The 288358-nt window shown below is 32.5% G+C and overlaps 21 protein-coding genes across 29 annotated transcripts in view; 10 read left to right on the plus strand and 11 right to left on the minus strand.

The window, feature by feature from the left end:
* Positions 1 to 19218: 19218 nt before the first annotated feature.
* Positions 19219 to 23071, minus strand: LOC123705209. Its single transcript, XM_045653900.1, has 3 exons — positions 23009 to 23071; positions 21292 to 21395; positions 19219 to 20024 (listed from the first exon to the last, which is right to left on the minus strand). Exons 1-3 carry the CDS (start codon positions 23024 to 23026, stop codon positions 19796 to 19798), a joined length of 351 nt encoding a protein of 116 aa, XP_045509856.1. The 5' UTR covers positions 23027 to 23071; the 3' UTR covers positions 19219 to 19795.
* Positions 23072 to 28743: 5672 nt separating this feature from the next.
* Positions 28744 to 52389, plus strand: LOC123704955 (peptidoglycan-recognition protein SA-like). 2 transcript variants are annotated; one of them, XM_045653464.1, is made up of 6 exons: positions 28744 to 28950; positions 32236 to 32445; positions 36693 to 36865; positions 38646 to 38769; positions 39132 to 39199; positions 51929 to 52389. In XM_045653464.1, the coding sequence occupies exons 1-6, from the start codon at positions 28926 to 28928 to the stop codon at positions 51983 to 51985; spliced, it is 657 nt and encodes a 218-aa protein (XP_045509420.1). In that variant the 5' UTR covers positions 28744 to 28925; the 3' UTR covers positions 51986 to 52389. The 2 variants fall into 2 exon arrangements, with proteins under 2 accessions (XP_045509420.1, XP_045509419.1); XM_045653463.1 differs by lacking the exon at positions 51929 to 52389 and having other exon boundaries at positions 39132 to 43861.
* Positions 52390 to 56889: 4500 nt separating this feature from the next.
* Positions 56890 to 81164, minus strand: LOC123705306 (clavesin-1). The gene is made up of 7 exons (XM_045654041.1): positions 81026 to 81164; positions 66104 to 66308; positions 65444 to 65603; positions 63945 to 64006; positions 61233 to 61426; positions 58995 to 59111; positions 56890 to 58096 (listed from the first exon to the last, which is right to left on the minus strand). Exons 2-7 carry the CDS (start codon positions 66300 to 66302, stop codon positions 57836 to 57838), a joined length of 993 nt encoding a protein of 330 aa, XP_045509997.1. The 5' UTR covers positions 66303 to 66308; positions 81026 to 81164; the 3' UTR covers positions 56890 to 57835.
* On the minus strand, positions 67767 to 69230 carry LOC123705307. Its single transcript, XM_045654042.1, has one exon. The coding sequence runs from the start codon at positions 69017 to 69019 to the stop codon at positions 68105 to 68107; it is 915 nt and encodes a 304-aa protein (XP_045509998.1). The 5' UTR covers positions 69020 to 69230; the 3' UTR covers positions 67767 to 68104.
* Positions 81165 to 93991: 12827 nt separating the features above from the next.
* Positions 93992 to 100066, minus strand: LOC123705259 (transmembrane protein 208). The gene is made up of 4 exons (XM_045653965.1): positions 99752 to 100066; positions 99440 to 99595; positions 95658 to 95794; positions 93992 to 95363 (listed from the first exon to the last, which is right to left on the minus strand). Exons 1-4 carry the CDS (start codon positions 99758 to 99760, stop codon positions 95141 to 95143), a joined length of 525 nt encoding a protein of 174 aa, XP_045509921.1. The 5' UTR covers positions 99761 to 100066; the 3' UTR covers positions 93992 to 95140.
* Positions 100067 to 100528: 462 nt separating this feature from the next.
* Positions 100529 to 118975, plus strand: LOC123705260 (palmitoyltransferase ZDHHC3). Its single transcript, XM_045653966.1, has 6 exons — positions 100529 to 100748; positions 101198 to 101355; positions 103706 to 103897; positions 113837 to 114058; positions 114435 to 114647; positions 116021 to 118975. Exons 2-6 carry the CDS (start codon positions 101215 to 101217, stop codon positions 116177 to 116179), a joined length of 927 nt encoding a protein of 308 aa, XP_045509922.1. The 5' UTR covers positions 100529 to 100748; positions 101198 to 101214; the 3' UTR covers positions 116180 to 118975.
* A 163-nt stretch (positions 118976 to 119138) lies between these two features.
* LOC123705251 lies at positions 119139 to 123533 on the plus strand. Its single transcript, XM_045653953.1, has 3 exons — positions 119139 to 122753; positions 122944 to 123143; positions 123208 to 123533. Exon 3 carries the CDS (start codon positions 123208 to 123210, stop codon positions 123487 to 123489), a length of 282 nt encoding a protein of 93 aa, XP_045509909.1. The 5' UTR covers positions 119139 to 122753; positions 122944 to 123143; the 3' UTR covers positions 123490 to 123533.
* Positions 123534 to 125707: 2174 nt separating this feature from the next.
* Positions 125708 to 130339, plus strand: LOC123705250. Its single transcript, XM_045653952.1, has 3 exons — positions 125708 to 125744; positions 129042 to 129115; positions 129511 to 130339. The coding sequence occupies exons 1-3, from the start codon at positions 125721 to 125723 to the stop codon at positions 129890 to 129892; spliced, it is 480 nt and encodes a 159-aa protein (XP_045509908.1). The 5' UTR covers positions 125708 to 125720; the 3' UTR covers positions 129893 to 130339.
* Positions 130340 to 131479: 1140 nt separating this feature from the next.
* On the plus strand, positions 131480 to 133535 carry LOC123705421. The gene is made up of 3 exons (XM_045654181.1): positions 131480 to 132499; positions 132569 to 133072; positions 133473 to 133535. Exons 1-3 carry the CDS (start codon positions 131480 to 131482, stop codon positions 133533 to 133535), a joined length of 1587 nt encoding a protein of 528 aa, XP_045510137.1.
* A 4242-nt stretch (positions 133536 to 137777) lies between these two features.
* LOC123705350 lies at positions 137778 to 141368 on the plus strand. The gene is made up of 4 exons (XM_045654094.1): positions 137778 to 137870; positions 138676 to 138728; positions 140120 to 140430; positions 141160 to 141368. Coding segments are annotated over exons 1-4 (384 nt in total). The 5' UTR covers positions 137778 to 137852; the 3' UTR covers positions 141162 to 141368.
* A 3464-nt stretch (positions 141369 to 144832) lies between these two features.
* Positions 144833 to 146215, plus strand: LOC123705424 (protein dissatisfaction-like). The gene is made up of 2 exons (XM_045654184.1): positions 144833 to 144912; positions 145159 to 146215. The coding sequence occupies exons 1-2, from the start codon at positions 144833 to 144835 to the stop codon at positions 146213 to 146215; spliced, it is 1137 nt and encodes a 378-aa protein (XP_045510140.1).
* Positions 146216 to 147863: 1648 nt separating this feature from the next.
* Positions 147864 to 170586, minus strand: LOC123705197. Of its 7 annotated transcripts, none has more exons than XM_045653884.1 (7): positions 160431 to 161251; positions 160265 to 160322; positions 160064 to 160168; positions 159677 to 159987; positions 158906 to 158947; positions 155235 to 155460; positions 147864 to 151812 (listed from the first exon to the last, which is right to left on the minus strand). In XM_045653884.1, exons 5-7 carry the CDS (start codon positions 158924 to 158926, stop codon positions 151691 to 151693), a joined length of 369 nt encoding a protein of 122 aa, XP_045509840.1. In that variant the 5' UTR covers positions 158927 to 158947; positions 159677 to 159987; positions 160064 to 160168; positions 160265 to 160322; positions 160431 to 161251; the 3' UTR covers positions 147864 to 151690. The 7 variants fall into 7 exon arrangements, 5 of the variants coding, with proteins under 5 accessions (XP_045509840.1, XP_045509839.1, XP_045509838.1 ...); XR_006753269.1 differs by lacking the exons at positions 147864 to 151812; positions 155235 to 155460; positions 158906 to 158947; positions 160431 to 161251 and adding exons at positions 165424 to 165540; positions 167535 to 167702; positions 167849 to 167896; positions 169751 to 170586 and having other exon boundaries at positions 159587 to 159987; XR_006753268.1 differs by lacking the exons at positions 147864 to 151812; positions 155235 to 155460; positions 158906 to 158947; positions 160431 to 161251 and adding exons at positions 165424 to 165540; positions 167535 to 167702; positions 167849 to 168005 and having other exon boundaries at positions 159587 to 159987.
* A 14092-nt stretch (positions 170587 to 184678) lies between these two features.
* On the plus strand, positions 184679 to 188734 carry LOC123705297. Its single transcript, XM_045654033.1, has 3 exons — positions 184679 to 184767; positions 185849 to 185901; positions 186599 to 188734. Exons 1-3 carry the CDS (start codon positions 184750 to 184752, stop codon positions 188613 to 188615), a joined length of 2088 nt encoding a protein of 695 aa, XP_045509989.1. The 5' UTR covers positions 184679 to 184749; the 3' UTR covers positions 188616 to 188734.
* Positions 188735 to 191205: 2471 nt separating this feature from the next.
* LOC123705301 (glycine-rich cell wall structural protein-like) lies at positions 191206 to 193477 on the minus strand. The gene is made up of 3 exons (XM_045654036.1): positions 193426 to 193477; positions 192885 to 192946; positions 191206 to 192666 (listed from the first exon to the last, which is right to left on the minus strand). The coding sequence occupies exons 1-3, from the start codon at positions 193441 to 193443 to the stop codon at positions 191340 to 191342; spliced, it is 1407 nt and encodes a 468-aa protein (XP_045509992.1). The 5' UTR covers positions 193444 to 193477; the 3' UTR covers positions 191206 to 191339.
* Positions 193478 to 203251: 9774 nt separating this feature from the next.
* Positions 203252 to 224868, minus strand: LOC123705210 (protein disulfide-isomerase A5). The gene is made up of 11 exons (XM_045653901.1): positions 224485 to 224868; positions 221714 to 222157; positions 221254 to 221382; positions 221007 to 221107; positions 220721 to 220866; positions 209065 to 209195; positions 208326 to 208484; positions 206900 to 207038; positions 205929 to 206128; positions 205350 to 205527; positions 203252 to 204873 (listed from the first exon to the last, which is right to left on the minus strand). Exons 1-11 carry the CDS (start codon positions 224512 to 224514, stop codon positions 204614 to 204616), a joined length of 1917 nt encoding a protein of 638 aa, XP_045509857.1. The 5' UTR covers positions 224515 to 224868; the 3' UTR covers positions 203252 to 204613.
* A 1683-nt stretch (positions 224869 to 226551) lies between these two features.
* Positions 226552 to 230629, minus strand: LOC123705512 (geminin-like). Its single transcript, XM_045654312.1, has 5 exons — positions 230449 to 230629; positions 230282 to 230370; positions 229584 to 229703; positions 227190 to 227316; positions 226552 to 226790 (listed from the first exon to the last, which is right to left on the minus strand). The coding sequence occupies exons 1-5, from the start codon at positions 230455 to 230457 to the stop codon at positions 226713 to 226715; spliced, it is 423 nt and encodes a 140-aa protein (XP_045510268.1). The 5' UTR covers positions 230458 to 230629; the 3' UTR covers positions 226552 to 226712.
* Positions 230630 to 232140: 1511 nt separating this feature from the next.
* Positions 232141 to 234567, plus strand: LOC123705514 (triosephosphate isomerase). The gene is made up of 6 exons (XM_045654314.1): positions 232141 to 232298; positions 232460 to 232584; positions 232662 to 232773; positions 232901 to 233010; positions 233161 to 233367; positions 233607 to 234567. Exons 2-6 carry the CDS (start codon positions 232474 to 232476, stop codon positions 233811 to 233813), a joined length of 747 nt encoding a protein of 248 aa, XP_045510270.1. The 5' UTR covers positions 232141 to 232298; positions 232460 to 232473; the 3' UTR covers positions 233814 to 234567.
* Positions 234559 to 270408, minus strand: LOC123705513 (putative fatty acyl-CoA reductase CG5065). The gene is made up of 8 exons (XM_045654313.1): positions 270306 to 270408; positions 243437 to 243635; positions 241448 to 241756; positions 240632 to 240827; positions 237036 to 237234; positions 236557 to 236796; positions 236064 to 236321; positions 234559 to 235862 (listed from the first exon to the last, which is right to left on the minus strand). Exons 2-8 carry the CDS (start codon positions 243632 to 243634, stop codon positions 235703 to 235705), a joined length of 1560 nt encoding a protein of 519 aa, XP_045510269.1. The 5' UTR covers position 243635; positions 270306 to 270408; the 3' UTR covers positions 234559 to 235702.
* LOC123705425 lies at positions 258342 to 261509 on the minus strand. Its single transcript, XM_045654185.1, has 2 exons — positions 261443 to 261509; positions 258342 to 261055 (listed from the first exon to the last, which is right to left on the minus strand). The coding sequence occupies exon 2, from the start codon at positions 261045 to 261047 to the stop codon at positions 258342 to 258344; it is 2706 nt and encodes a 901-aa protein (XP_045510141.1). The 5' UTR covers positions 261048 to 261055; positions 261443 to 261509.
* A 691-nt stretch (positions 270409 to 271099) lies between the features above and the next one.
* Positions 271100 to 275066, minus strand: LOC123705246. Of its 2 annotated transcripts, none has more exons than XM_045653946.1 (6): positions 275002 to 275066; positions 273950 to 274153; positions 273711 to 273779; positions 273393 to 273536; positions 272838 to 272911; positions 271100 to 271256 (listed from the first exon to the last, which is right to left on the minus strand). In XM_045653946.1, exons 2-6 carry the CDS (start codon positions 274004 to 274006, stop codon positions 271163 to 271165), a joined length of 438 nt encoding a protein of 145 aa, XP_045509902.1. In that variant the 5' UTR covers positions 274007 to 274153; positions 275002 to 275066; the 3' UTR covers positions 271100 to 271162. The 2 variants fall into 2 exon arrangements, with proteins under 2 accessions (XP_045509902.1, XP_045509901.1); XM_045653945.1 differs by lacking the exon at positions 275002 to 275066 and adding an exon at positions 274830 to 274924.
* A 1126-nt stretch (positions 275067 to 276192) lies between these two features.
* Positions 276193 to 288358, plus strand: part of LOC123705245 (serine/threonine-protein kinase OSR1-like) — a 25519-nt gene continuing 13353 nt past the window's right edge. Inside the window, exons 1-4 of the mRNA XM_045653944.1 lie at positions 276193 to 276331; positions 277898 to 278001; positions 284031 to 284082; positions 287779 to 287971. Of these exons, the coding sequence (XP_045509900.1) occupies positions 277916 to 278001; positions 284031 to 284082; positions 287779 to 287971 (331 nt within the window). The 5' untranslated portion in view covers positions 276193 to 276331; positions 277898 to 277915. The remainder of the gene's footprint in view (positions 276332 to 277897; positions 278002 to 284030; positions 284083 to 287778; positions 287972 to 288358) is intronic.

Consider the following 288358-nt stretch of genomic DNA (forward strand, 5'->3'; position numbering starts at 1 on the left):
TCTTGTTTGCTGACGACCTCTGCTGCGTTTGCCGTCCCGGGGGCACCAGTTGGAAACAGTAGCGCTCCATTTATTTTGTGTGTCTCTAATCATATGGCCGGTCCATCTCCACTTTTGTTGGTCTATACGTCTAAGTATATCAGTTACTTGGGTTTTCTTTCTGATTGTGCTACTTCTCACTTTGTCCCTTAATTTTATTCCTACCATACTCCTCTCCATGGCTCTTTGACATCGCGCTAGTTTCTCTCTGTGCAGTTTAGTAAGTGACCAAGTTTCGCATCCATATATTATAACCGGGAGAATACAAGTGTCAAATACTTTTCTTTTAATTGTCATACTAAGTCCGTTAGATTTCACGATTTCTTTGAGTGACCAATATTTCTTCCAACCATTAGCTATTCTTCGATTGATTTCTTTTGAAGTTTGATCCTTGTGGCAAATAATCTGGCCTAGGTATATATATTCCTCTACATATTCGAGAGTATGGTTATCTATCTTTATAGGTGTTGGTTTGGAGTTTGTGAGCAACTTGGTTTTATCTTTATTCATTAATAGGCCGACTTTAACACTTTCTTCGTTGAGTGATTTTAACATTTCTTCGAGTTTTGTGGGATCGTCTTCAAACAGAACTATATCGTCTGCGAATCTTAGATGGTTAAGTTTCACGCCGTCAATGTTCAGGCCGAAGCTGTCCCAGTTCATCTTGCGAAAGACACTCTCTAAAACAGCTGAGAATAGTTTCGGTGATAGAGGGTCTCCTTGTCTTACTCCCCTCTCTATCCCGAAACTCTTCCCAAGGAATTCGAGCTGTATCCTTGCTTTACTATGCGAATAAATGCTCTTAATGATGTCAATATATTTAGTAGGTACGCCCTGTTGTTCCAGACTCTGCCATATTGCACTGTGACTTATGCTATCAAAAGCTTTAGAATAGTCAACGAATGCCATATACAATGGTTTATTATATTCTTTATATTTTTCCATAATTTGCTTCACTGTATGTATGTGGTCTAAAGTAGAGTATTTTTGTCTAAATCCCGCTTGCTCACGTGGTTGGTTTTCATCAAGCTTTTTGCTTATCCTACCCAGTAAAATTTTAGAGAAGACTTTGTATATGTTCGACATCAGACTTATGGGTCTGTAGTTGCCTATGTCTTCTTTGTGACCCTTCTTGAATATAAGAATGATGTATGACTGCTTCCATTGTGTTGGAATTACACCCGTTTTAATTATTTCGTTAAATATTGAAGTTAGTATTGGTAATAATTCGTTAATAGTGCCTTTCAGAAGCTCGTTAGAAATTTTATCTGGCCCCGATGCTTTTTCTGTTTTCTGGCTGTAAATAGCTTTTTCTATTTCACTGGGAATTATATCAGGTTCTGGTTCGATTATTTGCTTATATTTATACGTATCATTAAAAATCTGTTGTTTGCCTAAACATGGGTTAAACACATACACATTATTTATTTACAAATAAATATTTAAACATCCAACTTTAATCCAACGTGAGCTGAGGCGAGCTCTCCGCAATGTGTTATTTGAAACAATCCGTGCCGATGCAAAAATTCCCTTTATAAAACAAATACTGTTTGTGTTTTCTATTTGAAATCTACTCGTTTAATTCTCTTCGAAGCACGAGATTCCGATGCGTCGTTATATTATCCGTATTGACCTATTTAATTCTTTTATTTAATTTTTTTATGTTAGGTAAGTACTAGGTTTTTGGCCCGCGGCTTCGCCCACGCAGTCAAAGAAAAACCCGCACAGTTCCCGTTCCCGTGGGATTTCCGGGATTGCGTCATTTTCCCGTGATAAAAGTAGCCTATGTCCTTCCTCGGGTATCAAAATATCTCCATACCAAATTTCATGAAAATTGATTCAGTAGTTTAGGCGTGATTGAGTAACAGACAGACAGACAGAGTTACTTTAGCATTTATAGATAATATCAACATCAACAGTATGGGCGGCCGTACACGGACCGCTTCAAGCAGTTGAGACCGACCGCTTGAAGCCGCGACCGCGCGGTGAACTATAGGCATTCATTCACCGCCGTACACGTGACGGCTCGAGCCGTCGCGACCGCTTCAAGCCGTCAACTGCATGACGAAATTCCACCGTGCCGTTGACGGCTTGCGAGCGGTCGTGAGGCATACACTGACTGCTCGAGCCGTTAACTGCGCTAGAGCCGTCGTCGGCTCGCTCCTCCCCTGAAAATCAATGATTTGACTAGTCAAAAAAATCAACCGCTCGAGCGGTTGATAGCGACGGCTCGAGCGGTCAACAACCGACGGCTCGAGCAGTTGACGCCGACCGCTCGAGCCGTCCGTGTACGGCGCTCAGCCGTTAACTGCTCGAGCGGTCCGTGTACGGCCGCCCTATGGATTGTTATTACCTAAGTATTAAATGCATACATTTATGATATTTCTTTTTTCATAAAATTTGGTACTAAGACGTCATATTTTGTTAAGACGACTGATTACATAATACACAAACTAGCTTAAACCTGTGTACAGATATGTTCATTCGTCTTTTATAGGTGTTAAAAGCTGAGTAGAGACTGCGAATAACCTATTATGGGATGCCTGGTTATACTACCAGTGTCTAGTACCGGTATGTGCAGAAAGCTGGAAGTAAGGTTATATAAAGTAGAGCTTATGCAATGCACTAGCTATGTAACAATATTTGTTTATGACCGATGTTTGTTACCGAATAATAGGCAATGGAGTTAGGATGATTAAAGTTATTAGAAGGATTAGTTAAGGGTCAGCGATCGGTGCAGAGAAGTATATACGTGTGTATTGGCTGGTAGTAAGTATTTTTTTATTGAGGAAGGAAGAAGAAAGGAAAGATAACTAGTTACTTATATTAAAGAGATTAAGCTTTATTATAAATGATTATTATAGGTTAAGATTCAGTCGCATTTACATACTCTACTCTACTGTAGAGATAATAGAGTAGTAGAGACATACTGTTAATTGACCTCTTCTTCCAAGTTTATGGTTCAATTATTATTTAAGCTGTATGAAATATCAAATGCTTATTCACATATATTCGTATAATACATTTTTTATACAATCAATACTAATATTATAAAGCTGAAGAGTTTGTTTGTTTTAACGCGCTTATCTCAGGAACTACTGGTCCGATTTGAAAAATTATTTCATTGTTAGATAGCTCATTTATCTAGGAAGGCTATAGGCTATATAATATGATTACGGTAAGACCAAACCACGGAGCACAACTAGTAAAGTATAAAGTAAAAAAAATACCCACGCAAATAGACAGGAGACACGTGCATATATCGACCAAGCGAACAGCTTCACACCTAAAAAAATTGGAAAAATATACGGTAAAGTTTTTAAAAATGTACACTGACTATCTGAAAAAGACCAAAGGCACTTTATTGGCAATATTCTCACATACATGAAAATGTGTAGTTCTATTTTTACGGTCTCGAATTTTCCAATTTTCCGAATCATACTAATATACGAGATGGTGTGTTGTTTAATCGCATAACGTACGTTCTGTGATTTTACTATGAATAATGCGGAAAATAAAGCCATCAACAAATATTTACAAGTACTTAAAGCAAATTTAAGTTAGTTGTTGAAGGTACAATTATTTGTATCTATCGATGAAGGATAGAGGCTAGAGCAAAGAGTTGTTATTTATTTTGCATTATAATGGTAGTAAGCCTTAAAAATAAGGTCTGTGATAATTATTTATTAAAACTAATTCTTCTACTTATTGAAAGTTAAATGAATATTTCACAAATTAATTTTTAGTTTAACCACCACCAAAGATGGTAAAACCTTAAAGATTTAACTTTGTACCTATGTAAGAAAAATATTTATTCTTTATTAAAGTACCTACTAATTCCTTGAAGTTCTGGGATAATTGCACCTTTCAATAGAAACATTCGAGTTTATAAGAAGCTCTCGTAACGGAAAAGTTCGATCATCTAAAACTGCAATTGGAAGTTTGTAAAATTTCTCTTTGAGAAAATTTTCCATTTGAATGTAGGTAAGTAAACTAACTAAATTATTGTTTAATAATTACTTAGGTATTTATTTTTTTGTGACGGTATTAATAAATACAGCTTTTCGACCAATTATTATAGTTGTGTCCTTACAAAACACAAAATATTGGGCTAGGCCCGAAGGCCATGATTTTTACTTTTCTACAAATTGGGAATAATAATATTGTCAAATGTGAAATGGATTTAAAATTTCATTTTTTACTTTACACACAGATTATTATTAACAAAAAAAAAAGAATCTCTGTATTCAAATTCTTTTTTTAGCTATGTATATAAAATAAGTTAAACGAACACAGACTTCCTAAAGCTAAATATAAATCTGCTTCTACAATTTTAAACTTAAACAATAACAACTTGAGTTGTGTATTATTCACAAGCCTTATTAATAAACCAAGAAGTTTTCCATAATGTTAGGTCAATTGAAATTGTCGTTATCATGCTATGTAAAGTCCTAAAATAATTTAAAACGTGCGGATCGACGGACCATAGATATCGATATAATACTAGACGGACGGAATAGCTCATGTGCTATCTCCAGTAAAGTTTCATCCAAATCCGTCCGGTAGTTTTTACATGAAAGAGTAACAAACATCAAACCATTCCTACTTACAAACTTTCTTGTTTATAACATTAGTCTTTTAACTTTATTTCTTTTTTAGTTTATAAATGACTAGGTATACAGTATGCCTAACTCGAAACATTACCTTTATACCATAACCATTGAGGTTCCAAGAAGCCATACAAACATTCTGCTCGTATGCCTATTTGGTTGACATATTGTGTTAGACTTGACTATTACTGTTACAGGAAATCGTTAATATATTTCGAAGTGCCTTCCCGTGTCCCGTGTTCACTCAGACAGCTGTATTTTCAGTTCTGTTCAAACTATTTTTGTGGACAAGTAAACGTTCTGGTTTGTAGGTTTTATTTCCATTAGATATTACGATTTTTCAATACCTACCTACATATTTTGCAATATTATTTTATTCTACATAGTTTTGTCTATATACTTAGTACCTATTGGTATTTATTTTATTAAAATCTATATACATATTTGTTCACTTTTTACTTAACAAAGTACGCAAATATATTTGGTAAAAAACGGTAAAACTTGCAATTGTTCTTTAAAAAATAGTTTAATTTAAAATAATTAGGTAATAGCCAATAGTATACAAAATATTTCAGAGAAACGAACACGAAAATAAGCGAAAATCTTTCAATGTTTTATAATTCATCATCTTCTAAATCCCCATGATGAAACTCATCATGATATTATGTTAGTTAAGTAGTATCATAACAACTCATGCTTGCATTTGCGGTTTTATCGAAGTACCTACGAGCTTCAATGTTCAGGTCAATATTAAGCCTTGATTTTGTGGTCATGACGTCATAAGTACGAATAACTTTGTTTTAGTACCTACTACCTAGCTTGTAATAAACACCCACATTCGAAATATTATAACTTTAAAAATATTTTTATAAAGATAATATACGTTTCATATAGTTTATAGTTTACCAATTTTCACTAGACACTAAAACAATTTATTTTTCATAGATCTTACCTATACAGGGTTACTTGTAAAACACCGGCAACCTCGCAGGACAAGATAGCTAACATCATAAGCAACAACATTTGTTCTACGACTTTTGATAATTTGTTAGATTTTATTTTCATACAAAAATAAATATTCATTTAATTTTCCGTTTGAATATTATAAACTCTACGCCTCCCATAAATTATGTAAACAAGAAGCGAACGAGAGGGGGAAGGGGGCGTCGCGTCGTCCATCCGATAATGAATAGAACATAGACTAACAAATGTTAGGAGAGTACAATAAAAGTTTAAAAAATCATTTAAAAATAATTTATTGCGTTATACCAAAAGTCGTAGAACAAATGTTGTTACTCATGATGTTAGCTATCGTGTCCTGCGAGGTTGCTGGTGTTTTACAAGTAACCCTGTATATAGAGAAGAAAAAGCTATGTCTATTACAACAGACATATCTCAAGAACTTTTTGCTGAGAACAAAACGGAGATAAGGGATATTATGTAAACGGAGTAGAGCTAAAACATAAATCATTTTATTTCTAAAATATGTACCTACCATGAAAGGAAGTCCCGATGGAATATTACTATGAACTGAGGGATTATGATAACAATATCGTTTTGCTGAAAAGCATCTTGAATCACAACAATTCAATTGAATGAATGAGCTATTTTTATCCGTAACAAGATACTTCAATGTTTTAGAATAGCGAGAATAATAGTTCTTGAAAAGCAATAACGCAATATTGAATCAGTACTGGTACCTAGATAATTGGCAGGATTTAAACTTAAGTGATAATAAGGCAACAGCTTATTCTACTTTTAGAAGGATTTATAAATTACACTAGTTGTGCTTCGCGGTTTCACCCGCATTGCTCCGCTCCTGTTGGTCTTAGCGTGATGATAAGCCTCTTTCCCTTCCTCGATAAATGCGCTATCTTAAAAAGAAAGAATTTTTCAAATCGGACCAGTAGTTTCTGAGAATAGCGCGCTCAAACAAACAAACAATTAAACTCTTCAGATCTATAATATTAGTATAGATTATTTTACATTTAGCTCTTTGACACGTTTTGACAAAAAAAAAAGTATAAACACACGAATTTACTATCCTTCCTCGTGCTAATAAAGTTAATATCGTAATGTAGTTATGGTCATCGGCATGAATTTAATACATTGGAGTAATTGCCATTACAGATTTTACACGCAACATATTGCGTTTATATATTAAACACAATTTTAGCCTTTATTTTACAAGTAATAAAAGACAAAATTCTGAAAGATATTTCAACGATTGAAGCAACAGGTCACTTTATGCGCACTAGTCTACAAAAGGACTATATGGGTTTCCTAAGATAATTCTTTCAGGATTTGAGTTTATTTTTAAGCACAAAGCGACTGCTATGTTGCAGCTATGATAAAAGAAATTAAAATTATTCGAGAATCAGAATTGCATCGTATTGTACAAAATATTATTTAAAAGCCTATTTTTTATGTTTAATCATGTTTTATTTGAATAAAACCGGGCATTGTCTAATTTCTGTTCAATATTAAGAGGAGGCTCCCTTTCTCATTTCTGGCACTGAGAGACCGGTTACGGTACTAGACGCTAATACAGCCGTGATAAAGTTGAATATCGCGTGCTCTCTTTAATCGCGTTCGAGCTCGAAAAGTAAGTCTCATTTCTTATTTCGTTTATAACTAAAGTAATAATTGATCTAGAGAAAAAATATCTTGGGATTCGATAGTAAACTCTATTTTCTTACTGTTAACATTTATTTTAGACATAAATTCCAAGTAAATCTTTAAAAAAATGTAATAATCCTTAAAAAAAGGCATAATTTTTGAATAAAAAATAAATCGAGCGAACATGTTACAATTACGTAACTGTCTTGTACATCGAATTAAAAAGACCCAATAAATCATATACTAAAGTTCCATTTTGATTGTATGTGTGCCTGTTTCAGAATATTAATGCAAATTCACATAAAATTTAGGGGGCTCGTCGCTCTTCCCCCGTGGTTGTCTTGCCTTTTCACTATTATCTTACTATTGTACTTTCCAATAATTAGTTTGCAACTTAATAAATTCCTTTGAATTAAGTCCTTTGTGCGTGGTTGGTCGTTATCAAGATAAGTTTTATTTATTAAATTACGTTCCAGTCTATTGCTTAAATTAGACTTGAGATCAGCAATTTAATTAATTAAAATACTATGAATTGCTATAATTGTGATTGAAAACAAGTGTAAGTCGGACCATGTGTGGTGAAGGGTTCGGTAACACGTAACAACTTATACTTTTGAAATACGTTATATGTATAATATGAAGACGTCACAATATTACGTATTTATCTATTAGATAATATTTTCAGTTGTCTATTATAATGCTTATTATACTGTACAGATGAGGGAAACAATTTCACTTTACTAAAATCACTAATGATGCTGACTGTACAAAACATCAGAACGATCACGTGTGGAGGTTGTCTGGTTATGTATGAAAACTTATGGACATATTTAGCAAATACTATGTCATAAAATCGTGGATGAGGCACATAACAGACCGTACAGACTACATATAATAAAATTCAATATGTTGCTATGCTGACCGTACGTCAGAGCGATCACGCGTGGAGGTGAAAGGGAAGCATCGAGGCGAGGTGCCGAGATAATGTGACTGGGCTGTTATTACGATTTTAAATAACAGCTCAGATTATAAAACAAAAGGTTTTATTGGATACTCGCAATACACGTGTTTATCACTGGTTAAAAAGGTTTGTGACTCTCTAAGTGACTCTAAATTTATAAAAAGAAAAAAATTGAAAACTGTAAACTAAACCAATTTTGGTCGTAGGTACATACTACTGATTCCATTACTCTAATAAAGTGGATAGAAATAATACTTAAAAGTTAAAAGTTATAGGTATTAAGCATTTTTAGTTTTAATACTCGATACCAATTTATCGTTATAAAAAGAATTATTGGCTTTCATAGCACAGGAAAGCCGTGAAGCCTAGAGGCGTGAAACTGACACAACTCTGTAGATTTAAATTTATTAATAAATATTTTTTTTAGTCCTTTTTCTGCACAATTCATAAAACTATATCTGTTTAAACACGGAACCATAAAACAGCTCTACAGAGGTCGTCCTGAAAAACAAGCAAGATTCAGTTCTTTGTTGTGGAAGCTTTGTTAATTACTATTACATAGAAAATGTATTTTAGTCGCAAACACGAATTATAAAACTGCATTAATGTGTAAATTTTCCCTTGTAACAATGCGGGTAAAATGGGAAGAGACAGGTAAAAGAACGCAAGAACGCAAGTTGTTTCCACAGAGTATAATAGTAGTACTAGTAAAGACCTCATTGTGAACTTTAATATTGATTTTCAGCACAATTTTCAGCCTTAGACCACTTAGACCGACTACCATAGACGCTAAAACAGTTGTTGAAAATATGAACTGCAGTTCTGAGCATTGAGTATAATATTGTAAGTTGTATATAAAACTCCAGAGTCCAGCTGATGATTTTTATGAAATACTTACTGCTCAGCCCGGTTCCGTTTGAATTGACGTTATTTTTAAATAATATATTTTTTCTAATTTTGATAAGTTAAGACGGTGACAATCTAACCAATGAAATATCATTGAAATTCAGTACTTATTGAATTATAATTAGTGTAGGCACCTAAAACAATTTTCATCTATAGATACTATAATGCTGAAGAGTTTGTTTGTTTGTTTGAACGCGCTAATCTCGGAAACTACTAGTCCGATTTGAAAAATTCTTTCGGTGTTAGATAGCCCATTTATCGAGGAGGCTATATAATATATAGCATGATGATAATTATTATCATCACGCTACAACCAACAGTAGTGGAGCCAAGGGGGTTAAACCGCGCGGAGCAGCTAGTAACATATACAATATACATATAAATAGATTTGTATATTGATTAATATCAAAATAATTAGTCTACATTCAATAGAAGCCAACAAAATGGTCAATTGATGATGAGAATGAAAACCGTTGCCAGTTATGTTTATATTGCCCGCGATTTAACGTGCTATGATTGTAGCGAACGGACATTATAATTCGGTTTACGGTCAACTTCGATATTTAGTTAAGCTTTGCAGCCAATGATTAACTAGATCAGTGTAAATCCTGTCTATAAACTGATGTGCTAGTTAACAATTGAAAATAATTAATTCCAACACCGTTTTTCAATAGGATAGGTAATTAATAAAATATATAATAATATTTCAAATTCTTTCAAAAGAAAGAACCTACAAATCTTAAACACATCGTATTTATTTAGGGTAGCTTTAGCATAGCCACAGCATAGCCTACTTAACTAGTTTCATTACTAATTGTTACCTAACTTAAAAAACATTCAATTTTAATCTTCTTTTGTCTTTGTGATTGTATTCTCAATATAGTACGTTCCAAAATCAAAACAAAACACGTAGACTACTAGTTAATGTCAATATCTATCACGCCCTAACTAACACGTCGTGTCAGAAACATAGACACACATAGATCCACGTTTCAGTGATGGTAGTCCATAGACAATATAAACACGTGCACGTAGTGGGTGTGATCCGATAAAAATATGCGCATTCTTTAGTAAAAGCGAAATATTGCACACGAGCTGAAAAGAATGAGGATAAAGACAGGTAGGAAAATTGTATGCATATGTTTTTCAGAGAATTGCTTAGAGGTATTCACTTCTGCACTGTCGGACGCATGTATTGTCTCTTGCGTTGGTTTTCAGCTAATGCCATTGTGAGGAAAGATTCGTGAGGGTTTTATTATGTATAATCTGGAATAAAGGATGCAAATTTTTCTACAGGCCGGAATCCTGTATTGGAATACCTTTAGTCTTTTGAGTTTTCTTTTATATTGGCTTGATTAATATCCGTGTTCATCTATCATGGAATACTAAAATATTAATTTCCATATCATTTAATTGAATACTAAAGGTATTTAATGGTTAAGTTTATTTTTTCTGTTTTAAGTGCACTTTGCCCTGTTTTTTATTACTTTTGCACTGCGTCTCCTTGTCTACCAGGTTGTCTGGAAGAGATCGTTTTCTGAGCGATAAGACTGCCTATTGTGCTATTTTATTTAATGTATTGTGTCCTTACTCTGTAGTTCACAATAAAGTATTTTTGTTTGTTTAAGAAGGCTTTAATTTTCCGCCGTTCGCATTTTTGTATTTTCTTATTTTATACAAACTTTTCCTAAAATAATAACAGCAGGAAATCAGGAATTGTAAAATTTGTTGCAATCAATCGTAATATTTAATAAACGTGCCAACATTTAGCAAAAAAATTCAAGAAACAACTTTTAATCGCGATGCATAAAAAGTAAATCCGATAAGAAACTCGTGTAACTGACGCAGATTTTCCTAATAACGTGATAAATTTTTAACAAGTTGCCTGTTCCGATCCGCGTGGCTTTTGCAAACTTCTCCGATACTAGTACTTTTTGTACCTATGTTAAAGCAAATTTTACGAGTTATTTATCTGTGCAATTTTATGTTACATTTGAATTGTTGATAAATAAAAAATATAAGTAGATACAGAATTCCCTTCTATATGCATGACTATATTCTTCTTTAATATTCTTCTGTTTGACTACATACTTGATTCATCTTCTTTAGAATCACAGTCTACATATCGGAACTTTTATATGTTTTATGATGAAATTCAAATTAAAGCCTTTATATTCTCGATATGCATATTAAAATAATTTGTTGTCCCTATTAATAAACATTAAAACTTAACGTAGGTAGTAGTAGTAGATAAGATATTAAGTGTAGGCGCATTTATTTTATTTATGGATAAAGTTTTTGTTTGTAAATAGTTTGAAACTACAAATTATTAAAGAAAGGAAATAATTTAAGATATCCCTTAAAGAACATTATTTGGTTACCTATGTGATAAATAATATTTGACACTCTATTATGTGCACACCTTGGCTAATTTACCTACTTTTCTTGCAACTACCTATAATGAACATAAAATTGATATTTAATTTCAATATTAACTTTCTTTGTAAATGTAAGACAAAATATTAAAAGAGAGAATAGAACGTTTCCTGTTTTTATTTTCACTCACAAGAAACACGTTATAAAGACTAATTAATGAATGCATTTTGTTTTATTTTTTAACACACAACAGGCAACAGCTCAATTTAAAATATGGAGTGCTCTTTGTCTAGGAAAGAATATAAAATATACCCAATAGATAATAGATTGTCATGTTAATTTTTTTCTTACGTTATTAGCCTTTGAAAGGCCATATAAGGTGAACAAGCCTGACCAACCCTATTAGCAGAAGTAATTTTATAATTAAAATTTAAAACGTCGCATAATATTTTTTTTCATAGAATCTTACCTAGATGTACATCTTTATCTTATTAGTTAACATTAATTGTTTGTTCCTTTTTTAACCGACTTCAAAAAAAAGGAGGAGGTTATCAATTCGGCCGGTATTTTTTTTTTTTTTTTTTTTTTTTTTATGTATGTACACCGATTACTCCGAGGTTTCTAAACCGATTTACGTGATTCTTTTTTTGTTCGATGCGGGATGGTGTCGAATTGGTCCCATAAAAATTTTATTCGGCTAGGCCTAGTAGTTTTTATTTTATGAGCATTTTTGTCTGTACTCGATGACTTAATTTCAATTTTCAATGTAGCAAGTAACTTTGATTCACTTCCCGGTAACCGATTGAGCTGAAATTTTGTATACGAATGTAAATTGGATAGCGATGAAACATTATCATGACATGAAGCTGATCTGATGATGGAATCGGAAGGTGGCCATAGGAACTCAGTAATATATTGACTCAACTTTATCGAGTTTGGGCTCGTTTGATTCGTGTTGAAAAATACACTAAAAAGTATTAAATAAAAATAACTGCGTTAAAAACAACCGACTTCAAAAACGGAAAAGTAAGAAATAAAAAAGATTTGATATTATTAATTACTACATATTATTTTTATGTGCTATTTATTAAATAGGTTTGAAGTCGGTGCCAAACACTAAGCACTTAGTATTAAGCCCATGCACCGACATCAAACCTTTTTAGTAAATAGCACATAAAAATAATATGTAGTAATTAATAATATCAAATCTTTTTTATTTCTTACTTTTCCGTTTTTGAAGTCGGTTGTTTTTAACGCAGTTATTTTTATTCTTTTCTTAATAACAAATTTCTTAAAAATAAGGTTCTTTTTTGGAAACCTTACCTACTAACTAATTATAAAAGCACCGATTTATTATTGATCCCTTACTCCCTACGGTAGCTTGTTTTCCTTACTATTTACACACGATTTCTCACTTCCAATAAACATAATCTTATGAACAAAACAAAACATTTTGAAATACATTTTCCAAGAGGAATATTAAGTTCACTTGATTCAGTTAAATTTCAGAGCATTCATGCTAGACAAGGTACGCCACAGGTTTCAGTTTGTAAGCACGCCTTACAATCGACTAGGTACCTGAATCATCCTGAATAGTCCTGAATGCTAGTCTTTGACTGCTTTGTCCGTTCGGATATTGCCTGTGAATTCCTCGAAGCTAATTTTGTTGAATATAAATAGTTTAATAGTGGATTTGGTAAAGTTTATGCGTAATACAAGTTCAGTGACTTTGATGTGTTAGGTTCTGTTTTAGTGCAAGGTTCTGCTTTACGTGCATTTTTATGGTTATTACATAATAGCCCTTTTTCGAAATTTGAAACGTTTAAACGTAAATGTTTTACTAAAGCGATTCAGTACCTGTAGTAATCTACGTAGTTCCTACGTGTTATCAATTTTAAAATGAATTCTGGGGTAATAAGCAAAATCATCTATGTATGTCTTAGTGTATATCATATCATTAAAAATTCGATTTATTTATCAACTTTGATGAAGGCTCTTCTAATCATGCTTTAATATTTCATATCTTTACCATATAATAGTTAACAGCTTACCTAACCTCGACTATTCTTCGATATACCTTACATTACACAGCGGTGATTAACTCAATTATTAATTAACAATGTGATCGTCGTACGTTGCTAAATTCGTAATTAGCACCATTATGATCACATTAGCCCAATGACGCACGGATTCTCTATAATTATCCATTGTCAAAGGATACACAATACCATAATACCATTACAGTCCATTTGACTTGCTTTCAAAGGGCCAACTCAGCCCCTTGTAGAACACTTCCTAATACATTGCACTGTATTAAGGATACGGGAGATGGCAAGAACAGGTCAAGCCTCCATCTGATTGGATTGCACGCCTTGTCTTATAATAATAGTACGATAGAGAGAAATTGGATATGTGATGCGGATTTAATATGTGCAGTAGGTTAGTATAATGTGCAGGCCGTACTACAATAGGGGGTCGCGGAAGAATTCTAATCAATACCCGCGGCCCCATCATTAAAGCGGCTCGACGGAACACAGTGGGGTTTTAGTCGGTAAGAATCCGACATAACCCACGGCTCCTTCCCCGGGGGCCGTGGGTATCTTTGGAAGATTTCCCCACTATAAAAAAAAGGCCGTACTACAATCTAATATATAAAAATCAATGCCACTTTTCGTTGTAATTCCATAACTCGAGAACGGCTGAACCGATTTCGATAATTCTTTTTTTATTATATTCCTTGAAGTACGAGGATGGTTCTTATGTAGAGAAAACGTTAATATGTACCACGGGCGAAGCCGGGGCGGACCGCTAGTATATTATATTATATTGCGATAATATAGCGATTTCTCACTAATAATATATCTTCGCACAGTAATGAACTAGATATATGCGTTGGTATAAACTAATGCTAATATTAAAATATTATACACTTCCTACAAAGAACATCCCCCTTTTCGAGAAATTGATGAAAATTCACTTAACCTAACGGTTACTACGAAGTTTCAGTCGTCTGTAGGTACTATTAAGTATTCCGTCGTAAAAGTACGGTTTTCAGAAAGTAAATCCTATAAGTCGGTAACTAATTACTTTTCTAAAGTACGTAGATAGAGATACTTTAGGTACTTTTCTATTCTCTGGAACTGAAAGTGGGAATTAAAATTACCTATCATTATCTATTAAGTTGGCTGTAACGAACCATCCTTTAAATTATATTATGATCTTCACTATCACTACATAGTATAAAACAAAGTCGCTTTCTCTGTCCCTATTTCCCTATGTCCCTTTGTATGCTCAAATCTTTAAAACTACGCAACGGATTTTGATGCGGTTTTTTTAAATAGATCTCTATTATTTGGAAGGTTTTGGTTTATTTATTATGTTTTAGACAAAGCGGGCGAAGCCGCGGGCGGTAAGCTAGTTCAAAATATGATGCACCTTCTCTGAATGACTTTGTTATCGATATGGTTTTCATTGGGACGATATTAATATCTACTTCTTGATATAAAATTTGAGCAGCTATTAATAATATGAGATTGTACATATTAAAAATATATTAAATTATCCAAAAAATTGATTTAACTTCCATAAGTTGTTATACGTTGATTCTCCCAAATTTATCACAAATAGCCATACCTATCAAAAAGACTAAAACCATTCTTGAAAGGGTTCGATCATACCAATTGCTAGCTTTCTGTTAAATACACCACAAATTGGAATTAACCTTCTGAAATCATTCGTTTTATCGCCACCAAACAACATTCTAGTACAAGTTAGCACGCTAAAAGCGAAATCTACCAACCTAAATTTAACAAACAACTAAATACGCCATTGAAAACATGAATAGTCTCATAATGACCGCAGTCCACTCTCATAGTATCTATACAGACAATTAAAGGAACAATGAATGCGCTGTTTGCTCAAACAATGGCAGCATTTGAACAAATAACCAGGGGCTATAGGACCGCGTGCCCCAGGGCCGTAGAGCCTGGGGGACCTTCGAGCCTTGGTAGAAGGAATCGAGTTATATTATCTCGATCGAACTGAACTTTCGACAATTTCTTTTATTTTCTTTTAATAAATATGTTTATGGCTTTTTAATAGAGGGAGTATATTAATTTGTTACTTGCCCCGGGGTTGATTACCCGGCGACGAAACTGCATTTGAAACGTACCAAAGGCGTACTAAGATTCGCCTAATATACAAGATAATTTGCATTGATTTGAAGCCACGTTGCAATAGAGAATAACCAATTAATTAGTACTAAATGGAGGTATTCCATGGTATTTGCCGAGTAATTACATAGTACAAATTGAAATTGCATCTAATCCGATTTCTAGTGAGCATGCAACGCTGCTATTGGTTTTTTATAAGGAATTTTTAATTAGACATTACTATATTGTCGTAAGTTGCATTGTAGTCCTTGGAGTGAGTATTTAGGAGGTTTCCGCCCGCGGCTTCGCCCGCGCAGTCAAAGAAAAACCCGCATAGTTCCCGTGAGATTTCCGGGATTGCGTCATTTTCCCGGGATAAAAAGTAGCCTATGTCCTTTCTCGGGTATCAAAAAATCTCCATTCCAAATTTCATGAAAATTGGTTCAGTAGTTTAGGCGTAATTGAGTAACAGACAGACAGAGTTTCGCATTTATAATATTAAGTATGGATAAGTATGGCTTGCAGATTTTTTTAATTTTCATAAGCCGTTCTGGTGGTTCGAATCGTTAAATTATTTTCGTGTTGGATAGCTTTGCGGCTATTGGCTATAAGTGGGCTATAACACCGCGCTACGGCCTACGGAGCGCAGCAGGAAAATACAATATAAGTAGGTGCAAAAGCGTGAAAAAATTACAATTAATAGCAGAAAATCTTGAAGAGGTCAGCTTGATTGTTTACTGAATTGATGGTGCATAGGTGGGTTGATAGTTATAGCAAAATAACAATTAATTATTAAGCTTAATAAACAATTGTTCTCAATTGATAATTGACTTGTTTGTAATTGGCTTAATTGTAACAACAAGCGTAAAGGCATATCCTGATGTCTGGACATAGTATTATTTCAATAATAATTAATTTCCAGACGCACTAATACGTGGGTGCAATTATTGCTTTATTTTTTTGGCCGTATACCTAAACAATTCAGCTGTTCCCATGCTTATTAATTAATTAATATCTATTACCACAAAGCATAGTCTGTTGGAACCAGTTGTTTCATTGGCGTTTATTTAACAAATAGGGAAATAACAGACATCGGTGTTATGACTGAGATATCCTTTGCCTTGCAAAGGACTGTCTGTACATTCAAAGGGCTGATTTAGTTATTCCCATAATATATACCTTTTTCATTTTCACGAATTACCATGTTAGTTCCTTTTTAACCGACTTCAAAAAAAAGGAGGAGGTTATCAATTCGGCCGGTATATTTTTTTTTTTATGTATGTACACCGATTACTCCGAGGTTTCTGAACCGATTTACGTGATTCTTTTTTTGTTCGATGCGGGATGGTGTCGAATTGGTCCCATAAAAATTTTTTTCGGATAGGCCCAGTAGTTTTTATTTTATGAGCATTTTTGTCTGTAGGTATTTGTAAATTTTGCAAGTGCAAGTTTGAAGTCGGTTGTTTTTAACGCAGTTATCACTTGTTATATTATAGACACAATTGTATAAATTTATATATACAGGGAGTACCTAATAGTTAAGTTGTGTACTGGCGATTATTCCGTAACTATTGCTTAATGCTTATTGCAGATATCAAAAAACTTTAAACTAACTAACTAACAATAGGTATCTAACTTTTAAAAATAAAACAATTAATATCTAAAAATTATTCCTTGATGTACGAAGTTGGTTCTTATGGAAAGAAAACATAAACATGTACCACGGGCGAAGCCGGGGCGAACGGGCGAAACGCTAATTATAAATTAAAAAGTCAATTAAAAAGTCTCTAATGTTTTTAGGGGGATATCTTTAAAGGATAATCTTAAAGTATTGATAAGACTATACTATCATGAAAATTACATAGGTAATTAAACCTTTTTCATTTTCTTTCCAAACACAATTGGAGCGACATAGACTATTTTGTTATTCCTCATCGACCTGGGTAAATCCGAAGCATATCGTTACTTTATAACCTGTAAAGTTATAAGTGTATGTGTAAGTATACCCCATGATATTATAAAGTATAAACCAATATACTCGACGCTTGCTAATTCGAGCATGAAAATACAAGGTTGATCGAGTTCGGATCCCAGAACATTGCAACGACTTCAAAACTAAACATCCTCTTGCATACGTCTAGTTAAAATTCACGCTACGGCAGATTGCGGTCTAATTAAATGATAAAATGTTATAACACTTGAGCAATGTTTGTTAGCTTGTTCGTTTAATATTCAAGACATTCATGATTCATTCCTTCGACAAAAGGAGGAGGTTCTCAATTCAACTGTATCGTTTAGGTAGGTTATGTTACCTCAGAACTTTAAACTGGGTAAATTATTTACTGATTTTTATTGATTTTATTTTATTTAAAGTGCCTTCCACTCTTTCCCATTTACATTTTATTACCCAATTCTGACTATTTGAAGACGGTTTCGTTTTCTGTTAAAAATAATTATATTATATGTAACGTATATTAATATTGCCGCTTATTTCTTACGTGGGCGTATACAATAGTTTGCGAAGGTATTGTACAGGTATTTTCGCAACAAGTGGTCATTGTAGAAGCGGAGCGATATATTTTTGGATGAATAGGATTGTTTAGTTGAGTGACTGCTAAATTGGCGATAAGAGAGGAAAACGTGATAAACTATTCCACGCTTGGATGCATCTTGATATAGCTTTATCACTTTTTCAATACAATAAATCACGCATACAACTATCTAGAAAAAAATGGTTAAATCCTTAGAGTAAAACCCTATTGTGGTGTCTCGTGTGGGAGGATCCGAGGGACTCTTTCATGATTCATCCCCAAATAGCACTGAGGGTCCAATTGTCATTAACAATTGGCATTCATCAACAGCTTTTTAAATCAGAAACATTTTTTTGGAAATCTTACGTATAGAGACACCAACGGGGAAGGAGCCGTGGGTTATGTCTATTAAAACCTCAATATGTTCCGTCGAACCGCTAGGCCGCAGGTTTTGGATGGATTTCTTCCGTGACCTAAATCAGAAACCTAGGTATACGTTGGTGATGCTGAATTTCAAACTCCGATACAGTTATTTTTGATAAACACAAAATTATATACAACACTCATTAATCAAGCTTAATTTAATTTTAACTACATATTGAAATACTATAAAATAGCATGTCCAACAACATAGTTTTGTTAGGAAATGAGATCTGTTAAATTAAACACGAATTTATTGAGCATGTTATTTATTTATAGTTCGTTATATGCAGTAATCTGATTAGTGACTAATTAGATATAACGTACAATAGTATTACGGGGTATTTCACACAAACAATGGTCACAATGAACGTATTCGTGCCGCAATTCATTCGCATTTCGCATACTAAACAATAAAATTAAATGTTAAATAACAGCACGTATTTTCAGTTAACTATGAATATCACTATTGCTTTCAACAATATTCTACTTACACATAGTAATAAATAACTAAACATAACAAAGTCTTTCGCAGTTATTTAAATAACATTTAAGCTTAATTATTATTTATTAAAAAAGAAGAATGTCACATACGAATTAAATATATTTAAAATTATACAAAACCAGATTATTTAATATATTTGATAATAACGATGGACGCTTAGCACCTCTAAATATGTATACCTACATATTTCAATACATCAAGATTAATTCCCAAGGGAAGTTCTGAAGACTCTTTGGTTGTTCTTGGTCGGCACTCTGGAAACCTGCCCATGACAGATATTGCTTTGGAGGTTACCTAATATCAAATAACGAGGAGCATTATTTAATCTATTAATTGGACATTACCAATCTTTGAACTAAAACCAATACCTATGGAGAATGGAGACGTAATTTGAATTTGATAAGGTGATAGGGTGATAGAGAAAGCATAATGTATCTAAAAATTGATGATTGCAAACTAAACCTAATTTATTGTATAGAAAATTGAGTTAAGTTGTATTAATCGTTTTATTAGAGACAGCCTCTTTTTTATCTTATAATTATGACAAGCCGGGAATTAACCAGGACAAATTATATCGTCCCTATAACTTATGAACACCTAGCTTTATGTTTAATCTACGCTGTGCACGGTCAAAGAATAAATATTCACGGTGGAGACAAAACCATAGATAAGAAAACCTAATGGTGTATTTTAACATAATTAGGCGCGTGTTTCACCCATCCCGGTGGTGGTTGAGGCACTGGCACCCACTCCTTGACATGCGCTGGACTCCACATATGTTTCCATACAGCTACATAGACCTTCTTCTCTTGCCAGGTTTTCACCCATCGCGGGCGCCATACTAACCTCTTCTTCCAGAAACCGTGAAGACTTGGTGGTGAATAGTGGTAGTGCGATGAGCGGTCGCTGTAAAAAATATTATTATTTATTAGTGCAAATCAGATATTGATTATGTACCTGCTTAGTGGGCGGGGTACAGAAAAAACTGTCAAAGTTATATTTAACGAATTAAATACAGTAGATAATAATAGTACTAACTATTACTAGTCTTTTTGTTGGATTTTTTATCTAATCTCCAAATAAACTGACAGAACAATGTATGTACCTATACCTCTAACAATTAATATGATATTTTGTTGTAAATTTTGTATTAGGTACTGTGGTAACTACATAGTCAATATTAATTGCAACGGCTTATTAAATCCCCTGCTGGCCCTGCTAAATCGAGAAACGATCCATATGAACGTAGAATTTCCCACGTCCGCCTTTGTCTTGTAACCATATTCATTAAACATTTCAGACTTTATTAAACAAGCAGTTTAAAATATATACACAGCGATTTCATTTAATTCAACATAAACGTCCCCATTTACGTTGTTTCAATGCTTTTACAACATTAGAACCTCGAAAACTAGGAACATGAAATTTCCAACATGCCAGCTAAAATGCAATTTAATGTTTCCATAAGCCTGCTTATTGGAATGTTACTTTAACCAAGTTATTTAGATTTTAGAATTCCTAGTACCTAACTGTTCCAAACTTTATTAAAGATTACGTACACATGTTCAAACTTCAAGCAGTCATTAATAAAAAAATGTTATTTAGTATCCCAATGGCCAATATACCCTGATATAAATAACCTCTTTTTCAATAAATCTGTTTTAAATACCTTCGTCTTAATTTGTATGTTAATAGGACTGAAGTTAAAACAATTGAAAGCTTACAATTACCGGCGGATAATATTTCTCATATTATATGGAACGATAGCTTGTCATAATTAACAAGGCTTGGGAAATACGGGAATTCGTAAATAAATATTTTACTTGCCCGGAAATTAAGGAACTTAAAGAATTATTTGCGAATGAAATAACCTACATGGCGGAATTACCGATCATTTTATTCAATGAAATTTTCGGAAGATGATTTAACATGATTTTTATTCAACCCAATTAAGTTTAATTAATAATTAGCTGTGCCACACGGTTTCACTCGCAGACAAATATCCTATAGGTAATGTGTTGTTTTGATACAGTACATAAGCTACGTATCATCAAAACTTTGACGAGACTTTTTGTATTTGAAAGGCACTAGCTTCCATGTGGTCCCATTCAAATGAGGACATTAATTAGAATGCGGTTAAGTTTTTGTTAGTTTTTTTTTTTGTCACACTTACATTGGGGTATTTATTGTTGTGGTGATTGTGTCGGATTTTTCAACTTCCTTTGCCTGTGTCTCCTGACCAAAAGTACCGCTCACCAGAAACAATCCAAGAAGAAACTGTGAAATAATAATTTAAAATTGTATTTGGTAATTATTATTGAATACTAATAATTACCTATATAGTCTACAGAGTTTACCTCAGATTTTGGTTATTAAAAAAATTACACTGGAGTAATGCATCTTTCTCTTTATAATTTAGTGGATATATCATTCAGTTAGGGGAAAATATCGTTGATTGCTTATTGATAGCTGCCCCGGCAGACGTTGTTCTGCCCTATTGCCTCTTTTTCATGCTTTCTCTCGTGATGTAGTTTAATTATTATCCATAATTGTTATAAAATAACACTTATGTGTCGATAAACTGAGAATTTTAAATGATAAATTAATATATTTCAATATTATTTTATGATACATGGACATACAAAAAATATTCATATTCGCAATAATTTTGAGAATAGGTACAATTATGTATTTACGAATACAATTGTTTAATTCCCTTTATTAAAACTTTTCAGTGAAATAAACGTACATTTACCACTAGTTGGTACTGTAGCGGAATCTCACAATACAATATAGGTATTATTATAAAGGTCGTTTTCCAACTGGTTTAAATGGAAAAATAACTGCATACTCAGAATATAATTATATGTAGGTACGACAACAAAAAGCGAATGGACCTTTATTTTGCTGTCTTTATGCGTTTACTAAAATTGTATGTTATTCTCAGGCTTGTGCCAACTTACAGACTAATACCACCTACTTCAATTGAACTAGATACCTATTGCAAAAATATGAAAAATAAAATATTCTTTTCTGAGAAGAAAAATGAAAAATTCTTTACTCCACGTTTAATTATGCTCAGATGATCTCGATTGAAAAATTCCAGTCATATTGTTGAAGCTTCTTATAAAATGTAATTTTTAACAAAAACTAGAACAAAACAAGTGACAACTGCGTTAAAAACAACCGACTTCAAACTTGCACTTGCAACATTTATTTACAAATAGGTACAGACAAAAATGCTCATAAAATAAAAACTACTGGGCCTATCCGAATAAAATTTTAAATTTTTATGGGACCAATTTGACACCATCTCGCATCGAACAAAATAAGAATCACGTAACTAAATCGGTTCAGACACCTCGGAGTAATCGGTGTACATACATTTTTTGAAGTCGGTTAATTACATTAATAATTTAATTATTAGCGTTTTAATTAGTATCCTATTGAAGAATAGTAGAGGGATAAGTATTAGATTTATTATAAATTCGTATCCTTTATTTGCAGACTTTCTGCTAGAAGTCTGATCAAGGACAGAAAATATTATAATCAAGATCATACAACACAAACATAAAAAATGAATCATAGAATCTCACAATCCTATTTCATTCATATCAATATCCAAAGGGACAAAAGATCCGACATTCGCAGAAAACGTGCTCAAACACCAACACCAACTTTAGCCGCTAAAGTTTAAAAATTGGAAAATAACTTTTGACCCTCTGACTCGAAACAGAAAAATATTATCGATTATACACCAGCAATGCTGGACATCACTCATATCAAATCAGATGCGGTCAAAACTAATTTAGTTAACAACATTTATTATACAAAATGTGGTACTATTGTTACACTAATTGACACTTAATTACACAGTTTTACACACTAACCAGGATTCGCGCACACATTATGAAGGTACTTATAAATTGCACCAGCAAGTGTGATAGATGACGTCGGAACTGATGATACATGTGACGATTAAAGCCTTTTATAGGTGTCCTCTATTTGGCGCGAAGCCAGGGCTTCTCAATTTTACTTCCGTTTTGTATTCCTTACAAGAACAACTCTGACTGATAAGGGCGATAAAAAACGAAGCAATTGTGTACGGAATTTAAAAATACTTTCGTTTTAAACTAAATTGGACTAATTTCTATAATAATTTAATCAAGGAATAAGACAATTATCTCAATAATAATATGTTTTATTTAAAGCAAATTTAAAAGAAATTCTTAGTTAAATATTTTATAAAATTTAACAGTTGTTTTGTAGACTTCTAGAATAATCTCTAAATTAATTTACTACATATAATACCTACATATATTATAAGATGGTATATAATATGAAAAAAACAGTTTTTTAATTAAAACCGCGAAGATGTGGAACTCCCTACCGCCAGCCGTGTTTCTCGATAGATACAATTTGGATCTATTCAAGGCCAAAGTGAATAGGCTTTACCTTACTGATCAGGCATGCTAACCCGAAAGACCGCATCTGCACTTAACATCAGGTGAGATGGCGGTCAAATGCCTGAGCAGTGTGTTTAAAAAAAATGTTATTTATTAAATTACATTTCTTCCGCTACGAAATTCGGAACTGCTAGTGGATTTTATTTTGTAAACATTTAAAATTACTATGAATTAAAATATCATGATACCAACGTCCAACAGGAATGTTATTGTAACGAGAAATTCTGCGAATAAAACATTTTGTGGCCAATTTTGTTTTTCTTGTTTTCATATTGCATAGCAAATATACAAAAAAAGCAACCTTGATAATTAATAAGCATAATGAATATCTTTGTAAAATTTCATTACATTTATCGTTATAAATTAATAAATGTAAACACTATTTATTTTCTTATTTCACATTACTTACCATAGAATAATAGACTTGTTATCTGTGACGTTACTATTATTTCTTATAATATAAAAATTGGTTGTCTGTAAAGTCGCTTTACTGACGATAGTTGAACGTGACAACGTCCGATTGTGCTTCTTTGTCGCTCGTTCCGCGCTATCGCTCGCACTTCAATCCTTAACATGGAACGCCTCAGATGAGTCAGAGCGAGGTAACGCCGCATGAGTCATGTTTTTTCGTGCGTGCAGCCGGCTTTATCGAATTATAAGACGTTGTCACGTCAAAAATACTAATTAAATAATCTAATATATTTAATCTACTATAATAAGTTTCTAAATCTCTATACATACCGTACTGAGTGTCTTTGCTTTGTACCTAATCTAAGGAGAGATCATAAATTTTTCATTTTTTAGGAAAAATGTAGGGGCCACCGGGCCGCAGTTTGTAAACCTATGTCTAAATTAGGAATTGCTTACATATACATCATCAAACGCCATCGTCCATAATAAACAACCTCGTACAGCATGCTTGCCATGCTATAACCTCCATAAAAAATACTGTATGCCAAATGATACCCTGTTTCCGGAACATTATAGCTTACATTGGGTTACATTAGTAAAGCATGGGATGCATAACAAATTTTGATAAAACAATAGCGCTAAAATCGCGTAACTATTAAGTAATAAATACATCGCACGTCGCTTTTAGGTAACAGGGAAAGTAGGGAAGCATTGCGTAATGCATTCAATCGATCATAAGTAATATTTTTTTTTATATTATTAAAACTTTTAACTCAAACAATTGTGTAGTACCTACTTTCCACAGTATTATAATATGCTATAATCTGTATTTATATTTCCAAAAAAAATATAGTTGAATTGAGAACTATTTTTGAAGTCGGTTGAAAACTGATGTAAACAGTGGGCAGATAGTTAGAACTTCGACGTATAATAACAAGTACCTAATTAATGAAAAATAATAATTAATTACGAAGGGCGATTATTGGCTTGTTTGCTCTTAGTTGTTTGTAATAACAAACCTACACATATCCTGTTGTCTGGAATCTAAATAAGAAATTGTTATAAATAATAATTATTTCTTTTACAGTATCTTTTTCCTTTTTTTAGGGGTAATACCCTCATTAGCTCATACATACATACTACATACATATTGAAGATACATCATTGAAGCAAATTAACACAAGGAGCACACGCCGGTGTCTCGTGTTTTGGTGTAAATTTCAATTTAGAAATCGGATACCTCCCCATAATCATGTCAATCAAAAACACCACCCCTAAGCCAATTTTTCCGACGATATGAGAGCGATCAATGTCAAATATTCTGGGATATTGGTGTTATCGTAACATATTTTGGAAAATCACCAGCAATTATAGCTTATAATATGTATAACTTTACTTTTTTAGCAAGTTGGTTGTCTTTCCATAGTATAATAATATATTTAATTAGTCCATAATTGCTACGTATTCAACAAAAACCTGCGTTCATTTTCATTACTTCCTTGTAAGTTGTATGTGGGTTGTTTGCAATCAGGAATACACGTGACACTTTCCAGGACTCAATTACTTCAATATACTTACCCTCTTTCACTAACTAACTCCAGGAATACGGAATACCACGTAAGTAATCATCATAAATTATTGTAAAGGAATGAAACGACTTCTGCAGAACCACAAGCAACCACAGCCATATGGGAAATAAATTCATTTTATGTAATAGGTAATAATATGATAAGCACTACCCACTCATCCATTTTAAGTTAGTGCCAGTTAATTATAAATTCGTGGTAGTGGATATAACGACCGCCTCCTTGGTAGTGAGGTTTGCGCTTGTGCTTAGTACGGAACCTCGGTTCGATTCTCGATGGTGGCTAAAAAAAAATCACGGTTTGGCAGGCGCAGGATACAGAACACAGACGTAAAATTAACTTACTGAAAAAAGATCTTAATTAATATATGGGGTGAAAATCTGGAACAAAAACTCTAATCCATTCTTGCTATCATAATATTATTTTTTGTGTTTTCTCTATCGACCTTATATCACACTTAGGTAGTTAACTGAAATTTTACGAACAAAAAGTTACGTTTAAAAATCTAAATTTTTAATTGGTCATCAACTTTGGCTTTTGTGCCTACATGTTTCAACTACCTGTATTACTTGATAATATTATGTGGTTTCAACCAAGAATTTCAAACTTTTCGGAAGTTGCGTCCAATTTCATCAACGCACAAAATTCAAACTCTTAAATTTACGCCATCTATGATTTGAATCTGAGTATACTGAGAATACTTGAGTCACCAGGAAAGAAGTCCTACGGAAAAGATAGGAACTAAATTTGACAGGTCAGCCATATTGTGGAAAAAGCTCACGAGTTGCCCCCTTATCACTATGATTTAAACCAAAAATATGGGCTCTGATTAAACGTAGAATTTGATTGAGATACGTCATAAACAAATATTGAGTAGGTAATCGGTAAGCAGTTGACCTCAGACTTAAAAAAAAAATATAAGTTTGGGGTTTAGGGCCAGGCGAGCAAACAAAAAATAAATTCATTTTTCAATATTATAATTCCCTCGATAACATCACCACTGTTCGAATCGGTGTAGGAACATCGTAGGGAAATCGGTAGTTATGTCAAAGAATCAAAAAGTTTGACGACACCCGCAACCCGCATAATATTATGTCCAGCTGCCAGCGCTGTTCGTGGCCACGATAATATTATTCCACAATATTATCGTGCTATAATTATTATAATTAATGTTGTCTTTCATTTCAATACTCTTAAAATAAAGATAAAAATTAACATTACAAATAATAAAATAATATTTTTGATAACTCTTCGATATTTATTTTATTTCCCCAACTCTGGGCTTTTCAATGATATTGGCAACATTATTCTTGGTGCTGTCAGCGCCGGGTATACGAGACTCCTTTCATGGCGAGCTCTCTAGAATATTCGGAACACGTTCGGAAGGTTTTCAAAACACTGATATTGATTTTGAATGTTATTTTGAACTTGAACCATAAATGTTGTTTTTTTTTGTTTGTTTATTAATGGAAAGAAGATAGGTTTATCGATAGGACGTATCGTGGGTTTATCATTTTATTTGCCACTTTCAAATATTATTTAACTTATAATATATATTTAACTTAGATACGTACGAGGCTACAGAGCCACATACCGAGCTTACTATCGAGTGATGACCAAGGTTATTCTATCGGCCAAAAAATATATCTGTCGTGGTCATATCGTAGATTTGATCATTTCATGATATGAGTGGCTATTTCACGAAATGGTCGCATATCGTGAAATGGCCAACATAGTTTGATCAGATCGTTAAATCGTCAACGTCGATCGATTTGGTCATCCACATTTGGCCAGATCGTATAAAATATAAAGAGTCCATAAAATATTAAAAAATTTCAGAATAACTATATTCTAAAAACTTGTTTAATGTCATTTAAGTTAGTGCCGCGGCAGCGGCCGGCGAATGCCAGAAGAGAATCGTTTTTGCAATAGAAAACAGGTTAGGTTAGGTTAGACTTTGATAAACAACGCACGAGCCGAGCGAGCAAAGCGAGCGTGCCGCGGCAGCGGCCGGCGAGTGCCAGAAGCGGATCGCTTTTTAAAAAACAAACAATTATAATAATATAGTAGTAGTTTCTTATATTATCTTATTTAAGTCGCATTTTTTATTAAATACATATAAGATATCCACATTTTCCATAGTACTCGTACCTCTTCGTCGTAAATTTTTGGCTATGACTTTCTTCATAATATTGTTATTAAACGAATTATGAAGTTTTTAACTGCGAATAATTCAATTTTCGCCAGCGGCCGCCATCTTATCACATAAACACAGAGCTTGCAGCGCCTCTACCAACGATTAATGTAACTATTTTACGATATGATCAAATAATTTTGATCATTTCATGAAAAAACCGTGCGTTAATTGGCCATATCGTGAAACGATTTCTTATCATTGATCTGCCCAAACCACATCATGATGTGGCCAAACTAAATTGGCCATTTCACGATATGCGACCATTTCGTGAAATGGCCACTCATATCATGAAATGATCAAATCTACGATATGACCACGACATATCCATCAACATTTCAACGTCGTGTCGAGCCCGATCGAGGACCCGTCTGAGCCACGACCAGACATGAATAACTTCATACAAAAAGTATACAATAATCCATACTAATATTATACATATATCCGAAAGTAACTCTGTCTGTCTGTTACCAATCACGCCTAAACTACTAAACCAATGTTCATGAAATTTGGTATGGAGATATTTTGATACCCGAGAAAGGACATACTTAGGCTACTTTTTATCCCGGGAAAAAGACGCAATCCCGGAAATCCCACGGGAAGGTGAACTATGCGGGTTTTTCTTTGACTGCGCGGGCGAAGCCGCGGGCGGATACCTAGTAATTAATAATTTTCAGATCGAGTCTCGGACGGGGAGCGACTCGGTTTATCGTACATCATCCATACATTACCTTAGACTTTAGAGCAATGTTCTAAGTTAATTACTGCTTTTTTTACTTCTGTGTGACTGTGCAGATTCGGGCCACCATAGGGGCCAACCAGAGGGCCAACCAAGTGAACCACAGGGGCCAACCTTGGGCCAACGCTAAAGAAATATGCCGCTAGCTATAACAGAGTAAAAATCATAGTATAAAACGTTTTATTACAAATGGTAACATTAAATGACATTGACAGTTTTGAGCCTATCAATAATTTCAATGGACAATGGAAAAGAAAAAGGAAAAGGGAAAATATGAAAAATGTTCTTTCTCTATAGTTTTTGTTTGTTTATTTTTGTCCATAAATGAATATTGTTCGAATTAAAATAATCTTGATTTGTATTCTCATGGGGAATCTACCGAGAGAATAATGTGAAAGAAACGATAAAACAATGCAACCCCTTATATCACCAGTGGGTAAGTCTATGATTAAGTTATTGATTTTTTACTACCTCGCCGTATTCTGCTCTAACTTTGATGGAAAATTTACCACAATTTTTATCTTTATTCTCGACTCTCTCTAAACATTGTGTTTATTAAAAAATACCAATTAATTAAGTATTACGCTCATAATGAATCATCGATATTTACACGAATTGCTGAATTCTATTGTTTGATATATTACGTTGTTCTTTCTTTTGTAAGCTTATTAAATAAATAATAAGAAACGACAAAGCCTTTTGATTGATTAGTTATAATTATAATAGGAACTGCATGATTTAAATAAGATTTAAATTTTAAAAAAAGCTAGCCGCCCTGAGATAAAAACTTAAAAAAAGAATTAGCTGAATTGGTCGAGCCATTATTGATTTTTACCCTTAGCAACACAAAAAATTTATTGCATGGATTACTACAAATACATTAGACTGTAATAATTTTAAAGGTATATAGACATATATTTTTCTATAACATCATATTATAAGGCTGGTTGCAGAGCTTGACCCACCATCAGTGTGTACGTCAGTCGTGTTTGTCATATGTATGGAAATTCATAAAACCGTTCATAACTAGACCGACCATACGCATGTGTATTGCCATACGTATTAGTGTCATAGTCATGCACATTGTTGATGCGTATTGTCAGGACCGATGGTACACACTGATGGTCGGTGAAGCTCTGCAACCGGCCTTATGCTTAAAGTGAAGCTTAGCTATAATTCTAAATGAGTTTGTTTCACCTAATTTACTAAACAACTCATAATATTAATTACTTATTTGCCCTTGTCACATTCCATCTTTTACTACACCCTTAAAGTACAATACAAAACAAAATCCTATACACACATACAGAAGAGGTAAAAAAGAAAGGAAAAAAGTATGTACTTACACAAATGTATAGTATTCTCTTTTAACTTTAAACTAATATCAGTCAGGTTCTCTTTAATAAACTCATTTTATGAATCACCACTTTGTAATCACAGTAGTAATTGATAAGTAGTTGTAGTGCTTACATGTATAACTAAATGACTAATCAAACAAATGTGTTCAATGGTTTTGACTTGTAAACATGCCAGACATATAAACAGATAAATAGCGCTTACATTTATAATGTTAGTAGGCATTTAAGACAGACAAATTGTTTTTTCAATAGCAGTTCTTATAATTAATAATCTTGTTTAAAATTTTAATAACTCAGCCCCCGGAATCACAGACACAATAGATTTCTATTGTGTCGTGGCCAGATCGGGCTGCTCGGGGCTCAATGGGTTAAAGCACTGATTTGATGATCAATCATTTCTCCCATAAGTAAATGATAAGGTATTTAATAATCAGAAATGTGATACTTACTTACTCCTGCTGTAACTTGATACAACTCCTGTGTTGGTTTACAAATTACAAACATTATTGTTTTATCAACAAATGTCAGTTGAGAACAGTATCAGGTACTGTCAAGATCATGTACGTTCAATTAGTTAATTGAATAAATAAAACATTATTGTGGCAGAATGGAATACAGATACACAGGTATATCATTTTATGTACCCCTTTATTACTATAGTCCATATATATAGGCATTTTTTTGTGTTTAAATTGTGATCTAAAATTTGTATTATATTATTGATATTTCTATTGCATAGACTTGCTTTTTTACTATAGTGATTGTGTGAGGTATGTGGTAATTATGATAACATTTAATCGTTTATATTGTTTATTGATACTTTGTTATGTCTGACTATTTGGATATACAAAACAAAAAAGAAAACTTGTTTATTGTACTTTATAGTAATATTTTTTTTTTCAAAAAGTTACATCTCTGATATTAAGTAGACATACATAACATTTAAAACTAACAGAATTGAAACTTGTTAATGTTTAAATTGAGACTTGAGAGTAATAATTTTATTTACTAATTATGAGGAAAAAGTTCCATTGTGATTATTATTTATCTAATGGTTTAATAAACAATAGAGTGTTCATTCTAACCTTAGACATGCAATGACTCACAGAAATTTTTGTTAAAATTCATTTATTTTTGAATAAATACTTGTACACCAATATATGATATACAATATATTGTTAGACCAAAATACTTTTACACCAATTTTATTTACGAATTTGTGTGCCTAGAAACAATGATAATCTTGCTCATAATAATAAAAACAACAATTGAATAAATTTCAACCTTTAACCTTCCTACTTTAGCACAAAAACAGATTTTATTTATATTGTTAGTTCACGGGTAAATAACCAAACAGTGTAAATGATAAACATAAAAATACTTTAATTAAAACATAATAAACCACACAAAATAATTATAGACATTTGTATGATGTTTGAACATAAAATGTTGCTTACTTTTGATACTATAACAGTAGACCATTAAAAACTAAACCATTAAAATGATATGAAATTAATACCTACGTAATATACCAGATGTTAGTTTACAGATAATAAATTTATTTAATGGATTTAATATATTGTATTTGATAAGTAGTAACGGATATTATTTCACAATTACATACTTTTTATTTTAACAAGTTCATTGCAAATGGTTTTTTATGCGCTCATAGAATGATTGAAATTCAAATGAATTATATTTGCGGTAATGTTTGATATTTTTATTTGTGACGGTGTTTTATATGAATAATTTACAAATGTGTTATATTATTAATATTTAATGTAGGTTTATCAACTTCAATATACCTGAGAATGCTAACTAAAGTGAAAGTGGGTGTTATAATTGAAAATCTGAGTGATAAACTGTTGTATTTTTAATTAGGTGATTTTGAGCATAACAATTGTGTTGTTTTACTTTAAAATTTAGAGTTTCTAAAAGTTCTAACTGCATTAATTAATAGTAATTAGTAAACATTGCTGTTTATGGGAAATACTTTATCCTCGACTCAAAGTTCAATATTATGTTTCATGCAAAGAAGCATATGATATATGATGAATAAACATAGAAGTGCACTCATAATTATTATAATCAAGAAGTTCTCTTATAATACCCAATGTTCGAGGCAAATCTATTGTCATAATCCACCATATTCTAACATACCAACTTGCCAATATGCTGCATATCATTTTATTGTGTATGGGGAAGCGCTTGAACACAATCTTGCTGATATTTTAAGCTAAGATGTGGTCTAAGATGGTACCCACTTCCTTTAGATAGACTATATCTGTATTTCCACTGATCAAACATCAATATTTGTGAACATGAATAGCTTCTTATACACTAAACTTAAAATTATTTTCCAGACCATGAGACACGCAGGAGCTCGTTCCAACGTGATGAAGAATCGCAGGCCAGGCCATCTGAAGACACTCCACTCATCAACAGATTTCCTGACAACCACAGGATAAGGCAGAGGAACCTAGTCACTATAATAACTGTTGGCTTCCTGCTATCTATTTTGTTAGCAGGCATCGTAATTGGCATTTACTTATTGATTCTTCAGAACAACTCAGGTATGTTTCTTTTGGTGATAGTTTTCACTAGCTTTGCCTAGTAGTTTAGCCCGCTTTGCTGAACTCCTATTGGTCTTAGCGAAATGATATATCGCTTATAGCCTTCTTCGATAAATAGCTATCTACCACTGTAAGAAATTTATAAATCAGATCTGTAGTTCCTGAGATTAGCAAATTCAACCAAGAAGTTTGTAGGATTAATTCCAATGAACTGATGTATAGTTTTTATCACAATGCATATATATTACATAATTATGGCTTATGCCACAGCATTCTATTGTTATGAAAAGATAACAACACATTCCAAAACGAATTATGATTAAATAAATAAATAAAAAAACACATTATTGTACACACAAAACAAAACAAAATCAAACAAAAATAATACACAAACAATGGAGTGGTACAAATAGGTGGCCTAATCGCTAAGAAGCGACATCTTCCAGGCAACATTTGGATATAGGAAAAGTTTGAAGAAAAATAAACAATTGGAAGAAGGAGCATAGCGAAGCATTATAAAAGGTAGGACTTACAATAAAATCAACAGAATTTATAGTGTTTCTTTCAAGTACTTCTCATAACAACAGCTTAAAAATAAATGTAATTTACAATTATATTTAAATCAGGTCACACAGAAGAAGATGTTTTTTCAAAGTTGGTTAAGTATTTTAAAATATAGAAACCGTATATGTCACAAGAAGTTGTCCTATATCTTGTATAACAGTTTGAATTGAACATTTTTTTATAAAATTATAATAAATGAATAATTCAAAACGAGAACGAAATTCTAATGTTAGGCATAATAATGCTTAAAACTATTTTTATGATGTCCTTACTGTAATTACATATCTATGCAATGTGATATGTAATGATGGCTTGTCATTTACTGAGTCTTGTCTTATTGCTATTTATACATGTGGCATTTTGAAATAAAATATTTTATAATATATTATGTACATTGTACATTGTATAATTTTAATAGTTTGTTATATTATTCAAAGACTTGGAATTTTAAACTATATTATCATTGAATATACTGTAAGACTATATTATTGGTATTAAAAACCATACTCTACATTAATGTGCTTAAGCTGAAGCTGATTGCTTGAATGAGTATCTCTCAGGAACTACTAATATGACTTTTTTGTGCTGGGTAGGTAGTCAATACGGCAACAATCTGGCTCTAGTTATTTCGGCATCATGCTATAATAAATAAATATTTTAAGAGAAGAAGCACCTAACTGGGTAGGCTAGTTAATGATAACACTGGTCAACAATGATTTTGTTGCCCCGGATATGAAAGTGGTTTCGAATAATTTAATGCATATTATATATAAAACTATTAATGGTTTTGGTAGATTGGCTCTAGTTTTTTTTTAATCTTAATTTTCTTATTAGACTCTAAAACGCAGCACGAAATAGAAGGTATATTTGTTTAACATCATTTATTTACTACAAAGTTTTACTTATTGTTTTGTTTTAGTAACTTATTAATTCAAAAGGATATAAAAATAGAGAAAAATAATTAAAACTTATGAAAAAGTACAAGGAAATAGATTTTATAAGCTTCTCTTCTTAGTTAATTTTGGGACAATAGTTTTGTTATGGACCATCAGTAATCTGCCATCATGTGACGATCCCATATACCCTGATAACTTTATTCCATAATTTTTACTTCTTTTTCGATGCGTCCTTCCTGTTCCTCACAGAAATTTCGCAGATTTACTGGGCATCTATCCAGGAGACTGTGGGCAAAGTGTAGCTTTGTGCTCGTATTTGCTCATAAAATAATGAAGTTTTTTAACAACTGTTGTGCTTTATAATTTGGTGTTTTAAATTTACCTTAAATTAACCAATACTATATCTCTCCATAATTTACATTCAGCATCAGTTATAAAATTTTGTTAAATTTTCATCTTTTATCAATTTTCAACACGCCCGTCCTGTAGGGCCGTCGGGTATTCATCTTATACTTCTAGATTCCCTCAAAGGTCTAAATTCTTATATTAATTAATAATTCCTAATTAATTCCCTTTATCTAATTCTATTAATAAAAACATCAAGGGAATTTCGTATACCTATCCACTTTGCTGACCAAGTGCTACTGGGTTTCTTCAACTCAATACAAACCGAAAATTGTTGTTTATAAAAATGATTTTTTTACAGAAACCATTTATTATTCTGATATTCTACAGTCAGATTTATAGAATAGGGTTATGTCTGAGCAAATAAATGTGCAGAAAACGTAATTCACCAAAAAAATAAACACTTGTTAGTAACCCATATTCTTAAGGGCCGTAAGTAAATTTAATATATGAAAATCCATATTAAAAACAAAAATAGAGCCAATTAAATAATTTTAATGATTACATTCGCAAACTGAGTACTTGAAATATATAAATCTGTAGAAATATCCAGGGCAACAAAAAAAAAATTGTTTTTTTGTTGAGCTGTGTAATAAATGATTTATTGTTTAAAATAATAGCTCCATTTTGAACTAATACTTTACCGTGGCACATGTACAAAACAACTTTAATTCTCTAAGAAACCTGAGTTCCTTAATTAAGCTGTTATTAATGCCCACGTATTTTTTCTTTCATAAATTTGCATTAAATAAATTAAAATCTGCATAAACATTAATAAGTAATACGTAAATTAGTTTGTTAACACTGCTTTATAATAATAATAATAATTTTAAAACCAGTATGAGAAAAACACATTTAAAATTTGACATTTAATTGCAATGACCCGGTAATTTAAATGTTAATAAAAAATACTGGTTATTTGAATTATTTGTTTTACATTAAGGGGCTGACAACACCAAATAGAAGTTATTTGAGCAGTTTTTTAAGAAAAGATATTTATTCTAGCCCATCAAAATTATATTTCGAAGACCGTGGACGGACTCGATACATAATTGGACGAAATCGGCTCGATTCTATGTCTTTATTATTTTGACGTACGGGTCTGCAATTTAAAACACGAAGTCAACATATTCATACCTGAAAATCTAACGAGTCTCGCATAATTATGACCCACACTTTTCCTTAAATCACATATTTTCTTATTATTTTCTTCTACGACCTGGCCCCGCCAAGTAACAGTGATATTGCGCTCTCGTTTGCGCACACTGTCTAATCTAATTGTATGGGAGTAAAGGAGAGCGCAATCACTATTGAATTTGCTCTTAATAGCCCCTTAAAATCCGGTTTTTAGAATTGTAACTGTTACATATTTTGAAATGATTTTTTTTCAAAAACAATAAATGAAATTACAACATAATTTAAAGCTAAGTCTGCTAAAGTGTTTCTTTATTTGAACATGGAAATCTCAAGAACTACTGTAGGTACTGTGTAGGGACCGATTTCAAAAGTGTTCAACTGTTATGCTTTTTAATTGTTAAGGCCGTGTACGCGGTCCGTGCGCTGTTTGGCTCAAATATGTGATTTTTCAAACCAGATTGTCCATCAACCACTTATCTTACAAACATATGAATTACTAATAATGTTAGGAAATTTTATTGTCTATGTAGTTAGTTAAGAGTTTTTTTCAATTAATACAGTATTTGTGAATACCATCAAGATAACTGAGCTGATGATTACTTGATTTCACTTTTAGTGTCAATTTCGAAGCTAAAAATATCTGAAATTGCTGACAGATCTAACACACAATTTTTTTAACTAACTGCAAAAATCCTTATTAAAATAGTTAGTTAAAAGATTTTTTTATTTTGGACTCCTAACTTACGAAATTAAAATCCACAACAATGTGAATTTTTTTAGAAATTATAGTCGACAAAATGATTATTTTCACCAAGATATTTGACTTAATTGAATATAATTTATACATATTGCAATAAAAGAATGTCTTACTTATAAGATAAAATTTAAAAAATCAACTAAGGTACCTCTATTATTTTTCTACAATTTTTTTAAAAGTACTATAAAACACTGCGCGCGACCCGATTCAAATCAGTCGGCAGCGAGCCTTTCCAGAGAGAGGACATGTTGCTCGGCGCTCTCCTGTGGACCTATGCTGTTCATAGTAAAAGGATAGCGCAAGCCGCGATCTATCGTAATAGATCGCGGAGATTATGACTTGCGTTAAATTGAATAAGCGCTCTTAAGCACCCGGGTGAAGCCAGTACGGACCGCCTATTTATCATAACATAATTCAGAAGCAAAGGATCTCTATGGTCGTGGTTTCTTAAAAAAATCATAAAAAATATATTATATTATGTATTACAGAGAACATCCTACCACCGATCGACGATACGCTCCAAGTTTTAGAAGTTCCACAATTCGGGGAATCACTCAGCTTACAAGAGTTAACAGAGGCTACGCGTGTGTTAGTCACGCACACATACACGCGGCAATGTGACGTCACAGCTGAATGTTTGCAGTTGATCAACGAGATACAGGTATCGTGTTACGGATGTTTGTGTAGAATGTGCGGTTATGGTATTGTTGAATTGGTATTCCTACATTGTATAAAACAGTCGCTTTCCGCCGTCTGTATGCTTAGGTCTTTAAAGTTTGTTCAACAGATTTTGATTGATTTTTTTAATGATAGAGTGATTTAAGAGAAAGGTTTTAGTATAATTTTTCAAGTTTTAGACAGACGGGCAAAGCCACGGGCGGAAAGCTAGTGACAGATAAGTTGGAAGATTTAAAACGTCTTGGGAACATTTTACATAAGTAAAATTTACTTCATATCCTATATTTATCATAAATTATAGTCCACAACGTTGGCAAAAACAATACAAATTATAAACAGAAAAATCCTATATACATAATTTTGCAAGTGTCTACCATAAGCATTGATTACGTTTTGCTTAAAATATCTTACCAACGCGAACCTCTACTAAATAATAATTGACTAGTCCTTATTAATTATTATAAAGTAGTTACCTAAAAAACTACAGGTGCGGCAAATCTTAATAATAATAATCAAAGGTGATATGATTAAATGATTTATTTTCTGGATTCAACTTATGTGCAGAGAAATATAAATATGAAACTACCTACTCGCTGACCTACTCATAATCATGTTCCATGCCATATAAAAGAACATAGTTTAGTTTTTCATATTTGTGTCGTCGTCGTGGAAATATGGACAGTATGCAGATTAATCAAAAATAATTTTGAAAATTTTCCAAATCTTGGAATTAAAACCCAAGGTCTTGGGGTCTCTGCACAATGTTAATATATTTGCATATATAATATAATAACAAAATAAACTACATTTTGACTTTATCAATATTTTGACAATAAATAAATGTTCTTTTATAATGTGTTATGTGCGTCATTAATTTCGGTATGATAAATCTTCCGGGGTTTTATCGATTAGGTAAAAACTAACAACTTAAATTGGATTTACTTGGTCCATTACAACCCGGAAAATATTCTGCAAAACACTTATTATGTTAGCATTCAAATGAATTTCAAATTATTTTGTCTTATCTTTTAAATAAGTACAAAATTAATTATCTCTTTGTCTAGGCTTTACAATTTGACTCTCTTTAATTTGTAGTTTAATTATAAAAATATATAAAGCAACTTCTAACTGTAAGTGCTGATTTACACAGGGTCAGTAACTGACTACAAATTCGAGGCAAATCAGTGCTGACCCGAAAAAAAACCCTGTGTAAACAGATTTGAAGTCAATACAGAGGCTTGAAGTCTATGTAAACAGTTAAAGTCAGTCGCGACGCCGAATTTCGGCGCCGTGACTGACTAGTCTACTGACCCTGTGTAAATCAGCATTAAAGGGAAAATGAGGTGGACCTCTCTTTGGCAAAAATGGGAACTGGCTGAATTTTTTTTCATACAGCTCTGGTTTGCAGTAACCCAAAAAAGCAAATATATACCTACTAAAATTGAACAACTGTCCATTAAAATCATTATAAAAAATATTTCATGGATTAAATACATTTTTTGAAACGAAATAACTTTTTCCTACAAAACAATAGCCGTGAAACCGTGGTATTAACTAGTCGTGTTATTTACTATAATTTTAGTTATACATTTTTAAAGACCAAACCAATTTTTAAGACCAATTCGGCCATCCGTGATCCGTGATGATTATATTATTAACTCAGCCCCCGGAATCACAGACACAATAGAAAATCTATTGTGTCGTGGACCGATCGGGCCGCTTGGGGCTCAATGGGTTATTATAGTTTAATATTTTTCTTTCAGATGGCGAATAACAAGGAAATGGCTTACAACTTTTTGGTTTCATCAAACGGTTCGTTATTCCAAGGCCTTGGCTGGAAACAATATATGGATAATCCTCCGTCTACACTTATTGTAGCTTTTATTGGTACGTTTTTATAATTTACACATAATATATATAAAAAATGAGTATTTGTTGGTGAAAATAGTAATTATGGTTAAACTCAAAATTGAATATACAAATAGATGTCGATTAAATTTAGCGAAATTGGATTAAAGCAAATAAATTATTTTAATATTGTTATTAGTTTTCACAACTCCATGACCTTTTTTGGAGTCTAGGTTTTTTTTTATAGTGGACGGTATCTAGATTTTTTGGTAAAACGGCCACCAGTAAAATATATTGAAATAATACATAGCATATTATGTTCGAATGCCGCTTCGTGATCAATGTATTTCTATTTTATAAAGCATTCTATGTTATAAAACTAAATATCAAAATCTTTTTAGGTAATTTCACTGACGTCAGCCCGCCGCAGCCGCAAATCAACGCATTCAATGACTTCCTTGCCAAATCTGTGAGACTACACTTTTTATCTTCCAACTACACTCTAATCGGTAGAAATACCAAAAATATTCCAACGAAGCTGTTTGACAGTTTGTCTATCAACACAGTAGAATAAACGTATTGAATATGAGCCCTTTACACAATGGGCAGCGTTGGGCGGGTAGAGGCAATCACGATAGTGTGATAAGGCCTAAATGTCTATGATCGGCATTGTAGATGTTTATTTATAATCGCCGTAATGGTGGCAAACATCGACGAGCGTGTTGGGCCATCGCTGCAATGCCAATGAGTAGAGGACCCTTAAGTGTATTTGTAGAAGAATTATTCCTTTCTAAGTGGTTTAGACTTGATATAAATGTTATAGTAAGGCATTAGAACTTTGTATGTAAATTTTTGGATAACAATATTTATCGTCTCTTTGATGTTATTAGTCGTTTTCGATGTGCGTAAAAGATAGATAAGAAGTGAAACGGTATTTATACCTAACGCCATTTTTAAATTTATATTACATAGTTTAGATTGTATCTCGAAGGAATAGCCTTTATATTAGATACAAGCTGAATTATTCAGTTAACTTTAACGTGGAGCCCCAACCCTGCTCCATCCGTATGAACTCCAGCAATTACCTATAGGTACACGAGTCCTCCTAGACATGTTTTCGCCACGCTTAATTTACAAATTACTACTCACTATTCGCATGCAATATCTACAATTACAACTATAATGTGGTTCACAGATTATATTTACAAACAGCATTAGTATGTAGTAAATCTTAAAGTAGTTTTATCATTAGGAGAATTAATTCGCGTTGTTTTGCGCGATGCATTCGCGATTTCGCCAGCATTAACATTACATTTTTGCAGTTATAGGAGAATGGGTCTCCAGCCTCCTCACTCATCATAGTATAGCTTATTGTCATTGTGATGATGATCTTGTTGTGAGAATGAGATGACTTATTGGCAAACACAATATTGTAAAATCGAGTTCAGAAACGCCGATGTCTTGGGTGTCAATTAAAAGGGACATATGAGCCAATTCTTCTAAAATATAATTTTGGAGAAACGACCTCGAGATTTGCAATACACTAATTCATACTTATTCTACTGGCTAAAGAATTCTACTCTACGAAAGAAGTTACTGCTCAGGTCAATAGTACCTTTCTCCTGTAGGTGTTGTGACCACTTAATGAACCTGAGCAATAATTTCTTTATGAATAATTTCATGAACTTTTCTTTTAATCGGACTTTGGATATTTAGGATTGAAAATTCACGTGTTTGTTTACTTTGTTGTTAATGCTGCCAGGCTGTTGAAGAAATTTGGCGTTTATAGACTTCGTGGGCTCACAGTATTTCTATCACTTGTACAATTTGATATTCTTTGGTTAGAAGTATCATGAGATTTATAGTTTGTCTAATTTGAGAAATATCAAGCGACCAGTTCATGAAATTAGTTTGGCAGCTCCGCCCCGCTAGCCAACGTGGTCTTCAACCATATCTGCAAGTCCCCCGGATCACTCTTATACTGTTATACATAAAAAGTATATAAGATTGATCATTAGCACAGATGCATGAATGGAAAGAAGAAAAAACATCCTTGTAATTTACAAAATTCTTTACTGAGAGAAAACTACACAATAATAAAATAACTAACCAAGCGCTTAGGCAAAAGTAATTCATATTCAAGTCATATTAAAGTATCTGTGCACATTCTTATAAATAAATACAAGGGCAACTATAAAATTGAATAAATTGTTTGTACTATATAATTATAAATTGTATAAATATAACATATCATAAATGTTATAGTAAAGCATTAGAACTTTGTATGTAAATTTTTGGATAACAATATTTATCGTCTCTTTGATGTTATTAGTCGTTTTCGATGTGCGTAAAAGATAGATAAGAAGTGAAACGGTATTTATACCTAACGCCATTTTTAAATTTATATTACATAGTTTAGATTGTATCTCGAAGGAATAGCCTTTATATTAGATACAAGCTGAATTATTCAGTTAACTTTAACGTGGAGCCCCAACCCTGCTCCATCCGTATGAACTCCAGCAATTACCTATAGGTACACGAGTCCTCCTAGACATGTTTTCGCCACGCTTAATTTACAAATTACTACTCACTATTCGCATGCAATATCTACAATTACAACTATAATGTGGTTCACAGATTATATTTACAAACAGCATTAGTATGTAGTAAATCTTAAAGTAGTTTTTCATTAGGAGAATTAATTCGCATTGTTTTGCGCGATGCATTCGCGATTTCGCCAGCATTAACATTACATTTTTGCAGTTATAGGAGAATGGGTCTCCAGCCTCCTCACTCATCATAGAATAGCTTATTGTCATTGTGATGATGATCTTGTTGTGAGAATGAGATGACTTATTGGCAAACAAAATATTTTAAAATAGAGTTCAGAAACGCCGATGTCTTGGGTGTCAATTAAAAGGGACATATGAGCCAATTCTTCTAATAATTTTGGAGAAACGACCTCGAGACTTGCAAAACACTAATATATACTTATTCTACTGGCTAAAGAATTCTACTCTACGAAAGAAGTTACTGCTCAGGTCAATAGTAGCTTTCTCCTGTAGGTGTTGTGACCACTTAATGAACCTGAGCAATAATTTCTTTATGAATAATTTCATGAACTTTTCTTTTAATCGAACTTTGGGTATTTAGGATTGAAAATTCACGTGTTTGTTTACTTTGTTGTTAATGCTGCCGGGCTGTTGAAGAAATTTGACGTTTATAGACTTCGTGGGCTCGCAGTATTTCTATCACTTGTACAATTTGATATTCTTTGGTTAGAAGTATCATGAGATTTATAGTTTGTCTAATTTGTGAAATATCAAGCGACCAGTTCATGAAATTAGTTTGGCAGCTCCGCCCCGCTAGCCAACGTGGTCTTCAACCATATCTGCAAGTCCCCCGGATCACTCTTATACCGTTATACATAAAAAGTATATAAGATTGATCATTAGCACAGATGCATGAATGGAAAGAAGAAAAAACATCCTTGTAATCTACACAATTCTTTACTGAGAGAAAACTACACAATAATAAAATAACTAACCAAGCGCTTAGGCAAAAGCAATTCATATTCAAGTCATATTAAAGTATCTGTGCGCATTCTTATAAATAAATACAAGGGCAACTATAAAATTGAATAAATTGTTTGTACTATATAATAATAAATTGTATAATAAATCATAAATGTTATAGTAAGGCATTAGAACTTTGTATGTAAATTTTTGGATGACAATATTTATCGTCTCGTTGATGTTATTAGTCGTTTTCAATGTGCGTAAAAGATAGATAAGAAGTGAAACGGTATTTATACCAAACGCCATTTTTAAATTTATATTACGTAGTTTAGAGTGTATCTCGAGGGAATAGCCTTTATATTACATACAAGCTGAGTTATTCAGTTAACTTTAACGTGGAGCCCCAACCCCGCTCCATCGGTATGAACTCCAGCAATTACCTATAGGTACATGAGTCCTCCTAGACAAGTTTTCGCCACACTTTATTTACAAATTACTACTCACTATTCGCATGCAATATCTACAATTACAACTATAATGTGGTTCACAGATTATATTTACAAACAGCATTAGTATGTAGTAAATCTTAAAGTAGTTTTTCATTAGGAGAATTAATTCGCGTTGTTTTGCGCGATGCATTCGCGATTTCGCCAGCATTAACATTACATTTTTGCAGTTATAGGAGAATGGGTCTCCAGCCTCCTCACTCATCATAGTATAGCTTATTGTCATTGTGATGATGATCTTGTTGTGAGAATGAGATGACTTATTGGCAAACACAATATTGTAAAATCGAGTTCAGAAACGCCGATGTCTTGGGTGTCAATTAAAAGGGACATATGAGCCAATTCTTCTTATAATTTTGGAGAAACGACCTCGAGATTTGCAATACACTAATACATACTTATTCTACTGGCTAAAGAATTCTACTCTACGAAAGAAGTTACTGCTCAGGTCAATAGTACCTTTCTCCTGTAGGTGTTGTGACCACTTAATGAACCTGAGCAATAATTTCTTTATGAATAATTTCATGAAATTTTCTTTTAATCGGACTTTGGATATTTAGGATTGAAAATTCACGTGTTTGTTTTCTTTGTTGTTAATGCTGTCAGGCTGTTGAAGAAATTTGACGTTTATAGACTTCGTGGGCTCGCAGTATTTCTATCACTTGTACAATTTGATATTCTTTGGTTAGAAGTATCATGAGATTTATAGTTTGTCTAATTTGTGAAATATCAAGCGACCAGTTCATGAAATTAGTTTGGCAGCTCCGCCCCGCTAGCCAACGTGGTCTTCAACCATATCTGCAAGTCCCCCGGATCACTCTTATACCGTTATCGTTATACATAAAAAGTATATAAGATTGATCATTAGCACAGATGCATGAATGGAAAGAAGAAAAAACATCCTTGTAATCTACACAATTCTTTACTGAGAGAAAACTACACAATAATAAAATAACTAACCAAGCGCTTAGGCAAAAGCAATTCATATTCAAGTCATATTAAAGTATCTGTGCGTATTCTTATAAATAAATACAAGGGCAACTATAAAATTGAATAAATTGTTTGTACTATATAATAATAAATTGTATAATACTACTTAATAACGCTTATTATAAACAAGCTTCCGCCCGCGACTCCGTCGGTCTTCGCGTGGTGTATATCTCCATTTTGAGTAACTCTGACAATGGCATCTTATAAAAAAAAAATCAAATATTTGGGTTTGGTATCGACCCAGTAACACCCTTTGCTATTTATTTTTTCAATATTTTCAATGTACAGAATTAACCCTTCTACAGATTTATTATACATATGTATAGATTCTCAAAATTGATATTAATATTTCAAGTAAAAATTTCGAATATTTACCCGTAGGTACTGTGTAATCTTTTACAAATTATAAATGTGACATTTTAATGTATTAGAATTAGAATGTAATCATTATAATTAAAAATAAACGTTATTATTTATTAGACTACAATTAGATTGTAGATTTGAGGTAGAAACAAGGTTCGAGTAGATTATGGACAGAAATCCATAGAGTAGTTTATAGTGAATAAAAAATTTGAAGATTATATTTCATACAATTGACTAGCGTTTCTAACGTAAAGCTTTTAATGTGTGCATTTTTATATATAATTTATTAAATACATAAAAAAATATAATATGTTACCTACTTGTACAATGTACATACTATTTTATAGTCAATATCAAGGAATTGTTAAAATGTGATAACATTTATAGCGTATTTAAATTATAAATAACCAAATTAGATTTAAGCAATTTTCTATTACAACATTATCCAAAAACTTAGATATTAATATTTTGTTATTGTTATTAATTAATTATTCTTGATTATTGTTAATAAACTTTTATTGTTTAGTTATTGTATTTCATATTTTAGTTAGCATATTAAAATATATAATTATAGAGTCGATGTGATAATCTTTACCTTTCCCCACCAAAAGGCCACGTGACGTAAGAATAAAAAATGCAGGAAAAATTACAGTTCCCTCAATTTAACAGAAAATTGTTGATTTCTCTTTTTTTTCTTTTTCTTTTTCTTTCATTAGTGTCTTACAAATTTTCCTTAGAAATGTTCGATTAGTTTTTCAATAATAATATTATAAGTAAAGAAGTGTAGATGGCTTACCACACACAACATTGGATCATTGAAACAGCATACTAACGCACACACGATTTGACGTCAAAGTATGATGGAATTTTGAGCAAAAAAGAGACAACTGATGTAAATTATGACTTATTAGCCACTCCCAGATCTTTTTACTCATATTATGGGGTTTTTCGTTTTTTTTTTTTGGTTTTTCGAGATTTTATACCTACATTCCATGACGTCAGAACTTGTGACTATCGCGTCGCCTTTTGGTGTAACTTCATTAAAATATATCTGAGTTAGTTTCAGTTAAATGCCAATAAATTGCAATATATATATTATATATATTGCAATTTATTGGCATTTACATTTTGATTCTGAGTTTACTATGTGTAATAGAGAAAACACGCCGATGAATTCGGTTGTTCAATTTTCATTCCTATGCCAATTATGTTTTATACTGAAATGAGGGCATAATATTATGTTTTGTTATTTGAATCAAACGTGATCAGTAATGATGGGGCATGATCGTCAAAAAAAACATAACGTATTATTCTCTATCTCTAATATACAGGCCGTCCCACTGTTGTCTGTTGGTATACTAAGCTCAAAGGAGGTTATAGTTTTGCATACGCTGAGTAAAAAATACTTATAAAATTCTAGATGCAGTTTTTTTTTTCAAATAGATGAATTCTTAAAACTCTATGTGCACACCTCTAACAAGCAACCCGCCCAGCTTCGCTAAAAGCATGTGAGTTATCGTTTAAGATTATAGTTTTCATAGACAAAATGCTCACATTAGCGAAGCGGTATATTATGCCGGCTGCGCGAAGCCAAAGAAGAAAACATGGATTTTCAGGAAACATTAAGCAAAAATTTTTCGATGTAATTTTGTTGTTTAAGTATTGTTTACGTGATCACTGTATGCAAAAGTACAAGTCCCGTCGCGCTTAGTATTCCAATAGTGGTACACCCTGTAGAATAATGCGTTATTATTTTTTTATTTATTCACAAATATTTTATTGAATCTATGTGATATTTGTGAATAAATATTATACTCTAGTATTTGATAAGATGACCAGAATTTGTACAGTATATATTTTAAGTGTTTTCGAATATCTCTAGAATTAATTATTGTATATTTGAATCTTGAAACGAGACCATCAGATGTCGTAATTAGTTATTAACTTCAAAATGTTTAGTGTATGAGTAGGAAGCCCGTGTCCCAGCAGTGGGAACATAATATATAGGGCTAAAATATATAAATTTAATCTTAAGTATTATATCCCCATTCCATTAATCGGGCAAAAACATTGCATATAGCAAGTAGGTGATTAGATATAACCAAGTGAGTCGCAAGGGACTGGAAAATGTAGGTTTTTCCTGAATTACCTTAGTTTTGATTTTCTGAGTAGATAATAGAGAATACTTTACCAAGTAGTTATAACCAGGCTCGCTGTAAATAGCTTGAAACATTATAGATTGGATTATTATTATTATATATTATTTGAGTCGCAAGGGACTGGAACATATTATAGGTACTTTCTAAGTTACCTTAGTTTTGATTATCTGCGTAGATTGTAGTTGTACATAGGTAATACGAGGGCAGTCCCAAAAGTAGCCGATCTAACCAAGAAAAAACAAAAAATATGGAATAAATTATATTTATTTCTCTACATAGCTTCCTTGTAGTCCTTTACACTTTTCCCAGCGGTGCTCTATATCTTCAATGCCGCGTCTGTTGTAGGAACCGTCGAGGTCTTCAAAATAGGCATTAACCGTAGACTCAACATCTTCATTGCTTGAAAATCTTTTCCCAACGAGCCATTTTTTTAAGTTTGGGAACATAAAATAATCAGATGGGGCCAAATCTGATGAATAAGGTGCATGAGGTAGCAATTCAAACTTTAATTCTTCGATTTTAGCAATCGCAATGCCGGAGGTGTGGACTGGCGCGATGTCCCGATGAAACAAAACTTTTTTCTTTGATAGATGAGGCCGTTTTATCTTTATTTCTTCACTTAGACGTTGCAACAAGTTTGCGTATTACTCGTTGTTGATGGTTTTTCTTCTTGGTAGATAATCTATGAAGATTATCCCACGAGCGTCCCAGAAAACCGATGCTATGACTCTTCCTGCCGATGGAACCGTTTTTGCCTTCTTTGGGGCCGATTCTCCCCTTGCAGTCCATTGCTGTGACTGTTCTTTCATCTCCGGTGTGAAATAATGAACCCACGTTTCATCCATGGTAATAAATCGACGCAAAAACTCTGCACTATTGCTTCGAAATTTTACCAAACACTCGACTGAAACATCCTCACGACGCTGTTTTTGCTCTAGTGTGAGTAATCGCGGCACCCACCTTGCGCACAGCTTCCTCATGTCCAAGTTTTCAGTTAAGATACGATGTACTGCACTTTTTGAAATGCCTACCATATTTAGTCGAAGATCATCCAATACAATTTTGTGGATTTTTTTACCATTTCTGGTGAAGTCACCTCATTTGGTCGCCCACTGCGAGGTTCATCTTGGCAGTTCGTTCGGCCACGTTTGAACTCGGCCACCCAATATTTTACCATTGTAAACGAAGGAGAAGACTCCCCCAATGTAGAATCTAGCTCTTCTTTTATGTTAGTTGGGCTGAGGCCTTTCAAATGAAAGTATTGAATGACGTATCGTAGACCAATTTTTTCCATATTAGAAAATTCTCTGACAGCGTTCACTTTCGAGGACTACAAAACTAATGACAAATGACCTAGCGTGTTCGAATTCCAAATTTAAAATCTGCATGGATCAGACTTTTTAAAAAGAGTATTTAATCGAATAAAACTGCCAGTACGTAAGGCAGGTCGGGTAATTTTGGGACCGCCTACGTAGTTTATCAAGTACATAATATAATCGAGTCGCAAAGGACTGGAAAATGTAGGTTCTTCCTTAGTTACCTTAGGTTTGATTATCTGCGTAGATTGTAATTTGTAGTTATACATAGGTAATAGTTTATCAAGTATAGATATAATCGAGTCGCAAAGGACTGGAAAATGTAGGTACTTCCTTAGTTTCCTTCTTTTTGATTTTCTGCGTATAATGTAATGTATACATAGATAATTCTTTATCAAGTAGATATAATCGAGTCTTGCCGAGTTTTGCCGGCCTTTGAGGGACGCGTAGGCTCTTTTTTTGAAGGCATCCATATCGTAGGTAGATGGAAACACCGAAGCAGGCAAGCTGTTCCACAATTTTGTTGTTCGGGGCAGAAAATGCCGTGAAAAACGCACACTTGTTGATAGCCACTCATCCAGGTGGTGTGGATGGTACTTGAGCTTGTGTCGTGCAGTGCGATTGTGGAATTTGGCAGCCGGTATTAAGCCAAAAAGTTCCTCGGAACACTCCCCATTGTACAGGCGGTAGAATACGCACAGAGATGCAACGTCCCGCCGCAGTGCCAATGGATCGAGCCGATCGGTTAGCTCGGGTTTGCCGACGATTCGAGTGGCTCGACGTTGCAGGCGGTCAAGCGGAAGTAGTTGGTATTGGGGTGCTCCAGCCCAAAGGTGAGAACAGTATTCCATATGGGGCCGAACTTGTGCCTTATAGAGTTGCAGGCGGTGAGCTGGCGTGAAATACTGTCTCGCTCTATTAAGCACCCCAAGTTACCTTCTTTTTGATTTTCTACGTAGAATGTAATGTATACATAGGTATATATTCCCTTTATCAAGTAGACATAACTAGGCTCGCTGTAAATTGCTTGAAACATCATAATTATTATATAACATAAATCATATAATAATGAATGATTATATAATAATAATAATAGACGGGCATTTCTCCGCAACTCGACGTCAAGTGCCTATTTTGCGTGAGAGAGGGAGGTGGGGGAAACCAGCTAAAACTGAAACCACCCGAGCTCCTCCATGAAGCCAAGCAGCTTGTGAGGGCTGCCAAAGGCTTCGGGGAGGGACCCAGGAGACCCCAGGTATCTTGCCCTGTACTCCGCAACCCCCTTACATTCCATGATGACGTGGGCTGCCGTTTCCTCGGTTGCCATGCATGTCTGTGATCCCTAGATTAAAGAGATGTTTGTTAAAGGGGCCGTGCCCTGTGAGGGTCCCTGTTATTACACGTAGTTGCACTCTACGTAGGTTGAGAAGCCGACGTGCAAGTCTCGAGTCAATGTCCGGTAGGGCTTCTCTGGCTTGCTTCTCTGCTTGACCATTCCGCTCTCTGAGCAGTACTAGTGAGCTGGGTAATCATCATCCGGGTCCAGCTAGCAGGTAGCGGTATAATGGGAAAAGGTCCCAAGACCGGTGTTTCAGATGCCCTTCTGGCTAGTATATCAGCAGCATCGTTTCCACGTGAGCTACTGTGTCCTTTTATCCATTGTAATACTAGGGAATTTGCCAGGTCACATACCTTAGTTAGGGCTAAGTGACACTCAAGAGTCAACCCTGAAGTGATTTCATGGCTTTTGATTGCCATGAGTGCTGCTTTGCTATCCGATTCGAAACAAACTATTCGATTCGGATCCTAATCGAATAGTTTGTTACATTTCTTTTAATTATGGCCGAAGCTGCAAGTAGAAGTTCTAGGCATTCAGCCTGAAAGACTGTATTATGGGGTCCCAAGGGGTGCGAGATGTTAATGTTTAGGTCCTCAGAGAAGACCCCAGCACCCGTACCATTTCCAGTCTTGGACCTTAGAAGATTAGAAGGTCTTCAACGTGTTCTGACGTGTATTCACGTAGCTGTATCTTATATTTCTTGTCAATAATGAATGATTTAAACAGCAAGGGATTGCGATTCTCGTACAGCGTGTATTCTGTGACAGCGTACCGCCTCAGAAGAGACGCGAGGCTTTGGGCCAACAATATCCAAGGGGATGGGGCTCTCCGCAAAAAGACAGGGGTACTGAGGGCCACTAGGAGCTGTAAAATATTTGCAGATGCAAAACAGGTCAGAGGAGAAAATATAATGAGCGGCCAGTTTGAAGCGCTGAAGGAACGACTACCTACAACAAGGCGCGTGAGGCCGCCGCTAGCGATTAGCCAAATGCTAACCGAGGACTTCTTCTTCCGCTACCAAAGGTCGTTAAAAAGGCGCCTGCGAAGACTGCCATGTCAGCGCAATCTTGAAAGCAGGTCATTATAGGCAACAGAAATCGAGGCCAGATGCAGGCTGCCCAGCCATTAACATCATCTTTTTTATTTATTTTTCTTATTTATCTATAGTATGCACATAACCACAGAAACCTCCCCACATACTTCTCAAAGTGGTCTTTGGCTGGAGCCGTATAAAGAGGCTGGGTTGTTTTTACGGGCAAACAATTTTATCTGAGTTAGCGCCCTACGCTTCAATCGGTCCGCTACCGGGGCCAGGAATCTGGAAATCTCGAACGCTACAAGCACGATGGAACTGTCACTTTCGCTGGAACGCTACGCAATAATTTTTAAGGTAGAACTAGGCGGGTGCCCCGTGGACCAAATTATGGTTTCTTAATTCTTAATTAAATTTAAACTATCATATACAGGGTGGAATTTAATCAGTGAACATCCTGTCGGCAGGTCAATGTACCCGACATACTGAGTAACTTTCATTATGGGACCTACACGGAAATCGCGAAAAAAAAACATACCTACAACAAATGAAGTGTAATGGTCTACTCATGGGCCCAAGGGGCTCGACTACAGCATGGGTGAGCTGCTCAATAGCCGCTTTTTTTTCACTAGCGCTTTCATAAGTAGTTCTTAGTTAGTATTATAATAATAGTAGTTGGCCTATAATATCAAAAGGGAAAATATAGAACAAGATTATCAACTTTCTAAGACATAATAAATTATGCTCACTTATTTCTTAAATGCGTTTACGGAAATACATTATGCATTCAGAGTATGAATTTTGGTTGCATTTTATCCATTTAAACTCACGCACAATCTTATATCTATAAACACAACCACACACACAAACACACACACTAACACACAAACACACACACACACACACAAACATTTACACACGTTATAATGCTGGCATTATGTCTAAGGAGTGGAAAGCGTCGATCGACTATAGCACAGCTCTAGTACCTAGTTTAGTCGATCGTCGTGTCTTTTTATTGTGTAATTATTTATAATGTGTGTATAAATAAACGTTTTTTCATTTCATTTTCATTTTCATTTCAAGTTTATTATGCTTTGACCATGAATGTAATGTTAATGTTAACAGAATTATGTAAATGTAAATAAGATTAGTTCTTAAATTGTGACTAAGATTTAGATAAGTTTGCGCGTATGTCGCATTTAGATTAATTGTATATTTGAAAAAGTCTCCAGCACTGAAGTGATATTGTACATAAATTAGTAGATAGTCATTTTTATTGTAATTCCGCGTATAGATTATAAGACTCTGTGGTTAATAAATGTTATTTAAATGGAAGGCTGCTTTTACTTCAGTTTCCTTATTATATAAGATAATGCTTTACAATTTTTATGTGAAAGGGAAAATTAAGGATTCAAAAACCTCAATGTTTGAGAACTTTTAAGTGAACTTACATAGTGCTGAACCTTATGTACACTGATGTTGATCTACTTCAATTACACTCAACCTTCACTCTAATAATAGTAATTAGTTAGAAATAAATAATATTTCATTTGCTTGCAATAATGAGGAGAGGACATTACAAAGTTTAACTAGCTGACTTTGACAGGAGGCCACTCGTTGGTGTGTGGTGTTTTAATTCATCCTGCCTTACTGCCTGCCTCAACATCTCTAACCTTTCATGAGTTGTATCTAATCTATCTTTTTTCTAGTATATGTATACTATTATCATAAAGAGATAAGCATTGTGACGTTGTAGGGAGTAATATCTGGATCTACTGAACCGATTTTAAAAATGATATTAGCAGTATCTGTGAGGGTCAGGCTATATTTTATTTTGTTTCTATCCCGGGTTAGCACTACGAAGCCGAAACTATTTGGATATAAAGGCACACCACAGGCATTCCCAGTCCAATCCTTTGTCCCTCATCAAGCCTTTATCTGTCCTATACTTATTTGTCGGATATCTATTTGCAGTTTGCACACCTGCAGACGCATGAGGCCTCTGCAAGCGTTCATGGGCAGAGCATTTGACATCGAGCGACCCACCTACTCCTTTGCTGTAGTAGTCATACTATGACTACAGATAAACAAATATTTTTTACTATAACATAAAAAAACCTTACTTCTCGCTCACACATTGCGTGCGAAACTTTGTGCGTCACAGTTCTGTTAAAAATATGGGTACCTAGGTATAATTTTTTGCAATGTTATTACAATGTTGCGATCGGAATTTCCTCACAGCCGCATCATCCGACCGTGTTCCAATTAATTACAATTAATTAAAATGTTTCGTATCCATAATTATACCTAACGCATTGTCGTAAACATGTCTAAACTTATTATGTATACATTGTTTCATAATATTCGCTATTTGCCATATATAGGTACAAGCACAGTATTACAATGGTACAAGGGCATCTTATTTCATTGATTGAGTTCGTGATTATTTGTAGATTTGAAAATTTGTACTTACTAGTAAGTAAGTGAAGTCCCGTGTCCCCGTAGTGGGGTAAGGGGCAGATGCATTATGCATACATCTGTTTCACTGATCGATTTTCTTTAGGGACAAGTAGGTAATCAGCCTTCTGTGTCCTACCAGACCGAGACATTTTTTTTTTTTTCTTCGTCTCCACCGGGAATCGAACCCAGGACCCCTCGGTTCTACGCTCACGCGTCAACCACTGTACCAAGGAGGCGGTCGAACTTGAACGTTGTACTTACTAGTACCTATAGGCTAAATGTGGCATAAAAGTATGGTTTCATTGTATTTTTTTAAATAAAAAAAAGTACTTTAGCAATTGAACTATTAGTTAGTTGCATTTTTGACATTAAAAATAGCATTGGGGCAAACAAAGAAACTTACTATAAATTGTTTTTAACTTTGTCTGTTCCTGTCCAATAACATCTTCTATCCGAATTCCGAAACCATACAATAAATTATAAACTGACAGTCTATATTATTTATTTACGATCGAAGAGCACTCTCGGATAACGGTCTTGACACCGAATGTTTTGGTAAAACATGTAAGTATAATATTGTATTCCTAGTTAGAAAGTTTTATCGTTTGACCATGAACGTAGGATTCAGATGTTATCGCTCTTAGCGGATTATAACATTATGTAATGTTTGGTAAAGCACGCAATATGGCATATGTGTTAATAGATCATATACCTACGCCGCAATAGTTATTATGTTATGGTTATTAAAATTGATCTTTTCGAATGATGATTTTGGCAATAGGCACTTGTCATCTTATTAGTGGTTGAAGGTCGTTACTTGCTTAATAAATCGATATTTACAATTATCTAATGATACATTACTAAATACTAGTTACGTTTTCCCCGAGGCTTCGCCGGTCGCCCTCGTGGTCTAGGTGGCCCTAGATGGTATCGTAGGGTTCCGTACCCAAAGGTTGAGACGGGACCCTATAACTGAGGCTTCGCTATCCTTCTGGCTGCCTGTCTGTCCGTCAATCTATCTCATGAACCGTGATATTTGACAAGTGAAATTTTCAGAGTTACTTAATGTGAAATCTCTTGCCGCAATAAAACAAACAATAAAAATGGAGGGCAACAGATATCACGGTCATAAATTGGATTTGTCATTTTTTTTTTTGAGTTAATCTTAACGCTCTTATTTCTACGGAACCTTTAGTGTCGCGAGTACGACTCGCACTTGACTGATATTTTATTGGAGTAGTTAGTAACATAAAAAAAGTTGAACATAAAAATGTTAATGGAAAGGTATCCTTAATGTGACTTTTTATCTTAAAAACCCACACAGCCTATCTAGAAACAATATTCAATTTGAAAATTATACAAACTCGTATTTGAAAAGGTATAAACTATAACGTTATTTCTCTGATCGATTTTCTGTACGGACAAGTATAGGTGAATAGCCTTTCCAGACCATCACATTTTTTTAAGTCACATCCGTGAATCGAAGCCAGGAACCCTCGGGCACCAAGGTGGCGGCGGGCGGTCTGCCCCATAGCCCACAAGGGAACATTAGACTTGACACTAGCTGCTCCGCGCGGTTTCACCCCCGTGACTCCTCTCCCGTTGGTCGTAGCGTGATGATAATAGCCTATAGCCTTCCTCGATAAATGAGCTATCTAACACCAAAAGAATTTTTCAAATCGGACCAGTATTTCCCGAGATTAGCGCGTTCAAACAAATAAACAAACAAACAAACTCTTCAGCTTTATAATATTAGTATAGATTATAGTTAGTTAATACCTACTTATTTTATTTTTGTTTTTAATTAAGTAGAATTAAATCTCTCCGTTTAAAGTGGGTCAAAATCGAGTCTAAATAGTCTATTACATACAAACATACAATCTTACGCAAATTTACTATAATTAATTATGAAATACGTTATTTAAATATCACATTTCTATTGGTCTGAAAATTTTTAGAGCGTCTTAAGTACCTACAAAAGCACGATATGTAATCAAGGAAGTTTCCAGTACCTATAATTAAAATATACTTTTAGTAAATGAGAATAGGTATCTTTGTGGCATTCGAAAAACGTAGATATTAATAAGATTTAATAAAGAGAAATAATTAAATTAAATGTACAGTAGTTTGTAAGTAAGTAACAAGAGTTAGGTGTGTTTGTAATACGTTTCAAAGTAGGTAATTCATGATTCTGTTTTGGGTTAAACACAAATGAAACAAATATTTGCATATATGTACCTAGTTGGTAAAGATAATTACACTGGTCTAAATTACGCAATAATTTTTTAATACACTTAAATGTTAAATTATTTTAATATTCTGCATAATATGATATCTATGAATAGATTTAACTAAAATAAACTAGAAACTTAGAACAATATTTTTTAACCGGTTCAACCAGTCGGGGATCACAACGGATGCCTAACTATGTTATTTATATAAGTATAAAGACAAAAACAAAGAATAATAATGTCTTGAAGATTTTTTCAATCTATAAAATATGCAGCTAAGTACTTATAATAACTTTAAATTTAAACTAATTTCTACATTATTGATTTTAAACATAACTTCTGCGAAAGAATGTCGTTATATGTACGAGTAAGTAGATATAGACGTATAATTTTTCTTGTATTATTAAACGAAAAAGGAAACATTTGCACAAGCCCTTCCAAACTCCCGGACAACCTACATTTAAAATAGGTTTCATTAAACGTGTTTAGTGTTGAAATACAACAAGTAATAGTTAATTACTCTACACGCAATTAAGATGGACATTGATGTAGTAATTGAAGGTCTATTCTCATGAATTACACAATATTTGTAAAAAAGTAAAAGTTGTCTTGTGTTAGTTACACATTTGGTTATTAAAAAAACTACCTACTATGAATACGTAGTGTTATAGTACCTAAGTAGTTTGTAAAGTGTAAATAAAGGAGTTGATAGAGTTATAAATTATATCTACTAAATATCGAGTGATTACGCGTCTTCGTTGTGTTGAAATAATTTTTGTACGGCCAGCAAAAAATTTAACACCTCTATGATCTATCACTCAACGATTTTTTTGACAAGTGGCTGCGATCATTCTGAAATCTTAGGTATATATAATCTTTCTTCTTCTTAATATATATAAATCTCGTGTCACAATATTTGTCCTCAATGGACTCCTAAACCACTCAACCGATTATAATAAAATTCGCACACCATGTGCAGTTCGATCCAACTTGAGAGATAGGATAGTTTAAATCTCAAATCGATTTAGAGAAAGCGGGCGAAGCCGCGGGCGGTAGGCTAGTAAATATAAATAAATCTCGTGTCACAATGTTTGACCTCAATGGACTCCTAAACCACTAAACCGATTATAATACAATTCGCACACCATGTGCAGTTCGATCCAACTTGAGAGGTAGGATAGTTTAAATCTCAAATCGTTTTAGAGAAAGCGGGCGAAGCCGCGGGCGGTAAGCTAGTCTAATTTATAAAAAATACGTACCTACATGTATATACTTATACACTGTGATATTAGTTCAGGATACATCGCCCATTTTTGCAAGTGACTACTATCAAGCTAATTTTCCGTTTGTAGCTTTATTTTGATGAGACACCGAATAATTTCGTGTACGAAAGTCTCGATTGTGGTAGCTAACAGAGATAACAAGGATAAAAAATTTTGATTTGATGGTTCTCAAATATTAATTACGCAATTTGTAGGACAATATGTCTGTTGAATTATATAAACATTAACTAAGTTTGAAAACAAAAAAATCAGCTTGTTAGTAATAATTTATGATGACCTCGTTATCGATACACTTTGGAAAGGGGGACTCTTTGAACCAACCATAGATTTTGTAGGACAAATATTTTTTCGAATAATTTAGGTAATTATCTTGAGATTGAACCAAAAAAAAATTCAGTTAGTAATAAATATTTGAGAACCATCAAATCAAAAATTTTTATCCTTGTTATCTCTGTTAGCTACCACAATCGAGACTTTCGTACACGAAATTATTCGGTGTCTCATCAAAATAAAGCTACAAACGGAAAATTAGCTTGATAGTAGTCACTTGCAAAAATGGGCGATGTATCCTGAATTATATATTTATATCCCGAAGGAGAAACCGAACCCCTCCCTTAGATATCGGAGATAACATCCTAGAGGTCTATTAAGCGCTTGTTAGACCCACTTTTACATACAATTTGTAGCAAAATGGCCGGAGTCGAAGAAATCGTCTTGAATTACCTCTTTACATCTATTTTTAGAATAAGACCTAAGAATAAGACGTACTGAATTTACTAGTAAATTGTCATAAGAATTATCTGGCATCTCAAGAATATAAAAAAACATGTCTGTAGGCTGTAGCAGATTTAAAACCGTGCTGTTGTAAAGCGTACTGAAGGTACCTACTGAAAATTGGAATGTTTATAAAACATTTGAATAGGATATTTAACGACAATTTACAAAAATCAAAACAATCAAACAAAATTTACAATGATTTATTGATATCACATTACAATTTACATTAAAACTTAAACTAAACATTATGTACTAGCGTGATATAAACTAAGAAGCTTTTATTCATAATTTAAAATAAATCCACTAACATACATTATAGGTAAACTTAATTAATTTGCACGTCAAATCATGATTAACCCGAAAAAATAAGACGGAATACCATAATATCAAAACCTCCTTATTGTCACATTCAATAAGAGAGCATTAAATAAGTGACCTCAACCGAATTCTAAACAGAACCACAGTATAAAACATTTTTAATATTTATACTGAGACCGAAATTTGAGCCGTCTTGAAGTTGTGGGATCGTTTGATTTGTTGATTTCATTTTTTGGTAAAAAACATTATGACGTAAAGAAACAACATGCAGCGTCTTTCACACGAGCATGTGGTACCTACAATCCAACGTCAGTAGAAAATGGTAACAATGTAGTGTTGCTCTTACATCTAGCAAGTTAATACTCATAAACTTGTTTTCATCAATTATTAAGCTAATCACCGATCTTAATTCTTCCGTCGAAATAGACGAACTATCTAAATCAGCCATTATCGAATGTCAATTTAGTTCTGAATAATAACATTATTGGATCACATTAGAGAATTATTATCTATTAATTATATTAAGAGCCCTTTTGTCCATTAGCATATCTTACAACGATTTGAGAATCTAAAATATTAATTTGATCACAATCCTAATTCTCAAATTGATTTTAAATTTAATGTTTACATAGAGTCAATATAAATATACATTTATATAGTAGATACTTAATTGACGGGGTAAATTTTCATACAACAGAGCAATATATTCCTATCTACATTCCGTAATTACCTACGAATACACATCAAACGATCCACGCAAGATTACTGACTTACAATATAAATGCTTAGAAGTCTCCTCACAACACTGATCACTAGTCAATCTCCAACTTCCTAAAACTGCCTTCCACGGATGCCATGCCGCCCTTTAAATTGTTCGTCGAGTTTCTGGAAGAAATGATTCCTCTGGTGCTCAATATCTCCATCTTATCCAGGTCCAGGAGCACTTGCCTTTTTTCCAGAAGCAACTTCTTCGTGAAGACAATCATGTCTTTCATGGGAATGTCACCTCCGAACTCCTTTGGTATGCAGGCCACGTCGACTTCTTTGTATATGCTTTTCACGTTTGAATGTAGCTAAAAAATAACGAGATGTTAACGGTCGAAAGCTTTGAGATATAAAAATTCAATTATAAAGGACTAAAAATCAATTTAATTTCTCGTCTCTGTTTATGTTTGTATTTGAGAAAATTGCTTTCAAGGTTGGCAATTTTATATTTGTACACTGAAATTTATATGACTGAAAAACTATATGGCGCCTGCCGCTTGAGACGGCGACAAATTAAATGTATTATTACTCTAAAGTCTAAATTAAACTAAGCAGTGGCTTATTTTTATAATTTCAGCAACCTATCCTGTCGAAATTGGTTCAGTCGAATCAAAAATTTATCGAAAAAAAGGCAGATACAAAAAACTAATATTATGACACTACACTTAAATTTAAAGTGCATAGAAAAAAGAATTCAATCGGTACATAATAACACTAATTTACAAGCGATATTGCCACCAATAATTTGGTTAGTCCGAAAGCTATTACCACTAATAGCTTGATTGAGGCTATTGCTAATTACAAATTAATTTTGGAAAATTCAAAAGTGCACACCTCGACCTTGCCAAAGTATAATTGAATCTATAATTTATGTAACGGAAAAACATTAAATTAGACAATCTATACACGCAATACCTTCCACGATCAATAATGCAATGCTTTTACAATAGGGATGAAATTGAGGGTACGAAATAATTAGGTTTATTACGTATGCAACGTGCAGTAAATTTCATTGGCCCTTGATTGTGTATCACGGAAACCATGAATATTTGTGGCTTAATCACGACATGTATGAGACTGATCCTTTTTTATTTCAAAAGATAAGACTACTTGACGAATAGACAAATATATACCTACAAAACGTTTTAATAAATATTTGAGTCTTCATTGCAGTAACTATAAAGGTCTTGATTAAATTATACTTACATGTAATCTGTTGCCGATTTTGGGAGATACTTTCGTGGCAGCAAAATCGATGATGTATTTGAGAGCAGCCGGGACGTTGAACAGTTGCAGTTCCTTGTGACGCATCGGGAGAGATTGCTGTAAGAAGAAGTTGTTGTTACCGAAGAAAAATATAGGAAAAGAAGATCGTTTCCTAATAGCCTTGTGAAACAAAAGAAGTTAAGAAAATGGCATCTATAAGATATTCTTACCCTAACTTATATAAAATATTATAAATGCAAAAACTGTATCTGTCTGTCTCTTCTTTACGCTTCAACTACTGAGCCGATTTTCGTGAGAGGCATAGATACATTGAAAGGACAATAAATATTTTTTTCTATCGAAGGAATTCTTCGTCCTTGTGGTCTATCCAACAATAAACTATAAGCAAGTTTCTGCTGAATGAAGCCAAAATTACGTCTGTTTGAAAAAAGGATTTTTTTTGTCGAGAAAAGCTAATATATTGATGGGGCAAAATAAAGTTGCTATACTGTTTTGATAAAGAAAATGTCGTACAGGAGACCGTAATTGGATCCATGTTCTTAAGCTAATCTATTAGGATTCACTGCTTCAACTTCATTAACGTGAATTTCCATTTGAAATATCATGTAATTCTAGATTTCAATTGAATGTCTATTCCAGAGCTCATTATTTAGCTTTCAAAGTAACATGATAATTGATAACATACTTGTAGAAGGTCTTATTCTGATCACAATTTATAAAATTTTAAATTTTATTGTTTTGTTTAAATAACCAATTAAGTAACTAGAAAATATATGTTGTAAAATATTTGGTCACACTAAAAGCACTTTTACTAGGTTTTTCTCATTTGGTTCATACTTAGAAGCATGTTTAAAATCCGATTATTCTGATCACAATTTATAAAATTTTAAATTTTATTGTTTTGTGTAAATAACCAAATAAGTAACTAGAAAATATATGTTGTAAAATATTTGGTCACACTAAAAGCACTTTTACTAGGTTTTTCTCATTTGGTTCATACTTAGAAGCATGTTTAAAATCCGTCGAGTAATAGGTATTTAAATAGACTAATCTACAGTACAGTGAAATCATAAAACTATTAAAAATATAAAAAAAGACGTGTGGCACTCGGGGACTGCCGCGGTAAAGCTATTGCATAATGTATAGCATGCCTTCAAGCCACACCTCCGAGCCCGTCGGAGTGGGGAGCGTGAGATTTTTCGTTACGGAATTTCTGGATTCGGTCCCCGCGCTCAAGGCCCGCGATAGAAGCTATGCAATAGCTTAATAATTCCTTTAACCTTTATCTAGACCACAATGTATTAAGGGAAGGGACTGGCTTTCTTAACACAGGCTATGCCTAGCAAGAGAGCCAGAGCCTCATAATCAATATTGTATATTTTAAAGGTGAAATAAAGATTTTTTTTTTTTTTTTTAAAGTAAGTATATTAATTTAAATTTTAAAGCAGCATTAAACCCACGTTGTAAAACATCACATAAGCTTTTATTAATAATTCATCCATGATCCAGGTACAGGTAAGGAATAAGCTTTATAAAGCGCTATTCACAATAAATCCTGCGATACTGCGACTACAACTCGACGCAATAAGAAGGTAAAAAATTAACGCTGCAGTTCCAAATTTGTATGTGTTTGTGGCAAAAAAAAATCACTTGGAGTCTCGTCATCAATCTTGTGTTTATAATAATTTATTCTCATAATAAATACTTAGTAAATGCACGCGACATTCAATACTACATACTAGTCGAACAGCACCGTATTCACATTGCAACCCGTCGCACACGACTAGTCGTTAGACGGTTAGACGATCGATCGTACATACATGCATTATCATATTATGTGTAAATATCAAACAATTACGTCACTTTCGTATATTAAATTCAAGGATGAAGAATCGAGACGCGGTAATTGGAGCCATTTTTGTAATTAAGCAATAGTAAATTTAGCAAACCGATTACACTGATTATCTGCATGCATCTAAAGGATTATGGAGGAAAAAGTTGTTTCCTGAATAAATCATCAGAGAATAGCAATTATTTCGATTATAATTATATGAGAAATCTAACTAATATTATTAAAAATTTTAGTACCATATACTTAGTTACCAAAAAAAATTCGCAAGCTATCTCAGATTTTTATACATGGAATCCGTTTCCAAAAAACCCGCCCAGCACAAAAATGTTATCTAAATAACGCTACATTGAACATTCTCAACCCACCTCTCCCCATTTAAGGAGCCTCGCGAAGTCCACAGGGTTCCAAGACGTCACATGTGTCTTCGAGGAACCGCTTCCATCACCCACGTGCACAAAGCCCTGCACCTGGTCCGTAGAGTCTTCCATCAGGGTCTCGTAGACCACCAGGTGGGCGCGTACCATATCCCAACACGTGAACTTAGTAGCGTTGAATTTACCTGGAACAAATAAGAGCTTATAGCTAACTAGCTTTCCGCTCGCGGTTTCACCCGCTTTGTCCTAACCTAATAAATTATATAGGTACTAAGACCTTCTCCTTGAATCACTCTATGTATTAAAAACTACATCAATCCGTTGTGTAGTTTTAAATATTTAAGAATATATAATATTATGTATATACGAACAGCTTTATATGCCTAGGTATCTATTAAAGTGATTTTTGTATTTTGTGGTAACATAGAAGTGTATGCCTTACACTGTAACATAGAACTTAATGCCTAGGTAAATAAGAAACGTTGCTAAATACCAGACAACTGCAAAACTACCGCTTTTGTTTGAGTAAAATTTTTACGCAGGACTTTCTTCATTTACCTACTTTAACGAAATTTTTACAAGGCTTTTTTTGGCTTCTTAAGACGTAAGAAGTATTATAGTGATTTTAAATCGTCTATGTATTTATATTTATGAATGATTGATTATTGAATCTTTACCTAAACTAGGTACATGAATATTTTATCAATTCAGAATGTTTGAGTACCATCATTCGGCCATGATGTTTCCTACATAACAATTATAATAATGTTCTCAGCTCTTATATAGATTATAGGATGAAAATACATAGCTCTTTCCTCTTTAACAAAGGATTGAAATGTATAGGAGTGGTCATTGAAAATTTCAACTGCCAATTTCAACCACTAGGTATAAGGAGCTTATAGTTACACTATAGTTACACTATAATTGTTGACCGAATTACGTAGTTAATTCCACTGGATGATTTTAACAAGTTTATAATTATTATAATAATTTCACTGTAGGTATTATTCATCAAACCTCCTAAATAATTAATAAGATATTAAGATCCTATAATTCCGAATACACAGGATAGGTACAGGTTGATTAGCCTTATAAAGGGAGCCCGGAGCAGTATATTTTTTGATACCTTTGCAATAAAGGGAACATAATATATGTAATTATGTATATGGGATCTATGTTTGAACAAATCTATTAAAATATTGGTACAAAAATACGATCGTTGCGGTTACAAAACATAACTTCTTTGTATTTTTATTACGTTAAAGAAAGGTCAGAATAACATGTCAATAAATCATAACAACGATTATCCCCGTAATAGAAACCTGTTTGTTATAATCTTTACGAAATCTTGTGCGAAATTAAGTCCACTTATTCAGTATTTTTTATGTTTATCATTGTTATTGCGTGTGGTATGAATTACGAACAACTTCCTAAAGCGTAGGTACCTATAATATGTGAATATACATAACTAACGCATACGAAACAACAGGTCTATAATGATGGTAAATACCCAAAATCCACTTATCGAGACCTACTTTACTTTTATTGTTATAATCATTGAGATAATATTACTACGTATGGAGAAGACACCACGAACAAAATCTGTGCGCCATTTTTTTGCTCTAACTAAGTTTTAAAAATTATTATCTAGTTAGGTACTTACCGATGAAAGTTATTCCTTTGCACTTTTCCGTATTATTTGTATTATTTGTGCAATATCGTAACACACACGAAGGCATATTTGATGCGTTTCACTTTAAAACAAATAAAAAATGAGCGTGAAGTTAAGCCATATGGCTTATGGTGAGCGGAACATAAGGGATGTAGGCGGTGTCGTCTCCATATGTATATCTCAATGGTTATAATTAATTATTTTTTGACGAGACTTATTATTCAGTCTATGTACAAACATAATGTTATTCTATTACCACATACCCAACAAAAAAAAGCTTATATAACCTAAAAAAAACTATGAATTTTTGTGACCCAACACACAGTTTAAAAACATAAGTATGTATAGTAAGCATATATACATAAAAACAGCGTCACATTGACCTTATAAACAAGCAAATAAGATATCACACGGTTATGATACAGCAATTTCGCACCGTATGATCTTACCTGAAGTGTTGGATTCGCTCGTAATGTCAAAGTCATTACCTTCGCGTTGCAAGTTCAACATATCGCAAGAATCACATACAGTAAATAAACATCGCACAGCATAAACACCATATTTTATCCGATTTATAATAATTATTGCATATAAAACAAGTTATCTAGACAAACAAGACACGTCTTAATATTATCAAATACGTACAATCGGTTCGTGATCTTATTATGTAAATTTTTAACGTTCTCAACGAGTAAATAAAATTAATAACACTTTGGAGATGACTTTGTATCAAGCCAATGTCTTTATTTTTGCAAATACAAAATAATTGAAGTTAGACAGTTGCTGATCTTTTAATTTTAAAATCAAACCAACACCAGGTTTACACTGCAATTACATATATCTAATTTGCATTATACATACAGTAGAATTGCTCATATTATTATTAGCCAACCCTTTCTTGCCAGTTGTTATTTTACAAACAATTATTTAGATCCATTAACCATAAATGACTCCGAAAAGAAGCAACATGACGGTGCAGCGGTCACTACACAAGCTAACGAGTTTTACTTATAGATACGTCATCAACTTACTCATGTTATACACGATGACCCGGCGACCCTTGCTGTCACGAACTGGGGAAACGGCTATGTACCTTAAATGGAGAAATAATTTTGTAACGTCATATTGCATTATATAACGACGCCGGGAGGTCAAGGCTCCGCGTGGGAGCTTTCGAATAACCAGTCCAATATACCTTAAAACTAAAGAATATAGATTGGGCAAGCGCCTTTCATAATACGGATGTCTGCTTTGGTAACCATGTTAGTGGGTTTAAAGAATTTTTCGCAAGATCGAGGCCAATATCGGCATTTGTAATTAGCGGGCCTATATCGCGTGTGCACTGTGCAGTGAAACTATAATAGGCTAGCCTAAGTTTCTTCTCTTAAAGGATAACACAAAAACTTTACCTACACTTAGTGTAGGTATTGTTGTAGAAACTTCAATAATCTTGTTTGTTTACTTAATGTTGTAGAGAAAATGCATTATTCGCTTCACGGAGCGAGACTCGAGACCTATTAAAGATTCAGTCACATGAAGAGCAATACGGATGATATACTAGTAAAACTAATATAAACACGGTACAGAAGTAAATATATTTTCATTTCGTTGGTATACGCATTGCACTTAATATTTATGCAAAACATTTTCCTGGCCTATAATAATTTATATTGACTCGTTTATGCAAAGTATTGTTCTTGGCCTCAAAGAGAGGAAGTTATCGATATTATCATAAGTTTAAACATAAAGGACAAACGGAAGTTCGTTGTGGTTGAATAAGGGGACAAACCATGCGTAGGCTATAAATAAAAAAATAAAATAAATGGTATTGGAAAACCCAAATAAGGCCTTTATATCGAGAGCCTTGAAACTGTTCCTAATAAAACAGGGTTTAGATTAACATCAAAATAATAACAAGGTTAATCAAAGACAAGTGACAGGTCTGAATGTTTATATCGGTTACCAAAAGCAATATAGGGTAACATAGAATTATTTACATTGCAAAATAAGCATGCAATATAAGCTTGCTCCGTCGAGTTTGTCCTTTAGAAAATGCGACCCATTCAATTGATTGATTGTGATCGTTTAACATCACTTACTACAATTGATTTCAAGTCATCATACATGAACATCAAGAATGAGATAAATAACCCCGACAATTCCCAACTTGTTTGTGCCCTAATGGCTGCATCACTACATGTACTTAAATCATTGTCAAAGTCGCGTTCTTAATTACACTTTCGTGTGTATTTTGACATAAATGTTATCTCAATTATAACGATTATGCCTATACAATAATTTCGCAATGGATTACCATTTTTCAATTATTAGATTAACTTCCACTGAAATTAGTTGGCTAGCCTTTATCCGGTTATATGAACGTTACCTTAAATTGATTATGAGAAAACGGTGCAGCAAATAATTCCATGAAAGCAGACTGTTGTAAACATTCTGCCTTCGCAGAATCATTTCTCGTTAATATTCTCTTCAGTTATACTAGGAATATTGATATGAAAACTTAAATGCGTACCCATCACTGAGAATTTCCTTGAGATTCGCTTCTTCGCAGTCCAAGTTTGTCATACAATCGCTATAAAATTTTCTTAGGTTCAGATACTTTAGCAGCGTTTGTTGAGCCATCGGTATACTGAACTTCTTGTGTCGGAGAAAACGTAGTAAGAATGTATCATCTGCAATAAAACAATCATTAGCACTTTACGAAATTAGAATGAACACTAGTACAATTTTGTAACAATGAGAAAGTTATAGAAGTGTGTTTCAGACCCTGTAAAGTGTGACATAAGCGGTGCGGTAAACAGAGCATTGTTTACGGTAGTATTTAGAATATCGTATTGAAGTTTCTTAATGTAGAGTGTCTCAATAGGACACGATCTTATACTTTAACAAATTATTTGATACCCTGAGTAACTAACGAGGATAAAATTCGTATACCAAACTAATCTACATTTTTTTCTACTTATATTTCTGTCATGTTTTCCTAAGTTACCTTTGAGATCAGTACTTAATCTGCAATATTGTTTTCTACGCTTTCATTAGGCGGAACAACACTGACCGAACTACTTCGCGCAGCAATTGTTTTACGAGGCTGCTTGTTCAGTGCGGACCCGTGTTCCTTGATATCAACATGCAAAGGAGCCATACTTATATAAACGAACCAATAGGAACATACCTTGTCTAACGTTTTTGATGTCCGTGTTCTTCTGTATCCACTCTCTCATAATGTGCAAAGCCTGTTCCCTGGTGGCCGGTGTTTCTCGCAACTCGACGGCTGCTGTGTTCCTCACTTTACAAGATATGAGGTCATCTTTCTCGCATTCGTTAGACGCCAGTGTTGTGCCCACTGTGAGCAGCATACTTGCGGTCGTCATTTTGTTCTGCAAGAGATGATTCAGTTAGAAATTGTGGTACAAAGAGATGAGATATAAAGGAGTTGATAGGTTGTTTCGTAGCATTTAAGGGATCGTATAGCTTTAATGCATGTAGTTGAAGAATAAAGATAGAGGATTTTTTAGATCATTAATAATTGTCTTCTTTATAAAGTCATAAATGAACTGTAAAGACATACTTTAAGCTGCTACCTTTTATCTAACTACGAGATAAAATTAATACGTATAGATAGATAAAAATGAAAGATAGGACCCTTTATAGACTGCTCGTCTGTTGTTGTCTGTTCTATTAAAATAGGAAGGTATCGAACGACGATAGGATCTAATTAACTTTTAATTGTTTACAAGTCTCGCCTCTGTCTGCCCTCTTTGAGAAAATCTCATCTCTTTTAAATAATATATTAAATGCAATTCATTCACATTAATTATATGCAATAGCTCACATAATAAAAATCTACATAATATACAAAACACTCATGATAAATTATTATATCTTTCTAATTTTATGTGCAGGCCACGGCCATATTATAGTTGCGGTTTCCTTTTCAAGTTTAAGCAAGAACAGGTTTATTAATCAAACACATGTTACCATTATATTGTAATGTGTGATCGATGAATCACAATCTACTTAAAACCACATTAAAACGTTGCAATTTTGGCTGAGCTATTAGGGTTATCAAAATAGAGAAAGTGTTTCAATAATTTCTACATATTTCTATAGATCTTTATGAACAAGATTGTCATGAAGATTAACCAGATATAAACAGTAGTGAAAATTCCTACAAAACGTTCGAAATGCCTCACTAACACAAAAATACACATCGACCACCCTCCAAAAGGTACTTCTAAGTAGATGCCTGCATGAGTCTCATACCTACCTGTACGAAGAAACACGCAGCGAATGAACTTGTAGAACCACGAACGATTTTACATTAATATTGCATAGTGATATACTGACAACATAATATTCGCGCGGAGTGGAATGTGCCAGTTCAGAAATTTGTTTAATAAATTAAAACTTTAATACAAACACTCACTAAAAAGTAAACGTAAAAAACTTTCATAATTATTTTGATACATTTAATTAATTAGCCCAAGGCAAATATTTTCCAAAGACACCGAAATTCATGACTTCCTTTTTCATTACAAAATATTTCAGAATAGAATTCTAGGTCAGATTTATAAAAATCTAAATAATATGTGGATTTAATAAATATGCACAAAGTATAACTGTGAAAACATATGAAATATGTTTAAAGAAAAATCACCAATACAATATGTAATTATTCGTTTTATTCGTTATTTCAAACAAAATGCTTAGTAAGAACCCTACTACATATTCAGGGGAGCAACAGAAAAAAATTGACAACCCTAGGTTATATCACAAAATGAAAGTCAACTGTCAAGCTATTTCAGGAACACATGCTGTTCAAGGTTTCTGTGCTGCGTAATAGGTACATGTAGAAAAAAATTACTAAATCATTTGACATTTACTAATATCAAAATTACAACAAAATTATAGCCATTTGTAAAATCTTATTTGCAATAACCAAGTTATAATATCTAGATTACTCGTTATTAACACGTCAATATAATATATTTATATCACATCACGGCATCGTCATAACTGATATTTGCAAAGTATATTGTAACAACATAATGTTTAGAACTCTGATAGGCATAAAAAATATTAAAACAACATATTATCTTTTAACGATTATTTAATCTAACTAATTAATAGTTAATTCATATTTTTCAATTTCGTGTATTTTATTCAAGCTGCTTTAAGTTAACGTCTTTTTCTTTACATATTTTCCGATAACATTCTTCGGTATATATTTACCAACATTTCCAACTATTTTTACAATAGTATCGTCCCAAAACTCTGCTGGTCCAAAGGCGCTTCTTTTCACTGCTAAAGTTGCAAATCCCAACATTACTTCAGAAGTACAACCTTCTAATTTACCAATGAGCGCAGAAGCTTCCTTGTAAGCCTTAGCATGAATTCTTTCTATTTCACTTCTGTTAAAGGCACACAGTATTTGCCGAAGCGCTGCTAAATCGTAATAAGAGTAATCTTCTATATCTTTGCCAGCAAATTCAGCCCGAACACCGTCAGCAATAGCTGCAAGTTGTTCGTTATTTAACCCATAATCGAGGCCAAAGTTTTGTATAACGTCAATATTCTCAAAAGTGATATTCGCATATTCCTCGGGCTGTATCGCCGGTGTTACCCAGTGGAGTATTGTAAGAATTCGGTCTGGAATATTCGCGACACCGCCGTAGTACGTTTTTATTGATTGCCACATGTAATCCGCTTCCGAAAATCGCAACTGTTCCTTACCAAGGTGAGCTAAACAGTTGATTATTTCTTTTGGTTGCATTAATTGCAATTCTGCTAAGGATGTGGTCTTTTTATCCGATGCAACCTCAAGAACTTCGTTGCACGTAAGACCTTCACTGTTATTTATTATAATAAGCATAATGAAAAATATATTTAAAGACGCTGCTCGCATTGTCGGCTTGAACAGTGGAGCAAGATTGAAAGGTTGTAAAGAAAATGGAATCCATTTCTTATTAACAGCTACCCATTGATCCGTACATACACAATGATGAAAATCGCATGCATACTTAAAGGTTGCGTGACTGTACCCAAGGAGGTTCTGCATTTCGTTGTAAACAAAATTGTTAAGTATCATGATCTAATAAAAATTATAGTACTCATTCTTTCCATTTTATCTTTCAATCTCGTACCGTTATAAAAACGCAATTAACATTACAATATGCTCAAAACAATGACCATTTTCAATAGCGTTTCATAACGTATTGAGAGCAAGACCTTATGTAAGAAGGTGCGTCGGCCGCTTGTTAGAGCAAATTAGGCCCATGATAGATAACGCATCTTTTGAAGCATTCGTTTCTGTTACTTTGTTTTGTTAAGGTCGTGTCCCATTTAACGAGTGAAATGTATACCTAGTATATACGGATTGTAGACGATGAATGAAATGGCCGATTCATATAGCTATTGTGACTAACGACTTCACGTTAACATTTATTGCATTGAATGAGGTTAAACTTGAGCATTGACTCTTGAATGGTCTTGGTAATGATTCGTCTATTTCCAATTAAACATGGTATTTAAAGGTGTTACAATTCATTTAGTATTACAGCACGCTTAGCCGTTATTTAACAGCATGCAAATTTATATTATCTTTGGTAAATTTAAATTCTATTGTTTACAATTTATGAAGAGTAAAAAGTATACCACTTAGGTATCATATAAATTGTTACAAACTAAACGAGTTGGTGCTATTTATATTAAATAATAATTATGCAATGAGATCTAGTTAAGGATTTCATTTTTAACTGTTCTCATTTTCATAAGGCACAAATACTCTAATTCTTCCATTATGTCACAAAAAGTGTGAAGCCACATAAAATAGATGTTGAAACTATTGTTAATCAATTATCTTCGCTAATGGTTTTGGCAACACTACTTTATATTATTATAATAATTGTTACATAATTGATTTTTATCAAAACAAGCCAAATGGCAGTAATTTACAGAAAAAATGCTACAAATTTAATCATCGTTCTGGAACTGGATATCTTTATGTTTTTATTTGGTTCTATGTATTATATGAATTAAGACGTTTTCTACACGTGTAAAAAATACTAGACAATAGCATTGTTGTAGTATACTTTTAACCTAATAGTATTTGCTTGTAAAACATTATTTACCGTGTATACATTATCAAGTAATATGACAATGTTTGCATACATACGCTAATAAATGAGCCGTTTACCTCCGTATAAAAATGCAGAGAACATTGTATTTATTTAAGAAACGCACACTATTTTGATAAATGGCAATAAGGAAGCTTTAAAGGTTTGTTAGAATGAGATAAGATTATCCTTGACTCTACTATAAGCTTATTAAATTTTTTGTATTCACAACAAAGGATCCCATTTAGAATTTGCCTTAAGATTTCGCAAGTTCCTCGAAGCCATCAAAGAATATACATTATACACGGTAGGTATATATACCTATGTGTTTGAGCCTTGTAGGAAAGTGTATTAAGAAAATAACGGACGAACGACGTCGGACTCGTCTTTCATCTTGTCATGGATGCATTAAAAGTTGAATGTATCGATGGATAGAATATCTACCCTATATAGAGGGGAGGTTTATTGCTTTTTCGAAAAAATAAAACTGCTGTACCTATTTTGAAAATTCTTTCACCACTACGAATGTTATTCCTGAATGACAGAGGCTATGTTTTGTTTTTATCCCGTGTCAATCTGAGTGATGCTGGATGGATCAAAGCGCGAATTTTTCACAGGTTTTATTTTATTTTTGGATGTTATTTTTCTTTGTGGCACGGGTATGCCAGCGTGACGCGAAAAACAGGGTGGAAAAACAGAGTAAGTAACAAAATAGTTTTCAAATAATATGTTATGTGACCATATATTCCAGTAATCAATTTCATTACCTTATGTTTATTTCTTTATTCTTAACTAGATATTTACGAGTACATACCTATTAATTATTATCTAATGTTTTACGTCACTTGTATTTGCATGGATATTGTATATAACACTCATATTATTTAAAGTAATAAACAAATCCATTTTAAATTTGTTATTTACCTACTAAGAAAATATACTCTAAGTCTAAGTAATTACATGATATTAATTGTAAAAATGTCTCTTTGAATGATATTAATTACCACGTTTAAAGTTATAGCTTGGAAATTAATGGAAGAGGCAACATAAGTTGATATAGGATTAAATAATAACTAGTAGGTAAGTAACTGCAAGCTTTTCACCTGCGACTTCGCACGGGTAGACAAAGGAAATTCCCAGGGGAATGATATGTCACCGCGATGAACAACAACTTTAGCCAAGCAATTCATATCATATCATTATCAATCTTTACGACACAAAAGATGTAAAGAAACGTTGGTAAACTTTCAAAAAAAAAAAATAAAGAAATAAAAAAATGCACTTCATATTTATAATATTACTAAAGATTTGTTAAAAGAACAAAAAATCCAATTCGATTAAATAAAGTTTGAATGGTTCGATGGGTTCGATGTTGTTTTTATCTATAATACGCACGACTTTTTAGGATGTTATAACCGTTTCCAACGACTGCGCGACTACGACGCTTCGATCGATACGGAGAGCTATTTCATTTTTATCGAATACCTCTAATATTGTACATCCAAATAATTCAAAATCCTTTCAGAAAAGTTTTACATAGGTTCTACCGCTATATTTATACTTACATATAAATTACAAACTCAAAATTCCACTCTGTTCTTATGATCATACTAGCTCTTCCCCGCGGTTTCACCCGCATTGCTCTGCTCCTGTTGGTCTTAGCGTGATAATATTATAGCCTATGCCTTCCTCGATAAGTGGGCTATCTAACACCGAAAGAATTTTTCAAATTGGACCAGTAGTTCCCGAGATTAGCGCGTTCAAACAAACAAACAAACATACTCTTCAGCTTTATAATAGTAGTATAGATTACATAGAAGTTTTGTAAGTCAATCATACCTCCTTAGTATGGAGGTGCATGCATTGAATTGTTTATAGAAAAATAGCGATAATCAAGAAAATAATCGTCCGTATAAACGCAAACCATTCATGTATCAGCGATTAATGCAATTATGTACTTATTTTCCTTGAAATGTGTCTGTTTACTAACTATAGGTATTTCTCTAAGGGTTTTTCCATTTCAACTTGTTATTAAACAAATGAAATGTGTGAATTAATATCTTATAAGCAATTAATTATAATATTATATTCGAGGAACTGTGGGGATCGTCGCTTGAATCTATAATTTGTCTATGACCAAATAGTGGAATTTTTATGCCTATTTCCGATGTGATTAACCTCCCAAGGATTATAAGTAGATATTAATTTCGATAGACTTTTAAATTTTAATTAACTAATTATTAAATAGAAAATTTTACCTTCTATTTTGAACTTTTTAGTTTATAATTAACGTTTGAGGATTTAAGCTTAGGGCAATGCGTTTCTTTTCGATATTTTAAGACACGAGCAAATTGTAACTGAATAAATTTACAACCGTGTTCTTAGGTACCATAGATACAATTGGCCACTTAATTTTGAGTTAGTTACATAACTTATTCATTTTCGTTCACCAAAACACTATAGAATTACATCAAACTATTGTAGCGCATATAATTCGTGGACAATGTTGCAGTCATTATACGTCTATTGCGTTACGTATTCACTAAATTGAGTAGCGATCTCACCAAATTACGACCTGTTGGTAAAAGTAGGACATGGGTATTTCTATCGTTTCGTGCAGATTGACATTATTTGCGAGAAAAAAATAGAATTTGTTTTTGTTAGTATCATTGGATAGATACATGAAAAACAAACTAGGTATGTGAATATCAATTAATTATACATCAATTTGACAATGATATGGGCTTTGAAAGATTATTAATAAGTATGGTAATGAGTAAACAAATTTGGTAATGATATAAAGGACAATGGTAATGAATAAATTTAATTGGTAATGACAATGTGAATAAAACGAACCTTTGTAATTTATCTATTTTATAAAAAATAAACACTTATTTAAATACGAAAGAACTAACATCAACATATTACGTTTAACTAAAAAAATATAGCACCACTTTATCAATTAATCAGTCTTAAAAGTTACAATCACAAAATTATCTAACTACATAACTTCTATCTTAGAGAACTTAAATCTATTAGGAATTTTAAATACAGTCTTAAATTACTACCATGAAAGCAGCCCAAAGTGCTTGAAAATTTGAGTAATTATCTATTATTAGAATAATCAAAAACATACAATTATTAACAATCATATTAAGTCATCTTTATATTATTATGATATGCTCTCTTCTTCATCTGAAGATTCATCGAAAAAGTTTCTCACAAATGTTTGCTTTAGTGGTTTTTTTTTTTCTCTTTTATCTTTCGAATAATTACAGTAGATGCTTCACCAAAATAGTAATTGGAATTCTTCTTCGATTCTTTAATGCTAAATAACTCTTCTTCTGAATCCTCTTCAAAAATTTTATCTGACACCTGTATAGTTACAATCTCTACCTTTCACCTGACACCTTTTAATGAGGATCGGCTCTGTAAAGTTCATAAATCCGAGATGGTATCCATGTGAGCATATTTCTCCATTTTCACAGAAACAGCAGCTAAGAGCTCTTAATGTCATTAGATAGTTATTGGACTACAAGACTTGATGTACTGACATCTTTCCATGAAATGGCTGAACCACGGATGGAATTTGTTTTTCAGCTAGGTCACGCTCTGATACATATATAAATTTTACATTTTTTACTTTGCTCTCTACACTTGTCCAAAATTATTCTAGGCTATCTACATCTACCCAGCCGCACAATTTGATCTGCAGTCCTCTTTAAAACGGCTCCAGCACCATCCGGTGCCCCCTTACCGCGTCCTGCTTCTAAATAATTCCAAGTAATAGATTTGAGTTCCGGAAAATCCTTCAACTAACTTTTCTTCTCGTGTTTTTTTCGACTTAGTCCTAGCCATCGTCTTATCTGTAAATAAGACTAAAAATAAAGCATTATCCATTAAAAAAGGATGTTTTTAATGGTTCCATATTAATTTTGTAATATAACGATCATTGGGACAAAAAATACCTACATCTAACTACTATGTTCATTTAAAATTTGACATTGTAAACTTATCGTCATTACCTTGTCATTACCATTATTTTATGATCATTACCATTTTCTGAATAGGAGATGGTAAATTATGGTAATGAAAGGAATGGTAATGATATCCTACCACATTTTTTTGATTTGCTCGTTTAATAAAAGTAAAATGATTGGAATTAATATTCAAAAGATGTTAAGACCTAAATATTATCATATAATCATCCACAATACAAACAAAATAATTACTCTTTATCAAAAAATATCTCTAATGGTAATGAAAAAAAAACTTACCACGACCAAAAATCTCGTATATTTTGTTGATTTATCTATGAACTGCAAGCGTCCACTCTGTTTCGTGTTTACTGATCGACGAAGTAAGGATCGCAAAAAGGGGAGTGAGGCAGGGAATATCGTTAGTGCGTTCGTACAGGTTGATTCTTTTTAATTTTTATTCAATTGATGGTAATGAGTAATTTTTTTGGTTAAACGTAATTTATCACAGCAAATGTAAATAGCAACCGTTAGCGGATTTTTATTCACATATTTTTATGGCTGGATTATTACTTTATACAAACAAATTTATAATAACACAGAAATGTACATAATATTTATTTTATTTGCTTACAACTACCAAAAATCGCTTTCTGACAAGAGAAGGTAATGATATTTAGGCAGGTATTTTAAGTATATCTTTTTTTTTACGTAACTGAAATAATTTTTTTTCAGTGGCAAATATACATATGGATCATATATAGAATTTAAAAAATATTTTGTGTCTAAGCCTTATTTAGTTTTGGTTTAATCCTCACTGACACGTGTTTTGCACGAAACGGTAGAAAAACCCACATAATGTCACATGAAGTGGATTTTTTGTTAATAAATGTAATAGTAAATAGAAACTTTGTGCAGCGGCTTGTGCAGGTGAGGCAATTTAGAGGTAGATGTTTTTAAATAGTTTTATAGTTCTACTTTGAACTGAATCACGTTGTTTTGCAATATTACTTTGGGGTACTAAGTAGTAAAGCGACATAGGTATTCTCCGTTACACAAAACAGATACCTACACAGAAAAACATAAAAATTTGACAAGCCGTTTCAGAAGAGTTTGATTACAGAGATTCACGAGAATTTGTGATTTTTATAATATAATCATAAAGATATATATATATAACACCTCAAAAGCAGGTAGACATATAATATCAACGCATCTACAAGTTAGAGCGTGTACAAAGGGGCAGGGGTTCGATCGGAGTTAATAATAATATAAGCGCCAGGTTTTTGAGAGCCAAATGACAATTTGACGGTACTGAAATTGAACAGCCGAAACAAGAACCACAAGCTTTGACATTTCCTACTGTTGTTTAGACGTCAGACCACCTGTGCTATTAACTATTCTGTGCCACAAGGAAGGTAACACGCAACCAGTAACCACACTTACACTAGGTATATACGGATAAACCTAACGTTTATCTTATGATGTAGGTGAAGAAGTAAACATATCAATTACTATTTATACCACAAGAATACACACTATACACAGCAAAATGTACAGTATGTAAGTATGTCCCACTTAACCTGAGCAATGAATAATTCAAAATTATGATAAATTAGGTCGAAGCCAATGTAATTCTTAAACTAATTGGTATCAGTTTATCATATTATTTTACAATAATAATATTGTTTAAACTTAAATTGACCTCGCAATTGTATGTACATATCGTGCGAACATTTTTTAAATGCTTTATTTGAATTCAACCTAGACGTGTAGGTTATGGCTACATAATTTTGACTACACACCCTTTATCCAGGCAATGTCAGGTTTAATATATTCTAAGAATGATATATGTATTATGCAGAATGATATCTTATTTTATTTTTAAACTTAAACCTGCAAGACAAACGTACCTATGTTATTTATAATTTATACCTAGTTCACCTACTTACAATCTATACTTTGAGAACTCGAGTATGGATAAACAAATTTTAATGATTCATTATTTTAATTCCATTAACAGAAAAAGAAACTCATGGAAAATTACTAAGTCATGGTAAGTTATAAAAAAAAAACTTTAGTTCACGGATTACAAGAAACAGTAGAAAAACTTGAATATGAAAATTACGGAACTTACTGAAAAACGAAACGATTATATTTTATCGTAGCATGAGTCTTGTTTTAAAATCAGATCATATTATTATATTAAACATCGTTATTAATAAGAACACTTCATCAATACTTATTATTATTATATCTACTAATACATTATACAATCTATTTGTACTTACCTATATACCTAGTCTAATATGCAATCTATTTGTACCTATATAAAGTCTAAATACTCCGGGGCAAAGTTTATTACAATTGCATGTTTAAAATGTATTTTAAATATTATTAATAGGATACTGATTAATTTGATACTAAGAAATTACGTTTATCAAAAAAAAATACACTCTGTTTTTGTAAAGCTTTTTAGTTACACAAAAACAAAATACGGACGTCAACTAACTACATAATTAGGTATCTATTTAATTTATTTTATTAATTCATTTATCATTATTTCTGAATATGACAAAATATTAGATAATATATTCATTTCAGATGTGCATTGTCATCATTAAGTATTTTATTTTGTTGTTTTTCCGACAAATTTATTATAAACTAGCGGTCCGCCCCGGCTTCTCCCGTGGTATATATAATTACGTTTTCTCTACATAAGAACCATCATCGTACTTAAAGGAATATAATAAAAAAGAATTATCCAAATCGGTACACCCGTGATGCCGTGTAGATCGTTGGTCGTTGGTATTCCTATCAAATATCGTTTCCTTTTCGGACATTCTTTATCTCAAGTGTTTGAAGAGTTACCAAGTTTTGCTGTCATACTTTAGAGAGATTTAATTTTCATCTGGGGAACCGAATATTTTTTTTCAGAAATATGTACTTATAACTGACTGATTTTTTTTTTTTTGATAGGTCGTGATAAAATGATACGTATTTGGTTAAAATAAAAATCTCTCAAGCTCAAAGATAGCCTAAAGAGTGGTTATTTTAGTTATTGTAACTGATTTATACCAATAATTATAGTAAGGTTTCTGACAACTGATCCCTTTATTATATACTAGCTTCCGCCCGCGACTCCGTCCGCGCGGATGTCGGTCTTTGCGTGCATGGTTTATTTCTCTATTTTGAATAACTCTGACAATGACATGTTATAAATATCTATTGGACCCAAATACGGGTAGGCCTATAATAATACGCAACGTGTGTTCGCGGTTCTACAGAACAACGTCTATGGATAAAACTGAAAAATTAAGATTAATTTTTTTTCTACGTATTTTTTCAGGATAAAAAGTATCCTATTTTACGCCCAGGATAATAAGATATAATTATACCAAGTTTCATCGAAATCGAACCGTTAGTTTTCACGTGATGTCTTCACATACAGACAGACAGACAAAAATTTTTTTATCACATATTTGGGTTTGGTATCGATCCAGTAACACCCCCTGCACCCTTCTTCAGATTTATTATATGTAGGTATAGATATTTTTTTTAATCTAAATAGTAAAAACTATCAATTTTTACAAAATTATTATTATTTCCTCTGTTTTATAGCTAGGTACCACATTAACTGAAATGTAGTTGGCCACATATGACATAGCTAAAACGATATCCGGGCTGCACGCCTAACATCACGGTCTGAACTCTGAAGACTGAAACTCGAAACTAAACTAAACGCGAACACACAAAGGTGTTATAACAAAATTTGCTCACGAAAATTGGATGCCACGCGCAAAATAAAGCACAATGGAACAAGCTGGATTACACCTCAACCCTTGTTTAAAATGGGTTTTCACTAGTCTGTTTTATAAGTTTAGTTCGTGTGTTGTTTTATACGGATTAATTTAGATTTTTTTTTAATCTGAATATTATTAGTTAGCGTGTATGAACTAGGTATTTTTTTGTGAGAAATCAAGGCTTTTTTGTATCTTTTTTTATAAACAAAAAAAATTGAAACATTGTTCATGATTAGTAAGCTTCATCATACTGTTTAACGCAAACTTATTTTTTTATTCTATTTTAATTAACACAGACGGAAAAGAATTAAGCGTCGAAGTAAGATAAGTAGATATATGAACTGTATGCTTTTTATAATGTAGGTACTTATCAAAGATGAATAGCCCGATTTACCTACACATTTCATTTATTATATATAGTTATAATAGGGTTCATAATAAAGAGTTCATAATACAGCCAACTAGGTAGTTACTATAAAACATTAATCAGGGTATTTTCCAATCACAACAATATCCGGCCAAATAATCTATCTACGCTGTTGGCAAATGTTTTTCTCAAGGAAATCGTCATCGCAAAAAACCGTAAAGGATTAATCTTCTATATAACAATAAACATAAAACAGGAAAAAACATAAGACCAACGCCCGACGCTAGAGAACCCAAACATATAAAGATGATATTGGTTTGTATAAATTATGTACCTATTTGACGTTACAAAAAATATCTACGGAAATTACGTATTTTAGTTTATACGAACGCAGATTGTAGCATTTTGTTTAGTTTATTTTTTGTGTCTTATTAATAATGACGTAAATAATACAATCTGTATACTGTAGGGGTTATATTTTAACAGAATAATAATACAATTTACTGAAATAATTGAACAATCGTACCTACTTACGACACTAATTTTTTTGTGCTACTTCGGAATATAGACCACAGAATCATAAGATAATACGCGACAGTTAGCTAATATTACTTATGAATCACTGAATAATAATAGTCAAAATGAAAACTTAATGATTAACTAGGTACAGTAACTTTCCATTGCTATCAATATTTTGTTATTGTTTTACAAATTTAGTCTCATTTTTCAAGCAAATGTTTCGTACACTTATGTCGGAAGCAACATAAATCAGCGGTCCTTCAATCCGTTATAACATTGCACTCTTTCATAATATACAAATAATGTGAGATCATTTGTCAACATTTGACAGTTATGCGAGTCGACGAAGCGTAGGGGCATCGCCCGCGTGATCCACGAATTCACTACAGCTTATGTAAGAAGTGTGCAATATAACAGTTATTGAGTAACGTAGCTATAGAAAATGTCCTAGTAATGACAACATTGAAATAATAATCGAGATATTGACATTGAAATCTCTTTGTGATACACCGAATGTGTTGTACTTGAGGCGTAACTATGTAAAGTTGAGATGCTAAGGCGCTAAATGTAATAACATTTGGCCAAGAGCTTTTGAGCTTTCGAGAAATCTTGTGTGCATCACAGTTATTTGAATTGAAATCCGTAACATAAATCATAAAAGATATGAGTTCTCAAACGTCAAAACAACAAATAACAAAAAAAAATAAGATTTTTAACCACCGAATTACGTCATGCGTTAAAATTAACAGAAAAATAGGTGTAATTTATAACTTCGAATGCAAACATTGAGGATCATCGATTCCGTGACGTCAGTTGATATAATAAATATGTATATGAAAAGAATGTAAACACCGTAACGTAATAAGTTATGAAAATACATACCGGGCCGGCAATCTGGGCCATTGAAACCAATGCCAAACGCAATCGACTTATCGTTATAACAATTAAGAAATTTTTAAAACAGTCGTTACTGAAACACATAATCATTTGCTTTATAAACAAGAGATTCATTATCATATTGTAGAATAATACCCAAAATGAACACGGTCCTTTGGAATTTTCTAGATTCATATTATTTGTTACCTACTTATAGACGCCCGCGCCGCGCCGGCGCAAACGCGGAAGATGCCAGCGATGATTTTCTACGTTAAATTTGATAATAAAATTACCGTTTGGTTAAGGTTTTAAACTAAGGTAAGGTCCTGTGAGGTTTGGAGCAGATGCAATGCATATGTGATATGTCGCAGTCAAATTGTATTATTTCGCCGTTTACAAACGCTTGTGACCCTCTTTTTGTAGAATTTTGGAAAAAGCAAATACTCAGCATTTTACAAAATGCCAAGCATTTGTAAACGGCGGAATAATACAATTTGACTGCGACACATACATTTTACATATCGATTTTTCTATTCTTAAGACTTTTTTATTCATCAACTGAGGCACGGTAAGCGCATTCAGAAAATAATTAAAGTACCTACGACTTATTATGGGTTCAATGATCCCGTTTTGTAAAAGCATTATTTAATTGATCAGAAAAGAGGGCCTTAGCGTAGGTATTTGATTAAGCTTTCATATTTATTCAAATATAAACTGAAGCGCTTGTTGAATCGTGTGAATACGTCTAAAAGTAAATTATTTTTTCATAACATATACATATTTATAGTGTTCTTAAACTGATCCTAGGTAATACAAGAAATAATTCCATAAAAATATAATGTGGTTATTTTAGTAAGATAAATAGTTTTACTGTAAATAACTTGTGTGGTAAATAAATGATGTAAAAATCTAACATAATCCTATCCAAAACTTATGATGACATCCAACTTTTGTGGACATTTGTAATGTAGGACAACACAGTCACGATTTATAAAATGTTAGCTAGGTTGCATATTTATTAATATTTAATAAAAATGTATTTAGAACTTTGGGTATTTTAATATTCTGAATATAATATTAAAATTTGAATATGTACCTTACTACTTAGTTCGATAAATTAAACGTCCATCGTAGATAATACAGAATACATAAAATTACTAGGACATGAAATAACCGATTTTTTCGTATTTAATAAAACTTTAGAAAATTATCACAACTATTTTTTTTTTATTAATTTATTATCCAGAAAAATAATTTTAAAAAGTACGCAGTAATTAAATTTCTAGTTCGTTATTTATCTTTCGCAACACATTAAAACAAAAACACCCTAGCAATAAAAACAAAACGCAAGCACAAAATAAAAATCACCAATTTTAAATTAAAAAAAAAAACACAAACTGTATTAGATAAAATCCTGGCAACAAAAAAAACACTCACAGAAAAAAAAATGCGTGTTATCCTGAAATTGGCGCGAAAACCAGCTCACTCGGCGACGCACAAGCTAATAATGTTATGCCAAGAACAGCGCTCTCGGCGTCTATCCTCCTACAGCATTTACGATATTAAGTATATCGAGTGAAGCAAGAAAAAAATATAAGTAATATTTTATCACACGTGTTTTAAATACTATAAATAATGACCGAAACACCTTGACGTCCGGGTTCCTATCGTTTTGGCTAGTTTAGCCAGATCGTAGAAAAAATACGCAGTTTAAAGATTTCATATATTTAAATAATTTACTATTATTGATTAGTATTTTATGGATATTAATGTGATAAAATATTTTTCCTAGAACATCAATTTAATAAAAAGTCTTCATCACCTATATGATATTTGCAATTTGCATTCGATTTACGCAGAAAGTACATCATTCACTTATAAAATTTAATACGACTATTTTCAAATTATTTAATACGAAATGCCTAATAAATTACTAAAAGCTTATAAATAGATAAATTAATTTACGCACAATCATCATCACTAGGTACATAGTATAAAACAAAGTCGCTTTCTCTGTCCATAATATTATGTCCCTTTGTATGCTTAAATCTTAAAAACTACGCAACGGATTTTGATGTTTTTTTTTTTAAATAGATAGAGTGATTCAAGGGGAAGGTTTTAGTATAACTATTATTAATTAGGTTTTAGACTGTGGTTTTAGACAAAGCGGGTGAAGCCGCGGGCGGTAAGCTAGTTATTAATAACTCAATTTTTGTAGAAGAGTTTTCAGGATAGATTAAGCCATGTAAGCAGATTCCATGACAGTAGAGGAATTACCTATGACTATTCTCTGTTCAATGCACATAATATATACCTACACAAAACAATGAAAGTTCCCGTAGTAATATTAAAGAACAATTTAGGTACCTACTTACTTAATTGTAAAAATTAAAATATTAAGATACGGTTAACAATATAATGATTAATGATACAGTTATTTATAAAGAAAACAAAACAACAACTAATTTTTACACTTGTCTACGCGCTCTTGAATATTTTTATCTGTACCTACTCATTTAAACCTACTTATCCAAATATAAATATGAAATAAATAACAACCAAAACAAATAAACATAGTTACTTAATTATAATTTTTTAATTTTTTTTTGTCGGAAATTACTAAAGAAATTAAATTTTTAGATTGTTACATATTTGTTTCTATATTACGTTACATACATAAAATTATATAAATTTAATAGTTTGAACATACAAATAAACTAGTAATGTACGTCATACAAAATAAATGAGCATTTTTTGATATAATTTGTTAATTTTAATTCCTTACATATTTAACATCCATTAATATTTTATTGTGTTATTATAATAATTTGCGAAATTATTTAGAAAAATAATTCATAAATTAAAAAATAATATTGGTGAATGTATTATAGTACATAATACTATAGGTAGCTACATAAAAATAATTTTGTCACATGTTTGTTATCACATAAGCAAAATACTTTGCTGATCTTGAAAGCTAGGTATTTTGAAGTCAGCTTTATGTTTCAATTAACCGATTTCAGGAACTCAAAACTGCTCATCCATAACGCTTACGATGTAGGAAGTTTTTTGAATAAGTGTTTTTATTTAAGTATTTACAAAATAAAAACGGGTTAGCTTGAAAATTAGCATTTAGATGAACCAAGATAGAATGCCAACTTTGAATGCAACCACTCGCATTTTGAATCATTTTCAAAATATTCCCAAGGCCATTTGTAATTTGTAATACAAGAACACTAAATTATTCCTGATATAAAACACAACAACAATAATAGATAAACGTATACTTACTAGTGTAAATGACAGAACCGAAAAATCACTACCTAGTGCAGAGTACAGACTACAGAAGCTATTAGGTATAGAAGTTATGAATTTTTCAAAAATAGACAAAAGTATTTAAGTATTGATAAACAGTAGTGGTCTGAGCTGGAACTCCGTAGATGTATTTAACTGAAAATTTTCAGAACGTTACGGATGTTTTAGGGTACGGTACCGACAGAGTAAAACGGCACCCTATTACCACAGTCTAACAAATTTCTATATAGTTAATGTGATATTACTGTGACTTCACTTAGGCATTACACTTGAAAATTTCGGAGAAAATTTTTTCAATAAATAAGTACATAAAATAAGGATATAATATTATATTATATTTTAGAGGGATGGCATTCCTCAATCTCGAAACGAAGAAACTTTTTTTGCACTATATTGTGAACGGTAACTAACTAGTAGGTAGGTACGTATTCAATTATTTTTTAAAGACATGTCAGATTAAAACTTAAAAGGGGCTGTCGATAATCCAGGGGCCGGAGTACCGCAAGTCTTCCGTATTGCAATTTTAAAAAGAGTCCTTCAAAGAAATAAATCATCACGGAACCCTCAGTACCACCCTCAGTCCGAGTCGCACTTAACCGTTTTTTTCGTTTCACGAGATCCAACCGAGAATGCGGTGTGTATTGTGCAGGGCCAAGGATTTATTCAAATTATTTTTTTGTTTAAACTATGTGACAGCTATATGTCACAAACAAAAAAAAATAATAATTCAAAAGCAGAATGTTTAAGAGGTAATAAATCAATTGTTATATTGCACTAATTAGCACTAATATGTAAAAGTCATTGAATAAAAGAACGTTTTTATTGAGGACGCGGACGGCACTACTCGTTATTTGTCATAATTAATTGGCGAGGCAAGGTTCGGGACTGGAAACTTCCCTTCTTGGTTAAATATAGTTTCAATATTATGCGGGAATTAAATATCACAATAAAAAAATGCAAAAACAAAAATACTTACTTTTTTTTTTGTTAATTTTATGAACAATGGTTTAGCGATAAGCGGATGTGTTACCTGACAAAGTACCTTTGACGTGAAGAGCGAGTCCTTCAATGAGGACGTCTCCTCTTCGAGTAGCAAATTTAAATTATGTTTTTAGGGTTCCAAGCCCTAAAAGGAAAATAACGGAACATTATAGGATCACTTTGTTGCCTGTCACTTGTCAGTCTGCCTGACGACTCTAAAGAAGACCCTATCCCTTCTCAGGAACTTTAGATAGAATACTCGAGTCTATGGTCCCTTGAAGCTATGAAACAATCAAACTCACGAACCACCGCATTAAAAAGACACAGCCGTGTATACTGCAAATTTTCGAAAATTTCGACTTTTGCAAAAGAATCAAAATCTACAGCGTAATTCTCGTGAAAATTAAGTCTTGAAATTTAGTAAACAGCAAAATCTTCTAGGACAGAGGAAAATTGCTAAAACATATATTTAAATTTGCAATATAATAAAAAATAGGTTTGTTTGGAGCCCTCGACGGGCGATTCATATTTTACACAACATAAATATTAGTGTAGCTATAAATTAGCAAAAACAAACCAGTGTCATTGCTGAATGTAATACCTAAGTATTTAATATTAATTAATAAAATCAATATTAATTTATTGTTCTGAATCACGTAGTCCAAGTTTATTTCATAATATATGTAGATCAGGCATGTTTAATGAGTTACATAATGTGATCTGAAAAACAAAGTTGTTCGTGAAAGGGTGTTTTTGCGAGGCATATTTGGCGCTCACCTACTTTAAAAGAATTGCATTATTTGTAAAGTGTTGCAATTATTATAATCTTTGCCCGCTATAGATAGCGGAATTTTAATGAATGCGGATATGATTGGCTAATTACTAATATAGGTCACCGTATGTGAAATGTATGTTTATTTTTGAGCCGGACGGATTAACAAGTTTTGGTGAATTTCATTTTGTATAGGTTCTATGACTTTATGTCCAACGACGTCATAACCTTATGTCCTATACATATGAATTAAGATCAACATGGCACAAAATAAAAATCTTTAAAATTATGCAACAGATTTTAATGCGGTTCTTATTCTTAATAATAGATAGAGTGAGTCTCGAGTCTTTATCTTTTGTATACCTTCATCGCTCTATACCTACATATATATAAAAATCTCAATTATCACAATGTAAGTTACCACTCACTACACTCCTCCTCCGGAAATACAGGACCGATTCTCTTGAATTTTTGTGTTTGAGTAGATCTGAGTAGAGAGTAGATCTGAATCGGCGAACATCTATCCTATCCTACTAATATTATAAATGCGAAAGTTTGTGAGGATGGATGTGTATGTGTATGTTTGTTACTCTTTCACGCAATTACTACTGAACCAATTACAATGAAATTAATTAATTTATCACGATCTTGTTGGGCCTATAGACAATACGTTAATTTCAGGAGCAGATCGCAACCCAACAAAATGTGTACAATTATTATTACAATGCAATACAGTTTACAGTTATCGAAAGCAATAGTTACAATTCATATTTAAAAATTTAATATAATTTAAAATTAGATTGAAAAGAAAGAAATTTGACATACATATAGAGGGTAACTTGGATTCATATTTACACACAATTCATATTTAAAAATTTAATATAATCTAAAATTAGATAAAAAAAGAAAGAAATTTGACATACATATACCTAGAGGGTAACTTGATTCATATTTACACACAATTCATATTTAAAAATTTAATATAATCTAAAATTAAATAAAAAAGAAAGAAATTTAGCATACATATAGAGGGTAACTTGGATTAACACATAGGATAGGTTTTATCCCGGAAATCCCACGGGAACGAGAACTACGCGGGTTTTTCTTTGAAAACGCGATCGCAGCCGCGAGCGGTAAGCTAGTTTTTCATAAGCCTCAATGATAGTAAGGTAGAACAACGTTTGCCGGGACCGCTAGTTGGTAATATAATATAATTATTGATTAGAATCCCCGGGCAAAAAGCTATTTGTCTATGAAAGCATAGAGGCTTGAAGTGGATCGATATCAATTTGATATGTTAGTTTAGTTATGATATTGTGAGTACATTTATTATTTACTATTCAGTATTTTATGTACGTAAGTAGGTAGGTACATTTACAATTATGTCAGGCATGTTAAACTTTACTATTTTGATTTTAAGTATATAAGTATCTATTCATTTTAATTAACAACTTATAGTACCTAATATTATACTATATTATTATATATGTGGTAATACTAGCTGTGCCCCGCGGTTTTAGTTCATTAGGTCTGCTCCTATTTGGAATTAGCGTGATGACTAGAGCCAAGTTAGAGCCCTGATAAATATGTATTAAAAATCTCGAAATATGAAAATATAAAATGGAGTGAAAAAACTAGAATATGGAAAAAAATATGTACAAAAAAATAAGTTGACAACATTTTTAATAAACATATTGTTAATAGTGAAAATTGAAAAAAGTAAAAAATTACAATTTAATCAACTTCCATTTCATTAACATTTGAAATGCACAACAATAATCACATGTTTTACCATGATTACTTACGAAAAGAATTTCTAATAAATTTATTATGTAAATACATACTATTATAAACAACATTATTAGAACTTTGGTGGACGCAGAAGAAATAAAGCTTCGGGATATTAACAGGATTAATCCAGTAAAGTGCAGAAGAAAATTCACATCTGAGGTTAATATAAATCCGGGCCCTAGTGATGATATTAATATAAGTAATATAGCCCATACTCTTTATGCCAAATCCGAAGCACGGTTCCTACGATTAGCGTGTTTTCTTCAGCTTTACAATAATAGTAAGTACCTATAGATTAAAATAACCCTCATTATATAAAATTACCTGTTTTTTTACATGTAAGTAGTTACATTTACTAAAAAGTTATTTTAAGCTCAATCTCGTAATCGACTTCGAATAAACTTTCGGATAGACGATCTGCTAGGTGCTAGCCCAGGCTCCACTCGTGTGGACATATTTTGCATTTATTAAAAAAAGTAGGTATAAAAGTTATTATTTCAATAGAGGCGGAGTCAAATTTACTAACCAAAAATCATTTAAATCATAAACACGCCTTTTTCGTGTATAGATTTAAAACAAAAAAAATGACATCCTATGTTATAAATAAGACACTATTCACCAAGTATTCACCAGTCTTACAAGAGTAGGTATCATGAGATTTTATAATAAAGCGCGTCACACACGGTGAAGACCCGAAATTTTGTAGGTCATTAATTGTAACAGGATGGCGGTTCTACAGGGGTCTTAGTACGCAATGACAAAAAGAAAAATGATGGTCAGAACGCTGATACCGAAAGTATCTTCACCGTGTGTGACGCGCTAGTCTTGGTAAAGTAAATTACGCATTACAAAGAGGTTTTAGTAACGTAGGACGATGAAAGAAAATCTATTGTCTACAATACAAAGACAAAGGTGATTTGAGCTGAATGGACGTCTTTACACCTTTATATTAGTTCGATGGAAATCAGAACTTTTATAAGCTGATTATTATTAATATTGAAGAAAGTCAATGTACCTTCTTCAATATTCATTTTATAATTCTTGACTTAGAAACAAAATATATTGAACAAAGAGAAGTCATTGGATATTTATGAAATAGATAGAATTCTGAGCTATTTTTTGCGGTAATGATGACTTTTAAAATATATATGAGCTATTGAAATTTATGCTTTATTTAAATAGCGTAGTTATATAAATACTTCAAAAGTCAAATTTAACAAACATACAAAAAATTCATTGAATTTGTCACGCACTAGCGGACCGCGGGGGCGGCTAACCGCGCGGTTAGCCGCTTTCCCATTTTAATATGCAATCGCTTTTATGATTAGTGCGTACAATCATAAGCGGTTGCATATTAAAATGGGAAAGCGGCTAACCGCGCGGTTAGCCGCCCCCGCGGTTAACCGCTAGTGCGTAAGAGCGCTAAGGGCACTTACTGTGCATTTACATCAAACGAACAGAGCTCTAACTCTAGCAAGAGCAAGAGCTAGAGCATTCTTTCGTGATCTTTTAGTGTAAATAAAAACTCGTATTCAGTGTTGCAGTATTAGAAGTAAGAACATTGCATATAATCTTTTCAAACGCACTAAGAACAACGAAATAATGCTCTACGCCTGTTTACACTTTACGTTCAAGAAATATAAATATTTATTGAAGCCCTGAAGCCTACCTAGGAAAGTACCTACACATGATCAAGAAGTAAGTTCATATTTTTACATACATGCCAATATAAATTTATGGACATAGGGAGAAATGCAGACACCCCCTGTCTGGGATTGACAAAAAAGAATTTGTAAAATATTCAGTGTATGTTTTTATGAAACATTTATGTGTTCATGTTTTGTTGCGATGGTGCTCAGTTATATCCTGCTTAAGGAACATTAATAGCATATTCATTATGCTTTAGAGTTTAGACTATGCGTTTAGACCTTTATACATTTTAGTTTCATAGCATTCACATGCTTTATAAATAAGGGCGGGGTTGATGAATGATATTGATGGACTCCTATTTTCATTATAACAGGAACCGTTTGAAACAATCAAATATATAGCTCATAGCTGTGTTATGTGTATACAAAGTATAGTAAATATAGTCAGAAACAGCATTTAAAACATATTTTAAAGGTATACCTAGCAGTGTAGGTATATAAACAGCGTTTAAACATTAGGTAACTACTACTGTTTCAGAAAGCATTTATAAAAAAGAGACGACGAGAAGCTCTATAAAGTTGCTTAACAAAAAGTTCAACATAATGTGTCATAATTTTCTTCTACAAGAAGTCTGAGATGAGATGAACAAAATATGGTTTCAAAAAAAATTACATTCAAAGTCAGTTTCTTTTGATGAGTAGGTACAAAAAATTGAAGACAATTCAAATATCATTCAATTTTTTTTGGTAATTTAAATATAAGTAACTAATACGTTTAAAATCACCTCACTCGATAAGTGCCTACTTATTGTCTGTCTGGCGCAGGGCGGTAAGAAGCATAGCGCACCTAGCTAGGGTTTATTTCATGAATGTGTATATACCCTCTATATGCAGTCTCTTTTTCGTGTGTATATTTTGTAACGCCCACACGTTAGAAGAAGCTTCGGCTATCGTAAACCCAATAAATATTATTTACAAGGTCTGATGGTAATCCATACATAACTTGACATTACATGAAATAATAATCAATTCCGTAACAAATACATTGTAACCGCGGTGCGCTATCATAAGTTATGTACACTGTTATAGATAGTTAATTACATATAGGAAACTGTAAATTGTTTTTTCCTTCGTAATTCGGTCTAAATATACGACTTACCTAAGGGATTACAAACGAATTGGTAACATCCTCGATAATAACGACAATCCCTGCAGCAAATGAATTGGATATCTTGCTGTGTTCCTTACTTACAGTGAACTCATTTTTTATTAATTAAATTTGTTTAATCACATACCTAGGTTATTTCACATTTCAAATGTAAGGATACAATTTCTGGTTCTGCCCTTTGCCATAGCCCGTAGCAGTAGAGTTTATTTCGAAGCAGATAATGCGTGTATTCTTTACTTTTAAAAGGAATAAAGCGAAATTAACTAGGCTATAACATTATTACCACATCTATTATAACTACCATAAACTAGGCACCAACCTTGAAAACATGTCAAAATTTTGCCATAAGTAGATAATTTAAAAATTAACGATGCTCTAGAATTCGCGTGAATTTTATTATATGCTATACTTGCTAGAGATATAATATTATAGTTAGTACATGTATTAATTACAGATTACGTATAATCGCAAAATCTTTGCCCTAGATATAAGCTTGAATAACATAATGATAACATTAAGACATATATTTCAAATGTTTAATTACTCTTAATGTATTCCTACTAATTTAACACTTTTTTAATTACTCATAAACTTCGCATACTATGTGCAATTTTTTTCGTAGTTAGGTACCTTCTGTAAAAACATAAATTGCAACAATGCCAAATAAACAACTGCATAACAACGACGGTTTTTTGATGCATAACAATGTATCGTTAATTATTTTTTAACATTTATACAAAGAATTTGTTGATTCAACCAGACATTGTTTAAATGTAAGTATCCAATTTAGGGAAATAAGAGTTGTTCTTAATTTAATGCAGTTATACGATTCCTGCCAAATAAGTACATAAGTGAAAATAAATTGTATTGTTTCGGAATAAAGAGCGGTGTTCTCGTTTACATTAGTCATTAAAGAGTCATTACGGGTGTACACTTTCAAACAGGGCTCAGTGAACAATTAAGTACCTACATCAGAATGGTATAATTTGGAGGTCTATCCAATTTGGACTCGTGGCAATTATAATATTATCTATTCATATTTTGATACCGTCAAAGGTATCAGGTAGGATGCGTTCACTAAATGCGCAATACAGGCTTGTACCTAGCTATTACCTATCTGTTACGTGCATCGATCGTTTACACATGCAAATCACAGACGAGCACACACCTGTAGTGCAGCCTCCCTGTGGGGGCTCGTGGTGGTCACCCTGCTCCATTTCATGTCCGTCTGAAAATACTTTTCAATTTCATTTAATAAATCGCATTGTCACGACGTATGCAATTTTCCAACGGGCATTTTCTTGTTACTATGTTTTGTTTGGTAATATGTTTAATGGTTTTTCCGATGGAGTTGTTGATTAAGTTAATTGTACCTACATGCAGGTTCTTTTCAATTTGTAAAAGGTATAAAATATGTAGTTATTACAAATTACAATGAAAATTAATGAAACTTGTGTATAGGTATATTTGTGTAGTGTAGGTATATTATAGTGCATCTGCCTGTTATGTTAGGTAATAGGTATTAAAGTGTATAAAAATATTTATCTATAAAAATATTTTTAAATGCTAATATCAGATCATTATCTTCAGAATAGTTAGTATGGTTAGTTACTGTTAAGAGTACCTCATACCATTACCCCAAACAAGGTTTCGTAAGCAACTTGGAACGATGGATAATATTCAGTAATACAGATAAATATTAATTAATTCGATATGTCAATAAATCAACGCACATATAATATATATCTTCTTTTTAATATATATAAATCTCGTGTCACAATGTTTGTCCTCAATGGACTCCTAAACCACTCAACCGATTATAATAAAATTCGCACACCATGTGCAGTTCGATCCAACTTGAGAGATAGGATAGTTTAAACATGTAGGTACCACGGGCGAAGCCGGGGCGGACCACTAGTCTTAATATATATAAATCTCGTGTCACAATGTTTGTCCTCAATGGACTCCTAAACCACTCAACCGATTATAATAAAATTCGCACACCATGTGCAGTTCGATCCAACTTGAGAGATAGGATAGTTTAAACATGTAGGTACCACGGGCGAAGCCGGGGCGGACCACTAGTTGCAGTATAAAATATTTACATATGCAACACCAAAATACTCGCCATTTTATTTCAAATGCATTTGATAGAAATTTAAATCAACCTTAATTATTGAGTAAATGAGCAGCGCTCTATTTCGGCCGGTAAAATCGGAAATATATCCCCAAATTGGGCCTAATTTAATTATCCAGGCATAAAATAATTGACAGTTTGAGTTGGTTATTATTTTATGAAGCAAACTCGACTAATTTATACTTAGATATACCCCGGTAATGTTGTTAATTGAACTAAATATTTAGATTTGATTAAGCTGATAAAGTAGTGTGCAAAAATAGGAAGCAAATAAAACAACATGTATGTTCATCCATTTATTGATTACTTCATAAACATCCTTATACTAATTGTTACAATACGCGAAGTCGGCGTGTAAATTTTAACATCGAGATAAATACTTGTTAAATTACCATGTGAAATCTTAATAGAAAATACATACTTAAGAACTATACATTCGTAGAGGACGATTGTAGTTATAAAGTATAATGAATATAATATCATTCTAAAAGTAGCAGTACCTACATTGTATTCAATCCGTGACTTTAAAAATTTTAGCCCAAATTTAAAAACAGGTAACTAGGTAAAACTTTTAAAGAAATGTGCATAAAATAAAATACATTATTCTTAACAGTTTGTTGATTCCAATAGGTATTATAAAAGTAATTCGCATATCTTTGCACAATTAATCACCTTTGAGAAAAACAAGAGCAAAAACGATACATAATATTTTGCGGTTAAAAAAGTTAAAATTATTCGATAGACAAGATTACTCTTAACGTTTTTTATTTCACAGATTCAGACAGTCATTTAATCAGACATCTAAGCAGTAGTTTGTGTTTTACAACATCTATATTTATCGAATGTTTGAAATAAGTAAGTAATAAGTATTTTTATATCAAGAAAGATGGAGTACAATTCCAATCACATTAATATATTGAACATATAGTCAAGGGGATTTATCCTAAATATATGTTTTTGAGGATACAGGATGCTGATTCAAATTGTCGATATTACACCTATTCCCGGATTTCATTCCACTCGATACCTATCTACTTATTCACCCATTTTCGTCACGGTCTTTATGATGTTGAGTTATTACATGATCATAGATATATTGGATGATCTTAATTATAATATACAAAACTTACTTAAATTAATAAAAAACGTTAACTAAAGAGGCCGGTTATTGTTACCCCTTGAATGTCTTTAAACATTTTTTTTCACGATACATACTGACTAGGAAAGAGGCAATGTAACTTGGTTGAGCGTAGCAAATTATGCTTATTATTTAGTTTATTTAAGCGTACGTAGTAAACGAAGCTCGTCCCACCTAGATGGAGAATAAAGGACGGAAAGCTTACAAATTCATTAAAAATCCAACCATTGAGACAAATAAGCGTCCTTGGAACGTGGTTAAATGTAGAAATGGATCGTGTTTAACTATGACTCTGTATAAATAGTCCTGGTAAATAGTTTTAATAGCCGAGCCCCTTTGAAGCGCTGAGGACGTAGGTATTTTATGTGTAAATACCGTGTATTTAAACATAAAATATGTCCTCAGTGCTAGGTGTCCGTAGACACTTCACACAATAAACACGATAAGCTGCAGCAAGTATGATGCTATAATAAATGCATGCGCTGGCTTCGAACGTATTCGTGTTGTCGCTTTTTTGTATAAATTTATGCCGTTAATTCCCAAAAATCAAGCCCTTCATCTTCTCTTTACGAATAAATGAAAATTTGCCTCACAATTTCGAAAGGAGTTAACTTTTGTCGAATTTGTCTCTATGGCTGGTCCTACATAATACAATCACATAAAAATTTGATATAAAACGGTATTTATCTTTTTATTGATTTCATTTTATGCTGCCTTGTCTTACCAAAATGATAAGGTTATACCTGGACAATGCATTCATTACAATTTTTTTGTAAAATCTATACATATAATAAATCTGTAGAAGGGTCAATTCTAAACATTGAAAATATTGAAAAAATAAATAGCAGGGAGTGTTACTGGATCGATACCAAACCCAAATATGTGATTAAAAAAATTTTTGTCTGTCTGTCTGTCTGTCTGTCTGTATGTGAAGACATCACGTGAAAACTACCGGTTCGATTTCGATGAAACTTGGTATAATTATACCTTATTATCCTGGGCGTAAAATAGGATACTTTTTATCCTGGAAAAATACGTAGAAAAAAATTGATTTAACCGCGAACACACGTTGCGTATTATTATAGGCTTAGCCGTATTTGGGTCCAATAGATATTTATAAGATGTCATTGTCAGAGTTACTCAAAATGGAGAAATAAACCATCCATGCGAAGACCGACATCCGCGCGGACGGAGTCGCGGGCGGAAGCTAGTAGCAAATAAAAACCTTGTTGAAATATAATAGCAAATTGTAATCAGAACAAAATATGTATTTTTATTAACCCAGGCGCATTTAAATGTACTTTTGGCAGTGCCGGCGTTAGGGGGGGTAGAGTGGGCAATAGCTCAGGGCGACAAATTCTGGGGGGCGCCAAGGTCTGAAGTTGGTTAACCTAATACTTGTTATTGTGTATAGTGGGCGCCACAATATTTTGACAGAAAAATAAATAAAACTTACATGTACAAAATATTATATTGTCATTTCATGACGAAAACACTCGCTCATAGATAGCACCAGGATCCCAATAGAAAATAAATAATCCGAATTTTGTATCAGTAATTAAATAAATAAACATTTTTAAAACTATAATATGGACTTAGGTAACTATTGCAAAGTATAAAATATTGTAGTTATCAAAAGCACTTAAGAAATTTCATGAAAGAAACATAAGCCATTTTATTTAATTTTTTTGTTTTATTGATCTCGGTTTCTCCTTTTGTAGTCTGATTTTATTGTTTCAAATAATTGATTACTCGTTTATAATTTACATAATAGATACCTATACAAAAATAAAAAAAAGGTTTACATTAGGTAGGTAGGTATTGTATAATATAATATTATGTTTAAAATTTAAGTAAAATCTTAAGTGTTTAAACAATATTAATAAATCAATATGAGAAAAATTCATTGAACTTACAAGGAACTTACATATATAAAATAATTCATTAAAATAAATAAAATTTCAGCAATAAAATTATTTGTACATAATAAAATCCCATTCATAATCCCAAATGTCATTAAAAAAAAACAGCGCTAAAGTAAAAAAGTGCCTTACACAATATGGTTGTTACATACATTACCTATAACAATGTTAGACCATAATATGGCTAAGGGGGTTTTGCAATAATATGTCTTCATACCCATAAGGAACCTAACAATAACTAATTTACCCAACTTTTAAAGTATAACAGATTTTAACGGAGTTTAGACGGTTATTTTCGGTATCATTTCATTTCGTAAGCATGGCCAATGTTGACGTTACATCAACCCATGAAGATATGTTAGATATTTCGATATGTCCGTTTGTTCATAAAAAGTTCGGGGGTGAATAAATTCCATTCCAAATCTGTCGCACTGGATTTCATTTCAAAATGCTACACACAAAAATACCTTTTGACAAGATCCTCCCAACACAATCGAGTTACAATATAAATTGTAACTGTATACCAACACATGCAATTCCTGTATCTTTTGCCAAAAAGACTTAAACTTGAAGAGACAGGTCACATCCAGTGTCGCAGTATAAGCGACCTAACTTACATCTACCTAACAAATGTTGGCCTTAATTGAAGGGAGCCACGAGAATCTTTAGCCCGAAGGATTTACTGGTTGTAGCGGCGCATTCTGCGCTCCATTTTCTTGCGCTTCTTGTCATCTTGTTCAGTATCCTCCGGGCCCTCCTGAAAAAACCACGGGCCAAGAACGTGCTTCCACAGGAGCCAAAAGGCACGAATCGGGATGAGCAGAAGCATCAACCAGAAGAAGTTGGACACTACGGCCATGATGTGGGCGACCGAAGTCAAGATCACCACGTCCTTGATGTGCCTGTGAATTAATGATCGTTTTTTTACCGCAAAAGAACTCAGCAACAGATTTTTCTGAAATAAACAAGTCTGGGTTTACTGTAAATGGCAATAAATCCTATCTAGTATGAATGGTACTCGAATATAATAACACTTTTAAAATATTTCTTTATTAATTTTAACAGGAAAACCGCGCCGTCGTCGTCGTAGTCGTCGATGCGTCAGCCTCAGCAGTCAGGACGTCGAATTTCCTTCTACTCCATTCAACCTAAAATTGCTTCACAATTCATTAAACGTAACATATTCAATAACTTACTCTCCCATTCCGCCCTCCATGTTGAGGTCCAAGCCGGGATCGATCAGCTGTCCCTGCTCGGTGTACGTCGGGCGGCTGATGTAGCGCATCATTTGGTAGCACGCAAAGTAGATCAGCATCACCAGCACATTCATAAACTGTTGAAAGACGTACTGTTGTAGGAAACTCATACCCATAATTTAATCCATACGGTCCACTCAAATCAATCTGCATATCGTTACCATCAGGCGTATCACGGTTGCCCACTCTAACTACAAAAATAGAACCCTTTTGTAACTTTATGAAGGTGCAAATTTGTTTGTATGGTGGTTCGCTGTCTTAAGAACTAGGTGATCACCCCTTATTTATCAAGGAAGGCTATGTAAAACAAGGCCGCCGATCTCGCCTATCTAGGTGTGTGATACCCCTGTATTGAGGAAGATTCTATCGCTATATACGTAAAAGCCGCATCTCATCGACGTTTTCGAAGTTAGTTGAATTGAATGCTTCTACCAATTTGTCAAATATGACTTCCGTAGCCAATAATCCAATCTGGGAAACTTTGATAGTTCGCAAGAGTTTCCAACTTTGTCTAAGTATTGAACAATATGATTTAATTAATGAATTACCGCCCGGGGCAATAGCTCTGATAACAATTTGCTTTAAGTTGCAGTATTGAACCGTCGCTGTAGTTGAATATTGTTTACACACCGTATAACTACGCAGTCTGTTTACAGGATCAATACTTTAAACATTTAAACTCGCGCAGCATGCAATAGGACAACTTTAATATTCCTGAAGGTCTACATCCTTACTGCGTAAGTAGCTTCGTCTGTTTGTCCGTCGGTCTGTCTCTTCTTTAACTTTACCCCTTTACAACTGAACCAATTTTGATGAAATTTAGTACAAAGATTAGTTTGAAAACAGCTAAAAGATATAGGGAATGCGGTTTTTTAAGAAGCCGTGGGCGGTAATCTAGGAGAAAATAATACGAGATTATACACGAAAACGTAGGTATGTCTATATTAGATACGAGTGAAAAGGAGAATGCCCATGAAAGTATGGACCACAGTATAGTGTTGCGTCAATGCCAGAGTGGTTTTGGAGGGTTCTTCGATATTCAAAAGATTTTTACCAATACATTTTTTTGTGATAAAAACAGGGGTTTTCAAGATATTGAGAAAAATGTGAATTAACCTCAAAACCTAAATGAACTCGATTTAGTTAGGTTTATGTGTGATTTAGGTAGTATTTTAACGTCTGAAGGCTATTTTTCGTTTAACATAATATTTAATCTATGCGTAGCGCTTATGCTTTCAGGCAAAGTCTATCTGTTCATCGGCTATGTGTAGGTAGGCACCAGAAATCTTCCGGGACGGATTTCAAGAAAACCTAAATACTTATATATTTAAAAAATGCCAATAGAGTTTTTATTCAGTTTACATATTGTTGTTGTTGTTTGAATCATTTTTTCACTACATATTCGAAGAAAGAAACAAATAAGAAATAACTGGTTACCTTCCAAGCTATCTTACAAGCTATGTCATAATCATATTTTTTTATATATATTTATATTATTTTACTTCACTATATATGTTAAAACAACCTACAGTGTATAAACAATACCTTACAGAGTGATTTTATGTTAATTGATTTTTTTGTAATTCAATGAAAACAATATTAGCTATTTACCATAGTAAATGTCATAATAGTTACCGCTTGGTTACCGTGGTAACCAGTAATGGATACTAAATCTATGGTAACGGATCTAAACAGTTACATGTCTTATTAGATTTTACAAAACATTCCCTGGTCAAAATATATTTTCCGATAGTAAGAAGGCCTCTAAATTGCCGAGATTTTTTTTAATAGTATTTTTATCTTGATGCATGAGAAAAAACCTGTACCAAAAATGTAAACGGTAATGGACACTAAATCTATAATAACGGATCTAAACAATTACATGTCTTATTAGATTTTACAAAACATTCCCTGTTCAAAATATATTTTCCGATGGTAAGAAGGCCTCTAAATTGCCGAGATTTTTTTTAATATATTGTTGTCTTGATGCATGAGAAAAGCCAGTACCAAAAATGGGCATTCTCCTTTATGTGAATTGCAATATAGCACGATTCTTTAGTAATAAAAAATAAAATGTAAGATAAATGTGATTTTATTAACACATTCGTACCTTTTCAGAGTAAGTAACTATGCGATTATTGGAATTTCAGTTTAAAGTAAGTACATATATTATAAATAACTCTTTTCTTCTACTCTAACGCTATATAAATCTACAAGCATTTGCAATTTGTAACATAAACCTTATATTAATGAATTTTAACAAATCTTGAAATAATTGAAGTTAGATCTTCTTAACGTTTTGTACTTGTCAAGGCCTAATTAACTAAGTTTATTAACAACTACCCACTTCATATCTCAAACTGTTTATTCTATTATCCCCACACATTCTAAGTAAGAAGGAATAAACACCTCATTAATTAAGTAACGACTAACGAGTACGTCCTTTAATAAATGGAATATACCCACAGAAAACCATTGAGTTAATATGCAGAAAACTAATTATAATAATTATATTTTCTTGAACGCGACATATAGCTTTCCGGTGAATGTTAAAAATACCGGCTTGCGGAGCCTGCAAAGTAACCCAATCTTCAGACAATTTCATAGAAAAAAACAAAAAAAAAATCATTGAAAACTTTGTATTTTTTGTGCCATAGTAAATGAGCTGATGGTAAGAGCTACCACAGTATGAACATTTGCAGGGGCGTAAGGCTTGGAGATCTTTGCCTCTGCAAATGGCTTTACGACTTTTGGTCTGGGACAAGGGAAGGATTGGAAATGGGAATAAAGGATAGGTCTGGCAAGAAGGTTCACCACAGAACAAAACATAGTAACTATGTATATGCATAAAATTAAACGCCTATCTCTTGAGAGCCATTCAAGTACCTTAACTATCTTTAACCTAAAGAACCTCACTATGCATAAACATATACACAGATATAATACAACAATGTTGTTGACAAGTTGTTATTCCAGGAACGCTTATCCATTATCCAATCATATTGAAATGAAGCTAGCATTTTTCCAATTCAATTTAGCTGCATCCTAAAGTTGACAAGAGATCGATATTGCGGTCAATAGGAAAAATACGCACAAATGCAACCGGATTTCAATATGTGCAAAATGCAAGCATGTTATGTTTTTTACTTTGTTATAAGTATTTATTTTTCATATAATTTCTTTAGTATTTATATAACAATTTGTATGTTAATTAATTTCTAGTTCTTTTTTTATTGTTTTAGAGTTAATAATATTAGAAAAGGATATTTCTTGGATATTTCCCAAATATAAAGAAATATATGGGTGAACATAACTGTTAGAAAATAAATATTAAAAATTGCCTTCGCATTTATATTGCGCTGCATATTCTGAAAACATGTATTTTATTCTCATAATGTTTTTAATAAGCTCTTGATGATAAACATTGAGTATTAGTAGAATTTCATTTAATTTGCTAAGAACCGGATGTTGAGAATTGAGAGCATTTTCTGTTGAAATTTGCCTCCACTTGCACGAGTACATAAATTTTTATATTATTGAACTTTTAAAAAAAGGCAAGGCGAGCATTAATACAGAAGAATGAAGATAGGAAAGGGTACACATATACAACTTGTCTTTCGCATTCATACAAATAAATAAATAATAAGATTTATTAATGACGCTGAAAGAAAAATCAAAATACAGGAACACAATAACAATTATACAGCAATTAATCTACTTACTATGAGCCACGAAGCCAGATCATCATGGTAGAGGCCGAACATGATGCAGTTGTAGAACAACCCTGCAGCCCCAGCCATGTTTCTGTAGAAGCTGATCGTAGTCTCATTCTCCACCAGGATCTGCTTTGCTCCCTTGGTCGGAGCCTTCCTTTGTGGCTGCACAACAAATTGGAAATGTTAAATAAATATAAAATTATAGTCTTTTTTTAAATTCGCAAATTGAAAGGACAGCTGAATGAAATCCTAACTCTATTCAGTGATGTTTTGCTATTTTTATTGAAATATCTATGAAAAAAAAAATATTATACATACCGGTGCCATGATGATCAACTACTATTTGAGATTTCCCAGAAAGAGCCAGTTAATATATGGATAATTTATTTAAATTTAGAATTTGAATATCAATATTTTTGTGAAATTTATTTGGTTTCTCTGATTTAGGAGGATATTATTATTATTTTTTAGTTCAAGGAATGATTATACACAATTGAAAACTACTTTTAGCAAACAGGATAAGGCAGGAGAGCTCCTGGACCCGTTCCCGTCGAAACTGAAACGCCGAGTTTGCGCCGACTGATAAAAATCAATGTTCAGCGATGTTCAGTTTCAGGACTTGTCAAAAATCGACTCCGTCATAAAACATTGACAGGCGTATGATCCAAGTTGGCAAACGTCCAGAAATAGCTTCTATCAATACAATTTTATTCTCGATTAATTTTAAATATACCTAATACAATATTCTTCTATTGAAATAAATAAATAATGTATTAAATTTAGCATAGATTTTTTATACAGTTTTAGATGCAAGATTCTTCATTAGGCCGCCTGTCCATCTGCAAGAAAACTTCTGCGAGAAATGTCTGACAGTCTGTCCGACAGCAACTTGCAAGTCTAATTCCGCGTTTCCACCTGCAAGTAGACAGGCAAGTTGCTGTCAGACAGATTGTCGGACATTTCTTGCGGAAGTTTTCTTGCAGGTGGATACGCGGCCTTACATTGGACATATATTCTGTGGACATGCTTTATTGTCTCTTGGTACTTTGTAGTTTGTGGTACCTATCAGAAGTATTCTGTCATTTGACATTTGTATTTGCCGAGTGAGAGAGCGCTAAGCTGTGCGATTTGTTTCATGTATTGATTTTGAATACACAAGTGTAATGAACAACTTGTAGCTCATTGATTTGAAACACTGCAATCGTCTGGACTGCATGTAATAGTAGATTGAGGATATCAAAATATGAAACTTGTTAAACCAGCGACCAAACCCTGACCCTCAAAATAAGTTTCAATATTTTCTTAGTGGTTCGCGGTGCGTAAATGTTTACGAATATTTGTCTTGTCGTAATCTGCATTTGTTTTTCTTATTTTTGCTTGTGCCTCTTTTTTTAAGGATATACTTGCTGACCTTTTACTTTCCTAAATTCTAACCCTTACTTAATATTTATCATTTTTGTTTGGTTCTATTGCAAAGCGAAAGTGGCGTGCGAAAAATGAAATCGTTCCTAATATTGTATGCTGAGCTGTACTGAATAGTTCTAAGAGTGTATTAGAATAGTTATCTAATAAATTAAAACATTAATGACATCTTATTAGTAAACATTAATGAAATTTCTCCTCCATGCATATCTTGGCTCTTGCTACTTATTAAAATCGAATATTGCTGCTCTTTATATTATGTTATGTTTTATTTTGTCTATAAACTGCATGATGTGTTAAACTTTCTGTTAGAACTTTTTAATAACATTGTACATATTACAGGATATTATAATTTCTAAATGATACGAGAGTTTTACGATAGCACCGATGAAGATGAAATGGAAAGCCAGTATGAGGTAGATCCAGAATGCCTGGTTCTGACGAGACCAGATCGCGACATGCATAACCGATGCTGTGGTGGGAAAGCCTGGTGCATTAGAGTAAGTATAGACTATGGAACATTAGACTACTTGTTTAAAACCTTGTAGTATATGTATAAGAAATGAAAAAAGAAAAGTCATATGAAAATAGGCTTTTTAAGAATATATAAAATGATGCCGGCCCAATTGAGTATCTCCTCCTTTTTTTTAAGTTGGTTCAAAATTAGTGCATATTAGAATTTTGTTTATTTAGAAATTTCCTCCATCATAAATATCATAAGTTTTAGGTTCTAAATTGGCTGTTTTTTTTTTGTTTATATTAATGAAATATAGCAAAATCAACTAAGAATGGCACAGTCATAGTTCTCTCACTATTATTTTTTATGCGGTATGTTTAAATAAAAGCGTTTAATTGATATCTCTTATCTTCTGACTACTATTTTACAGTGAGGTGTGGTGTGTTTTATAAATAAATAAAATATATATATATATGTATATTGCTATACTTTGTATGTGAGTTAAATTACAGTATGTTTATACCCAAATGGACTCATAAGCATAACGGATTGAATGCAAAAAATTACACATTCAAATCCTATATAAATGATAATTTTTTTAAAACAAAACTAGCATAGCCTCTTTGAGTAGAGACAATTCAATTGTTGAGGCGGATTCACTAGTGGCCGAGAGGCTAGACGTAGTTTCGGTAGGACAAATAGTTATGTAGGGTGGGTTTGAATTCCGCCTCGTGATCGATTTTCTATTCTTCAAAAATTTCTTACTAGTAGTAGTAGCAAAGTCAAACATGAATTTTCTCCTTATAATCTTTTTTCGTTGCGAGAGAGATCCAAGACTTTTCTTGATGCGTATAAAGTGTGACGTCACAATGCGCTCTTATTGCGCGTATATCCACGCGATAACAGACTTATAACAGTTATGAATATATACAAAAAAATTGCGAAAATAACTTATAAAATATAACTTTGTGGTATCACCATGTAGTGATATGAGTTTTAATAAATATGAATAAGAATGAATAGAAAGTAAAATTAATAATTCATTCAGTACGTAACAGATACTTGGATTTTTGGTCCTTTTTTGTATAATTTTCTTCATAAAAAAATGGGCCAAGTGCGAGTCGGACGCTACGAGGGTTACGTAGTAACTTGTTTCTTTATGTTTTAACTGCAAATTTATACTTTTCTCAATTTTTCCTTTATCTGAGCTATAAGACGTTTCTTATCCTACCAAATTTTGAGATTCTATGTTTGCAGAAAGTACCCTGTAGGTTTTAATCCTATAAGGGTTCCGTTTTTTTCCTTTTGAGTTTCGGAACCCTAATTATAAACATAGATAATACATAAATTCCATTTTTCTATATTCCAATGTAAGTAATTTTATAGCTACGCTTTGCAATCATTTAATAATAGGTTGGCAACATTGATTCTATAGTCTATGGAAAAAATTAGTTTCAAAAATAAAAAACCTGCTATTTCCGTTGCATCCAAGATTTTTATCAAACCAACAAAGTTATTATTAGGATTACTGATTTTTTTATCACCACTGCAATTATGTAGGACATGCAAGGGTCTATTTACTAAAATTCTAGACTTGATAACTAAATTACTGTTGTCTTTAGATTTAGATAAAAATGCCCTATAAAATACTCAAAAAAAGCTAGACTGTCCCATACGTCACCTGATCTCAGGCCTAGCTACTGTCCACTTTTTAAATAAAGACAAAATCATATAGTATACCTATTCAAAATTGAATAATAAGGAAGAGGACTGGTGTTTTTATTTGGAGTCAAATATGAAGAAAGTTCCCGCTTACACAGAAGTAAATGACAAAAGTTATATTATTATGTTCTATTATTTTTTATAGCTTCTTTCTGTTTCTTTTTATGTATTTGGAGTTTTATCTTCTTCGTTATTTTAGAACTTATTAGCATGCAAGTTCTATTTCATTTTAAAGTCACATTAGTTAAATCAATAAAAAAAAAATTAAACGCACATTCGACACAAAAACGATGCTCTTGTTTATTGTTATTCGAATTTCGATCACTAGTATTTAAAACCGTGCCGTCTTATCGACCGTGCCTTGCTCCGTCTGTCCCGTCCCGTCCAGGTCTATCAAACATTATTGTATACCTTTTGTATGAAGTGATTTATGCCGGAGCGTAGCTCGGACCAATGATTTCATTTTTTTCCCGGCTCTGGCACGGCACGTCCCCGGCACGGTGTATAGTTCGATTCAAACATAATGGCGGTTCGGAAGTTAGATGCAGGTGCGAGTGCGGGTCCCTTAACGACCCGCTAATACATAAAATTGTTTCTACCCATCGGATTGTACGATGTTCTGAACCGCCATTAAGTTTGAATCGTACTTTAAGATTTTTTTTCTCCATCAGGATATATGCGGCATCATATGCGCTGTTCTCACTTGGCTCCTCATCCTCTACGCTGAGTTCGTCGTGATGATGGTGATGCTGCTGCCCGGCGTGTCGACGTACCCGGTGTACAGCTACATAAACATCATCATATTCCAGACGCTCGCCTTTCTCGCGTTCGCTTCGCACCTCCGCACGATGTTCACGGATCCGGTAAGTTTCTTATTGTATATGTTGGTTGTAAAGGCAAGATTTATTTGTGTCTTTCTGTGTTATGGTTCAACTTGAAAACTGGTAGAACAAATTTTATGCAGATTTTATGATTGCGAGCTAAGCCAGGATATAAAGTAGGTACATACTACTGCGAGACTAGTATTGACTAGTAATTTTTTAAACTTTATAGTGCATTTCTGACTATTTATATTTTTTGTGAAGGGTGTTAATAGAAGCTTAAATTCAAGTTTGTATAATATAAAAAAAATTAAAATTAAATAGCAACCCTATTGAAAATTTACGAGACATTTTTTACAGCAATTTAGTGCGGCCATATATCATAACCTCGGTGCAGACATGACGACCCCACGAACTAGCAGTAAAACTTCTACTAAATTACTTATAAATTAAATAAAACGGCATCTTCTGAGAAACACACCCTTCATTGCAACTTTTCAATGGGCTAAATAAGTAATAATATGAAAACGAAAATGACGATACAAAAGATATATATTCAGAGCATATAATTATCTTCTTCGCACATTTTGGACCTACATTTTCTAAACTAAAATCCATGTGCATATTGCTACGAAACTGTTGTCAATTTAAATAGATACAATACCATACAAAATATGGAATTAATAATACATATCGCTTGCCTAGTATTCATACGGCCGCATACAAAACTAATTTAAAACTGTTATACAACAGTTATACAATTACGAAGTAACGATCCGCGACTACGATTCTATACGTGTTAATTTTAACAACCTTATGACCTACGTTCGCATTCTGTATTGACGTTTTGTTAGGCTAACAATTCTATACAATGCAATATAGTATCTATATCTATAGACTATCTAGTCATCTCCTTTAACTCCTAATAATATACAAATAAGCAGCGGCTGTACTAGTACTATTTTCTATGCACTTATCGCAATGGTACATCGTTGATTTCATAATACGATGCAGATTTATCAAATACTAGCTTTTTGCCTGGCTCGATCCCGGTTATAATTTTTATATATTTTAGGGATAAAAGTATCCTATATTCTTTTCCTGTTTCTAATCTAACTCTCCACCAATTTTCAGGCAAATTAGTTCCACCGTTCTTGAGTAACTTACTTACTAACACAACTTTCTTTTACATACCTATAGAATATATTTTTACTATGCATACCTATAGAATATATTTTTCTTTGCAATACATGTAGCTACAAGAACAAAAGGCAGTTACAAATTACGAGGAGCAGGTTAAATTTCGATTACCGGGTTCTTAGTTAATTCCAAGTTAATCTAAAGTTAATGGAAAAAAGAACGGCATCGATTTTCTGTCAAGTTACGTGTCTCGAGTCGCCACTCTTTTTTAAATTGCATCCGTAATCGTTTTCAGCCGCTGCATTTTGTGAAAACCATTTTAAAAGCTTAGTTCTAAAAAATATATAAAACAAAAGACGCCAGCGATACAATATTAACGAGCTACAATGTATCGCACAATTCTTATTTTTCTCATTTCTTTTGTATTTAATTAATTTTTCTACGTCCTACATCTTCAGGGAATTGTTTACTCTAACTGTTTACGCCCACGATCTTATTATTATTTAATGGAAAGAAAGAACTGTATTCAAGTATTGTTATTTACTGTAACGGAATTTTATAAACACAATTATTACTTTTATATTATTTAATAATAGCTTAGAATTTTGTTATTTTTTCTCAATCTTAATATATATAAATCTCGTGTCACAATGTTTGTCCTCAATGGACTCCTAAACCACATAACCGATTATAATAAAATTCGCACACCATGTGCAGTTCGATCTAACTTGAGAGATAGGATAGTTTAAATCATCGTTTTAGAGAAAGCGGGCGAAGCCGCGGGCGGTAAGCTAGTATTTTATAAAGGTAGCTTATTTGGTAGACGAACGGTCAAATTCGTGAACTTTTATATTTATATAAATATAAATATTTAATTATCTTGAGTTTTACTTTCATAAGATATTGCTCCTGACAATAACGAACACAACAACAAAAAAAAAATAATAGATATCGGTCCAGTTGTTCAGACGTGATGGCGTGACCAAGGGAAATAGGGATTCATTTTTATATATATAAATTTTTACTCTTAAATACAGAAATGTACGAGTATTGATCAGAATAGCTATTGTTAAGATTATCCTATTCATATCGTCCATGCTCCATATCACATAATATACTCCACTCGTCGATAAGGATTCCTGGAAGTTTATTGTGATTTCATATATTTTCTTTGTATTGGCCGCCCAAGACGATCCTCCCTCCAGTCAACAATATTGTTGCCACTTATTCAATTGGGTCTAATTGGAAAATTGAATTAACTCCGTGATTGACACCTAGTTTTCCACTTATGGAAAATCCTCTCAGTTACACAACAAAGGCTATCTGCAATAGCCAATTGTAGATGACAAGCTTGTTATTGGCTGAAAATGAAATGGCTCTAATTAACCTGTCGGTAACATGGCTTGGACATTTCGATGTGAAATTCACAAGCCGTATGTAGAAAGCAAATTATTGACAACCAGTAATTAACTACTTTGTACGGAGTTCGCGGTTTGTGTTAAATTATTCAGAGCAGCGGCTATTGATTGAAGTATTCGCTTTGTTAATTGTTTTACGATTGCTAAGCCATTTCCTTTGTTTGGATTTGATACCTAAAAGCTAAAAAAATTGCTTAGGAAGAATACATAGGACCGACCGATGTGAAAACATATAGTTCATAGCGACTTACATGTTTCAATTGGCCTTTTCGTGTAGCTCTTATTCAAGATTTATCCCATATTCTATATTTAGAATATAATCCGATATTTATTATATCGACGGACATAAAGAAGCAACGAACAGTGAAAAACCTATACAACATGGAAATAAGACGTCTACGACACATCCTCTGCGAATTTTGCGTCTGAACGATTTTATATATTTTCTATTTAAGTAAATTTAACGACGCGAACATTTCGTCGTGCCTTTTTATTAAATCCCGTGCTCGGTACACGTTTCAGTGAATTCTTGTATATTCGATATCCTGAAAGGCTTTTGCCAAGTTTGAGATTTGATTAGGCTTCGTGTTCAGAGTTTGCGAGAAAGTTAAAAGTCAGCTTGGTAATTGCGCCATTCAGCTTCATTGTGAAATTGTATTCAAGGGATATTATGTTTCTACAAATATGTCTTATACAGTATCTCTGTATAAAACATATTTAACATATTGTGATTTTTTTTGAGATTTTTTTTAACATGCGTGTTAAAAAAAAGAATTTAAATAAATAAATATCTCCCAACACCCTACAAACATGAAATACGATTAGAGTAAAACGCTTTTTTCAAATAACAATTGGGATTAAACTTTATTTTCCGGATAATATTTGCACGTGCACATGGACAAAAGACAAAGCAACAATGTAAACATTTACAACAGAGAACGTTCCAATATACGCGTTTCAATAAAATTTGTCAAACAATTCGACATTGGAAACTTTTGAATTTCATATTCGCACACGAGTTATCTTTTGTTTGAATTGAATAGCATATCAAACTGCTACCCACTCATTTTGCTATTTCTGTATCTATAAATCCAGCTAACCTAAAGGTTGGCACGTTCGATTCGTAATAGATATTTGCAGTGCAATTCCTATCAAATCTAAGTGCAAACTGGAAGTAAGATTCTCGGTTTTACAATTTTATTTTACACAAAGTTCTTACATTAATATTTTTGTTGACGATCGTTGTAGATGGAAATGGAACGCCGCTCAAATCGTGTTTAAACTTAACTTAAAACATTATACACAAATATATCTACTAAATATATTGTGTATTGTATTAGCGGCCGATTCTGGTTAAAATATATCTGACGCATTATCTTCAGCTTTATAATATCTTTACTTATATAATAAAGCTGAAGAGTTTGCTTTTTAGGAACTACTGGTCCAATTAGAAAAATTCTTTCGGTATTAGATAGTCCATTTATCGAGGAAGGCTATAGTGTGGCTATAGGCTATATTTATACATCATTACGCTAAGACCAACAGGAGCGAAGCAATGCGGGTGCAACCGCGGAGCACCTCTAGTAAATTATAAACTGAATCATTCCCCTTTAATCACTCTAAAAAAACGCATTCCAAAATTCCTTGATTTAATACCTACATAGGGATATAGGGACACAGAAAGCGACTTTGTTTTGTACTATGTTTATGTAGAACTATTAAATATTCTGCGTGGTAGTTATTTGAAAATATGTAAATGATAATTGTAAAACTCGTAATTGGAAGTTGTAAGCTTTGAAAATTTCACGAATAAATATTAAATGTTTAAAAATAATTAATTAGATATTGAATCGATGAGATATGTCTTATAAATGTTGCGTCTACTTAGAATAAAGTAAACTACTTTTCCAGAAACAGTCTTGAATACGAAGTAAATTGAAAGGAATACTTATTAGTTATTAATTATTATGAATGTAAAGATTGATATCAAACTAGTCTGATTTTGATTCTCATTTCTACGTTTAATCATAAAAATTGTTGCTAGGAATTACAGTAATTGATTGAATTGTAGAGTATCTTTAGTGTGGATATTCCTATTTTGTTTAATATTTGTCCTCATCGTCATCAATTTATCATTAATCATCATCACTAGTTATTTCATAAAAATGGAAACACACAAACTTCTTTAAAATAATGAGATCTAAATAACAACAGCAATTTGCAGTGGTGGCTCAGTGGTGAGACCTCGGACTTCGAATCGATAAGTCCGTGGTTCGAGACCAGGCGAGCGCGCAGGAAATAAATTGATTTTTCAATTTATCTGCGCATGTTGTAACATCACCGCTGCTCGAACGGTGAAGGAAAACATCGTGAGGAAACCGACATGTCGAAGAATTAAAAAAAAAATATTAAATAAAATATTAAAATAAGTAATTAGCAAATTCACTAAACCTAACTAAATAATACAAGCTAATAATTTTACTTTTGTTTTATAGAGATGAATGAAAAAAATGAGAAAGGCTCTATTCGACGTTTGATTGAAGGGTTCACAATTGGTTATTTATTTGAAATCCTAGAAGAATAAAGTAAACTACGTTTAAATATAACTTGGCTATTATTACAATGCAATAATTCCATATCCCAGTATTTTACTCGTCAGCTTGATGGACAGGAATATCAATTGTAAAATTATCTTTAAAAGATATGAATGACGGGCGACGTAAACACTACATAAAACAAAATCGCTTTCTCTGTCCCTATGTCCCTATGTATGGATGTATTAAATTGTGTAAAATTGTATGTATTAAATCTTTAAAATTACGCAACCCATTTTGATGCGATTTTTTAAATGATAGAGAGATTCAAGAGGAAGGATTTGGTATATAATTTATCAGGTTTTAGACAAACCGGACGAAACCGCGGGCGGAAAAGCTAGTAAGTAGAGCAGTAGCTCGTAGTAAGCTCTTTTGTTTCTATAAACATTTCTTTGTTTCTCGTATTCTTTTCTTTCAATATTCTTTCATTTCTTTATTATAAAGTAATTTACATCATCACATCTTTCATGTTACATATAATTAGGTATATAATAAATCATCTCAAAGCTACTAAGTAGCTTTCTACGTAGAAATAATAATTTCCTTTTTATAATAAGCTTTGCTGTAGGTACTTTGCGCGGAAGTAAATTATGGTTGTCATTTTGAATATTCACCGAGCATAATTTCATTATATCGCACCTTCGGTAGAACAAGGGCACAATTACAGTTTTTGCAATTTTACAGGAGAGCCATTTTAAGATATTTGTAGTACTTAATGTGGTCTAGCTATGATAATAATTTTTTTATGGTTGTTCTGCTTTGTATGACATAAACTATATACTATATTCTATTAGGTGTATCGTTTACAAATATTAAAAACTGCTAGTTTTTTTTTAATAATATTTTTTTCTTAAGTAGGTGTACATTTGTGCCCTTGTTCCACCAACAAGAAAATTAATTTGTAAATATGGCCATATCTAAAGCTTTAAGTTAATAATTTTGGAATGATAATAACGTGTTTTTTTGTATAAATGTTTTATTTTCTTAAACACTTTAGAAAGCCGCAGTACTTTATCACAAAAATAGAGATCAAAACTTACTAATCAGCCATTACACATCTTCAACAATCTGAAACTATTATGTTTCCTAGCAAAATTCTTTGGAATCGCTTTAAAAATTGGAATAATATTATATTAAGATAACAGAACAAGAAAGAATCATAATTCAATTCCTTGACATTAAATAATTCCTCCTTTTTCGTGGCATTTTTTATAAGGCTTATGTATTCTGCCGGAGTGCATATTGATATTGGGCCAGCTTTTTTTGCACGTTTTACATTCCAGAATGGACGGCATCGGCTTATGCTGGGTCCCCTAATTTATGTATGATCGATTTTATAGGCAATGTGTTCACAGCAAAATAATACATTCCAAAAACAAATTTGAAAAAGAAAAATAATTATTTACGAATAAATATCTTACTAATATTATTATTTATTATGTAAACTCGAAAGTTTTTGAGGATAGATTTGTGGGTGTTTGTTGTATTTTGATTGGCAGTCCTATCGTTTAAATTTCTAAAAAACTAACTTGTTTTTTTGCTCTCTACAGCAATTATCGGAATAAAATGTTACTTTTAAGACCATGGAGTATAACAAATCTTGGACAGACAAGGGCACAATTGTCTGAACGACTTTGTCCTCCCAATTTTTAAATCGTAAACTAGGCATAAGTGTGACAGATATGGCCTTGTCGTTCCAGAAATCAAAAACATTAAAGGGCATATTTACATAAACGACGTTAGCGCTCCAAGTGACAGCTAGCTCAGTCCCCGCCGATGGCACAACTAACCAATGAGACTTTGTCTCGCCAAGAGAGAAACAAAATAGCGCCAAAATGACAACGCCACTATTTCAATCTGGCTGTTTTTTGTAGGAATTAAACGAATGTCTTTGTCCCTCCAGTTGAAAGGGCCTTTTTAAAGCATTTCTGCATATTTAAGTCATTTTGGCAATTTTTGACAATTATGCCCTTGTTCTACCGAAGGTGCGATATTTTATTTATGCCATAAAAGTTGAAACATGTAGAAATGTTGAAAATAAATTGAAAAAGTGAATGCGTATGTTGGTAGTTTAATTTCCTTAACAAGGATGGTAATTCAAAGTATGAATATTAAGCCTTGTAAGGAACTTTAATAATCCTAGAATCTACATTACACTATTTCGTATTTATGGCCCCTTTAATTGTTTTAAAACATCACATCAAACAGTCTTGTGTGTTATAAATTTTCTTTGTTAATTGCGAAATTTACCACGACAAAGAAGGGAACAATTAATATACAGTTATACACCAGTTAATTATGACTAAATATAGGTACAAAGTACTGGGACTAGCAGGGCGCCAGACACACATATATGAATATCAACCCCTTTTAGATTCAAATTGGCTTTGAACGTTTTAGTGTTTTGCCGGATTTCCATTCAGTTTTATTTCCGTCTCTAGTGGGTTTGGTTGTTTTGGTAGCGCTTCTTTTGTTCATTGCCTCGGTGTATTTTCACAAGTTGGCATCATTTGTTTGAGCTTGGTCAACTTTAATTGCTTAGTTTCGTAATTACCGCGCTTTGCTTTCCCGGGTTTAAGATTTGCTTTTTTTTGTTTTTTGCGTTCTGGTTCGATTCGTTATTATTTTAAAAAGTTTTTCTCGTACGTTTGCTTAGTAATGCGTTTTGCGTAATGGCAAATGTGTGATGATATATTGTGTATTTACGAAATATCTGTCTCAATTTAAAAAATTGGGGAAAATTTATAAATGCAACCGTGAAATTTTAAAAGGTTCAGTAGTATTATTAGTTGCACATTTTTCTTGTTTGCATACATACGCAAACGATATAAAAATGGGAAAATAGAAAAGTGGGACATTCTTTAGAATAAACGGTATCTTTTATTTATTCTTCTGAGTGAGGAATACGAGATGAAAATATAATGCATTCTTCAACGTTTCTTTTGAATTCCTTTTGAGTCAGACATTATTGTGTTTGCTAATTGTACAGTAAACTTTATTGTTTATGCTAATATTCTATATTATAAAAATATATCGACAAATGTGTTGCTAAGCGTAAAACTCGAGAACGGCTCAACCAATTCGGAAATTTCTTTTTACGTTTTTGATAAGGCACTAGGATGGTTCTTACTAAGCGAAATCAGAAGAGCAACATCTGCCGGGGCAGCTAGTTATAAAATTAGTTTTTCCATTCTTTTTATAATCCATTATTACGATGCAATCAATTGAATATATTGAAAGATCTAAAACAAAATCAAAAGCAAGCTTAACGTGTGAGTGCATGCATCAGATAATCGGGGATAATCTTTTAATGGCGAAGTCGTTTTATACCAGTACTTAGAGCAATTAAATATTCAATACGAATACAATGTAAAAGCTTTTTTTATTAAATGTATTTCTGATAAACTTTATAAAATACAATATTTTCGAGATTAGTATACGAATCTGAATTAATTTTTGATTAGATTTAAAAACAGGTTAAGTATCGACTATAAACCACCCTATTAATTGTATAAAGTTTGCTCAAAGCTAACCTTGTTATGAGAGCGATATTGTAATTGCTAGTTCAGAAAATTGTATCAAGTTTCCAGACGATATTGAATTTGCCTGTAATTTTGCGGATCACTGGCGCTCTTCGATGATGTTATTAAGACTAGGCTACATGTACAATCGTTTAGGGTTATTATAATTTATATATTATTTATTATAATATCCCCATTATCTCTATGCATATAAAATTGCATCGGAAGATTTACATTAATAAAAATAACTACGTTAAAAACAACCGACTTCAAAAACGAAAAAGTAAAAAAAAATAACCAAGTTAAAAACAACCGACTTCAAAAACGAAACATAAAAAAGATTTGATATTATTAACTATTACTACATATTATTTAGATGTGTTATTTACTAAATAGGTTTGGTGTCGGTGCACGGTGTCGTACTAAGTGCTTGCTTGGCACTGACTTCGGTTAAAAAACGGTTCGGTCGGTTAAAAACACAGAATAACTCTTTGTGTTATTGCGCTATTTTAGTATAGGATTTTAAAGGGTTATGGTTCTTTGTATTTTTAAAGGTAACGCAGATCAGATTAACAGGCAAAGATTTGCATGTGAATAAAATTGAATCTATTTGAAAATATCTCGATGCACCTTTGGTTCCTTTGAACGTTTTGATCTGTAAGCAATATGTTCTTATTTAAATACTCAGTTTTATAAACCTTTTCGTATTATTTAACCTCTAAAATAAGAATAAAAAATTTTAACAAATTACAAATTTTTGTAGTTTTCGTATTTTTGTGTCTTTGTGTCTTCAAATTCGGCTCCTCCTGATTTGCCTCATTTCAATAGGTCTATTTAATTATTCATCCAACAATAATGCAAATTATCCGAGATTTCCTCCACTTTTAAATTATTCGAGTATATTCATTGTCTTTAAATACCTGTTGTCTGAACGCCGCATTTCAGCCAATTTCTTCACATAAATGTTTCCTGAAAGAGCAAATCACATACATCCAGCCTTGTAAATTTTGTCTTTTGTTCGTACAACCTACATAGTTTTGTGAAAAAGATTTATTTCTATTATTTATTTTGTTTTCATTGTTTAAATCTCTGCTTCCACAAGAAGGAATTTGAAGATAAAAATTAGCCAAATTGGTCCCGCCGTTCTTGAGTTTTGGCATAATAAACTAACAATTTATTTTAATTCGTAATATCGTTCTAGGATTCATTATGAATTCTCTTCTTTTCCCAAGAATTCCTGTCTTATCTCCCAAATTTTTGCTTGAAATACTTACTAGTTTGATTTTTGACTCATCACCATTCTACCAGGGTGCCGTACCAAAAGGCAACGCGACAAAGGAGATGATCAAACAAATGAGCTTCCGTGAGGGTCAGGTGATATTCAAGTGCACCAAATGCTGCAGCATCAAGCCAGAGCGCGCGCATCACTGCTCCGTCTGCCAGCGGTGCATCAGGAAGATGGACCACCACTGCCCCTGGGTGAATAACTGCGTGGGGGAGAACAATCAGAAGTACTTTGTACTGTTCACGGTGAGTTGGATTTGGTGTTGATGGATATCTTTTAAAGTAAATAAATAAAGTTGAATACTTTGATACTGACGTAGGGAAAAATCTATACTGAAACTTTTGTAAAGGTTTGAATTTTTTTGTAATTAAACCTGGTATTCTATCTTGAAATAATAAGAAGATTATAGATGATCAAACTGGGAACATGACCAGTAAATTTATCTGTAGAGAAGAAGTTAGACTTCTTAATGCTGATCTATCGCCCTATGTAGCTGAATTGCACTTTAAAATAAAGTTGTCTACAACCAACAGTTCAGCATCCTCTTTTGCGACATTCCAATAAATGACCCCTTAAACTTAAACTTCTAGTAGAAATATACCGAACCTCTCCCACTTGCAGTTCTACATAGCGGCGATATCTATCCACTCGCTCACGCTCTCCGTGTACCAGTTCGTGACGTGCATTCGGCACGAGTGGCGCGACTGCAGCACTTACTCCCCACCCGCGACAGTTGTACTACTGCTGTTCCTGATAGCGGAGGCTTTACTGTTCGCCATCTTCACTGCAGTGATGCTGGGCACGCAGTTACACGCCATCTGGAATGACGAGACGGTAAGTGTGAGCAGAGACTACTTCAAAACTTTTGTCGAAGTCGAGCATGTTTCATCAGGGACGACTGTAGCATATTAATTTGGGAAATGATTTGGCAAGAATTTGGCCGCCTCACAATGGAGAAGGTACGATAGAGCTGCAGAAGTTTGATCCAATGTCAATTTAACTCATCTCAGTCCATTTTTCCGTCCAATCTTTCCGTCGTCTGAACATCCCTCACACGGGCACACATAAAAACGGGCAACGCATTAACAGAAGCTCAAGGGCGGTGGTGATCGGTTACCTTCAAGTGAATAACCAGATTGGTTGCCTGTATAGACATAAAAAATCTTTTTTCCTCTGTGTTGTCTTATTGTTTATGTCATCCTACTAATATTATAAATGCGAAAGTTTGTGGCGATGAATTGATTTATATAGAAAGAAACTTGTTTGTTATTCTGTCACGAAAAAACTATTGGACAGATTTGAATGAAACTTACATACTTACAGGTTATCCTTCACTATAACAATTAAATTATTTTTAAATGGTGCGCACTGTAAATCTTGTTGTTATTAACTATTTCTGTGAAAAATCTGTGATTAGATATTTTTGTCTCCATTTGGGGAGACAGAAGGAAAATAAAAGTCTTACTGCATAAAAAATGTTTTTTTTATTGAATAATAAATTACTTATAGGAATTATTATATTTAAGTATTTATTTGTTAAAGAACATAAAATACATGAAATAGCTCTGCAAATTATTATTTTTTCTTTGCAAATTGCGAATTTATTTGCTTGCGCATATTTGTACTTTTTTAATTTATTAAAAATCCAAATAAAATATGTCTGTATGAAATTATTCAAATCATTGTTTAGTCCCAAATAATGCCCAAAGTGCCATATTCATAGACGGTTTCAATTGGCGATTTTTCCTTCATATGTTTCAACTAGCCACCCGACCTGCGGGTGTAAGTATCCATGTTTAATAAATCGTCCATTAAAATAAACTCCATATAAGCCTACCTTAAATAACGTGATATTAAAAATCCGCTGCATAGTTTTAAAGATCATAGAAACATACAAGAAAACAGCAGAAAGCGACTTTTTTAACTTAATTAGTCAGCGAGTGGATAGAAAGTGCATTAACATCTGTTTTTATTATGTATTTCGAACTTGTGTTTCCAGGCCATTGAACAACTCAAAAACTACAAAACAACTGCTAATTGCTAACCGATTCCCAATTACTCTTTCCAGGGCATTAACAACTCAAAAACCACAAAACAACTGTTTTTATTACTAACCGATTCACAATTACTCTTTCCAGGGCATTGAACAACTCAAAAACTACAAAAGAACTGCTAATTGTTAACCGATTCACAATTACTTTTTCCAGGGCATAGAACAACTGAAAAAGGAGCAAGCGCGCTGGATCCGCAAGTCACGATGGAAGAGCATACAATCGGTGTTCGGACGGTTCTCGATCCTATGGTTCTCGCCTTTCACGCAACCATCGCCTAAAACGAAACTAGAAAGCTATTTATACAGCGTTTAACATAATACCGACGTTCCTTCTTCGGTCACGAGGAAAAGGAACGTGCCAGTTTAAATAATGGTTCGACATCACTATTTAAATACTCGTGAAATTGCGGTCTTTGTGTTGTACACTATGAAGAAAATGGCTGACGCTCACTTTTTGTCTATGGCCGTTCCGGTGTCAGTATAGAGTATAGACAGTTACTCTTTATTGTCTATGCCCTATGGTATCTTGATAAAACTTCAAGCGAAAATTATGATAGTTCTGTCAAGTACTGTATGTTAGTAGTATGATAAATGTCATTTTGACAGTTCAGTCAAAATTGCGAAACACGGTCCGATAAAATCAAGGAATAGGGAAATAAAAGATTTTCTTTGAAGTGTACTTAATGTGGACTGAAAACGAAACATATTCTAAACGAATGGAAACATATTCTAAATGCCGGTGTCTTATTGTTATTTAAGTTCGAATCGAGAATGTATTTATAATAATTCAATTGCGAATTGTTAAAACGTACATAGGCGTTGCTCGTTTCTCGTGACAAATGAAGGATATAGAGATATAGTATTATTTATTGATTTTTGGGTAGTTAGACCTAGTTATACGTTAGAGGCTTTCAGCGTTCGGAAAGTCAATAACTTACCGTTGTTTTGTATTGTCATTGATACGTTTTAAGTGCAAATAGACTATTCATTTTTCTATGAAGTGTATAATCGGCTTTACCGTACTCGAAGGACCATTATTTATATTAAAATGACGTCAATACAATTCGGACTTTAGAAAAAATGGTAGATAATATCGAATTTTGAAAAATTTCCTGTATAATAAAGTACGAATAGATTATAAATTTTTCTATGAAATGAATAATCGGCTTTACCGTACTCGAAGGACCATTGACATTATAATGACGTCAATACAAATCGGACTGTAGAAAAAATGCTAGGTAATATCGACTTAAAAATCGCTAGAATTATAAATTTGTGTTTCGATGACATACGATTGACAACGACGAGTCATGTATGTTATACTTTAGTAATACCCGTAATAGCATTTATAGTCGAAACTACCCAAAAATCGCTTGAAATGTATATTAAGACGTTGAATCATTGTCATAATCATCGTTATTAGAAGCAATAACATCTTTATGTTATAGATGTATTTATTTATTTGTAACTTGACTGATGTGGTAGATAGTATAGGTATGTAAGTGGAATATTTGGATGGATCACCTCCTATAGAACAAAGGTTTTTTTTTATGTGGGATACGGTTCTTGATCTATAAAAACTCCCAATAATTGTGAATTCAGAAGTAAATAGTTTTTGTGACAGTGTAAAGAAGTCGCCTCTTGAATCAATGTTATGTATGTGTTAAGGCATTAACACCTGTTTGAATTTTCTTTTTCATGTTATATTACTTAACAATTTCTGCACGCTATTTTTGTACGAAAGTACACAAATAGTACAGTAGCACATCAATGTGTAAGCACTAAATATCTAACACGAAACACTAAGTTACTTAGTGCTTTTGTGTAATGTACAGTCTAGAGGAGGTGATCTGTTATCTATCTCACTCTGACACCAGTATTGTCGTACGTTGGAGCGAGATAAACGATATTTTCTTGATGCGATTAGATTATTACAAAGATACCTTTAATTTTTATAGAAGATGTGATAAATACCTCTTTGTAGAACCAATACTGTATGTTAGAGTGAGAGAAAATTAATTAACACAAGCGAAGAATAACAAAGGTGTTGTTAATTTTTCTGATATTTTTGGTGAACAAATTCGAAATCATTATTTATTATAAGACGTTATGGATAGTATTGGGAAAGATATCAGTTAGCTGTCTCACTTTAACACTATGAATGCGATAGGTTAGAGTGAGAGGAATGGCTTGCTGTTCGTTTCGATTAGTAATAATTGTCGTTGATTTTCGCGAAGTTTCCACGGGATATTTAAGTAGGACTATTTTGATAGCTTCCTCTAACGCCTATATTATGGTTTGTTAGAGCGTGAGAAATGTGTGGCTTTGAAGATGCAATAATGTTGTTCTTAACAGGTTCTGTATTCGTTGGGAGATGGTATTTGGTGGCAGGCCATCGGACATATTCAGAATATTTCGTAGTTTAGTGATTTGTGAGTCACATAGATTTATGTGCACGTTAAAATATCATAAATGTTGTCTTCTGTAAAGCTTTTTGCTTACTATTATGATGTTGTTTCATTGAATAATTAAAGGGACATACAATAGATTGTCCCTTCTGAGTGGAGTCGTTTTTATACCAAAATTGTTTACAATCGGTAAAGTTATTTGATCTGGAATCTTGAAAGTAAGGATATCTCCCTCATAACATGAGTAGTACTGAAAAGCTGACTTGATTTAGGAAACAAATACATACTAATGGTATAAAAAAGAACTCCGTCATTAAAATTATTTGATGGAGCAATTTTTTAAATGTTCTTTCTTAGAGTCGTTCTCTATCCCAGTTATAAATCTGGTTAAAAAGCTTTTGAGAATATGCGTGTGTTGCGTTCTTCACCAAGTCTTATGTGTGTTTGACATCGATGAGTTATAATTAAGGGAATATGTGTAAAGTAGAACAAACATAAGATCTCATAAGTTTACGAGTTTCGGAGCACTAATACACACTTCGATATTTGTTAGGAATTGAATACAATGTGTGAATTGAGCCTACTTCGGTTAACGCTTATAATAATATATATTTTAAAGTTATATTTTGGTAATCATTATTTAAGTGAAACTTCTTTATCGGGGTTGGAAAAAAATTTTGCGTAACATTTTTTCGTTACGCGTGACATTGTTCCGTAACGCGCCATCTTTTTCTTATCCCTACCACGCGTGATTCGACGTATTTCTGAAAAGTTGCATATAGTTGCATATAGTAGTATTTAAAAATAAGGTCATAAAGAAGTTTCACTTCTTACGTGTGTACACTAGTACGCGCACACATTTTTTTTTATTCATTGCACATCGTCATAATTAATTATTTTCATATTTTTTTCTTTTGACATCGTCGACATTTCGGCTACTTAATATATTATATAAATAATAATATTTAGTTATTCTGAAATTCAATTAATTATTTTTTTGATTGCGCCGTCTCATTTCCTATCTAGTACAGCTGTTGTTTATATATTTATATTTAAATATTGTTAATCATACTTTAGGTAGATAATAGAGCATTATTGTAATCAATGGACGTTAATAATAATTTTGGTAAATCCGGATATAAAATCACGATCTTCCATTTGTAGTTTTTTTCAGGAATACGGTGGAATAAATCGTTATGGAATAGTGATATTTGAAAACAACGCGAGGTGTGGAAACGTACAATTCTAAATTTTAAATTTATTTACTAGATATTAATTCGATATTTATATATTGTTATCAAATCTGGATTTTCTATAATCGAATTAAGATTTAAAACAGATTAAGCGCACAGAATATATAGTGATTGGTCGTCAAATATTTTTATTATCTTTAAACGGTTCTGATACTGATTTTGGAAATCATTCTGATATTTGTGTTCGCGTTTGAAGTGTTTCCTCGTTGTTTTGAAATACTACTACACTATCCAAGGGCAGTTTCTGAAAATATAGAAGTCGTTTGAATTATTCGATCGCTTGTTATACTATTTATTTGTGTAGTTAAGTTATGGGTTGCTTTTGGATAAAATTATCGGGCTATGTGTTAGGGGTATTAGTAGGAATACAAATTTAGACTAAGCTGGTATTTAACTGTAAAACACCTCGGTAATGTAACGTGAAAGTTACACCACGCGGAAATTAATGCGTCCCAGGTGACATTTAGTCGTGAATTATTAGATTAAGTTTCTGTTTGTTAGAAGCATAGAATCAATCGATTCGACCTGAAAGATTCCAAATGTAACCAACGTTTGCAATTGAGAATGGATAATGAACGTTATGTCAATCGGTTATGGGTTATATTTCCCTGGCGGGATAGCAAGATGTATCGGATGATCTTCACGGACGTTAAAACTGGCATGGAACAAGTGAAACGCTTAATATAACGCCAATTCGAGTATCGTGTTGCCTTAGTCACAAGCTGCCTAAATACCATGCGTTTAATCGATAAACGCACACCTTACATCGACAAAAAGCAATAGAGATTTATTAGGACCTATTATTGAAGCTTCACACTGCGATAGTGATGTGTTAGATTTAGGGGGCAGTTTTAAGATATAATTTAATGATAAATCCTGCACTCGCATGCACCACAACATATTCTAAAGATAATCATATTCTAAATATAAAGATAAGCTTTATATAAGAAGAGTGTATGAGTTACAGGGGATGTTAATTTAGACTTTATTGTCCTAAATTCCCATAACCATTCCGAACCTATATTCCCGATAGCAATCCTTTATTTTCCCGTTCCTTTTCGAATTAGTCATAAGAATCCAGTGCAAGTGCTTTGTGACTGTCACATAGCATCTAATAACTAGTTAGGTAAAAAGTATCAAAAACCAACCGATATAATAGTTAACACTGAGTTCTGCCCCCACGTAATCTTAGTTTTAACTAAAACATTGCTTCTAAATACAGCAAGCCTTACATGTTTATGACGTCAATATTTTAACAGTTACTAGGCCTATTAAAGTTGCTAAATCTATTTATCAAACAATAGTTGTAAAGCATTATATTAGACCAATGTGTTACCGTTGTATTAGCTATATTATATAAGTTGTACATTATGATATCTGGATATATAACGCATTGTTTAAGGGTGTTAGTCACAAAAATTGATGACAAGTTTTAGTTATTAAGAAATAGATTATCACAAATATATATTACGATTAGGACAGAATTATTCGCTGTATTTGACCAACACTACATCTTGTTTATATAATGTAAAGATAAATATATGATTAACGATCACTACACAGATAAAGTAGTGATTTATGACTATATTTATCATAGTTTTATATTATATATAAAATGAGTAAATTGAAAAAATAGAAAAAATTAAATAAAGCTGTTATTCTCAATGAACGGTTTTAACTACACGTTGCAACGTTAAGTGTTATACTAATACGATAATTTAAAGTGCTGTGAATTAAAATTTGGCGAAAAAAAAACATTAACAGTTTCTGTAATAAATATTGTTTTCCTTTGCAGTGGTGTAGTTAAAACTCCTCTCAATTGGTTTGTTAGAAAAATATTAGATGAAGATAATCGGCTGTAAATATTATATACGTGATAATTGGTGAAATTCATATTCTAATAACAAAACATGGTATTTCATGAAATTCATTTAAATTATATAAAGTAATTCGGTTTTGTAGATTTAAAGTGATACATATGCTGTGTATTAACAACGCTGTGAAATTTTTCGAAAGCAATATAAAATGTAACAAATTCTAAATATTTGTATATTTCAATGGCTGGTACTGTAAACGAGTAAATAATTATATTATTATTCCTAATAATTATATTTATATCATTTTGAGTGTTATTTAAGATAAACAACGGTATTATAATTTATAGTATTTAGGAACATATTCATTCCAACAGCATTCGTTGTAGAAGAGTGGACATCAGCTGTATATTGTGAAATATTTTTTGATTAGAACATTGTATTTATTGCTCTTTTTAAGTAGATATAGCTGATGTAGGCGGCTTGATACGCTTCGTGAGTTGGTGACGTGTGGACGTACCTAGGAAGTTATTGGAACAAATTCGTAATCAATTTTCTAAAAAAAGGTGAATATTTTTTTATATCACGATGCGTGGGTGAACGGATAATTTGGCAATTATTCGTTTGATATAGTATAGAAGTGTTATGTATGAAAAAAAATCATGATTGGTTATTGGTACATAGTGTTCCCATTTATTCTTATTCTTTTTTTTTTAATTTGAACACCTCGTAGATACTTTTTTGAAGACATCATGTATAACTTACTAGGTACGCCCATATGCTAAATGTGCATATATAAGGTTCAATAACAAATTTGGTAATTTATTATTATATTGTAATATGACACACGCATTATATTCGATAACGTTTTTTGAATTGGTCCGCAATTAATAGGTATTAATTTATAAGGATACGGCTTTATTAATTATTATTATTGGTGGAGTAGAGGTAATATTTTGTTTCGTATGACATGTTTAATTTTTTGTATTTTTCAATTGTATTCAATTAAAAATGAATCATGATTAATTTTGTAATAAATTGTTCCATCTGAGTTTTAGAGATAAGTATAGTTTTTACCACCGGTGCTCGATGCTCTAATTCAAATGTCTACTTGAAGCTTAGGACTTCGTACCTGCGAAAATATAACACCAAATATGCTTTATTATCATAGTTGTTCCACCATAATTACCTACATTTTCACGTTTTACATAATATACACGAAAGATATACATATTTTTTGATTATAATTTTATGCTTATAAATTTTTCAAGTTTAATGAATTTTAGGTCAAGGCGTTAAATTACATAACAATGTACAAGTTTAGTAGACCGTAGATTACATCACATTCAGTCGATACGAAATGTACCTACGTTATATTGTTTTATGCACTCCAATTTTATAAAATTGTAACCGTAAGTCAAATTCACATTTATTCTCATTAGAAACAGTAGTGGATACAGTGTAATATTTTCTATCATAAAATAAGTTTTCCGAGACCTATTAAATATGAGAGATGGAAATGTTGTTTTATTTACCGCACGCTTTGGCATTGATTTAATTGCGAAAACCCGTTCGCGGTTGATGTAACCGGTGCTAATGTAGTTCTAGTTGTGAATCATTTCGGCAAATCTGAGCGACGCCCCACTGTTCTCGAACCGTGTCAATAAATGGCTCGTCGGGCGAGGGAAAGTATTGACGAGACATCGCTTGAAGTAGCACCGCTGTAGCCCCGCCAAGGTGACCGACTCAGATTACGTAAGCGCCGATTCGAGCTCACTCGATTTGCATCACCAACCGTCGAGGTACGTCACTTGTGGATAGATTTTTTTTTGTTATTTTGCGATTGATCGATGTTTTTGTGTATAGATGTTGTGCGTGCTTTTTGTACTGGCGATGGTGGCGCCATCTCTGTGTGCGCCGTACGACCCTGAAGATGGCGAGTTGAAGACGGTGCTGCCATCTAGCGGTGAATTCGAGGCGTTTTATCCTCGTATGGCGCACGGTATTCCGAACGGTTCGTCGCGACCTGCGCATGGGCATGGCAGTTTCTATAAACACCGCAACCCGGCGCTAGTTGACGTAAAAAATGCGGCCGCGTACGGTTTTCGATTTGACGGCGGCAGGAGGTTCAACTTTGATGACGCGTAAAATGCACTTTCAATGTTTTGGTTTGATTAAAAAAATGTGATGGATTTAATGCATTTTGATTTAGCTTTGTCTACAAGTCATGATATTTCATCTAACTATACTGACAAATTCAATGTTCTTACTTAGTAGGTGTACCCACTGAGTAACATTTTGTTTCTATTTTATATCTAATAATTATTGTATAACTATTACACACCATAAAAGTATTCTCCACGGTCGTTATATCCCGTATTTAAATAGCAATGAATGAAATAAATATCTAAATTTATATTAAACATTATTCAGATCAAATAAAAAGTTCATAAGGCCGTAGCTTAAGGCAATTTAAATTTTGTTGAAAGAACACGCCACAAAGATATGCGGCTAACCGCTTCTTAATGGGGATTCGGTAACATTTATCGAAGACGTTGAAATTCTAATCGTTTTTCTATGTAAAGTAGACGATTGAGTAGCTCCACGCATTGGTCATTGGGTTATTTGTCTTATTAAAAAAGTAAGGAATGTCATCATAACTGTAAAAAAGGGCCCTTCGGTGCCCTAATGGCTAGTAAAGCTTATCACAGAGCTAATTCGTTAGTTTTAATAGCTCAAGTTATATGTTAAGAGCGATTCATTAATACATATTAATTGTGGAGATTTTTTTTCTATTGACATTCATGTGGAACCAGCTGCAGTTTTACGGATGCCTCCAAAGAAAGCGTTTGCCTTAATTATGACCAGAATGGTGTCATTTTCACTTTAAACGACCGATTTCAAAAATAAGATCTTCGATCAATTCATACAAGTTATATTTTATTTTTTACTTATATTTTGAATTCTAATTAAATATTATCCTACGTTACATATATGAAATTAGGTATACAATATACCAAATATCATTTTTATATTGATATATAAAATTTAATACGGAATTAATTACTGTTAGGCCGGTAGCTACTCAAATTTTACATTAGGTACCTAATGTTTTTCATAAGTAACCATTTTGGACGGAAGAAATTTCATCAGCATCGTATAAAAAGTATAAAATGATCAAAGTTATAATTACAGTATTTCTATTAAAAAGCAAATATCAAATCAATATACATAATATAGAGCTATGAAAAAATACAAATATTTAAACAAAACAGCAAAATCTCCTCCGCCTAAAAGCTGCCTTTCAGCATCGCTTTCAGAAAAGCTCTACATTGCAATTTTTCTTTATTCTAACAAAAAAGAAACCATTAGTTTAAAGAATCAATAATATTTATAAGATTTCAATACATTGAATACGTGTACCTATGTAGGTATGTACGTATATTTTATTCTTAGTACTTAGTAGGTAGTTATGGTGTCCTAGGAATTACTAGGTTCAGACTGTGTGCGCATGCGTTATTGTTTCCGATCAATGCACTAAGGTCTAGGATGTTCGATCCCCAGCTTCCAGCTTTTACATTGTCCGTTTATATACCTACTACGTATATACACCTACATGATACATAGGGACTTATTATCTACAACAAGTTGGTTAAATGTCTAATTTGTTTAGCAGGTACACAAGTTTATGTGAGGTCTAAAATCACGTATAATCATACACCTATTTGTTACAAATAACAATTTCAAAACAACGACAACAATAAACAATAAAACAATCTTCGGTACATTATGAATCCCATTGGCCGTCATTAAAAAAATAACAGCGGAAATGCTGCAGCTTAAAAACATAATGAAGACCCTCAGTACAATATCAATCAGACGTAATTAACCAACTAGGGATCCGAAGAAAGTTTTTGTTGTTACATTGTAAATGTTGACGGAGCACCCATTTAGGATTTCACGCGTCGGGAAACATGGCCAGTCATGTTCGGCTCAGATTGGTAATATAGCCGTAGCGATTAGATACGACTGTCGGAACATCCTTCCCACATTACTCTTCTATCGGCTAAGCTCGCTTACGTATATTATGATTAAAAAAAGTGTGAAATTGTCTTAAGTGGTGAGTGCCCACGAAACTCCCTTTTAAATTCGGGCTAATATAACGGTACGTTCTAAGTAAAGATAGGAGTGTAGATAAGTTAATAAGATTATTATTATACTTCATGGCAGGGTCGTGGACCTGTTAGGGACGGAATGTTACTGAAACAGTATAAAAAAGGAGTACTCCCCAGGGAGCCCTCACTCTGCGGTTGGGTCGGGTACGCGCGGGTCCGGTCTTGGTTTTTTTTATAACATCGAGTGATTTTTTAATTAGTGCCATGTATCAACACAGCAATCAGATGGTGAGTTTTACGTTTTGATGGTGAATCTGTGTGTTTTAGCCAAGAATAGTGAAAGATTTTTTTTTTAATTTTAAGAAGTATAAAAATAACTAAGTATAAAAATATGTTCAAGACAGTGTGTTAAATTCATCAATTTAAAAATTTATACCAAAGTATCAATGTGGATAAAAATATGAATAATAATTATTTTCAATTTATTTGCATTAATAATAAACATTATAATAAATACCTGCAGTCAATTAGTTAAAAACGTAACTAAATATTTTTCAAAAATCGTTTTTATTTGTAATATCTACTTACATTAATTTTTAAAAACTAATTTAAAAGGTTACCTTCATAAATTCATAAAATTAAAAATTTCCGTTTGAAGAATGCGCTCGCTATTAATTTTTTTAACAGTCACTATGTTAAAAATAATAAGTTGATATTTTGAACAAAAAAGTTCATCTCATACTCCCGTGATATTAAGAATTTAAAAAGCTTCGCTTCTTTTATGATAGAGCTGTTTCAATATAACAAAGATATTTCAAAATTTAATTAAAAACTATATTAAAGTTCTCACAGGCCTAATATTGTAGACAGTAAGTTTGAATCTCGGGTTATTATATTCATTCGTCTCGCTCCGTACAAATCTTTTTTTAATGTTCTCATATTCTTACGAGACTGAATATTGAAAATAAATTGCTTTTGAACCATCAAAACATAGTGTGGTGTTTGATTAAAAGTATGGGCATTTCATATAATAATAAAAAGCTTTTTTAAACAGAGCTTCGAATAAAGGTGGCTATAAAATTTCCAATCAAATTTAAATTAATATTTTAAGGAGTACTTCTGTTGCTATTTTGTAATATATTACTTATGTACTTATATAGTTTGGATATATTGAAAAGCAAAGGAGACAATTATTATTAAGTTGCCAATACTACTACTTAAAAATTGATGGAGCGCAATAATGTTTGATAAAAAATGTTTTTTACTCTCCTATCGCATTACCTAATGAATTTTTGTGTGTTTGATTTATTTGCGACTATATATTTGGCATTGCGAAGTTAGATGTGATACAGCTTTGTGTTAAATAAAAAGCAAAATGAACAATTTCTTCATAACTACTTACTGTTAAGCTAAATCATAATTTACAGATTTCATAATCCAGTTCTATTTATGTTCTTTATCCTTTAAAAAGTGTCAGGTAGTTACCTAATTATATTTTCGATTTCGTTTAGACGCTACTAAATTCATTTGTATATTTAATCATATAATTATAATTACTAAATCAATAAACTCCAGTATGTACCTACATTATATTAGTTCATGAATATTCATTGAAATATGAAATTTTTAATCGTTTCATTAGTTGTAGTTAGGTATGACAATCATTTATATGTACTTACGACAAAATACGATATTTTCCGTGTTTTTTGTTAACTGGAATGTGAACATTGAACATTTAAAATATTGAAGTGAGATTTTAAAAAGTAGAGCAGATTTTCGCGAGCATTATTGTAATTTAGTGTGTTTATACAATACCAGATAGTATATTGTCATTATTAGTTGGATGTTTTGGGTGAATGGGAATATATACAAACAAGTAATATTAGTCTACTATATAAAAGTAGGTAAGTCGAGTTTTCCTTCCTGACGCTATATGCACGAACTGATTTCCACGGTTTTGCATTCGTTGGAAAGGTCTCGGGCTCCGTGAGGTTTATAGCAAAGAAAAGGTGTATCTGGTGGCGAAACGGAGTTCGCCCGGTTTGCTAGTAGGATATAAAGATCTAAATATACAACATTACATATTTTGTATATGTTCAGGTGAACGGCAATAGATAATTATTACACACAATCAAATCTCATATTCAAAATAAGTTTACAAGACTAAAGTAAGTCGATAAATAAATAGAAGAATCCATGTTATCGATAAACAGATAATTTACAATCTACAAGCACATCACCACATTCTCACGGCGTTGTTTAGATTAAGATACATTCGAGATATTTGATTTCACTATTTATTGCCTCTATAAAAAGTTTAGTTACCACCGGCTATACGTTTTTCTGTATGTTATAAATTATAGCAACGACTGGGATGTTTCTACACTTATATTTAGTGATTTAGAATAAGATGTTGATTGCGAACATCCATACTAATATTATAAATGCGAAAGTAACTCTGTCTATCTGTCTGTCTGTTACTCAATCACGCCTTAACCACTGAACCAATTTGCATGAAATTTGGTATAGAGATATTTTGATACCCAAGAAAGGACATAGGCTACTTTTTACCCCGGGAAATAGGATAGGTTTTATCCCAGAAATCCCACGGGAACGGGAACTATGCGGGTTTTTCTTTGACTGCGCGGGCGAAGCTGCGGGTGGAAAGCTAGTATTCTATATTTTTAGGGACGAGTTCTTTAGACTTTTTCAATAAAATTTTGCTAGTCTTATTTTGCTGATATTTTATATTTTTAGAGACGAGTTTAGACTTTGGTTCTTTTTCGATAAAATTTTGCTAGTCTCTTTTGCTGGTCTGGACTTGTTTTAGGTACCTACCTAATTGAATAATTTTGTGTAGGTGGGTACTTTGTTAGTCATTAAAGTCATTTAAATAAATAAGTACCTATAATGCAAACTATTAATATTTTTTATATACAAATATCTAAGTACTTATAGATACTTAGTTTGAATTTTTACTAAAATCAATCACAAATATGGGAGTATCTCCAAAAAGATTCCCAAGGGACCACCCATTGCATTTCATTCACCTCAATTCGAGCCGGATGCTTTTTTATACGGTTCCAAAAAATTTATTATTAGGCATAAAAGCTTATTAATTGTTGAGAAATGAATAATCGGAAGCCATACTTATGTAAAATATTTGATACCTATGTCCTAATTAAATCTTACAATACCTAATGGATATACCTAATATTCATAAAACATTTTTGCAAAGCTCTACCATAATCGAATTAATGATAACCTTTAAAGTCGGTAATTCTCTATATGAATAAAACGAACCTTTTCATTAAATCTTTAACTAGCTTTCTAATTAAATTATAGTGGACAGTTAATATTATTATTTGTTATAAGAATATGATTATCGATATAAGCTCAGCGAATAAGTTTTGAAGTTTATTTTTGTTGTGCTTAAATTAAATTAAGTATATTATATATGCGCTTGTATAGAGCAACTGACCGATTTTTTTATTTAATAATCAACTGAAAAACTAGCTACATTATTTCCGAGAGTTTTATTTTTTATTATAAAAAATGTTAAACATTTTTTTTCTTCTATTGCAGATCTGCGTATTATTAAGCTTGGTGTTAATAGCGTCTTCAGAAGGTTTCTTCTTAAAATGGGGTTCTGATTCAGGGTAAGATTTATTATTATAATATTTATTATATAATAATTGTAATAATTATTGTAAATATTTTTGTGTAAGATGAAGTACTGCAATTGTTTTATGCTATGCGAATTCTGCGAAATTCTTATGTATTGATGATAAATATTTGAAATTTACTACTGTATACTACATAATATGTATAATATATAATGAAGTAGTTTGTAAAATCCTTATTTCAATTCAATTCTCATGAGTCATCTCGACTTCATCCCCTGTTTTTCTAGCTTACAATAATTCTCAACCTAATAATGAAATTTTTTAGGATTGTAAACTACCATAATTATAGTCGCCAAGTGTTATTTTCCTAAATATCGCGTTGTGTATGCTAATAAAACGCATATTTTACAACCTAACATTTGTTACAGAAGCCAGCAGTCCCAAAAATGGATACAGCCGATGTCGCCAAACATATCACCCGCGTATCGATACCAGTACATCTACCCTTATGAGTCCCGTAAGGTGTACCAACCGCAACAGCAGTACCAACAGTACATGCAACCAGACGTTCAGTTGCAGCAGACGATGCAACCGATCCCTATAAGCGTGCCAGCTGGAGCAAGCCTTACTCCTGTGTCCCTACAGCATGTACAGCTTGTGCCTTGTATGTGCCCTGTAGCTCCAGAGGAGGCAGAGAAGCTGCAGGAGCAAGTCGGCCCAGGGCCTTATGTGGCGCAGGCGTACACGCAAAACTATGTTCCACAGCAAGTCGCAGTGTCTGATAATTCAAAGTCTACGACGAAACAATAAGTTAGAAACACGTCGCTCGTAATTTGGTAACTGGGGTGTATCGAAAATTTAGTAACAAATTTAGATAATGTAAATTCGTTTTAAATATAACGTGGTTTGTTAGTAACAATGGAAATTTAATATTTATTAGATATAAATTAGGACCAAATTGCTGCGAATGTGTTAAACCGTCCATTGAGTTTTGTTCAATAATTTATTATATTATTTATAAATTTATATAAGACTGATAGGTTAGGGATGATTTTGTATTGTCAATAAATAAATAAATGAATTTGCGTTTTATTTCTATTAAGTTACCTAAAACACCCAGAACATAAGAATTCAACAATGCCTTCTATAAATCGATTATATCTATGTGATACTGTCTGTTTACATTAAACTTATTATAAGCACTAGCAGTTACACCTAATAATTTCACTTAAAATTAATACATTGTTATTATGAATTAAGTACACGAACAATAGATAAAATAAATATTTGAAAGTACGTATAAAAGTTACGTTAGACTTTTTGAATTAAGTCTAACGTTCTCGAAGAAATTATATACCTAATATTCAATGTGAAATATCTTTTTGCTTAAATTTATATTTTACAATAGAAATAAAGCTTTAGTGATAAGATACGATGTTTCCTTGTTCCTATGACCCAATTGCCAATTAGAGCAAGCAATTCTAACATTTAAAACACGAAAATTATTGGTATATATTATAATAAAAAATAAACAAACAAACCATTGGTATACAAGTGATCTTTCTAATTATGCAATCTATTGATTTTTCTAGCGGATTTTGTACCGAACACTAGTAGGATACTAGTGTTGTAAAAATGAACTAGGTAGTAAATATATATTAATATTATTTTTAACAAAAACTCCTGTCAATGGCAAGAACTGGACAAAATGTTAATGATACCAGCTGGGAGGCACGAAATCAGTTCAACCACCCAACACTCGAACTCTAACTCTTTTTTGAAGTCGATTAAAAATAACGCAAGCCCCTAGTGCCCCATTAAAGTATGGGTTACGGGACCAATTCACATGAATGTACTATTGCTATCGATTTTATCTAGAACACGAAAGTGCTGACGCAATACCGTTGTTCCGGACAATCGCAAGCACTCGTGCGGAGCGGGCTCTAATAACTTGCTCTGACCAACTTCTTCATTCATACTAAATGGTAGTTTTGTTGTCATAACATGGTCGGAATTGTTACGCTGTTTAAAAAGGGATTGAAGCCAAAATTTTAATATAATATGTAGGTACCTAATGCATAATAATAGGAGTCTTTCAGAAATTAGTGCATTTAGCACAACCCAAGTAGATATAAGAAAAAAATTCACCCTTCAGTTTCAGCCATTCAGGCTAAGCTAAGTTATTTTACTCCTCTATGCTGTATATAGATCATACCAGATCACACCAAGGATCACACATAGATCACATCATGATCACATAGATTTTATGACACATGTCATATTAAGTATTATTATCCTAGATCAACGTCATAAATGAATGCGTCAAGTAATGTTGTTCGTGTATAAATTTTCTTGAATATTCTTCATATGAGTCGATTTCAGAGTCTAGATTATAAGATGTGGAGGAATAAGCGCACAACAGTAGATAGTGATACATTACAAGATATTGCACATCAAGTACAACAACTCTGTGTTCCGACAGACCTCAGCACCGCATTTCATGCTAATAAAATACATGCTCTAAGGAAACTCAGGTTCCTTCTACAGCATTCTACAAAGCGCACTCTACGACGCTGCGATGTGAATGAGCTCGTATATTCGTCCTTAACTCTCTTATACTATTTCGGTATGCGGTTAAAAATGGAGAAACTAAAAGGCAAAATTTGTATTTATTCCACGAAAAGGCAGTTTACTATCATAGAAGAAGTATTTCAGCGAATTATGGAGTACTTGCATCCCGAATTTGGTGAATTGTGCATAAAAACCACGCTTCGATTTTTCTCTGAAGTCTCGTTGTGGACGTTTGAAAATTTCGTCAGTCAAATTCTTGAAGTGCTTTTGTACTATAATGGAGGAAAGATTACCCTATTCAATTTAATGCTAACAGACATTCATTGCATCGTCTTTAGTGACTTAGTATCTGCGAGGCATAGAACGAGAGTCCTATACGAACTGTTAAAAAGTAAAACCTGGGTCATCGACAGTCAACATCTGCTGCCATTTGTTACACGTTTCTTAAACTTTTTTACGAATAATGCTACTCATGAACGAAAAACTTACCAGTACCTGAAAAAGGGGTTCGATGTGTGCTTGAGGCGCATTTTTGAAAGAGCAGAAAATAACCAAAGACTTTCGATAGTAACAACAATTTTGAACTGGTTTGCCATGGTCAAAATTGATAAAGATAATATTTTGCAACTTTCTTCGTTACTGGAATATGCTGCTCAATTGTATCGAGTCGGTCGGTACAGAGACAGTTTCCGAGCTGGTTTCTTTCACCATGTTGTCACTAAATTTATTGGATCTACGAATGCATTGTACAGCTATTGCGGTTGCCGAATATTGGCACGTTTCTTGGATCGGCAGAAGAATTTCACATATTTATTGGAGCCTACAATCTATTACGAATTCTCCCAGGTAAATTGACATTTCTGACATCTACCATGGAGATCGGATGATGACTGAGTGTAAACATTTTTTTTCCAGGTTCCTTTGAGAGTTGGACACTATGATAGCAGCGACAAAGCGTTCATAAGAGAGCATCGAGAATTGTTCCATGATTATTTTGTTAAGGCTTTCGAGATGTACCACTTCAATCAAGCGAACGTAGAGGCTTTATATTTTGTGTTGTCATGTTTGGTATTAGAAGTGCCGTGTGGATTGACGGCAGCCGCGGTCACATGCATGGTGATGTTTATTCAGGACTTTGCCATAACAACGAATAATATACCTCAAAAGTGTCGGTTTTGGTTGCATGCTGTTGTGTTATCTATTATGTCCCTTATATGCTGGGTGCATAAAGCACCAGATTTATACCGTTATGTGAATGAAATAGTATCTCGGAGGGCGAAAGAAGCGCCTCAATTGAATCCACCTTTGTTGAAGAATTATAAGGAGGAATCGCAACGTGTGAGTTGGAACAAAGATACATTATTCTTCGAAGATTGGGAACTCCGATACGGGTTGTGGAAACATTTTAGGAGTTCACAGGTAACTATATTAATTCAAGCAAAAACTGTAGGTATGCTTTTTTGTCCTTAGTACTTATCTACCTATATGTTTCTCCAATACATTATACATAATATTTTCATTCTAATCTGTTGTGCTATTAACGTGTGAAAATAATTCCGTGGGTATTTACACGTAGCTAGATAGGTAGGTACTGTAAATAAATTACTTTAATGTTGGAATTATAAAATCGAGTTGAAATTGAAATTAACTTCTAATTAAGTTTATACATAATAAAATTATTTTCAGATATTTATTACTACTGTTACAGTAGTAATAAATATCTGAAAAAAAACAAAATACACAGCACTACAGTAGTGCTGTGTATTTTGTTTTTTTTTATATCATAAGAATATTGAATACTTTTACGAATATATTTCAGAGGCAGAAGTTAAGTAAAGTACGATCCGTAGAAGAGAAGAGGCCAAGTATTGACTTCCATTAGTAAGACAAAGTATAAATATGTATGTTAACTGTCTCTAAAAATGTGTATTTATTATCGCTAATAATAAAAATATAAAAAATACGCATTTGTCATTTCTCCCATACTTACCTAAATATCATTTTAAAATCTTTTTCCTAGCTATAACCTGTATCTATAATTTCCTTAACTAAGCGTAACGCAATTTTACTCCCTTATATCTTTGCGTCAACCTTCAGGTCAAGTATGTAGATATCTACATGAATAACGACGTCTTAATAATCATTTTCACGTTTATGATAATAGTAACTACCTATAAAGCCTAAAATAATACAAAGCGTAACTTAAAGACTATTCTGTACCATGCACACATCACAGTTTAAACTTGCACTTTTATAAATGGTATTATAATGATCGATTAGTAATCACGTTTAAGTATACTGTGTGAATATCTAAAAAAACTATGAGAGACTGCTTTCGAGACTGTTTATGTTCTATTTCTATTATACGGCCAGGAAAAATACGTTACGACTGCTAAATGCAACAACGCCCATGAAAAATAATATAAGTCGGAATAAAAATAGTAGTAGTCTTACAGATTGCAAGCTATCTCTTACAGACAACCTAAAATAAGTATACCAAATTATATATTAATATTAAGTATACCATACGCTGAAAGGACAAGAGGGGATGCCAAATTCCTATTGTTTTTTTCTAGATTTCAAAGAAAAGTATCACATAAAGCGAATAAACTATACAATATATTATATTTCATTCACTTATCTATACATCGTATTTTTTATATACGATGTCTTATTAAATATCATGTAAGTTGATATAACCGTATATTATAACCCTGCATAACCCATGTCAATGTTAAAGCAGACAGGCGTAGTTACGTTGGACATGTGTAAACGCATGCATCAAACAATTTTCTAGATATTATTTTTAAAATGAATAAAATATATGCACGAGAGTCATTGACTTTGATCTTTCTATATCATCAAAATGGATACAAAATAAATTGACCTTCATTGTTAAAGCAAGAAGGAATTTTAGTATAGTATTTTTCGAAAATGTGTTAGCAGCTTTTGCGACTTTCTTTGGGTACCTACCTAGTTATTACACTCCTATTTATAAAAAAATAAATAAAACTAAATAGTGAATTCAATAAAATATAGAGTCTGTCAAATTAGTTGGTACACGGTAATTTAGAAAATTATCACTAAGAATATGTTGTGCATAGTTGTGCACAACTTTGAATATGCATACTTACTTACTTACTCCTGTGGCGCTGAAACCCCGAAGTGGGTCTTGGCCTCCGAGACGAGAACTCTCCACCTTCCCCGGTCCTGAGCGGTCTCTTGCCAATTGTCATTGGCTTGGAGCTTACTCAGGTCTCTCTCCACTTGGTCGCGCCAGCGATACTTGGGTCGACCAACTGGCCGTCGGCCCGACGGACGACCCAAGTATGCTCTCTTCAGACCTCGCTCCTCACCCATTCGCTCTACATGCCCGAGCCAACGCAGGCGTCGTGATTTTATTTCCCCAAGTATATTTGGCTCGGCCATGAGTTTTTCTAAATCGGCATTCTTACGGACTTTCCAGCTTCCATCCTCTTGTTGGATAGGACCAAAGATCTTCCTAAGAAGCTTTCGTTCGGTAACTAAAAGGTTACGCTCTTCGTTCTGGGTTAGGGTCCAGGCTTCACAACCATATGTAAGTATTGGTCTTATAACCGTCTTGTATATCCGCAGTTTGGTGTTTTTGCTTAAAAGCCTGGACACGAGCACTTTATGCAAGGCTGCACCACACTTGAGGGTATTTTGGATGCGGATTTTGATTTCTTCCTCTCTGGTGTGTGCATCAGTTATCGTGCAACCCAGATATCTGAAGCTTGCTACTCCCGCGTACGTCGTATCTCCAACCTGTAGGTTTTGGCGCTGCGTTCGTGTGTCCCTATAGCGTTTCATGTGGAGATATTCCGTTTTTTTGACATTTATCTTTAGTCCGACCTTTTCTGCTTCTTCTTTCAAGATCTCAGCGGCTTTGCTAACTTCGTCACGGTTTTCACCAAGCAATGCGAGGTCGTCTGCATATCCAATTACCTTATGCTTTCCATTTAGTAGCACTCCGCAGTCCAGTGCAAGCATTTTCCGCAGGATGTATTCCAGTACCAAATTGAATAGCACCGGCGACAGAGAATCGCCTTGCTTTAATCCGGTGAAAACCGCAAACTCTTCTGTTAGTTCCTTGCCTACTCTCACTCGCATGTTACTGTCTCCAATAGCCGCTTTTATTAAGTCCACCAGTTTGGTTGGGATTCCAAGCTCCTTTAAAATTGCGAACAGGGCGCCCCTATCGATACTGTCGTAAGCTTTTTCGAAATCCACAAATAGCGCGTGCATGCTCTGAGCATATTCCCACCTCTTTTCCATGATCTGTTTGAGGAGGAAGATCTGATCTATCGTACTTCGGTTCCGACGAAACCCACACTGATAGTCAGAGAAAAACGACACTATAAGGTTCTGGCGGAGCAAGATAGGCAATGGATTGAAAAATACATGGAATGCGGGTTACAACTCAAGAAAGCAATCAGAAGAGCCAAAAGACGGCATTTTGATGACCTCATTCAAAATATGGAGTCATTTATACGAGCCGGGGAATCAAGGAAATTCTACCAGGAAGTGAAAACCACAAAAAAAGGATACCAACCAACAACCCAAGTGCTGGAGGACAAAAATGGTGACCTCATTACTGATAGAGATGACATCAAGATGGCATGGCGAGAGTACTTCCAGAACCTACTTAACTGCCCACCCCCTCAAGCTGAAATAATCAGGGAGACTGAAGACAACAAGGAAGACGTACCCGCGCCCACATTTGAAGAAGTGCACAAAGCAATTATGCGGCTCAAAAATAACAAAGCACCAGGTATTGACGGCGTGCCTTCTGAAATGTGGAAGCAAAGTGGAGCGGTGATTCAATCCAAGTTGTACGAAGTCCTCAGAAGGATATGGGAGGAACAGATACAGCCCAAAGAATGGAATACAGGGATCATCTGCCCAGTTCACAAGAAAGGTAGCAAGAAGAAATGTAGCAACTACCGCGGAATTGCTCTGCTGCCAACAGCATATAAAATCCTGTCGTACATATTGAATATGCATATTCAAAGAAAAAAATATATTATCGGACGCATTACTTACATCAAAAACTCAATTTAAGTATTTATACACATCAAAATATAATTATTAATTACCTGCCAAATATTTCCTTAACATAAAAATTCTAACAAATAAAAATAAGCTACAAGTATCTTCTGTTTCGTGGACACAAATAAATACAGTGTTGTAAACAAAGGTCTAATATTGGCAAAAAGGTGAATTAATTTCACTCTCGTAAGCAAAATGGTTCATGTTTAAGCGATCTTTTATGTTAACGCCTCTTGATGTGCAAAACTTAAGGGGAAATTAATAAAATGATTAGGTCCTTCTAAATCTAAACTTATTTATAGGCATTTTGTAGACATCAATCTAATACTAATACATTTTTACAATTCTCTTCTTACTCTTATAAATCTAGTTTTCCAGTTAATTTTTAAATTAGGCTTCATTTCTGTTTATTTTCGTTTCTTTTACTATTTATTTATTTAGCATAAAAATTCGGATATCGCAGATCCATTTGTTAGTAAAAAATAAAAAGCCTAAGTATTTATGTTAGTAATTACATCTAAAAACTAAAACTATACTATATAATATAAACAATATAATTTCTCAAAATACTCCACATTTAGGTACCTACTAGCATCTCAATTAAAAAAGCAAGTAGATAATATTTTCAGTTCAGTTTTATTTTTTGTTGTGATCTACTATATAATATTATCTAAATTGTACCTATATGTACGGTATTTTATTAATAACCTTTATAAAGACGTGCAATATACATATACATAGGTATCTCTGCATAGAGAAATTTTATCATTGGTGTTTTAAAGTTAATGAGTAATTTCAGATTCTATAAACATAATTGATTGTGTATGCACGTATATGTACACTAAGATATATAATTAACTATTCTATAACACTGTTAGTCTTAAATTTTGAGGAATTTATAGGATCACCGAGAACAATCTACAGGACACGGAGAAATAGCGCACATCCTTCCTAAGCTTATGCAATATATTTTCTTCCATACCTGCATGTTCCCAGGCAGTAAGTATATAAATTATTAACAACAGCATCAGCTTTCATTAATAGTTTGTGTGTAGTCGTGAACGTGCATTGCGAACTATTACCACGCTTTTCCTACACGAGTTTTCATTATTGCGAAATAAACAAACACATGGATTCTAGAACAGTGGTATGTATATTTTAGTGATAAGTTCACTGCACTTATTTATGCATTGCAATTTGTTAATCTATCTCTATTTTATATTGATTACTTATTTATTTACTATTTTTTTGCAATATAACTTTTTACTATCACACTAACAGCTTGCGATGTTTGACCCTAAGAGAATTTATATGCACCTAAGACATCAAATGCTTTCGAAATAAAATTTTATTATATTCATAATATGATATCTTGTTGCTCGGTTTTATCCATATATGTTTATAACAGATCACTTTACCTATGACTTCTTGGACTGTAATGATAATATAAGGAAAAAATTGCATCCTTAAATTAGAAATTTACTATGGCTACATATTTGGCAATAATTTGTATAATTTATTTCTCATCTTTAGTACCTGCATATAAATTGTATTCATCAAGCTTGAATCAAGCACATGCATGTAGCTTTAAAAAAAATATGTTAACTAAATTAAGATAAGCTTAAAGTTTCTCATCGAACTTTTTCAAACGCAGTGTGCTTTCAAACCTAGCTACAAAATATAAAGGGGTTTAAGAGCACTAATCACTTTTTAAATTGAAATAGTATCTAGTATACCTATTATGGTAAAGTTTATGAACATTCGATTTAAATTACATATTTTCAAATCTTTTTCGATATTTCCATTTGGTATTAAATAAGTCAAAATTAAAATGGATACAAGTAGATATATGAAAACTAAAGACAGACAGACATTGAATATATTTTTCGTACATATGTAATTTTAATATTTAATGATTACGTACCTTCTAATTATTTTTTTTTCTCTTTCAGTTACTCTTCTGTCTCGCCATGTTTTTAGCAATACTTGCAACAGCTACAGCAGGGTAAGTTGCAATTTTTAAACGTTTTTCTCTCGGGAATAATACCTACACGCATCTGCTTTTGTAAGATTCATTGATATTGGTCTAATAGTTTTTATGTTTACTTGTTGAGGATTTAAAAAAAGCACTAGTTTGTTTTTTATGGTAATACTTTAGGACTAGGTAATTGTTGATTGAATTTTTAATTGAAGTTGACTGTGGAACCCAATTTAGTAAAGATGTTCTTTAGGTCGTTTTAAATAGATACCAAAACAATATGTTATCATTAAATAGGTAATAATTCATATTTATATTTATATAAGAAATCCAAAGAGTCAAAGCGACGAAACTTAATAGGTATAACTAAACTAAAATGATCTTACCTCTTTATGTTACTTAAGCCTTGGTGACTGAGGGCAATAGATAATATACAATAATATACCAAATAATCCATAATACTTTTCAATTTTCTATAGCTACAAGATTATTCAAACTCAGTTCTAGTAGTATTATACCTATTTTTAACCCCCATTTAACCTAATCTAAGTGCCCTTACGCACTAGCGGTAAACCGCGGGAGCGGCTAACCGCGCTTTCCTATTTTAATATGCAACCGCTTTATGATTAGTGCGTACAATCATAAGCGGTTGCATATTAAAATGGGAAAGCGGCTAACCGCGTGGTTAGCCGCCCCCGCGGTTAACCGCTAGTGCGTAAGGGCACTAACTCTTTACATTATAAGTGAAAATTATCAAATGTAGAGGCATAAACAATATAAATAGAGAACAAAAACGAAAAATTGAAACGCAGCTTTCTCCCCAACATAACATTAGCCGGCTATAAAATATCGTTACAAATATGATATCATACATTGTAATTCCACGCTCGTTATAATGAAATTATAGGCGTATATATCAGGAAAAGTGGTATGGTGTACCTACCTACACGCAACATGCACAATAAAACCGACAAACGGTTCGGTCGAGCGTTGAGGAAATGCGTGCTTTTCTATTTTCTTGTTAAGCTGATTGTAAACTTTCATTTTTGTTTCATTCAATTGTATTATGCAATGCGTTTACATGTGTATGAATATGTAGATCTGATATATGTTTATTGATATATGCGCATGATAGACGTAATATTCAAATAGTTAACATACTACCTACCTACTTCTTTATAGATTGAATACTTATTATTTTTTTTAAAGCGAAGCAAAATTAACAAAATTTTGTTGTTTATTTACACATAGATGGTAGGATACCGACCTTGTTTGCTGCATCCAAAAGAAACTCGTCTCATTATATTATATGCATTATTTTTTACCCAAATCTATCATTGAGTTCCCACTATCAATACATCTTAAACACACTATTTCATCCATTCCATACAATCCTTTAAACATTTTGTTACCCACAGCCGCACCAAGAAAGTGGTGATCCACGTGCCGTACAAAGTAAAGAAAATCAAGCACACGCACACAGTATACAAGACGGTCCACCACCATCACAAACACCATGACCTCTACGACCACGGCCTCGCGCTACCCACTGAGGAGCACGAGCATTTCCACCACGTGCTTCTAGACGAGCCAACTGGGCATGGTCAAGTGCTGCCATCTATGGGCTTCCCGGAGTACTTGCCTGATGTGCCGATGGATGAGACGGAGCTATCGGAGTTGGAAGACCTGCCAATACCGACGCGCCATGTGTTCTATAAGAGGGAGAAATGTGAGTATAGAGTACTGTATAATGTAGTCAATCTTAAGAGAGTTATGAAGATAAATAAATGGTTTTAGATTAACCAGGCTTACCACATGATTAACAACATTTTCTTAGTTTAATTAGTTCAGTATATTTGGATAACTAGTTACTTATATATTAACCAGATTTATACCATGGTTTAGTAAATTTTCTTCAAATTAGTTCAATACAGCTCTATGTTTTTAATTAGGGTCAACATATAAAATTAACTAATTTAAAATTAAAAATACCAAGTTATAAACACGGCAATTAGGCATTCTCATTTAATTTATTAGAAAACATATATAAGAAAATGTGATCGATGAAAGATTAACTTTAAGGTATCCGATATAGGAGAGCATATTCAGATCATCTTTCAGATAATCGAATTCCTGGTACTTTTACAACGAAGATATCTACTAGAAAGTTCCATAAAAATGTGAGATGTTATATGAATAGTAATTAATAATTTAGAGGGACGTCGTGTGACCTAATTTATACTGCGATGTTTAATTGATAACAAGCGGTGTAGTTCTTCTTAAGATCTTAACCTCATTTTCATAAATGCCAAAGTTCTATTTTTTATTTCCTTTATTAACTAACATACATTACTTTTTATATAGGTAACTATATAAACAACTATACAATAATTTATACTATCAAAAATATTTCTTATTATAAATTATTAAGAATAATAATTATGTTTACTTTTTTCAGAAATTATCTCACAACGGGAACTGAACTACAATTAAACTAAGGCTTCTTATAAAATCTTTTTATCAGGGATTTATCCCTTGAACTAACTTTAACCACAACCAAATTAATGAGATTTATACTGTGTAGAATATACGTATTAGTAATTATACCAAAAAATATTGTACAAAATAAAATTAAGATAACTTTAAATGCACGAAAGTTAAAACTAACCAAAGACTGATGTATTTTATTGATTTCAACATATAAATATAGGTATTTATTTATTTATTGTATTACTAATATCACATTTGTTACAATTCCTGTAATTTTAATATACCTACGATGTAATTGTAATTTTAAGAATTAAATTATTACTTTTACTTTTTGTTTTACTCTTTACTCTATAGTTATATTATTCCCTATTTATTATTATGCAATATCTGTTAAATATTTCGATAGTTGTTATAAAACTGTTGTTAATTAAAATAATAGAAAAATTAATGCGTTTTTATTTCCCACATTTCCACATTAAATATTTTATATCTTTCATGATATATGTTTTTATATAACTTACTCTATGGCGTTATATAAAAACTTTTTTTTATATATAATTTAAAAATTATTGTTTTTATATAACTTTCTCTATGGAGTAAGATATATAAAAACGTTTTATGAGCGTTACCCTTCATAATTCATTTTATTTACACCGTGAAGTACTTTTATGAGTCCTTACCTTAAACCTTACCTTAAACGGCCCGCCAAGTCAAGTGCTGTGCTCCCTAACTTGCTCCTGAATAACTACTAACCTTTTCAAAACAGTATCTATTACTAAAATTAAAAAAAAAATTACTAAATATATTAGCTATGATAAATTGTTGTTCAATCTTTCTTTATCATGAAAATGATATCTACATTCTACATAATGTTATATTACATGTTGATAGGTACTACAATGTTGTGTGTTCTACGAGGATATGGATAGGAGCGTAATTACAAACAGAAATGATTCAAATGCATCGTACCAATAAATATACATAATAGCGCCTCCTAAAACTTTAATGACTAGCATGAGATATTTACAGAACCATCCCGGTACAGACAGCAACGCAAGCAAATAAAAAATACTATAATTATTGTTTATTCTTTTCGAATTCCAGTGTAGTTGTGGTTTAAATATATAATAAATAAAAAGCAAATTTGAAGCTAAAACGTGAAAAATTTGTGTTATTTTTTCTAATTCACACACATAATGTTCTTATTTGATTAAAACAATTAACTTTCACAAAATATGTATTATGGTACTTACCTTAGATACAAAAATTGTCTTATATCTTACATTTGTCATGACAAAAGATCGACGAAAAGCAACTTATGTTGCTGACCGTATCAGGATAATTTATTTAACCCTTTTATCTCATCGATTTGTGTCTTTTTTATTGAACTTTGATTTTAATTGGCCAACTAATAATACTGTTGCGTTGTAATGGGTAAACGCCCACGTAGACTAATACAGTTATAAATTTTAAAACACATATTTTACTATCAGTCCTTAGTTTAATAACAGTTTTGACTATGACAAATTGGACACAAGACACATGTTTTTATTTTATATTTTAAATGAATGAGGGAAAGAGGGAAATTAAACGTACTAATTATTATTAAATAGCTAGTTACTAGATATTTAGGAATCTATGGTGTAACTTTAAATCGATTATAAATAATTACTTAACATTAAAACATAAATTCAAATAAGATATCAGTACTACGAAGAAGAGGTCATCAACCTTTCGTTATGAAATTTCAGCATAGCAACATCATCTCGAGACCATCTGTAATCCGACCGCAATATCTATTACGTAGTCAAGCACATCCGATTCAATAATCACCTAATTCAATATTTTCTTCCTAAATTCTTTATTTAGCGACTATTTATTTTCACCACATAAGTATAATTAATAAAAATTATTTTTTTATGACTCTGTCTTTTCGCACTTCCTATTTAATTTTATTGATGGTTACCTTTTGTTCCGGTTGCCTAAAAAGTCACTGCTAAGTGATAAGGTCTAATACACTAAACTGTATTTTTCTGTAAAATTATAATTAAATTTCCTTTATGTATACTTAGTTATACTGAGTTAAAAAAAAATAACTAAATAATTTTGGATGGGTATAGTGGGATGCATACCTGCCTTATATTTTTATCCTGAGCATCCCGGCTTCGCCTGTGGTATCTTGAAGATTCTATTCATTCTCAAAACCTTACTGAAAACTAACTCTAATCAAGAAGCCTCATGCAGAACACTATGCTGAAGATTGTCACATGACCACACAGGCAAACATTCAGTTTTACGTATGTAGCTATACAGGATGTCCCACTATTGGTATACTAAGCGCGAAAGGGACTTGTAATTTTGCATACACTGATCACGTTAAAATTACTTAAACAATAAAATTACGTCAAACATTTTTTGCTTAATTTTTCCTGAAAATTCATGTTTTCTTCTCTAGCTTTACGCAGCCGGAATATACCGTTTCTGTAATGTGAGCATTTTGTCTATGAAAACATAATCTTAAACGATAGCTCACGTCCTTGTAGCAAAGTCGGGCGGATTGCTTGTTATGGGTGTACACACAGAGTTTTAAGAATTCATCTATTTGGTCTGGAATTTTAAACGTATTTTTACGTACTCAGTGTAAGCAAAACTATAACCTCCTTTGAGCTTAGTATACCAACAGTGGGACACACTCTATAGAAAGGAAAATAAATCTTTTTAATCCAAAAAAGCGGTGATAAAAGATTTGCTTAAATAAACAGTAGCTAAATGCAGGATTCCTAAAGGAAACAATAATCAATTCTATGTAATTGACTCACCCACACAACACAAGTTTAATAAACAAAGTGAAAAACTTAGTGAAAAATAAAGATAATATATTCTTACCATACATAACAAAAATTATTCAATGACACAGATCCGTTTTTTTCTATACGTAGATAGGTTACATTTGGCATACAAGAGATGTATCTCACCTGAGTACTACGCGGTCGATCTAAAACTATTATATTAGCTAGATATTACATATTATTATCGAAAAGGCTATCTGAATAGAAACCTTGTCTATCAATCACTGTGAAACCTTTCCCACGAATATCCATAATAGGAATTGTTGCGTATTCACAAAAAAAAAACAATTCTATGTAAAAATGCTTTCAAAGTAACAAGTCCACTAACAATACTAGGAAATAAGTGTCCCATTAACCGAAAAACTATTACATCGATGACGGAACCGATCTCATCTACGCAAAACGCAAAAGCAATCTAATAACTGTAACATGCAATAGTTACGGCATTCGTCGTGAAGCCTAATCGAATGCGTTGTTTTGGAACGCCGGCGAAATACTATTTCAAATAATACAAAAAAACCACATCTCGATTTATTTCCTCGTCGGAAATCGAGTCCTATGTCATTAGAAATTAGAGCGGAAACGTCGTTATCGGCGATCGCCCCGCTGCCGATAATTGTGGTCTTTTTGTTGACATTACAGGTTTATTTAAGTGAAATTGGATAAATGTTCATCTCACCGTATTCCGCTGTCAATCTGTGGCTGGGCACCGTGGAAGTCCGATGGTTCTGGACCAAGTGTGAATAAAATGTGAATGTTGTTTACGAGTGTTGAATGCATTGAGTGCTTATCATGGATCTGTTGAGATACTTGTCGGTGCTTGTGATTTGTTTTGTGGATAGCCAAGCTGGTGGACATGGAGGCAAACACCAGTAAGGCTATTGATATAGGCAATCTTTTAACTATCAATATTTATCTGTGTATAAGTCTTGTTGCAAAGCGCAGCGAATTTCATTATCAATTGCAAAATTTTCTAAGCAATTTCTCATAATTACAATGTATTGAATTTATATGTTGCGAATTTTATTACTATAATATTTGTATGGTGTCCTAAAACTGACTGACTAAATAGCAATTTTATTCTATGATAATCATTTGATTTATTTTTAAAATTTCAGTGTCAACTTGAAGATCCATCTCCCCGAGTTTATACATCATGACCATCACAAGAAGGTGATAACTATTCACCATCATCATCACAAGCCAAAGAAGGAACATCACCATCATCATCATCACCACAAGCCACATATACCGTATGGCCATCATTACCATCATCACCATAAGAAAACTTCTACTCATGCAGTATCAAAAGGGCATTCTAATCATCACGGCCACCAAGGACATGGTCACAGCCACCATGGTCACGGTCATCACGGTCACCATGGTCACCACGGTCACCACGGGCACGGGCATGAGCACAAGCACCATGACACACCGATAACTTACGACCCACCAGCAGTGAACTACGAACCTCCAACAGTTAACTACGAACCTCCTGTAGTAAACTATGACCCACCAAGCTACGACTATTCACCTCCTTCTTTTAATCACGACGTTAGTTCTTATACTCCCCCTGTATCAAGCATCCCTCGAACACCTCATGTGCATGGTGTAGTGCATACAGTGAAGCAGGTTAAAGTATTTGATTCCCTGCCAAACGCTCTGCCTGGAGCAACCAACGCAGGGGGACATAGTTACCAAGTAACAGAGGAAGGAAACGAAGATGATGACGTATTCACCTCAGTAAATGCGGTTTCACAAGCGTTTCCCGGAACGTACGGCTTTGTTAAAAGCGCAGCAGAACAAAAAGACCCGTTCTCCTCGGTAGCTCAACCAACTTCCCAGACCAACGACCATAATCCATTTGCGAATGCTATCCAACCCACTTCATATGAAAATTTAGAGACGTTTACGGGGTCAGAAAATAATGAACCGTTTCCTTCCCATTCTGTTGAAAGTGACTTGCCAACGCAATTTTCAAGTTCAGGGCAGGGAGACACTGGTTTGACCAGTTTCGATGAATCGGATGGCAATTTGATCGGCGGAGACATTGGCAGTCGAGCATTGCTGTCTACTTCTGGTGGATTCAATGACGACACTCCGGTCACATTCTCAAGACAAGCTGGAATTCACCATACGATTAATACAGAAGGTATTCAAACCGTCGAATATTAAGTACCTACACCAAAAAGGTTTAATATGTTAATTTTTTGCATAATGTTATAAATATTAAGAGAAACGTAGTATTTATTGTAAGTGTTGCTAGATTCATAAGATATTAAAAGGATATAATTTAATTAGAATTTAAGGCATATCGTTAATTTTATTGTTAATTTTTTAAATGTATTTGTTGCCAAATTATTAAAAATATGCTATATGTTTTCGTGTTTCCTTTTGACCTTAATTCTCAATTAACCTATCTCAATTAACCAAACCACCTCTTTTTAACAAAGCCTCTAACGCATATTATATATTATTAGGAACGATTATGTAACTCAACCAACAGTACAAAAACGGTACAAAATATATTTAAGCAAATATTATTATCCTAGAAGCATAACTAATACTTTTATTAGGAGTTATCTATATAACTCCTAAAAAAGATAATCCTTAATAATTAAATTTGAATAATTATTATACAACCGTATGACAATATCAAGAACATTGTTTAACACAAGTCGTGACCAAACCACTTATGTCATGAGCCTACAATGTACCTACACCCAAAAAAAGTCAACCAAAACAAAATTCTTCACGCTCCACTTATAATGTTCAGAGTTGTGCAACAAATTGTAGTAACGTAACAATGGTGATAGGTAAATGATGCAATTATTTTTACTTTTATTTGTAGCAAAGAAGCAATTACCTATTATATAGATATGAAAGGGACAAGGGTACTTTTTTACTATTTGATATTACGTCAGTGCTACCAATATTTTTGCTATTATGGTTATCCATAACACACGGTTACCACCAGAAGATTCCCGGTACATTGAAAGGCTTACCTGGGGACAAAGGTCCAACACACAGACGACACAGAGGTCTTTAGAGAATTTTAACTACTTATTATGGCTATTACTACGAGCGATGTTATAAGAGCCTATAAGATGAGGGGCGTAAATAACAAATAACGTAGAAATAATGGTTATGAAATAAAAAAAAAAACATCAACTTCCGTCTTTGTGGGGAAGGCTCTACACTTTCATAGCTTTAGTTTCACAAAGTAGTGCATTTGCATCAAAATTCCCTTCTCTCTACTCTAAATATAAGAATTTCGATATCAATATTTTTTTTTTCTAATACAACATAGAAGAATATAAGCAATACGTGTTACATAGCAACTGCAGTACAAAATGATAAAACATGAAACGTTATAAACATCATAACGTTACATCAAGTAAAAAGGTTTATCAACATTTGTTCCAGAAGCTTTCCGTTTCTTTTTTGTGACATTAAAATACTAAGGGGACACGGTAAATTAAACACTACAGTGCAACGCTACTAGAAATCTACTTACATTGTACATCATAGCAATTTATATAAGGCGTAAGCCTAATAATAATTTAGAAACACCTTAGACGTTGTTGATGTTATTTATATATTGTTTGGTTATTAAAACACACAATTAACACACATAGACAATTATTTATTTCTGAAAATCTGTTAGAGAGAAAATCTAGTAACATCAATGATTTTTCAACACATTTAAATATTTTCACTACTTTGGCTAATAGAATATATCAATCGAGAATAATTATTTATTAATTAATCTTAAAGCTAAGATTCGTCCATAAAATACAAATTATACCTACTTATTGTTCCATCCGAAAATATAATTTTCTCAAACACTAACAATCTTTGTATTTTATGGTAACGATATCTTTACATAAATCTATATTTGTGCGTTTAGCTGTAACACATTTATTAATTCAACATTATCAAGATAAATAGATAAGATAGTTTTTTTTTTATTTTATTTATTTATTTAATAATTTTATTAATGCTATCTTTACGAATAAACCTATTACTATATAATACTTATAAAGTCAATTCCTTCTGCAATGGCATTCCAGTTTTAATAATTTATTAAAGAAAAATAAAACAGTAAATCAAAGGGGCATACAAAATACTATATTTCGTTTAAAATCATTCGATTTGCTTATAAACTTATATGTAACTGGAAGTCTGGAAAGGAAATACAAAACGAATGATTTTGTAAGACCAATTTAAGATTATATTCAAATGATCAAAAAGTTTAAAAATATTAATTTATATAGTATTTGAGAGTTATTGACAGGGGTAATTTTAACCCAAAAAAAAACCTTGTTAATTAGCGCCACATCCTCTGACTTATTGTTCTATTATTTAACTATTTAATAACAGGCATTGATGTTATTTGCGTCACACTAATAATGTTTTTAATAAAGAACAAACATAACATCTTGTTTGTTTTATAGATAATACATAATATAGAATCAATTCCTTCAGCAGGTGCATTTCTTTTTTTTTTATAAACCAATAAAGCAAAGGGGCATTCAAATACTATATTTCGTTCTTAATCATTCGATTTGCTTACAAACTTATATATAACTGGATACGATACACACCGAATGATTTTTAAAGACTGAGTCTAGAATTATATTCAGATACAAAAAGTTAACAGGTTATTTATAGTATTTGAGAGTTATTGACAGGGGTAATTAAAACCCAGAAATAAACAATGTTAATTAGCGCCACATCCTTTGACTTATTGTTTTATTATTTAACTATTGATAACAGGCATTATTGTTTTTTGCGTTACAGTAATAATGTTTTTAAAAAAGAACAAACATCACATTAATAGGATTGGTTCTTTTTTAAATTTGTATTTTTACATATTGTGCGCTTATAGGCTGTCCGCATAGCTATTTACTTGTTGTCCGCCCCGGCGTCGCCTGTGGCACTCAGGGATCACGTTCATCCAACGGAAGAATTTTTCAAATCGGTCTATCGAGATAAGAGTGTTCGAACATACAAGCTTTATAGATAATACTTATAGAATCAATTCCTTCAGCAGATGCATTTCTTTTATATTTTTTTTATAAACCAATAAAGCAAAGGGGCATACGAATACTATATTATTGTTAATAAATCATTCGATTTGCTTACAAACTTATATAACTGGATACGACACACACCGAATGATTTTGTAAGACCAAGTCGAGAATTATATTTAGATTAAAAAAATAATAAGGTTATTTATAGTATTTGAGAGTTATTGACAGGGGTAATTAAAACCCAGGAAAAAAACCTTGTTAATTAGCGCCACATCCTTTGACTTATTGTTTTATTATTTAACTATTTATTACCAGGCATTATTGTAATTTGCGTTACAGTAATTATATTATTTATAAAGAACAAACATCACATCTTATTTGTTTTATAGATAATACTTATAGAATCAATTCCTTCAGCAGGTGCATTTCTTTTATATATTTTTTTTATAAACCAATGAAGCAAAGGGGCATACAAATACTATATTATTGTTAATAAATCATTCGATTTGCTTACAAACTTATAACTGGATACGACACACACCGAATAATTTTCAAAGACTGAGTCTAGAATTATATTGGTATTCAATATTTTTTAAAGATAAAAAAATGTTATATATATATAGTATTTGGTAGATTATCATTGACAGAGGTAATTGAAACCCAAAAATAATAATTTATTGTATGAAGTGCGTTCCTATGCCTTATTGGTTCGTTTTTATTTTTTTTCTTATTTAATATTATACTATTTAATAGGAGGTAATATTGTGATTGACGACTACAATATGTTTCATAAAGGACAAAGATAACACCTAATGTGTTTGAGTTTTTTTTTTTTTTTTTTTTTATTCACATTTTTATTTCAAATACTGTCCGTTTGAATTTGAGAATTCCGTACGTAGGCCAAAAATATATCATTGGTTATCAAAAACCAGTAGATTTTATCAGAAAAATATTTATTTTCGTGACGGACAACATTTGAGCACATAGACAAAAAATAATCTAGGAGTAAATATTTTATTTATTCTTTTTCACAACAGTCTTACATTTAATAAGATAATCATTCACACAAACATGAAAATACATTCAAATATGTTATATTATGTTAATAGATATACAACACTACTAGTAAAATATTGTACGTAGGATGGACAACTTGTTTCACCTTATTTGTGGGAAAAAATAAATTGCTTTTGATAATTAAATTTAGGATATCAAAAATTGCTCACTATATGTCTTTAAATATTATACGAATTATGAACACAAATTCTTAAAATTAATTAACAAAAACAATTGCATAAGTTGTGAAACGAAGCCGAACAGTAAATCTCACTATCTTTTCCAATTTGATCTAACGATCCAAAAGTACAATTTTTCAAAAAGTACAAGAAATGTATACAAGTTTAAATTAACTGTACAAAATACATACATGAAGATATATCACATTAGATTTCCAATAATGATTAACCATGATATTTTATGGGACGCTCAACTACAGCGGAGGTCTATAAACCCTCTGATAAAGCTGTAAATCTCGATAGTCTTAAAATATCATGGGACTCTAATAGGTACAAACCTAAATCAAGTAAATTTTATAGGTTTACAAGAACAACAGTTGTCATTAATTAATGATCATTACTACTACTGATCATTCTACAATATGCATAAAGTAATATGAAATTTATACAAATTTAAAATCAGTCAAAAAGAGAGAAGGGAAGATTGCGATATCTTTCAAGCCTTGAATTCGGATAGAAATACTAAATCAGTCTATAGGGATCAAAAGATATCTAAATAGGTAAATATTATGTACTACTATTAACCATGGTAACAACAACATCAAAATTGATGATTATATTTAATAAAGAACATGCAAAACTATTAAAATCTTAGTGTCCATTTCACTGGTCACTGCTGATAACTGCAACGGTGCGTGTGCGTTGTGCCAAGTGCTTTCAAAGTATCGCTTTTTTTTTTTAATGTTTTGTAAAAGTCTATAAACTTGGCACATAAGACGCGAAGAACGGCTATGGTAACCGTGGAGCACTTGACGATGTATGTAATGGTACGATTTAGCCGAATTTAAATCAGCAATCAGTACCACGTCCGTTTGGATTTCGTGGGATTCATTCGGATATACTGGACAACACCCAACAGAATTTAGAAAGATTCAAACGCGCGCACACTGAGCGCGTCTTTTAGGGTGTGTAGTTTGATGATATTGAAATCTATCAACGTGTATATTTTTTCAGATTTGCTGAAATTCGTAGCGATTTATGGAAACATTGGCGTTTTCTTAATGTATTGGGGATGTGGATCCAGTCATTAACGCCAATTAGTGAGTTGAATTCCGTCAGATGCATTGCGATGTAAAGCAATCTATTTGATTCTTGGGAATTCATTCATTTACAAATCCGATATCATGATTGGATGTTGATTTCAGTGAGTTTCATCTGATTATGCATTAGGCGTGTGAATTCAGAAACTGTTCTTCGACATAGATTAGGGTTCAGAGTAGCTCATCCGGATTTTGGTATGTAAATATTAAGTTAGTGTCATTGGATATTTTGAGGTATCTCGTAAGGTTCCCTGATGGAACTGGTTATTCTTTGGTGTCTTAGTATCCGTGTTCGCTGTACTCATCACCGGAGGTCAGGGCATAGCCCCCGTGGTCGCCACCTTCGAAACTCACTGGACTATCGTGGCCGTGACTTTCTTCAGCTGCGTGCCATCCGTGACCTGGGGGTAATAAAATAGTGTTATAGAGTTAATAAATATATAATCATTTGAAACGATCATTGCGTTTGTTCTCTTTAATAATTGGTGAACTTTGTTTAAGTATTACGATTGATTCCACGAAGAACCACTTATTTGCGATGCTAATTGTATCTTATTAAAAATAAACTCTCTTACTTGTATCCTTGCTATATACCGTCCGCCAAGTTATAGTAACACTACAAATTTCTTAAACTCATTGGATAGAACACTTGGGGAACTTAGTTGCTTTAAGAATATAATTATTTGCGGTGACATAAATATTGATATCGTTCCTAACACTAACGACAAACGAGCCTACGACTACCTGAATATTTTGGCAACTCATTGTATTTTACCGAGTCATACTCTTCCTACCCATGGGAAGACGTGCTTAGATCATGCGATGATTAAAACGACTTTAAAGGCTAAATGTTTTGTGATCGAGTCTTCCATCACAGACCACGAATGTGTAGCCATTTCTTTAGCATACAATCATGATGTGCTGATATCCAACAAAAAATCATTCCGTATAAACTTTCATGGCCTTGATAAAGAACTTAATAAAATTAACTTTCAATCAATTTTCGATTCTACTGATGTCAATATAGCGACTGATCGTTTGGTATCAATTCTCCATCGCAATATAAAAGCTAACACAAGTTTAATTTCAATTCCGTCCAGACAAAGGATTGTCAAACCGTGGATTACCAATGCCCTTTTGCGTGTGATGAGGAACAGGGACAACCTTTATAAAAAATTTAAACGTAACCAAAATGATGAAATTATTAAAATCACTTTTAAGCGCTATAGGAATTTTTGCAATTCATTATTAAAAAAAGCTAAAAGAGAATATAATAAAAAGGAAATTCTTAATGCTAGGGGTAATAGTAAAAGTCTGTGGAGGGCTGTTAAAAATATTACAAACTATGATAAACAAAAACGTAGTTCTTCAAATTTGATTACATCTAACGATCCAAAAAGCTGTCTTAATAATATAAATAATTTCTTTGCAAACATCGGATCTAACTTAGCACAAAAAATTCTTTCCTCTAATCAACTATGCGCCTCTCACCAAACACTCGCTTCAAATTCATCACCTCTCAATTCATTAGTACTACTTCCTACGAGTGAAGATGAGATCTCACTAATAATAAAAAATCTTAAGGATAGTCCTGCCGCTGGCAGTGACTTGATTACTGCTAAAATTATCAAGAGATACATTGATATCCTCGTCCCTCCAATTACCTACATATGTAATCTAGCAATGGATACAGGAATGTTTCCAAATGCTTTTAAAGTAGCTTTTATCACCCCTGTACACAAGAATGGAGATAGAAGCTGTGTCGATAACTATAGGCCAATTTCAATATTGCCAACTTTATCAAAAATATTAGAGCGCGTTGTCAATAAACGGCTAGTAAATTTTCTAGAGTCAAATAATCTACTCTCAACAAATCAATTTGGATTTAGACACGGTAAGAATACCAATGATGCTGTTCATGAACTTGTAGATAATATAATCAACAATTTAGATGCCAGGCGTAAATGTTTGGCAATTTTCCTAGATTTGGCCAAGGCTTTCGACACAGTTTCTATCCCCCGATTGCTCAATAAGCTGGAATATATTGGTGTTAGAGGAGTCCCCTTAAAATTCATGAAAAATTATCTGAGTGACAGGTTTCAAAGGGTTAGGATAGATAAGACTGTAAGCGACAAGTTATCGGTCAATTATGGCGCACCCCAAGGCAGTATAATCGGCCCTACGCTCTTCTTAATATACATTAACGATTTGTGTAGTTTAAACCTAACTGGGGGTAAAATTTTTACGTTCGCAGATGACACCGCTCTTTTCTTTACCGACGTCACTTGGGACAATCTTTTTAAAACTGCGCAAGCAGGCTTTGACAGGGTCTACGATTGGCTTACAATTAATTTGCTTACCCTGAATGTGAACAAGACCAAATATATTGCATTTGCCCACAAAACTCACCTTTTACCATCACCTCTACTATCCATTACAGCTCATACTTGCGACCACATTTCATTAACCTGCCAATGTTTATCACTTCAAAGGGCTGATAATATAAGATATCTTGGTGTTATGATCGACCAATGTCTCACTTTTAGGTGCCACATAGACTCTCTTATTTGTAGGATGCGAAAATTAATCTATATTTTTAAAAGCTTAAGAAATATTTCTGATCGTAACACTATTAAAATGGTATATTTTGCACTAGTACAATCGATAATAAACTATTGTATACTAACTTGGGGTGGTAGTGCGAAAACTCATTTGATTGAAGTGGAAAGGGCCCAACGTGTTATACTAAAGGTAGGTGCTGGTCTTCCCTACCGATTCCCTACTACTAACCTTTTAAAAATGTGGGATGTTTTATCTATCAGACAATCATTTATACTACAAGTGATTTTGAAGAAACATTCCCAACTAAATTTCGATCCTGATCTCTATAACAAAAAACGCCGCAAGTACAACGTATGTCAAACCGTATCTTTCAACACTTTCCATTCTCACCGCTTCTTCTGCTATCTTGGTCCATTTTTATACAACAATTTTAACAATCTATTTAACATTTATATACAAAATAAAACTAACTGTAAAAAAACTGTCACTAATTACCTTAAGTCCCGAACATACGAAGAAACTGAAAATCTGCTATCTCCACCGACGTAATATTTTATACTTTTCTCCCAGACTTTACTAATTTGTACACTTTCACCCAAAATGTCTCCAACTACGATTACACCCAAATACATACAAATCCGCACACTCACAAATACACATTAAATACATACACATTACACACTTACAACATTACACACACACACATTATATACATTCCCACTTCATACATACACATTACATACATACACTTAAGGATCAAATCGTGATCAAATTCACATGAGTTGATTTGCTTTCATTGTATTTTTATTTTATTTTATAAGGTATAACTTTTCTTACTTCTGTTAATTAACTTTAGTATAGCAGTAGGCTATACAATACATAGTTTAATTTTAGTTATTTAGTCTTTTATCACTAAGATGCATCATTTATGATCGTTTGCACCGTCACCTAATAATTATTCTTGTAGTTTGTTATTGGTACGCGGGGGGGGCTGGTGACTTGTACTCCAGGTTCCTCGAAACCTATTTCAGGCACCAGTCTCTCACAACACTAGTTGATAAGCTCTCTCACTATGTATTTGCAAGCAATGTATCTATTTACCTAATGTTGTGATGAGACAAATAAAGTTATATTTTATTTATTTATTATTTATTATTTTGTCATATGAACGCATTCGTACCCAAAGAGGTTACCATCAATCATTCCTCATGGATATTCCCAAATAATACAATCATACCTTTTAAAAACTACGTTGCCTTACCTCCTCCGAAATGTGGCGCAGCCTTGGGCTGGCCGTAGGTGTAGCCAAGTACTTCATAGTGATCGTCGCCGCCGCCCCCGTGCTTATGGTGGATGTGCTTGACGATGGTATGCTTGTGGTGATGGTGCTTCACGAAGAGCGGCACGTGGATGATGATCTTCTTGTGGCCGCCGCCGCCGCCCGCCAGGATCAGCGTCGTCATCGCGGCCATGCAGGAAAGCAGCAACTGTAAGAAGTGGTTATTGGTGTTTTGCTCTCAAGGTTGAAGGGTGGGATAGGCAAAATTGTTACGGGTAATTTTTTTAATTAAACAAAAATCACAAGTCTGTTAAAAAAAATGTTCATTTATATGCTACATAGTTTAATAACAAAAGCCCAATTACGTTAACGCCGTTGAAGTCTTTTGTTTGAAGATGTTGTTTGTTTTTTTTTTTTAATAGACACATATCTTATATATTTTTCCTATCTCCTACTGATTTCTCACTATTTCTCAAAATAAAAAAAAAATATTCAATTTATTTATACTTATATTATTTTTGTATATATGTATTTAGATTAACCGCCAAGAAATCGAGAACAACGCAATGTGACTCGGAAGATATATTAAAAAAAAAAAAAATTATAAGTACATCTCTTTTCAATAATTCCCGTGCAAAAACTATAAACACATGAGATAAACGATTGTCACACAAAACTCAATTACACAATACTTCCTCAATAAGTTCCAAGCACTTTCTATTAAAGGAAAAAACTATGTTTTGCCTCTCACTTCGTTCCTTTGCTTTATTTTCATAGCTAGATGAGTTTTGTAATAACAATCAGCCGTTCAGTGAATTTGCTTCCGGTCTTATATCTCGATTGTTGAATGTACGTGTACTAGTAAATTTGATGTAGATATAGATATTAATCGATGTATACAGTACGATTCAAACTTAATGGCGGCTCGGAACATCGTACGATACGATGTGCAAAAAACAATTTTAGATATTAGCGGGACGTTAAGGGACCTGTGCCCACCCGAACTCGCACCTGCGCCTAACTTCAGAACCGCCATTAATTTTGAATCGAACTGTATTCGATTTAACCCATACCCTATGAAGCAAATGATATACATCGGTTTCACTGATCGATTTTGTTTACATAGTTGATCGGTATTTGTATCCTGCCTGACCCTTTTGAACTAGTAAGTGAGCCTTCTTTCTGCCTTCCAGACCGAGACATTTTTTTGATCTACCAAGAATTTAATTCAGAACCCTTTTCGGATCTACGCTAGCGCGTTAACCACTGTACCAAGAAGGTCACAAGTATACTAGATGTAGGTAGCTAATTATTATTACAGTGACGTAAACACCTACAAAGTGCATACTAGTGTAAATGTTAAAACCATTGACTTTTATACACGTTTTTATAAGTCTTTGTTATTAATACTGAATATGGATATTGGAAACAATGAATGTGTATTCTCAATGATTTCAAGATACGTCGGAATTTTTAACAGAACTCATTGTTCAGTATTTATAATAAGTCTTTTTTTTTTGGCAATTTATCTTTAGACGGTATATTAATTGACGAAAGTTGGAATCCTAGTCGAATGATAAAGTTTTAAATTAATTTATTTAACATTCAATATCAATAAAATAATACCGATAATTCGCAAATTATATTCGGTATTAGTAAAAAAATATACGCACCCATAGCATCATAACCTATCATTTATAACTCCTATAAGATTGAAACCATCCATACTCCTATTATACAATTATATTTTTCATTATTTCTAAATCAAATATCTTCGAATGCATTAAATATGTAAAAATACTACTATATTAATAAAATCAGGAAACAATTAGACAAAGATTCTGAAATCGGATATCGGATCGTACCATGTGAAAGGCACATATATTTTACTTATCTCGATATCGGATCGGTCGTCCGACACTCGATCGGATAATGTGGAAACGCTTACAATAAAATGATATTATCTGTAAAAATTCTAAAACATCAACGTAAACAATTGAACTTTAAATTTTATAAGTAACAATTCGCATTCGGATACAATCCAATTAACTTTGTATTTTGCAAAATTAAAGCCAATAAAGTAATATACACGAATAAAAATAATTAATTAATGTTTGTATATCTATAATCTATATTATTTAGGAAGAATAACTAATCAAAGTTTATGCAAAAAATCACTTACTAGCGAGTTGTAAGTAATTTTATTTATATGATAAATCTGAAGAAATTTAAATCCACTTTAATTCGTCCACTTTAAGTTCACTTCATATTTTTTACGCTCGAACACTAAATATCTAATTGAAATGACATTTTAATCCAACTGTTGTCTCATGAAAACTATGATAATAAATATCTACATCAAATACTTTATTTATCAAGGATATATAAGTTTTAAAATATCATAATCACTGTAACTATCATAACCGACGACATAAAAAACAACGCACATGAAAACGTGAAGTGGCTGAAAAAACACAATGTTTATGAATACGCAAAGCAGATCACGCACGCAAATGTCAGTAACCATCGAAGCTCACTCACCAGGTATTTGCTGGACATGATGAGGAGCGGAACAAGACCAAACGGTAGTACTGTTAGACAGAGTGTGATAAATAAATTTTAACATTACTTCCTTTTATATTGCAACGTGCTCGCGTTTCGCGAGAGTGCTTCTCGTCGGCAATCTTATCTGCGCCTATCTATAGCAATACACAAAAATCTATCTTATAATGAATGCAAAAAACTCAAAATTCCGTATCAGAAATGTTCGATTAAAACATCGTTAAAGTCAAAAATGCCGATCAAAAGACAATCTAAACGCTCGAGTAATAGGTTCATTGTCGGATACTTTGCGATACGTCGACACTATTCACTAGAATTTTTGTTCGTTAGTGCTAAATTGATATTCGATATATTATGTTCATATCAAATAACTAAGAAAAATTAAAGAAATGGAAAAAAGTAAAAAAGTGTGATCAAATAAAGAGAATGTGTTGTAGACAAAAATAGACGACCGAACCTTAATTGCATGAACGTAATAAAGAAACTGTAGAAATGTGGCATCCCTCGTTCGAGAGCATTCGATATTAAAACAATTGTTATTGAAAGCGACATCGCAGACGACAGTATGAGCAAAAAGAACACTTTACAATAGTTGAGTAAGAAAGGAAACATTATGCTAAGTACCGCTGTGAAGACAGCCGTTAACATGACGTATGAAAATTAATTTCCTTTGTGTGCAAATGATGCATTTGTAGATAATCATAAAAACATTATCATCTGTAAAGCGTTCACACATTGCAAGCTGTACGGAAACAAAACGACATGCTAGTGTGATCTGAATTCATCTCATGATAAACACTCTCACTTTTGAAACCATTCCACTTAAGGTGTAATCTATAAAACAATTTTTCATTGAAAGGTTTACGTAAGGTTTTTAGAAAGAATTTGATGATATGGGTGCGTTTTTTAGGAAAATAAGAGTACCTATTTGCTTTGTCTTTCGTAATGTTGAAATTCAATTTTTTTTTTTCAAAAGAGAATATTATGAGAACCAAAAATATTTTTTAGTACGTTAATTTTATGGTTATGTCCGCAACACTTTTTTCCTATACAGGTATTTATAATTTAAATAAAAATTTATAGTTACTTACCTTTGTGTAGAAGTTAATCATTTTCGTAGTCGTGTTTTGTACCTGTGTAGAAAACATATATTAAAATCCAGAGAACTCAGTTTTAATAATATTAATAAAAAATTGCAAATAAAGGAGATTGAAGGAGATGCATAGAAAATCCATTTTAGGGGGTCAAAGCTAAAAAATGAACAAATAATTTTCATGCGTGAAACAATCATGACCGGATTGGTCTTTCCTAATACTATACATATAAAATTCCTACAACTAAAAGTATGAAATTGATAACTTTGATACACGTACCATGTCCCCTCATAACTTCAAGCCTGCCGGTGAACCTATAGCTAAAAGAATATCTAAGCATTGCCTGATTAAAATCTTGTTAATACTTTGATAGCATTTATATCGCCTTTCGCTTTATACATAATAACTTTATTTTAAACATTCGCAACAGTTCTTATTTTACATTCTTATACACGAAGAAAAGTCACTAAGTCTTGAAGTTCCAAAATAATTATGTTAAGAAATCATTTATTCCTTTTAATAACAAAAATAACATTTAGTTACAGAATTTCAAGAAGTGCACGCCGTTTTGAGCTGAAATAATTTTTCAGAAGATTCACGACAAATTATCGTCAATTATAAATTATTATTATTTCATTTATGTAACAATGAAATATTTTTATTTGCACAAATTTAACATACGTAAGTATCGCGTAGCAATACAAAATAAAAATTAGTGACTTTTCTTACTCCATACTCGTCTAGTTCAACATTAAGTACAACAATTACCTGTAACTAGACCCAAACACAGTCCATCCACATTGAGTGCTTGTTTCAATCTATGTCTTCGTTATTTGTCACCCAGTTTTTAGTGGTTTCTCGTCGTTTCAACAAAGAGTGCACAACTCTTTGTGATAAAAATGCTTCGTAAATTCGTAATGAAGTATATGGGAGTACAGAAGAAGTTTTTAAGAAACGTATCCAAAAAGTAGTACCCAAAGATAGAGATAGAAATGGGGTTTTATTTAAAGCTTATATATTATTGTGTTTTGTGCGCTTGTTTCAGTCACTTAAAGCTTAGTCCATCCTTGTATAATTGTCTGAAAATTTGACACATTTGTAATAAATGTATATCATTTAAATTTGGAATTGAAATTGTAAAAGATTCAGACTTACGCGTATCTTTCTTTTTTGGCAACAATTTAGAGGCGGCTTTGCCTTTACGCGTGAATTTGCTGCGTGTGTACTTCGCAAGGTTGATCTTCCACGTGAGTCTTTTCCCTAAAATGTTTAAAACGATGATGATTTACTTTATCTGCTATGAATTAATATTTTATAATAATTTTTCAAATTAAACGTATGCACATAAAAACTTACGGATGTTCTGGATGGCTTTCATGACTTCCTTTTTCATCGACATGTTTATATATTTTATCTGTACGCATAGAAAAGAATTGATTACATTATGTTAATTGCGATTAAACAGCCCGCTCAAACATATAACACGTATATTCGTTTGAGTCTAATATTTTTGATGACTTACAAGATCTCAAATTTACCCCATTGCATTGGTTCTTAAAAGTCCGGATCTTGCACCTTATTTTGAACAGCGTCGGCATGCGGTAACTTAGGAATCGTACACTGCAACATGTACATTTAGCATGCCATATCAAATTGGTACAAGTAAAAAAATGAAACAACAATAATCCATTATAATCATAATATTCGCAGAAAACTTCACCAGAAACTTAAGAACTAAAATTGATCAAGTCTCAAACATAACGTGGAATTTTTACTGTAATTTGACACAAATTGAGATTTGAGAAATCAGATAAGGCCCAAGAATGTTTTGCTTTCATTAAAAAATTCAGGTAATTCAAACATTCATTTAGGACTCTTATTGGTTGGCTAATTATTATTAGTCATTTAATATTTGCAAATAACAAGAGTAGATGAAAACTTCGCAAAATAAAGCCAATTTTAAAAGTATGCGATGAGTTTGCGTAATGAATTTGTAAAAAATGTTTCTCTTTCGCTAGAACGTCTAAAAATTTTAAAAGGTGCTTAAACTGCAAAGCAAAAGCGAGATAAGGTGTATTAAAAATAAACTACAAATAACACCGATATCGGCTTTGAAACGACCATCAAAACATTTTGGACTGTGATATTTCACAGCACAACTTCACATATCACGGAACGCTCCAGAATACCGCAGGATATTTGAATTCCGTGAAATGCTTCACAGCAAAATTTCACAGATGCTACGGAACGTTCCAAAATACCGCAGGATGTTAAGATTCTGTTAAGTACTTCACAGAAAACTACATCCACGCCATGGAACATTCCAGAATACCGCAGGATGTTAGATTCCATGAAATATTTCACAGAAAGCTACATCCACGCCATGGAACGTTCCAGAATACAAGAGGATGTTTAGATTCCGTGAAATATTTCACAGAAAAACTTCACCCACGCAATGGAACGTTCCAGAATACCACAGGATGTTAAGATTCTGTAAAATAGTTCATAGAAATTACATCCACGCCATGGAACATTCCAGCATACCGCAGAATGTTAGGTTCCACAAAATACTTCACAGAAAGCTTCATCCACGCCTTGAAACATTCCAGAATGTAAGAGGATGTTTAAATTCTGTAAAATACTTCACAGAAAACTACATCCACGCCATGGAACATTCCAGAATACCGCAGGATGTTAAGATTCTGTAAAATACTTCACAGAAAACTACATCCACGCCATGGAACATTCCAGAATACCGCAGGATGTTAAGATTGTGTAAATTACTTCACAGAAAACTACATCCACACCATGGAACATTCCAGAATACCGCAGGATGTTAAGATTATGTAAAATACTTCACAGAAAACTACATCCACGCCATGGAACATTCCAGAATACCGCAGGATGTAAGTTTCCATGAAATACTTCACAAAAAGCTTCATCCACGCCATTGAACGTTCCAGAATACCGCAGGATGTTTAAATTCTGTGAAATACTTTCCAGAAAACTTCATCCACACCACGGAACGTTCCATAATACCGCAGGATGGTAAGGTTCTGTGAAATACTTTACATAAAAGTTCATCCACGCCACGGAACGTTCCAGAATACCGCAGGATGTTTAAATTCTGTGGAATACTTTCCAGAAAACTTCATCCACACTACGGAACGTTCCAGAATACAACAGGATGTTCAGATTCAGTGAAATACTTTACATAAAAGTTCATCCACGCCACGGAACATTCCAGAATACTGTAGGATGTTTAAATTCTGTGAAATACTTTCCAGAAAACTTCATCCACACTACGGAACGTTCCAGAATACCGCAGGATATTTATATATTCCGTGAAATACCGCCAGTCTTAAATGCATGAATGGATGTGCTCTTATTAATTTGAAAAATTTTGGTGCAAAAAACCCACATATAAATAGTAAATAACTAGGGAGAGAGATTCCTTTTGGGTACCATGAGGAATCCTCTGTCTACTGCATTGAAGTATGTAAGTTTATTGAATGTATGGCGGTCTGTGCAGAAGTAAGTACTATAACTACTTTTAATTTATTTGTACTAATTTTTTCTTAAAAGTTTTATTACATCAAGATAAAAAATGTAGATATAAAAAATGCGCGGCAAAGCGCAAAACTGGTGCAGGGCTTGGCCAATTCGGTTAATTTTTCTTTTCATAATTTTGGTAAAGGATGAAAGGGTTAAAAACACCTATAATTTTTTGAAAACTAGCTTCAAAGGCTCATCCGGACGATGCCGGGGCAAGCAGCTACTTGTAATGAAAAAATGGTACAATTGTACCACAAAAAGTCTAACTACACTTGATATTTATATAAACATCTAGCGAATTGAGTATTTATTTTCTATTTTTGAAACATCGTCTACTCTTGTTTTAAAAACGGAAAGTTTCGTTTTGAACTAACACTAAAAGATTGCCATAACAAGGAGTTAATGATGACTTTACTCGCTATCTGTTTACTTGAACCGTGACAAGGCATTCGACTTGAACTAAGGTCATTGGTAGCACGCGTTTCTCTACGCAAGGCGATAGAAATTCGTCTGCAAGTTTCGTAAAATTAACGAAATTGTTTCAGATGACTTCCGCAGTGCAAAATTAGCTTTATGTAGGGTGTTTTTTGTTTGGTTTGTTTTACAGTTTTTATTTAGATTTAATTAGTTTTAAATTGAAATTGGTTGAATCTTTTTTATTGTTATACTTATTTGCTATTAAATTTAGAGCGATGCGGACAACTTTCTGACGGTAAAGTTTACTATTCATATACCAGCTAATTAGACAATCTATGAATAAAATAAATAAAGAAGTAAAAATGCAATGCATATTGTAAAAAAGGAAACACTATCTGGTTTCTAAAAACTTTACACATTTCCTTGAAAAGTTTCGTAACAAACTATGAAATTCAATTGGTCTATATACCTATATAGTTATATAAGTACACCATTGCTTTCACCTGTGTGCGTGTTGATTGAAAATCGACATACAAAACTATGTGCATAAGTAATTGTTGTTGTTGATAAAATTAGATACAACGAATTTAATAAATACCAAATCACTTTCATGCAAATTGGTATTAAAGATCTATTTACATTTGATACGTTATAATCCGAATCCAATAAGTACTTTTCGTGTACACATGTATGAAGAATATTCTAGAAAATATGCAAATAAATATCACATTAATTGCAATAAAATATTATTAAATGTCAAGAGAATAAATTGTATTATATTTACTTACTTATAACCGAGTTTTACCAATTAAGTGAACGTTAGAAACAAGGAAATTTAAACTGAATATAATATTATTCAAAACGACAAATTCCGTAAAACGAATAGGTACATTCGCATAATACAGTCGCGTTGATAAAAATACATTTGCATTGCAGTATTCTCATATCTAATACGATACTTGTATACAATATCTAATTATTGTTAATATCAGAGGTTAATTGAGTTCAACAAAATATTATTAGTATTATATTATAATGGATTAAAATGGCAATGGGGATAGAGATGCTTGTAAGGTGTATATTTACATTATCCGATAATTATATTGGCAAATGTATCCAATAAAATTACCGAATAACGATATGATTTACTTCATTACCAGCGTATTAATATTCAGATATATCCAACACAAAAAAAAAATAAGTTTCGTTTCTCGTTTTTCATGTTTTATTCAAGTTTTCAGATACCGTATTTATTTAAAGAAACGAACTTTACATAACGAACTATATCCTCATACAAATACAATTAATATTTGTGTGTATGTACATAAAATTTTGTCATTTACACTACGTTAGGTTTATAGCTATTAAACCTTCGCACGTCCTACGCACGGTATTCGCGCGTAACTAAATCTGTATTTTATAGTAGGACGCGTTAAATCGAACGTGTAATAAATCGAACGTGAACATTAATAATCTGATAATGAAATAAATAAACGATATATCACATTACACTTAAAATATCCAATATCTGTACTTATCCGTTCAAAGAGAGGACCCACGGCAATTTCCTAATGGCCTAATTTCTTCTGGGTGGATTTTCTTCTAAGAAAAAAATGGCTCTTTAATAACTTCTACATTCATACATTTATATGGATAGGCAATTCATTTTAAAGAAAGGTTTTTTTCCTAAACACATAATTAACTATAACAATAAAATTAAATTATCTCTTATTTATTGTTAAATAGTTAATTATTTAGGTTATTTTATCCTGCTTCCATACTCTAAGCCGAATTTAACCGAAACATATTGAGCACAATTTATATACATATTAAGTTCATTTGAATCATATTAGCATTAGTTTATGACAGCAGAATAAAACTTCCCTGGCTCTCAAATAACACAAGTATTAAACCTATCAAACGAAATTATAACACAATAACAACAAACAATAAAATTCATGTATCTATGCTTTAAAAAATTTACCGATAGATCATGAAATACTTCTGAAGGAAGGAAAAAGCATTGTTTTACAGATGTTGAATAAAGTACATGAATTTCATTGACTCTAACAATTATTATAAATGCGAATGTGTGCATATGTGAATTTAATGTATGATTTTTGTGTCTAAAGTTTAGACGGCTAGAGAATTAATAAAATGCTGCTTTTCACCGCAGTGAAACAACTCATTCCCATGAATCTGCTTTGACACAGCGCAAAGAAACGGATTACAGCTGCTATAAAATAATTAATTTTAAATGAACTTGAAAACATTTTTAATAAAACTGAGTATAACATCGAAAACGAAAAAATAAAATGTCGCTACGGCGAAAAGGCATTTTAAATTTACGCTATGTCTGACTCTTTTTATCTCTAAATAAAGAAACCTCAATTTCGCTGCAAGCTTTTTGAAAAAAATTATTTAGTATCGAATGCAAAAAAAAAACTTTGCTCAAATATTTCAAGTTAAAACATTACAATAACATTACTGTGTTACGTACATACCTACGATTTATATAACTAATTGAAATAATTATCACTTACCTTAACTGTCTTCTTTTTCCTAGTAGCATCCGTTGCCCGGTAGCACGAAGCAAGGGTGGCCTCTCACTCGCTGAAGGGTGACGGGACTCGCTGACCGGACGCACTCACCACGGAAAACTGAGTAACCATAATATATTATAACGACTGAATAGGTACTACGCAAAGGGTAATATAAATCTTTCTTGAGTGTTTAATAATAAATAATAAATATAAAATGCGTGTGCGCAGGATACGTTAAGGGTGGTTAAGTTTAAACCTCGAGTTAAAAGAGGGTAGTTGCATATTTAAGAGGTGGAACTCTTTTCACAGCATTCATTTTTATTGAGCAAACATTTAGACATTAAAGATATTTAATAAGTAAGAGTAATAACATAAAACCAAAGCTTTCCAAGTGAAAAACTACATAATTTTCTAATTTACAGCGTCCAAACTCCAAAGTTTACTTGAACAGTAAATTATTGCTGTCACTTTAATTCCAGAAATTATTATGAACATTAAAATAACTAGTTATATATTTATCTTGATAGTATTGACACAGCCAACAACATGTGCTCGTCTTGATAAATAAATAGTTATCGTGTTTTTGAAAAATTATGACTTCCCATCTTTTCAACTATTCCAATTAATTAGCCCAAGAGCCCATCGCCCTGACGGAGATCATTTGTCGGGAGATTACATTACATAATATTTCAAACCGGATTATGAGATAAAATTAAATTTTACGTCCCATAGATAGGGCTATATATGGCATCGGTTTCGAGTTACCTACGTTTTATTTGTGTTTGTTAATATTTTAACGGCCATCGAACTAGTTTAATGTTTCTTCTTTTAATACGTTTCAATTAATATATGAATTATTTGTCAAATAAATTAGTTAAGCCAATAAATGATTTGTTAATTGAATAATCAATTGTCAGTCTATTCTTAATCTTTTCTATGTATCTATGTTTCCTCAAGTCTTTGTGTCTTATAAGATTTATTCCATTGTTTAAAACAAAATAAATAAAAATAAATATTTCAAGACAATTTTCATACACGGCACGATCTGATCCCATAGTAAGCTTTCGCTTGGGTTATGGAAACCAGATTGCTGATATACATATATAATTTTCACCCAGACACAGAGCAAGCATCTAGTGGAATCGAACCCACGACCTCTTTCTTGGAAGGCAGGGCCACTACCAACCAAGCCAATCGGTCAGTCAAATATTTACTACATTATGTTTAAAATTTGAGAAATGCACATGTAATGTAACTACTGAATTAGATTTAAAGATGCCTATGATACTGTAATACTGGCTTTGTTTTTCTATTCAATCCCAATTCTAAAGGGATAAATAGGGAAGTATGTATTTATCCTTATTCTATATTGCATCGGAGCGATTTTTTGGTATGTTTTTTGAAGCTGGTTACAAATTTTAATGATAATTATTAAATATATTTTTGGATATAAGTAGTTAGTAAGCTAGAGTTATATTGTATGCTACTTTTACTAGGTACTCATTTTCCTTTTCATTTTATAAATATTCTACGAAATATTAATTTGCTTCATTCATGAGTGTTGGACGAAGTCTATTTCATTCAGAAAGTTTATTTGATTATAGCATTTGATTGCTAGTTTTTATTTATAAGTCAGTATAATACTTTATTTTGGCCCATGAGCTTACAAGGAGTATTGAATGAAACATTTTTGAAAAAATACCAGCAATAATGTTTTCTTTCCTTCAAATTAAATTTCATTAAACATAATATACTAAAACTATAAAATCAATTATTTAATCTCTAAGCTTGTAAAATCCAACTAAAATAAAACTCATGTTTGATCATAGTTATAGAATTGGGATTTTTATTTTGTATCTACTACTGATTCAAATAAATTGTACTTAATTATATATGTGAAATAAATTACACTAAAGTTAAAAAGGGATATGTATAGGTCAGCGAAGTATAAATTCTGTTTGTCTCGCTGTAAAAAAAAGTTAAAATACAAAGACAAAGAAAAAGTTTTTCCTATTTCGTATAAATGTACCAGAATTAAATCCAAACAGAATTGTAACGACTCAGACCAGGTCAAATGGTATCACAACACAGAAAAGAAGTAAGATATATACCCTGCGAATATCACAGAGGAGTCCCGAGTTACTGGTGCTAGTCGAAGTAGCAAGGGAGGAGCCCTAGACGTCCAATGCTCAATATTCCTTTGCCTCCTTGGAGCGGTTGCGCAGTAAGCCAGCCTCGCCCAAACGCTCGCACATGCGCAGTGGAAAGGTCACTAAAATCTAAAATCAATACAATATTATATAATAAAATGAATTTTATAAAACTACATTAATTATATTTACAATTTACGTATTAATTATCAAGATTTTACATAAAACAAATCAATTGTAAAACATATAAATAATACAACAAAATTCAGCCTTACCTGGTCGGACGTCTTCTTATGGAAACAAGTAGCCCGATCTTCCAATTGCTGGTTGAAACAGGATAACATTAATTAAAACACTGAGAGTCTTAATAAAAAAAAATATCGGTTAATTAGGAAGATTCGGATAAAAACCGGGGAGCAAATGTTGCTCGTGTGAAACGCAGAACGCATCTGACATTTGCTGCATGAGCTAGCAATATCTGCGCATGTACATTGCCGCATTGCAGACCACTGGTCAATAAAGACATGCGCAGAAAGCCTGGGAAGGTTCTAGAAATCCAGGCATTGGGCGTGGCTTCTTACCTGAATTGATTTTACACCTACGATTCCTAATGGTGCCTTTTGTAGGTATTAAATTGACAAAAAATAGGATAATTACACATTTTTTCGTCAATGTACATACAAGTTTGTTACCGTACATTAAAAAATACTAGAAAATTTTATATACAGAGTGTAATCGTTAAGTGTGCACAGGCGATTATTCCGTAACTATTACAGATATCAAAAATCTTTGAACTGATATTGAAAGCCCTTTACGTGCCTTTACCTAATGAGTAAGAGGACAATAATAACTTTTTTTAAACTAACACGGGAAATATCCAAAAAATTTACACCAAACCACTCCCATACATTTAGTATGAGATATGACTATCCTAAACATGTAATATGAAAAATATTGGTTCTTTTTTTATTTGTGCTTAAATTACTTCACAAAATTTAATAAAAGTTCATTTAGAGAGCTGGATGTGGAATACAATCGTATTCCAAAACGAGGACGTCACTATGTGAACACAAAATGTATGGAAAATTCAATGTATGGGAGTGTTTAGTGTAACTTTTTTGGACATTTCCCGTTTTATTTTTTAAAAGTTACTCTTGTGATTTTACTCATTAGGTTTCAATTAGGCTTTCAATGTCAGTTTAAAGTTTTTTGATATACATATTCTGCAATAATTAACGGAATAATCGCCTGTGCACACTTAACAATAATTTCACCCTATATAGTAAAATATCCAAAAGTTTTATACGTAACATAACATTTTGTCATTTCATTCTCACACCCATTCTTTACAACAAAGAAATCTTTTTAAAACATGATCATAATAATTTTATGAAGCAGATATATAAACTGGTATATAAAATAGACAAAAATATACATTCACACTCCACTCAACGCCATCTACTTTTTAACCGACTTCAAAAAAGGAGGAGGTTATCAATTCGACCGGTATATTTTTTTAAACTAAGCATTCATACATTTAACGGTTGATTACATACACTTCAAAACATTTAAAAAATACATACGTTGTACAACACTGCTTTTCTTCAATTAAGATGAATCTCACTAAATATTATCTGAATGAGGAATTTAACGCGTTTAGTATTTTGTTATTTTGTTTTAACTTTTTTTTATTACTGCTTTATTCTTTAAATTAGTTTACAACTATCATACATATTATTTAAAGGTCAAAGATCATCCGATGTTCTCCGCGCATGGCATTGCACCGGTATGCGCAATGCAATGCGCGAACCCCAGCTATCGATTTTCAATTTCAATTCCAAGAAAATCTAATTTCACAAGCAATGTTGAGCAACGTTTTCAAATTCAAGATCATGACGTTTCTTATAATAAATGAAAACAATCAAATTTTTCAGACAATCCAAAAATACATAGGTTTATTAGAAATGTGTTTTATTTTCAGCTAGCTTTCCGCCCTGCCCGCAGCTTTGCCCGCTTTGTCTAAAACTAGTATTCTAAAACCTTCCTCTTGAAACACTCTATCTATTAAAAAAGACGCATCAAAATCCGTTGTGTAGTTTTAAAGATTTAAGCATACATATGGACATAGGGACAGAGAAAGCGACTTTGTTTTATACTATGTAGTGATAAATACTAACCAGTTCTTTGCTTCTCTGCGTCGTTATGAGTAGAATATTTCAGTTCTGTGTAAGTCTCTTTGTTCACAGTTATGACATGCGCAGTAGATGCGACCCTAGATATAGCTCCCTCTCAGCGACTAAAATAGATTCTTTACCCGCACGATTTTGAATTGTCTATGGGTTACTTTTTTTGCAGCGAGCTCCTTACATTGAGCGATAAATTGTGAACTTAGAAAGGAAGCTCCACCGAAAACAGACTGACTTCGGCTTTTCAGACAGGATGCGTTTCAGTATTGATTCCGGATCGATCTTCGGCTCACATGTATATGTATGCGTCGCTCCGTCGTGGGTTTGCACGATTACAACGAACGTGAAGCGAAGGAAAAAGTCGAAGAGAAATCTGGATGCGAATTTCTGCCTTAACGACAATGTAAACGTTTCATAATCCAAAAAAACGTTACCGCCATCTGTTATATTAGTACTAAAGCTGAAAAACTGCAACATAGTTTTCGCTTATATTATGCACTGCAATTCTTAGAAATCTTCAAGAGGGCGCCACTCGCTCAACTTGTTGCTTTGTTTGTAATTAAAAAGAAGTTATTGTTAGGGCCGGCCGGCGTCTCGAGCTTTAGGCACACATTACAACACATAGATCAATAACGTAACATGGATGACCACTGTTCACATATGTCCCAAAATTCTATGCCCGAAAGGACCTAAATTTGTCGATAACGCAAGGTTCTTACTTATACACTGCACCGCAAATAACCGCACATGTCACTTAAACCGAAAAGTCTAGAAAGATGTATGAGAATTAGCCATCAAGGAATAATTAATTCAGACGCGTGTTCCGATGGCTATCTAAATGACTTCTGTTGCATAAATCAATCAGATTCAGCTAAAGTTCTATTACTGCGCAAGTCTAGGGTCTATTTTTGGACCCCGTGCATTACCTCTATCGAACCTAGTGCATGGTGTTGTTACAAGTCTATGGCGCATGTGCATTCCGCTCTTTACCTGGGAAAAATCATAACACGAACCTTTTAATATTTAGGATATCAAAACGAGATTATTTGTACGTTAAATATAGTTAATAAAAACAAGAAATATTATAACATGCTCAAACTATTTAGTAATTCTTAGACTTATAGATACTAATTAATAAAGCGCTCAACTGATTTGGGAGCGGATTTCCAATAAACGTTTCATTAAAACAAAAACGTATAACGAACGTCCTGTGTCTATTCTGATACAATGTTTATGATATTATTTTATAAAAATGATGGTAAAGCCTTTTTAGTTGACTGTAAAAGAAAAAATCATTGACATTTTGGGATATTTGAATTCCCGCCATATGCAGGAATGCACTGCGACTGTGTAATGCCTTCTGTATGTAGTGGTACAATTGCATACAGGATCGTTTGGTAATGTGCGCCCCTCGGAGGGTATATAAAGCGATGCAGGACCAGTTCCATTGCTCTGGATTTCCAGGGTATTTTAGAAAAAATACCCTGTGAAGTCCAAGCCATAGAAAACATGAGACACAATGAATTCATCGGGAATTCTATGTTCAAAATTTTTACAAGTCATGTAATGTGTTCTTTATTTTTTTTAATAATAAAAATAACGTGGTTAAACGCAATCATGCACAATCGGTATATTAATTATTTTTATTTTTATTTTTTAATAAATAATTTAAAAAAATTATGTGCCAATGAATTGTGTATAAAGATCAATTGGATTCTTAATAATTTCACATGAAATAAATTATGTATTAAAAATAAATAATTAACATTAAGTACATATTGTTTGGTGCGAAATATTCACAAAGTGAAGTCCTAGTGCAGTGCAATGTAGAGACATACATATTTAAATTGTAAAGGACATTATTAGAACGTCTTTGTCTTCTACTTGTATAAATTTTTAACATACCGAGTAAAATATTAGTGTTAGAAGAGATTAATAAAAATAAAATATAAATAAATACATAAATATTTTGATTGTTTATGTGGATCGGCAAATTAAACAGGTAAATACCTATTGTATTCCCTTACCGCTTTGTTGTTTATTTTCTTGCTTAAAAGGTTTATTGTAAAAGTTATTGATAATTACACAACAGACTTTATTTCAGTATTAAATACAAAAATTATAACCAAAGAAATGTAATAAAAAATAATAAAAATATTTATTAAATAATGGTTGTATCCAAAAACCTCAATCGTAGTTAATATTAATGATTAATGTTTATGAAACCTATTTATTATTGACGATCTTGAAACTATCTTGTCTTGTCTAGACGTCTCTGTATCGATTCGTTTAACCACCTACCAAAAACATTTTAATTAAATTGACAGTACAAAAATACCGATTATTAATAATCGAATATTGTATTCTCATTTGTTATCTACTTAAATTACATAAAATCGATATTAATGTGAACTATTACGTACTACGTCTGTGAAAATAAAAAACACTCAAACAAAGGAATCACTCGAACGGTTACATATCTTTATTATTACTATATATAATATTATTACCTACTATAAAAAACTATTTAGGTATTTGTATAACTGCTAAAATGTACTGTTAGATTACGGGACACCTTTGATTAGGTTAAATATAAATATTATAATGTCGGTTGAGGCAAATGGGCTACGTAGCATCCCAAAAAGCTTGAGGTTATAGACAAAGAGTTAAATAAATATTCGTTAAAATGAATTTATTATTAATCATCCAAATTGTGTTGAAATTCAGATAAGCTCCAATTTATAACAATATATTAAAAATTGTTTGGTTTTATACTTTAAAAAGCAAATCCTGAAGTATCGGGAATTATTTATAAAAAGCTTTTTAAATTAACTTAATATATTATCAATCATATATGAAATCATAAATTCAGAAGCATAAAGAGCTGAAACACAAATTAATCAAAGTATTCATTGCAATAATACCTAACAGACATGTCCTAATTAGACCAACATTGTTACTCCATAAATCCGCTTACGGATCGGTTGACCACGACAATGAAAGCTTTAGGATTTCATTTGCATACATTTTAGTGAAATGCATGCATGCTTAGGTTCATACATTTTAGTGAATCCATGCATACTTAGGTACATACCTAATATAGTTCTTCATGATTTACATATTATGTACTAACATGCAGTCGCTGAAAAAAGTAATATTAAACTAAAAAAAAAACTCAAATACAGCAACGTGATGTAAACTTAAAATTTTTAATTAAAAAAAATACTGATGAAAGAAAAATAAATAAAGACATATGCCCAAGTGTGATGTAAAAATCCTTTTCGAAAGCAATTTTAATGATAATTTAGTTTGTTTACAATATTAAAAATTATTCAAATTTTAATATATTATATGTAATTAGTTCCCATCTCTTAAGGTATATCCAGAGCCGATTTACCGTAATACAAAAAATGGTAAGATAAGCCAACTTTCTAATACATCCCGCTACACGTCGACCCTTTCTTCCTTGTATATAATAAATCTTAAGGAGACCACTTCTTATAAACAGCGCTTCTCAAACTTTTATAATTGAGACGTATGTTGTTTATGTATTAGAATAAAGACGAATTTATTTTAACGTAACGAAGGTATGCTTCAGGAATTAATTTTTGGTATTTCGATACCTACAATATTATATAGGCATCCTAATATTATTTAATTATTATTTTTTGTAGTGTACAGTGTACACACAGAATGCACAGAAAACATACATCTAAAACCTACTACTTACATAAATTATAGTAGTTTTTAAAATATTAAAATGCATGCAGAATTTATATTTGCACAGCTCACATCAATAATTTTTGTTTGTTATCTAAGAATTTCTTAAAAAGTTGTTTTATGGGAGTCAGTGGGAGAGAGAGAGCCTATCGAACATTATCATATTTCCTTATAAATATAACAATTTACTGAACTCTATATTATTTGTTATTATCTCAAAAAATATTTCATCGCAAAACCAACCCAAAAAAATATTACCTCCTCACACTTTGAACATCGCTGTCTGACATTTTAATGTGGCCTAATAATCAGAAAGAGTAAAAAACTATAGAGTGGACCGGTGGGCTTTAGCATTACATTAGATTGATGCTCCTTCCTCCTGCCCGCTCACTATCAATGAGAGGAGCCTTATAATTTATTTGTTTTCCTAATACGTTCATGTTTCTTAATCCTGGTAATATTATTTATAGTACATTTTGAAAGGGTTCAGTTATTTGAGGTAATATTGACTAATGGTATAAGAAAATACTTACAAATATAGAGTTAAAGACATTTATTGTGATTTTAACAAGTCTGCGATGAACTTTTATTTTTAATGTACATATTTAGGTAAATTTATACTATAATCACGGTGAAACTTGTCCAATGTTCCTCTGAAACTTTGTTATTCAGTTTCGCTCGATTTGTGTATACACAAAAGCTAACGAACGATTTGTATAATTTCAGCTATGGTTGGAGCTAATTCATCAGTTAAACTGATGATACTATAATATTGCTGACTTCAACTGCACCTGCCATGTCGAAGCTGGCAAAAGCTTGAGAGGCACGTGGTCTACAATACAATGTAAAAAATGTAAGTATGTGTTGTATTTAGGTCATTGGTATGTATTTGCATTATAATGTATTTGCTTTTTAAGTATTTGTGGTTTAAATAAAGAAAGGTCAAGCAATGCAATACCTTGGGCTTGCTTACCGATGAAAAAAAAAAAGAGCCAATATGCTGGCTTGTAGATTTGCTCGTTGTACTTAGTAAAGACGTTAAAATTATATTGTTTTAAAGCTTACAATACTTTATTTAAAAACTTATACACGAGTAGACTATAGGCCAAATTTTATGGATCGACCGCTAAAAGCTCTTCGCGCCCTGTATAATAATATAATTTAATTATTTATTTATCAATTTATTTATTTTCTTATCTTATAATTTTCAGCATGCTGTTGGGATAGCCACGCTTCTGCAGTGCCTAAGGGATGACTCCACAGACTAACGGTTGATTTCTAGCATGATCGGCATATAAATGCTCTTTTACAACCGGAACACATACAAAAATACACGTAAGATAGTACTGTGAAAATATTACCGTTGGTACTGAACCTTAAAATTTCAGTTTATTATTTAACTCTTGGTATAATTAAATAAATCAGCTTTTGCTGTCTGCTATTCACGAGTCAGTGAAAATTAATTCCCGAAATGAAACATCATGTAGCACGTATGTCAATACAGATTGCAGACCCCTCGTTAATCTCTACATGTAATAAGGTAATGTAGTTAATAAATGTATGTCTAAGTACCTATTGCTGTAATTAATAAAGACAATGAATATTGTTTACTAATTTGAAAACATGAGAAAAATAAGAATTTGTGTCATCATCTCATTATGATTGCCGTTTTGATAATAAATTGTAAAGGCTGTATCATACTTTACAACTTACGTAACTATAGGGATATAATAAGTAAGCTGGAATAGAATGGTAAGGACTACTTTTTAGACTTTTTTTAAAGATCTACATAAGTAGATCTACATAATAGAGAAGTATAAAAACTTGACTATAACGTGACCTACGTGAAAATAATGTGAATTTCCCTTCTGCACATTTTTTAGAATAATGAGTGATGAGTTTCAAAATTGGGATTGGGATGGTCGTAAAAGCTTTTAAGCACACATCAATAAAATATCAATATTAACGTTCCTAATACCTATATAACACCGTGAAGTTATACAACACTTTGTGTATTTAACTAAATTTTATTACTCAATTAATATAATATGTATATTAGGCATTCTGGCTCCTGAGACACAGGAGTCAGATTCAGGAGTCTATGGAATATATATAAGCTGTACCTATTTTCAATGTCAATAAAGTTTTATTTATTTATAAGCAACTAGCGGTCCGCCCCGGCTTCGCCCGTGGTACATATTAACGTTTTCTCTACATAAGAACCATCCTCGTACTTCAAGGAATATAATAAAAAAAGAATTATCGAAATCGGTTCAGCCGTTCTCGAGTTATGGAATTACAACGAAAAGTGGCATTGATTTTTATATATTAGATAGTAACGTGTGACGTCATAGCGCTAGAGGTGTCAGAGCTTGCGTGCGCGCCGGTTTCCTCAACTTACTCGGCCAGTGAAATTAGTGAAAATGAAAACGGGGAAATAACGCGGGAAAGTGATTTATTAAATCAACCAAAAATTACCTCATCACTTGGAAAATTTGTGGCTTTAATTTATTGTGGTTCACCTGGTTCACCTACTTTCAGTTGTTATTATAAATTATAAATAGAGTAGGAACTAAAAAATTGGGTCTTTATTACAAAAAAGCATTAGTAATTATTTGTACAAATATATGGAAGAAAAACTTAAAATTTTAAAATATTACTAGGTACTAACTATTCTTCCTCTCTAGACAAGGGTAGCTTGCCTAAGTGTTATTTATTTTTTTTTTTAAATACTTTTTCTAGACAAATAATTAAATAATTTGAATATTTATGTTTATTAACAAAAACTATTACCTAATGCGTTTGTTTTTTCCGTCATGCAAATATTTCACTTTCTGCATCACGCAACACATCACTGCTTTCGTTGGTAAATAATATTACAATGTGTTGATTCGTAGTTTTCATTTAATTCATATTATTTATAACATTTATTGATAAAATAACAAAAATAATAAAAATGATACTATGAAAAGAGTATAACAATTAAATGTTCACACAGTTATATTAAACTATTTATTTATTAAATACTTCATTGTAGAAACATGAATGGACAAAGCAGAAAAAAAGAACAACATCACAAAAAGGCATCATTTTTACAAAAGGTGGTCAGCAATCTCTACCAGGCAACCTGGGAGGAAAGGAAAGAAAGGATGGCGCAAAATAAATGATTATAGTTACAAATTACAAATTAGGTACTACCGAAGCAAACAAATAACCTGAAAAACGGACCTCAAAACAACTGATTAAAATATAAAGCAATCCAAAAATACCTTAGATTTATAACTACTATGTGTATAATATAAAAATTATTGATATTAGAGCAAAATTATCTAGCCGTTTGATATGTAGAGGCTTAGTGTAGAGTTCCTTGTGTTCAAACATTTTGTGATTGAAAAGTGTTCAGATTATATAATTGCTTCCTTTTTTAGCTTCCATCACCTATACCACAGACTAATAATAATATACTACGTATACAACCTATACATATAATATAGTAATTAGTATATATTATAAGCATTACACTCATGGACTAATGGATAATATGAGACTATACTATTTTTCCATTCACCTCTCTTTACATAGATGTAAGGTGGGGATAGATGTCTACTTCAGAAAAAACATATTATTTCATTTAATTTTTGCTATCGTGATTCTGGCCTATGTTCTTGATAGTTAGTTACACTTTTTTAAAATTCCTCAAATTCATTCAGCGGTTCTGATAAAATTCAAAAGACAGACGGATATATATTTTAACATTGCATAGCTAAGATAAACTTCTCAGTTTTCACTCCAAATCGAAAGCACACTAAAATAAATAATATATTTGTTTAACCTATGTTAATGACCCCTGGCCGTAAGTACGCATTAAGTTTTTATTACCGAAAGGCGTCACACAAGAGCGAAGCGATTTAAAGGCCCAAGATAACGATTTAATAGTTGCATGGATGCATGGTAATAAAATGGTTCGGAAATTGGTTACAATTACGTCGGTCCGAACCTGTGGGAACGGATTTACATAGCATAATTAGATATACAGGTGCTACGTGCACGATCAGAATTGTTATTCTTCGGCTAGACTTTTTTAGATATGACTGCACTAGAAAGTTTGAAGGCTTTTTAGACCTGTGTATCTATATGTTTTTATTTACTTTTTCCAGATAAGATACAACATATTAATATGTAGTGCATTGAATTTGGGACACTTTCGGATGTGGGAAAATTTCGGAAAATTGTGAATACCACTTTAGAGCATCGCCTTATTGTAAGGATTGTGAAGGAATGGCATGGCGATATATAGGTTTGATAATATTAAACTACATAGGTATTTGCTTACATATACATTTGCTTATGTTCTCTTTATAATTTAATATTGTTCTTTCTCTTCTCGCTGTAGTTTACAATAAAAATTATCAGCTTGTGTAATTTATATTTGCATGTTGTAAATACTAATAATTGTTTGTTACATCTATACATATAATAAATCTGTAGAAGGGTCAATTCTGTACATTGAAAATATTGAAAAAATAAATAGCAGGGGGTGTTACTGGATCGATACCAAACCCAAATATGTGATTAAAAAATTTTTTGTCTGTCTGTCTGTCTGTCTGTCTGTCTGTATGTGAAGGCATCACGTGAAAACTAGCGGTTCGATTTCGATGAAACTTGGTATAATTATACCTTATTATCCTGGGCGTAAAATAGGATACTTTTTATCCTGGAAAAATACGTAGAAAAAAATTAATCTTAATTTTTCAGTTTTATCCATAGACGTTGTTCCGTAGAACCGCGAACACACGTTGCGTATTATTATAGGCCTAGCCGTATTTGGGAATTGGGTCCAATAGATATTTATAAGATGTTATTGACAGAGGTACTCAAAATGGAGAAATAACCATCCACGCGAAGACCGACATCCGCGCGGACGGAGTGGCGGAGTGACGGAGGGCGGAAGCTAGTTTAGAATAAGTCTGTAATACAACAAGTCTGTAATTAATACTTAATGAAACAATGTACCTAAATAAACGTTGGTATTTCTAATAAATAAATATATATTATTTTATTGGGTTAGAAGTAACAATTTATCTTATTAGTCATACAAGTAACTAATTTATCTCGTAATTTTGTGTAAGGTGTAACAATTATTATAAATGGTATCAAATCCAATTTGCAGAAAACTATTTGTCCGTTTTGAAAAAATCTCAGAAATCCTAGTATAAGACATTATACTAGGTATATATCAAAACACATATCAAAACTAATGACGCCACGGCGTTTAGAAGAACTTGTGACACTTCGTTGATTTTGAAAAATAGGGTTTAAAGTTACATGAGAAACTTAATTTTAAACATAAAAAATATTATTCGTTAGTTAAAGATTTAGAGTAAGTTATTTACATAAGTTTAGGTTAGGTACTCATTCATTGCATTCAAAGTTTGAGCGTGTGGTCTTCCAGGATGTGTTTCGCTAATTGTTTTTTGAATACAATGAATGAAAAATATAATAAAATACAATAAATAATATTTAAAATTCTAACGAAAAGGTTCCATATTTCGCGGACTATAAAATGTAAGTCCATTAAGATAATATGTGTCTCTGTCTCAAAGACATTCATTAGTATCGGTTTATTAAAGACATTATAATGTAACGGAACAATGCCATATATTACGACTAATCACTGCACTTAATGTTAACAATGTATCAATATGAACAGCGATACATCATGGTAAGGATGGTAGAAAGTGGGAAGTGCGCATAATTAATGTATGTACACATTAGTGTTTAATTTCGTAAGTTATAAATACAAATGATATAATACTGTAGTAGGTTATAGTTATACAGGCAGGGATAGGTACATAATGTAAGAAATTAATTGAGGTGTGTTTTGTATTCGATCGAAAGCAACAATTTTACTTAAATATAGACAAAAAAGTTTTGCTTCTTGCCTATATTATAATTAATAACACAATCTTATTGATTGTTTGATGGCAATTATATTCTAGTATATACATATTAAGAAAGATTATCCTTAATAGAATAATTCACTCCATTTTTCTGAATATGTATCAGACAATACTATTAAAAAAAACTTATTGCTAGAGGAGGAGGTATTACAGGTCAACAATATGAAAGGCTACATTGTTCGTATTCCCTTTGAAAACAGAAATTATATCCTACACAATAGTCTAATTTCTATGTCGTATCGCCAACGTTAGTGACAAGCAAAATTACAACAAACAAGGCAAATAACCGTATTATTTAATCCAATTACTGTCGTTTGAAATACGACTATCACGCGATTTCTTCTAGTGTGAAAATCATAAATGTGACAAACAATAAAAGCATATTATTTACGTGGAACGTTGTAGGATATAAAGACATAAACAATATGTACTTATATTTATTTTTCATAGTTATACAGCTATAGATATAGGTATTCTTATTAATAAGGAAGATTCTTATAATATATGCTATAATGTGTGTATTTAATGACCATATATATTATATATACTATATGTATTCGTCATATGTATTTTTAATAATTTAACACAATTATTCTATCGTATTCGTTTCACCTAAATATACTTATATTATGTTTCAGATTAACAATCCAAATCAAGATGAAGAATCAAAAGGAAAACTATTAAAAAAGATCCAGACTCCAGATATAAAATGGTATGTGTATGTTATAAATCCTATCCTACTAATAAGTATTATAAATGCGAAAGTTTGTGAGGATGTGTGTGTGTGTGTTTTTGTTACTCTTTCACGGAAATACTACTTAACCGATTACAATGAAATTTAGCACACATATAGTGGGTAACTTGGATTAACACATAGGATAGGTTTCATCTCGGAAATCCCACGGGAACGGGAACTATGCGGGTTTTTCTTTCAAAACGCGGGCAAAGCCGCGAGCGGAAAGCTAGTCTATTCTAAATACTATCTACATCCAATATTGAAGTTGTCTTTTTTTTAGCTTTATTGAGTTTTGACACATCCATTAAAACATACAAGTAGATACAAAAATTTAAAACTTAATAAAATAAAATAAAAATTTAAAACTTACTTTTAAAATTATGTTACATTTTATTAGTTATTTATTTTATTTTCATATATTATATAATATTCCTAACAGCTATTTATATTACAGTACCTATTTATAATAATTTAGTTACAAAACCAACGCTTTTGAAGTATATTTGTCTCAATAACAAATTGTTATAACAATTGATAGTTATTTTGTAATATATTTTTATCACATCACCAGATCTGCTGAGCGACGCCTACTTGCACAAAGGAACCCTAAATTACTTCTATACCAAATCAAGAACCGACCTATTTATATTTACACCAAACTACTTGAAAATAAACAGCGCGCGCTAGAATGTGAAAATGTGAACTAAACACATCCTCCATACCGCCCCACATTCATCAGGAAGGTGATATTCCTTAACAAAAACAATAAACTATTCCTCGGCTTAACGAATTATAATTCTTATAAACAATAAAACAATTATAGTTTTCGTAGTTCATGTATTTCCGAATAGCGCTACGCAGTTACGTATAACTTCCGACCGGATTGTACATAACGCATGTGTAATATTTGTTTTATAACTACTTATCCTAATTATTCGCTTCAATAAATGTAGTACAAGCCCCTATAAAAGTAAATGTTATACCAATTAGAAGTTAAGTATACGAAAGGGTAATGAGCATGCATTGTCTACTCCTTCTGTATTAAATTAAATCCTTTGAATTTAAATTATTCTTTTGACTCTACATTTTTTTTTACGATTATAATTTTTTGAATAGGTACATATACATATTCATGATTATAATTTTTTGAGTAGGCAACTCATTTAATTTGTAGTTAAAAATTAAACAGCTCAGCTGTTTACATGAATTACAAGGCTTGAAGTTCAAGTCTTTTAAACCAAACAATACATACCGGTTCTAACATAATCTATTAAAATACAATTTGTTTACAATGTTTTCTATTTTAATTACTAACTAATACATTTTAACATTTGTGTATAGTATAGTAATATTTTCTGTTCTTAAACGCTGTAATTTTAGCCCCGAAACGTTCACCGACTAAAATTCCTTCATTCACCTTCCGTTCCCAAGGAACTACATTGTGAACAAAAAGAGATTATAAATAAATCTCATTAGAATATTATAATAAGAATCACACATATATAAAGATTAATAGAGCAATAATGTTACGCGTTTCGATTTCCTCGGTAACGAATTGTATATTGCTGTTATTACGTGATCGTGCTTTATGGTTGTCGACTGATGATATTTTGTTTATTATTTTAATTGTAAATTACACGTGGTTATGGACATCTACATTAATATTATAAAGACTAAAACTTTGTTTCTTTGTTTGATTGTAATGAATAGGCTCATAAGACATAAACTACTGGACAGATACCGATTTTAAAAATTCTTTCACCATTCGAAAGCTTCATTATCCACGAGTGTTATAGGCTATATATTATCACGCTAAGACAAACAGGAGTGGAGCCACGCGGGCGAAACCGCGCGGCACAGCTAGTGGGAAATATAGAGAAATGAAAAAGGAATGACATGTTTAGATCTAGGATGTTATGGATGTTGATAATTAAGATGAATATATAAAGAACAGTTTTTAAAGTGGAAATTCATGTTTTAGTTGCATGTGCGAAACTTTGTAACTGAAAAGCTATCTGTTGTGACATGTAAATGTTTTGATATGATAATATGATAGTGATAATTTATAATAATAATATTTTGTTAGGAAGTGTTATATGAATTAATGTTTATTTTATCATCTGCTGCTAAAATATGTATATGCACTCTAGTCTGCTTTTTAAACTCTCCCAATATTGATTATTTCTTATACATAACAGTATCAGAAGAAGCTGTCAAACGGTGTCCACATGGAGGTCAGCCCTATATATTATGTTATGCCATTTTTTGATACCTTTTTTTTTCACAGTAGGTTTGCTAGTCTACCGTGACTCTACCTGTGGACCACCGCTTGACAGTGGCAGTTTAAAGGTTAAAACTAATTTTAGCAGTAGGTTACACTATAATATTTTCCTTGTAAACAACCCGTAGCCACATATTCCTTTCGTAATGTGCGCTAACCCTGGCACTGAGCGGTAATGCGGATGCTCTCGTATCGCGTGCGCCCGCGCATGCAACGATATTTACCGAGCGACTCTCAGTCCTTATCACATTAATCATACTTAGATGCCGTCTAATAAACTCAACAACTATGTTCGATCATTAACTGCCTCGTTAAAGGAATAGCTTTTGGCTGGCGGGTATTTGAAAGGTTTATGATTATTATTTAGTAAGTATTATTTACGTATATCAGAATACATGCGTTATTTAATCCATTTATAGGACTATTTACTATGACGTATTAAATTTATTATGTAAGAAAAATACAGATATTATGCAGAATGTAGATTATTATTTCGGAGTCGATGTCAGCTAGAAATTATGACGACACGCTTGCTCTATAAGGAGAAAGAGCTTGTTGCTTTACAATTTAAATATTTTAATGTTAAACTAAATCCACCAACATGTTTGTAAACAGTTTTTGAAGTGAAACTTCTTTATCGGGGTTGGACAAAAATTTAGTGTAACATTTTTGCGTTACGCTGTAGGCGTGACATTTTTGCGTTACGCCGTAGGCGGGACATTTTTCCGTTACGCCGTAGGCGTGACATTTTTGCGTTACGCGTCAATTTTTTCTTATCCCTAAGTTTCACTTCTTACGTGTGTACTCTAGTACACGCACACATTTTTTTTTATCTTTTATTAATCTTAATCACTGGGAAAGAGTATGTATCAATTTTTTTGGAAGAACTCTTAATTCAACCCGTACACAGAAAATATGTCATTTTAGTAATACCTGACACCTTTTATAACTCAGACCCCGGAATCACAGACACAATACAAAATCTATTGTGTCGTGGACCGATCGGGCCGCTCGGGGCTCAATGGGTTAATACCTTGTCTTATAAACTATATTTAAAAATACAACTAGATAATCTGATATTTACTCGTTAATATACACTTATAGAGTTAAAAAAATGCTTATTAAAACAGTTACCTATCTAATGAATACTTACATAAACACACCCTCTGCCTTACTGCTCTTATACAATCACGGCTGATTAGGTACTAGTTCACGCAATGATTTTATAAGACATCGGTTAGGTAAACATTACAATAGTTATAATTGTTTATTTATAATATATCATAATGGTAGGCAACTGAGGTAATGTTATTATGATAAAAACATAAACAACAACAAATACGTTACAACAGGGTGTATATAAAAGAAGTTTCTACGATATTTTTAGTTTTTTCTGAGAGGAATTATAGAAAAACTAGCTTTCCACCCGCGGCATCGTCCGCGCAGTCAAAGAAAAACCCGCATAGTTCCCGTTCCCGTGGGATTTCTGGGATAAAACCTATCAAAAGTAGCCTATGTCCTTTCTAGGGTATCAAAATATCTTTATACCAAATTCCATGCAAATTGGTTCAGTAGTTAAGGCGTGATTGAGTAACAGACTGACAGACATAGTTACTTTCGCATTTATAATATTAGTGAGGATATATATAATAGGTATATTAGTAATGTATGTGTGAAACTCATATGGTTTAAATTGTCATTATCAGCATTATCTGAAATTAAATCTGTCCATTGCAGAGAAGCAGTGAGATGTACCATAATTTAATTAGTAATGGTTATCAGAATACGACTGAAACATATTTTGTATTGTATTGATAACTAGTATTTTGTTTTACCAATGTCTAGGTAAATAGTTGCATTGCAATTATGATACCGATTGTTTGAAATGTACTTAATTTAATTGTGGTAATTTATTCGGATCTACAAAGGAATAATCCGTTGCGATGTTATAAACTATATTTATTTTATTCGAAGAGACCCGCCTGAAGTTCATTCTTATAAAGCTACACCAAGATGCTATAATGCCATTTGCCACCTCTAAAACATCTGATGTCACGATCCGTTTCGGGGCAATGCTAGTAAATCAAAACCCACTAAAGATGAACACAATTTGAAAACCCAAGGAGTGATGGCATTCATTCATGAAGACTGGACTCTTTCAGGCGTGAAAATGAATGTTATAAATGAACACGCGTAACGCAAATAATTATCATACGAGCTACAACAACGGTGCGGTGAAACGAGTGCAAAACGAATTGTTAGTCCCAAGTTCCGACAATAGTGGAAGGCGACAATGGATTGGATGAAATTGGTCGGTATCTCGCGTTGCTGTGACTGTGTTTGTGATTGTGATAAGTGTCGTGCCGAGTTTGTGGATTTAGGGTGCCAAATGCGTAATTGTTTCTGTAAATGAAGATGCAGGATTTTTTAATGTCCGCTCTAATACTTAAATGGGACTTGTGATAATGAACTGACCTAAATTATAATATTTAAATGCAGAAAGTGATCTCTATTTGACAAAGAGAAACTTAATTGATTTTAATAAATTAATTTATTTATATACTTTGTCATAAAGTCATAATATTACATAGTTAGTTTAAACAAGTAAAAAGCAATCCACTAAGAATGAAATTATAAAATAATCAAGCTCTATATTTAGTGGCACAGTTATTAAAACAAATTCAAACAAACGTGGACATTATATAACAAATATTTTTTATTTAAATTTTGAATTTAATTCAGTTATCTACTAAATTCCAATATCAGTTATCTATTGTTTAAATAAAACAAGAATAACCTTTGTAATATCACCAATATCTCGAATAGATTCTTTAAACAAATTCATTATATACCTATTCAAAGCAACAACAAATATTTAAATAAATTACTAATAAAGCATATTTTATATGGGACGTTGAACGGGACTGTGAAAGCTTTTGTCAAACAATTGTTATAATAATTTTCATGATGAACGAAATTTCGAATCGAATAATTTGAACTGAAGAAACTATATTAGAACTAGCGCGCACGAGCAAATTTTGTCTCCGCAACTATTTTGTCTCTCCCATCAACTCTATGGGGAGTTGCGTCGCTACGTGCGCGCACTTTCATACTAGCCCATGGGTGGGAGAGACAAAATAGTTGCGGAGACAAAGTTTCTCGTGCGCTACCTCTAAAATTTTATTGACATTTTCGTTTAATTTTTTTTGTTTTCTTTAACTTTGAAATGAAGATGGATAACCACTGAGTTGCTACAGATAAGAGCTAGAAAATAAGATTTGAATACTTAAAAAAGTAGATAGAAATTATGATAAAATCTTTTGACCCCTTATACAATATGGATAGATAAATTTGAAGAATACTTAATTAATGTTTATTTTCTATTGTTACAGTTCGCTCTTCTTGTAGCTGTTGCGTTTGTCTCTATTCAGGCAGATGGACCTAAGTAAGTAACATTTATTTGTAAAAAAAACAAACAATATGCAAATTTAACGTGTATTTAACACTTTATTTAAGGAAATGCGAATTTGTTTATGCTAAGCGAAGTTTAATTTCAGATGCGATGCATTGCGATTAATTTTTTTTGTAAAAGTTTTAGTATGAAGTCAAAAATGTACTCCTATAGAGCTTTAATAGCAACTCTCACCTGCAGAGACTTTTAAAATTCTGTACAGTTCGGAAGGGTCCTAGCTAATTCACAAATACATTACTCCCTGATTGAATTACGTAATGTCAATAAACTGAATACAACCTTTGATCTTTAAAATTAGATTGGCATTAAAAAACAAAACAATCCAATACTTACCGATTCCGTTAAAGCCTATTTATATCAACATATTAATTAGTCATATAGAGAGTGTTTTAATGAAAATATTAATCATTTATTATACATATTAATAATAAATTAATATCGTGTGATGGACGGTACTCGGCGCGACAGGGAAAGCCGCGCCGGTCCATTGACACTAGACGGAACAACGTGTAAAAACTAGCTGAGCACGCATGCGAACGCAACGACCATTACCTTTTACATATGCCTTCCGCATGTAAACATACTCTTACTTTTAGTACATATACATATATAAAATCTAGTATAGTCAAGAATATCTTTGTATACCATCTCTAATTTTCTTTTGTTACAGAAAAAAAATACGCATACATCTACCACAGAAGGTGAAGCACATACACCACCATAAGAAAATATACATAACGAACCACCCTGCGTCCTCACAATATGCCCCGGCTTACATGCCGAGCGCGGAAGGATCAGTGGCGGTACCGACCAGCGTGTTGCCGGGAATGAACCACCTCATGCCCATTAATGATATATATGATGACCACCAGGATCGCGTACCGAACCTTTCATCTGCCGCCTCCCATCTGCTACCTCTGTACCATGCCAGAGGGTATTATGGTCCAACGCACACTGAGATCGAAGAACAAGAATATGATCTGTCACCTTCAGAGCCTTCGGACAATTTTGCTCCGTCAGGGTTTTCCGCCCCAGCTGTTCCCATCGGGTCAGGTCACCCACCTAAACGTGTTAAAATTATTAAACTAAATGAGCCCCCACGGAAAAAGGTAGTCAAGAAAAGCAAACCGAAACGGCTTCCGGCTCGACGTAGGCCGGCTCCGGCGGGACCTCTGATAGAAGGCGAGCATCCAGTTTCCCCATTCCATGAACAGTTTTATTCCGATGTTGATGGTTCAGCAACAATCAGAAAAGTAAGAAAACCTCCAAGAGTTGAAAAAATTATCGATGGTGACACTGAGCACATACACACTTATAGCGAAGAACATATTCACAAAGTACTTTTTGATGGAAATTCAAAAATACCGAACTTAGTTGGAGTTGATCCTATAGCTGCTTTGCCAGCCTATGCGAGACCAGCTCCGGCCTATCCATTTAAGGGCGCTCAAGCAATTTTTGCCATTCCCAGACATCCATTTGCAGGTTTGGCAGCTTTGGGCACAATGGCGTCTCCTGCACACTTTGAATACGCTGCCTATAATCCACGAGAGGTAACTCATGATCACATATATCATGATCACGGAGAAATACCTTCAGGTCTTGATATAACAAAAGATCCAATGAGCTTGCCTCCGAAAGTATCATATAATGGGCAAGGTATAAGATTAAGCACACTTAAAAATTTAGCTAAAGCTAAAGCAGCAAAATATAAGAAGCCAATAAAGCCTGTATCAAACGATTACTCTTACTATGAAGGAATATTCACAGACAATAATCGACAGAAAAAAATACCAAGACCCTCAATCACACCAAGCGGTTTTGAAGCAACTGCTGAAGAAGGTAGTTATAGATCTCTATCTGACTTAACGTTTAAAAATAGTAACACTAAACCGCGGAACCAAGTGACTTATTACGGAAAATCACCAAACGAATTTAGATCATCAAGTGCCTCGTCACCTTTTAGCGTGTCTTCATCAGTCGTGCATGATTACAAGCCAAATAATTTTGTAAATTCCGCATCTGCTCCAGGAAGTTCGTCGAAATTTAAAGACCCATTCGTAAATTTTAAAGATAACTACGCTAACAACTTTGAATATGACACATTCGCATCATCCTCATCTAATTTTTTCGCATCAGAAGACAAAAATGATAGCGGGAGCTTTACGTTATCACCTCATAAGGAAAAAAAGAAGTCAGTATCAACTCAAAACATGAGTTTTAGGGGTAAGGATCATGTAACCTACATAAATCATTTGGGAAGCGACCCTGCAATGATTAATGATGGCACTCCAACTGCTTTGGATAATCTAGATTTATTTGATCAGCCATCATCATCGAATGTAGTCACACCTACACCTCTAACGCACAAGTCTTCGTCTCCTATACACGATATTGTTTCGTATTTGAATTCGAAGTCGATACAAGATCAACCGATAAGTTTACCCGAAGCGTCGAATAATAATTTCCAGTACGCGGAAGCTCCTAGTCAATCGACTACACCAACTTCAGAAGCGACTGTTCCAACACAACCTAATCAGTATAACCATCAAAATAAAGATACTACGGAAAATCAAGTATCAGAATCAAGAGACGCCAAAAACATAAGAGAGGCAAATTTTCACCCATACAGTCAAAACAACAATCCCACAACAGTGAGAGGTAAACTTAAATATGGTGACAAACTCTAGTGATATGGACCATTAAATTATTATTATTAGAATAAGTGGTAGTTTAAAAAGAACGTGATCTTAGCTCTACTCGTGCCTGAAATTATAATTCTAGTGTGATAATAATGTTTCGTAACTTAATGCTGAGATAACTTATTTATTGAAATCGAGTATTCATTGTTTCCTGTAAATAATATACCACATAATGGAATTCATGCATTTTATACGAATTCTTAGAAGATATAAGTAAAAAAATTTAAACTAAAAGCTGGACTTGACTTATTTCAATACCATTTTTGGCGCCTACGACAACAAAATAGCACTTATGCATAACAAAGAGTTTATGATAACATAATAGTAAGGTATGTAAATATTTTATAGATTAAAAAAAATATTCATCGTAGAACCTACAATCTTACTAGGTTGTAGGTTTTACTTACAAGTAAAATATTGCACAAAAATATTTTTAGTTTCTAGGTAAGGTAAGGTAAGAATTTTAAGAACTATTGAAAATTATTAAAATATTTACAAAATGTGTATCTGAAATGTTAACAATAATTAATAAACACAGATAACATCCAGAAATATCCCTTGCAAATATTATGTAATATTTTTTGTTCAAAATAAATAAATATTTCAACTTACTATCTCTAATACCAAACTAATCTACATAATGAACAAAGAATTAGAGATCAACAGGTGAATTTTCCACAACCACAAAAAATACTTAAGAAAAATTTTATGGCAAATGAGCAACTTAAGAAAAATTGTATAGGAAATGTAACTTTCGACAAAGGTCATGAGAAGCGGAGGAGCTTTCGTGGTCGCCCTTCACTTTGATGTTACATAAACTGGTAAGTTCATGGTACATTGCTTGATGTAATCAATAAGTCTTACTGCATTACCTACATGTATAGTATATACATATAATATAATATGTCATACACAAGCGTGTTGAGTTTCGTTTTCAATGGTGTTAATAGTTTTTCAAATTGTTTGTAAATTTTTGCTGAAGTTATTTTAGAAAACATTCTTCTTCTTACACTTAATATATCATCATAATCTATTTACATTTAAATATCACTGTTGGTATGTTGCCGAAACAAAATTTTTGAAGTGAAACAAAAGCGGAAGTGTTCTCGTTTTTTTCAAAGGAACAATCATCAAATTTTCGTTATTAATGATATAGAGCAAAACCAGCCAAATGTTATCTTATATCTTGTTGTTATGTTAAGTTTATGAATGGCCGTTTCCTCGTATACTTTCACGTATCAATTATATAAAGAGTTAGTGTTTTGTACGAGCTTAATGTGTTACATAACTGTTTTGTTCGCTGCACATAATTATAGTTTACTCTGCATCGGTTACCGAAAACGATTTGCAACGTGTTTTAATGATTTCCTTTTGTATTTATTCAAGTCAATAGCTTCGCCACACATTGTTGTCTTCGCTTCGCATATATTCATTAAACGTAAAGTATATTTTAAACAAACAAACAATAGAAAGCATTCAACCATTATTTTATGTGTCATTTTATAAATTTATACTAGCGGTCCGGCCCGGCTTCGCCCGTGGTACTTACATATGAAAAATAGATGTTGGCCGATTCTCAGACTTACCCGATATGCACGGAAAATTTCATGGGAATCGGTCCAGCCGTTTCGGAGGAGTATGGCAACGAAAACTGTGACACGAGAATTTTATATATTAGATTATCTGGTACAAAAAGTCTTACCTTTCCTATCCTCTAATATATTTTAAGATTTTTCTTTGTATCCCATGTCAAGAATCATCCATCTTATTTACCCTTTTGCGATATCTCAAGCAATACTTTTAGAAAATGTTTGTGGAATTACATTATGATCGGGAAGTTTCGCTTCGCTTTTCTATTCATGCATCTGATTTCAAAACAACTTTTCTTCGTCTATCACCAATAGGAAGAAAAATATATAATCACTACGCCACTATTTTAGTATGTAACTAACTAATTAATACATAATATGTATCTTATTACTTCATGCTTCATATTTGGTATATGTTCAAAAAAGTGATACATGTATGATTTTCAAATTGAAATGGTTAACCACAAGTGTGGTGAATGCGGTTTATTTATTGAACAGAAGTTTTATTACCTACTCCTTTATTTTATTATTGTTGCTAATTGAAGGATTATAGGATTTCTATAAACAACCATAATAAGATATTACATTGAATTTATTGAGAATTTTTTATTAACACTCTGTTAACGTACTCTTTGTGAATTTTATTAGTAAGTTGAGCTTTAAGGCTTTTCTTGGTTAGATATTTGCAAGTATAATTTCGAATCGAGAAAGCTAAAATTTCACATGAAATTAATAAAAAAAAAGAATTTTCTATCAATGTTTACTTACTTTGAAATAGTGAAAGCAATCTACAATAACTTCTGTGCAGGGAATTGAACCCGGGATCTTGTGATTGTTATAGTTGAATGATTTTTACACATGAGAATAAATATTTGAGCTCAGAGCAAAATAGATGCTAAATAATGATAATTCGCATACAATAAAAACAAAAAGTCGCTGAGCTTGTCACAGTACAATAACAGTTAGCAATCAAGCAATAAAACGCAAAATTAATAATAATAACAATTTACTCCCAAACATAACATAACAATAACTTATTTCTAAACCTATTTATATTTACATTGACATCAGTCCTTAATACTGGGTAGGCTTCAGGGAAGCTATGACTTAGTGGATTTAGAAATTATTTTCTCTTGTGGTACGGACCGCCTCCGTGGCCTGCGCTGATAGCGTTCGTGTAGCTGTCTCCGAAACTGTGACCTCCAGAGCTGTGGCCATGACCGCCAAAGTCGCCTCCTCCAATGCCACCTCCGTGACCACCACCAGCGCCTATACTGTAGTCACCGTGGCTGAAGCCACCAGAACTGTGGCCGACGCTGTAGCTATCTCCTCCGTGGCCACCACCTCCGCTTGAATAACTGTCATGACCACCAAAGTCGCCCAGACCGCCGGAGCCATGGCTACCAGCTAATGCGACTGTGTAACTGTCGTGACCGGAACCATGGCTGGAGTAACTGCTCCCATGATCATCGTGACCGTATCCGCCGCCACCGATGTCTAAGCTGTTACCGCCGCTGAAACCGCCGCCGTGACCGTGGTCTCCACCAAAACCTCCATGGCCGCCAATGCTAGCGCTGAATCCTCCATGGCCACCGCCTCCGTGGCCGCCTAGGTCGAAACTACCATGGTCACCCCCTATATCGTGACCACCGCCAAAACTACCACCATGGCCGCCTAGATCACCACCTCCGTGACCCCCGCCGAAACTGCCTCCGTAACCACCTAGATCGTGACCGCTACTGTGGCCTCCTCCAAATCCACCGCCGTGACCACCTCCGAATCCACCACCGATATCGTGACCACCGCCGAACCCGCCGCCGATATCATGCCCACCTCCGTGGCCACCTCCAAATCCACCACCGATGTCGTGACCGCCTCCGTGACCACCGCCAAACCCGCCGCCGATATCATGACCGCCTCCGTGACCACCGCCAAAACCACCGCCGATATCATGACCGCCTCCGTGACCGCCGCCAAAACCACCTCCGTATCCACCGCCGATATCGTGACCACCTCCATGACCACCTCCGAATCCACCACTGTGTCCTCCAATATCATGACCACCGCCAAATCCGCCTCCGTGACCACCGATATCATGTCCACCGCCGAATCCTCCGCCGTGACCGCCCAGATCGTATCCTCCGTGGCCACCTCCTATGTCATGACCGTGTCCGCCACCGAATCCTCCATGGCCGCTATCATGACCACCTCCCAAATCGTATCCATGGCCGCCACCTACATCGTGGCCTCCAAAGCCTCCACCAAATCCACCGCCAAATCCACCGCCGCCGTGTCCGTGGTCATGACCTTTCAAGTGATCAACGAAACCGCCATGAAGGTGTTCAGCGAAGCCACCGCCACCACCACCGCCGTGGTCATCGTGGTGATCATGAACGACTACTTCTTTCGATGAATGGTGGTCGTCTGGTATGTGAACTCGGATGTGAACGCTGCAACAAGAAATTAACATTGTAAACTCAAATAACCAAAACAAACTATCTATCTTGAACTCCAGTGAAATCTTAAAGGTTAAACAATAGATTTTCACCATTTACCGCGACAACTAGATACGTGGGAACCGCATTATAGAAATTAGAATTGCGCTAACTTTTTTGTGGTTGCCATAGAAACGTAATTGATACATTAAATACGGATGGTAACTACTCACTGTTCATGTCCACCGAATGTACCGGAGCTGATGCCAATGCTAGCCAACAGGAAACAGCCGAGCTGAAATGCAAAATACGTGTTTAGTTACATAAACCCTCTAAGAGTATGAAAACGAAAGCGGTCAGAACCACTTCCACAAGATAATGTCTTGCGCCGTTACAAATGACGTAAGTATAAGATAATGCATACAAGTGCTATCTTTATTCATCTGTTTTGCTAACATCAAATTAAAATGTAATTTCGGCTACTAAGCGGACATTTAAAGTGGTAAATCTTTGACTCTCTTATTTAGATAACATTTAGGACACATTACAAGTTAATAACATAAATTACAATTTTGACAAATTATCATGACAAATGTAAATGTTAAACATTATCAATATTGTTCCAATTAAAACTATACATAAACAACACTCCAACAAACAAAAGCACATCGCCGTCACGCACACACGCACAACCCCAAATCCAGAACAATTCCCACACAAACAAAGACTTTTCACATTCGTATTTTTCCATAACCAAATTGAAAAATTACTCACGGCGAAATAGGAAGCCATGATGAGTAGCAGCTATCCTCGCCGTGTTCTTCAGATGGTCTATACACTTTGCTCTCAACGCGTGGCTTTTATATGACAGTGAATGTACAGCACCCCTCTGCGCCAACTTTGAAAATAAATCTCAGCTGGATTATAGTAATTATATAGGAACTAACGCTTAGAAAACACTGCTCTTGTTATATCGATAGGTAAGTACTGTACCGGCCCTAATTACGGGAAAAGGGTTACTATGTCCTTTTGTGGAATCACCTCTTACTGTCTAACGTAAGCTGCACAATTATATATTATTAGTTACATGTTCCCATGAGTTATTTCCCATAGTATTGCGTTAGGACGTTATTTACGAAGACTTTTTAGAACAATTCGATTTTAGGGAAAAAGCACGTACAAGAGCTTTAAAGGAATATTTTTACACAATTTACTTTAGTTATAATTTTTTAATAATTGAGTTCAAGTTCACAAGAAAGATGAAAAGAAATTGGAATGTATAAGTCACTATCCAAAACATGCAATGACACATTTTTTGTTATACGTACTATAAAAAGATAATTTTCTCTGTAAAAAATACCTATATAATTCAAAAGGAATGTTACGTGTAAATTTAATATGTATTCGTTATCCTTCCTTTTTCCCTATAAAGCAAAACATTGCCGTAATCCTGTATCTTTGCATTGAAGTGATTGAATAACAAACATAGGTAACATCCTGCAAAAATTCACATATGTATCAAATTAACACAAGATTACTCGTACTAGGAAGTGCTTAGAGTTCCATAATTATTGAATACTAACATGTGCCCGCGACTTCGCGTAGTATTCGGTTAAAAAGCTTATGTGTTAATTTAGACTTTAATCTATATTCACGTCAAGATTCATCAAAATCCGTTCAGTATGTTATGCGAGATTGTAGGTAAAATATACATTTTAAAAAAATTGTTTAAAAATGTATATCGCTGCCAAGTACCAATCTATCTTCTAGTAATATATAGTTTGGGATCAAACTCGTAAAAATATCTATTAATAAAAAATTCTTATTCTTTTAATAATAACAATAAGCTTGAATTGTATTTAATATGTAAAGAAATAGCTCTGTATAATTGGCGCATGCTGTGTTAACCTCTAATTAATTATTTGTTACTTTATCGCAAGAACTATATGTTATAATATAATAATATTTATATTTAAGAATCATTGTAAACAAATGTTGGTTGACCAAATCTATACATATAATAAATCTGTAGAAGGGTCAATTCTGTACATTGAAAATATTGAAAAAATAAATAGCAGGGGGTGTTACTGGATCGATACCAAACCCAAATATGTGATTAAAAAAATTTTTGTCTGTCTGTCTGTCTGTCTGTCTGTCTGTCTGTCTGTATGTGAAGGCATCACGTGAAAACTAGCAGTTCGATTTCGATGAAACTTGGTATAATTATACCTTATTATCCTGGGCGTAAAATAGGATACTTTTTATCCTGGAAAAATACGTAGAAATAAATAGAAATAAATCTTAATTTTTCAGTTTTATCCATAGACGTTGTTCCGTAGAACCGCGAACACACGTTGCGTATTATTATAGGCCTAGCCGTATTTGGGAATTGGGTCCAATAGATATTTATAAGATGTTATTGACAGAGGTACTCAAAATGGAGAAATAACCATCCACGCGAAGACCGACATCCGCGCGGACGGAGTCGCGGGCGGAAGCTAGTAAATCAATAAATAAATAACATTGGTAAAAGTATCCAAAACATTCAATTACTAAATTTTGTTCACTGTTTCTATTATTTTTTACGTTTATGAGCTTTTGATAGCAGTTACTCAGTCGTCAGTAGGAGCTTTTGCAGTTTCGTAATTTTTTTTTAAATTTTCCATTCTAAATTACCATGATGATTCACAAGAACTAAAGAGTTAGATAACAATTTGTGGAATTCGACCTGCGCCTTGCAGTCATTAATCTAATCTCCATACCGAGCTAGACTTCCTATAGAGGTTTAACGCAAAATACTACGAACTTTCATTTGGGAATGCAATTCATATTATCGATTCTATTACTTTCTCCATACAGCCTTTAAATCTCCAATAACTTTTAAGAACGCTATGGAATGGGGACTAGGATTAACGTGAAGTATCTAAAGGCCGGTCCTTTAAAGTCATATCCAAAACAAAATTATTAGTTTTTTAGGCTATATGGGTGCAAATGTTACGCGCACACCTCCGTATTTAGTTAATTTGATTATAATTTCTAAATATAGGTAAGCGATAATTAAGAACGTGTGTATGGAAAAAGCTGTACAGAAACATAGCAAATATGCATCGTGAAGCAAATAGTTGTATCGAACAGATTATGCACGATAAATGAAAGCTTATGTCCGTGCATCCATCACATTAAGGTCCAGTCCAGACGGGAAGAAAATATACTACGACATGAACTCATATAAAAAAAAGTTTGTCATTTTATAAGAACAGTTTCTCAAGTATTAGTAAAACGAATATAACTGTGATTTTATTGCAGTTAGGCGACAGACCTTAATGTGGCGGTCATGTTTTATCTCTAAATCGTTGTTCAATTGAGACGTGTATTAATTTTAATGTTCGAGAATATTAAAAACAGTTCCTGTCTTTGTAAGCTTATCTAAACGTGAGAGTATCCTAACCACGGAAACAATCGAGGAAAACAAAGAACCCAAGACATTATTCTATTTGACGAAGGTGTTCGACCTATGACTAAGAATATTTGCTACTAAACATCCTCTTGAGTTCAACATGAAAAGCCGTTGATTTGTTTCTAGCCTTACACATATTTCCTACACCTAAGAACCATTATGATACCATTATATAACGTCATTGACATTTCAATAACTGCTAAGTTTTTTAAACACTTGATAGCCTTTCACTAAATATTGTTAACTGTGGAACATATGCATATTTACTATGAAATTATCAACTCAAAGTCATAAGGAAGACCATTAGACAAGGTAAATTGATAAACAAACGCTTTGTATGTAATATCTTTGAAAACACATTCTTGTGATTATAATGTTCTTTGCTGCCTGCATAGCAAGACCTACCTTGTGTATCTCTACTAACTATCTAATATCAAGAAATATTAATTTGTTCATATTTGTACAGACAAGCTGGTTGCCATGACTTGGATCTGGATTAAACTCAAAAAACAAAGCCATTGTAACTAAATAGTCTTGAAGCTATTGGTGAAAAACTGAGAGTATGAATATGCAATTGCCTTCACTTACTTATAATTATTTAAATGAGCTATTAAAGAATCTGACTCTACAATAATAAAAGCTTTAGCCTTTCCTTATTTAGATTAATTAACCAATTTTTTTTTTAAATTTAAAGAAATTAAATTTTATCTTATATTATGACTTCTATAGACTTCAAGATGCAAGCTCTTCTGTGGGAAACTTCCCTGAGATTTCCCCATTCAGTATAATCTATACTAATATTATAAAGCTGAAGAGTTAGTTTGTTTGTTTGAACGCGCTAATCTCGGGAACGACTGGTCCGATTTGAAGAATTCTTCTGTGTTAGATAGCCCATTTACCGAGGAAGGTTATAGGCTATATATCATCACGCTACGACCAACAGAAGTTGAGCCACGGGGGTGAAACCGCGCGGAGCAGCTAGTCTAAAATAAAAGAGACAACATAAAGATTGATTTCATTTCAACACTTGCACATTTCAGCTGCAGTAAAAGTAGCCAAGTTTTTGCGTAAAAACTACTAATATTTATTATATATTTTTACGTAATTGTATAATAGTTTTTATCTAAGAATAATTAAGTTACGTAAACTATGTGAGAGATTATTATTTAATAGGCGTTACTCAACTTAATTAATGCCTTGAATTCATTGTCTGTAAAATTGTAACAAGTGTTGGAACATCGTATCCTATTGTCTTTTTTATGATGCTTTGATATCGTATCTATGTATTACTTTAGATAGTTCTAATTAGTCAGTTCAGTAAGTAAGTATATTATATTAATATAAACAATAAATAGAACAGACCAATCACTTTTTTAAATATTTTCATTTTTTATTTGTTATTTATTTTTTATTTTATTTAATTAATTTTTTTATTTCAGATGGAACATTAGCCTATTACTTTACTTTTATTTTTATTTTTGCATAAGTAAACTAAATCAGATAATAAAAAATCGCATCTAACAGACAAAGTGGCGCGCGTAACGTAGACGTGCCTGCGAATTTACATAAAGTTATGAATTATTGCCTAGCTAGGTAATAGGTGTATTAATTACTATATGAATATAGACGGTATATCTAATAATAATAAAATCAAATGATTATCATTAGAAACATAATATTAGAAACGTTTTCTCCGACATTGCTCTATAATGGTATCGATAGATAAATTAATTCAAATCGATATCAAAACGTACACATCACTTTTATTCATTAATTATTATAATTAAGTATTACCCTCACTTTAACATTAGAATTCGAAATATATTTATTGTTTGCTAAAGTTATCGTTAATTATGCAGAATAAATAGCAAATCCGTAAAAGTAAGGAGGCTAGTAGGTTAATACTATAAATGAATAATCTCTTAAATTTTTATGTAATGTTTTTAAAATTCGGTGTTAAGTGTTTATTCAATTTGGTGTAAGTTCACTTTACTTTCGTTGTATACGTAGTATATTATTATTAGTCTGTGGTTGTAAATACGCGTCTTGATGAGCGGGGCGGAAAGCGATAGAGCGGTTTACTTAAAATTATAATTCCTTTGTACTTTTTTGTTTTATGTGGTAATAAATACATATTATTCGTGTTAATAAACGAGATTGTAAGACACATAACATATTTTTTTAAATGGGGTAATCCTGCATAGATACATTAATCTACGGCTCTACATATAGTAAGTAAATTATATAATTTGACGGAAAGTTCTATACCTATACAAGTATCTATTTACAATTAATGATATAATATCCTTAATTTCATATAGGTACTAAATTCTAATTATTAAAATTTTATTAATCGACAATTTATGAGCTAGACATACTTTAAAAAAATGAATGTGTTATGAATAACAAAGCCTCGACGCAAGGCTTTGTTCCTTATAAGTTTAGAGACGACAATCGCTCCGCTAATATTCTCCATAACCATATCAATATATATATATAATAGATAGTCATGGAAAATATCAATTAAATAAACCAATATATTCGCAGTCTTCACGCGCATGCAATTTTCGACCTAACAAGACTCTGACATAACAGCATCAACAGTTCATCACCGCGGATCTTCAAAGGCAACATTTCATTGCGTATAAATATAAGTATAATAATAATTATAGAAGATATTACGTGCGTACATTCACTTTTTATTTTAATACCTCCTGTCGGCTTCCGGATTGCTCAATGCGCCCTCACAATTTGTTTTTCGGGTCATTATTGTGTTCCGATAATATTTCGAAATTCCACCTAATTACAAGTAGCAACCAGCACTCATTAATAAAACTTTCTCTTTAATTAATTCTTCTCTAATTATATCTACAGTTGTAATTATCTACCTAAAACTTATCTAGACATAATTAGTTACGATCTGGTGATTTTTTCTTTAAACAAATTCAAAGATTCACTTTTTAATGTTTATTATCATTATTCTAAATTAAATAATATGACCAAATTATCCTCTATAGGTAATTATTTTCTTGAACAGAAGCTTTCAGAAGCTTAGATACCGGCAAAAGGCGAAATAAACAAAGTTTTGTAAGATCTCCCATTCTCCTAATAGGTACATTATAATACAATAAATAACGATCTAGTTTTAATTGACACACTTTACGTTAAAGTACCTACCACGTCTTATAGGCCTCGAGTGAATGCAAAAGTGGCTGAGGTAAACATCATTGTATAATTTAACAATTATGTTTAGTACTTATTACAATAATTGCCAAACTATTGCTTCAATTATTTACAACTAGGTTTCCGCCCGCGGCTTCGCCCGCGCTGTCAAAGAAAAACCCGCATAGTTCCCGTTCCACCAAAACAGTACGAATAAGTAACTAGACTATGACTAAATAAAATATTACATATACACCCTAGAGCTTTTTAAACATTTCATGGTTGTAGTTAATTGAAGGTAATTTCATAATATATCCAATTAAACCAAAAAATATATGAGTAACTAAGTAGGTAGGTAGTCTATGACTAAAAAAAATATTACATTTATTTTACACCCTAGAGCTTTTTTAAACATTTCATGGAACTGTAGCTTAGTGTAGGTAATTTCTATCTTGATGGAATTTTTCTCTTACAACAATTTAGTTTCCGCCTTGTTTCCAAGAACTATGAAGTATTGTATGAACTGCAATAAACTTTTTAAATAATATCACACATGTCTCAACAATACGTAACGCATAACAGGACGTGATATTGCAGATAAACAGTCGCATATCTTGTGAAGTTGTAACCATCCAGTTATTCAAGCTCAATTTATGTTGCATTTTGTGATTAGTTGCTTCGGAAATTTCCTTATTGCTGGATACACTTAAACGGGTTTTGCCCACGGCTTTTGATTATTATATAAGATTGCTTGTGAGACACAAAGGCCATGTATTTGCGTGTGGAATGAGAAAGGCGGGAGAGCAGGCGGGGCCGATTATTTTGGTTGAATAAACCAAATAAATTGGGAGATCATTCCAACAGAATAAACTACGTTCCACAAAACCTAAAATGAGGGGAGAAATGATAAGTGCTGTATACCAATTAATTGTTATGTAGGAACCAACCTGGATTGCCTGCCAGGAGGTCGTTAAAATCTTAAATAACAATTAATAAATCATCACCCCCACCTATATTTCAAAAGTTCCTCATACCGAAATATTCAGAGAAAGTTAATAAATTATTAAAATAAACTCTTACTAAAAAGAAGTTACGGTATACAATATTAATTATATGGGCATACGTAAATAAGCAAGTTAACGGCATTTAAAAAATATAAAGCTTACATACCTACACTTTAAAATTATTTGAAAAATTATTAAGTACCAAAGTTGATCAAACCTAGATATCGTAAAATTTTTTTTTTTTTTTTTTTTTTTTTTTTGTATTTGTACCTACTCTTAGGTTTACTCACTATACGTATGCGTATTATGGTATTACGCACTTCTACGGCAAGTAGGTATACATAGCTATATCTTATCTACACCATAATTATATAGAAATAGAAAAAATATATTCTGTCACAGGTGACCGGTGACTTTCCTACAAATCAATAAGCAGTGGTAATGTCTGTTCAAGAATGCAAGGAACAAAAATAATTATAATCGATCAATTAAATGGATTACACTATCGCGTTGTACATGTCATCGTTAAACATAAGAACTGTATTTCCGAATCTATTATCTGAAATATTTATGCGAATCCTGCTTCTATTAAGTGTTATATCAGTGCACCAACATTTTCAAAGACAACCCTACAGCATAACTCCAGAAGAATTAATTGGCGACTATAAAAAACCGAGACGAGATTCAATAATTCCTGCATGGGTTATGATGTCTGTAATACTATTTGTGCCACTAGTAATCCTATGCCTGCCGTTAGTACTAGCAAGGAATTCCGTAGAAAGTACGCACGCATTACTTGCGTGGTCTTTAGCGTTGTTGACAAACGCGCTCCTTACGGAGTCGCTCAAAGTGGTAATATGCCGTCCTCGACCGGACTTCTTTTACCGCTGCTTTCCTAATGGCATTGTCACGTTTGAATTAGTATGTACGGGAAATATTAGGGACGTAATCGACGGAAGGAAGTCGTTTCCGAGCGGTCATAGTAGCTTTTCGTTTTGCTCGCTCGGCTTTTTGAGTTTGTGGTTGTATGGGCGTCTTGGTGCGCAGTATAATGATATAAGATTTGCTATTTTGTGTGCTGTGCCGATAGTGCTGGCTACTGTGATAGGCTTCAGTAGATGTTGCGATAATCACCATCACTGGCAAGATGTAGTGGGCGGCGCTATTATCGGCTTTGTTACGTCATACATTTGTTATAAGTGTTATTGTGCACCTATCTTGGTGCCTGTAAGAATGTAAATTTGAATAAATTAATTCTATATATTACCTACTGTAATTAATTATTATTAACGTTCACGTAATATGCAATTTTTTTAACATTTCCTAGTGTAGTTACTAGGACCAACACACATTCTTTCATTTAGGTTTTTTATTTAAACAGAAAACGTAAAGGGGTATTGTGAAATAAAACAACAATTTAAAATATTTATTTATTACTGAACATCAATAAGTACATACATTGTTTCTTCAACATCTTATGTTTATTTTGATTTCTGAAAGAAATAGAATTTAAACATCAATATTCAGTATAATGTTATATCATTGAATCTAAGATTATTTCATAATATTTGGAAGAACCTGATGAAAGTACACTTAGTATACATGGAAGAATTTACTCGTAGTGTAATATTAAAAAATCCTTTTATCATCTCAAATAAAATGGAAGAAAAAATCTTGTATCAATAGCTGCTAGCATAACACTGGATATAAAATATAAGAAAATAATATTCCTCATTATAAAGTTAAATATAAATGCATAAACACAAGCGAGCTTGGAAGACTATATGCTAATAAATTAATAATTATATCACGTTCAAAAAATATAAGGCTGGTTGCAGAGCTTGACCGACCGTCAGTGCGTACGTCAGTCGCGCTTGTCATATGTATGGAAATTCATAAAACCGTTCATAGCTAGACCGACCATACGCACGCGTATTGTCATGCGCATTAGTGTCATAGTCATACAATTGTTGATGCGTATCGTCAGGACCGACGGTACGCACTGACGGTCGGTCAAGCTCTGCAACCAGTCTAAGCTATTTAAATGCAACAAACTAGAAATTTCATTTCGTTAAATATATTCAGAATTTTAAGTCCGGATAAGCAAAGTTAATAGATAATCGTATTTTATTTTTTTAATGTAACAATAATAATGCGCTACAAACAAACAATACTACAAATATAATAATAATATGTACTAAGTTTTCAAACATATACTGAAACACTTTCTCAACTACAAGGATGTATACATACAAAAATATATTATTTAAGTACAATAATATACATAATTATAGTAAAAAATAATTACCAGATCATAATAAATTTCATTGGTACAAACATTCAAAAAACATTAAATTATTCCTAATACATTTCACTTAAATGAATAAATTCATCAGCATATAATTAATGTAGGTACATTAAAAATGTTTGTAAAGTTAAAATCGTTCAATTGTGCGATCGTTTGTGAGAAAAACAAATTCGTTGTAAATTAATTTTTTCTTTAGTCCGTTACGTCGATTACAGTATCGAGTAATTTTCAGGAAAGACAGAAAATACCTTAATACATTCAAATGTTATCGATTAAAATGCAATTATCCAATACATTTAACATTGAATACGTATAATAAAAGCTTTCCTCATAGATAAAAACCACCCATTTCCCGTCTCTTATAAATACCTCACACAGCCCAAAATTTTTGCTTACCGCGAATTTCATATCATATTTATTTTTATTTTTAGAGTTTTTGACGCCAAAAGCGGTTTTTTGTATAATTTATTTGTTAATAAATACTTGCCAACTGTAAACACGGTGAGATGTATATAATATTTATAATATAACAGACCCGTAGCAAAAATCCCTTATTTCGTTACCTTTCCTCGACCAACATCCAACATACCAATAAAATACAGATAATATAAAGAAGTCAGAATTATATTCCTATACCTAACTAACAGCTAAAACATTGGAATGAGAGTATTTTTATTGTAAATATTTATAGTAGACGTACAGATTTTTTTTTTTTTTTTTTTTGTATATCCGTTTTATTATTTCACGTGTTCCAAGTCCATGGCAATTACGTAAAATATTTGACACTACTGACTTAAGATACTTTTTTTTTGTCTTTTTTTTTTGTCTTTAACAACATCGAAATACAGTAAAGTATGGGTATAATATAGCCATTATAACGTCTATGTAAACTTTGATATGGAATGTTAATTACATTAAGCATACTGAATATATTTTTTCAAAATATCTTATCATATAACATCCAGTCTATAAATTTCATTACTTACGAGATTATTTTGTTCATTCAAGACATACATATAATTTGATTGATAACTAGTATATTCCAAAAATAGTATGTAATTTTTTAAAAGTCAACTACATACTGTTTAAGCTCAAAATTATGCGTATAGTTTTTTTTTTTTTTTTTTGTTAATACCTACGCGCGCTATTTCCATTCTACAATACAGACTATTATAAAATACCACAGACAATTAATGTCTACATTATCTATACCAAAAGCATAGATTTATATACTAAGATAAATACCAATACGTTCGCAGGACTAAATAAATATTAAAAATTATTTTTACGTATGTTGTGATGCAAAAGTATTTTAAGTTTACTGTATATGGATGTGAATCTACTACAATGTGCTTGAAATATAAGGAGTCGATTCTAAATAGTTCAGTTGCTACCCGGACGGCCCGCTTACGCGAAAAGAAAACTATAGTTATTATATTATGTAAGTTATTTCCATGTAAGAATTTACCATAATATGTATATTGTGCGTGTTTTTAAAATTCGTAGATTTTAATTTGGACCCCATTCAGGTAAACATTATAATTTCAACCGACAACCAACTTGCAGAATAAACATTTTTAAAGAAAATTTAGTTGAACATTAATAATTTTTAGTCAAGGAAAAACAGTGTTTGTTGACAAGAAAGTTATTTGTCAAAAACTTTTCAAACAAGTAAGTTCATGATAAAATTAATACGTTTTGAGAAGAGCAATTACGCTTGCCAACTTGGAAACTGCTTTTTCAAAGTAGGCGTAATTAATCTGTATCTATTTACTATTCTGCAAGAAAGTTGACCAACCAAATGTTTACACTGAATCCAAATTCATGCTTGTAGTCATGAAAAGGGTCTCAAACACTTCAGTCTCTGAGGACCATCACAATAATACATATCATGGCATACAAGGTTCATTCAGCCACCTCTTGGTATATCAGGTCGATAGGGTTGATCAAGTACACTTGTATTCCCCAGAACGGTAGCGCAAACACGAGGAAAACAGCGACGAACTTGATCATCCTGTAGGTGGTTAGGAGTCACAATTCCTCATTAACCTTCAGCGAGCGTCGGCAGAAAGCGAACATGTCCTCAACGCTTCGGTCGCCGTCGTATACGCCGATTTCAGTAGCTTCGGAGTAGAGCTTGAATGTCGGCAAAGTTTTGATTTGGCCGAAATCGGTGGCTCGAAGGCTGTTGGTCACGTCGATGGCGACAACTTTGATCGACACGTTCTCGTTCTTCATTTGGGTCGCGAGGCGGCTGAACGCTGGCTTCGCTTCGTTGCAGTGGCCGCACCCTGTTGATAGTTTTTTTTTTTAATTGTATAACGGTTTTTCGATATACCCTCTATTTAATATGTACATAATATATCATCACTAGATTTCCGGTACCTATATAAAAATAAAATACATCATCATCAATTTTTTATTTTATAAACCAGGGTTATTGAATATTGCCTGCATTTAAGTTTAAATAGTAGGAATTTCCATAAAATACAATGTTAACAACATAATAATGCCTTACAATTGCTTTAGATATATAAATGAACACTGGAATAATACTAATTTTTATGTGGCCAAAGTTTTTTACATGCCATTTTTTTTGGGTACAAAAAAACAATTTAGCATAATATATTTTGTTTACGTTATATTTGTTATGTATTCGTATTAGTTTACGGGAAATGTCACGGAGTACATGTCCTATAAGCCCTAAATGATAATGCAAAAATGTTAATGACCCTGTAAAAATAATCAAGATAAAAAAATAACTCACATTGAGCATGGAACATAACAAAGCTGGGCTCGGTATCGCCGAGTATCTTCAGAAAGTTGTCATCATTGGCTAAAATAACGTTGACTCCGAAACCGTCCGTGGTGTGACTCTTGATGCCTCTCTCTTGCATAAGAGTGGCGTCTAATTGTGTGTGGATATATTGAACAAAGTCCGCCATCTGGAATTAAAATATTTTGTACGCAATTTAGATAAATGTGTAGGAACAAAATAAATAGACATGCAGTTTAGATTATTTTTTATGGTATTTGTATTATGCTAAAGCTAAGATGACGACCTGCTTCGAATTTAGAATGATAATGTCTCTTTTCTCAAACTCAATAAAATAGAAAAAAACAATTTAGGCTAACGTTATCTTAGACCATAATATTGTTTATGCAACCATTTTGCTTATTTACAATCTCCGTTTGAAACTATATTATCGCCCACTATAATTTGCCTACTAATGTAAACTTGTTTTTAACAAGTCAAAAATCCTAAAAAATACCACCACCGAAAAAAATCGACATCAATCGAACACATGCGCACCAAATTCCCCCAATTACCAATTGAAAAATTTACCTTCCGACCCCCGGTATAGTCGTCAATCTTTTCATAATGGTTAAAGTACTTCAATGTGGGGTACCCCTTGATATTGAACGTGGCACAGAGCCCAGCCTCCTTGGTACAATCCACAGCACCGAACATTATCATCAGATCGTCCGAGAACTGTTCCGCCGCTTTCACGAACTCCGGCTTCATTGCTTGGCAGTGGCCGCACCCTGGGAAGAGAATTTATAAGAAACTAAAGGTCTGCCCCGGCTTACCCAACCTTATACCAAATTTCATGCAAATTGGTTCAGTAGTATAGGCGTGATTGAGTAACAGACAGACCGAAAGAGTTACTTTCGCATTTATAATATTAATATATAGTATGGAATAACTGTCCCGGCAAACGTTGTTCTACCTTACCCTTATCACTTAGGGGTATGAAAAATGAATGTTTGATTGTCAGACCTACCCGATACGCACAGAAAATTTCATGAGAATCGGTCCAGCAGTTTTGGAGGAGTATGGTAACTAAAATTGTGACACGATAGTTTTATATAATATTAGATTAATAAGGAAAAAAGTGAGATGATAAGAGGTTTAAAATTAAATTTTAAGTGACGGAATAATCAATAGAGAAACTGGCTGACTAGCTTTTCGCCCGCGGCTTTACTCGCGAAGTTAAATGAAATTGATGGATTGAGATACTTCACCGCGGTAAAGAGTCTCCTTTCGGGACAAAAATCATATCGAAAAATCACTCTTTATTACCTTTTTAGTAGCTTTTTTAAACATTTATTTATTTATAAATACTTTATTGCACTTAAAGACATCAAAATAAGAAATACAAATCACTTAAATATAACTTACACTAAGTACAATTGGCGGTCTTATCGCTTAGAGCGATTTCTTCCAGATAACCTTTATTTTTTTTTTCTTCAAACCACTTTGGCCGTAACAATTTTTTTTTGTAATTTTTGCTAAATAAAGAGTGTCGTACTTACAGGGTGCGTAAAACATGACGAGTGCGTGCTTAACTTTACGCAGCGCGTACTTAAACGTGTCCGTAGTGAGATGACGTACAGCAGTCTCTTCTTCAGACCATGGCTTCTCTATCAGTGTTGGTGGTGGTTCTTGGGGATCCTGGATAATTATTATTAGAATTTTTATATGGTTATTTTTTTTTTTTGTAGGAAATGCTATGGAAAACATGTTTGTTTAAGTTCAATCAATAATGTGTGGTGGTTTAAATAACGTCTTGTATATTTGCCGCAATTTATGAATAATTAGCTGTGCCGCGCGGTTTCACCCGCGTGGCTCCGCTCCTGTTGGTCTTAGCGTGATAATATATAGCCTATACTCGTGGATAATGTACCTTCGAATGGTGAAATAATTTTTAAAATCGGTCCAGTAGTTTATGAGCCTATTCATTACAATCAAACAAACAAAGTTTTCCTCTTTATAATATTAGTGTAGATTACAAGTACGAAATGCACCATTTAACTTTTCTAACTTACATGAATTTCTACTTTTATAAGTAAAGGAATAACAGAAAGATGAAACTTTGCATTCAAAACTTTTGTTTCTCAATAATTCAAAAACTGTAATCAGTTTACATCCTGTATTTCACATAGTAATTATTGATTAAACCTACGTAAACGACAAACATACATATAAATAAAAATAACTGCGTTAAAAACAACCGACTTCAAAAACGGAAAAGTAAGAAATAAAAAAGATTTGATATTATTAATTACTACATATTATTTTTATGTGCTATTTACTAAAAAGGTTTGATGTCGGTGCATGGGCTTAATACTAAGTGCTTAGTGTTTGGCACCGACTTCAAACCTATTTAATAAATAGCACATAAAAATAATATGTAGTAATTAATAATATCAAATCTTTTTTATTTCTTACTTTTCCGTTTTTGAAGTCGGTTGTTTTTAACGCAGTTATTTTTATTTAATACTTTTTAGTGTATTTTTCAACACGAATCAAACGAGCCCAAACTCGATAAAGTTGAGTCAATATATTACTGAGTTCCTATGGCCACCTTCCGATTCCATCATCAGATCAGCTCCATGTCATGATAATGTTTCATCGCTATCCAATTTACATTCGTATACAAAATTTCAGCTCAATCGGTTACCGGGAAGTGAATCAAAGTTACTTGCTACATTGAAATTAAGTCATCGAGTACAGACAAAAATGCTCATAAAATAAAAACTACTAGGCCTAGCCGAATAAATTTTTTATGGGACCAAATCGACACCATCCCGCATCGAACAAAAAAAGAATCACGTAAATCGATTCAGAAACCTCGGAGTAATCGGTGTACATACATAAAAAAAAAAAAAAAAATATACCGGCCGAATTGATAACCTCCTCCTTTTTTTTGAAGTCGGTTAAAAAATACCACAAACTCACCAGGAAAAACTCGACGATCTTCTCATCAGTGCGGTGATTAACGTCGTACTTGAATTTGCCGAAATGGAAGTACTTCATAGTCGGGTAGCCCTTGACGTTGAAGCGAGTACCCAGATCCTTTTGTTGAGTCACATCCACCACGGCTATGAGACCTTTGATCTAGAACAAATTAGGTGCAATTATAGTTTTAAGGACTTTCAAAGGGTTCTATGTTTGAGAGTGTTTTTTGACGTTGAGTAACAAAGTTTAGTGGGAAATTGGCATAGTTTAAGTTTGTTGCAAACAAGTCATTTTTTAAAGTCAGGCAGTTTATTCCTTACCTTCAAAGGATTATATGTTCAGTGTATGTTTTTTGATGTTGAGTTTAAGTTTAGTGGGAAAAAATCTGCAATAGTTTTAGTTTGTTACGAACAAGTCAGTATTTAATCTGGCAGTTCATAATTTATTGGGTATTGGGAGTAAGGAAGGATAGGAAAAGTTGAACTTTTTACGCAAAATACAATGATACAATATAACTTATAATGTAATATGGTATTGAAAAAATCATAGTAGCCTTATATAATATAAGACTACTAGGGTCATAAACCTTTCAAAGATATTTTTTTTTTAATTAAGCATTTGTTTAATTATTAACTTGGCATTAAGCCATATTGCCATGTAAGTTTCACTAGTTAAAAAGTAAACTAGTGAAACTTACATGTTTCACTAGTTAAAAAATCACATTATACTCCAAACATACCTCTTCAGCCTTCATCAGCTCTTGAGCCCTGACGAGAATCGGCTTTAGTTTCTTGCAATGGCCACACCATGGCGCATAGAACACCACCAAGGCATTCTCTACAGCCACGAGCGTGATCTCAAAGTTGTCCACTGTCGAGTAGAAACATTTTGAAATTTAGTTTTATAGTATTGAAATCTATATCTAGACTAATATTATATTGAGGAAAACCAAAGAAATTTCACTTCTGACACGTGTGCTCGGCACACACGCTCTTTCTTTCTATTTAATAATTTCTTATGTCAAAGACTCAAAGTACGACGACATGTGACGTCTCCCGTTCCGCACTTGGCGAGCGTGGTGGATTTACGTGGGTATGAACATGGGAGCCCGTGTCCCAGCAGTGGGAACATAATAGGGCTGATGATGAATAAAGAATACAGATAACATTGTATATAGCTTACGTAATTGATCTAATATACCTTTAATTACATACTCGATTTTATAACATTTAAATCTGACCGTTTTGTAGGTATTATAATAATATGAACTAGTTTAATGCCAGTCAAAGGATTCCTATGGGAATGAGATGTTACACCCCGGTAAAAAGTAGCTTGTCACACTCTCTAGCCTATTTCCAGACACAAAAATCATATTTTAAAATCGCTATGGTGCATGTCAGACATACACATAATCACATTTATAAGGATATAACAATGGGTATATACTCAATATAGGTTAAAAATATTACAAATTAAATATTATATATTTTTTTCTCCAGAACCTTCTGAAGTTGCTTAAATGGGTTGCGGACGTAACTACGCAAGACCCGTTGTCGAATAAAATCGAAGGAAGGAACGAACGATAGTATATTAATAGAAACAAGTTTTTTAGTGTTATCTGTTGTTTTTTTTTTTTATAAATTTATTAAATTATAAATCAATAATTGGCACCGGCATTGTGTTGTTGCAAAGGTATTTCTATTTTTATGCCTGTTGCTTCGGAAAACCGGAGCTTTCTAAAGTAAAAAATTCATTCATGGGTCAAGGTAGCTTAGTCAGCTTTTATAATGAAAAAATCCCTGATAGTTTAAAAAAGATAATTAGGACTGCATAATAAAAATTCTGCTTTCCAGACCCATGGTAAATTATAATCTTTTTGTATTTTGTCGATTCAAAAGTGCTTCTAAACGAAGTCTAGTTTAATAATAAATGTTTGAGTTTGAGTTCGAATCAGGCCATTTATGGATTGCCAATTTATCATAATTGCCGAATGTCCGAAGAGTTGTGGGCAAAAATCACCACTATGTGGATTCCCGACAATGGAAAAAGGCTGCGTGGAAGGCCCAAAATCAGATGGCGAGACGAACTGTACTCTCATTGCAAGGAATAGACTAATAGTTCAGGATACATCGCCCATTTTTGCAAGTGACTACTATCAAGCTGATTTTCCGTTTGTAGCTTTATTTTGATGAGACACCGAATAATTTCGTGTACGAAACTCTCGATTGTGGTAGCTAACAGAGATAACAAGGATAAAATTTTTTGATTTGATGGTTCTCAAATATTTATTACGCAATTTGTAGGACAATATGTCTGTTGAATTATATAAACATTAACTAAGTGAAAACAAAAAAATCAGCTTGTTAGTAATCATTTATGATGACCTCGTTATCGATACACTTTGGAAAGGGGGACTCTTTGAACCAACCATAGATTTTGTAGGACAAATATTTTTTCGAATAATTTAGGTAATTATCTTGAGATTGAACAAAAAAAAATTCAGTTAGTAATAAATATTTGAGAACCATCAAATCAAAAATTTTTATCCTTGTTATCTCTGTTAGCTACCACAATCGAGACTTTCGTACACGAAATTATTGGGCGTCTCATCAAATAAAGCTACAAACGGAAAATTAGCTTGATAGTAGTCACTTGCAAAAATGGGCGATGTATCCTGAACTATAAACATAGGAATAGGAAGACGTGGACGGAGGGAAGAGAGGTCTTTGCCCAGCAGTGGGACAGCCATGGCTGAATAAAAATAAAAAAAAATAACAAAATATACCATATAAAATACAAGAAACTGCGTCGTTTCAATTTAAAATTTAATATTCATAATCTATATAACTTGATATAACATAACCGTAATATATGTAGGTGTGTAACGTGCTGCAGTTTAAAGCATCCTTGGTCGATAAAATAAATTTGTTAAATTAAATAATCTCACTACGCATGTCAGGAAAGGGATGCAACGAGTTTGCAATAAGCCAATAGAACCTCGCTTATTACCCGACCCCATCTTGTTATAACGTATTGATTTGAACTGCATTACCGACAAAATGGAAGGTGCAAGCCTTTGTTACCTTATTGGATATATTATATTAAGAAAATACTTGATTGAATTATGAATATAAGTTGAAATTATGCAGCTTTCATAAGATTTGATTAGATTTCGAGTGCCATGATTAAATTTTAAAGTGCACGTTTCTAGGAGAATTGGATGTCTACCGTCTACGTTATATAGATATGCAAGCATGATTAAATTCTTTATGAATATGACTTGATAGAATTTGCGGTTTTCATAAAATTTGATTAGATTTCATAAGAATTCTCTGATGAAATATGAAATGCACTTTTCCAGGAGAATTGGAAATATATTTTATTTAGATATGAAAACTTATGATTGAATTATGAATACGAGTTGATAAAAGATGCTTTCATAAGGTTTGATTAGATTTCATGAGAATTCCATGATTAAAATTGAAAATGCTCTTTACTAGGAGAAATGAAAATATATTTTATTTATAATATTGATGAATGATTAATATCTTTATGAATATGATTTGCAAAAATATGAGGTTTTCATTTGATTAGATTTTATAAGAATTCCGTGATGAAATTTGAATATGGACTTTTTAGTAGAATAGTTTTATCATGGAATTCTTATTTTTTACCGAGATTAACTTACTACCAATAACTAAAATATATATGAATATTGTTGTGTTTATCACGATTTAGTCAACCACACCTCTGGTTTTGGGTTAATCTAAAAAGTTCGTTCACTCGTTATATCCGAGCTCAGTTTGACCTGTTGCTGAAGTGCTGAACGCAACAAGTGGTACCAATGTTTGTTCTCTAGTAAACTTCTCTTTCTTAACCAATGAGTTTTCAGTTTATTATATTACATTCGAACAAACTGCAAAATGTTATCCGTCATGTGTTTATGGAAATTTAATTGAATATATTTATTGATATTATAATTAACTAGGTTTCCGCCCGCGGCTTTACCTGCGCAGTCCACGAAAAACCCGCATAGTTCCCGTTCACGTGGGATTTCCGGGATTGCATCATTTTCCCGGGATAAAAAGTAGCCTATGTCCTTTCTCGGTTATCAAAATATCTCCATACCAAATTTCATGAAAATTGGTTCAGTAGTTGAGGCGTGATTGAGTAACAGACAGACAGACAGAGTTACTTTCACATTTATAATATTAGTATGGATAGTATGGATAATTAGGGTTTCAATTTTTTATATATTTGCAGGTTTATGCATATAGATATAAGGTATGTTTGTTTGCCGAAGCATTTCTCAAAAATCATAAGTCAATTTGTGAATGTCTCTGTCTTTGTGTTTTATCCCCGAACGAAAAAAATGGAGACCGATTTCTTTGCTGTTTTTTTTTATTTGAAAGCCATTCTGATAGCGTAGGTTCGTAGGTACGTTTGATGAAAATCGGATAATTTCATCTGAACGTTGGACACCTATTTTTAATTATGCAGTTTTCTAGTACATAATATATAACATAAATAATTAATACTATAGATAAATAATTGCCAATTTAACATTTGAAAAGTACAGAAAACTCTGTCGTTGTTGAATCGAATCATTGTTACAAGTTTATATTATTCGAGAGGATAACATCGCCAACACTTTTTCCGATATAACAACATAGTTTCCCGTACTTTTCATATGTTAAATTGCCAATTATTTATTCATATTGTATGTTTTTACATAAAAATATTATATTCCCAAGTTAACGTCAATAGGAAATGCCTACATATATAACTGGAACAATTTGGTACATTAATCTTTTGAATAGATTTTGATGAAACCACAGAACATTTAAACCTCTTTTATATGTTCTGTGGATGAAACCTATTCAGTTAATTAAATTAAAATTTTAAAACTCCGCCACTATTTCGTGGTGGTAAGCACAGGTGGTAAGTATTTTAAGATGGACAAAATTAAATTTACACGACGTGTAGGTGTTGTATTTTACAATTTAAGCCCTTTCATTTAATATTGCGGTACCTAATTGTGAAAAAAATATTCAATCCGACGTTGTGGCCGCCATCATGGAAAAATTTTCATGAAACATATCAAGGAAGGAAAGCTGGATTTGAAATAAAGAAAACTGCATCGAAATCGGTTTATCATTTTAAGAGGTACGACGCCACAGGCATTACACAAAGACAGACAGAAATTAACCTCAAACATAGTCCACTTTTCTTTGTTCGTCGGGCGTTAAAAATGAGATACGTCTCAAATTGACTTGATGTGTTTGAAAAATGCTTTGACATACATACAACCCACATACCTACCAATTGCCTACAAATATATTGATACGCAGTTAAAAAAAATCGAAGCCCTAATCCGTCATGATATCAATAAATATATTCCATTGCATTTCCATGTATATTAGATACCATAAAGGCATTATGGATACCAAGTCGCAGTTGTTCAAATGTAAAATAAAAGTCTCGCTAATATAGAGAAGTTTTCCAACTCCAATCGAGTATATTTTCTACAGTAAAACATTTGAACGACCTGTTGCATTCAGCAACAGGTCAAGCTGAGCTTAGCTATAACTCGATTTAACGAGTCACCGAACTTTTTAGATCAACCAAACACCAGAGGGTAGGTGACTATATCGTAATAAACGAAATAATGTTAATATTATTTTAGTGGTAAGTAAATTAAACCCTATTATTTTTATTATTCCCCTAAAAATATCCATTTCCTTATCGAATAAAGGAATTTTATTTCCTAATCAATCAGTATAATAATCCCCAAAAAATTTACTCCTTTCTCAATGTATGAGTTCTTTTGAAATCCGTATTTCATCATCTCATATTCATAATTCAATCAAAAGTTATATCTGAATAAAATATATATCCAACTAGCCAACAAAGGCTTGCCTGGGCTCAATTCTCGGTATCGCAGCATCAAATCAATACGGGATACAAGATGGGGCATAATCAGAGCAGTATTTGCTGGATGCAAGTATGTTGCATCCTTTTCGTTGACATGCGCAGTAATACAACTGCGTCGAAGGATTCCAGGTAGCCTAGCTGTATCTAGGTCATCCAGGGAGCTGGGGAAAATCAATGATAGCTGCTACCCACACTTTCCAGATTTTACTGCGTAGGATGTTCCAACCCTTGATATTTTATGTACTTGCGAATGCAACCTACACTTATTCGATATTAAATATAATAAATATTGTCATGTGGGCGAATTACTGGGTATAATGCACCCAACATGCGTCTCTAACACGTGATCGCAAAATTACAGAATTACACTAATTCACTAATTCAAATACAAAATCAATAAAGGAGTCAAATATGTTAATTTGTAACTTACTATACCTTTGTGAACCAAGCTATTCCATAAACGCTTTAAAAACATTACGAAAGCTCTTGATATTTCTTCATACTTATTGACATATTTCAATAATTATATGAAATTTCAAAACCAAAATCAAGCAAAAGAATAATTACGTAACATTTCAAAAAGAGTTTTTACGCAATTTGCCTGAAGCAATAGATTCACAAAAGATTTCATGAACAATTCTTTCCGAGTTGATAACTTGCAAAAAGTTTATGGTGTGGGCGTTATCATTATCATTAGCATGGTGACCAAAAGTTTCAACTGTTTTGGTCGATTGTGCAATGGTTACCTTCAAGTACTTACAAATTACTGATTTTAACTATATTGAAGAATAGAACAGAATAGACAGTTTCAACAGTTTTGGTGGATTGTGCAATGATTTTATCTTCTAAGTACTTTAAAATGACTGATTTTAATTAATTATATTGAAGAAATTAATAAAAAAATGAAAAAACATAAGTATAAAAACCCCCGAATTTTGTGTTTTCTGGCATCTTGAAGTTAAAATTTAACTTAGTATAGCCAAGCCAAGCGTTACTTGTTGCTTGCGTTTGATATTCATACGATAACGATTTCAATTTCAAAGTCAAATTGCTGAATAGTAATAAGTCAAAAACGTCTAGAACCCAGAGTTGTACACCTTAACATTTGGGGTCCATTTTGAGATTTTTTTAAATAGACATCTACTATATAAAAATAAGTCGGGTTTTCCTTCCTGACGCTAGAACTCCAGAACCGATTTCCACGGTTTTGCATTCGCTGGAAAGGTCTCGGGCTTCGTAAGGTTTATAGCAAAGAAAGTGTCTCTGGTGGCGAAACGGAGTTCGGCCGGTTTGCTAGTATTGTATAAAAATTGGTTAGTTTTGGTTAGGCGCTAAATCAATTCAAATTCAAATTCGTTTATTCAATCAAACTTAACCTAACCTTAGAGCTAAATCAATTGCCAAATTTCATATCGATCGTAAATAAGGGCCAAACGGAAATAGATGCACCCAATTAATGGAATTACAACTGCCGCGGCCGGTCACCATGCTTTATAATATACTTTACAAACTCAAATTGAGCTCGAACTCAAAAATGTTTTATTCATGTAAACGTTTTTGAATAAGTTATATTTTTTTAAACTTTTCCAAAACGATGGACGTTTTGGAGAGTCACTTTTACCGTGAAAAATCTATAGTTAATAATCTCGATAGTTCATCTGAGCCATTGTAAAAAATTTCAACCCAAAAGAAATAAGAATCATTGTGCATAGTTTACGCGGTTCAAGAAAGGCTGCGTACGGAAACCAAATGTTTTATACTATAGAACTTTTCATTCCATATGATTTAAAAGATTTTCAGATTCCAGATGGCCTAAAAGATTTTCTACACCTGTAGTACCTACTAAAGAATATTCTAGATAATATCTAGAATTTATTTTCAATTAAGCCGAACACAACATGAAATAACATTCTATATCTATACAGGGTGGAAGGTTAAGATGGGGCATGAAGGGCAGGTACCTTAACCGTTGTAGCTACATGAAAACGTTCTTAGGAGACTATCCTTAAATTCTTGAGAAATTTTAATCTGCATTCACAGATTTTTGAAAAAATGTACGGTCAGCAAGGAAATCGGCAGTTTTCAAAAAAAAAATTTTTGATGCCAATCGATCCAGTTTCTCATGGAGATCAAAACACTCTAAAAGACCAACTGAGGTATGAGTACTAGAAAAGTCAGAAATCGCGAAAAACTATTTTCATTCATGAACAAGTAAAAAGACAAAGGCACAGCAGCATAACATGCCAGCGACGCGGGGCGTAAGCGGGCGGTGGCTGGCAGCTCGTGCACGAGATGAAAAATTATTTTTTGAATATCGAACGAACACGTCACATTTTTATGGCTTATGTAAACAATAACACATAGAAAACCACACTTAGAAAAGGTTACCAAAAGTTACTCTGTCTTCACTAAAAATGTCCTTAAATAATTTGGAACGTTTAGATCTGTTAGAGGCTTACTTTTTAAATAATAAAAACCCAACAGTTGCATTGGAATGGTACAGGAATGAATACCCAATGCGACATGTACCGACGCGAAAGGTAATTGCGAATCTTGTAAAAAATCTAGCAGAAAATGATATCAATGCTCAAGAACTAAAAGATTCACTTTCTGCAATACTTTACGGAATTCACTCAAATAAGTTATCGGCTGCTACGCGCTCAGTAGTAAAACGAACAAACCTATGTTTCCGTCAAAACGGTGACCACTTTGAGCATCTCATATCATAAGTTTTATGTAAATTATTTCAGAAATTCTGGAATTATCACCACTTTAAATGTTGTTTTTTGTTATTATTTTGTTATTTTTTATTTTCTTTGACAACCGTTTAATTAAATTAATGTTTCTTCTTATTATCAGTATGTGTTTTAATAATCAGAAACAAAAAATATTGAAGCCTGAAAATCTCTTTGGAGTTTTCTATTAGCGCATCTTTTGTTGAATCACTTATTTTCTTAGTGAATGTGTGGAAATAGTTTTTCGCGATTTCTGACTTTTCTAGTACTCATACCTCAGTTGGTCTTTTAGAGTGTTTTGATCCCCATGAGAAACTGGATCGATTGGCATCAAAAAATTCTTTTTTGAAAACTGCCGATTTCCTTGCTGACCGTACATTTTTTCAAAAATCTGTGAATGCAGATTAAAATTTCTCAAGAATTTAAGGATAGTCTCCTAAGAACGTTTTCATGTAGCTACAACGGTTAAGGTACCTGCCCTTCATGCCCCATCTTAACCTTCCACCCTGTATATTCTATATCTATACATGAATGTAAAATGCCAAGTCAAAACCCCAAACCTACAAGTGCTATAGAATCACAGCAAAGTGTACCATAAAATATATAGATCGTTGAAAAGTATCAAGCTCGCTTCGCTAGCCCTGATTAATTATTATTGAAGGCTACGTTTAAAATAATTTTCAGCGTAAATTTTCTTATAAAATTTGTAATAAGATTAGTACAAAAATAGAATTCCAAGTTAACAGTGGGTAGCAAAGCAAAATGGTCTGTGAAGACTAGTTAAATAAATAAAAATCTGCAAATAATATTTAATGGCATAACACAAATTTCAAAAGAAGATATTTTAAAATACGTCTACCCAGTAGTAATGTTAAGCATATTCGCAGAGGCATCCGAGAAAATTCGCACATTGTTGGACTTTGGCATTCGCATTGCAAAATATTGTGAATGCTTCGCGAATATGAAAATCGGAATTGAAGTGTCTGAATAAGCTGAAGCCCGTAAGGATTTCAGAATTTCTAATCATAATAATAGTACAATCTAATTCAGCACTCGAAAATTTCATTTCACGTCCACTACGGTCCACCTCATAAATCTCGATTCCTAGTTGTCGTCTAAATTAAAGTCTCTACTAAAATCTGAAAAGATTTTCCTTACTACTAAAAATATAAAATCTAACAAGTGCCATTAAATTACTATTTAGACTAATTTCATATTTTGCCTTGAGAACAAGGGGTTCGTGCTGGGTATCGATTGCGAAGTATTTATAGGATATAAGACTTCCGAGTATCTCAAAGCATACCAAGTTTTATTGAATTCTGCAAAATATAAAGGAATAGACGACGTAGCGTCTCCTACGTGTATTTTCCTGTGTGTCATAAGGTTTACACTGTGTGCACAATAAACATTTTTTTCGATAATTCGAATTCGCAGTTGCAATGTTCAAAATATTTCGGGCCACCTTCACAATGGGCAGCGTTGGCCCAACAAGTGATCGTCGATGTTTGCCGCCATTACGGCGGTTATGAATAAACATCTACAATGACGGCCGATCTGTCCGGGCCTAAATGTCTATACATTTAGGCCCTCTAAACTATCGTGATTGCATCTTCTCGCCCAACGCTGCCCATTGTGAAGAGGGCCCATAACATACGTTGCATCACTGCCCAGGCTGATAAAATTAATTAGCTTACTTCTATATTAATAGAACAATAAAGTTATTCGCATTAGTGGAGACAGCTGTCAGAGACAAAGTTTCAAGTGCACGTCATTCACATTCGCACAAATACGTAAACACAAGCACAAGTGAACGACGTCATTTGAAATAAGTGCTTTTTCCATACATGAAGGCAAATATTCGTACAATTGGGTGCCCCGTTACGTTAGCGAAAGAGTATAAAAAGAAATAAAATTTTTATGAGCTTTATAGTGAGACTAAATAAAAAACGTCCTACAATTTTTATACATTATATTTTATAGAAAAATTTATTTTAAAGAGTAACTATTGAGACATATTATGTATGTACAATGTACACAACGAACGTAAACAACGAACGGTTGTAAGAAGCTTTGTCAATTTATTTACACTACAAGGGTTAAGATGAGCATACGTTATGTACCTACGCTATTCGTTGCACGTTTCCTTGAGGTTGTCAAGAAAGAAAAAGAAAGCAAAGCTGCAACTTAATTCAATTTATGAGACATAAACACTGATTTTACTCGACTGCATCGGACAGCGAACTAACTGCAGGCATTAAGCTGGGCTTACATGTGTCACAAGTAACGCGTCGGTTGAATATATTTCCTTTTATATAGATTAATGTGGGCTTTACTTCTGCATACTCATATATTTTAGAAACAATAAAACGTATGAAGTTAATTTTATAATATTTTTATAATAGTAACGATACCACTCATAAAGCTTTATAGCTTATTAGTAAAAGTCTTCTTCTTCTTCTTCTTATAAAGTTTATAGAAAAATACCTAATAACGGATTAAACCGTTAAACCGGACACTAAGATCGATATTTACGCGTGTGAGCATATTAATTACTGTATAAAAGTTGCACACAAACATATATACCAAAAAAAAAACAACTTGGGTAGGTAAGCCAATAAAAAGCACGACCTCTTAATATTGCACGCAAGTTCTAAACTTAATCATCACACAAACAAAATTTATAAAATTATTGGGTTTAAATTTTAACCAAAACTTTAATTGGAAAGCACCCTGTGTTATGTTATCTGAAATCATAAAAAAGTCGTCCTTGCATCAAGAAGACTAGGTACGAAAAACAGTAACTTCTAATGTTGCTTTAAATTGTGAAATGGGCATGATATAATGGTTAGATTTAGTTTATTTGAAAATTGAGTCCACCCTCGGCTTCGCTTGCGTAGGTAGTAGGTAATATAATTATTTGTATGGATTATAGACTAAACACAATAGACACCTCTCAGCGGGGTTGACAGATGCCTGCACCTGACTGACGTTAGGGAACGGGAAATTTTTGGCATTGAACACAGAGTACTTTTTTATATGGCATTGAATAAGTAACATAGCTCGATGTATTCGCACTAAAAACGATTCCAAAAGGAATAATATAACAAAAACAATCGGTCAACAACGCGGTATGTGGAAAAAGATATGAATATTTTAATCGTCTTAACTTATACGTTAGATTTTTCAGACAAGACCAAGTTTTATTTTCAACTTGATATCTTGAGCGATTAAAGCCTTGACGGACAGACGGAGAGATGAACAAAGTAATATACTAATCAATGTTCCGTTTTTTTCCTTTAGAAGTACGGATACCTGAAAATGAATCTTACAGGCTATCGGAGGTCGGGAAGTGGGATGAAGGTTGTTAAAGGTAATAAAATCGTTTTCTCAATTTCCAAACGTCCTACGGAAAAAACTGACAGGCAAAGTAGAGATAACTAAAAGATCTACAAATTGTGCTTGCGGCTTTACGATTTTGTTATTCCTTTTTTTTTTGTATATATTCTTTTCCTTTTCCATAAGGTTTCCTTATGCTGTTTTTTTATTTTTTATTTTAAACAACTTTTGAACTGGTTTAGTTTTAAGAAATAACATAAAAAAATATATTAATTTAAAAAATATACATTTCTCGTCCATTAATAGGTACTCCACTCTCAGTATCGTCCTGATCAACCATAAAAGACACCTTAATAAAAACACAATTTCGCTATAGAACATTTTCCTCACCTGTCAAATGCTGCAACTGCGTATCTTCAGACCACGACGCCGGCGAGGCCTTCGGGACCTCGTTGATGCTGTTCGGATCACGCACAAACTTGACGATCGCATCCCTTTTGTTATCGCCGTTGTAGATTGTGCGAAAACGGCCCTTCCTGTGTAAGAATTAGATTAAAAAAAAATCTAGTCAGATTTTTTTATCGAGAGCTTAGCTTAATTTGGACGGTAGTCTTTTTAAAATACCTAACCTAAAAAATAAAGTAAAAAATTAATAAAAAAAGATAATTGAACTTACTCATAAAAGAATATTGTTGGAAAGCCTGTGATGTTGAATTCGACGCGAATTTTTGCATTGTCCGGCTTCGACACATCAATCGCGGCTAACATTGCTTCGCCCTAAGAAAGTTTATATTTAAATTTATTTGTTACAAGATTGTTCACAATTTGTGTATCTCTAAATCATACCTAACACAATGAATAAGATAACCAAAACTACAAAAAAAATATTTTTTTTTACTTTCGGTACTTATAAAGTTTCTCACCTTCAAATCGTTCGCAGCCTTTGCATATTCGGGTTTCAATACTTTGCAGTAGCCACACCACGGTGCGTAGAACATGATCGTTGCCTTTGTTTGCGTTGCCGATGCCTTCTTCAAGAAGTTTGTTATTGCCTACCCAATTAAATCCTCATTAACATTTATATAAAAAATTCTGGAAACTCAATTCTGAATACGTACTTATATAAAAGCAATTTATTACAAAGCTCTTCACTACCTTATCAAGTACATTGGGTTATAATTGATTTTTCATGAATAGATAAATAATAAAATATTTTTCCGCGAGAAACCAAGGTAGTACCTATTGTTCACATTTACTACAAAAAATAATCACAATTTTTTGTGACTTAACAAAATTTCTCAAATCAGAGATATACATATAAATAAAAAAATACCCTATGTCTCACTTTGGTATAAGGCCTCTTTATATAAAGAGGAAACCTACCGCGGAATTGGCAAGGTGGTACACATCAGTTGCAGTTGGATCTTCCTCCCAAGGCGCATCTCCCGTTGGATCCAATAGGAAACTCACAATCGAGTTTACAGTCTCCGATCTCTCATAGTCTTTATGTAATTCACCATCCTTATAATGTTTAATGTAATATGGTGCGGCATTGTCGATTTTAAGCTTCTTACAGAGCTTTTTGCCTTCACTCCCAACACAATCAATTAACACCAATGTAGCTCTACCTTTCATTTTGTTAGCTGCCTCGCTAAAAGTAGCGAGTATGGTTTTGGCATTCTTATGATTATTTACATACAGTGCTAATACATTTGTTTTTGATCTCATTAACTTTTTAAATTCTTTGAAGTCATCCACTTGTGTGACGGACGATGTTTGTTTTTTGACTTCTTCACTGTCTTCTATACATAGGAAGAGCAAAAGTAGCTGCACAGACAATAAATACCTATGTAACGCAATAAAAAAAAACATAATATGTTCCTATGTGAACAGTCAAGTTTGTGTTCGCCATCCAATCACGCAATTTTTTTTCAAAAACTTATTTTCGTAACTTCACGCAGTAGAAGGTAAGTAATGGGAACAAAATTGTAGATAATTGAATGTACAACAAGTAATGTCGTGTTAAATTTTCTGAAGGGATTGCCAGTTTAGGATATAAAGCGAGAAACCATTCTTCCAAGATGGCGGCTGCAGGACTTAGATCGTCGCCCCATAAACTTGAAGTTGAGTTGGTACTTTTCCACCAAAGATGTGCTACGTTTCTATGGATAAATTTCATATCCACAAATCATATTCATTGAGGCATATTATAGCTTAGCAAAGTAAAAATTTTAGCTCTTATCCTTTCTAACGATAAACTTCCTATAATGTAGAACCACAGTAAACAGAATGAACAGTATGGAAACTACATATAAAACGTTCGAAACGGCTCACGCACCCAAACATGCGCGGACGCAGCGGTGTTGTCAACTCTACTAATTGATAATATTTAGTAAAAATGTTAATATTGTTACTAACTATGTTAATAGTTAATAAAAATGTAAATATTGCGAAAAAGGAAGTTTAATGAAGATAATTAATCTAGAAGTCACTTAAGTATGAATTATAATTAATAGTTTTCGAGTCACGACAAACAACTATGCCTCTCTCTCCCACCGCTATTGCTCGGCGGCTTTTAGTAAAGGAAAGAAGAAAAGTTGGAAACATTAATGTATAACTTACTGTGTACCAGCTTTCCATCGGTTGGACTAAAGCAAAGGGGGCGCAGGACTTAAAAATTTTTGATGGAGTTGGTGTCATTATAACACCTTTTTATTATTGTTTTATCGTAAAGATTACGCTACTATAAGCATGTTTTATAAGAACAACTTTTCTCTAAAATAAAAAATGGCCGAGATATTCGCCCTCAAAGATTGATGGTTTTCATTATGTTAGGTTAGGTTAGGTTTCTTAAAAAAAAACTACACAGAAATAGGAGCCCCGCGAAGCGGGGCTCCGTCGACTTTGGATCAAAAATTTTCTAAGTCCTTAAAAAAATCACTTTGGATCAAAAATTAAGTCCTTACTTTGCGCCCCTTTGCTTTAGGCGGACCTTTCCATCTTGGATATACCGCCTTGTTGGATTTAGAATGACGTCACACATGCATTGTCATCCAAAGTGAACTTGTATACAAAATTTCAGGTCCAAATTGAGTTGCATTTAAACCAAACATTCTTACATACATAGCAAGTTAAAAAACAACATTAAAAAATATTAGTTTTTTTTATTAAATTTTTTTTAAACAGTAAGTACTCAAATGTTTAACAGTAAAAAAAAAATATCAAAAAAGTAACAACCCTATTGAGAAAGTCATAGTTGCCTTACTGTTTCTTCTGTCTACTGTGGTAGACATGTGCAAATCCCGTATCTTTTCATAAGCACAGGTACATTTGGCCGGTCTATAGCAGCTGTCTCGTTTTAGTGATACCATACCAAAATACATGAGTGAATAGTTATGCACAAATAATCAAATTTAATAAATAAGATAAATGTTCATTAGAATGAACGCTTTGCATCCACATTGGATCTCCCAAACATCTTAGGTCCTAAACTCTTCTCCGTTTAGTCAATCTACTGATAGGAAAAACAATAGATGTTTTTTATTTATTTCCATTTGGCTTGGTTCCATTATTGCAGGTCTTTATTTAGGAAAGTGAAGTAAAAATCTAATATTAGTAATTCTACAATTTTGAGTAGAAAGTGCACTTAATTGATTCATACTTTCAACTAGAAACACTAAAGTTTATCATGTCTTTAAAATATTAAACATACTGAGGCATCGCTACAAAATATAGAAGGTATACCATTATCCGCATATAATTAGATATCAACTGTGGTGGTCACATACAATTAGGTATCAACACACTAGTGTTGTGTAAGCTTTTTTCTATTTAATTCCATAAAAATATTTTTGATTTAATAGACCTCTAAACATCATATTGTTAAGGTTATTGTATACAAATTACTTCATACTTCTAGAATGTTACTCGATATTTCGACTTTATGTTAGAAAGTTGGTATTTCTAAATAATATTAAAAAGTGTTTGCATTATAATATATTTCATTACAAATATTAGCTATAACATAACAAGAATACAACAAATAACATTGTTGTGCGGCCGGCATGGCTTGTCTATCTCGCAGTCGCCTACTTATTTATAAATAGCGAAAATCAATAACCTATGATGGTTAAAAAAAATGATAAATAACTTACCGTAAAACACAGAAAGGATATAACACGCATTTTGAAGCTTAATAACTAATTATATTCGCGAAATAAGAGTAGAATCTCTTATTTATATTAATAACACCTTGATAGAGTTATACATTTGCACAATACAAGTCAACGTTTCGACTTCCACCCGTTATCTGCCCCAAAACCTCTCCTCTCAGCCACAAGCTGTGCTTGTCTAGAGTCAAGAGCGGCAAGATTCAATCGTTTAAAGTTATACGTTTTCATAAATTAATAAATACTGTGCTTCGTCACCACACCTGCCATTTTCATGTTCTTATGTATACAAAGAATTAAGCAATGATTTATTTTGTTTTTCTCGAATTTGAAAAATAGAATAATTTAATTAAATAACAAGCCAAATTTTTAATTACATTCAAGATTTCAAGAGTCAAAACCCAACTTTTGAGATGTGATTGTCAAATTGTCAATATCCTATACGTCAAAACAATAAGTCAATGTGAATTGTGAACAGATAAATAATTAATAATGACATGGAAACAATCCTTTTTCTTTTTTAGGTAAGATAAAATCGAACCCACTTGTGAACCCACTACTGTCTGACCTATGCCCGACTCATTTTATCTTTAGGTACTATATTTATATTAGCTGAAGCCGAACCTGCGAATATCTTATAATTTTAACATTATATTATTCCAACTCTTTGTCGTAATATGAATTTAAGGTTAAATAACGTACGAAAGGAAATATATCATAATGTATTTCATGGCCCTTTAGGTAGATAATACAATCGACTTGAATTACATAATTGTAAAGAACATTTTTTGTTTGTTAATCAAAATTTAACTAGTTAGGTACCTACTACTAGATCGATTTCAAAAATCACTACTTAATAATACATAATATGAAAGTTATCTTTAACGATGCACGTGTAATCGAATATAACCGGGGCAAGCTCGTAATTTCTTATTACTTTAGTTATTACTTAGTATTTAAGATTTACTAGCTTACCGCCCGCGGCTTCGCCCGCTTTGTCTAAAACCTAATAAATTATACACTTAAACCTTCCTCTTGAATCACTCTATCTATTAAAAAACCGCGTCAAAATCCGTTGCGTAGTTTTAAAGATTTTAAGCATACAAAGGGACATAGGGACAGAAAAAATGACGTTGTTTTATACTATGTAGTGATAAAACAATATAAAGAATAGTATTTTGATTCTATAAATGGTTTCTTTTATGTTTGACTAGTTGTGATTTGCGGTTTTACCCGCATTGCTCTGCTCCTATTGGCCCTGTTAGTAAATACTCAATTATTGAAAAATTTTAAAATCCATGCAGTACCACTGTACCTACCAAGGTACTTTTAGTTTAGCACGTAGGTCCCGGCATACAGACAAACATTAAACGTATAGTTTTGACTTTAGATAAAAATAATAAAAGTAAGCTTATAAAATGAATATTCAATATACTGAGAAATGTAATTTATTGCTCGTTTTTGTTCGATATTGGAGACGTCACCAAGTAGACGCTTGAAATAATCACAGAATGTCTAATTAATTATAGGAAGTCTATAATACAGCAAGCCATTACTTTATTTAACATCGTTCTTATCGGCTATAGATCGGTACGATTTTGTGGATCCCTTCGTGCGCGAATGGCACATGGCCGGTTTATAGACCCTTTAATAAAATAAGTGTTAGGTTTGGCTATATTATTTTATTCTGTGGCATGGGAATTTTTTTACTATGTTTGATGAAAATTTGTCAGATAGCTGCCGCCACAAAGTGGCGGATTAATTGCTTTTCACAACTAACTCAATATGGGTATGAAATAAAAGAGCTTAACTAGTTGAATGTTCTATGTATGTATACATATTACATATACCTAAAATTACAATATGACCAATTTCAATTCCAATATGACGGCGAACACAAAGTACCTAATAAGATTTTTTGTAAGAGAATTGTATTAAGATTTTTCTTCAGTTAATTTACAATTGTAATTTTTGTATTTGTGAAAAAAAGATGCATTTTTTTGGATTTGTGGAAAAAAATAGGGTATCTAAGCAAAGGGCAATAAAACAACATTTTCATTTTTAAACACCTATTATTTTGTGATACATACATTATTAAACATAAAACAATTCATTCTACCGATGGATTACACACTTGGGTCATTAAATAACATAATAATAACTAAAGAACGCTAGTAATTAAGGTACTTGTAGGGACATTATTGGGTAAATATTTAAGAGCTGATGTTCTGAGATTCATCGGAAGCTCCCAAATCTATTCCAGTGTCGTTGGCAGCATCGTCCACTTCCTCCTGAAATAAAATTATAGCTTTATACCTGCTCTGGTTAATTTTAATTACTTTTTTTTCATTATAACTCAAAAACGGCTGAAAAGATTTTAATGAAAAATGGTTCGTTAGATTTGTCTCTGAGAGGATTAGGATATTAACTCATAAAAATTAGAAAAAAAATACAAAAAATGTTAAATAACCGGACGAGTCGAGGCGAATTGGTCTCTGTTTCGTATATTGTTTTTAAAAAGTCATCATATAAAAATGTAACAAATGTGAAAGTTTTTTATTGAAAATATTTTTTTTTATTCTTGGTTCACCTATGCCTAAAAAATATCAATCGATGTAACTCTGAAAACATTTTTATAAAACCAGGAAGGACATAGGTATCAGTATAACTATAATTTACATAATATTTACCTTATAGACATCTACGAAGCTCTGCACTTCTTCCAGCATTTGCTTGTAGTGCAAATTCTCCTCACGCAAAGCCGCTTTAATCTGGCACAGTCTTTCATTCTCTTTAAGAGCCTCTTCCAGCTCTTTTCTATAAAAGAAAGAAAGATGTTACACAATATAGGTATTAAGTATTATTTTTAATAACATACTTAACCGTCAATACTGGACAAAATTTGACCAAGTGGAAGTTACAAGTTTCTTAATACAAAAATAGTTATCAAAATCGGTTCACCCAGTTGAAAGTTCTGAGTTAACAAACTCAAAGAAAAAAACAGTCGAATTGAGAATGTTTTTGAAGCTGGTTGAGTCCGCACTTAACTCGTGTAATATTCTGGTTCAAAGTAGGTTCAGGTATGAACGCGTAATAAAGGTTTTTTTTTTTCAATTATTTAGGACTACCGTCTACCGTTATTAAAGAACCCACAGAAGAAAAACAATCGGAAAAAAGATGTAAACTACAGCCGTGATGTCCATAAGTTCGAGGAAAGTGTGATTTTTCTTAATTTTACAAACATAAAAAATTACTTAGACTTCGAGCCATTTGGTATACGGGGCAACGGAGGGTGACCTCATCCCCCCTCCCGCATATGCACGTACTAAAGTCCACCATTTTTGGGAAACCCTATTCTTATTCATTATATTATAATATTTCAATTTTATAAAATCTTGATTGATTGCAGTCTACTTCTTCAAATAGATGAGTGGGTAGTGCTTATAATAATTAGGTACTATATCAAATTATTTTTCGCATTGAAGTGCTATTTGCGGTTTTGAAGTCGATTTAAATTTGGTTTAAAAATAAATAATTTATTTATGTTACGATATTTTGTGGGCCTAAGAGATTTTGATTCACAAAGCGCACACCATTATTCCGAATAAAATCAAAATATGAAGAGTTTACTTAAAGGCGCTTAAGGAACTTCTCGGGAACTGCTTGGTCCGATGAAAAATTCTCCTAGTGTAAAGTCGAAGATACATACATACGAAGATCATATTTATCGACGAAGGATTTTTATTACGACGGGTTAGATAAGGACATATTGCACTAAGAACATCGAACATTCATTGCTTCCAAATTTTATCGAACCACTTCTCTAACGTGACATTCCATCTTTGTTACAACTCTATATAAGACGAACGACGAACGCGTGCGTCTTTAATTACAAAAAATTGAAACCAAACGTACCTAATGCAAGGTACAACAAAATGTAAATCAGTCACAATTTTTCGAATGAAGATTGAGTAAAATTACTCAAATACAAAGCATTAGGCCGTAATAATATGAAGTCAAATTTCGACCACAAATGAAATGTTATGTATGCCTCAACTTAAACTTAATAGACCTATACAAATATATCTCACAAGGTTGCCAATTTCAAAACTCGACAACCGGGATTCACAACAGATTTTCGCGACCAGCGTTTTTGTGAAAAAATATGTAATGGATATTTTAAGATTGTTACAACTTTTAAAGTTAGTAGTTAAATCAATTTCAATGTATTTTTCTTAGTGTTTGTTTGCAAGAATTTTAGACTGCAAATTTTGTCCAGTTCTATCAATGACGATACTTTACTTTTTAACAAGTGATAACTGTGTTAAAAACAACCGACTTCAAACTTGCACTTGCAACATTTACAAATACAGACAAAAATGCTCATAAAATAAAAACTACTGGGCCTATCTGAATAAAATTTTTATGGGACCAATTCAACACCATCCCGCATCGAACAAAAAATAATCACGTAAATCGGTTCAGAAACCTAGGAGTAATCGGTGTACATACATAAAAAAAAAACATACCGGCCGAATTGATAACCTCCTCCTTTTTTTGAAGTCGGTTAAAAAAAATATATATGTATATATAAAAGAACTGGTTATATTCTTATTTTTACTTTTGAGTTTTGAGAGATTTTTCACATTTGTAAATAGATAGAAGAAGATTTTACAGAATTTAGCAACAATGCTCTATTTATATCCACAATTAGTTACCCCATTTAAAACTGAAAAAGCACCAAATTAATTTAAATGATTTAAATTGCTTTGATTGATTTATCTTCATTTGAATTAACACAATAACTTTAAAAAGTGATAGTAGATTATCCCTATAGATAAAGACGAATATTTGAACCAAAAATAGGAACTCTTAACTACAATTCTTCAAAAGCTTCTATATATTCTAGAAAACTCAAAAAAACAATTAATGTTAATTGATCAATAGAAATTTCTTCTTCTCATCCTAAAAGTTGCATTTATAAAAATAAAAGAACACAATAATACTTTTTGTGGTTTCTGCAACTGATGCTGGGACCTATGATAAAACACTTGGAAAAAAATACATACTATAAAATATCTTACCTTTTCTCTTCAGCTTGTTGATACCAATAGTTGTTGCTATGCAGACGCAGAGCTATACCCCCGTCATCCATATCGACTTGCACACTCCTGGTCTCTGACTTCTCATTTTTCTTGTCCTCACTATAACAAAGGAATGCAATTTTTTTTTTCAGAAAAATCAGTCACTAATAAACTAATGTGCAGTAATCATTCATCAATCACATTATTACGTAATGTATGTATTTTCATTTTGATAGAGCTCAGAATAAAATTGTCTTTTTTACACTTAAATTATTTATTACACACTAAATTAAGGAAATATTAAAGGATGCTTTAGAACAATATATCTATGTATATAATGAAAGTTAATGCACTTATAAAATATTGAATCAAAATATGCATTATAATAATTAATTAAATTCAGACGTAGCTCCACCGATATTTCTTTATCCTTCCATTACATATTATATAACCAAAATATATGTTAAAGCAGGCATACCCTAAAAAAATTATTAGGGTTTACATATTAATTTCTCTACACAAATTATTAAAACATCAACTTTTGACCTTTTGGTAAGAAATAGGTAGACAAACAATGTGATTTATTGCATTTATGTTGCAATCTATTTTCTTTACAGCTTCAAAGTTAATATTATAATTTTATGAAGAGATTTATATTATATTATTAAATAAAGCGATAAAGCTTTGAGAATATTTACCGGACAAAGTAATCTTCTATTTTCTGTTTTCTCGATGGTGTATTTTTGGTATCATTTTCAGTATTTTCAGACTCCAATAAATTGGATGGCTACACAATTAAAAATAAATTAATAATAGTTATTATACATAATATTATATTAACTAACACATCGAATTAATCACTTACAGCACTCATTTTGTTTTTTTTTTTCTGAATGCACGGAACACGAATTATCTAAATCAAAAGCAGTACAAACAATTAAAATATAAATATTTAAGTTTAGAACTGGAAAAGGAAAATATTCAAAAATCAACTTTGTTTGTTACTTTGTAACGTATTGTCAAAGACTAAGCACCGACACAGACCAAGTAGATGTTTAACACTGACAGTTAAAAAAAATTACGACAGATGTCAAGCAGATGGGCGGGCCAAGGGCGGGCCCGTAAAAAATTGATTCTTCAGTTCATAAACTTATACACAAACTAAAATCTTTAGTATCATTTATAAATTGCACTGAGGCTTTGTAAATTGTTTAAAACATACAAATAAAACAAAATTATTATTTTAGGTGACTATTTTTTTCTGGTTCAATTTTAATTCGTGATAACAGTTCAAAAGCCTCAAATTTATAAAACTCAGTTTAAAAAAAATTGTTTACCTTTTTTCTTATCGTAGATTTACTCTCATTTGTGAAATTGAGTTTGGACTAAATTCTGAATTTGAAATTGAGCTTGTTTGTCTCTCTTTCACATCGCAACAGAGCGATTCTACCACAAGATTCTACTTTACATAATTTTTGCGTCTGGTGATAGTTAGATAGCTAAAGATTATAGTAAAAATATTTATATTTCAAAATCACAAGATTTCTCTTGTATATTAAATAACGTCGTTATAATATTTCTATATTAGGTACATAATATTATTTCACGTAAGAGACTTATGTGCCGTGGTCATTTGTTATTAAATACTCAAATAGAACCTAATTTACCTACATATTGTATGTTAATTTTGTTGATGTTTTAATTCAATATGTAATATCGAAAAGCGCCTGAGCATCATTGACAAACCGCCAATAAACCGCCTTACGTGACAGTGACATTTCAATTATTAAAAAACTTATTCTCAACATTTTATTCATTATTTCGGATAGTGTAGAGTTTTTATCTTATTATAGAAGTAGATTAAAGATGGATTAAAATAATAAACACAATTTACATGATTAGTTTAAAAATGAAAGCTATTATTATAATTCGACGTTGTGTACTCGCTACGAAAGAAGTCCTACGGTAAAGATATGAACCAAATTTGACAGTTCGGAAATATACAGGGTGACTGGGAATTCGACGTGATCCTTCAAAGAGGTCATTTGCAACAAATTAAGTCCAGATAACCAGGGGTCAAAAATGGATGGTTATTTAGCTATGACTGATAAAATTTTCTGCCTTTTTACCAAAATCAATTAATTATGAAAAAACTACTACACTGTTAACATTCAATTTATATTTTTTTGAAAGCCGAAGAATGAGCGATCACTTTAAAAAAAAAACTTGCCCAAAACTTGCATCACCTCAAAAAAGAAAAGGGTCATAGCTCAATAACCATCCATTTTTGACCCCTGGTTATCTGGACTTAATTTGTTGCAAATGACCTCTTTGAAGGATCACGTCGAATTTCCAGTCATCCTGTATATTATGTATTTTTGTGTATTTTATGAGGCTTGGTTCAAGCCGCTGCAACGTGTTACCGAAACATTATAATTGGTATTGATCCTCTTTATTTTCTCAATGTCACATAGGTCATAGCTAGTAAGTCTGTTTTCTTTGCGCCTAATGTTTATGTCACAATCTTATTGGCTGATTTGTGTATCGAAAATCTGTTCACCAATCGCAGTAAGAGTTTTTAATTTTAACTCTGCGAGTTAGAAGTAGAGAACGTCTATAATCAATTCTACCGGCGAGGTGACCCGGCTGACCGCTAACTACCTGCCTGGTGATCGCTACTTGCAATACTTGATAGTTGTTTCAATATAGGCAAAGGTAAGTAGGTAAAATCTACAAAGTTATATATTTAATCAATTAAATTGTATATCTTTAGAAAAGGATAGGGAGTATATGTTATCAATGGCCGCTTCGATAGCGGACAATAATTATTAATTTCATAACTTTTATTACTCTTATTAAATCACGTATTATTACAGGCTACATATCAATCATGGGTCGTAAATTTGTCGTTGGTGGTAATTGGAAGATGAACGGTGATAAGAACCAAATCAATGAAATCGTCAACACCTTGAAGAAGGGTCCTTTAGACCCTAATGCTGAGGTATGTGCTATATACCTATATCATTCAGATCCCTGTATCTCTACAAATAATAATTACAATAATTTTTCAATTTTCAGGTGATTGTGGGTGTGCCAGCAATCTACTTGGCCTATGTCAAGGGCATCATTCCTGACAACATCTCGGTGGCTGCCCAAAACTGCTGGAAGGTGCCTAAGGGAGCTTTCACTGGTACATACATTATACTAGAAATTTCAAAATATTTCCTCAGCATGATTTTAACTTGAATTTACTTATTTTTATATTTTTTTGAAAATCTTATTTTGGTTTTATTAAATATCTGTAATTTCTGATACAGGTGAAATCTCCCCGGCTATGATCAAGGACATTGGTGCGAATTGGGTGATCCTGGGCCACTCTGAGCGCAGAACCATCTTCGGTGAAAAAGACGACCTAGTTGCTGAGAAGGTAAATTGTACCGACTTCATGAATACAAACATATATTTATTTATGTAACTGTCATTCAATATATTGTTTTGACTACATATCTAAAAAGTCATGTCAAAGTCTTTTATATTTACGAAAATATCTAATAAAATATGATAATTTCTATTACAGGTGGCCCACGCCCTTGAATCAGGTTTGAAGGTCATCGCCTGCATCGGTGAGACCCTTGAAGAGAGAGAGGCTGGTAAAACGGAAGAGGTGGTTTTCAGGCAGACACAAGCCTTGGTACCAGCTATTGGGAACAATTGGGACAAGGTGGTCCTGGCATATGAGCCTGTCTGGGCTATAGGAACTGGCAAGACTGCCTCCCCTGCTCAGGTATGTGAACATTATGTAAATTTGGATTTTTGGTATCAATTATTATTAGATTTTAGAAAGCAAATCTTATTAATGTGCTATTTTCATTTTGATGTCTTCAAAAAATGTTTTTCTTATCTTATCTATCTGATTTGATACATAATGATAGAAGATATTTTTATTAGTCTTTTTGTTCATTGCAAATTATCTAATAATATTACTATAATATGTTTTTTATTAATCATTATATATGTCCACAGGCTCAAGAGGTCCACGCGTCTCTCCGCAACTGGATTTCCAAGAACGTTTCTGCTGATGTAGCGCAGGCTGTGCGCATCCAATACGGCGGGTCTGTGACTGGCGCGAATGCTAAGGAATTGGCCGCTTGTGCTGACATCGATGGGTTCCTCGTTGGAGGCGCCAGCCTGAAGCCCGAGTTTGTGGATATTGTGAACGCCACTAAATGAGTGTGTACCTTCCAGATCTTCCCCCCTTGTTTGATGTAATGTGGTTATGACGCAATGCGAAGTTTGTAGCCATCGGCGAATTTTTTTATAGGGCAACATCTTTGGGCGCGTATTTTTGAAGTATTTACCTACATATACAATTTTTTCTAAATTCATATTTGAACAAAAATTTTTAAAGGAAAATTTTGGCCATGTCACCATCAAAGCGATTTATACAAACTTCCATTGCTTTCGTGACCACATACAAGGGAGGATCCCGTTCGTACGCAGTTATTTCGTTCTCGAAAATCAGTGTACCCGAGAGATTAGAGAAGAAATACTCAGTGATATGAATGGGCAGCGACTGTGTCGTATGGACTGATTCTACAAGTCAAAGTGACATGCATAATCTCGTGAAAAACATAAGTGTCTATTTAACCACCAACAATATTTAGTACTGGCAATACATGCATACATACAGAAAGTATGAAATCTTCTTATTGCATTTAGAATTTAAACAAAAAATTTACATCTTCATTTTATCAGTACTAAATGTTGTTATCATGTAATCATGTATTGGAACTTAACATAAGTGTATTTCTACGCACAATTATGATTTGATTTGTTTTATCGGTCAGTTTGCGTTTGTTTGTCGTATGTTGATATTTTTTCGACTGTTATTTTTATCGGCTCGTCTGATAAATCGTTAAGATTAAGTTAATTTACATTTGTTTAAAATGTGCGTATATTTAAATAAAAGTCTATGTCGTATAAATTGTTTTTTATTAACAAGCCCGTTACACAATTAAATCTAGTTTGAGTGATGCTTATTTTAATAATATCTTGTGTATAAAATAACTATTTGTACCATTTTCATCCCGTTCTTAATAAAAAATATACAATTATGTTTACTCCTTAAGGCATTGCTCGCCTTTTTATGCAGGTACACAATACAAATGTATAATATTATACATACAAAACGTATAAGATTATACAATACAAAATTAATGCTCGGACTATACAATATCATAGTACTCTATACATAATTATTGTATTTTATAAAATAAGGATTGAAGCAAATGCATATAATCTCATACATAATAGTACTTATGTTTTCAATTTTCTCTTAACGAAAAACTGGCCTTCAGCAGAAAAATTAGGGCGTCATTTATCTAATTATAATTGCAACAGCGATTGTTCTTTTTGTACTCCTACAACAATAATGTTGATAAACCTTTTTATATAAATGTATATAAGCGAAATAAATGATGCAGATTGTAGTATTCTTGTAGGCATTTTTAAGTGTCCTCCAGGAATGGCGATGTTATACTTTCGTATTACAACTTGCTGTGTCGAATGTATTTTTATCGCGAAGTATGCAATTCGACGCAGGTGACTCTCCTGGATGGTTGAAAGTTGAAACCTATTTAATTATTTCGCCTTTATTTTTGAGGTTGATTGGGTTTGGATCGACATTGCTATGGATTAACATTTATTATTAATTATCCGTATATCGACCTAATTGAACTATCAAGTACAATAAAAAAAAATACATAGTTAAAGTAATGTTGACTTATGTTGGATGATTTAAAATATTTTTGATTCCTCATGCCACTTTAATAAAATTAAACATATATGAGTGTTTCTCATTTTTATAAATCCACATAGGTACCTAGGTACTTACTAATATAACAATGTATTATGTGGCCCACCAATGTCTAATATCTTAACTATTAATATCTAATTTTAAAATCACAGGAGCAGATGCACTTTATAATACCAAGTACCAACTACATTCATATTATGATAATATCGATCATTCATATGATTAAAATTATAATTATTGTATGTAAAATTTCAAGTCTAGGTAACACACTAAAATCTAAAATGTAAACCGTTTCACCAAAATGTTAATGATTATCTAAAACTGCTGGTCCCAAAAACGGCAGATGTTTCACCACAGGCTCTCCGTAACTAAATAAGTCTCTAACAGGTTCGAAACATCTTGCTATAAATGAGAGAATCAGTAGCCAGAATAAAATCTTGACGATCCAGTCGAGGAAGTAAAGGCTGAAAAAGAAATAGAAGAATATTAAGCATATCAAGAATCAAAGGAATGTTGCTCATTACTAGTCAAGCAGTTTTACAATAAGAATAAAAAAAAGATAAGTTTGTCTCCTAAAAGGAAGTCGCTCTAAGAGATCATGAGAGGAGATTAGATTTTATTAGATATTTATTAGATATTTATTAGATATTTGATTACACACTTACAAGTTGTGGTAATGTCTGTTTATGTGGATCTTGTTAGGATCTTCCTTGAAACAGAATACTCGACCGCCCTCAACACAGCTATGCAGATATTGCACTTTATCCACCTCCGTCAGATCTGTGTTAAATCTTTTATTGTCCTCCTCTGTCAGTTGCAATTTAATATTATCATAATTCGGGCAAGGGAAGCTCCAAGGTCTAATTGTGAAGTATTGCAGTACTTCTAGACCTTGACTTATTCGTTCTTGCACTCGAAGCATGCTGAAAAATAATAATTGTTTTTAAGTAGAAGTACTTTTCCATTACGTTTTGTACGAGATTACGATACATTAACCTGTAACGTAATTTATTCCGCACAAAGTTATTACATTTTTTTGTTACTAATTGTGATGTTATCTTTATTATTTACAATCTAATGTAGTTGTGGTTGTATAATGTTTCTGTATGAAACACTAGAGCTACGTATAATTATTTAAAAATAGTTTTTATCACTTACAATCGCTTTTGTCCAGTAATAAGTAACAGAAAGTCTATGCAATAAGCTGGCAATAGGTGGTAGAATATTCTCTTGAACTCGTGTAACGCATAGTTCGTGGTTATGTCCCCATTGGGGTACCACAGCGGCCACGCGAGAGGGTATTTGCGGCCGTAATCCTTAGCAATGGTCAGCACTTCTCCCCAAGTTGTAGGCTTCTGGTGGCCAATGTTTATATTGTATATTGGGATTACCTCGGCCCTGTTAGAGAGTAACTTGAATTTATAATAGTGAAGGAAGTAACAAAATAAAGTGTGATGGAAAAATATAGCGTCAAACTAGCATTTCTTGCAACTATAATATCTCCTTTCACAACTGGTGTTTCTCCGAAAAACGTTATCTGATTGGATTTAAAATTCTATCTTTATGTAGACGTAAAGCGTGACTTCGTTAAGATAAGGCATAGTTTTGTCATTGAGGTGGGTATCTATGGTACTCACTTTTCTTTTCGGTTCGACTCAATCATACCCAAAGCAATGATAGCATTGATTGCGGTATCCACTGGTATGACCTGTGCGAGCAAGCTCCCGTCGCAAAGCATACTCCGGATAGCGCCCTTGCCAGCACCCAGCATCAAACCCACTGGACCGTTGAGGTTGTCTACCCAGCCTGGCAGAGGCTCTGCTAGAGCTGGACACACTGGAAATAAAATAAATAAATCGTTTACTTCTTTTCTCGACTAACATGTTAAGATACAGGCTTTAGGTAAAGAAAACTGGTTCTGGTATCGCAGGTCACCAAGTTAACACCATTGCGTGGATAAAGGTCCCATCGGAATGAGGTATGTATATGTATCTCTCACAAATATTCTACCAAGAAATCTCTTGCACTTGTATAATATTAGAAAGGATGGATGAAAACTAAGATTGCAAAATTTTTTGTTCGCAATCGCAAAAGTTAAAGGTTAAAATAAAATATCATGATCTGGGGGCACGGTAGTGCCCCCGCCAAGACGAGCAAAGCGAACAAGCGAAGCGCACGGGCACTACCTACCTTTTCTCGAAGCGCTTCGACGTTTTTTTGAACCCTCATAACTTGGGTTTGGATTATGCTAGATCAACAAAATTTTCGGGATATATTGCCAATAGCGGACTTATTGAAAATATTAAGTTTTAATTACATTAGCTTTTATACTTCAGATTTTATTTATATCTAAAAAACACTAATTTCGTCACTGACTCACTGATGATCATCAAAATTCTTAAGGTATTTCCTAATGTCCTAGAAAGCTGAAATTTTGTATGTAAGCTAGTATTAGCACACAAACAACAAAAAAATTATAAAACTTGTAACTTTCATCCCCCAACCCCTTAAACTAGGGAATGGGAGTTTGTATGAGACCTGTAATTTTAAATTAAATTTTGATGACGCTAGAGGTCTAATCTAATAATCTAAAACTTGGTTCCCCTAGATATATATATGCATAGGTACTCCTTGTTAAAAAAAAATTAAAAATTTAATCGAAAAATAAAATTTTGTTACAAACAACTTACAAAAAGAAATGAAATCCCAACAAAAACATTTTCATGTAAAATGTTGCCAAGACGAGCCCATATGACTCGCACTGTGAAAAAGTTATCAGATCTCATGTAGAGCCAAGCTTCTAACACTACACGCCCTAACTCTACAAGGCCTAACTTCACAAACTCTACACCTTAGTCAAAATATGTGGCTTGGCCGTTCGTTACTACAACAACTATTGTATAACACAAAAGTAATGAACAGTGAATTAATATAATTTTTCACCTTACGCCGATGTGAATGTAGCGAAATGGCCAAGCCACATATTTTGACTAAGGTGTAGAGTTTGTGAATAGGCCTTGTAGAGTTAGGGCGTGTAGTGTTAGAAGCTTGGCTCTACATGAGATCTGATAACTTTTTCACAGTGCGAGTCATATGGGCTCGTCTTGGCAACATTTTACATGAAAATGTTTTTGTTGGGATATTGAACTATACCTAATTATGTAGCATGTATGTTCATAAAAAATTGCATTGTATTAAATATTATCATACATTTTACTTCGAAATCTCTATATTTTAATAGAAATTTCTACTCTTTACGGACATTTTGATCCGCTACGTTTGCGTAATGATGATATCAGTATTCCTAGAATAGCTTTTCAAGTTTAGGCCTTAACGCTTTCTCAGTATGAGAGGTAATGTTATTTTACATATAATTAGAACGTTGTACATATTGGAAATGTTTTTATTATTTTTGTTATGGTTCTCTATTCCTTGATGGATTTATATTTAATAGAATAAAGCATACAAAGTCTTATCATATCTCTATATGTTATATCTCAGTGTTTACATGTAATAGACATCTGTATTCTGTAATACGCATGTACGCATGCAGGTATTGATCGGTCAGTAGTTACCTGTAAAACCTTATTATCTATGGCTACCTAGTTATCTATGAGTTGTAATAGGCGTAGCGCTGCACATTCTACGAGATGAATTTCAAATGAATGCAAATATAATTATTTAAATTCAACGAATCGGTAACATACTATCCTACGAATATTATAAAGTTTGTGAGGATGGATGTATGTGTATGTTCACATACTACTGAACCGATTACAATGAAATTTAGAACACATATAGAGGGTAACTTGGATTAACACAAAAGATAGATTTTACACCGGAAATCCCAGGGGAATGTGGAAACTATGCGGGTTTTTCTTTAAAACGCGGGCAAAGACGCGGGCGGAATAAATTTCGCGGAAAAAATTTCATCAAAATCGGTTGAGAGGTTTAAGCGGGAACGCGTAACAGACAGACAGACAGACAGAGTAACTTTCGGATTTATAATATTAATAATATATAAAAATATAATAATATAAGTATCCATACTTATAATTATTCATTATTAATATTAATATAATATTAAAAATGCGAAAGTAACTCTGTCTGTCTGTCTGTTACTCAATCACATGCAAACTACTGAACCAATTTGCATGAAATTTGGTATAGAGATATTTTGATACCCGAGAAAGGACATAGGATAGGTTTTATCCCGGAAATCCCACGGGAACGGGAACTATGCGGGTTTTTCTTTGACTGTGCGGGCGATACCGCGGGTGGAAAGCTAGTGCTAAATATTTTTAAACGTGTATGTAAAAAATTGCATAAATCGTGAATTTAAGATTACGATACCAAGATCGTGTGAATTTAAAACTAATTTATTTATACATAATTGTTTTATTTTCTCATAAACAAGGTATCACGAACAAAACACTTTGTGAACAAAAAATGAATGAATGAATGAATTAAAAATTCTTTATTGCACACAAAATACAGGATTACAAAATTTACAGGACTACAAAATTTACAGGATTACAAAATTTACAGGATTACAAAATTTACAAAATAAGAGCGGTACAAGTTAAAATAGGTATACGTACAGAGGGCAGGGCGGTCTTATCGCTGTGCGACTTGCGAGTGAAGTTTGTGTTTATATGGCAGTTATGTTTTCGTATTTTCATATTTTTTTGTCGTAATTTTGTTGAGTTTTTCTTTTATATTTAAGATTTTTCTCCTGACTATAACGAACACATCAAAATAAAAATTATCGAAATCGGTTCAGCCGTTCACGTGAGATGCTGTCACAAATTAATATAGGGATGCATTTTTATACATCTATCTTCTTATGTATAAAATTCCCCTGTCACAATGTTAGTTACCATATGGCGTATACCGATTCTCATGAAATTTTGTGTGCATATCGGGTAGGTCTGAGAATCGGCTAACATCTATTTTTCATATCCCTAAATGATGAAGAGTAAGGCAGAACAACGCAACGTTTGCTGGGACAGCTAGTATATAATATAAAAATGAAACCCGATTCGCGTTGTCACGGCATCACCGTGATGGCTGAACCGATTTCGATAATTCTTTTTTGAATATATGTATTATGTATTCCTTGAAGTACGTGGATGGTTCTCATGAAGAGAAAACGTAAATATGTACCACGGGCGAAGCTGGGGCGGACCGCTAGTTAAAAATAAATCTTAAAATCTAACTTCAATACACTTACCTATACTCGGTCTTGCAATAACCACGGGTAAAGATTCAAACGCATCCGCGACGATGGATTCGGCTAGTCTCTTAGAGAAAGTATAGCAGTTCGGATGGGCGCCCAAAAGGGAAGGAGTCAGGAGCGCTAATTGCTTATCATCCAGCCATTCTATGAGTCTCATTATGTCCGATGGTTGTACGGTCGGTGCATGGATCTGTAATCATTGTAAATAGTTACCAATAAATAATAATAAAATTTTTGTTTTACCAAAACATTATAACATTACATAATTATTGCACTGTCTCTTGAACTAGAAAAGCTCTGTAGTCTGTATCTTAAGACTTAAGAGCTAAGTTTTAATGTCCAAGAAAAAAAATACGTTAAATCAAAACATAACTGCAAACTATTATACATTTTTTGTTACTTTGGAAATCTTTTGTATTTGATAAAATCTATGTAAATGATGTCATAAATTATAATACTATGAGAATATAGCTTTTATGTCTTTTTTGTGTAGTGTTTCTCGATGTTAGCCAGTAGGGCTAACGAGGACATCGCGTAGGTGAACAGATTCATCCTGTTAGCGACATGCGCAAGGGCGTCCCGCCTTGACGGGGATCACGAACCTCGGCTTGGCCTGTCGCTTGAGTGGAGGAGGCTGGAAAGGCCGGCATCGGTAGGGCAGATTTTATGGCATAGTATCATAAAACATGAAGATTTTTTCATTGCTAGTATTATAAGATACCTTAGTCGTTAATTTTGAACTCGTAATGTTTTGCGCAATTTTATTAATTTTTGGGGCTCGACTTAGAAAAATGCTAACTATACAATTACCTTTTCCTCTAAAACCTTATAATCAGGGTAGCAGAACGCGGTAGATAAATGCACCACTAGTTGCAGCTTCTTCAATCTTTTAGCCACATTTAGAGTCCTCTGAGTACCGCAAGTGTTCATATTAACATTGTCCTTTAATGGTGCTTCTAGCCTTAACGTCGCAGCGAAGTGAAACACTAAGTATATTTCTTCGGATAGTTTTTCTATATCATTTTCGGATAGACCAAAGTTCTCGAATAGCACGTCACCCTGTAATGCCTTAATCTTCTTGAAGCTTGCTGGACGTTCGTTTCTTATACGGTCGAATAGCTGGAAATAATATATTTTTTTACTTTATACATATATGTATTTAGACAAAATGGATGTTTCTGTATTTAATAGATATTGAAAGCAGTAAAAATTATTACATATTCCAATGTTTATCATACCAGTGACCTATTTACGCTGAGGTAACGTGGAGGTAACCTATATTATGTTTTGCACTATAGTGACTAGATAATTAAATATCTCCATTGAAGCAAATCGAGTCAAGCACTCGGTAATCATTCCGCTCAGTCGGCATAGCAATATTATGTTATTGTATCCGAAAGATACATATATTTTAATATCTTAATCCGCTTAGGGGCAGCTTTTTTAATCTATAGCAATAATAGCATTGGAGCATCTGTTGTGTGGGTGAAACCGTACAGGTAGTTAAAGAAATTTCGGAAGTAGGTATTACGTTACGCTCATCGACCACACAATACGCTGCAACAGAGGGGATTGCCGATTACCAAATACCATAGTAGTGAATGGCCGGAGATGGAATTAGGGGTTTTGGCATTGAGAAACTGTTTTAAATATTACGGTACATATTTTATAATACCCAATAACAATGATGAAGGTATTATGTTAAATGTGATTTTATATGTATTTTAGAATAGCAAAGTCATAGTTATTAATTATTATAATAATAGTTGCTCTCTCCAGTATATGTCAGTCTGAGTTATTCGAGCAAAGTAGGTCGGACGATGGATCGGGAATATAATCCATCTTCCGGTCACAGATTAGTAAATATGTAGTTACTACGGTCCGGTGAGGCGGCGTAAGACGTGTCCCGCTCTCGCCCCGGGAGGGTGGGCCACAGTAAATTGAATACGAAAAGTACGGTAACTACTTTACTAAGCGGCTTTCATAAACATGCGCATCAACGAGATTTGTAAACAGTCCGAGTCGTCCCGGTATTGTCAGTAGCGAGTGAACTCTCTAAGAGCGCACGCAACGACTTCAACGGCCGCGGCGTATCGCGAAGTTACGCCGATACATGTCAAGTTAAATTGCTTGCTTCAAGGGTGCGTAGGTATATTTAATTGAAATGGTTTCGTTGCTTTACTGTTCGTTTTCAATAAACTATGATAGTCACGTAAACCTGCAGCTGTAGGTTTGCGTTTGGGCTGCCGTGGCCGAGAGGGTCGCGGATGAATGCTAACCACCTGTTGCCTCAAAAGAATACAGTGGAGTTTAGTCCGGTAGTCTTCTATTGTGTACTCCATTATTAAAGGTATAAGTATCGAGGAAAGGCGCTTAGGGCTATTCTTTTTTGTTTTGGAATCAATTTATGTGGAGTCGTAGGTATCTCAAAGTGGAGAGGAATGCCCACGTATAAATATTTATGTGAAATATGTATATTATGTAATATTATACATGAATGTTTCTCTTAAAATAAATAAATTCAGATAATCTAGGTATTAGATAAAAATCTATCTAAATTTTAATAATTACGTATTATGTTAAATGTGATTTTAAATTTATTTTAGATACACATTTTATCGTCAAATCACAAGAGCATAAAATGATTTATTGTGTTTATTGTTTCTTGAAAATAATTTACATTTAGTTAATTCAAAATAAATAAAAATAATGCAATGCATGCAATTATATTTTTAGCTATAAAAAAACAAAGACAATAAGTTTATCTACATTCAATCTTAAAAAAGTAGAATTACTTACTGGCAACCTCTGCATTTCCTCTAACCTCTGATTGACGGATTTCCCGCGCTTCGGTCGCATTAGTATATAAATGTTGCCAATATCAGGGACGCTGTAGAGAAGCTTCTCAACCAGCACCTTTCCCATGAAACCAGTGCCTCCGGTCACGAGGACACTCTTGCCTTTATAGAACTCCGCCACAGACATCCCGGCCGACATCCTGGACAAGACAATACATTTAGAATCACATCAAAGCATTTTTTATAATATCATCTGTGGTTTTAAGTTTGTTATAATTTCGTGTTTCAATGTTTCGAGAACACTGGATTGATTTAAGTGGAGTGTTTTGTATTTGCTTGATTTTTTAGCGCTTTGAACATAGGTTAATAATTGGTAAACGATTGAAAAAGAAACAGATAAATGTTGTGTTGTGTTTGATGTCACATCTAGCGGGAGAGAAACAAGCGGCAAGAGATTAAAGTTTCCTCTGTAGTCCTCTTCTTAAAAGTCGACCGTGAGAAATTTTGTCGGTCATTTAAATTTTAAAGCACCGTCATATACATAAATAAATATATTGTTTACTTATGCAAATAAAATCTAACTAGATAAGGACACTTTCGGGTCTTTTTACGTGTTGCATGCAGGTTGCTTTATGTTTCATTGGTATGATTTGTTCTAAAAATTTCCCTGAAAAACTTATTAAATTATGAAGTTTAGAATTTTTTACACACACCTTTTGTTCAGTAATTTGAGTTATAAACAACATAAACTACTTATTTAAGTGAACAACATAAACGTTGGATACATAGCGGAAATTAACACGTCAATTCTCATATGCTTTGCGAAGGCAATGGGTGAATTAGATTACTCAAGATAATTGAATAGAGCGTGCGTTCCGTTAGAAAGTAATTTATTTGGAACAATTTTAGGTAATGTTCGTTGAGAGAAAGAGCGATCCGCGAAGCCAGTTTGGTTAACGCACGTGGTTAGCCACGTTTTGTGAATACGTTTCAAAATAGCGTGTCGAAATTTCTCGGTGATTTAAATCTTCGTTTGGATAAATGTGGCGGTACAAGTTTTTTTGTCGCCATTGTTAATAGATTAAACATGTAGGTAGTGTAGATAAATAATAATCATATTCACGACTATAATTTCATAGGTTTTAGTTGTATTTTTTTTTTGCTTTTTTTTTTCGTTTAGACTTTGGGAGTGTAAAACTGTAAACTTGTACTTATTCACTTTTAGGAACTTACGTGAATATTTTTGAAGTGAAAACTTAAAAATCTTAAACTCGCGTCAGGACACGTGGCCTGATCGAAAAAGCGTAAGACGGATTATTATTTTTTTAGCCCTTATATTCCATGCGTAAGACGGATACCATTCCAAAATATCAAACATGCTGAACGTTAATAATCAAGTTTTCACTTCTGCCGGCACTCCCGGAGTGCAACCCGTCTTTTTTTGTTTTAATACTAGGTATTATTGTATTCCTCATAATGATAGGTATATAATATTATATCCTAGCCGAATATAATTTCAGTTTTCGATCGCTCTAAGTATGAAAACTATAATTTAATTAAGTTTATTTTAATAAATTAGCTAAATTGGTTGTTTTTGTTTTGAAAAAAATATCATGTCTCATGCAATTTAATAATGGTGAAACGTAATTAGTTATACCTCACTTAAACACACATTCTAAATTATCTTCCTTGTTTTTGTGATAATAACATTAAGTACTTGAATAATGAACAATTACTAAGTACACTTACATATTATATATTAAATATTATGTCATACATACCATTTTATTGGTAAAAACTAAAAATAGGTACATTACTACAGGTAACATGTAAGTATTTATTAACAAACGTCAGGTTAGTCACCACCCAAGAACAACAGAAAGAATTTTGTAATGCTTGAAAAAATTTTTTTCATAAGTGGGTTATACTTAGTTAGGTATTTTATAAAAAGCTAAACTTTTTAATTATTTTTTTTAACTTTTTAAACAAGAACCTATAAATAAACCAATAATTATATACAATTCAATAAATATACATATTTTATATGATATTTTGAAAATAGGTTATAACGTCATTTACCCCGTGGTTAGGGTGGCCCGTTCCAATCGTTATCCAGAAATAATTTAATATGGCTTTTCGTACCTACCTATATAGTATATAATTTCATGTATATTTTTCTCAAATTCTATGGAATCATAGTATTAGAAGCTATTTGATATCATGTAGGTACCTACGGAAGTTTTTTTACATTTATTTTATTGGGAACTTCTGTGAGGTGTTTTTCCAAAATTTTGTAGTTTCTATTTTGCAATGACTAATGAATAGTGCGTACACAAATAGGTTGAGCTTTTTTAATAGCCTATTGTTTAACTAAATACAATAATAATTATTTAACCATTTAACCAAGTATATGTCAAGGCTATGTCATTATAATGATGAAGTATCTAGACAGAATACAAATTATTATTTACGACTAGCTTCCGCCCGCGACTCCGTACGTATTTTTTTCTACGTATTTTTCCGGGATAAAAAGTATCCTATTTTACGCCCAGGATAATAAGGTATAATTATACCAAGTTTCATCGAAATCGAACCGTTAGTTTTCACGTGATGCCTTCACATACAGACACACAGACAGACAATAATTATTTTAATCACATATTTGAGTATCGATCCAGTAACACCCTGCTATTTATTTTTTCAATATTTTCAATGTACAGAATTGACCCTTCTACAGATTTATTATATTATGTAAAGATAATGTTAGGAGTTAGGACGTTGATTCACACATAAAATGAGTTAGGTATATTGTGTGATTAAAATTAATGGTTCACTTAGTACAAATATAACTTGCTTTAATCATACTCCATTAAGATAAAATTATAAATAAGGTTATTAAATCTAAAATTAGCCATAATTAATAATGTTTAACAGTCACTCGAGTAATTGTTAGTAATTTTTTTTATAATTGTTGTAACAATGTGCTAACCTGTGACATTATTTTGTATCTGTGCAACATAATTATGTATATTGTATACACAACTAGTTTAACGCCCGTGGCTTCGCCCGCTTTGTCTAAAACCTAATAAATTATATACTAAAACCTTCCTCTTGAATCACTCTATCTATTAAAAAAACCGTATGATCAAAATCCGTTGCGTAGTTTTAAAGATTTAAGCATACAAAGGGACATACGGATATAGGGACATAGGGACAGAAAAGCGACTTTGTTTTATACTATATAGTGATTATCTAGTACTAGCTGTGCCACGCGGTGTCACCCGCGTGGCTCCGCTCCTGTTGGTCTTAGCGCGATGATATAATATAGCCTATATATCCTTCCTCGATAAATGGGCTATCTAACACCGAAAGAATTTTTCAAATCGAACCAGTCGTTCCCGAGACTAGCGCGTTCAAACAAACAAACAAACAAACTCTTCAGCTTTATAATATTATTATAGATAAATCTAATTTAAACTTCGACGTAAAACACATTATGTAATATGTTAAGGTCTTCAATCTTCATGTTAGAAATTAAAACCTCATTAGAATATGAGTGGAACTTGCATATTTAACGAGGTATATGAATATTATAACGTTTTTTTATAATACGAGAAGAAGTTGTTTAAGAAATTTGTATGATAATAACTATTAGGCAGGTAGTATTCTACAAACCTTTCTTCCTTTCTGGAAATTTATAGATGTTCCTCGATTTTTTTATTTGTGTCTCGTATTTTTTATAATATTATGTGATTATGAAGATGAAAGATGAAAATAGATTATCTCTTGCTATATCATTATATATTTATAAACATTAACGTTACATAAATTACGTTATACCTATAGCTAGTAAATAATAAATCACATTACTTCATCCTGTCAATTAAGATAAATTTATGTTGTTCATTAATAAAAAAAAAATATTAAAAACACAACTTACAAGCAAAAATCCTAAATCAATACACTCAAGTGTAAGTCGGAGCTTGTATTGTTTATAAATAAAAACTGGTTCAAAGCTCTTACTAGTCGAGTGTGAAGGCTCTTGTTGGGCAATGACCTGATAACGATTAGCTTTGGAATTTCGTGTGTTGTGTATAAGATTTCTATAACTCTATTATTAATATTATAAACGATTTCTCGTTTAAAGTGATTAATTCATAATTATATTGGTATTACAGGCAAATAGTTCATAGTTTGGCATTTTTGATAAAGCTCGTCAAATTAGAAAAATAGCGATTCAATTCAGAATGACTTCAAGTTTATAACGTTCATATAATTATATATTATTATAATATATTATAACAACGTTTTACGTTACCTAATTATTTTCAAATGTGACGTTCACGGGTATTCGATTTATTAAAATAAAGAGTTTGGTTTCAATATAAGTATTGTAATAACATTGTTTAAAAAAATTCCAAACCAGATTGAAAACTTCGATTTGTATGAATTTTTTATATATCTCGTAGATCTTAAAATATATCATAAAGACATTTATATTTATATAACTTATGTTTTTCTACATTGCCAGTTAGTTTAATGTTATATCTATTGTCTAGTGTAAATTACCAATGTAGGCAATCGATTTGTGTTCACAATAAAATAATGAGCGTGTACCATAGTTCTCACGAGTTTATTAGCACATTATCCAAAGAACTAGATTGATTACAGCAAATGTGCCATAATGTTGACTCTGTAATATTATGTACATTATTAACAAACAGGGATGTAATTAATCTGTAAAAAGTACTACCGAAACATTATTATTGGAACAAAATAAAATGAAAAATGAAATTGAAAAATTAAAAACTCAAAATTTGGACTTCCACGAGCGAATTAAATATTTAGAAGATACTATGTCAAAAAATAATTCAATAATTCCCGCAACTTCGGACTCACCCCAGCGCGTGTATGAGAACATGGCCTTAGAACTGCAAGAACGGAGTCAACGGCAACACAATGTAATTATTGTAGGAATACCCGAATTAAATAATAAAAAATCTTCTGAAAGGCGTGAATATGATTTTAAATGTGTATCTGCTGCAATTCAGACTATATATAAAGAATGTCCGTCTCCAGTAAAATGCATACGCTTGGGTAAATATCGTCCGGGCTATAATAGACATATTAAGGTATGTTTCGAAAATAAAAACACTGTTCTAAAATTATTGCGCAACAAAACATCAACAAATCAATCCAGTGAGAATATTCGCATTTATGCGGACCAAACGCCAATGCAAATAAAGTATATGCATGATTTGCGCGATGAAATGGCACGGCGATTGAATAATGGTGAGTCAGATTTAGTAATTAAATATGTAAAAGGTGTGCCGAAAATTATCAAAATTTCAAAAAACTAATCGACAACGTCAACATATGCAATGATTTCTCCTCTATAGATGTCAGTTACCAGAACGTAAATACTTATACAGCTATACGCACTACTCCTTCATCCTTACGCTTTTTTTATGCAAATATGCGTAGCCTCGTCAAAACTGGAAAGCTTGAAGAATTAAAATGCATTTTAAAATCATTTAATTGTTTGATTCACATTATTTTACTTACGGAGACTTGGATAAAATCGAAAGCCGAAGCAGATTTATTAGAAATACCTAATTATATACATATTTACAATATCCGAACTGGAAGCTTGGGTGGTGGCATATCTATATATATTCACGATAATATTAAATTTAAAATAAAGGAAACTGTTTATAAACAGGGAAATCATTTTTTATTTATAGAACTCATTAAGTTTTCTATGTTAATTGGCTTAGTGTACAAACCCCCTAGTTCAAATATAAATGATTTTATTCAAACATACTCTCTGTTATTAGAAAAAACAAAACAAAAATCAATTATATTTGGTGATTTTAATATAGATCTTATGAAAAAGAATGCAAGAAGCATGGAGTATGTTGACACTATTAGCGAATCAGGCTATCACATTATAAATAATTTAAGTGAAAACTATGCTACCAGACAAACAACATTAACAAAAAGCATTATCGATCATGTTTGCACAAACTTGCAACATGCTCAAATACATATGGCGTTGATTAGTTCATCACTGTCTGACCACAGACAAGTGTTCATTGAACTCAAAAAACACAAAACGCCCGTGAAACAAAAAAACAAATACATAGCTATTGATTATAATAAATTATATAAAAGCATTGAATTAAGTAATTGGAAAAATGAAGATAATAACTATACTAATTTAGAGACGTTTATTAAAGAAAAAATTGTAAGTGCTGAAATAACAAAATACAAAATGGCCAATTTACCTAAATCTGACTGGATTAATAAAACAATACTCAATTTGATTGAAGATAGAAACAGAATTTGGCATTCTTATCTATGTGACCCACATAATACCGCTCTGCACATGCAACATAATGCTGCAAAATTGAATGTTCGTACAGCCATACATAACACAAAGAAGAAATATTATTACGATTCTTTCAATAAATGTAAAAATAATCCAAAGAAGATGTGGCAGCTAATCAATACCTTGGTAAAAAATAAAATAGACAATAATTGTGCTCCTCCAAATCTAATTATTGACGGTAAAATAATCCAAAAAGGAACTGAAATCTGTAACTGTTTCAATAATTATTTTGCTACTATAGGCACTCTTTTGGCTAGTAAATTACAAAATAATAACACCGCATCAACACTGTCACAAAATACTATTAAACATTGTAAGACTTCTACAGAAATTAGGCTCGATAAATTTGAATTATGTACAAAAAATGAAATATCTAAAATTATAGATAAATTAGACAACAATGCAGCTGCTGGAATAGACGGCGTTACTACCAAAATCATAAAATGTATAAAGAATCTTATAATAGATGACATCACTAATTCTATAAACAAATGCCTAGCTGATGGTGTCTTTCCCGACAGTCTAAAAGTTGCTAAAGTGACACCTATCTATAAAACTGGACCTAAATCTGACCCTGGAAATTATCGACCTATTTCAGTACTGCCTATAGTATCTAAAATTTTCGAAAAGGTTTTATACACTCGTCTGCTCAAATACCTAAATAAAATAAATTTTCTAATTGAATATCAATACGGTTTTCGTCCTAAATCAAATACACTATCAGCTACAATTGATCTTGTTTCCAAAATTAAAGACAATATAGATAAGAAGCACTTGGCCTTAGGAATATTTATAGATCTTAAAAAGGCATTCGACACCGTCAGCCACCCCATACTATTAAATAAATTAAAAAACATAGGTATAACTGATTCAGCTTATAAAATACTTGATTCATACCTGAGCAACAGGTATCAAATAGTAAAAATTAATAATTATGTATCGAATCTCGCCGAAATCAAATATGGAGTCCCTCAGGGCTCTGTCTTAGGACCGTTGCTTTTTTTGGTATATATCAATGATATTAGTAGCGCTGGATTGTCAGGGAACATATCACTGTATGCTGATGATACTTGTCTCTTCTACTTCGGGGATTCAGCAGTCAACTTAACTAAAGTTGCTCAAAATGATCTTAATCTATTAAATAGCTGGTTTAAATTAAATTTATTGACAATTAACGTAAAAAAGACCTCTTATGTAATCTATGCAGCCAAAAATAAAAAAATATCTTATTTTCCACCTCTTACAATAGACTCACAACCTTTAAACAGATCTAATGAAGAAAAATATCTTGGCCTAATCTTGGATAATAAATTAACATTTAAATCACATATAAACCATGTGAGATCTAAGTTAATACCACTTACAGGAGCTTTAAGAAATGCGGCTAAATATATACCATTTAAATTACGTTATAGTATCTATAACACGCTTGTTAAACCACACCTAGATTATCTTATCCCAGTTTGGGGGCAATCGGCGCCTACTAATTTAAAAAAACTACAAATTACGCAAAACAAACTAGTAAAAATCCTTTTTAACTTTAATTTTTTAACGCCAACTAAGGATCTATACTTCCGTACCAAATTGTTTGATTTAAATAAATTATATAAATATCACACTTGCATACTGATTAAAAATATTCTATCTAATAATATAAAAACACAAATAACACTAAACAAAAAATCCCACAAATACCACACACGAAAGAGTGATAACCTTGAATTACCATTTATAAGAACTTTATACGGTAAGAGAAACTTAAGATTTGAGGGAGCACAATTGTACAATAGCTTGCCTAAAGCAATTAAAGAATCCTCATCAATTAATATTTTTAAAAATAAATTAAAGACATACTTAACTAATTTCGATAGCTGATTGTGTTATACTAACTGCAAAATTGTTATTTCTCATATTTGTAAAAGATCATATTGTATTGTTCTTGTTTATGAGATTAATAAAGTTCTTTAAACCGAATTAGCATGTATAGTATTTTTTGTGAAGATTGTGAAGATGATGATTTGTGAAGATATTTTGAAAAGTTAGTTGCATATGATTTGATTTTAAAATCGATTTATAAACATTAAAAATAGCTGTATGTAGATTGTAGGTTAATAATTTAAGTACTGGATGTCATTCCAACCTTCAATTTCGTATATTATATTACTAGCTTTCCCGTTCCCGTGGGATTTCCGGGATATAACCTTTCCTTTGTCCCGGGGTAAAAAATAGCCTATGTCCTTTCTCGGGTATCAAAATATCTCTATACCAAATTGGTTCAGTAGTTAAGGCGTAATTGAGTAACAGACAGACAGACAGAGTAACTTTCGCATTTATAATATTAATAGTATTTTCGTATATTATATTATCTGTATTACCTAAGTATAACATAATCCAAAGAAGATGGAATAAAAATATCATACAATTGTTGAGCCACAGATTGATCCATATTCAGATTCCAGGTCACTTGGTCAGGTATTTCAGGGATCTATTTAGGTCACAGTTTCTATTACCAGTGACCTAAATAGGTATCCAGACATATTATTTACAACTTAGATTTACTAGCTGCTTCGCGCGGTTTCACCCCCGTGGCCCCATTCCTGTTGGTCGTAGCATGATGATATAGCCTATAACCTTCCTCGATAAATGGGCTATCTAACAACGAAAGATTTTTTCAAATCGGACCAGTAGTTCCCGAGATTAGCGCGTTCAAACAAACAAACAAACTTTTCAGCTTTATAATATTAGTATAGATTTATATCTATACCTATGTATTCAAATGAGTTATTTGTATAGTTACGATTATTCACAAGATCCAACCCTGTTGCTTGCAACTTTGTAAGCAAACCACTAGCTAGTTACACTCAATCTACAACCAAGCCGTCGATTTCCATGTTATCAAAGTAAATTACATCGGAAAGTGAACTATATAAAATTATGGTTTATTATGAATCTATTACGGTTGTAATACACTAGAGCAATTGATCCAGTTCAGTTAGATCTGAAATATCCTTTTTGAAATAAATAATTATGATGTAGAAGTTAGAACTAAGTACTTTGAACTTAAACGTTCAAAGTCATGTTATGACTTATTTTGTTAATGAGTCTTTTTCTAGTTTTATATAAATTAGAATATATTAAAGTTAATAATTTCAGGGATATACTGTTGTTTGTTTGTGTTTCAAAAGAAACAAATATCTAAATTTAGTAAATTAAATTAATCTATACTAATATTATAAAGCTGAAGAGTTTGTTTGTTTATTTGAACGCGCTAATCTCGGGAACTACTGTTCCGATTTGAAAAATTCTTTCGGTGTTACATAGCTGATTTATCGAGGAAGGCTATAGGCTATATATCATCACGCTACGACCAACAGGAGTGGAGCCACGTGTGTGAAACCGCGCGGAGCAGCTTGTACAAAATAAATCTTATTTTATGCAAACAATAATTAACTACGATTGATGACGATAACATGAATTTCGATGAAATGTTTTTAAACACATATAAGTGTTATCGTATATTTTGTTTACTCGTGACATTATGAAACTTACGGTGAAAATAAAGTTCAAAAGGTCTTCCACGACTGGCAATGAGGAGCTCGTTTAGATCCTGTTCATGCGGTTGTAGGTATTTACTTATATTGTAGCTGATCGACTTGTTCTGAGAATGTATGGATAGTTTCTTCAATTTCTCTGTGCACTGTTTGTATTCTAGCTTGTATGATACAACTAAGTATGGTAAAGAAAGCAAGTTTTTTCGTTATACCTAATAGTGACAAAAAGCTACAGCTAAACTGTAGCTTTAAACTTATATGAATTAAATTTTATTTTATAATTCAACAGTTCATTAGTTTATTTAATAGAAAAAATAAAGGTGAAATCATATTATACACAAACTGTACACGACTGTAATATAAATAATAAAAACGAATGTAGTCCGACCTTAACTAGGTACTCATATTTTGTCAATGTCGCACGTATGTTATTGCTACTATATTATACTGTTTACACGCTATTTTACGAGCTTCCACAGTTGTAGAGTAACTATTAAGTAATCTTTGGTTGTAGTAACCAGCGTACTAGTGATTTAGTGAATGACGAAGGTCAATGATCCCATTTGGGGCTTTTCCCTTTCCTTACCGCAATCACTCTCCGTGAACTAAATTATAGAAAATGAGGATTATATGGGTAGTGGGTACTCGAGGTAATGATGTCGCGGTTTTATTGTTAGGGTCGATTGTGGTCGAAAAGGGGAAAGTGGGTATAGGAGGATCAGAAAAAATAAATAATAGTGACAATGGTGAACTAACATAGTACCATATTATAATATACATAGTTTGATAGAACTATGCCAGATGACCCACTGCGCCTTAAAATGACACTACTGCAATAATTAAACTAGTTTACTGTTGATACCACAAGACTAGTTATCTCGAACCATCCAAATTAATCTCGACTCACTATTAGCACTTCGCAATTACATACTTTGTAACTAGTGTTACACGCTGATTATCGCATGTTAAGGAAGTTTTTATTTTCTCATATTTATGATTCCGTACCGAAAGGGTAAAATGGGACCCTATTACCACAGAATTTAATATAAGCTAACGCTTCTCTTACTGAGACTTCGTTGTCTGTTTGTCTGTCTCCAGGCTGTATCTCATAAACCGTGATGGGATATAATATAGCGTATTTCAAAAAACCTGGAAACACTTCGTTTTGTACCTAAATAATTTTAACTAAAATCGAAAATCATATAAAACTCCTATTGTTTTTATTATTTGAATATTAATTTGCATTGCTTAATTAACTTTTTTTATTACGTTCGTAGCCACCATTCCAGAATCGTAGCTGCATTGCAAAGTGTAATTTCATCAGATCAGTCTGTCGGTATGTCATATGACATAACCAATTAACTAAGTATAATTTTATTCTTTATTTAGAAAAGAAATATTATGATGATTTTATACGCAGGCATAATTTAATATGCGCATAATACGAATTTAGAAAAGAAATATTATGATGATTTTATACGCAGGCATAATTGATTATGCGCATCTATACATATAATAAATCTGTAGAAGGGTCAATTCTGTACATTGAAAATATTGGAAAAATAAATACCAGGGGGTGTTACTGGATCGATACCAAACCCAAATATGTGATTAAAAAAATTTTTGTCTGTCTGTCTGTCTGTCTGTCTGTATGTGAAGGCATCACGTGAAAACTAACGGTTCGATTTCGATGAAACTTGGTATAATTATACCTTATTATCCTGGGCGTAAAATAGGATACTTTTTATCCTGGAAAAATACGTAGAAAAAAAATGAATCTTAATTTTTCAGTTATCCATAGACGTTGTTCTGTAGAACCGCGAACACACGTTGCGTATTATTATAGGCCTAGCCGTATTTGGGTCCAGTAGGTATTTACAAGATGTCATTGTCAGAGTTAATCAAAATGGAGAAATAAACCACCCACGCGAAGACCGACATCCGCGCGGACGGAGTCGCGGGCGGAAGCTAGTAATACGAATAAAGCTTGAAGCACGCAGTATTATAACGAGATAATATAGTTCTGTGGCTTGAAGTAATAATACAATATACCTACTATGACGATTTTACATTCTAATTTTTGAGTATTTTTGATACTTTTTAGTTTATTACGTGGTTAAAAAAAAATGATACCTCTCACTCTTACGTTAATATATCTATCTATGTGTATTTAACATCATGGATATATTACTATATATTTATTACATAAAAAATAACATAATGATATCATAAAAAATGTCACAAATATTTCACCACACTATAAACATTATCACGACACTTGCTCAACTCCGTTAAATAAATACCATATGAATTATTATGTTTAGAAATAAGGTCTTGGTCCGTTCATATAGCCTTGTGTGAAGGATTTTTAGCACAAATATTAACCATTTTAAGTGCAATTATGCGTATCACGGATATCATTTTCATTTACATATTTTATTATAGTGTAAATAGAGATGTCTATGTACCAATGTATATAATATATACATATATACATTTGCTAGCTTTAGAATATTATGAATACAAATTGCGAGAATTATACATTGAAAGTTTTTATCGCTTTTATTATATAGTATGTATTGACAGAAATTTTGTCTATGTTTTTAATGAGTGACATCGAATTATAATATATTAATTTAATAATATATATATATATATATATATATATATATATATATATATATATATATATATATAAATGTTTGGTACCCTGGCTCTGCTGAAGCCTGAACGTAGGTATATATATCTAACGTAGTCATTTTCTGGGTGCTCCGAGTACGCCTAGGTTTTGAATGCACGGTCATGACGAAAAGGCTTCTCCGCTTCTTCTCGGCAAAGGTACTAATATACTTACCAATTTTTTAATACTTTAAGTAATTTTCAATAATTTCATTATTTCATATATGGCGAAATACATAATCAAGAAATATCTCCCTAAAATAAATATCAGTCCGAACAATTATCTAACAGACAAACAGACAGTCAAACATCCTCTTTACAAAAGGCAATATCCCATCCGCGAACATGGCTTATCATCGTGTAGTCTTAGTTTCCTTACAAGGAAAAAGTCCAAGGAAAAACTTGTATTGACATAGAATATAATGTATTTCTTTAGCATATAACAACATGCATGTTATAGAAAGCTAAATGCATACATCCAGTTTATTATTTCGATATGAATGTTATAAATAAGAATTATTTGATGAATTTTAGTATGTTGCTAGGTAGAGGGTTATTTGTGTCCAAAATTAAATGTCAAGTTCCAGAACTATGTGATTAACATAATGTAATTCGCGAAAAGTTTAAAAATGCACGCAAGCAAACAGGCAAGCGGAAAGCTAGTATAGGAACGATCTAGCATTTGAATTATTTACAAGTAACTACAAATTTTGGTTTAGTAAGAATAGGTACATTCTATTATTACGCATTATTATAATTTGTTACTAACAAAGATCTAATAAAAATGCCTACAATGTAGGTTTAGATATACTTAGGTATATTGCAATGCACTTTTGATATCTTCCTCCATCTCAGCATTGCGTTACTCATTGTAGGATCTCAATTATGAAGAGTTGAACTAATTAAAACCCTTGCGTTTCCGTTGTTTACACATGCAATCCTACATAATAACTAGGTTTGTAAACATAGACTAGGGCACGTAGCTTGTCACTTTTAGAAATTATATTTTACGTTATGTATGCTTTTTCTTTGTGGAAGTTATATAGAAATGTTTATGATAGTGTACGAATAAACTATTATACATATATCTAATTTTGAAAATACACTTTTACTTGTATACGTAGTATATTATTATTAGTCTGTGCTTTTACGTTCGAAGCGTTTAAAATTAACTGGATCCAAATACATTTCCAGGATTTATATATAACATTATTTATTGCTGAATTTAGGTTACTGAATGCAGTAAAACACATCACGTGATACGTCTGCGGTCTTACAAAAATGAATGTTTTATAAGAACTGATTTATTCAACTATCTCTATTGTAAAATCTTTTTTTGTTAAGTTCAATTGCGTTTATATTGTGTAACTGTATCTTGATGTCGAGAAATCCGTGTAAAGAAATAGCTGGGTATTTCTATCGTTTCGTGCAGATTGACATTATTTGCGAGAAAAAAATAGAATTCGTTTTTGTTAGTATCATTGGATAGCTACATGAAAAACAAACTAGGTATATGAATATCAATTAATTATACACAAATTTGTGAATGATATGGGCTTTGAAACATTATAAATAAGTATGGTAATGAGTGAAGAAATTTGGTAATGATATAAAGGACAATGGTAATGAATAAATGTATTTGGTAATGACAATGTAAATAAAACTAACCTGGTCAAAATTTGTATTTTTTTTTATTTTTATAAAAAATAAATGCTTACTTAAATTTAGTAATATGTGTTGACACAATGGCTTAACTTACACCAAAAAAAAATACGAAAGAACTAACAGAAACATTATGTTTAACTAAAAATAATACAACACCACTTTATTAATTAATCAGTCTTAAAAATTACCATCACAAAATTATCCATATGGATCTTACAACAAAAAAAAAATTACGAAAGAACTAACAAAAGCACAATATTATGTCTAACCAAAAATTATATAACACCACTTTATTAATTAATCAGTCTTAAAAGTTACCATCACAAAATTATCCATATGGATCTTACAACAAAAAAAATTACGAAAGAACTAACATAAACATAATAATATGTTTAACTAAAAATTATATAACACCACATTATTAATTAGACAGTCTTAAAAGTTACAATCACAAAATAATCTATATGGATCTTAGAGAACTTAAATCTATTAGGTACTCTGAATACAGTCTTAAATTACTTTCATGAAAGCAGCCCAAAGTGCTTGAAAATAGGAGTAATTATTAGAATAATCAAAAACATACAATTAACAATCTTATTAAGTCACCTTCGTTTATATTATTATATGCGTTTATTTTCATACACACTATCTTCAGCATTCTCTTCATCTGAAGAATCATCGAAAAAGTTTCTCACCAATGTTTGCTTTAGTGGTTTTTTATTTTCCTCTTTTATCTTTCGAATTACAGTAGATGCTTCACCAAAATAGTAATTGGAATTCTTCTTCGATTCTTTAATGCTAAATAACTCTTCTTCTGAATCCTCTTCAAAAAAGTTACTTAATACTCTATTTATTGGTCTTTTTTTGGATTTTTCGTCAATTGAAAAAGCCTTGTTGGACCAATGTAATTTTATGTCTGAAAGGACTGTAATAGTTTTATTTGGATTAATACTTGACGAAATATGAATATTTGGTTCTACGCTAGTTAAAGGTTTTTGTTCTTGAGCCTGGTGTATTGTATTACAGGGTTCTAAATCCCTTAAAAAACTTCCTGTACTATTTAAAGCTAAAATTTCATCTGATGCCTGTATAGTGCTATTAGTGAGGATCGGCTCTGGCAAGTTCATAAATCCGAGATGGTATCCATGTGTGCATATTTCTCCATTTTCACAGAAAAAGCAGCTAAGAGCTCTAAATGTCATTAGATAGTTATTGGACCACAAGACTTGATGCACTGACATCGTTCCATGAAATGGCTGAACCACGGATGGAATTTGTTTTTCAACTACGTCACGATCTGATACATATATCAATTTAACATTTTTTACTTTGCTCTCTACACATGTCCAAAATTCTTCTAGGCTACCTATGTCTCTACCCAGCCGCACAATTTGATCTGCAGTCCTCTTTAAAACGGCCCCAACACCATCCGGTGCCCCTTTTCCGTGTCCTGCTTCTAAATAATTCCAAGTAATAGATTTGAGCTCCGGAAAATCTAAATGTAATTGACTAATCACGTAAAACATGTATCGATTCCTATATTGGCTTGATGGGCTATCTGAAATAAAATGAATTGTATCAATCGACGGTGATATTTCTTGGATATAGGCAAGCAGTGGTAGCAGATGAGCCCATATCGCCCTTGCATCATGTTTATTACATTCACTAATACTGCAAGCACTATATGGCTTCAAGATTCCAGTTTCTTGATCAATTATGTATAACACTGCTGTATGTAATGTTATCTGTGTACGACTGCCACCAAAATGAAAGCTTTGGATTTCTTCATTAAACTGAATTGAGTAATTCTCCGAAAAATCGATATGTACTACAGCTTCCATAGAAGATAATGTTGCCTTTAGAGATTTTAAATGATTATACTGAACAAGAATGTTAGCACAATGTTTAAAATATGATTTTGATGAATTTTCCAGCTTTTCTATAATATTTTTTGGATGATCTGTTGCTCTTATTTTTGTGTTTACAATTTTAATTTTCTCATCTCCATTCGTTTCATAATTTTCTCTTTTTGTGCACCATTCGTAATAGTTTATCTTTAAGTCATTGTTAAATTCTTTATAGTTTAAAACTCTTCTTTGGCAAACCTTGCACGTTCGATTTAGGCAACTTTCACTATAAGCGTCACAACATAAACTTTGCAGCAAAGCAGTTCCATTTGTTTCTTCTATTATTTTATTTTTATTGAGGCTCTTCACTAATAAATCAAAATTTACATGTATTTTGCATGCACAGGTATTCCGATCCGAATCTTTTGGTTGTAGTACCCAAAATGGGCGATATTTGCAGAATGTGGAATATCCTACTTTCTGATTTTTTATAAATTTTTTATAGAGATTTATGAGGGTGTCGTTAAGATATCTTTTTTGCTTTCTTACGCCATTTCGAGTTATGAATTCATTTTTCCCTGGAGATATCTTCGTGTTTAAATCATCCTGGAAAAATTCTTCAATTAATTGTTTGATGTCTATTTTATTACATTTTATATTTTGTTCTTGAGATTCGGGTCGTACTGAAAAGGTGCTAGTCATTCCTAATATTTTGTGCTTTTTAAATTTGTCTCTGTTTCGAATTACAATGTCGCTAAATATGCGTTTTTCTTTCTTTTTAAGGCAATTATACCCTTCGGATAAATTTCTACTTACTATCTCACTGAATAATAACTTCTTTTTTACTTCTTCCCGCTTATTCTCGTCTATAGTTTCTACTAGCCTATCTACTTTCTCTTGTGTATTCTTTTGGCTGTGATGATCTTGTCGTATTTGGTTTTTCTTAGTTATCCTTCTTAACGCCCTTTTAATTGCATCTCTTTCCTTTTCAACTTTTTCTTTCTCTTTCTTGAGTTTACTTATTTCATTTTTGTGTACGTATCGTATCTTCCTTATCAAATATATTTTTTTTTGGCAAAGTTTGCAATTTGCATTAATTACACTATTAGCTTCGCGAGATGTTCCTTCTAATGGATCTTGCTGATTAATTAAATCTACAGTATCTTCACGGTCGCTTGACGGTGGGGTGCCATCTATTAACAATTGCTGAATTCTTCTATTTGCTTTCTGTTTTTCTATGTATCTTTTGGTATTTTCCTTCCATTTCTTTCTTTGAAGTCTTTTTTCTCTTGGCGTCATATCAGCCGCACTCTTGATTTGTTTTTGTTCCTTACGCTTCAAGTATCTCAGTCGTTCTTTTTCTTTTTGAACGGCGTATTTTTCGGGGTCATTTTTAATTTCCTCATACTTCTTTCTTCTACGTAATTTTGCTTCAACTAACTTTTCTTCTCGTGTTTTTTTCGACTTAGTCCTAGCCATCGTCTTATCTGTAAATAAGACTAAAAATAAAGCATTATCCATAAAAAAAGATGTATTCCATATTAATTATATATAAAAATCATTGGGACAAAAAATACCTACATCTAACTACTATGTTCATTTAAATTTGACATAGTAAAATTATCTTCATTACCATTATTTCATGATCATTACCATTTTCTAAATAGGTGATGGTAAATTATGGTAATGAAAGGAATGGTAATGATAATCTAGTACATTTTATTGATTTGCTCTTTTAATAAAAGTAAAATGATTGGAATTAATATTCCAAAGATGTCAAGACTTAAATATTATCATATAAACATCCAGAATACAAACAAAATAATTACTCGTTATCAAAAAATATCTCTAATGGTAATGAAAAAAAAACTTACCACGTCGAAAAATCTCGTATATTTCGTTGATTTATCTACAAACTGCAAGCGTCCACTCTGTTTCGTGTTTACTGATCGACTGAGTAAGGATCGCACAAAGGGGAGTGAGGCAGGGAACATCGTTAGGGGGTTCGTACAGGTTGATTCTTTTTAATTCTTCTTCAATTGATGGTAATGAGTAATTTTTATGGTTAAACGTAATTTATCACAGCAAATGAAAATAGCAACCGTTAGCGGATTTTTATTCACATATTTTAATGGCTGGATTATTACTTTATACAAACAAATTTATAATATCACAAAAATATACATAATATTTATGTTATTTGATAACAACTACCAAAAATCGCTTTCTGACAAGAGAAGGTAATGATATTTAGGCAGGTATTTTAAGTATATCTTTTTTTTTAAGTAACTGACATTATTTTTTTCAGTGGCAAATATACATACGGATCATATATAGAATTTAAAAAATATTTTGTGCCTTAGCCTTATTTAGTTTTGGTTTAATCCTCACTGACACGTGTTTTGCACGAAACGGTAGAAAAACCCAGCTATTGATATGCTGAGATAGAACGAGAGCTTATTTTTAAACGGTTTTGATAATTAATGTTACTAAAAATATTATAAAAACGAATTCCTTCGTCCGTAATACGCAAGCTCCGAATTCTCCTCGTAATCTAAGTACTTTAGAAAATAGATATTATTATTTATTTCAGGGTAATTCGCTTGGAGCCGGGGCGAACGGCTTGTCTTATTCAAATTTCGTATTTTCATTTTTCTTATCGGACTTCTATTAGCGCATACATGCAGTAGTATACTAACTAGTAACTATATCTTCTGCGCATAGGTTATTCTCATTCCAGATATAAAAAAAGACGTGTGGCACTCGGGGACTGCTGCGGTAAAGCTATTGCATGCTATGCCTTCAAGCCACACCTCCGCCCGTCGGAGTGGGGAGCGTGAGCCGTGAGGCTTTTTGTTACGGAATTTCTCGGTTCGGTCCCCACGCTCAAGGCCCGCGATAGAAGCTATGCAATAGCTTAATATCTACAATATAGCTAAAACGCATGTTCAAATGAATAGGTGAGGCTTAATAAACTTTACATACTATTATATATGAGCAATGAGCATCCATAATGCCTTCATAGATTCTTCCGTATTCATACGATTCTTCCTTTATTTCTTGTGAAAAAAAACACGGATGTCTAGGTAACATGTGATTTAATGGTTCGTTATTTCAAAAACATAATTTCGTTTCTCCACCATATACCGTTAAATAACGGTTTCTAGAGAAAAGACTGTCCAAATTACACGGAAGAAATGAATTAGAAGGGAACGAAATGGACCGTTTCTAATTTATTGATTGCTCCACGAACTATACTGTGGTATACATTATATGTTCTTATGAATAATGACTTTTATGTATTTAGTTAAACAATTGGTTCATCACTACCTACTTTACATAAAAACAAAGTCGCTTTCTCTGTCACTTTGTATGCTTAAATCTTTAAAACTACGCAACGGATTTTGATGCGGTTTTTTTTAATAGATAGAGTGATTCAAGAGAAAGGTTTTAGTATATAATTTATTAGGTTTTAGACAAAGCGGGCGAAGCCGCGGGCGGTAAGCTAGTATACCATATATAAGAGCATACAACCGTTAATAATATAAGAGCATACATTCTTCAAATTACCTAATCATAACATTTTTGAACACAACTTTTAAAATAAAAATAACTGCGTTAAAAACAACCGACTTCAAAAACGGAAAAGTAAGAAATAAAAAAGATTTGATATTATTAATTACTACATATTATTTTTATGTGCTATTTACTAAAAAGGTTTGATGTCGGTGCATGGGCTTAATACTAAGTGCTTAGTGTTTGGCACCGACTTCAAACCTATTTAATAAATAGCACATAAAAATAATATGTAGTAATTAATAATATCAAATCTTTTTAGGGTTCCGTAGCCAAAATGGCAAAAACGGAACCCTTATAGTTTCGTCATGTCCGTCTGTCCGTCTGTCCGTCTGTCACAGCCGATTTACTCGGAAACTATAAGTACTACAGTGATGAAATTTGATGGGAATATGTGTTGTATAAACCGCTACAAAAATATGACACTAAATAGTAAAAAAAAGAATTGGGGGTGGGGCCCCCCATACATGTAACTGAGGGATGAAATTTTTTTTTTCGATGTACATACCCGTGTGGGGTATCAATGGAAAGGTCTTTTAAAATGATATAAAGTTTTCTAAAAAACATTTTTCTTAAAGTGAACGGTTTTTGAGATATCAGCTCTCAAAGTCGTAAAAAGTATGTCCCCCCCCCTCTATTTTTATAACTACGGGGTATAAAATTCTAAAAAAAATAGAGGTGATGCATGCTAATTAACTCTTTCAACGATTTTTGGTTTGATCAAAGTATCTCTTATAGTTTTTGAGATAGGTTGATTTAACTGTAATTTATTATATTTGCTGCTACGGAACCCTTTGTGCGCGAGCCCGACTCGCACTTGGCCGGTTTTTTTTATTTCTTACTTTTCCGTTTTTGAAGTCGGTTGTTTTTAACGCAGTTATTTTTATTTAATACTTTTTAGTGTATTTTTCAACACGAAACAAACGAGCCCAAACTCGATAAAGTTGAGTCAATATATTACTGAGTTCCTATGGCCACCTTCCGATTCCATCATCAGATCAGCTCCATGTCATGATAATGTTTCATCGCTATCCAATTTACATTCGTATACAAAATTTCAGCTCAATCGGTTACCGGGAAGAGAATCAAAGTTACTTGCTACATTGAAATTAAGTCATCGAGTACAGACAAAAATGCTCATAAAATAAAAACTACTAGGCCTAGCCGAATAAAATTTTTATGGGACCAATTCGACACCATCCCGCATCGAACAAAAAAAGAATCACGTAAATCGGTTCAGAAACCTCGGAGTAATCGGTGTACATACATAAAAAAAAAAAAAAAAAAAAAATATACCGGCCGAATTGATAACCTCCTCCTTTTTTTTGAAGTCGGTTAACAAGGAAAAAGAAGTTTCTTTAACCTTTGAATAAATCTCAGATAACTTATCTAAAGTTGCCGAAATGAGTTTTTCTACCATTGTTTTGGAAATAGTTGTGTAGTAACAGCGTGCCTCCTTTCTTTTGAATGAAAGTGTTTGTATTTAGGGCCATGGAATAATGAAACAAAAGGTACCTAAAAGGCTTTTATGTTTTGTACTTTTAAACCGACATTACCGGGAAACACGGAATATACAATAATATGTTTGTAAATTGATAACATGGTTTTTAAACTGGTTGATTTGATTAGATTTGATTTACACTTATTAATCTGATTTGACCCTGGAGGCTGGAGTTCAAGATATTAAGGTTTTTATAAAGATACAGTGAGATGCGTGTGTAGGTATTTGCATTAGCAAAATCTAGTAAAGTTATTTAAATCAAAACAATTTCCCTATAAACCGAAGGCCGCGAGACGCGTTCACAGGTGGGTCGCGACCCATATTACACAGGTTACACTGCCCTAGATAAAGCTGGCTTTATTTAGTGTGAGTTTGATATTAAGTTTGAAAGAATTTGATATAATATGATAATCAAGTCTTTACGATTTATTCTGAGTTTGAGATTGAAATACTTCAATAGATGTAATGAAGTCTTTTCGATTTAGGGCCGATTTTTCAATCCTTGGTTAAAATTTATCCGTACTTTTAAAGTATTACACGAACATTTTAAAATTTCACCTGTAAACTGTCATATACGGACAATTAGAATACATTTTTGAAATGGTAGTTTAGTACGTTATTCGATGAATAAGTTTTAACCAATGATTGAAGAAGCAAAATGAATTTGAAAGACTAGTAGATGCTACAAATTGTATGTAAATGTTACCAATTATTGTAAGATTGAGAGGAAAATTGTTTGAACTTTACCCCTAATTAGCATTAGGTACGTTACTAGGTACCTCACAATTAACTGTAAAACCGGCTACACACGTACCTGCAGCAGGGGAATTTTTTTTTTTTTTTTTTTTAATTTGGGATTAGGCAGGCATTTGACCATCGCTTCGCCTGATGGAAAGCGATATAAAGCGAGGTCTAGGATGGAGCATGCTGACCTAATAAGTGCTTATTCACTTTTTTTTTAACAAGTCCAGATTATAATTATCGGGAAACACGGACGCCGGAAGATTGTTCCATTCCTCGTTGGTACGCACGAGAAAGGATGAGGCGTAACGCTTAGTGCGTATGGGTGGAATGTCGATGACATAGGGGTGGAGACCAGCACGGCGTCGAGTCGCCCGGTGATAATGGGAGAAGCGGGTATCAGGTTGTGCAGTTTTTCAGCACATTCACCGTGGTAGATCCTGTAGAACACTGCCAAACTAGCCACTTTTCGACGATGTTCTAAGCTATACAGTTTCGAGGTGGTAAGGGTTTCATTCCCGATTAGCCTAATCGCACGTTTTTCAATTGAGTCCAAGGCGCTAAGTTGGTATATTGCTGCACCAGCCCAAAGGTGGGAACAGTACTACACACCCGACCGAACTTGAGCTTTATAAAGGTTTAGGAGCTGTTCCGGTGTGAAGAATTCTGCCACTTTGGAGAGTATTCCAAGCTTCTTGCCGGCAACCTGCACCTTGGACTCAATGAAGGTCTTGAAGTTGAGGTTGGAGGAGAGCGTTAGGCTTAAAAGCTCCAGTTCATTGGACAATTCTAAGGACACATCCTGGAAAGTAGGTGTTAAACTGAAGTCGGTACGTTTAGCTGTAAAAAGGCAAGCCTGCTTTTTCGAGGAGTTAAACCAAACTAAGTTTTGAATTTAATTGTGATGTGTATAGGCAAGCAGGGGCAATTTTGAGAACAACTGAAATTGCTACGACCGCCGTGCAACCGAGATTGTTCCAATATTGGGCCTGCGACAAGTACGTGAGTAGCCGGCCTAAGGTAACTCTAGCCTACCAATGCCATATAAAATATAACACTCTAATGGTCTTCAGTTACTTAAACTCTGGTCTACTTATTATTCAAAATTCAATTCAAATTATTTATTTCTTCCTTTTACAATAGGTATGTCCTTAACTATTTTGTGATTGGAACACTCCTAGTAAGCAAATAAAATGCTTGTGTCAGGAGGTTCCGACTTCCGCTCTTCCTTAACACTATTAGATACAGAAACAGAAATGAAAAGAAAAGAAAGAATTTAATAAAATGTGTGTGTGTGTGTGTGACAGCACGTTTATTTTTTATATTGGAGCAAAGCTTCGGTATCTGAGTAGCTTAAGGGTTATAAAAGCCTTAGCGTCTGTGTGTACTCAAATAATTCTTAATATACTACATTAAGTCATTGGAAGATAGATTTACTAAAACCTGTTTTATTTGAATAGAGTTAGTTATTATTATTTACTATGTTCGTAGGTATATGTCAAGTGTCAATTTATAAATAATGCTCGCACTAAACTAATGTAGTTATTGTGCAAATTCAAACAACATAAAAGTTTACTTATGTTTTTAGAAAACACCAAACTATTCCTACCGTTAACCGATTATTAAATTCGAGAGGATGGTTTAATAAAAGTTTAAAAAATAGTCCCCAAGTTATAAAAAAAGGATAATTTAAAAACTGACATAAAAATATTTTAAAATAAAGTTTCATTTTAAAAGCATTAGCATTCCCTAAAAATATTTTAAAATATTATAGTTTCATTTTCAATATCGGTAATATGAATTTCAATATAAATTATAAAATAGGTATTTTTCAATTATGTTTTAATATGAAATCTTGAACAAATTAAATAAATTGTAAAAACTAACAAAAACAAACAAATTAAACGTACCTACAGGTAAATAAAAAACAATCAATTATGTAAATGCAAAATACTTTTTGTTATTTTATTCAGATTCTTTGAGAAAATATCAGTTCTATTGTGTAGGTAAATTACATACAAGGCAACTCAACTACATCCTTTAATACGATTTTTATTCTATTACAGAATAAATAAAAAAACAAACATTCGGATACATTGAATATATGTAGCTAAGGCACAAACTATACACATATTTGATAGATATAATACCTATAGGTATACTAGTAAAAAAATAATATTATGTGAAGGACTAATCTACTATAGAAAAATAAGTCGGGTTTTGACGCTATAACTCCAGAACGCACGAACCGATTTCCACGGTTTTGCATTCGTTGGAAAGGTCTCAGGCTCCGTGAGGTTTATATAGCAAAGAAAAAGGTGTCTCTGGAGCCGAAAGGGATTTCGCCCGGTTTGCTAATCGATAATTCTGTACAAATTCGCTGTATTTGCAAAAATTGTATTCGCATTTCGCAATGCTTAATATAAAATATTTACAGCAACCAAAATATTATATTAAAGAGGACTTATAATAGTATATTTATTCTTACATTCAACTTAATTTAAATACACACATATTTAAAAGTTAACCCAATCCAAATTGAAAATTCGAAAAATTAATTAAACTTATACTTATATGAATTATTTTTAATTATATTGATTTCATATTTTAAACTAATTGGAATAAAATTGGACTAAAGCTTCAAAGCGAATTTCACTTGAGTAAAAATTGACAATGTTGTTTATTGACATAACAGAGTCATTTATATAACAAAATATACAACACGCGCAAGAGCAACTTTTGTGTCTCCCATCAACTCTACTATGGGGAGTTGCGTCGCTACGTGCGCAGTGCGCACACTTTCTTACTAGCCCATAGAGTGGATAGAGTGGTAGGGAGAGACAAAATAGTTGCGGAGACAAAAGTTGCTCTTGCGCGCTAGCTCTTAATATTGTTATATATTTTGTTATAATGACTCTGTTATGTCAATAAATAACATTGTCAATTTGTCAGCATTTTTTAATGGTCTCGAATTTAATTTTTAATAATACATAAGAAACTTGTAATTGTTAGTAAAATTTAAAATGCTTCTATCGCGGGCCTTGAGCGCGGGGACCAAATCGAGAAATTCCGTAACGAAAAAACCTCACGCTCCCCACTCCGACGGGCGGAGGTGCGGCTTGAAGGCATAGCAATTAGCATGCAATAGCTTTACCGCGGCCGCTCCAGTCCCCGAGTGCCACACGTCGTTTTTTGTTATTTGTTTTTAGTGTTGCATTAAGGATCTTAAGGCAATATACCTACCGAAAATTCTTTTGTATACATAATAATATATAGGTACATAAATTACTATTATTATATTATATATGATGTATTATATTATTAATATTTAATTTCATCGTTGAACTAGTTTGATAAAAAGACCGTATAAGTTCGCTCAGCAAAAGAAGCTATAAGTTATCTGAAAAAGCGCTATTATTTTATTGAATCCAAATAAGCTATATAACAAAAAAAAGTCCCATTATTGTTTTTATACTGTGAGCAATTTTGTTTACATTAAATTTGAAAGATATTGGAGATCGAGTAGTTATTTATTTGAGTTATGAAATACTTATTACTAAAATTATTTACAATATATTCATTAACGCTTAGCATTAACGTATACAAATGCAAATTGGTCTATTGTTTTCGAACGGATTTGAAAATGGTTTATTTTTGTTATGAAAATAAAACCTATCGCAAAATGACGTAAGGAACACGAGATCAAATCCCATAAGAAAAACTAGTTGGCTATGATAATCTTCAGATCGACATACATATAAAACCGTTATATTCTGTATTATTATTGAAAGCTGAATCTTGTATGACTTGTGTTAGCTATAAATTAATGAATATTGATTTTTAAATCGAATAGTGAAAGTTGTAGCATTTTTGAAGTTATACTTCTTTTGGCGCGATGGAGAAAAATTATGAGAGTGAATTTTTACGATGCGCGCGCACACCGACACCTAAATTTAACAGCATGAAGTTAGTTCTAGGTGATATGAAAATTGATAACTATGTTCAAGTTGTATATTCTAGTATTTTTTTTCCATACGCCAAAGAAGTATAACTTCTAACGCGTGAACATAAGTGCACACACTCTTTTTTATATTAAAATCTCATCAGAATTGCCGAAGATATTGTTTATCATACACAAAAACATACATACATTTACACACGAACATAGAACCTCTTCTCTTTGTTTTGGAAGATAGTTAATTAAAATTAAACGAGAGAATATTAAGATTTATTTCTCAAAACGGTTTCTCTAACTTTTTGTTTCAAAACGTCTGGAAACTATAAATGACCAAACGGTGGAACGAAAAATATACTTTGTTCCGGTGTAAGCTTGCCAGTACTTTTCCAGAGCTATGCATTGATAATTGAGATGTATCGTAAATGCAGTTGTCATCAACAAAATTTAAACTTGATAATTTCATTATTTTACGAAACTAAATTAAATGAATTAAAAATTTATTTATTAAAAGTTATTAATTTATTTGATTGAATCTAAAATATGTAAGAAATAATCACAGTGTTTTTTATTTATATAATTATTTTAATTGTTAAGAATTAGATAATCCTATTCCTATTGGTGTTCCTCGGGATTGAGATCTGAAGAAGATCTGAGAAGAAGTCACTCGATGTTTTCTTTAATAAGTTCATAGTTACGCACCCGTTTAATTCTTTTCTTAAAAAAATAATTTATACGTAAAAAATAGTTTAAACCAATAGTCCTTGATACATAAAAATAAATATTGCATGTTAAACCGCAGCAATGTTTGTTTATGTAGTTATCTCAATTTTAAACACGATTTTGGTTATCACATTTTTTATCTAAAAAAAAGAAAAAAAAATCGCAGCACAAAATGTTTAAACGAAATTGCCACCAAAATATTAAAAGTTTAAATAAAATATAAGTTGTATTATATACTCACTCGTTAGAATAAGTCGTGAAGGTTCGTCGCAACGCACTGCTCGACTGGCTTGCTGGCCAGGTTGCGTCTACATAAAATATTTGTGATCTAGTAGTAAGGTGGTCCTCGACTCATTATCATACATTAATTAGCTTTAGCAATTGTGACTGATTTGCGGAGATTTTCTTCCGAATTACATGTAAAATTATTTAACTAAGTATTGTATTACGTACTTGCTCGTGTCTTAGGTATTTAACAGTGTTAATTTTTAACCTCTCGACCTTTATAAATAATGGAACATAATTCATAATAACAGTAGATTATAATCTTTTAGTATGTTGTTGTTTTTATTTATTTAATTATGTGTTTTAGCATAACTACATTAAACATCGCATAATAGGATTTTTATAACGCTTCTAGCTGACCTGGCAAAACGAAGTTAGAGAGGACAATAATTATATCTCTTAAAAAAAGTTTTTCAAATTATAATCTCGCTATCGAACCTAAACAAAACATTTCACAAAAATCGGTTAAGCATAAAAAAGGAGGAGGTTAAAAGAAGAGGTTCTCATTTTGACTGTTTTCTTTTTCAGTGAACACCGTGACAGTAGAAATGTAGGTATAAAAGTTTACGTATAGAGTGTAAAAATTAGTTTATAAAGTAGGTACCGACGATGTAGTTCTAAAAAATTATGTGCCTAATTAATCAAAGCCCACACTCACAGGAAATGAAAAGAAAACACAATATGCTATTCTCAAACTTTAATAACACGAATAGCCAAATAAATTACTAAACATAAATCACTGATTACGAATAACAGGAAATAAAAACATTTATCACAACTTGTCGTGGTTGTAATGGTTAATTGGGGTGGGGTCTATACGTGGAGGGACATGTCACCAAGTTTGTGGACCGGCCACATGCACTCACAGCCTGCGGGGATCACCATCGTCAGGGTCTCCCAGCAGTCACTGAAAAATGAAATTATCTGTATGCAGTTGCCATGGTTACTGTGGCAGTGTGGTAGCGTGATCTTATGATTCACAGGTACAGGTACAGATTAAGTACTTTCGATATCAGTTTAAAGTTTTTGATATCTGTAATAGTTACGGAATAATCGCCTGCGCACACTTAACGATTACACCTTGTATAATATAGCATCTAGCCTGGATAAATGGACTATCTAGTACTAAAGCTAATGAATGATCAAGCTATCTAATGTTCTTACTTAGCTTTCTTTGTACAATAATCATAATAATATTATAATAAGTATACGACTGACTGACTGGCTCACAGCATCTATAGGTAAATATTTAAAAAAATATAGGAATGTTAAAAATTTCATCAAAATTTTGTCTATCGTCAAGAGAGATGCAAATGAATAAAAACCTATTTTCTTCTATTATATCATTGAAATGATTTGTTCCTATTTGACCCACAAAAACGTTTAAATAGTGATGCTGCTTTTCTTGGTCATGATTAAAAAAGCTACCGCTGTTCAAATGAAAACAGAATATGTATTTTCAATTTCGTTAATGCAGTCGGCTCTCACGACGTCAGTAGGCGAGCTACGTTGGTATAAAAATGTGCCGACTTTGATCGATAAAACGCGAACCGAGCTAAGACTGAGAACTAAACCGAGTGTAACTGCAGTAATTTGTACCGTGAGTGTTCTTTTGGAGGCTCTAATGTTAACGTATTAGGCATTTTGTTATTAGATGTTACATAATATGCTCCTTATTATGATGATGATACATTTAAGAATCATATCAGAAATTAGAATTGATATCTATACATATGTTTAATGTTGAGAATTTTTGTATCTTTGTAACAAACCAATTAAGGTAAATTTTAGGTCCTCCTCAGATTTAAGGAAACCAAGAATTACTTATACCTACACACAACATAGGTTGTGTGTAGGTACTTATAAGTATATTTGTAATTTTCGAGTACAGCTATAGAGCTGAAAAATTACTTATATAGGTATAAGTAATTTTTCAGCTCTATAGCTGTACTCGAAAATTACAAAATAATGTGCAACAACGGTGGTTTTAAACCAAGTTTAGATCCAAGAAAATATGAACATAGGTAGTATCAGTTAGTTAACTTTGTAAAAGCATCTATTTATAAATTTATAAACATTAATTACAAGAAAACCTGGTTATTAGCGAGGAAAATACAAATGAAACAATTTTGTTAAAATAAAAACAGTGTCTCTTGGAGTGGGTGTATTTCTTTTTCTCTAATGTTATTTATCGTCAAATTGTCCTGCCAGACCGGGACAGTTCTCATTAGTGAGCTCCGGGTATTGAACTTTGAATGAATGACCTCTCTATTATATTTTTACGCGTCAATTATTGTATATCATTGATTAATTGTAATAAAGGTTATTAACAATGATTTAACCATAAGTCTAGCAAAACAGAACCCCTTTTGATAAAATCTTAGCAAATACGTCCCATGTAGATAATATGAGCACCAGTTAAATGTCTATAGGGTTCTAATTAATACATGCAACATTAAGAGAATACATAAAATAGTAGATTATTTACCTGGAATACCGTCGTCTTGTTAAATGTATAGTTTTGTTCCACTGTACGCACGAGAACCCAAGACTCGAGCATATCTGAAACATTAATCTCCTCTATACATTTTGAAGCTATAGTATGTTTAAATAAAAATAAAAACCTTAGCGTAGTTCTATATGTTTACTGAAATAATATGAAGAGGAAAATTTCAACTCGAAGGGTTAGAGTTCCAAAATCTTGTTGGAAACAATCGCGTGTTTAATTTTCCATTAACCTTTTCAAATAAATTACCTAACATAAAACTGAAACTTAAAATATGGGGCAGTCATTAAACATTTACAGTTAATTCTTATATCATGATGATTGATGACCCATCCTACTAACAAACGCGGAAGTTTGTAAGAATGTGTGGATGTTTGTTACTCTATTACTCTATCACGAAAAAATTATGCGACGCATTTGGATGTAATTAGGTTATATATCAGTATAACACATGAGCTATCAGCTACAGAAATTTCATTTTTCCGCGGATGAATCAGGGACAGCTAGTTTTTCTACAAGACCAGTTCAATAACTAACCTCATTAGTGACTCCAATTTCATCAGCAACAGATGTGGTGCACGTTATCTCCTCATAATAAGCTGGCCGGTACTCGAACTCATTGGTGTTCAGTCGCTGGATCTTCCTCTCCAAGTGGCAAATTGGATAGTGTTTCTGGAAAGCCTTGGAACATTCATTTTATGAACATGACGCGTAAGGCGAAATTGGTACAATTGTATTTTTATTATAGATGTAATTATATTATGGGAATTCCGAATTGACTGCTACCAGTTTAATAATTTCTCAAGAACTGATAATCTTAGAGTAAAAGTTACTAATGTGAACAGCATTTCTTACCTGAGCACCCAATTGACGCATCTCCCTCTCTCGCGAGGCTTGTAATGATTCTGTGTACTCCGGTAGTGACTAAAACATTCATGTTAATTTTCAATTAATTAAGTTTGATTTTGAAGCTAGAGTTTTAATTGTTACTTTAAATATTTTTTACTAAATTACATCAAAATCAACTCAATATATTATATACGTGAAAAAGAAGTCGACAGATATTTTCTAATAATTAATATTATAAGCATTACCTCATCAGATTCATCGCAATCTTCCTCATTATCGCGCTGTTTAAACCTAGCTGCCATTTGGCGATTCCTCTCAAGTCTGCCCAGGATTGTGTTCAGGACTTTATCCGGGTTGGGGATCCGTAGAACATGCTGGAAGAAGTCTTGGGCTGCGTCCTCTCGGTGCGCTAGCAATGTTCCCGCTAAACACACTGTTACGCAGGTCACCTGAGATCAAGATCTTTATTACTTATCCATTAAATTAAGAGGAATAATTCATAGTCACAGATTGGGATCCGGAATTGGCAATTACCAATTATTATCTACAGTCACAGACATCAAAATATAAGAATGTTTATATATAATTATCTGTGTCTACAGTTTAATGTTATTGTAATGTCCAGTTAAGGGTCACACTTTAACCTACTACATATTTAAGCAATTAGCTTTACACATGAATTCTATATTTTACATTAAATACGTCTTAAATAAAAGGAATTATTCTGTAAGCGGCACAAAACCTCATATTATATCTTAGAGAAAAAATAAATTCATGAATTAAAGCAGATCTTCCGCCTTATCATTTAGTTTAGCAAAAACGAATAACAAACATATTGCGATGTGCTGTGTAAAAGGATTATTGATTATTACCAATATCATAATCTTATTGATATCGTTATTCGTTAAAATTAAATATATTATAATGACTATAATTACGTTCACTTCAATTAAACAAAGACGTGGGCTTTGGTAGGTTCTATAGGTTTTGTTGAATTTATTAATAAAAAGAAAAAGAGATAAAATATTAAGTTCCTACAATCTAATTCAATAATGTTACATTATATTTATTATATAAAATAAATTAAATTTAAATAGTTAACAACTAACAAGTTATTGCATTCACCTATTTCTCTTTTAATACGATAATTCGTTACTATTTGACAAAATTAAAAATACATATTGCTGACTGCTGAGTCCTCTTATGACACTATACAATCACTTAGAATTTGTAAGTCTGCATTAACTGGAAACAAAGAGATTGTTATGATTGAAATACGATGCCAAAATAATATTACTTATAATGTTTCAAATGGAGTAAGCGTGTCCCCGTCTCACAGTTGATTAGTCCCCACTGGGTCGTGCTTTGATTGGCATCCGTTGCCGCGCAGGATTCAAGAGCGAGCAAACCTTTGGTATATAATTGTATATCGTGTATTAGTATAAAGAGACAGTCATTTTGCAATTAATTTAATAAATTAATTAATTTAATAAACAGAGAATAAAAATATTTTCCTTAGTTTACGATACATAAATGAATCCTAAAAAAGTATTTTTAAGCTATTGCATAGCTTCTATCGCGGGCCTTGAGCGCGGGGACCGAATCGATAAATTCCGTAACGAAAAACCTCACGCTCCCCATTCCGACGGGCGGAGGCGGAGGTGAAGGCATAGCATGCCATAGCTTTATCCGCGGCAGTCCCCGAGTGCCACACGTCGTTTTTTTTAATAATAGAAATATTTTTTTAGTATATTATTGTATAATATATCCTTTATTAGTATAAAGAGACTTTAATTAAATAATAGTGTAGATTATTTTTTATAAGGCTCTGGTCCCGGCTTAGCTTAGCAATCATGTCGTCAAACCAAAAATATTAACATTCGTTAAGCCTCTCATGGGGTATAATATGGTGTAACTGACGCTTTAGGCTGGTTCAAGTTATCTTTATACTATTATTAATCATTTAATATATTATTATAATATGTACGGTCTACTAAAAAACAATTTTATCGATATAATTCAATATACAATAAGCAATTATACAATAATGTCATTTTCTGTATTCTTCACACGCTTTTTTGAAAGAGTAAATAATTATAAAACATAAATATATTACTATATGTATTTATAAAGTATTAATCTTCAGGAATTTGATGTAACAAGTACATAATATTATACAATGAGAAACTTCTGTTATTTTAATAGGAACAAAATATGTATCAATCTAAATATTTGGTTATTTTGTTTTAAGAAACAAATTTGAGAATAAAAATATTATTCTTAGTTTACCAAAAAATACAAAAATAAATAATAATAATATATAAATAATATAATTTACAATACATAAATGCATCCAAAAAAGTATTTTTTTTTTTATAATAAAAATAAATAATTAACAAAGACCCGAAGGTGTTCAGCAATGAATAATTATAGTTGACAGTAGTTAAATTGTTCACCATACCTGCGGTCAAAAGTGTGATCCAAGAATTACACATTGCATGCATCAAGTGAGTAGGTAATGTAGGGTAGGAAGGATCCCAAGCAGTGAAATGACGTGTAGGCAAAATATAGTGTAAAATATTATACACGACCAGTAGAAAAATACATCGCACCGCAACAGTAAACAAGTAAGTCCTTTTTTATTTTGCAAAACAGAACTAAACCCTAGAAAGTCAGTTTCGAAGTTGTAAATTCGCAATAAAATTTCGCAAAGTTTTGTTGGATTCCACGTGGCGAATGGCGATACAAATTTGATCTGTATTTACTGTAATTTTTCGAGAATATGAAAGATAATTATGTTATTGTTATTTAATTGATTCGTCACGGCCAATAATACGTTTGAAAATTGATCTTCTACGGTTACAATGGCGAATATGGTTCGTGCTATTTTGCGAGCAAATATTATGCCATTTATGTAGGTATTAATAAATTTTGTTTTAATTCTAACAATCTCCTATATCGATATTTTAAAATATTGGGTCATCTTTATATTTATTTATTAAATGGAATTTACGATTATGATTAGAAAAAACTTATGGATTTATTATAATTATAAAAGCAAAATAAACTTAGATTTGTTTTTATAACAACCAGAAAAATGCATGCGATGCACTTGATGTAAGGTGATCACCGTGGATAAACAATCGGAATATTGTAATTATATACACTATCATATTTGCAATTTATATGGATTACATTCAATAATCTAGATCAGCAGAATTCCGCCTTACTGCAGCTAGAATAGCTTCCGTAACGTAAGGTTTTTTAATAGTGAATTTTAGGACAGTCCTAACATGGACAGACAATTTTGCTTACATAAACTTAAGGGCTGTAGGCACAGATTAATTAATATTAAAAATAGGTAGGTGTACTTTTATGTTATTTGTGTTGGTTTGATGCTCTAAGTATTTGTGTTAGCCTAGGTAATAATATGTTAAAACCTCCAAGTTTAATTAGTGACTTTTTAACTGGGACATTTATTTTTCAGGAACAAACTTAAGTAGGTATATTAGTCATAAACTACCGGTTCACGGGTATATTTTCTTTTTGGAAGATTTTCAAATTTTTATCTGTAAAATATTTTTTTACATTTTTTTATATTCTCTCGACAATAAAGAACTCATAAAAATTTATCCAATTTGAAGTAGACGTTTTAAAGTTATGTGTGTACAAAGTACCTACAAACAATTCGGTGATTACCTAATTTTTATAGGTAGCAAAGATTTTTACAGAATTCTAAATTTTAAACAATTAAATTAAAATAAACAATATTTAATTACAAACAGCAGAATCTGTTCTTATAGATGAGTAGCGGTTCCCCGCGGTTTCACCCGCATTGCTCCGCTCCTGTTGGTTTTAGCGTGATGATATAAGCCTTCCTCGATAAATGGTCTATCTAACACCGAAAGAATTTTTCAAATCGGACCAGTAACTTACTAAAAAAATTGTAACATACTTAGATAATTTATTACATCGATAAAATTATACTTGTGTACAAAGTTCATAAAAAAGGAAGAGATTATCATGTATTTCATATGTGTATCCGATTTTTTTTTTCTTTAAACTCGTTTTCGCCAGATATAACTAGTAACAAAGGCAACAACTAGTATTAACAAGGGAAAACGCGTTCTAACCAAAAACGTCTATTGACTGTAACATATCCATATATTATATTTAATAAATATCTTTTACAGGGGATATAATTCATAAACATGGATGTGTTTAAAAAGCTGAAAATGTCGAAAAAGGACGCAGGCGCTGAGTGCATACCCTTGAGATCGAAGGTGGAAAAAATTAAGTAAGTATGCTTCTATATAAGTACTTATATTTTAAAAGAAATAAATAGATTTCTTATCCCCTTAATAAATACTGTCTTATTACTAAAATTAACATGTCTGTTAGATTAATGTATATTTTATCTTAACTGCTGAACCTGAAATTTTGTCCCAAAAAATAAATCCAAAAAGGGATTCAAAGATTAAAGGTATGAGAAAAAGCTGTTAAACAATATCGCGATATCCTACGTTTAATTTTATTTTTGAAGTGAAACTTCTTTATCGGGGTTGGAAAAAAATTTAGTGTAACATTTTGGGTATCATTTAAGCTATCACCAATTTAATTAGTTTTGTGTTTCTTTAATAATAGGGTTTGTCCTCAAAATAGTAGATCTGTCACCAAAATGTAGTCACCAAACAATGCAAAATCAGTTCCACAATAAATCACCTAAAATCCTGAGATATAAGGTCTAGTACCAAATAAATGTTTTTGTATGTATTATAATAGGTGTGTCCTAATAAGTATTTAAGCAAACTAATTTAAAGAGATCACCAATAAATCATATTATGTTACTAAAAGTTAAAATAATCAATATTTATTCTTAAAAATAATAACCACTGAATAATCAGCTCTGGTTTAATAGCTGGCTTATGGTTAGCATAATTATTGTGGATAAAACACTTAATCAAAGTTAAAATAATCAATATTTATTGTTAAACTTTTTCTTTTCTGGCCGATAAGCACATTTTTTGCTTCTGGTGGGGGGTTGGCCAGCTTTAAGCGTATGGCTAATCCGATAATATTATGTTTGCAACTTTGCACATGTCAATTTTTAAAGTGCGCCAATTTGTCTCCGCCCCTTTGATAATTTTTTCATTAAAATTATAAATTGATGTATTAAATAGATAACGAATACTATTAATTTATTATCTGAACGAAATAAAATGTTACTACTGTATTGGTGACAAAATATCAAATAAAAAGGAGTCGCAGTCAGGGATCGATAATCGATTTATTTGGTGACAGATCTACCATTCTGAGCACAGAGCTATTATTTAAGTAACAAAACTGTAATTATAAGAACGAAGTTTATATTCATGTAATGCAATATAATTTTATTGGTTATCGATCTCTTATTTTACACATATATTAACATTAATTTGATAATTCATACCTGGGAACAATTTTTGTTTATCTGAGAACGGAAATATTTCGTGGTGATAGATCTATTTAATAGGTGATACAACTCGATGACAAATATAAATTTTGGTGATAGAAAATATAGTTCTCTAACATTTTTTCGTTACGCGTGACATTTTTCCGTTACGTGACATATTTTTCTTATCCCTACCACGCGTGATTCGATTTATTTTTGTAAAGTTGCATATATACTTAGTAAATTATTTTTTGAAAAATAAGGTCATAAAGAAGTTTCACTTCTTACGTGTGTACACTAGTACACGCACACATTTTTTTATTATATTTGTTGTACCTAGGTTAATACTTAATTTAAACGTGTTTTTTTCTGAAAAACAAAATGAAATTTTATATCATCATTAACATTCTCCTAATAAGTCATTTTTTATCTTGTAGTAGATTTGCTTAGTATTAATATATACTTATACCTATATTTTACTTCAGTATGAGTTACTGATTAAGATAATCCAACGTTTTTCTGTCTTTTCGGACTTCACACGAATTGTTATTACATATTTACGAATATTTTCAATGAATACATGTTTATGCTAATAATAGTGTAAAAACAATACACATTATAAACAGGATGTGTTTTTCGTAAAAAGGGTATAGGTAATTAGGTACCTAATTTTTTATTATTTATGATTAGGTATAATTTATTGATCTATGTACCTACGTGCAAATGCAATTTATAAACAAAATTGAATTGCCCCAATATCGACTTCTAAAGTTAAATGGTGGAGGAGTTTAATACACGACTTTTCGTTTAGGGATTGCATTTATAAAATATTATAGGGACAGATCGGGCAAAATTTGATTTCCTATCAATTGAGACGTTGCATTATTATTTTTACTCAATAAAATGCCATTACTTATGGAAACGTGATTATATGTTTGTATTTCTTATGATCGTTGTTTTTAATCTAACAGTAGATGACCTTGTAAGTATCGTTTTACAATAATAAAAAGGAGAAATACAATTTTACATGTACCTAAGCATTAAATTGATACTCGGTAGGTATATCAAGTGTAACTATCCAAACAATGATGTCATTATAAATAACACTTACCCTGAGAATTATATTTGATGAAGGCATGTCTCAAGTGTCCTATTATTTAGTCCCTTAAAGACAATAGCTACGCTATTTATGAATAAAATTTCTGAACGAAACTCTTTTTATATCAAAAATTTTTATTGGTGTTACAATTGTGAAGGTGTTTTCATAAAATATCGAAGTTAATCCTGTGGGTAGACATAACAGGGAATGGCACGAATTTTGTTATTAAAGACCACCAAGTTTAATAGGTGTGTTTCAATAAACAAATTTGCAGAAACTTATCAAAATGTATTACATACTTATATCAGGTCAATTTATTTTTTCACTCCTACATTTTCATACAAATAATAATTGCATAGGAACCTGCTTTCTATGCATCTGATAGTAACCTCATAACTACATGACAATGAATAATAAGTCGGTACGTTTGTATTGTTTAAAGAAAATTACAATACATACTTATATCGGAAATCATATATTATGATATTCTTAATTATTAGTATTCTACCGGTTGGTTTTCTCTATAAATTGTAGGTACCTTAGTCTCGTAGGGTGAGCATACATTTTTAAAAATATATGTACATTTATTCATTTAGGTACGTATTTGTATGTTTATGGAAGGATTTTATGGATGGAAATTAATGTTTAAAGTATTTTCGACGTGTAATAAATAGTTTTTAGTGCACAGTTTAAAATAATTCGGTATAATTTATAAAAATTCGGTGTATCCATACTATTACACCGCACCCCATTCATTTATTATATTAGTCGGGAGATTAAAACAAAAAGATAATCACAGTTATCATCAGCCCGCGATTTATTTGTTAACGTAATTACAAAAAATCGACAAGAGTCACTCTAATTTCGGCGGGAAATGGAGATTAGGTTTGTCAAAGTTAAGAATTACGTATAGTAGGGGAGCCCAGGATGCTAAATGTGGATTTACTCGAGCGTCACGGGAACCTATTAGAATTGGTAGATTAGACCATAGCGAGAAAAAAAGGTCCTATAATGTTTTCACTTTTAGCGGTGGGGAAGGGTTTTTTGATTTTTTTTAATTTAAAAAAGAAAAAAAATGGCTTGGAAATACTCAAGCGCGTTAGATATTGATATTTTGCATGCTCCAGGACGTCACTGAAAAAAAGTATACGTTAATCTGACGATTAAAGTGGCGATTTAATCGCTATGAAGAAAGGGTAAAAAATTAAAGTAATATTATTCGAGCGCGTCAGATTAATATCTGGGGGGGTTAATTACAATATAAGAAGTCCCCATTTCGCTAATCTGACGATTCGAGCTCAACCTCAGGGAATTATGGATTATTCAAATTTTCCAGCGGGGCCCCTGAGCGCACCCACCAACCATAACTGCTCATATTGACTAGAGGTACTAATGAATAGCTAAGGTACCGTCCCTAATAGTAATCTGACGCGCTCGAGTAAATCCCAAAATCCCCTCTTGGGCTCCCCTACTAGTAGCAATTTTCCGAATTGCTTGCCTATTTTCGGAAATCCAAGCGACCGAGACTTGTTTTTATTAATGAATATATTTTAAATTAATTAGCACAATGATTAATATTGGTATCCAAGGGAACGACTTACAAATGAAAAATTCTGAGTGTTAATCTGGGCAAAGTGATTAATTTTGTTCATCATATTTTTGGTCCAAAATTAGTTTCGTGGACTGGATGGAAAAATATTTTACGTGATCAAGTTAATTTTAATATGGAGGCTTTGTTGACACATAACTTATATATTTTAAGCAATAAACTACAGGCAATATTTGACAAGTTTTCCAATAATTATATGAAGTACATATTTATAGATTACTAGCGGTCCGCCACGGCATCGCCCGTGGTACATATTTCGCAAAAAAGTAGCCTTTGTCCTTTCTCGGGTATTAAAATATCTCCATACCAAATTTCATGAAAAATTGGTTCAGTAGTTTAGGCGTGATTGAGTAACAGACAGACAGACAGAGTTACTTTCGCATTTATAATATTAGTATGGATAAAAATACTGCCTTCGCCGTCCTTCCTGACGGCAAATGAGAGTAAAATGTAGTGCTAATTTCCTGTATTTAGTTTGAATAACGAATATTACATAATAGTGCTTTAATATTTTTGATAATTGAAGCTCTTAGATTGAGAAATATACTCATTACTCATGTGGATTTTGTGATGATATTAGTGTAATATGTATCTGATACCGGTCCACAGTTACAGAAAATCTCATATTACGTCTTTATGGCGTGAACACAGAAAATATTAAACAATAGGTTTTCGCCAGCGGCTTCGCCCACGTACACGTATACCTAGTCAAAGAAAAACCCGCATAGTTCCTAATGCCGTTGGATTTCCAACATAAACCTATCCTATGTCCTTCCTCAGATCTCAAGCTATCTCAAACAACACACAGACACAATTTTTAAAATCTAATTTTTTGGGTTCGGTATCTATTGTAGGTAGATCACGTCCTTTGACTTTCCTACGATTTTATTATAATATGTATATAATTATTATGTTACCGGAAATGTATGAAATAAAGGAATTGTATATAAATCCTAGGAAATGTGTACAATTCCGATGTTATGTAGGAAATGTATAAAATATTTTTTTAAAACTATTTAATGCATAGATATCCAGCTAGGAAATGTATAAAGTAAATGCTTTCTGTAATAAAAACGTTGTTCTTTTTTTATTATAGCACTTATTTAATTAGTAGATAATAATATGTTCATATTAACTTACTTTCATTTGGCAAGTAATCAGTCTGATAATTAATTAAGTAATAATTATAAATGTCACATTTTAAAAGAAAATAATTATATTATAATACTTTGTCAGTCCATATAGCTATTTATATTAGCAGGGTAAGCTCGAATGACATTTGGAAGTGCATAATACTTTATTTTTAAAACACAGAAATCTTGCTGCAGCACAGCTTTTCTTGCAAATGCACTTCTAATACATTTTCATATCTTAATAAATGTTTTACATTGCCGATTGCTATTTAGGAAACGTATAGATTTCCTAGGAAATGTGTAATGTATAAGTATAAAATAATTTATTTCACACATTTCCGTGCGATTTTAGGAATTACATGTACCTATACATTTCCTAGGAATTATTACAATGACGGATTATATGCATTTCCGTTAACTATAGATAAGAAAAATATAGACTAGCCTTATATGATTCAATAATACATGATATACTTAGCGATCATTCGATTAAATTCAATTGATTCACTTGAATACGCAGTGAAGCGGTGCCGGCATGTACCTACCTGGTTAAATAGATATAAGTAATATGGTACCTACTAATACCTACTACTAAATTATTTATGCCATTGGAATAAAAATCCTACAGTTATGCCCGATTTCACCAATAACCCCTAAACAGTCTCCTTAGTAAGGGTTCCTTAGTTTAAGGGACCCTTCAAATCACTACCACACCTAACGATTTAGGTGACACTTATCTGTCGGTGAAAGCAAATTTTACGTTAGGTATCCCCTAAATTGACTTAGGTGACACTTAAATTTTACGGGTTGTTGGTGAAAAGTGAAAACGGGCATTAGTCACTTATTAAGTTATGACTACCTATTTGAAAATGTGCATAATATACTCTTATTTAATAACGTTTTATATAGGCACTAAATTATTTTTCAAATTGGACCATTAGTTCCTGAGTTCAGCACGTTAAAACAAACAAACAAACAAGCTCTTCAGCTTCATAATATTATAAATAAATTAAGAAGGAAAAATTGTTAAAACAATATGTTTATATTATTTCAGTAAAGTACAAAGTGAAGTTATTACACCGGGAACCAGCGGGGTTTTCAGACAGGTACGTAAGGTTTAAAATTTGAATACCTACATAGTACATATGAATAAATTATATAATATTATTATTATTCTCGTTTATGACAAACTATATGCATAATATATAGGTATCAATAGGAGAGTTCGAGAGAAAGTTAGAGAGAGGTTCAGTAAAATTAATATGATACAATTATACAGGGTGTCCCACTATTGCTATACTAAGCGCCAAGGAACTTGTAGTCCTGCATACACTGATCACGTAAAAAATACTTAAACAACAAAATTAAACCAAAATTATTTTGCTAAATTTTTCCTTAAATTTCATGTTTTCTTCTCTAGCTTCGCGCAGCCGGCATGTAACGCTTCGCTAATGTGAGCATTTTGTATATGAAAACATAATCTTAAGCGATAGCTCACGTGCGGGTGGCAAAGTTGGGCGGGTTGCTTGTTAGGGGTATACAGAAAGAGTTTTAAGAATTCATCTATTTGAAAAAAAATGCATTTGGAATTTTATAAGTATTTTTTACGTACTCAGCGTATGCAAAACTATAAACTTGATTGAGCTTAGAATACCGACGGTGGGAAACCCTGTATAAAAAATTTCCACCTTTATGCATTTCCGAGTGCGATCTTTCAAATTGAAACTATGTAGTAGCCTGTATTATTAACTATTCTGTGGTATTAGCTACCTACCAATTTGAACAAACTACTACCTTTACTAATTTGCACTGGTCTTCAATAGATAACAATGTAGGTAATCAGTAATAGTAATAGCCTGCCAAGTCCACGGTCCACCACATAACCTTGGTCTAGATAATTTCTATAAACATGACCTTAACGATTAGACCAGGGACATAGAGACGTACCTATCACGTCTTTATAGTTATGTGTATTATATTTTTGATCTCTAAAACAAAATCTGGTTTAAAACTTGTTATGAATAGGTAGTTAGGTAGAAATAAAATAATTAATGCTGAGGGTAGCGTGTGACGCGATATAATAATATTCAATCTGCCACCGGAAGCGGCTTTCGTCATCGCGTCAGGTTTTTGCATTCGCGATGTAGGTATGTCGTCTAACCACAGCCAGTAAGATGGCATGGTGAGCGAGAGGCAGCTGAAATCCTTTCTGGTATATAGCCATATTTCAAATTGCCACGCATAAAAATAAAAAAATAAAAAATAAAATAAAATTCATTTACCTAATTCAGTCCACATAGCCCATAAAGTGTTAGTAAAATCTTATCCTAGTGTTAGTATTACAATTACCTAAGCGCTTGTAGACTATTCTTCTACTTTACATTCATATTGGAGATCTAAATTTATTTTGGACCAACTAAGATATTAATCTGGAGAAATATGTCTTCTCTACTTATACAAAATTCTCTGTCTACTGTTCTTACCCAGCTGCAGCGTTTTGACTTTTGAGACAGCAGATCAACGTTTGCCGGGACATCTAGGTATTAACTTCATTGACATTTTATACAAATCTGGGGCGTCGGAAAATATATTGTTTGATAATAGCAGCAATGCCTACCTATGTACCTAAAGAGATTAAATTTGCAATAGGTAGTAGGAATAATGAAATTGGAAATAGAAAATCTCAAATAACATCAAATAGTAATATGTATTAACTAATAAGTAACACTGGTTACGCTTCTTCTTAATAATGAACCGTAGCCCGTAGGTAGGTACATAATTTTATAATATGTACTAGGTAGGTATATTTAACCAAATAAATAGGTAGGTGTATCGTAGAGCTACCTCTCACCTCTGTAATTTATTAAATTAACGACATGTACCTATTGTCATATTAGTCATGATCATATAATATTATTATTTATTATGATGAATCGAATGAACTGGGAAGTTAGGTAAATACAAGAAGCTTATATCTTATACACTGGAGATTTCGGTATGAACATTTGACGTGTAACAAGAAAATTGTTGTGTTTTATCACTTTCACACCTAACTTGGTATTGCCACTGTTAATACGAAGTTTTCCCAAGGCTACTATGTATGCCGTAATATTCTGTGCAAAAGGTTAGTTTTTGTACATGAGTTTGTTGATAAATTGCCAACAACGTCATTCAGAAGCATTGTTGGATGAGACAATTATTATTTATGATAAATAAAATAAGTATCTGGACCAATTATTAAAAAGCGAAACTCCCTGATTATGGGTAGTTACCATAGTAAAATTGTAGCAACTCTCACTTTGACAATATGGCATAAGTGTCAAAAAAATTGCGTCGCTTCGAATATTTAAGTTAATATTGTTGCGTATTTAATAAATATTTTCCGAATATAAATAATGTATTGCATTGTGAAAAATTGCAGAAGTGTTTGGACACCAAATTCTGGCATAGAATTTCACAGGCAAGTGTATATTTACGTTATTTACAATATTCCTCAATACTCCTGCATTTACCTGTTTAGAATCATTTCAATGGCAAAAATTGTTAAAATTTTGCATCATTTTAGAAAGCAGTCATGTTAAATTTGTTATTTTCCTAATACTTTATCATTTTTCAACAAGTTTTCAATAAACAAAATTAACAAGTAAGGTAACCATGATGACGAGTTTTTAAGGATAGTGAAGAGAATATATTGTAATAACAATATTATGATGAAATTTAGAACACCATTTTCAAGATTTTTACTAGTAATGAAACAACACTCGACATCGGTATTGCACTCACATGTAGTTATAAGATTGTTCGTTTTTACATTGAAATTTATACTATTTTAACTTATCTCATATTTTTTGTTTTAGGTATTTCAGCTTTCCAAAAAGTAAAATAAAAAGAAATATATGTGCCCATCAAGGGTAAAATTACTGAGGATTACGACCCAGAAAAAAATACCTTTTGAAAAATAAACTTTGTAAAGTTAGCTGAAATTTGTGCAAGGCGTTTATTATAAACAGTTTTTCTTTGATGATTTTGGCTTGAAATTGACCCGTCGAAGCTACGCGTTTAAAAAGAAGATCTGAGTAGCTTACATTTTGGTAAACAGCATCTGATGCAAAACACAACTTTCCTCTATTTACAAAGGATGTTAATGCTATATATCGGTTCATATCCAGGCTTTGTAGCCAAGAGTTATTTAAAACTTTCATTCTATACCAATTAAAATTGTATATGTACCTATAAAGTATGGCCAGTAATATTATAATATAATTAATACTGTTAAAAATATATGTCGTTATTATTTATAGACCATGATTTTTAGTTTTTTCTATTTCGAAAATACAAACCAGTGTGGTCACCCACAGAAAGAGACAAAAAACAACACTGACGTCATTCAAGGTTATATTTTCTTGTGACAAGTCAATGGTCATAGTGCAATCTCCAGTGTATTAGATATAAGCTTCTTGGGTAAATAAGATGCTTTACACATAATATACATTATTCGATATTTGAAATTAGAATTTCAAATTCAAAATGGGCTTTGTAAATTGTAATTCGTTAGTGTTACCATCAAATATAGACCATGTAAAAAAAACATATAAAAATTGGCTTTTAATATAATAATTATTAATAAATGTTAATTCATTAGTAAAAAATATGAATCACTTATTTTTGCAACAACAAAAAGAAATCTACACTACAGTGCACACATGTCATTTAATGCTAGTTTGCAAAATTTTTTTGTAAATACAAATACCTAGCTGCATTAGAATGCTAAAAATTTTAATCAGCAATTTAATTTTTTGCAGGCATCATTTTCAACTGGTGACCAACCATATAATATATCACCGTTTTCGTCATTCCATAATATCTTCACACGCTCTTTGAGCAATAGGTCGGGTGGCATCGGAAGTTTATTCACACGCAAAATGGCGACCAGTGTTAATCCTCCGTGTCCGTGGTCGAATAGTCAAGATGACTATGAAATTCGGGATGTTATTGGTAAGTAACTAATTTATTACGTTTAATAGCATCCCTAAATATTGATAGGTGTAATAAGATTAAGAAAATACCGCCTCATTTCTTTAAATTTAATATTTTTTCGATGTGTCATTACCATCTGTCAAATCATTAATTAAATGTCAATAAGTAATGCAGTATTTTGCCGATTCTATCGTTAAATTCATATCAAAGACTTAAAAATTAATAGTCTATTATCCCTCTGAAATGGTCAAGACTATAGCAAGCTCTGTTTTTCAAAATATTTCTAGTTTGGGAGGTTATTTTTGAATAAACATTCAAGGAGACCCACTGACACATATAATAATTCTTGGTTCATTTACGTAGTAATGATAATGTAAACAACACATTACGTATCTCTGTAATCGA

Source organism: Colias croceus, chromosome Z, assembly GCF_905220415.1.
Source record: "Colias croceus chromosome Z, ilColCroc2.1".
NCBI classification, from domain to species: domain Eukaryota; kingdom Metazoa; phylum Arthropoda; class Insecta; order Lepidoptera; family Pieridae; genus Colias; species Colias croceus.

Excerpts from the sequence above, each read along its gene's own strand:
- LOC123705307 (XM_045654042.1), bottom strand. The coding sequence starts at position 69,019 with ATGATACTTAACAATTTTGTTTACAACGAAATGCAGAACCTCCTTGGG.
- LOC123705421 (XM_045654181.1), top strand. The coding sequence starts at position 131,480 with ATGTGGAGGAATAAGCGCACAACAGTAGATAGTGATACATTACAAGAT. Across the intron at positions 132,500-132,568 it reads TCTATTACGAATTCTCCCAG|GTTCCTTTGAGAGTTGGACA; the intron begins GTAAATTGACAT and ends TTTTTTTTCCAG. Across the intron at positions 133,073-133,472 it reads AACATTTTAGGAGTTCACAG|AGGCAGAAGTTAAGTAAAGT; the intron begins GTAACTATATTA and ends AATATATTTCAG.
- LOC123705246 (XM_045653946.1), bottom strand. The coding sequence starts at position 274,006 with ATGGCAGCTAGGTTTAAACAGCGCGATAATGAGGAAGATTGCGATGAA. Across the intron at positions 273,537-273,710 it reads TGCGTCAATTGGGTGCTCAG|GCTTTCCAGAAACACTATCC; the intron begins GTAAGAAATGCT and ends GAATGTTCCAAG. Across the intron at positions 272,912-273,392 it reads AAATTGGAGTCACTAATGAG|ATATGCTCGAGTCTTGGGTT; the intron begins GTTAGTTATTGA and ends TTAATGTTTCAG.
- LOC123705250 (XM_045653952.1), top strand. The coding sequence starts at position 125,721 with ATGTATCAACACAGCAATCAGATG. Across the intron at positions 125,745-129,041 it reads ATCAACACAGCAATCAGATG|ATCTGCGTATTATTAAGCTT; the intron begins GTGAGTTTTACG and ends CTTCTATTGCAG. Across the intron at positions 129,116-129,510 it reads AAATGGGGTTCTGATTCAGG|AAGCCAGCAGTCCCAAAAAT; the intron begins GTAAGATTTATT and ends CATTTGTTACAG.
- LOC123705350 (XM_045654094.1), top strand. Across the intron at positions 138,729-140,119 it reads CTTGCAACAGCTACAGCAGG|CCGCACCAAGAAAGTGGTGA; the intron begins GTAAGTTGCAAT and ends TGTTACCCACAG.
- LOC123704955 (XM_045653463.1), top strand. The coding sequence starts at position 28,926 with ATGCAACCCCTTATATCACCAGTGG. Across the intron at positions 32,446-36,692 it reads GATTCTTCAGAACAACTCAG|AGAACATCCTACCACCGATC; the intron begins GTATGTTTCTTT and ends TATGTATTACAG. Across the intron at positions 36,866-38,645 it reads AGTTGATCAACGAGATACAG|ATGGCGAATAACAAGGAAAT; the intron begins GTATCGTGTTAC and ends TTTTTCTTTCAG.
- LOC123705197 (XM_045653882.1), bottom strand. The coding sequence starts at position 158,962 with ATGTTTTCTACACAGGTACAAAACACGACTACGAAAATGATTAACTTC. Across the intron at positions 155,461-158,905 it reads TGATTAACTTCTACACAAAG|TTGCTGCTTTCCTGCATGGC; the intron begins GTAAGTAACTAT and ends CACTTCTTACAG. Across the intron at positions 151,813-155,234 it reads TGCGCCACATTTCGGAGGAG|GTCACGGATGGCACGCAGCT; the intron begins GTAAGGCAACGT and ends TATTACCCCCAG.
- LOC123705209 (XM_045653900.1), bottom strand. Across the intron at positions 20,025-21,291 it reads ACAACAATAAATACCCCAAT|CGACCGCTCATCGCACTACC; the intron begins GTAAGTGTGACA and ends TATTTTTTACAG.
- LOC123705210 (XM_045653901.1), bottom strand. The coding sequence starts at position 224,514 with ATGCGTGTTATATCCTTTCTGTGTTTTACG. Across the intron at positions 209,196-220,720 it reads GCAGTTGCAGCATTTGACAG|TGGACAACTTTGAGATCACG; the intron begins GTGAGGAAAATG and ends TCTACTCGACAG. Across the intron at positions 208,485-209,064 it reads AGCTGATGAAGGCTGAAGAG|ATCAAAGGTCTCATAGCCGT; the intron begins GTATGTTTGGAG and ends AATTTGTTCTAG.
- LOC123705301 (XM_045654036.1), bottom strand. Across the intron at positions 192,667-192,884 it reads ACATTCGGTGGACATGAACA|CGTTCACATCCGAGTTCACA; the intron begins GTGAGTAGTTAC and ends TTCTTGTTGCAG.
- LOC123705297 (XM_045654033.1), top strand. Across the intron at positions 185,902-186,598 it reads ATTCAGGCAGATGGACCTAA|AAAAAAAATACGCATACATC; the intron begins GTAAGTAACATT and ends CTTTTGTTACAG.
- LOC123705425 (XM_045654185.1), bottom strand. The coding sequence starts at position 261,047 with ATGGCTAGGACTAAGTCGAAAAAAACACGAGAAGAAAAGTTAGTTGAA.
- LOC123705424 (XM_045654184.1), top strand. The coding sequence starts at position 144,833 with ATGGATCTGTTGAGATACTTGTCGGTGCTTGTGATTTGTTTTGTGGAT. Across the intron at positions 144,913-145,158 it reads GGACATGGAGGCAAACACCA|TGTCAACTTGAAGATCCATC; the intron begins GTAAGGCTATTG and ends TTAAAATTTCAG.
- LOC123705259 (XM_045653965.1), bottom strand. Across the intron at positions 95,795-99,439 it reads ATCTGGCTTCGTGGCTCATA|TTTATGAATGTGCTGGTGAT; the intron begins GTAAGTAGATTA and ends GTCTTTCAACAG. Across the intron at positions 95,364-95,657 it reads ATGGAGGGCGGAATGGGAGA|GCACATCAAGGACGTGGTGA; the intron begins GTAAGTTATTGA and ends ATTAATTCACAG.
- LOC123705306 (XM_045654041.1), bottom strand. The coding sequence starts at position 66,302 with ATGACGACCGCAAGTATGCTGCTCACAGTGGGCACAACACTGGCGTCT. Across the intron at positions 65,604-66,103 it reads CATCAAAAACGTTAGACAAG|ATGATACATTCTTACTACGT; the intron begins GTATGTTCCTAT and ends GTTTTATTGCAG. Across the intron at positions 59,112-61,232 it reads GGCTCCTTAAATGGGGAGAG|CAATCTCTCCCGATGCGTCA; the intron begins GTGGGTTGAGAA and ends TTCTTCTTACAG.
- LOC123705514 (XM_045654314.1), top strand. The coding sequence starts at position 232,474 with ATGGGTCGTAAATTTGTCGTTGGTGGTAATTGGAAGATGAACGGTGAT. Across the intron at positions 232,585-232,661 it reads CTTTAGACCCTAATGCTGAG|GTGATTGTGGGTGTGCCAGC; the intron begins GTATGTGCTATA and ends TTCAATTTTCAG. Across the intron at positions 233,011-233,160 it reads ACGACCTAGTTGCTGAGAAG|GTGGCCCACGCCCTTGAATC; the intron begins GTAAATTGTACC and ends TTTCTATTACAG.
- LOC123705260 (XM_045653966.1), top strand. The coding sequence starts at position 101,215 with ATGATACGAGAGTTTTACGATAGCACCGATGAAGATGAAATGGAAAGC. Across the intron at positions 101,356-103,705 it reads GGAAAGCCTGGTGCATTAGA|GATATATGCGGCATCATATG; the intron begins GTAAGTATAGAC and ends TTTCTCCATCAG. Across the intron at positions 114,648-116,020 it reads CCATCTGGAATGACGAGACG|GGCATAGAACAACTGAAAAA; the intron begins GTAAGTGTGAGC and ends TACTTTTTCCAG.
- LOC123705251 (XM_045653953.1), top strand. The coding sequence starts at position 123,208 with ATGTTGTGCGTGCTTTTTGTACTGGCGATGGTGGCGCCATCTCTGTGT.
- LOC123705513 (XM_045654313.1), bottom strand. The coding sequence starts at position 243,634 with ATGTCGGCCGGGATGTCTGTGGCGGAGTTCTATAAAGGCAAGAGTGTC. Across the intron at positions 241,757-243,436 it reads AGGAAATGCAGAGGTTGCCA|CTATTCGACCGTATAAGAAA; the intron begins GTAAGTAATTCT and ends TATTATTTCCAG. Across the intron at positions 237,235-240,631 it reads TATTGCAAGACCGAGTATAG|TGTGTCCAGCTCTAGCAGAG; the intron begins GTAAGTGTATTG and ends TTTTATTTCCAG.
- LOC123705512 (XM_045654312.1), bottom strand. Across the intron at positions 229,704-230,281 it reads ATAGAAGATTACTTTGTCCG|TGAGGACAAGAAAAATGAGA; the intron begins GTAAATATTCTC and ends CCTTTGTTATAG. Across the intron at positions 227,317-229,583 it reads CAACAAGCTGAAGAGAAAAG|AAAAGAGCTGGAAGAGGCTC; the intron begins GTAAGATATTTT and ends TTTCTTTTATAG.